This window comes from Sinohyriopsis cumingii, unplaced genomic scaffold (genome assembly GCF_028554795.1).
Source record: "Sinohyriopsis cumingii isolate HCF-2022 unplaced genomic scaffold, ASM2855479v2 utg000127l, whole genome shotgun sequence".
Classification (NCBI taxonomy): Eukaryota; Metazoa; Mollusca; class Bivalvia; order Unionida; family Unionidae; genus Sinohyriopsis; species Sinohyriopsis cumingii.
This window is the reverse complement of record NW_028315871.1, coordinates 2,773,400-3,061,757: the sequence shown is the minus strand read 5'-3', so window position 1 is coordinate 3,061,757 and position 288,358 is coordinate 2,773,400. Positions and strand designations below refer to the sequence as shown.

General features: G+C 35.7%; 3 protein-coding genes and 1 long non-coding RNA gene across 6 annotated transcripts in view; all 4 read left to right on the top strand.

Moving 5' to 3' along the window:
* The window catches only part of LOC149774847 (uncharacterized), a 5,389-nt gene extending 3,733 nt beyond the window's left edge, over positions 1-1,656 (top strand). The window contains exon 4 of the long non-coding RNA XR_016416707.1: positions 701-1,656. This is a non-coding gene — a long non-coding RNA (uncharacterized LOC149774847). The remainder of the gene's footprint in view (positions 1-700) is intronic.
* Positions 1,657-54,017: 52,361 nt separating this feature from the next.
* LOC149774846 (cell adhesion molecule CEACAM5-like) lies at positions 54,018-185,501 on the top strand. The gene is made up of 7 exons (XM_089944659.1): positions 54,018-54,124; positions 67,129-67,245; positions 75,510-75,878; positions 137,784-138,146; positions 148,758-149,033; positions 153,496-153,768; positions 185,218-185,501. The coding sequence occupies exons 2-7, from the start codon at positions 67,182-67,184 to the stop codon at positions 185,499-185,501; spliced, it is 1,629 nt and encodes a 542-aa protein (XP_089800785.1). The 5' UTR covers positions 54,018-54,124; positions 67,129-67,181.
* Positions 185,502-190,311: 4,810 nt separating this feature from the next.
* LOC149774845 (neural cell adhesion molecule 1-like) lies at positions 190,312-235,806 on the top strand. The gene is made up of 12 exons (XM_089944658.1): positions 190,312-190,399; positions 190,940-191,218; positions 193,575-193,853; positions 196,175-196,450; positions 209,436-209,735; positions 211,007-211,297; positions 217,312-217,449; positions 218,280-218,310; positions 231,409-231,497; positions 232,501-232,537; positions 232,881-232,975; positions 234,178-235,806. The coding sequence occupies exons 1-12, from the start codon at positions 190,312-190,314 to the stop codon at positions 234,213-234,215; spliced, it is 1,941 nt and encodes a 646-aa protein (XP_089800784.1). The 3' UTR covers positions 234,216-235,806.
* A 47,313-nt stretch (positions 235,807-283,119) lies between these two features.
* The window catches only part of LOC149774844 (uncharacterized), a 21,707-nt gene continuing 16,468 nt past the window's right edge, over positions 283,120-288,358 (top strand). Inside the window, exon 1 of one of the 3 annotated variants that reach the window (XM_089944704.1) lies at positions 283,120-283,209. The gene's annotated coding sequence lies outside the window, so the exon portion shown is untranslated. Of the gene's footprint in view, positions 283,210-283,279; positions 283,487-288,358 lie in introns of those variants that run through there. The other 2 variants (XM_089944703.1, XM_089944702.1) reach the window with 2 other exon arrangements.

Here is a 288,358-nt window from a genome sequence, read left to right as displayed (position 1 = left end):
TCAATCTTGTCTTTTCAAATTAATGTTGCCTGTCATTAATGTTACCGCCGGCACGTAAGGTTAGAGTTGCAAATTGTCAATATTGAAAGAAAAATATGTTATGTTCCATATCCTAGTTTAAGCGACTTTGGTAGCTAAATTTTCCCGTATTCTGTGAAAACTATATTGATGGCTTCCAAAACTTATAAGTAATCATGAAGGTCAAATTATTTGGTATTTGTTAATATATTGACAGCAAAGCGTCGAATATAAATTATTACATTACTTGACACAGAAAGTATTTCAAAACGAGGCTCATATTTCTTAAAACTAAGGTTATAAATCCCGAAATGTATTTATGTATCTTTATTAAATTTGGAACCCATAAAAAACATGATATTAATGGATTACACTCACAGTGATAGTTAACTATGTTTATCGTTTAATACAGCAATGATAACGAATCACTGTCTGTATGGCATATGTTGACACTAGAATGCTATTGAAGGGCACTACATAGAATTATTATCAAAACATTTTAATGAGGTTTGTCATTATTTATCATTGTTTAATATCCCAGATATACCGCCCCTTTATTTTTTGTTTGATTTTCCATAAATAATACAGATAAATTGTTATCATTAACCATTGTTTACATGTGTAAGATGACTTTTATAGTAATATACACATCAGGGTGATATACATTCTTTCTTATTTACAGACTTTCCAACGCTGTATGAAAATACATGGATAAGAACGGCTGACATGAGTGCTAAATACTAATAAAATTCAGGAGAGGCCCAGAGGTTATGTTGTTTCAAGTTTATAACTTCATCCATTTTGTTGGATTAAACATTTGTTTAAACATGTAGTGGGTGTTGCATGTATGGAGACAACGATGAACATTAAACATAATGGATTTCAATATTTCGCATATTTTATATTTTCCAAGATGATTACACACTTATTGGTGATTGGAGATATGTGTAACTTCTTAATTGTTGTTTAGCCTCTATGCATGTTTTAACGTTAAAATTACGTTTGTCAGTTGACTCCTATATATGTATTAACCAGAACGTAGGCATAATATCATTGGCATAACCAGAACATTGGTATAATAACCAGAACATTGGTATAATAACCAGAACATTGGTATAATAACCAGAACATTGACATAATAACCAGAACATTGACATAATAACCAGAACATTGACATAATAACCAGAACATTGGTATAATAACCAGAACATTGACATAATAACCAGAACATTGACATAATAACCAGAACATTGGTATAATAACCAGAACATTGACATAATAACCAGAACATTCTCATATTGATAAGATTATTGACATAACATGCAGATCATTGACATGTGACCTAGAGCATTACCCAAAAATGGCTGAAAATATAAATTATTATTTCATCTCATTATGTGTACACATTTGCTCTGGAAATGCTCAGATCCTGAAATGTGATTCAAAGCAAACTATATGTATAAACAAATGTTTAATAGTTTTTTCGTTCAAACAAACATCATATTAAATATGCATTAATATGTAATTGATGAAATAGTATCAGTATAAAATAATTTTGTTTCAACTGCGTAATTGTTGTTTAATTATATATTCATGTTTTATTAATTTCATATGTAAATTTCTATATGCATATGTTAAAATAATTAATTATTGGCATTGTTGGAGGAACTAAAATACCATGAGCATGTATATTTTGTATTGAATGAAATGATCTCTATAATTGTTTTATTGCAATTATATCATTGAAACTATAATGTTTGTTTTGAGTTGTTTTTTAATAAAAATTACTATGCTAGTCAGACGTGTAAAAGATTAGGGTTCGTTACTACATTTGATAATTAACTCAGTTCTCTGGAATTTACCATTATATTGCAAAATTGATTCCAGAATAGTCAAGGCGGTACAAAAAATCGCTGCATGATTTGGGATTTGTTTAACATCAATAACATTTATTATTTGTAAACATACCAATTTAGTCCGAAACATATATGCATACAAACCTATGTATAAATGTTTCAATTCAAGCTGGCTAACATTTTTAAATACTGAAAGTAAAAATTGTTGAGTAAATATAGCTTCCAACTTTCACTATCAATAAATCCAAGTTCTTTTTCTCATTTCCTGTACAAGGAAGGAATTTCTTTATTTTCTGCCAATGTTAAATGAATCTGTATACCTAATTTGTTTCATGATGGAGGATATTTCATTGATCTAGGAATGTCAGTTTGTAACTTGTATGTTCTACAAAGCACCTTGACTGCCACACTGAATTCGTTACAGGCTAGAAAATTCACATTTATATTATATTTGGCTGTAAAGTGCTCGGGAGATATATATCAAGGTTTGCTTTATAACTTTATTTATACTCAATATACATGCATCAGTTGCAAACTTAATTGTTAGGTTTGCATTAGGTATAGTTTCAGAAGAGTATAGAGTTTTGAATTATTTATATGGCCATGCTATATTATATCAGCTTAACAAATCATGTAAACAAATCATAAGATAAAATGTTCGAACGCATTCAAGCCATTTGTATAGTACAGGTTTTGACAAATGACACAAATCCCCGAAACAATTATCTTAACAGTTTCTTAAATTCTGTGCCATTATCATGCCCAAGCAAACATTAATGTAATATAACTCATTTTGTAACAACATAATTTCATAGTATTATTCACTGTGTTTTAAAGATTTTAAATTATTCATTTTAGGATTTGTATTATATATATGTATTATGTGCTTCCAAATACAAATCAACAAGTTATGTCATATTGTATTTAATACCATAATACAAGTCAATTAAACATATTTTGATATGCATTTGTGTGTATATATATGTATATATATATATATATATATATATATATATATATATATATATATATATATATATATATATATATATATATATATATATATATTACTGGTCAGTAATTTTGTAAGTGAAGTTTATTCCTTTCTTCACTGTTAGCCTTTTTCAAACACATTTTCTAAAGGTTTTATTTATGGTGGCAATTTTTCTAGAATGTACACACTGGTCAGAATAAATCGAGAAAGACATACTGAATGATAGATATTTACCTGTTTTCAACAATAATGACTCTAAATTTTAAAGAATGCATTATATGTTTATTTTGTTGTCCTTTTATTTTATTCCTAACTGCTAGGTTTTATTGGGAAACTGTACCATCAAACTTAGTAGGAAACCTTTTTACTTACATGTTTTAAGTTCTCTTGTAACATGACAAATGTACAAGCACGTTAGAATTGTGCTTCATGGCTTTTCTCCTCGAAGTGGATACCAAAAATAAAGATTCACTGTACCTTTCTCAAACGCTATAACATTATCAGTGGATACCGACAAGTTATCTCTAGTTATGCTTGATATTATTATTTTGTTTAAAAATAATTAATGAACTAATAACATTCAAGGTACTTTTCAGACACACTCTCAGTCTTGGTTTGTTAAAACCAATTTGTAAATTTTTGTGACACAATGCTCACAGTTACAGATAAAATCATAGTATAATAGGTTTGACATAAAGACAAATATCATAGTGCTGAGGCAATTTTCTTAAATGCACTAATCATTATTTCTGGTCAAAATGTATCACATTCCATACGAGGTACTGTGTTAAAGCCCATGGAAATGAAACAAAGCATGCAATGACCTTTAAATAGACAACAATATCAGTTAAAACTCGTTTCCAAATGCTTTACAATAGTACGAATATTAATTATGCACCATTATCAGTGCAAAGTACACATTACATATTGCAAGTATTGGTGGATGAATGCGCTGTCATTGCCACCTTTCTTGCATTAAAAGTTATACCAACTATTTTAAAAATCAACAGTGTGGATAAGAATGATGTTCATAGTGTTTGAATGAAAGCTCCATCTTCATGCAACCATCCTTTAAGTGGAGGCCGCCGTATGCACACATTTTTTTTTATGGACTGGAGCCAGTCAGTTTGGCTTTTTAATTTTAATACAGATCCATCCACATCGCACAAAATGAACGTTATTGTTGTTTCCATGCTTTGGCAATCAAAATGGGATATATACATGCAGCTGTACCAAGGTTTGTCACATTTTAGAAGAAAATATTTACGGTTTCCTTTAATACTAACTTAGTCTTTCAAATAAATATCGAAACAACTATCCATGGACTACTGATAACATGATGATAACCATAGCTACTACGTTACTATTTTAGACGCCTAATCAGCACCATTTTTAGTTTGGATGAATTGGGTATCATCAGACTTTAGTGAAAACCCCATATAAATAGGACCATCTATTTAGGAGAAGTGCCAGTAACAAGATTGTCAGGATGGACAACATGGTGGTAACATTTAATGTCAGCTCAACGTCACTGCCATTTAGGACCAACTAGATATTGTAAGGAATGTTGTAGTGAACAAACATATACGTATATATGATCAGAAATTCAGGAGGTGTAGTGATATCAAGATTTTCAATATGATCTCCATGATGAATAAATGTCATTTTCACATTGGCACCATCTTCGTTTTGGATCATTCTGTAAGTGATATTGCTGCTAAGAACAGGCAAACATCGTAAGAACTATTTTAGGAAGTATTGCTTTCTGTTCCACGTTGGAGGTTAGATCGGCACCATTCTTAGTTAGAGCTGAAATATAACCTATATTAGTAAAATATCAGGTCCAGCTGTTTTGAACAAATATCGACAACAAATTGATTTAAGATGGTCTCCATTATGAATATTTGTAAATTTCTGAGCAGTAAAGTCTAAATATATGGTTATAATGTTTCTAATTATTTTGATAGAAATGTGAATTTGTCCCTGGTATTAAATTATATACATTAGTGAAATAATTGCATGTTTAGGGTTTTGACTATCTGATGGATGTTTGTATATCTACTGTCTGTTGTATATCTACTGTCTGTTGTATATCTACTGACTGTTGTATATCTACTGTCTGTTGTATATCTATTGACTGTTGTATATCTACTGTCTGTTGTATATCTACGATCTGTTGTATATCTACTGACTGTTGTATATCTACTGACTGTTGTATATATACTGTCTGTTGTATATCTACTGTCTGTTGTATATCTACTGACTTGTATATATACTGTCTGTTGTATATCTACTGTCTGTTGTATATCTACTGACTGTTGTATATATACTGTCTGTTGTATATCTACTGTCTGTTGTATATCTACTGTCTGTTGTATATCTACTGACTGTTGTATCATCTTTTTCCATGTGGTACCTTGCATTTTCTTGCACAAGGATACAATATAATTATGAGACCTAACTGGCAATCTGATATGATATAATTAAGAGAACCTCAATTTAAATCCAATATTACTGCAAATAAATAGCCCTTTGATATTTAAGACAAACTAGAGAATCAAAAACATTCTTTTAAAATCTTAAACTTCACTAGAATTTTATTTAGTCAAACATGGTTGACTTGAAAATGTATTGATATTAAGGACATAGAGAATCTACACTGGGCGATGTATTTAACTTGTAAGAGGTGCGTGACTGTTTATAATTGTATTAAAAACTGTCAGCCCAATATATTGTGCTCTAACGTAACTGTGCTATATTTTCCCATGCCAACATATAACTATTGTACCCTTAAACTGCTTACAGTTAGTATTAAAAACATGTACCGTTATGTGTCAAATTATATAAAGATAAAGGACACACAGTAGAGTCAGAACGGTCTCTTTGGTCTCTTTTATTGACACAAAGTTCTCTATATCTTACAATATAAAGTGACAGTAGACATGTCATATTCGTTTATATCTATCTATCTATCTATCTATCTATCTATCTATATATATATATATATATATATATATATATATATATATATATATATATATATATATATATATATATATATATATTCTTATGTTATTCTTAATCTCTATTATGTACGTTATATCTACAAATTTACATCTTGCATTGCTTTGAATTATATGTTTATTTTACCATTAAAATGTGTCAAAAGTGTTCCATAGTTTTGTAAATGGATTTTTGTATTTACCATTTTAATTTTATATGGTACAAAAGAAAACTGTAGTTATGTATTTATTTATTATATGTATATAGTAAGTATAATGCTTTACAAGACTTGGGATCCAGTGTCTCATTTGCCATCGGCTACTTTAATTCGCGAAATGAAGGCACTGTATTGTGATGCTTTTGACAGTCACTCTAATGTCTGTCTTCTAGGTCTTCAGTAGGCAATTGTTTCTGCATTGTGTTAAGAACAATATGTATAAATGAAAAACCCATGTTCTCCAGCATATGTTATAAATAGGTCCTTATGTCCCATAAATTACGCCTTATAAACTGGGTTTATAGTTGTACTCGATAATAATTTGGTTGGCACTGTTCTTGCTACAATCAAGAAATTGATGATGATATGCATTTCTGTTACTAGCTCACTCTTACAGCAAAATAGTCCCAACATGTCCTCTGTATTTAATATTTTATTGCCATTGATAAAGTTTTGCATTTAGTTTGTGACCACTTGTACATTTAACATGTTATATACATAATATCTTACCTAGAAAGCATGAAACGTAGTGAGTGGATGTCTCTTGATAAGTTGTGCGTCCATTTTGTAAACAGAGGACTATGTGCCCTGTATGATTTATGCATCAGAGAGCTTGTTCAAAGTTTGCGTAACAATTCAGTTTGGTAATATTGATATTTAAATCAGGAAGCACACACACACACACACACACACACACACACACATATATATATATATATTTCCTACCAAGAATGCCCTTTCTGGTGGATAGTGAAGTTAGAAGCAGGATGGTATGGATTTATTCAGAAAACAGATGAAAAAACTGCATGCAGGTGCTCTTCTTAGATGTAAGGGTCTAGCATAAATAATTTAACTGTGTTGCTAGTGTCACCACATGGTTATTCGAAGCTTGTGACTTTCACTCCAGAAGTTCTGGCTTCTTAGGGATGACAATGACAATAAAAAAGTAAATTACCTCTGCTTTATAGTGCCAAAGGAATGTTACAATGTTTCATTTTAAACTGAATAATAATTCAAATATGAAGTTCAAAGATTGGCCACAAGTATTTTGTTACCAAAGGGACAAAATCACTTTTGTTTTAATTTATTTTCTGCATGATAATAGATTAGTAAATGTATAGGTGTCACTGATTACACATTTCGTTTTCAAATTCAAGCTCTACCATTATTCCGCTTATCAAGTTTTGCACTATAGCCTTCACAGCTAAGGCTACCTTGGAGTGAATTTGTTGATAGTATATTGTATGTAGTAATGATAAAGATATAAAGTAGACAGTTTGTAAACACAAAGTGCTGAATGTACCCCAGATGTTTGCTTTTATTGCTTGGCTTTTAGCTTTACAGGTCATAGACTAGACGTGATTGGAAGGAATGGCCTTTTGTCCATCTGTTGTCTATCTGTTCATTAACAGAAGATTGTTATCACTTCTTATACTGACCTACATTTCAGATTTCCATGCAACTCACACTCACCCCATGTTCTAGTTGGACCTACATAAAAATCATGCTGATATGATGCCCAGTATGGTTGCCATGGCAAACATCTGGAAAATGTTGTTATTGCCACTCCAAATGAGGTACTCATATTATCAGGGAATTTTCAGAAAAAGATATATCAAGTTAGCTGTAATAAAATGTTTTACGTCTGACACCCATAGCCTTCATAACAGTCATCTTGAAAATCTTATTATCACTACTACTTAATAAATGTAAATTGACGTTGGGGTTTTGAACATAAATTGTCTTAAAATGTATTGTATATCATAAACAAAAATGGTGCACTCACAGATCCAATATGGCTGCCAGTGTGGCTATCTTGAAGATTTTGTTTTTCTACTTCTTTTGACTAGATGGCCATATAAACATGGGCTTTTACAAAAAGATATCTTATTATGTCGCGTTGGTCCTGAATAAAATTAGTGCCACATGGTCACTACATTGGACATCAAATCTTCTTTTTAAAAAGGAAATTAAAGATATTTTGGTAAAGTATTTGGTGGAAAAGGGAGATGGAGTTCATGTGGGATTAATTAGTAAGCTTCTATCTAGGTATGAAATGAAATTAAAACACCAGATGGAAACAGAGCTAAGAAAACTTCAGCCTAAAAAAGAAAAAGAAGAAAGAGTGAGATGCAAACGCAAAAGAACAAAGAGAGTTTCAGGTGAAATAGCAAATGTAGTTACAAGAAAGAACAAACCAATATGCAGATAAATCATGCAAATACAAAAGGAAGAAAGAGAATGGAAGATTGGCAAATACAGCTGCATGTACCAAGGGAAGAAAAGGAAATGCTATTTTTATTAAAGTTGTTAGATCTGGCAAGTAAAAAGCTTTCCTTTCACGAAAATTCAGTTGTTCATATTACCAAGCAAATATTAGGTTAGTACCCCCTTTTAAAGAAAATGATGTGGATAAGTGTTTTCCACAATTTGAAAAAGTAATTTGAAATGGCTTAGAGAACACCGGACTTTGTTACTACAGACTTGACAAATGGTGTCCATCTGCAAACATTAATGAAGATTATTACAAACTTAGACAACTCACGTTAGTTGAGGTGTTAAAGGACTGCATCCATAGTGATGTCAAGCTTTACCTTGATGAACACCAAGTAGGCACGTTGGAAAACGCTGCTTGTACAGCTGACGACTATTCCTTGACTCACCAATTTATATGCATCAACAAGTTCTCCTCTCAGCAGGTTCTTAATAAGAAACCGACTCATTCTCAAACAAGTGCTTATGGATATCAATCTGGCACTACTTATAGGAATCGAACTTTTGATAAGACTGATCAGATATCCGCATCCCTTCATATGTACAGTTATTGCAAGAAAATATGGCACGTTATTTCTTAAAGCAACACAATAAAGACATCTTTCCTAAATGCTCTTGTTTTTCAGAGGTCAAGGTCACTGTCATTCAAAGGAAACAATATATTTCTTGGATCGAACAAACCCCAGTCATATTTTGTTATGGAGAATTACGAACCGTTCTTCTGGAAAGGTTTCATATCACTTGTTGGCAATATGGCTAATCCTATCCCTATCAAAACATTAAAATAACACGGTAGCTTCTCAGAGTCTTATATTATCAGGCACTTTGCCTTTGTCTGGGAAGTCAGTTTCTTTTTCTGAAAGTGTTTCGATTTCAGGGAGTTTAGTGCGGATTTATTCAAATTCCAATCTATAATTATAATTTAAAAGCACGATTACTTTGAGGGCCTGTGACTATCAGCACTGTCATTTCTTTGTCCACTGAAGGTGTTCATTTATTGTTAGACAATGAATTAGCTGTAGATAAGATCGTATATAATCCCTTTGTAACTAACAAGCCCTGTATGGATCAAACTGTCTGATTTATGCCCTGATTGTGGAGTTACTAAAACTATAGCAAAAGGAGCCTTGCTAATGAAGTGGATCAAGAAATTATTCCTTTGGCTGACACATATAATGGTTAGGCTTTTTGATTAGGCCACATTTGTTCCTGCGATGGATCAATCAAACGTTATTGACCATTGTCTTGTCTTTACTACACATTCTCTCACTTCTAATCAGGGTGACAAACAACAAGCACTTGTGGTCAAATACAAACAAGATTACGAGATCTCTTGCTCGTTTCAGAGGGTTTTTAGCTAAGCTGATATCCTAGAGGTACCAACTTGTCCTGAACAATAAAGTCTTTATGAGAAAATGGAGAGCACCTGAAGTACACACTGCTGATCAGTGGTCAGTAAGCTATCGAGCAAATTCTTTGTTTAGCCCACGAGATTTCCTTGGTTGGTCATTTAGGGGCATATAAGACTTATCAAAGTCTTCTTACATCATTGGTATTGGCTGTAAATTTAACCTTGCTGTTTTTGCGAAATAGCTGATTTCATTGCTTTTGAATTAGCTTTTGAGTAATTATCCATGCCATAGACTATTATAATTCTTAAAGAAATACTTCCGTTAACATAGTATGCAGAAGTTTGTCTTTTTGTGCATATCAGCGACTGTAAAATAGCTACAATAAATTTTAAGTCTACTCACAAAAAATGAAATTTAGGTCAAAACTACAAAGTTCTCTTCAGGATGGTATCATGGTCCCATTACATTTTAAAGAAAAGTAAGTTACTTGAATTATCTCGATCAACACTCATGGGAGAAAAAGAAACGTCCATATGCCATATAAATATGTTCAAAGAGAGCATTCATACCGATAACACTGCAAATCATTTAGTCAAGTTCCACAAAGAGAATATTCAAATGATGGTGCGTAACTGGATTGTAGTGACTTTGGCTTAACCAGTCTTTGCAATTCAGGAATATTAAAAAATCTGGACAAGAAACTTTCATATTTGCATCAACAAGAAAATTTAATATTTCCTGGAGAAGGATTTTATTGAACCAAGCAAAAGTAAGAAGGGTTCCTTGTGTATTCTTTTGCCAGGGCCAGATAATACTTTCCGTATGTGCACAGACTACAAAAAATTAACAGTGTCACCAACAGATTCATTTCAAAAACCAGGAATTGACAAAATTGGAAATTCAAAACATGTCATTAAGTAAGATCTGTCAAATGGCTTTTGCTTGATTCGACTTATGGATACAGAAAAAGAATATTCGTCTTTTGCAACTCCAGATTGACTATACCATTTAATAAGTAATATCATTTGGAATTAGAAATTCTCCCTGAACATTCTAGCATTCAATGAACATGGTAAAATCTGGATTGAATAGACCCCATTTAACAAAGTTAGTATACACATTTAAGGAACAATGTATATTTAAGATGGCTAAATGTACATACATAACTTGGATATCTAGCTCAAGCAAAGTCGGGATTCCTCTAATAAGTTCAGATCACAATTATTGATTCCAGTTCAGTACCCACGAATCTTGTCCCAATCTATTTTTAGAGCTTTTATTCTGTTTCCTTTTGTTGGTGATAAAAGAGTTAGATTTAGACACTCCTGGCATGGATTTAAAGGCAATTGTATATTCTTTAGAAATGTAACATTATGGTATGGTTGTGTGTTTGGCGACATTAATCAGTGAGTAATGGGGTATTGATCAGGGTCCAGTAGGGAAATCTGTGAGCCGAAGCAGATTGCTTTATTTATAGTCCAGCCTATCCAAACAAATTCCAGGTAACCTGCGACAACTTCATCCTGAGTTCATCTTTGAAAGTACTTTAGAATAAGATATGATTTATTATCATTTGGACACAAAGGAAAGTCCAGTACTGAGACTCAAATGTAGAAACTATATAGTAAAATTAATAAGGTTCTGATTTCTGTCAGTAGCATATCCGTACAAGTTATAACTGGTATTAAATGTTAATTATTAATGATAAACACATGAAAGTTTAATATGTTATGTATATTTAAATATTAATTAATGAAATTAAAAATAAAAAATAAAATTCTATTTTAAAAAATGGTATGAATTTTTATCAAAAATAAAATAATCACTCCAAAAAATAAAATGCAAATATATAATACGTGATGGGAATAATAATAAATATTATAAGCTTGTATGTATTCCTACACCATATGCAACCTGCCATGATAAATATTTGTCAAAGTATGTCAGAGAATATATCTTTGAAAGTGAAAATGAGACCTTGATTTAAAATACACTTAGACAAGATTCTATTTGGTATTTTTCCTTTAGATCATTCGAATTATTTATTAGGGGTCCAAGCAGTTAATTCAAGTCTTTACGATGGGGTGAATATCTGAGTAACACCTATCTGCTTATATAGCTTTAAGAAATTGTTTATAAACATAGTTATAGGGTATATAGTGAGAGGACAGAGATGAAAACTTTATAGTAGAGCCTACTCCAGTAACGTTCTCTACTAAATCATTTGAAACTGTCAGAGAATGAAATGCAGGTTAAAACGATACAATATACTTTCCAGTGATTTAACTACCATTGAATCTGATAAAACAGCACATTAATGTAAATTTAACACAAACTGCATTCCATTTTATTGTTAAGTTATGTTAAGACATTTATTGACGCATTGCAGTATTATGGCCAAAGCTGGTTTTATGAGAATTCTAATGAACCACTTTACTTTATGCAGTAACTACTACTAATAATTACGGACACTCTAAAGTTTACAACAGAAATATTGAAACCGATTGTTAGAATTTAACTTTGTACAACTGATCTTAACATTATGATATATACCGCATGAAGAAATATCCATATATTTTAAAATGTTTGGGGTCAAGCGTTTATATTCAGTACATCATGAAGGCTGTCATTGTACCTATAGTGAGTCTGTAAGGAACATAATCTGGATGTGTGCACTTAAAATGTCCAAAGTATTAATTTAATCATGAATATGCTTATGCATGGTAATACATTTTAATTTAGTATTTTGACAGTGCAATATTGCAGCTTCAGCTAATATCACATTTTAATCAATGATTCAGCTTAATAATTGTTAACCGACACTTTTAACAATACACTAAGAATATTCAAGCAGAGCGTTTGGATTATGTTTGCACATTTGATCCCAATATTTACATGGTACATGTCCCACCTATGCAAATGTACATCCTTATGTACAGGTTTTCGGGATCTGAATTTCACATTTAGTCGAATCTATATGATCTATTGGTACCTACAGCTTATATGTGAGGCCACATCTAAGCTAATGGTAGTATCTTTTAATTTAGTACACTGTTACTTAACTTTCCTGAATACTGGTTTGTACTAATGTGTGCACCAATGCTCAAATCTCACCGTCCAAACATTGCATTAAACTTTATGATATCTAGTGTACCTAAATTAAGTATTTTAGCCTGTAAATGACGATATATACTTCTAGAAACCTCTTATATTTTTGTGATGAATTTATGACTTTAATACATGCCCACTGCTTCATATTTCTGAGTGTCACTTGGTTAAGTTTAATATTTTTTCCCAAGCTTGCACCTTAACGTCATTTTGAAATTTCCATATCAAATACGTTTTAATTTATTTACCTACATCTTACTGTTTTCTAAACTTAAGTCAAACGTGATCTAGCCTGATATCTGGAACAAGGTGCATGAAATGAATTAGTTTTCAAGCTCCCCAGTAGTCAGGCAGCGATAGCAATGTTTCATAAGAATATATGGGTTATTGTGCATGCCCTAAGTGACAAAGATTAGTCCATATTACCACACTGATATATAGCACCTCAAAGACATGGCTTACGTCTTCATGAGAGAAATCTTCACCTGAAGCTCTATTTTCCTATTACATTGGCACCTTTTGTGTTTATCGAAATTGAAATGGAATGCATTTTAGCTATGAAACGTGGTACTGGTCCCATAAAAAATTTAAATTTCAGAGTGCTATTATTTATACTAACAACTGCCTGAGTACATGGCAGAATAAATGTAGAACATATTGCATGTCATTGTTTATTTTGTGCATATAACTATATTTATTTGTACAGGCTACTTGCAGTTTACTGTAAACATCAATGTGAGCTGTTTTACTTCATTTCCCTTTGGAAATATTTGATCAGTTGTACAGACCCAAGTTACCATTTGTTTTTAATATCATTCATCAGTAAACATTGCTGTCTAAAATTTGTGAGTTTGAATTTTTCAACTTGTATTTTCATTACATTTTAGTTTTCTAAATTTACATGTTTATTTAAATTTCAATTAAAATTTAGTTTGTATCTATTTTCAGTATTTCAAACATATTGTCAGTTAGGTCTCATCTTGTATTACAATTAAGATTTTATTGCATTGAACAATTCCTATATGGAAGGAAGATACAGCAAATTTATCTGTGTCTTGAGCACATGAGCCAACACTTGCATCCTGTGGGAAACCGGCAGTAAACACTTTCTAACAGCTGCCACATGTCTTGTTTGCTATGAAATTAAAATCGACTTCATGTATAAAGCTAATATTAGTGTGACATACAAATATAACAGTGTGAATAAACCTGGCCATAAATAGTTTGGCCCGACAGGAATCAGATCACAATTATTAGTCCCAGTTCAGTACAACGAATGTAGTCCCAGTCTATCTTAAAGCATTTTGTCCTGTCTCGTTTTTGGCGGTGATACAAGAGTAAGATTTAGGCATTCTTGGTATGGATATAAAAGTAATTGTTTATTCGTTATAATATGGGCTTATTGTGTGGTTGTCTCTGTGTGTGTAGACGATAATGTACAGGGAGTAATAAGGCTATATTGATGATCTGGAAGTGAAATCTGTGTTCCATTGCAGATTGCTTTGTATACACTCCAGCCTCTCAATGCAATGCCGGTGAACCTATGACAATAACTTAATTGTGAGCTGATCATATCAGGTACGTTTTAATGAGATATGATTTATTATCTTTTGGACAAAAAGGAAATTCAGTACTTAGAAACAAATGTAGAGAACATATAGTAAAGTTAATTTATGTTCTGATTTAATTAGATCCGGAGATCAAAGCAGGTCTTTTTTGTGCCAAAACCTGTATTAAAGTGATAAATGACTTACAGAAAATTGTTGGTTTTTATGTAAAGCAAAATCCGAATCTTGAGTATTTATCACTATTTTAAGATTACCTTGCATTTTAAAGTGAGTAAAGACATGATAAAATGATTCAATTGCATTTTACCCTCTTATTCTGCTATACAAATACATTTTAGAGCCACAATTGTACCATTTTATAAAGATATTTTCTACATTATAGCTGATTTACATTTCATGATTTGTTTTCTTCAAAATTAAGACATATAATTCAGACTGGAAGATGCATTGATAACGTGATGGAGGAAGTATATAGTTAGTGGCGTCATTATAAAGACTCAAAAATATGTCGCAAAGAAAATGTAGGTCTGACCAAAATCAGCAAAGCATATAACAAATTCATAAATATTCAAACGCCAGATATGCAGATTAAATCGGTCTGTTCAACAGCATAAGTGGTATAATTTACTGGACTGCTACGTTGGTGATTTTCATCACTAACCTACAGAGTCATAAATACGGTTTTACCCCTTTGTCATCTTGACGAAGTGTCGCGATTGAGTATAATTTCAGTTTTTAATTTACAACTAAGTGTTCATGACTAAATATGTGTGAAATTGAAACAATAAAAACAGCTGCACCAAAGTGGACGAATCGAACTACAAGTTCAAGATACATCTAGATATTTCTTGTCTGCCAAGGAATTCATTGGAGTTCAGGGTAGACGTTTGAAAATTGATGATACCAAATATGCAGCATACGAACAATGTGGCTTCATTAAAAATGGCATAATGGTGTTACTGAACAGTTCCAAATATATCATCGACGGCAGGTAGATTTAGCTATGCATCGATTGATAACGTCGACGTTGATACGACGATACTCGGGCTAATTCGAAACAACCATGAATATTCATGGTCCGCCGGTCCGTCCATGATGTTGCAAAAGACATTACTGACCACCCTAACAATAAAACAAAATATATCATGGTGCAGTTAGTATAAGCTAGCTCTTCTGTTACAGTAGCTGAAACGATACCGTAACCAGCTCATGATTTTGCAACGATGCAGAGTACTAATACAGAATGGAACCTGTGATTTACAGCACGACGATCTCAGGTTAACGCTGATGATGGAGTTTCGTGTGTGATACCGCTGTCACATATCTTCGGATTCTGCAGACATGTTAGAAAAGGTATTGTCAGAGCCAAACATACGGTTCAACTGGTTTGAAATGTCACTGACAATGATGCAATCTGTCCCGCTGAGATTGAGGGTGGTAGAGCTGGTAAAGTTGTTATGAATATTTAATTTAATTTGGTTGGTAGTTTTTATTACGTTGCTGACCTTATTCCAAAATTAGTGACTTTATTCTAAACAAATTAATTCAAAATTTGTTTTAACTATCTCATAGTAAGAATTATTAGATGAGTTAGGGCCATACCTGTTCAACGTGATATTTTATCATGAGCCATTTGGAAACCAACTTTTATCTTTTCCAGAAAAATGAACTTTTTACCCTTATCCGGGAAACAGTATTGCGTCTTAATCAGTTGGGCTTAAAACACTCGACACGTTAAGTTGTATTATATTGTGACCAGTTAGGGCTCGATTTTATTTTATTCAAATTGTTGAATTATTGAATTCAAGTGATTCCTTTCTCTGGAAATACAAAAGTGCTCTGACAAAATCCTCAGATAAAGACATTCATTGGATTTTATACTGAATTCAAAACTGGAATAATATTTTCTGTGATTCAATAATAGAATGTTGACACATCTGTACTTCGCACAATACTAAAGACGTCATCGCCTTCAATTTCGGATTTCATCGGGACTCAAATTCAGTTTCATTCAGGACATTTTATTTCTAGGACATGTGTTTTTAGATATTCGATTAGTTTTGGATTCAATTCGCTAATCCGTAATTTCTTTATTCTCATTTTTCACTTTGATCTTTAGTGAAATAATTTTTGTATTAAATTTTCACTCATTTTTTACACTTTTTTAAAGAGCATAGACTCGCAATAGAAAATGTGACGCTCAGCCTTTGAATACAAATTTTGGCTTAGATATTTCAGAAAACTTTGTTTTAAAATTTGAATTCTCCGAGTTTTGATATTTTCAATTGCAAGTATTGTTTCATATTTTAGAAATCTTAAGTGTAATCAGCAAGCTTTTTACACTGCCATCAAAAGTAGAGATCTTTATTTCAAATCCTTCTCAGGAGCAGTTGGAATTCTTGAAAAAAAGATGAATTGCTTCAACTTTCCAGAAAATATGATGATTCTCAGGAAAAAGTTTTTTTATCGAAGCAAGAAATAAAACATATTTTGGTTCAGTAGTTGGTGAAAAAGAATGTTTTGAATAAAGGTGCTTGGAATTTAGTCAGTAAGTCTCTATCAGACTCTACATAAAAAGAAAGGAAATAATATTAACATACAAGATGGAATTAGAGTTAAGAAAGCTAGAATTTCAGAATAATAAAGAGGACAAACAAATGCAAATGCATTCTGATAAGGAAAGAGAACGGAACATGCTTTTGGAGAATGAGTGAGAGAGCAACAAAATGCAGTTACAGAAATAAGAGAAACAAATGCTATTGGAGAAAAAAGAGAGATAGAAACAAATACAAATGCAATTGGAGAAAGAGGAGAGGGAGGCAAATGCACATGCATAAAGAAGAGGAAGAACGCGAATATCAATTTAGATTATGCGATTCAAGTTTTGATGTTAATAAGAATATTAGGTTAGTACCCCCTTTCAGAGAAAATGAAGTAGACAAATATTTTCCTCATTTTGACACAATTACTAAAAATCCGAAATACCCAAAGGAGAATTGGACTGTATTATTACATAGTGCATTGTTTGGCAAAGCCCAAGACATTTATACTTCATTGTCAGTACAGCAGAGTGTTATGATCGGGTTAATGCATACATATTAAAGGGTTATGAGTTGGTCCCAGAGGCTTATCGGCAAAAATTCAGGAACTATAAAATGGAAGTTGGACAAACTCAAGTCGAATTTGCAAGAGAAAAAGTGTTGTTATTTGATCGATGGTGATTAGCCGAGAAAGTTGATCAAGATTACTAAAATCTCAGACAACTCGTATTCCTTGAGGAGTTCAAGAACTGTGTCCATAGTGAAATTGAAACTTATCTTGATGTGCAGAAGGTCGAAACCTTGGAAAATGCTTCTCGTACTGCTGCGGAGTATTCTTTAGCTCGTAAACTGTTATTTGTAAGTAAGTCTTCCACTTATCAGTCTTCTGGTAAAAGAGTACTTCAGCCTAATACGAGTCCTTCTAAATTTAAATCTGCCACAAGTTTTAGAAATCAAGTTTCTAATAAGAATGATCACAAATCCTTATATCTCCTTACGTGTACCTATCGTAAGACGAAAGGACACGTTATTTTTTATTTGCTACAAATTGAAAAATAATCATCCGAGTCAAGGCAGACCTATCCCAAATGCTCTTATTTTAAGAGTTCAAGGCCACGGTCATGTATTGAAAGCAATACATTTGTTGGGTGTAATAAACGCCTGTCTGATTTTATTATAGGGAATTATCAACCTTTCATGCCGAAGGGTTCTAAAGCTCTGTATCACTCATGAGTGATTCAGCCAATCCTATCCGTATTAAAAATTTAAAGGACACAGGTGCTTCTAAGAAACTTTTATTATCAAGTACTTTGCTTTTTTCCGAGAAGTCTTCTTTCAATGAGAGTGTTCTTTTTCAGGGGAATAGAGTGCGGCTTTGTTAAACTTCCTCTCCATCGTGTGAATTTTTCACAGGACCCTTGACACTAGGAATAGTGTTTCCTTACCCATTGAGGGCATTCATGTATTACAAGGCAACGACCTATTTGGATATGGTTTTGGTTAATCCATCTGTAACTGACAAGACTCATTTGGATCAGAAATCGATCCTATTGAAAAGAATTCCCTGATTTTTGCACAGCTTTTGCAGTTACTAGAGCTATGGCAAAGAAAGCTCTTGAGAATGATGTTGATAAGGAAAGTATTCCTTTAGCTGAAACGTGTATTGGTCAGGCTTTTGATGATGTCACTTGCTTGGCTCATTCAGAAGGTATTGATCACAGTGATCCTCTTTTAACTACTCATTCTCTTTATTCTAATCAGATGACAAATGAAAATCACTTGTCGTCGAACAGGAAACATATCCTGAGAACTCCTGTGTTTTGCAAAGAACCATTAGCAAAACTGAAGCAACAGAAGTACCTGTTTGTTATTTCATTACAACTTGAGACCCTCTTGAGGTACTGCTGGTGACGAGTGGTCAGTAAATTATCAAATTTTAGTTCCAAAATCATCAAAGCAGGAAATATTTAGTCTGGCCCATGAAACTCCTTTGGCTGGTGATTTAGGGATTAATAAGACATATCACAAGGTCTTGAATCACTTGCATTGGGCAAAAAGTAAAATTGTTGTTTGTAAATACTGCAGATCTTGTCATACTTGTCAAATTGTAGGAAAGCCCAGTCAGAAGATACCTAAAGCTCATTTGCAACCTATTCCTGCCTTTCACAAACGTTTTATCAGAATAATGGTAGATTTTGTTGGTCCCTTAACTAACACCAAGTCAAGGAACCAATACATGTTGACATCAATAATAGTAAAAGCTTTGAAATTTTTTTTACTCAATATGGACTTCTTAAATCTGTGTAATCCGATCAAGGGTCACATTATAGGTCTGGAATTTTCAAGCAAGTTATGCATGAGTTTGACATCAGCAATTCAAGTCAAAGGTGAAATTATGGTTTGACAGAACTGCAATGAGGAGAATGTTCGAATCTGCTGATAGAGTTCTGTCTTCCTTGCTAATTCTTCAAAAGTTTCTTCAGATTAGGTATTACGGCCCTTACAAAGATAAGAAGAAAATGAATGAGTTAAATTATAATAATATTACTCCTTGGACGTAATTAATTTAAATAAGTATCAGTATGTTGAGAGAGATAGCCAGGTTAATCGTACACTTCAGTTGTACTTATCCCACTCAGTCAGGAATTAAGCAAAGGAGTGCAATCGAACTTTTGGAATAACAAATCTTCGGAATTCGGAAATTATGAATAATATGGACCAGAAACTTTCAAATTTACAACAAAGAGAAAGGAATTATATTGAACAGTTATTACTTGAATATGAGAACTTATTTCCAGATGTTCCTACAAGAACAAAAACAACATCTCCCATGACGTTGAAATTATAAATTCCACACCTATGAAACAACACACGTACAGGTTAAATCATCTCAAACAGGAATGTTTGAATAGAGAAATTTAGCATTTGCTGGAGAATGATATCATAGAGCCAAGTAAAAGTGACTGGAGTTCACCATGTATACTTGTTCTGAAACCAGATAATACTTTCAGCATGTGCACTGATTATAGAATGGCGAACAGTGTGACTAAAACAAATTCTTTTCTATTACCAGAAATCGATGACCGCATTGATAAAATTGGAAATGTAAAGTATGTCACCAAATTTGACCTTCTGAAACGATTTTGGCAAATTCCACTGACGGAATGGGCGAGGGAACTTTCGGTATTGGTGACTCCAGATGTACTTTATCACTATAAAGTGATGCGGTTTGGGATGAAAGGTTCGCCAAGTACTTTTCAGTGTCTAATGAATATGACTACATTTTTTTGGGAATGGATGGTGATTTCAATAAGGGGTTTCTACAATGTCTTCTAATGATATCTAATGATTTTCCCTTAATGAAATATCTTACCTTCAGAAAACTTTCACTAATGCTTAGTTGATTCTATATAATAAAAAAACCCACAAAAATCCTTTTGGCTACTCCTTCTAAATGGATGGTCATAACAGCATGGGGTTTTCATTTAAATAATTTTATAATGTCTGCTTAGTCCTAAATAAAATTGGTTTCTACAGCACTGGTCATATATATCAAGAGTAACTTTATGGGATGATCTGCTGTCCATTATCCAATAGCACAAGTCAGTTATCACTACTTCTTCTACACTAGTATTGTTGTATTGAAACATAACATACAATAAATATGTAGTTTTTGATATGAATCTTCTTCCTAATGAAGATACTGCTATTAATCTTCTCGATTATGTTTCCAATTTTAGGTATATGTTGTCAAAGGCGTGTGCGGTTGGAAGAGCAAATCTGCTCTCTGCGCAATCAAACAAGAAATTAAGGTATGATATAAACACAAAGGAAAGGAGTTTTCAGCCTGCTGGTAGACTTCTGACTCTCTTGTCCATGCCACAAAATCCTCTTCAGACCAGGTATTATGGTCCCTACACAGTTGAAAAGAAAATAAATGTTTTAAATTACATCATAAAAACAAATGGGAAGCGACAACAAAAACAATTTTGACACATAAAGGAGTATATTGAGAGAGCCAGGTTAAACATGCAATTAAGTTAGTTGTACCTGTCCCACTCAATGATGATTTAAGTGAAGGAATACCATGGATTTTAGTGGCGTTGGAGTGACACATTTTCGGAATGCAGAAATTATGAATGATCTGGACCAGAAACATTCACAGTTACAACAGCAAGAAAGGAATGAACTTAAACAGTCATTATTTGAATATGAGCACTTATTTCCAGATGTTCCCACAAGCATAAAAAAATTTTTCCATAACGTTGAAATTGTAAATTCCAAACCTGTGAAACAACACCCGTAGTGGATGAACCCTCTCAAAACAAAACTACTTGATAAAACAAATTCAGCATTTGCTGGAGAATGACTGCATAGAGCCCAGTAAAAGTGACTGGATTTCACCAGGTATACTTGCTTCCTAAACCAGATGAAACATTCCGCATGTGCACTGATTATAGGAAGGTGAACAGCGTGACAAAAACATGTTCATTTCCAATACCAAGAATCGATTACTGCATTGATAAAATCGGAAATGTCAAGTATGTCACCAAATTTGACCTTCTGAAACGATTTTGGCAAATTCCACTGACGGAAGAAACAAATGAAATTTTGGCATGTGACCACAGATGGACGTTATCAATATAAAATGATGCAATTTAGGATGAAAGGTTCGCCAAGTACTTTTCAGTGTCTAATGAATATGACTACATATTTTTGGGAATGGATGGTGATTTCAATAAGGGGTTTCTACAATGTCTTCTAATGATATCTAATGATTTTCCCTTAATGAAATATCTTACCTTCAGAAAACTTTCACTAATGCTTAGTTGATTCTATATAATAAAAAAACCCACAAAAATCCTTTTGGCTACTCCTTCTAAATGGATGGTCATAACAGCATGGGGTTTTCATTTAAATAATTTTATAATGTCTGCTTAGTCCTAAATAAAATTGGTTTCTACAGCACTGGTCATATATATCAAGAGTAACTTTATGGGATGATCTGCTGTCCATTATCCAATAGCACAAGTCAGTTATCACTACTTCTTCTACACTAGTATTGTTGTATTGAAACATAACATACAATAAATATATAGTTTTTGATATGAATCTTCTTCCTAATGAAGATACTGCTATTAATCTCCTCGATTATGTTTCCAATTTTAGGTATATGTTGTCAAAGGCGTGTGCGGTTGGAAGAGCAAATCTGCTCTCTGCGCAATCAAACAAGAAATTAAGGTATGATATAAACGCAAAGGAAAGGAGTTTTCAGCCTGCTGGTAGACTTCTGACTCTCTTGTCCATGCCACAAGATCCTCTTCAGACCAGGTATTATGGTCCCTACACAGTTGAAAAAAAAATAAATGTTTTAAATTACATCATAAAACAAATGGGAAGCGAAAACAAAATTAATTTTGACACATAAAGGAGTATATTGAGAGAGCCAGGTTAAACATGCAATTAAGTTAGTTGTTCCTGTCCCAATCAATGATGATTTAAGTGAAGGAATACCATGGATTTTAGTGGCGTTGGAGTGACACATTTTCGGAATTCAGAAATTATGAATGATCTGGACCAGAAACATTCACAGTTACAACAGCAAGAAAGGAATGAACTTAAACAGTCATTATTTGAATATGAGCACTTATTTCCAGATGTTCCCACAAGCATAAAAAATTTTTCCATGACGTTGAAATTGTAAATTCCAAACCTGTGAAACAACACCCGTAATGAATGAACCCTCTCAAAACAAAACTACTTGATAAAACAAATTCAGCATTTGCTGGAGAATGACTGCATAGAGCCCAGTAAAAGTGACTGGATTTCACCAGGTATACTTGCTTCCTAAACCAGATGAAACATTCCGCATGTGCACTTATTATAGGAAGGTGAACAGCGTGACAAAAACTTGTTCATTTCCAATACCAAGAATCGATTACTGCATTGATAAAATCGGAAATGTCAAGTATGTCACCAAATTTGACCTTCTGAAACGATTTTGGCAAATTCCACTGACGGAAGAAACAAATGAAATTTTGGCATGTGACCACAGATGGACGTTATCAATATAAAATGATGCAATTTAGGATGAAAGGTTCGCCAAGTACTTTTCAACTTTAGTGAACATGACTACCTCTGGTCTAGATAATTGTGATGCTTACATCGATGATGTCATCATCTACAATGACACCTGGAAAGAACATTTAGTGACAATTCCGAGATTGTTTGACAGAGTCTCTGATGCAAGTTTGACAATTAATTTATCCAAAAGTGAGTTTTGCCGTGCTTGTGTAACTTTTCCAGGACATATCGTGGAACATGGGCAAGTTAAGCCTATAGATGTTATGGTCAAGTCTATTTATGAATTCCCTGTGCCTATCAGTAAAACGCAAATAATGCGATTTTCGGGTATGGCTGGATACTATCGGAACTTTTGTTCTAAATTTTCTTTATTTGCTGAATCCCTGACAAATGTATTAAGCATAAAAACCAAGTTTCGTTGGACTGGAAAATATTAGGAGGCTTTTGATAAGTTAAAAGCCATACTTAAGAGTGCACCAGTTACATCTCAAAATTTCAGCCAATCAATTAAACTGTTTATGCAAGTGATGTTTCGATTGGGGCAGTATTGATTCGTAAAGATAAAAAGGTGTTGATCATCCAGTGTGCTACTTTTCTAAGAAATTAAATAAACACCAGAAAAATTATTCCACAATCGAGTAGGAATGTTTGGCTTTAATATTAGTGTTACAACACTTTGAAGTTTACATCAGTTCAGCTCCTTCTCCGATTATCGTGTTTAGCGATCACAACCCCCTTACTTTCATCGGCCAGATTGAAAAAAAAATCATAAATTATTAAGGTGCTGTTTGTCGTTACCGAAATGTAATATTGACATCAGGCACATCAAGAGAAAAAAACAGTTTAGTACCAGGAGCAGTTTCTCGTGTGTAGACAGACATTATTTATTGTATACTTTGTATAATTCTTAAGATTTCTTATGTTATTTTGTATTAAACCACGTGTATAATTGACCTCTATTAAAAAGAAGCTTTATTATATAAATCTTTCATTTCATTTATTATGAGAAGTGTTATTAATTTTTAATTTAATTTATTTGGTAGTTTTTAATATTATTTATTTTTATTTTTATTTTCATTATATGATATAGATAATGTAACATTGTATCAAGTTTCTCACATTGTTCCAAAATCAGTGAAATTTGGTAACTTTTTAAACAAATTTTATCTTTATCAGAGTAAGAATCATTAAGCTGAGTCAATGTTATACCTGGACTCCGTGATATTTTATCTTGTGCTAATTGTTAATAAACGTCTATTTTGTCCGGAAGAATGAACTTTTATCCCTCATCCTGGATCTGTTTTGCGCCTTGATTAGTGTTATAGCAGATGTTTTGATAAAGGTTTGTGAGGTGGGATTAAAACACTTGACTCGTTGAATTAACGTGATTATCTTCTCTGGAAATACAAAAGTGCTCTGACAAACTTCTTGAGCAAAGAAATTCATTGGATTTCATACATAATTCAAAACTGGAATAATATTTTATGTGATTCACCAAGTGACTGTTGACACAGGTACACTTCGTAAGATATTAAAGATGTCATTGCCTTCAATTTCGGATTTCATCAGGATTCGAACTCAGTTTCATTCAGGAATTTTTATGTCTAGAACTTGTGTTTTTAAATCTTTAATTATTTTTTCATTTGTTTAGCAGCAGAGGGGGCGAATCCGACATTTTGTCCAATCGTCATTTGGCTTAATTAATACTTTCTGCAACTCAACGATCCGGTGTCGTCAGCGCCTGGTAAAAAAAAACGACGTCGTCGTCGGGGGATCGTCCAATCGTCATTTGGTTTAATTAACACCTTCTGCGCGCCGATCCCCAGCGTCGTCAGCGTCCGGTAAACACATCGACGACCGCGTCGATGTCATCGCCCCCTCTGCTGCTATGATCTTACAAACAGAGTGATCACTAACTCCTCCTCTTGTAGATCAATTAGGTTATTTGACTGATCGGTAAGTCTGAAATTAATTCTCGTTAAAAACCGATTATGGCATCGCATATAGACCGGATTAATCGGACTCTCAACGATTAAAAATCCCGGAGGAGCTGTTGGTGAAAATGAATAAAGGATATACCCCTGTTGAGCTTGATTTGATTGCTTGGTATCCACCTGGTAACTCCCTTCGATAACATCACACACTAGATTGATTGCTATCACCGATGCGATATTTACGTTGTACGGGGCAATATGCCTACCATCATCTCCGTTATCGTGTCTGAGGATATAAGTTGATGGATTGAGAAAATCATTAAGAGACTTTCTTAGTTCTGGCGCGTTGTATCCTGGAAACCTGAAATCGGGTAAATCGGCTTCTGTGATATTATACTTGGTTAGGAATTTTTGTTTATTATCATCGCTGCTATCGGATATTGTTTTAACGATTCGTTCATTGATATATTCCATGTCTGATATAAGTTGATTTAACACCTCAACGTGTTTTCGTGCTTTTGTTTTCCGTAGCTGTTCTAGTTGTGATTGGCAAATACGATTAATCTCGATAAAAAAATTATTGATATCATTTAAACTAACTGTGGCCGCGGCGGACAATTTAGGAGTTTCCTTATACGGAAATATCCATTGCATGGTATTCCTGTCTTGAAATATAAACCTACTGGGTAATAACGCGCCTTTTATAATAGGCAAATCAATTTGATAATTGGGATTAATCTCATGATACGATTGCTTATTCGTGTGCAAGTCCGCGGGGATTTCATGAGGTGGATTCTCAGGCCATCCTAGTATGGTTCTTATTGAACTGTTATAGATATCAACCATATACCCTGGTGTGCTTATTTCAATCGTCGACGATAACGTCGGTTCATGAACCGTAATAGCTATTTTTGATTCCTTTCCTGTGATCGATTTTATCCTGCGCTGAAATTCTTTACTGATTTGTTCTATTTGGTATGACCCAGTTGGTATTGTAACCTCCTTCCAGTCTGGGGTCCCATCGGGTTTATTTGTCCATGCAAAAACCAGCGAGTTATTAGGTTGTTGTCCGTCAAATGCGTCTGCTCGGATATTAGGCCAACTGTGATATATTCGCAATTTTGCCAGCGCTATTTCCTTCACTGGAACCGGTGATGGGAAGTTCACACTGAATTCGGGTTTCGTTGACGTTATTGATATCATATTTGTTTGTACCGGAGTGGTATTCTCCGCGATCCGCTGAAGTAATTGAAACCTTTCGGGGTTCAGCGACATTATTATTATTCGTTGTTTTTAGTGTCTAATTTCAACAATCAGAGCCCATTGAAGTGGTTCCGGCTTCCAGTTGAAAATCCTCGATTTTTGACATCGCGGAGCTATACAACTGGACCATCGTGGAGAATTCAACATCGGATATGAACAAATTATCAATCGACAACGAGATCAACCCGGATAATTTCGAGTACGCGTCGGATACTATTTGATGTTTTACTGTATACTCGTTGAGTTTTTTTCTGAAGACACGATGATATCTTCCTAGTGATTGCGTTGGCAACTCCAGCAACTGTTGTCATTGCGGAGATAGCGATTGGAACAGCGATCGGGGCTATCGTGGTCACCGTGGATAAAATAACACCGGTACCGGCTACTATACCCGACACCGAGTACACGACCGCGTCGATGGCGGTTATTTTTCGGCGATATTTTTTTATTTTTGCACGGTATTGTTCGGAAAGCGTTTTCAAATTCGCGGAGAATTCTTTTGCGGTATCGAATCGATATTGATGTGACGTCGGTGATACCTCTGATTCAATTACCCTGGTGGTCATTTTTATTTTAAAAGAGCTAGTGTTTTTAATTACTTAGACCCGCTACAAATTCCACATACCATGTGATGTTTGCCCCGGCTAGATTTCCATCAACGGCATAAATTGTAAACAGTTCAGTTGCGCCATTGTTTATAATTGTTGATATTGTATTGTTAAACCCGGATGAACTCGACGATAATATATTAAACTGCATCATTGAAACCAGTGTCAATCGATAAATGCCCTTAACAGTTGCGGTGATATTTACTGTATTCTGTGTAGGAGTCCAAGCGAATGATCCATGCCGAATCGTGTATACTGTGTTGATGGTGTACTCATGAGGGATTTTTATTTTTTCGAATAGCTCTACTACTCTCGGTAGTCCGTCTTTAATCATTTCAACATCAGTTTTGATTATTTCTATTCTCCGCCAATTCGCGTCTATATTATTCTTGTTCGCTGCAACATTAGTTTTGATTGTTTCTATTTCCCGTGTATTCTCGGTCATACTTTTTTTGTTCGCTGCAACATCAAGTTTGATTGTTCCTATTTCATATGTATGCACGTCTATACCTTTTTTGTTCGCTGCAACATCAGTTTTGATTATTCCTATTCCCCGCCAATACGCGTCTATATTCCCTTTGTTCGCTTCAATATCAGTTTTGATTGTTCCTATTTCCTGTGTATGCGCGTCTACACCCTTTTTGTTCGCTTCAATATCAGTTTTGATTGTTATTATGTCCTGTGTATGCGCGTCTACATCCTTTTTGTTAGCTTCAATATCAGTTTTTATTTCCTGTATATACTCGTCCATATTATTTATGATCGTTGTAACATCAGTTTTGATTATTTCTATGTCCTGTGTGTGCGCGTCCATATTATTTATGATCGTTGTAACATCAGTTTTGATTGTTTCTATTTTCCGTCCATGCGAGCCTACATTATTTATGATCGCCGATTATTCCTATTTCCCGTTCATGCACGTCTATATTCCCTTTGTTCGCTGCAACATCAGTTTTGATTGTTCTTATTTCCTGTCCATACGCAGTGATATCATTTATAGTTATTGTAATCTCATCCGGTTTGACATTTTTTTTACCAAGGAATTTATCAACGGCACTATCAACCCTGTTAACATTTTTCCGTAACGAGGTAAATTGGCCGGACAGCGTCGTAAACTCCAAAATAGTATTTTTTATTGTTGCAAGATTCGGTTCGGTTACCGTCGGGGTCCCAAAAAAACTAGCAGTAGTGAGTTGTATATCGGTGACAGATTTTTTCACCTCGGTGGCAGATTTTTTCACCTGCGCGTCAAGTTCGGTCACTGATCTATCCAACCTTGTAAAACCGTCTCGGATTAATGTTATCGTCGATATATGTTCACCCGGTTTGAGTCGTCCGTCGCCGGTATACAGCGCGATAGTGTCCTCGGCGGCATCACGCTGTCGTATTAAAACGTCATCCAGCGACACATTACTGGATTTCAATTTACCCTGGCGGTCTTGAAATACAACTATTTCGCCCGGGTCAACACTGGTTAAATTCAACGTATCAGCGATTTCATCCTCGATTAGTTTTTTTATGTCATCGGTGGCGGGCGTTTCCGTGGACTTTTTCAGCGCCGAAACCGGTCGTCCCCAGATATCAATCATCGTTATTGTAAATGTTATTCTCTAAAATCCGTTGAGCCTCTACGACCCCACTAGTGTATTCGTTTACAACCACATGAGGTGGTTTCCGCGATGATGAAATCGCCGCGAGTACGTTCAATACCTCACGGCCGCATATCGGTGGGTCACTTAATTATTGTGTTGGCAGCGTGGAATAAAAAACCCGGGCTGAACACGCCCGGGCTGAACACGCCCGGATATACCGCATGAACTCGTTCGGCGGGGCTAACCCGTATGAATCAAAATAGACGATCGCACGCGGATCAATCGCGTATGCAACCCAATGAGTTCCCGCTCCGGAGGACCCATCGAGGTTAATTATGCCGGTTTCAATATTCCTTGGTGCCGCCGGTAATTGATCCCTCATAAAAACACCTCTGAAGTTTTTTATCGCTAGCGCGTTTGCGGCGTCTATTAAATCAAAATTAGACATGGGAGTCATTGACTCCTGAGTTAATAAACGGTTCCCGGTAGTCTTAGACCCTTTCCCGAGTACCATGAATACGGGGTTCCCGGTAGTCTTAGACCCTTTCCGGCTACGGGTCGTTTTTTTTTTGTAGCCTTTCCCGGTTGCCTTCTTTAACGCCATCCCCGCTGCGGTACCAACGGCTCCCAACGCCGCCGCCTTAGCCACTGCTGGTGCGGCCGCGGCAATCAACGCTGGAATCGCGGCTAACAGCGGAAATATCCCACCGGTCTTTTCCATGTTTTTAATTGCTGCGGCTGAAAAATCTATTTGAACACCCTTTTTATTCTTCATCGCATCATTGAAATGTTTTATTTGACGCGCCGTCAGCGATATCTTATGATTACCACCTGCCATCTGTGACGGCTTCAGCGTTATTGTGGTCCCGCATTGTTTAGCCGACTTTGATCGTAATTTCTTGACTTGACCATCAGTCAACTCTACACTGACAACACTATACGACATTTTATTGTAAACGCGTTTGTGCTTTCAATTACATGTTTTCCACTGGTGCATCAACGATTCTCATTCGTCCACCAACACCTTCTAGCAGCATTGATTTATCGCTGAGAATGACAGCAACCGCTCTGTAATTAACATTACCCGGGGTTATACGAGCTCTGAAGTGTATATCAACGACGGATTGTCTCGTTAAATCAAGATGTTCCAATGAAAAATAATAAATCGGATACAGGTTTTTAAAATCAAGTTGTGATATTTGCAAACCAGTGTCGACGTTTTGATCACGACCCATATATGACAGCAATCGATGATACACACGTGCGATATGGTTGTCGCCGTAATTAAGCTGTATATCCTCGGATGGTTCCTGTTGTCCGTTTATTCTCAGCGAAACATCCCTGACTCCTAATTGATCAAATATCATATGGCTGCGTTCTTGATTGCCCAATCGATCCCTATTCTGTAGCGCTATGAATATATGACGCGGGGCTGAAACACCCTGTTTTGATGCCAAGTGCCATGTAAACGTATCGGCGACGTTATCCTCTTTAGCATCAGTTGTTACCGCTAGCCAACTCAATAATGATTTTCCTCCCTGTTCCATAAATGATAACAATCGTGCTTCCGTGGTAACTGATGGAGTCAACACCGGCATCCACAATGCCATTTTAGTTAAAACGACTTTACCGTCAGCGACACCAGCAGCACGCCATATTGCATTGTTATCATCGCCCCTTCGCGTTAGCGCGATTGTATGCTTAGCCCCATAGATAACTTTTCTGACATTTCTGCAAAACCCAAATATGTGATGGAGTGGAATCGCGCATGAAAACTGTCGGCGTGGTCTTTTCAACATTATTACTCGTGCTGCGAATCCCATATTGTAATCATTGTTGACACTCTTTATAATATTGAAATTAGCGCCTGGTCTTGCTCTGCGGTCTGGGTTATTTGCTTCAGCCTTTGGGTCAACTGCGGTATCTCTTTCCGCCAGCACGTTGATGTACTGAAGATGATCAGCGTTATTAGTGGTGTCCTTCGCAAACATCATAGATGGGCCCGCCGATTTTGTATAATCATCCGAGTATCTCGCTAACCCAATTATCGTCGTTGCATCATCAACCTCGCGTTCTATTGATTCAATTTCTCGCCCGTCAATAAGATATCTGGCGCTCTCAAATAACGCCATGATACCGTTGTTAACGAAGCCAACTCGAACACGATCGTCATCTGCGTACGGTGCATTATCGGCAGCATTTGTCACGAGTTCTCCCTCAATTTCGATAAACGCTTCACACGGCAAAAAGTACTTGCTGGTATCTTGGACTTGAAGTTCAATTCGCGATCGTAGGTCAGGTTGTGCTGCATAATAAGAATAAAATTGATAATCGCGGACAGAATCATCCCTGCGCACTGGGGCGTCCATATCAAACGCGGGATCAGCGGTTCGCGCAAACATTTCTATTATTATTCATGTCGGTGTTTTCAATTGCGATTTTTTCGTCGCAGACCACTTCCCTCTATCGCGTTAATGATCGCGTTGGTTGACGCATCGGCGGATGACTGAGCCGCCAACGACTCTAGTTTTTCTTCCACGGCGTTATTTATTACTTTACTGACATTTGCAGGCATCACTGTCGTTGATGGCATCACCGGTGGTTTCTGTTTTTTTCTCCTCACCAACGACATTAGTTTGTCCCGCGCGGCTGAAAGCGCCTTTCCGGCAACATCAATTCCCTTATCACGAATAACATCAATAGCCTTCATTCCTAATTATTTGGCTAACGGTGCTACTTTTGGAGCCATTCTTGTAAATAACCCCGCAATGGTGCTACCGAGACCATCTCCATAGTACGCGCGGTAAACAGGCAATCGCGAGTTTACCACGTAGACGAGTACTGGTTTATCATGGTTGTAGTGTATGATCATCCTTATTATAAAAACACCAGTTTTCCAATTAATCATCCACGAGCTCGTCTATGAGCGTTCGATATGCATCAATGTCCATGATACCGCCTGCAAATAACCGCTTGCAAATATCAGCGGCCTCATTGATTATTTCCGGAGAGTTATTTCCGGCTCGTTTTCCTCCGATTAGTACTTCCAGCCGTGATATATCACTGAGAACACTATTAGGACAGGTAACGCCGTAGGATTCTTTACCAACAGAGTATCCTTTTCCTTTTTTTGGTGTTCTACTCTTAACTTCCTTGTGGAATGCGTCGTAATCGGAATCACCACGTGGTACCGCATCTTTATGTTTACTCGCTAAATACACTATTCTTGCCCAATCCTTTAACGTCTTTATATTTTTCTCATAACCGCTATTAATATACTCATCTCGTATGCCCTTAGTAAAATTTTTGACAGTAAAATCAACTAATTCTTTATTGCTGTTGAAGGCTCTAATTTGATCTATTGTGCTTTTTTTAAGTACATTACGGGGTATATTCTCCCCTTTCTCTTTTTCTTCCGGTATTTCTTCCGGTATTTCTTCCGGTATTTCTTCTTCTGGTTCTTTCGCAGTAGCACCTAGTTCTTCCTCGTCGGCCATTGTAACATAAGGTTCTTGTGGTTCGGTTATAGCGAGTGGTGGTGGCCTCCGTGTTGTAGCAGCCGCTATTTTTGCAGGGAGTGTTTCTAAAGACCTTTTTGTTTGTTTTGTCTCTGCCGCTATCTTTTCAAGCGCACCAAGAACGGGTACAGTTGCCGCCGTAACATCCTTAGTCGCTTTAGTTACCGGGGCAAATAACTGTTCACTTCCAACAGCAAAATCAGTTTGCATTTGTTGTCGCGTTTGAAGTTTCTCTCTCACTCTGTCTCGTAACGGTATAAACTTTCTAAGCGCTGCTAGCCGCTCTCTGGCTAGCCGAGTAGTAAGTGATTCACCTACCATTATTGTAAATTGATCCGCAATTTTAAATAAAATTTTCTAATTTTCCGCCGAGTCTTTCCACGGTGGCAAGAATATATCAAAGCAAAAGTTGTGTCATTGTACATCACATGTATATAATGTTACATTGGTATGCCGACTTCGTCACGCGATGTGGGCACAGGTAACTTCAAGCTGAGGCTCCCCACAGGGGTTTCGTCTATAATCCTCCTAATGTTTTTAATCTTACTAGAGATCTCGCGGCGTTTTTCATAAAGCTGCCCGAGTTTTTTTCGTATTGTTTCAACGGCAGTGAATAACCCAATGAATACGCTTACGTCATTGCCATACAGATTCTCATTAATTGTATGTTGCAATCGTTTTATAAAAGAATACTCGCGGGCTAGCGTAAAACGCCCCCGCTTCGATTGCTCGTTTATAACCTCATAATCGGATAATATTTCCTCGCTGTTGAGCCTATCAGATAATACAATTCCTTGATTTTTTAATTTTGAAATCTCAGTTAATATATTATTTTTTTTTACCAGGCGCTGACGACACCGGATCGTTGAGTTGCAGAAAGTATTAATTAAGCCAAATGACGATTGGACAAAATGTCGGATTCGCCCCCTCTGCTGCTTGTTTTATTCGTAAAACCGTAATTTCTTTTTTCTCATTTTTCACTTTGTATTTTAGGGAAATAAATTATTTGATAAATGTTGAAAAGCTTGTTGTCTTCTCTCATTTATATTACTTATTTTAAGAGCACAGACTTGTAACAAAGTAACACTAATACAACTTGCATTATGGGTGGTGACGATGACACCGTCGCTGAGAGAAGAAGCACGGTTGTTATCGTTCATGAACAGTGGTGGTAAATCAACGTTGCGTAGCTGCCAATGATCACATACACAGCTCCGGACACAGCAGGGACATTTCCATGACAGATCGCATCACAGCAAGGCATTTCAGTAACGCTACATACATTAGTGGCATTTCATCATGACAATAGGTCTAACTATCAGACAGCAAACCCATCAATCATAAGAATGGATACTTTTTAAAATGTTTATATTTTCTACATAACTTCTATAACGATGATGAGTAAATGTACCACTTACACTTATTTATATATTTATTTATGTATCGTTTTTATTTACATATAAAAACGAAAAAGCGAGACATTTTCTTTCTTTTGTCCATGTCAAGTGTTCCTGCTTAATAGTTATGGAAAGGTTTACGTTCAAAAAGAAAAAGTTAAAAAACTGCGAAAATTGTGTGAAAATTAAACACATAAAAAAGTTCGTGGAATTTTCAGATTATATAAATATGTAATCTACATACGAATAAAATATTACTATTAAATTTCAGGGATATTTCTGCCTCAAGCGGTTTATACTTAATCTTGGTAACAATGTTTTATTTGTTTTAAGAAAACGTCCATTTCCAAACAGTTTTAATATATGTAAAAACAATACTCATTAAAAGTCTCGAGACAGACAAACAGATCTACAGAAGACAATTGAAGTTTGTTTGAATTGTTTATATACATATGTGCCTGCTATGATCAGATTTCATTGTTATTTATTTATTTCGATATCTTTCATCAGCGTAAAGCATACCTTTTTCCAAAAATATAGTTTCTAAAGTATGTCATGTAAAAGACTTTCAGATCTTGAAGACATTAATGGATAGAATATATAGGAAAATTAAACCACTCATTGTTTCTATGGATCGCAGCCTAATAATTAGAGAAATAAACCATAACTTTTTATAGAATGCGATTTCTTCTCATTAATGAATTATTAAATATATAAAGAATTAAACCTATTTTTGTTATATAGTTAAAATATAGTAATATTTGGTCATTAACTGACCTTAATCGTATGCTGAGAGAATTTATGAAGTGTGTGTGTATATATGTGTCTGAAAGAGAGACAGGCTGACAGACAGACAGAAGGAGAGAGATATCATTTTGAGACGATCCCCCATTCTAACGAAATGGATCTACATCACTTCCTACTGAAAACATTGTAATTTTATCACACGGTTTGACGAGCCTATAAACAGACAGGAGGTGTTGCAGCAAGAATGAGTGGCAATTTTATTCTTCATATTTTGGACTTGAGAGATTTAATAATTTATGCAACATTAACCTAATATCTAACTAAAGCTGTTTTCTTAGTATGGAAATTAATCTCAAGTAAGTTTGAAAGTTGTAAGATTACATGCATTAAATGTCACATTAATCGTCTCATCTATAATAGTGGACTCTTCTGGTTTGTTGTAGAAAACGACAGCATGGGGCCCTTTAAGTATATTTAGGAATTTAAAGGAAGTACAAGTCGATAAATATAGTGAAGTGATTAGATAGACATTTTGACATAGATAGCCAAAAAGCTATGGTATAGCCGTTACCTTCATCAAGTAAGTTAAATTGTTTATTCATCTTCAATTATAGTTCGACAATCTCTCTCTCTCTCTCTCTCTCTCTCCCTCTCTCTCTCTCTCTCACACACACACACACAAACACGCACACACAAACACATACACACATAATTGCTGTTTTCCGATTAGACAAACACTGCAGAAAGAAATCAAAACAGCTGAATATTTTAAAAAATTGCAATTGTTGAAAAGTGTATTTATTTTGAATATAAAAACACCTGTTAAATTTTTTGTATTATTTAACAAAGTTACTTTCTTATTATTTTTAGACTGGGTTTGGGGTGGTAGTGCTGCAATTCTGACAGCGCATGTGAGTTGCAAAATCGAAATTCCGTCCACACACATAAACACGCGTCTTTAATCAGATAGGATATCTATATTTCATTCATTATGAACAATAAGTCAAGGCATATTTTGCTGGACATTTTAGGGTGTGTATGTATTGCTATTTTTGTTCTTGTCGTCATCATCGTCGTCTCTATCCTTTGCATGTATTTTGATGTGTTTATTATATTTTACCGATTTAATATCTACATCCCATGAAAAAGAGTAGCTTAAGCATAAGTTTTTTCTTGTATATACGAAATGTACCTATGTAAATCTTTCTGAAACACGAGCTAGGTATGACGTACACGTAAGCACGTTTACTGGTCTTTAAATAAAACCTTCATCGACTTGATAAAGTTACCGATGATTTCTTTGGAATTCCAATGGTCGTCAGTGTTAACACTCGCTTCAATTAGCACAAAACTCGGAGATCTAGTCAACGTTCAAACGTCAATCGTGGCGATCAACAAGACGCTCGCAGATATATTCAGCGGAATCCCCGTCCTCACTGAGCGCGTCATAAAGATTGGGGCGTGTGTATTTCATACGACTCCATTCATCAAGGCAGTATAAACAGTCGGATCTGGGTCATCAATATGGTCAAGACAAAATAACACCATCAATCATACCGTTGAGGTCACCAGGTGTACTAGCTCTGCCTGCTTAGCTCTGCATAGGATGTTTACAATGTATCTTGGGCGTCATTCAACCGACAGATTTTCTGGAACCGTGTCAATTATTCCAAATCCTAATATCGAGAAAATATTATGTTGGATCCAGAAGACAAACAATTAACCGCAATGACGTTTTGGTGGTGTCTGGAATTCGTAGGAGCAACGCCTCAATTGATTACTTGATACTATGTATAGCGACAATTAATCCCTCATATTCTTACAGATATACGCAAGCATGTGCGTGAAAGGTATCGCTGGTAAATATCATCGAAGAGCATGTGCCTAAACAAATCAAATACCACAGACGAATCATCGACAATACTGTATATGTGGTGTCCTCGCTGATAGTTAGAACAACAACGTTAATCGGTACGTTATCAGCGACGCATGTGATATCGGCCGTGGTTGAAATCAGTGTCGCGGTTGTTGCGCTGCTTATATTCTTAATATTATCTCGGAAAGACTATCAACATGTGCGGGTGGAAATTTACATGAACACACAGAAATAACTTAACTGTATCAATATATCGTCAATAATATCAACCGGTTTAAATGACCATGTAATATCATACAGTGAAATTAATGATACTTATTATCGGTATCACAAGAACGTAGAAGTCCAAACGCCGTCAGGAATGTTGCCAACGCTGAATGTAGAATCCTGATCAAGATAATAATGACCTCTGAAATAACTACACGACTGGAACAGATCATCGATAATACAACGTCGTCGACGACCGCAGTGATATCAGCGACGTCAACGCAGCCGGAATTCGATATTCGTTTTCCAACGCCGCTAAAAGGGCCTGATGATCGGTCACTTGAGATTGCACTGGGACAATTACGATTCTATTATAGCTGACCGAATATCATCAAAATCGATCCTTTGGTGGATTATAATCTAACAGAGGATCCAGACTGTGAAGTCGTTGGAATTCCAACAGGATCATATCAAATTGACGATATCAACAAACTTCAGCATAGAAACAAATCAATAACGGGGAAATAATAAAGATCGCTATCATGGTATACGAGTAAACGTTGAGTTCCGCCATTGAAATATCAACGCCTATTTACTCCGCTGACATATATAAGCCGCCGATCGGAATCGTGTTGGGATGGCCGCTGATAGAACCAGCTATTGTTGCACTACCATAATCACAACGGTCTGATTATTTATAAGGCAAACAAAAATTCATTTAAAAACTCCTGATTATAGAAGACACTTGATATGGAGAGCAGAACAGTGGCACTATTTTCTGCTTGCAATGTAGGGAGTACTTTCCAAAGATGGTGAAGATTACTTTTCACAGTTATTTGATTATGATACGAAAATAAGAAAAGAACATACATTAAAGTCAACGCAGGTTTATTGATAAAATAGTTATCGCACAAATAGTGCATGAAAATAAAAAATGCACAAAATGAAATGAGAAATCTAGAGGAGAAATATATATAATTGAATATCCAAATGATGATCTTAAACAAAAGGTCATCGAGAGAGTACAGCATCTGAACCAGATGAACTATAACGCAGGGTGCTTTCAACAATCTGTGATAGAAACGGTAATTATCCATGGTGATGATTTAAGATGCATAGGGCGCGTATTATGGTAGGTGGGGGCACTGACAATGGGGAGGCCTACCATAAAAATCCCAACATTTTCTTGACTCATTTAAGATCACAGAAGCCCAATTGTCCACGTTCCGTCGTTGTCACGGATAAGATTACGTTTGACAGAACAATATGGACATCTGTTTTTCCCAGGCGGGGAAGAGTGAATTGACAGTTTGTATCAGTTTGTATGTGCGTGGCAGATCCTAAACGCTCGGCCCACCATTGAAATGGTCCGACAAAACAATTGCGCATTTCGAAGCCAGTAACAAAATATATACAACGTATGGTTTTGTTTGTCGCGGCGCGGCGAAACATCTGTATTCGGATTGCAAGCAATCCACCAGAAGTTTCCTTATCTGTCTCGCACTCACACCTACAGCCGCTCGAGTTTCCTATTGTCGAGATAGCTCTGATCTAATTTTCTCAATAGAGCTTGTTAGTGGAACAAATTTAGCAATCTCGCTATCATTGTTAACACCGGCTGATAGACCACCCGTGGCAATTGCATTTTGCTTTGGAGTAATTTGCTCAATATATATTGTTCCGCTAGTGTATATCTACTATACTGTATCATTGAAAAAGTCGTCGTCGATTTTTTGTAGCATCAAATTGAACCGCGAGACTGTTTGTTTTTAGCAATTTCTCAATCTCAGATATTTTCTTGGTTGATTATATAGTAAATATATTTCTTTAATAAAAGGGGAAACACACCCAGCCGCATGTTCAACCAAACATTTTATCGAGACCAATGCGATGTCGTGTTACTGGATCGTGTAAGTTGATTGCAATGAATCCATGTGGATTTCTTTGAGCATGTACAAACAAGTTGTTAAACTTATTTGTGTCCATGTCGCCTGGACACCAATTCTGATGTATGTCGCAGTGCATATGTATCAACTTTGTTAAAGATAACAAAAAAGTACAGTTATCTCTGATCACTTTAGGTATCTGAGTATACCGATGTGCAACCTAAATGTATTTCATGTCTGTCTCGTGAAAATGTTATTGTTTGATTTGTTTGTTTGTCAAGCATAATATTGTTGTAAACCACAATATTATTAATGCTACTATGGACACACCGGCGGACGGTGCGTCATTGGTGTCAGTGATAAATTCAACAACACCAGTATCAGATGTAAAGGAATCGACCGAAGCTTCATTGAATTCATCAAGGACATCATAACATGGCTGGCCGTCTGCGGCTATCATTACTAAAACGTTTTTCCCATTTGAGCCATCCCGTTATCAAGCTAAACAGCAATTGAGTTTTTCCAGATGCAGACAGTCCAATGATAATGGTTATAACAATATTTGGTAACGTCGGATGATATTTGATGGGTTCTTGCTCGCGTATCGCAAAAATGACAAGCACTTTCAAAGTGTAGCAATATGCATAATTTATGATCACGAGTCTGTATTGTGTTCGATGAAAGGCGGTCACAGATACAACTAAGCTAAGAGCAACAACCACGCAAGTGTGCAGGATGCGGCATAAAAAAGTTTGTGGCGTCTAGCTAGACATTAAGTGGTGGTGATATCGCCATTCGGCAAATTATCAGAAACTCATTGGGCTAATTTCTCGGGGGAAAAACATATACTTACTGTGGTCCTGGAATCCGACTTGATATCAGACTTGCCGAAATATATCAACAAAAAACAGACGATTTTCAAGTGAATACAATTGATCAAGAGTGCCTTGCTCGTGACATCACAATAAAAAATCTCTAGCAACTATATATTTGTGACGTCAAGTTGATTCATACGTTGAAATTGATAAAAATAGAAACATTGGAAAATCGTTCGCCAAATGGTTGATAAGATCGGCTATGAGAGATAAGTAAGCTGTGGGCACAAGCAATTAATTGTCTGATAATTATAATAATGGAGTCGGTTATCATAGTCCAAGAGAATACGGAAAAGTACGGCAGCGATTAGCAAACTCCCCAATGCCGCAGATTTCTCTCGTTGTTTTGTCGCAGATTGGTTGTACCGACAGGCAATATGGTAAATTTATCTGCCGTTGCCTAAACGATTCAACATGGACGGTTTGATGCCAGCACTCCCAACGAAGTTTGTCAGGCAGATATCTTTTGTTTTAAAAATATTACACTATCACTTACAACATCAAGAAACGACATACTCGTACATACAAACACGCGTTGACGGTCGTCGACGTTGCAAGCAGATACAGGGAAGTGGAACCTCCATTGACTAAAACAGAAACTGAAGTCGCGGCCTCATTTGAACGAATTTATTCACGTGGACTCGGACCGTCTGGCGGCCTGCGATGGCAAGACTGCTGTAGATTGATCCTGGGAAAGTATTACTTGGCGCAGTAACATCGCTGATGCAACAAAATAATGTTAAAATCAGACTCGAACATTCTGCCATAAATCGTAATCATGCAATCTTTGAACGATTTAATCGAACATTCGCTGAGCAATTGTTTTGACATCAGTACGCTCAGTAATTACTGTGCAAGGACAGATATCGTGAATGGGTTGCAAGACTACCGGACGTGATAGCCGCGTTAATCATCGAAGTCACGCTTGAAATTGCTTTGAAACCCGACAATGTAATCGTAAAGAAACAAATACCGGCTAAGCGGAGTGACTCGCCGATGCGACCAGTGCTGGGTACCAACGTGATAGTCAGATATCTATATGAGCCTGATGAACTTGAAAGTGGTAAAAAATAAAGAAACTGATCCCATCTGGAGTGTAACCACACATCAAATTTCCAGCGTGGTAACATCTACGGGTAGGACCGAAATCTACAAACTAGATTCGGCGGCTCTTCAGCGTGGATTTATCCGTGAACAATTACATGTAATTCCCGAACATACATCATTACTACAAGGTTGGATTCGCAATAGAGAAGGACACTAGTTCATTGACGTCGGTTACATTCATTCAGGATATGCCAGTGTGATATTTTCGCTTGTGCGTCCGTGACTACTATCGAATCTGTCCAGGGTGAACTGTCGTATGACATTAGTATAATATTCCCACAACATCTGTGTGTTTCAGAAGGCCCAATACTTGTTTTGTCGTTGTTTCGGAGTCATAATGAATTCAAAATCAAAATCAAACTAGCGTATATGTTCGGGGGTCATCTACCAGATAGCAAGCTATTTTTTTTCTTTACCGTGCCTGGAATTTTATTGGCGGATCCAAACTGAGATTGATAATAAACGATCTTGGAATTGTCGTTGACAAGTCCTCGCAGCAGATACATTGCTGTAGCTCGAGATACTGACAAATGCACTAAATGTTCTACATAATCATCAACAATCCAAACATTAGTATCTGAGATTGTTAATCCCTGCGATGAATGGATCGTTATTGCATATCCGAGAACACGATGTTTGTACCAGAGCCGGCTCCACAGGAACAACATATTATATTACTGAGAACGAGATTTGGCTGCATCCGATGACACGTTCCTGGAATATGAACGAGAAAATTCTGGAGACCAGTATTCGCTAAATGATAACACATTGTAACTGCCAACGTGGGAAATCTTTCCTTATGAAGCTCAAATAATCTACGTTGAAGTGGATCGCGAACTTTTTTCTGGATGCACATCATCAGGGCGCCATAATTTCCATGAGACATTAATCGCGCTTTTGGAATTATACTGCGCGTTTTTTTTCACATCGAATCTTGTCCGGCTGAAGTCTACTTAACGCTTTCAGCTCTCGTAATGATTAATCACTGGCCCGATGATCTATCAACATTTCCGTGTAAATGTCGCTATTTATGTGGCAATTCTCCCGTACACGGAGGAGGTTGCCCATGATCGTCGCACATGATAACTGCAGTTTGTTTTGTTTCTAGCCAACCAAGAACTAGTTTTAACATTTTTGGACACAGTAAATATTTTGTCCCAAATTATGATTTTGGGAACATATTACTCACCCATTCGATTTGGTGTCCACGCAGCTCCCTTCCATCGAAAGAATCGGTGGTAAGTGCAAAACTTAATACGCCTTTGGTTCATCTTTCTGGCAAGCTGGTGAGTTGGGGTTATCATTACCATATCGTAATTTGTGAATAATTCCAAAGCACGCGTTGCTTTACCAGAAGCAGCGGGACCATTAAGACAAACAGTTTTATGTCGTGTAATAGGATCATTTACTGATGGCACCGATGATGGTTGTGACAATTTATCGTTGCTGTAATGCACACGATGGGGTTTGTAATCTGCAAATTCAGAATAATTACGTATTCGTTCATTTTCTATTTTCCAATGTCTCCAGCGAACGGATTCGGTTTTGGTGTGTATCATCGGAAGATTTTTAAAGATCTATTTCGGTTTACTTATATAGATGGGTCCGTTGCGAATAGAACAGCGTCATCTGGAAATCGGTTAATCATCGATTACATGTTTATTAATACATATGCCAGCAATGAAGATCTCAAAATGAGTAAACTGGGGAGAATCTCCGTCCGAGTAGCTGACGATGGTACCCATCATGGTTGAATCTGTTAAGTTTACACACTTCCTAGACGCTAATACACCTTTCGCTGATATATCTGTGTTTATAAAGTTTTGCTTGGTCCATAATGAACACTGCGCAACGTTGTTTATTATCATATGAGGCTCCCTGTGTAAATTTGCAAATAACGTTTCGGCTCATATCTTTTGAAAACGATATATCGTCATCCTCTTGGAACCATAATTGTTGATGCCTTTATGAAATTATCGTCGTGTTGACTATCGGTGATGTCAACATGTTCTTATCAAGCATAAATCTCAATAGCACTAATGGAGCCAAGCCATGTTTATTTTTTGGGCAGCAGTCTAGGAGATTTATCTCCTTATCTGGCTTATTAAAATGACGACCAAACCAAGCAACAATAGCCGAATGTATGTTTGCTGCAAACTGAAATGATTCAGTCTCTGTAAATCCAGTTTGATCTACTAATGGCAGCGAACCGTTTATTGCAACTCTGGCCATTTCATTAGTTGGATGACCAAATCGTGAGAAATATGGTTTACATTCACCCGCTTCAAGAAAACTAGATGGGGTAACAAGCCAAAATATCAACTGAAATTACCTCAGCGGGATTATATTTTGTGTTCCAAAGGTCACCGTGTCCAAATTCAATACAGGAAAGCGATATATCGTCGAGAAGGCCTTCCGGGATGGACGCCATCCTTTTGTTTTTGTCCGGCGATGCTAGCAGCCACAGACGAGATTGTTAAACAATTATTTGCAATTCATCAGTGTCGTTTTGTGAATCGAGTATGGTATATGATAGCATTACCTGTTTCAAATAATAATGGAGAGATTCTTCGCGATAAAGTTGACCCGAAGGTAACACAGATTGAGCAAACCCAAATTCCGATTCTGGATCACTCCGAAACAGCCAGAGTGAGACTGGATCACGGTTACTAATATAAATTTCTTCAACGCTATGACCGTGTTAAAATCTAGTAATTTTTTTTGTGGTGGACATTGTGTTACACTTACGTCCACGCATGAGAGCTGTGGTCATTTATCACTGCAGGGGCGTCATTACTAAGATAGTATCCGGAATTGTTCAAAACCTAGTCGGTTATTGTTTTTATTGCCATCAAAAAGCTTAATCGCTTTTTAACACGGGGCCACGAGTGGCTGAGTGGTCCAAGGTGCGCACCGTTACATATCAGTGCCATCTCTCTGAGTGGGCTCGAGTCTCTGGGTCGGCTAATGTGGGTATGGGAGAAAGCTTGTCAGCAGCTGCTCGTGGGTCAGTGGTTATATTTGGGGTTTCCCCTTGGTTCTTCCTCCACCATTTGTACTGGCCGCCATGTATAGCCTATCTTGTGCTGAAAAATGGCGATAAACCCCACAACAACAAGAACTTTTTTCAACACTGCGATGTCTTCTAAACGGGATCCATTGTCGTTAACACGCAATGCCCATTCGTTTACGTTTTTGATCTGTGATTCTGTTAATCATTTTCCTCATCGGTCATTCAGAAAATGTTATGTGACCTGCTGAACTACACAATTTAAGATACCATTTCACATTGGTTGAAGGGCATTAATATCGGGCTCGTTTAAACGAAAAAGTGTCAGCGTCCCGGTTTAAAACTTATCTACAACGGCGATATGCAGGCCACGTGATTGTTGAACAGGGTCGAGCTGCACCGTCTGGCTTCAACTCCTCCTTGGCCATTCTGATATGTTCTTGTAATTGTAAATCAAACTGTGGTCGTATATTTTTTTATCGTCTACTCTATCAAAATCAAACCTGGCCGTGGCTGATTTAATCAGAGATAATCTTGCAATCACTTCTCTCGTGGTTTCAAAAGATCTAATTTGATTTCGCTAATTTTCTAGGTCAATTTTTGATTTAACAAGGGCTCATATAACAACAGTCAAATAATAACACTGCTCATGAAATTGTTTTGCTACATCTACCTACCCATTATATAATGAAAATAAGTTTCTAATTGGACATTTTACCGGAATATTATATAATGTCACGAGCAAACACGGCATGTAAGTGGCTTAAAATTTGGATCGACAATCCCAAATTTATTGTAATGAATAATTGCGGATCTCATTTAGCGAGTGTCCGTCGTGGATGTTAATGGCCAAAACCATGCGTGATATGTGGGATGGGGGTGAGGGGAATCTCCGAACACAGTGTTCAATGTGGGGGTATATACATCGCTAAAATGTTTCTATGATAGAAGTCTTCATTAGGATGATGAGGTTAGAAGGGAAGACGCCAAATATTTTTTCCGCACTAAAAACCATTATTAGAAATCAATCTTATTAAATGGAGAAAGATAAGTATATATAGAAAGAGAGATTAAGTGCACGCTTCCGAATTCAGAAAACATCTCATCACGGTTAATTATGAAGCAAATCACGCTGGTGTGATTAGAGATAGTCGACTTCGGACACCTGTCGGCGCTGTCACCTCATGATGTGTGCGAGAAAGCTGGAGACAAAATGTCGTTCACACAGATTTGTGTATGAGTGTTTTAATGGCTTGATCAGTAATGGTTTTGTCGTTGACCATGTTAATTCTAATAAACTTGATAATCGTTTAGTAAATCTCCGGGATATAACACAGAACGAAAATAACAAGGGGGCACTGGCACGTACAAAATAAATTGATTAATCATTTGTTCTATAAAATTGCAGAGAGACAAAGCTGAAACATTTCGATAAATGTCCGCTACGTGAAAATATTTTGATATTAATCAAAATTCAGTGCAGCGTGTAGCAGATGGAAAAACTAAGTCAGCTCTATCGAAGCGGTATAATAAAAAGTACGATTTCAGTATATATAGTAATGTACAGCATATATTTTTTTTACCAACTATGACCCACCGAAAGACTTCACTGATTTATGCAAGATGAAAAATGCAGTGACGTATTCAGTTCAATGATTGTAGCTGCAAACAGACATTTGCCCACACAGTCAGGATACTGACATTATTAGGTTTAATCAAAAGCAGACGACGGAAGAGAAAATCAGTAATCTGCCTATAAATATCCAGTGCTGAAAACAAAACTGCCTATGTGTCGTCGTGTATGTTTTGTTTAATTATATCTGATTTAGAATATATTATTTCAATTTAATTGTTTGTCATTTTTTTAAAAATATGTTTCATTAGTTGATATTGTAATGTTAATTTATTCACTAGTGATGATACTTTTTTTCAGAAACTAGTTTGACCTTGACTGTTAGTTTATAAACACCAGGTGTTGATCTAAACCCTGACCTTGTTTCGGACATTGTAGCAACCTTCGTAAACAAGTTCTATTTTATTTTGAAATGATTGGTTGTTTCCAAGGTCATGATGGGACTATGTCTTTAAGATGTAAACATTTTTTTTTCTTAGAGTAAACATGATGGGTTTTCGTCAGGGTCATACTAGGTAAACGTGATCTGTAATAAGTACTTGCTTTTATAAAAAAAAAAAAAATTCCAGAAGATGATCACGTGACACCTTGTTTACGTTTGAGAAAGACCATATAAGCCATGTTTTGTAGAATTAATTTCAGTAGAAGCTGGGCTGTTAAACTGTTAGTTGTATGTTGTGCTGTTTGGTTTGGAGTTATTTCAAATTAGTTGGAATCAAACGGATTAATTCTGTTATTTTTCTAGACAATACGTGTGCTTATGTAATATTGTGGAACAAGGACAGCTTTTAAAAATAAAAAAAATATTCAGCTATCAGAAATCGGAGTGATAATTCTTGTTTCTACAAGAAAGTGTAGAATTCAACACTACAGATTGCAGCATACCTCATCGTATTTATTTGTAAAGGTACGCCCTTCGGTTGCAAAGGGAGTGGGATTATTGGCTGATTGTACGTACGTTTAAGGTGTCAGCTTTATTCGGTTCTCATTATCGAGGAGATGATCGCCCTCAGTGTTATTGCCCGGATCAAGTAAACTTATCGGTGGAATAAACAGAGATCTGAGCAGATACATATAACAAAATAACAGGAGCCTCCGTACGAAAAGAATCAAAATTTAATCAATTACATAAACACTGTAGATAATACAATACATTAGAAAGATAAACTTCTTTGGAATAAATCTTTCACCGAATTTCAAAATACAAATATATTTATAACAATAGCCGATTTATTTTACTGATAGAATTAGTCATCATACGATCGAGTGAACAATTGAGGTATTTGCCTTGTGCAATTGCAAAACCTGCTTAGCTCTGGTTCCCTCCAGTTTCACTGTAGCTGTTTTCTGTACTTCCGCTCCTTCTTTTTTTTTTTTTCTTTCTCCTCACCAACCATTCTACTGCTTCGCCTCCCTTCTGTCCTCTATCACTGTGTAGGTAGGTGGTTATGTAATCATGTAGATATATAGATACTTGATTGCGTCAGTGCGTAGGTACATCTGATGATACTTCGGAAGAGCAATTTTCCCCTTTAAAAATAAACAAAAAGCGACCTAACTTTTCTGTCGGTCAGCCTACTGGGAACAGATTATTCCTCTCCTTCTCATTATCAGATCTTACTATCGGTACTGAGACATATACCAAAGCTATTAGTCGGCCCAAGCATGGCAGACCAAAACAAACCTAGTTTCATAATATTAATGTACTTCTTAATGGCTAATTCATCACTTCGCGTTAACACACGAGACAACAGTTTTCCGGTCTTAGTTACACAAATGAATGAATGAAAGTCACCACATAGCCTCGCTACCTTATGTTCAGCTAATACGCACATTCAAGTCTTTAACCTACATGAAAGCACACTTAATCGCTTAAACAAAGTTAATTCCAGTCAATATGTACTCAAGTCTTTATCTTACTTAAAATCATTTACGACTGGTGAATTCAAACGGATTATCGTTACCCCTATTGACTAAAGTAATACACGAAGTATTAGAACATCCAATTCCTATACAAACAATTCTTCAACTTATATAGGCTGATACATAAATTCTTATAATACGCTATTCCATGAGAATTGATTTAAGAAATTAAACAACTAAATTCATGCACATATTATCAAATAATTTTAAGCAAAACATTATATTGGCCTAAACAAATTTCAGAAATTTTGACGCGCATGCCTGTGCTTTCAACGTTTTCTCGCTCTTACCGAGCAGCAGAGAAGGTGAACAGCCTCTAATTGACTTATCTGTCAAATCGCATAATAAATCTTCTTCTGAAAATCGCAAAATAAATCACGGCGGTAACTGTGCGGCCGAGACAGCGCCCTCGCTGCTGCTGTTAATTAAATAAAATTATAACAAATAATGCCACCAACGCAGGAATCTTATACAGCTAGATTAGCCCGCGAGCTCGTAGATGCAATTAAGAAATATATTTCGTTAAGAGATGAAGTTAAACAAAAACTACAAGCGCGACAAGAAGCACAAGTTGAATATGTAGAAGGAACAGAACAATTAGTAAGACCCGTTACGACGGTTATTGAACGAGTTGCAACTGCTACTGAATGTCTTCCTCCAGCATTAAAACAAACCGCTGAACAAACTTAAAAACAGCAACGAGATCTAAACAAACCAAAATGATTTTACGAGATCTTCCCACTGATACAGATGCCGCACAACCTCAATCCGTTGATGAAGAAATACTTGAAGGTATTGGCAGAGTTCGGACTGAAATTACCGATGTGAAAAAACAACTTGCGCATAAACCCAAAGTAAAAAAAAGAAAATATTGAGTTGATTGAAAAATGTGACAAGGGTTTTGTTGAATATATTAAAAATACTAAAGAACGTGAATTACCTGAAAAAATACTACTTGGTTTATATGATAAAACTAAAATATTAAAACCGGGTTATAAATCCGTAACTCATGAAACATTTATTAAATGGATATATCGTATATACTACGACAAACAACAAGTTAAAAAAATGATATTAAATACGACCTCCTTGTTAATGAAGTAAAAAAGACTTGATGGGGAGTTTCGTAAAACTATACAGCAACCTTCTGTACCTTCTTCTCCACCACCGCAGTATCAATCTCCACCACTGCAGTATCAACCTCCTCCACCACAACAATCTTCTCCTGCTGAAATGTTTACTGATTATGCTCTTAAACAATTTGCTGATAGAAATCCAAGAGAAATAATTGGCATACCTGCGTTTGGGGATGGTAACAGGAAAATATGCCTAAACGCCGAATTTAACTAACCGGAGATAATAAAGTCAGAGGATTGGATTCTTTTTTGTATTTTCTGATGCCAAAAAATTACCAAAGGTTGATACAAATCATCCAGCATACAGCGTGTTTTTACAAGATGTAAAAGATTTTCGACAAAAGCGGTTAGAAGAAATTCAATGACATAAACTTTCTCAACAGCATCGAGCTTCGTGACGACCATGATTACGACTCCCTCCACCAATGTGACAGATAGAACAGCAACAGCGACAACAACAAACGGAAGATAAAGATTTTCTTACTGAATTGTTAGGAGAAACTCCAAAAAAAACGGAAAGTGGTCTTGTTACCTGTCCTAATAATATTCACGATGACGTGCAGCGACTATAACGTCTCATAGGAGGAAAACGGGCGGGTAATAATTCTCCAGAAATAATTAATGAATCAGCTGATATCTGTCGACGATTATTTCAAGGTGGTATCATAGACATCGATATTTATCGAAAACTTATTGATGAAATCGCGGACGGCTACTACAGCGAATAAATAACAAATAAGATGATCATACACAACTCTCACTGACGACCCGTGATGGTCAGAGTAGTAAACTCACGATTACCTGTTTACAGCACGTATTACGGAGATGGACTCGGTAATGTTATCCATGGATTATTTGCAAGGATGGCTCCCAAAGCAGCACCAATCGCGAAACAATTATCAATGAAAGCCATCGACGTTATTCGTAAAAAAATCTCCTTGTGCAATCAGCAACGTTGCTGGTAAGGCGTTTTCGGCAATCAAAGACAGAATAGCACGATTAATACGAAAACGTCAATTAGGTTCTCCACAGGTGGTTCAACAACAACCAGTGAAATTACCAAGTACCGAAGTTATGCCCGCGAATGTCAGTAAAATAATAAATCAGGCTGCAAATAAAAAAACTTGCAGAGTTGTCTGGTGTACCTTCCGCTAAAGAAATAGAAACAAATATAACTGCAAGTCTGCTAGCAGGAAGTGGTCTTCGTGTTAGACGATAACAACTATAATAAAAATGTTCAAGCGCATATCCGAGACAGCATTTGACATACATGCGCCAGTTCGTAAATATGAGTCCGTGCGTGATTATCACTATTATTCTTATGATACACGCACGCCAGACGCACGTGGAAGAATTGAATTACAAGTTCAGGATACAAGTAGATATTTCCTACCCTCTGAGGCATTTATCGAAGTTGAAGTTAGACTCACAAAAGCAGATGATGATACAGCATACGGAGATGGCGATCAAGTTGGTCTTGTCAATAATGGCATAATGACGTTATTTAACAGAGCCACATACTCGACTGATGAAAAGGATATTGAATCATGTCTTGAAAGTGTCGATGTTGCCACGACGATAATTGGTCTTGAAAGATACTCCGACGACTATACGAGATCGGCTGGTCCAACAACGATGCTTGCAAAAGACACAGCTGACTTCCCTAAGGGTAATCAATATACTATAAGACAGCCAAAACAGCACACTGCCCCCGCCGATGATACAGACGTATGGCCTATGGTCATATATGCTAATTCAGAATTCAACTTTAGTTTTGCTTCACGCCGAGCAATGTTAAACGGTAACGAGGAGTTTTCATGCGCGATTCCACTAACTCATATTTTTGGATTTTGCAGAGATGTTATAAAGGTTATAATCGGCGTTAAACACACAGTAGTACTTGTTAGAAAAGCCACTGACAATGATGCAATATGGCATCCTGCTGCAGTTGATGATGGTAAAATAACACTAATAAAATGTTACCGTGGATGTCAGTAATGACTCCATCGCTTGCCGAAGAACAGGTTACTTTCTTCCATGAACACGGGAGGTAAATTGATGTAATCATGGTTTACAAAGACCACAGATAGTGGTTTGTTTACGTGGCAAATAGCGGGGTGGGGGGTGTCAACACCATGAGATATACTTGTTGCGCTTCAGGCAAATACCAGAGTAGGCAGATAACAAGGAAATCAAATGGTATTTGACTCATTTAGAGTTTCTGAAGATACTCTGAAGATAAACGGACATCAAAAAACCTTCTGAAGAAATATTGCTGGATTTTGAACACACTTATGTTACACGTGCATATCATCGATTAATGTCGTATATGGGACGTGCTCAAAACGTAGACACTGGTTTGCAAATACCTCAGCGCGATTTCACAACACTGTATCCGATCTATAACATTTCGCTGGAACATTTGGATTTATTCAGACAATCAGTCGTTGATATACACTTCCGAGCTCGTGTAGATCGAATACCAGCAGCAGCATCTGGTCCACCGGCTCTTCCTGGTGGTGCTAGAGCAATCGCGCTCATACTTAGCGACAAAGCAATGTTACTTGAAGGTTTTGGTGGTCGAATGAGAGTCATTGATGCACCAGTAGAAAACATGTGATTTAAAAATACGAGTATAATCATAAAATGTCATCATATCATCATGTTAGTGTCGGTCTGACTCCTGGTCAGATTAAAAGGCTACAATCCGTGTCAGCGAAAAAATCCGGAAACACAATAATGCTAAAGCACAGTCAGATTACAAGTGGTGAAAACAAGCTATCGTTGACAGAACGTCAAGGTAAACATCTTAATAAAGCCAAACAATCTAAAACTGGAATACGCCTTGAACTATCCGCCCGTGCCATCAAGGATACTGCTAAGACTATCGGTATATTTCGACTTCTCGCAGCAATACTAGCGCTAATAGCTGCTGCTGACCCAGCTGTTGCAAAAGCTACCGCGTTAGGTGCTGTTGAAACATCTGCTGCAATGGCATTAAGAAAAGCAGGGGACAGGGCTTAAGACTTCCAGGAACTTATCCTCGGGGAAAGGGTCTGAGACTTCAAGGAACACTTCGTTAAAAACTAGCGGTTTTACACCGATGTCAAATTATTATATACTTGATGCTGCTAAACAATTAAAAATAAAAAACTTTAGAGGTGTTTTTGTGCGCAATCAGTTACCGCAACGACCAAACAGCCCCGAAACGGGTATTATTAATCTGGATAACAGCACTGGACCTGGAACACACTGGGTAGCATACGCAATTGATATTCATCGAATTGTTTATTTTGACTCATACGGGTTAGCTCCACCGCAGGAATTTATCAACTATGTCACACCACTTTACTTAAAAACCTGGTACCAACACAAACATTAACCTGATCCACCAATATGCGGCCGTGTAGCACTTACTGTACTCAATGCTATATCAGCGACACCATCGTTGCCACCTCACAACGTTGTGCACAATTATACCAGTGCGTTGTTTATGAATAATGGTAAATATATTTGTCAAATTACGCTACTAAATACGAACACGCTGATATCATGAATCTCTCTCGGGTTGACCGAGATGAGGTTGTTGTTTTTCAGGATAAATACGGCGTTTTAAAAACGTGCATCATCAAATGGAATGATATAGTTCGTTGAGTTCTCGGTGCTACCATGGATAACATCCGTGTGTTTACCAGCGACGGTAAGATCAGATACTCAAGTATATCAATCGCGGTTATCAGAAATGAAATTGCAAGAATCGTTCCTAATTGTTTGAAAAATACAGGTGACACAATGACAGGTGAACTCAGCATGAACGGAAGTAAAATAGTTGTGCTAAGAGATCCAACATCCGACGAAGATTCCGCGACGAAAAAATACGTAGACGTTAACTACAGCGCCGTTGATGGTAAATTATCCACGTTGCGATCCGAGTATGATGTTCACGTAAGTGCGTTTACAAATCTCCGTAGAAACTTTAGAAAACTTAATGAAATCGCAGATGATTTCTTTGGCATCCCGTTGACTGCTGACATGAAAATCTCTGATATCAAGACGAGGATTGATACAATTAAGAAAACACATGAAGATGTCGTATGTGGAATTCCTGATATCATTAAAAAAAATGAATCTGATTAAAATCCCTCACAAACAGATTACCAGTATAGGATACACAGTGTCATCGTTACTTTCGAAATGGTCACAGCAAAATAATACTATCAAACATAACGCGGAAGTCACTGGTGTGTACAGACTGTCTGTGTTCAGCGCTATAAAATTACAACCGATAAGTCGATAAGTTTTTCGCGGTTGTGTTTGTTGTGTTAAATAGCAGGAACGGAGAAACATTTATACTGGAAGCTGATAAGAAATTAACCGCAGCATCTTCCTGGTGGTGTCTGGAATTTGTTGCTGAAACGCCTCATTTGGTTACTGTGAAAAATACAATGTACGTTCAAACATTTAGATGTGATCAAGTACGTGAATGGCAAACAGCGTTAAAAACCATCTGGTCTCAAACTAATGTGTACTTCATAGATCGACAGAAATTTGCCCCCTCATATTATTCTTGGATAATTCTCGAATTATTTTTGGATTTGATTCTATAATGCCTTAAGTTCATATTTTATTTCTTCATTTTTACATAATTTTTTTCAGGGAAATAAATTGATTTACTTTATTAAAATCGTGTTGTTTTCATTCTTTCTTGTGTTACTGTTTATCCGAGCTTAAACAAATGACACAAGAGTCTAAAACGCCGAAATCATGATTTATACTTCACCGCTAAGGTAACAGTGGTATAGACCAATACAAACAGATGTACTGATAAAAGCCTGGTGTAATCACAGTGTAACACACAGATGTATTTGAATAACATCGATATCTTGATTAATTCAATCACGTTTAAAACATGACTGTTGTGTTATTGTTATCTGTGGGTATCTTTATATATCAGTTCCACAATATATTTCTTACAACTGGCCGGTGGTGTAGCAGTTAGGGCGGTTGAAAGTTGTTTCAACTGCCTGTTGGTAGCAATGTGGAAATTTGTTCGGGGTCGAATCACGTGGGGACAAGTTTTCAAAGTATGTAAAAAAATAATAATATTAAAATGGAGGGACAGATGCGATTGACCGAGAAGATGTTGAAATATCAACGAATGGTTAATTTTAAAGAACGTCACTTAACCCAGGCGAAACTTGCGTGGTCTCTTCCCAACCCACTATCGTGTTCGTTTTGCACACATGGATTCACTCTGTGTGTGTGTGTGGGTGGGTGTCTCATAACAAATTAACAATTATTACAATAAATATAACAGTTACCAGTGAAATAGTATATGATATACCCATTCAGCTGGGCCTGATCATCTCCCTTTGCTAATTTTGTTTTGTGGCACCAATCAGGCTTTCATACAAGGCTTGGACTGGATTTTGGCAATTAAAAAGTCAACAATTTTCAAGGCTCGGATTGTGTGGGGGTGGGGGATGGCGCGGGAGTGGGTGGATGGCGCATTGTCAACCCCTCCCAAAAGGTTGGCTGCCTCCACCCCCACCCAGCTACTGCTATGATTATCAAGTTGCACTTTTTCCAATTCTTGACAGGATTCAATTGATTTTATTTTGCCTAAAACAATGAAAACGAATAATAATCTAATTTAAAAGAAGTGGGACCGCGAATAAATGCGAGTTCGACAATGAGTTTCAAAACAACTTTGAAAAAAAATTGCAGAATTTTACTGATGAATTATATACACAATAAAGGTATAAAGGAGAAAAGCGTCAACATTTTTGTATTATTTATATTTTGAAAATCAAAATGGAATATGTCCAATCACAAAAAAATGTTAGGTTTATATTAATATGGTAAATATTTATAGTTCTGTTATAAAGTACTAAATCTGCATAAATGTTAAAATTATTTAAATTAGTTCTATTGCCATGAGCAGAATCTTTCTTTTAAAGATAAAACTATATATTACATGTATAGTATGTACGCTGTATCAATGTTATACCAGGAGATTTAAATATGTTACATTGAAAGGAAACCAGGTTTGCACAGGCAACTGTGTATTGACGAGTGAATGAATGAACTCACGTTCTTGCCGATTGCGTCCGCTACAAAATATAGTTCTGTTTTTCGTGGCTATTCACAATCACCTTAGCGTAAGTTCATTGTTTAATTTTTTGAATTTCTAGTTTTATTCACATTGATTAAATCAATATAAGACACATTTATTATTTAAACATGAAAGTTGGTTTTAATGAAGAATGTATAGTACTATAAAATATATATACCAACACTTAAACGTTCAGTGATAGCTCAGCCATTCACGTACCGGCGCATCGTAGTACGTGTGGCGTAGAAACTAGAAACTAGGCGAAACGACGAACCAACAAGAGGTAATTAAAATATTTAACATATTTATAGTTGATCCAAGTCATTATTCTGTTTTAATTAACATTACTACCGACCATACAATTTCTCTCTCACTCTCTCTCTCTCTCTCTCATCGGTTTGACTTTTACCGTTTTTCATAGGTCCAGAGACATTGTCATACGACACAAGCGAAAATCCTTGGCCTACGTTCGTCTTTTCGTGGAATTTCACCCGTATCTTGCTACGACGTGGTCCATCGTACAATTTGGACAAGAGAGAGAGAGAGAGAGAGAGAGAGAGAGAAATCTGGACATTTTTATATGTAATTAATAATTTTCGAGTTTTAGAACATTATAATAAGTTTAAAAATTGACAACAACAATGCATTACAGTATGTGTGCCTTGTAACCAAGAGACATTTAATGTTTATTGTCGACAATCTATTGCAACTTTGTATCATTGATAACACTATAGATAAATCCCAACGAAAGTGCACACGTACCGTTACGACGAACCATATTGTTGTAGGTTACTTGGTGTAAGATCAGTTTCAAGTTTTTATCCAGCGCGAATTCTTTTTCTCTCTCACTCCAGATTTCTGCGTATTTTGCTCCTTATGCATGAGAGGTAAGGGGAATTAAAAGAAGAAAGGATTGCAATGAAATTGTGTACCATATTAAATTAATTTAGAAAAGGGGTATTATTAATACTTCAAGATAAAAGGTAAATTATCAAATGTTTTCATTTTAAGAGTTTTAAAAATTAAATGAATATGAAAATTGAAGATGTGACATTACCAGTAACTACACATTAAAAAAAATAATGATAAACTTTACTTGGTTTTTTCTCTCTAATATATTTGTTGCTGACATACTAAAACTCTCCATAATGGTTGTAATCTTCATATTTTTAACAAGGATTCAATATTTTCATGTGAAAAATCAAATTGTAAAACTGCGAAATATTTTATTGCAACCATATTCCATTGTAAGTCATAAGTTTTTCATTGATTGAAAAATTTGATATTTTAAAATATTTATTATGAAATATAATCTATAGTGTACCTCTCCAGTGGCCTAGTGGTTAGAGCATCCACCTCAGATGCGGAAGGTTATGGGTTTGATCCCCAGCCGAGTCATACCAAAGACTGACGAAAATGGTACTAACAGTTGCCTTGCTTGACGCTCAGCATTAAGAAGTTAGTGTTAGAACTGGTCGGCCTGGTGTCAGGATAATGTGAAAAAGGTGGGACATCATGCTATATGTCTGCGGCATGATGACCCAGTGCTAGACATCACTATAAACTGCCACACTGCAGATATCATAGTGATATGACCGAAATTTTTTTAAAGCTACATTAAAAATCAAAATCACACACACACAATCTATAGTGATGCATGGGTATATTTATTGTAAACTAAGTTATGAAATTAAATATTTAAATTACATGTAAGGCCAATATTATAATTTAGATACAAGTATTGATGATTGTTATATCTGTCACACTGAACAAATTCTTTAATCTGATTTTCTGTAAAGAGTACTATTTCAGTTTGCCATATTCAGGAAAGATTAATATTTAATTTCTAATTTAAATTTTTTGGAGCAATTATAAATATTAACTTGATATGTAATGAAAGTTTACAATTTATTTAAGTTTCCAAAATTGATTTCTAATTTCTTTATATTCATCTAAGTCTGCCGTTATATGTTTAGTCAGTAAATAAGATCACATTTAAATTGAAGAATTTTATGATACAACACTACCCTCTCCGTTTTGCACTGAAGAATGTCTCTTGCTTTGGATGAGATGCTGAAAGCAATATTCATTTAAGGTCTTTGTTTGTTTTTACTGAGTCTATCATCATAATCCCATTTTATGGTATGCATAGTTCTTTCAAATTTGATCACAGCTGCATGGAATTTGAATAGAGGAATAATGACTAAATCAGAAAACTGTCATAATAAAGACAATTAAAAACCCTTATCCATATAATCTTTTCTTTGTGAATTTTTTTTATATGGAATACAAGTTAAGTCATTGTCTACTGTCTAACCTATTGTTTCCTTTATCATGACTCTATTGTTTGTCATAATAAGCAATGACTTCTAGTTTAATCTGTTTTGTCTTTGATTTGTTCAAGGAATGTTCTCTGCAATAATTTAGATGAAGGCCTGGTCCAGTATATTTGTCCAATTTAAGGTCATCAAACTTTCACAACTAATTTTTCTCATTGCTGTTTGTCTCCTTTAATTCCTTTCTCATAAGCTGCATATCCCTTTTAGATACACACTTTCCTTCCTGTTTTAACTCCATTTGACTCACTATACAGTACTCATTGTTTATATTTGGCATTTTTCTGTATTTTATTCCCCTAATTTCACCCCCCAATCCAACATAACCTCTTAGAAGCTGTGATCTACTATATCTGGTGACTGACTGCAGTGACTGGCTTACTGAATCAATTTTATTCACAACACAGAAGAGGGAAGCTTTCTCTTTGTGTTATGAAGAGGATGGGCAGGTAGACCTTTGTGTGATGACTGGGGATTAGTGACCTCATGTATCTGCAGACAGTGTAAAGTGTTCAAAGCTTATACTTTATAATAAGATTGGGTCATATCCACTTGTCTCTGATGTTAAGTTCTGAATATACTGAACAACTATAAAGCCCTTTATTTTAGGTGAATTGTAATTTTTGAAAATGGAGAGGTTCATACTATTTGGTACATTGACCTTTGGCCTAGTTATTACATAATATGATACAATGTGATTTATCCCATATCGTCCATGTGAAGTTCAGTAAGAGCTGATATGAATAAGACACAACTAAAAGTTAAAACAATTCATTTTATTCCAAGAATATAGTTTGGTAGTAAAGTACAAATATGAAAACAGCAGCTGAAATAGTTCAAAGACCATTACATACACAATAATTTACCTGATAGAGTAAAGTTACCCAGTACAGCGAGCTATAAATAGAACACCTGTAACCTATTCGACTCTATGCGCATAGGCCTGCCTGTTAACTGTTAAGCAATATAGTGTATGTTACGTTTAACAGCAATTTTTACCATTTTACATTTTTGGTACACATCTGTTATGTGTGGAAAAGTTTAAGAGTAAAGTCTGATTGTTATAGCTGTATAATTATTTTTCACGGAAGAATTTTTTATGTGCTTTAAAATCTTGAGAGAACTCGTTCACTATCAAGTCAGTGAGATTGCATGACCAACTGTAGCTGCCATTTCTCATACTCGAAATTTACAAGTTTTTTTGTCCGCATCTGCATCACTAAGTCATCTGAATTTGATAATTTATAAAAACTAATTGCTGCCTACATCAATATCAGAGCCTTTACCTAAGTTATTGAATCTTTCATAGTTGTGATTCTAATTGTGAAAACTTTGTAAGTACTGAATGAAATCTGCGACCTCCATTTTGGAGAGTGGAGATTATGAACCAGTTACTTTAGGTGGCGCTCTGCAGTTTCATATTTTGCATAGGGTTAGGATTTTAAAGAAAAAGAATTTCCCCAGCTTTCCTCACTGGTTATACTGGATATTTAAAAAAGACCTTGTATATCTTAGGTATAATTCAAAGAACCTTTAATTCCCTTTATTTTGGTATATGATTAATGGGTATAATATGGGTTATAGAGTATACAACTTGGCCTTACTCCAGATGTGCACCTTTCAAAAAAGTGCTAGTTCCACTTTGTCATTTTCACTTTCTGAACTTCAGAGGTAAATTGTATAAAAAAGAGCCGAGAACTTTTTTTTACATTTTATATATTTGGTAATTCATTCATTGCACTTTCAGAAGCTGGTATTGTCTAGTCTGGCAAAATTCATTTTCCCTGTTTTAATAGCTGCTATGGATAGCGTACTTTATACAAATTCAGGCTGATTTTTTAGCACAAGGGAGCATTCATTTTAGTTAGCAGTGTGTTTAAATCATGTACAATTTCCAAAAATACAATATCCAAAGAAATATTGTCCACATCACATTAATGTAGCATAGAGGTATGCCACCACTCTCTCCATTGTGCATGTTTTAAATGCAAACAGTTTCATCTTACATACGTCATTCTCTCAAAAGTACATAATAACTGGTGAGCGCCCCTATAAATAGCAGATAATCGACCAGAGCATAAACAGTGAACACGTGATCTGACGTAATTGTCATTCACAGAAATAAATGTAGAATTTAATAGGGGGTTTTCTCCAAAGGTGGCGCTACGAAAACCAGCTTAAAATGGCTGATGTTTACAGCAGACGTCAATAGGCGCTTCCATGTGAATGGAGTAGAGGTGTCCAAAGGTGCTTGCATGAGGTAAAGACACAGCTTGGTGCCTCATAAAATTGTTTCTTTTGACAAGCTAGACTAAGTACACTTGTTACTTGTACAGTGCTAACTATATCACAAGATTATTGAAAAAATTATGGTTGGCTATAGGAAAGAACAGCCTCATAGTGTATCCATAGAAATGTATAATGTGGGTGGCATTTACGAACTGACTACTAGTTTGATATAGGAAAACAAGTGGATGCTGAAAGTTTTTGGTCAAATAGTGACAGTCTTTTAAGAATATCATGTATGAAATCTTCAGAGAATAGCGCAAGTTGGCTTTGGATGGTGCTTTTGTAACTACATGTATAGCCATGACAGACATAGACTGGTGGCTTTATGTCTATGTAGTCAGCCCCAAGAGTAGCAGACATGCAGCAAAATGAGTTATGTAAAGATAATATTGTTGATCTTGGCCAAATATTGACTTTTTTACATGCAAAAGATGAAAAATCATGTGTACAAAAACAACTATCTTGTTCTTGTAAGGCATGCCATAAACCAGGATAGAGAACACTCTAGGATCACTTGTACAATGTAGGATGTTCTGGTATGAGTAATTGTAGGTAATTTATTAAAGATATGGTATTCCTTCCCACTTTGATTTTAATTGTCCTTCTCTAATTTTCCATTTTTGTACACTTTCCTGCCTTGAAATTGTTCATGCAGTTTGTTTAGTTAAGTTCTCTTGCATTCCCTTTTGTTGGAGTATCAGGGAATACCAACAGACAAGAGCAAGGCTGAGTTTCTTAAAGTCAGCATTTCCCATTGACACTTGTATAAGCCCAGTTATAATCTACTACTTACTTTCAATTAATTCTGTTTATTTCTGTCCAGCTGTTCTTGTGGAATTTCCATATTAGGTCCAACATTACTGAGTGATAACCATTTTAATAACACAATGCCAATTCATTCAAGTCCACACTGTTCTTCAAACTTTGCATCCCATCACAAGAATCCAAATTGGCATGGGATCATATCTGCATGGTTATGGAAGGCTGCACTCCACATGCCGGCGTTGTAGAGAATATGAACTATGTGATATGAAACTGCCACCACATTTCTGAAATGAAAATTTCATCAATCTTGAGGTCTACACTACATATAGAAGTCTGAATGTTAAATTTTCACTTTATCAGTAATGTATTTTTCAGATAATTTTTATTTGCATTGAAGTTAATACATGTTGTTCATGAACTCATCTATATTACATGGATAATATATTGGAGGAAATAAAATTACCACACCTTATGTATATCATTCATAATAGACAACTTACATTTTCGGTGATTAGTCATGAAAGTAAAGCACACATTTGTGAACTATTATATTAGACCTCAATCTTGTTAGTAGAAGCAATTTAATAATTTCTCACAGTAAAGTTTACAAGTTTAAAAACTGATAAAGTATATTTTGTTTAGCCTAGGTATTTTTCTGCCTAACTTAAGCCCATTATTGTTAATTTCTTATGTAGAAGAAATATACATTATATGTATCTATTTTATCTACATTATTCACCCTTTTATATTAAATGGGAATGAACACCACTTCACCTGATATTTGGGTACCTGTAAGGGATGTTATAGCACAGTTGCCTTTGGGATGTCCTTGGACATATGGGGCCCTGCCCCCATATATTTGTCCAGGGTAAAGTCATCAAATTTTCACTTCTCATTTTTCTCATTGCTGCTTTTGTCTCCTTTAATTCCTTTCTCATAGGCTAAATCTCCCTTTTAGATACTCACTTTCCTTCCTGTTTTAACTCCATTTGACATGCTGTACTTATTGTTTAGATTTTGCATTTTTCTGTATTTTATTCCCCTAATTTCACCCCACCCCCCCAATCCAACATAACTATTCAGAAGCTGTGATCTGCTACTACATTTGGTGACAGACTGGCTTACTTAATCAAGTTTATACACAACACAAAGGAGGGAAGCTTACAATTTGTGTTACAAAGAGGATGGGTAGGTAGACCTTTGTGTGAGGACTGGGGGTTAGTGACCTCATATCTACAGACGGTGTAAAGTGTTCAAAGCTTATACTTTATAATAAGATTGGGTTATGTCCATCTGTCTCTGATATTAAGTTCATCATCTACCAAACAAGTATAAAGTCCTTTTTTTTAGGTGAATTGTACTTTTTGAAGTAGGAGATGTACATATTATTTGGTACATTGACATTTGACCTAGTTATTACATAATATGATATAATGTGATTTATCCCATATCATCCATGTGTGTTATTGCCATTTGAACATTGTTATTCTCTATGATGGAGAATACATGATAACCTGGAGCAAAGTATGCTTTATAACTCTTCTTTAAAAGGACCAACCATAAAGCTTTCATATTCCCTTATTTTTTAAAAATTTAGAATGGAAACTCCATGTGTGATTTCTACAGATCCATCGTTAAAAAAAAGTGCATATTTCCAATGGCCTGGAATGTGGTGATGTGTTACCAATCTTTTGATGTATCAAAATAATATAATCCAAAATGTCTTTGACTGTATAATTCTAATATTATTGAGCACTTTGTAATTCCGGTGAACAATAATTTGAATAAATAAATCCAGCATAATTGAAAACTGAACACAAGAAAAAAGCTGATTCTGCTTCATATCTTAAGGCAAGAATGAATAATTCTTAGGTAAACCAGATTATATACCCCTCTACTTGGTCTAGGTTGCAATTACCTTTTTTTGAAAATACTCTGTCAACTAATATGAAAATTCCATTTTGGATGTATCAAGGGTCACAATCCATCTTGACAATGCAGTCATCAATTCTTGGCAATGGAACTGAAACTGTTTTGGTCATACTGTTCACTTTTCTATAGTTGGTAAAAAAAAACATGCATATGCAAGAGGTATTAACCAGTTTTGGCACAAGAATACACTGTGAACTCCAGTACTTTTACTTGGTTCTATGAAATTATTCTCCAGGATATACTGAATTTCTTTTTACAAATTTCCTGTTTGGGAGGGTTCATCCTGTATAGATGCTATTTCACAGGTGTAGAATATACCATTTCAACATTATGGTAATTTTTTTGCGTGTCGATAATCTGGAAACAAATGCTTATATTCAAATAATAGCTGTTTTAGTATTATGACTCATTTCTTGCAGAACTCTGTAGATGTGAAAGTTTCTTGTCCAGATTATTAAATATTTCTGAATTCCAAAGATTAGTTATGCCAAAGTCTGTAGAGTCCCATTTCATTCCATCACTTAAATCCTTTCATTGTGGGAAATGTACAATTCAATTGACTGCATGATTTAGCTGGTTATCAACATACTCCTTTAATATTTTCATCACAGGAGTATAAATAGGACAGATTAAGTCTTTCTAACTTTATAATGACCATAATACCTAGTCTGAAGAGGACTTTAAGGTATTGGCAAGAGAACCAAGTCTTTTTCACCAGGCAGACCAACACAGGTTGCCATTATTAGTCAAATGCAGCGATAGGTTGCAGATGAGCCTTAGGTATCTTCTGACTTGGTTTTCCTACCATTTGACAGCTGTGACAAGATTTACAGTATTTACAAACATTACTTTTAATTTTCATGATCTTATGATAAATCTTACTGATTCCAAAATTACCAGCCAAGGAGTTATACGGGTTAGACTAAGAATTTCCTATCTATACAATGTAGGAACAGCAATTTGATAGTTCATTGATCACTCTTCACCAGTGGGTACCTCAGATGGTCTCTAATTTCTTACAAGTTCCCCATAATTAACAAAATAATAAACAGGTACTTCCATGGCTTCAGTTTCACTAATAGCCCTCTGAAACAACCATGAGATCTGATCATCTTACTCCTGTTTGAGTGATTGCATTTGGTCACCCTGATAAAAATAGAGAGAATGAGTAGTAAAAGGATCACTGTGATCAATACCTCTTGATGATTATTACAGGAGCAAAAGTGCCCTCATCAAACGCCTGACCAGTAAATGTGTCAGCTAAAGGAATAATTTAATGGTCAGCAATTCTCAAGAGCTTTCGTTGCCATAGCTATAATACCTGAACAAGATGGGTATGAGTGAGCAATTTCTTTTTCAGTAGGACATTCTTATGCAAACAATGCTTGGTAAAGATGTTGCAGTCACTGTTCCAACTGTCACGGGTCCTGAGACTAGGTCTGATAGCAAATTTACACAATGGAGGCAACCTCAGTCTTCTCAGAAAAAGGCACTCTACCTGATAATAAAAGACTCTGAGAAGCTCCTGAATCTCTTTCGTTGCCATAGCTATAACACCTGAACAAGGTGGGTATGAGTGAGCAATTTCTTTTACAATAGGATTTACATTCTTATCTAAACAATGATTGTCAGTTATAATTGGATTAACCACATTCTTATCTCTAGCTAGGTCATTGCCTAGTAATAAATGAATACCCTCGATGGGTAAAGATGTTGTAGCACTGTTTGAACTGTCAATGGTCATGATAGCAAATGTACACAATGGAGGCAACATCAGCAAAAGCGCACTTTACTCATTGGAAAACAAACACTTTTATTAAAAGAAGTCTTCTCAAATGAAAAGCACTCTACCTGAAACTAAAAGACTCTGAGAAGCTCCTGTATCTCTTGAAATGTTGATAGGTACCAGCTTGGCAGGATCATACATGAGTGATATAGAACCTTTTGACATGAATTGTTCATAATAAAATCAGACTGGAGTTTGTTTGACCCAACAAATGTATTGCTTTCAGTATAGGACCATGACCCTTTCCTCCTAAAAAATAAGAGCATTTGTATTAGCTATGTCTTCATTATGGTGCTTAGTTTTCCATCTGTAGCAATCAGAAATAACATGCCCTTCTTGCAGTAGGTACATTTAGGAACAGATAACGATTTTTGATCTGTCTGATCAGAAACTTGATTCCCAAATGTTTTGCCGGATTGAGATTTGAAAGTGCACATATGAGACTGAGATTACTGTATTGCCCAAAATGGATGAGAAGAAGACTTACTAATAATAAACTTTGTGAGTCAAGGAATAATCATCAGCTGTACAAGCAGCTTTTGTAAAGTTTCCACCTTTTTTCTTTTAACATCACAATGGATGCAATTCTTGAACAACTCTTAAAATAATATTAGTTGTCTGAGGTTATTTTTGTCTTGAACAACCTTCTTTGCTGAGCATCACCTATCAAATTGTTCTTTTTTTCTTGCAAATTCTAAATGTATCAATCCAGTTTCATTTTTTTACAGTTCCTATACTTTTGTCAATATGCCTCAGGTAACAATTCATATTTAACACTTCCTTAATTGCCTCATAGAACTTGTACTGACAGTGAAGTGTAGACATCATGAGCTTTGCCAGTAAGTACAATTTGTAATAATAAAGTCCAGCACTGTCATGGCCATTTGAAAGTTTCATCAATTTTTTCAAAACAATGAAAAGTTTATCTATTTCTTTTTCTCTAAAGGGGCACAAAACTAATATTTTTGGCAACATCAAAACCTGAACTTGTATGTAAAGTGAGTGAATGGTCTCCACTTGTCTGTTCTAATTCTTTTAGTCTAACTTACCTTTTTCTCCTTTCTTCTTTTTCTGTTTCTGTCTTTATTTTTTTTTTTTTTTCATTTTCATTTGCATTTGCCCATCTGTTCTTTGTCTTTCCTATTTCTACAATTACTATTCTCTGCATTTATCTCTCTCTTTCATCTTTCTCCACCTGCATTTATCTCTCTCTTTCATCTTACTCCACCTGCATTTATCTCTCACATTCATCTTTCTCCACCTGCATTTTGTCTCTCATCATTCTCCACATGCATTTGTCTCTCTTCTTTCCCCATCTAAAGCTGAGCTTTTTATCTCTGTTTCCATCTGGTGTTTTAATTTCAATTATATTACTTTCATTGTAGTGCCAGATAGCTAGAGACTTGCTAGTTAAACCCAAGGCACTTTTAGCAAATTAATTTTGTTGCACCACATATTGGGCCAAAATACTTTTTTATATCATGCTTTGTTAAAGAAGTCTTAGAAAGATAATATTATCTGGCAAGAATAATACATTTTCATTCCGGAAATTTCTAAGGTCAGAATCAAGATTGAATCTTGAACTCAAATTGAAGTAAATATGTTCACTACTGATAACGATCTGTGAATTGATTATGTAATGATAGATAAATAGTAGCTATGTATATTATATTGTTTACAAAATAAAATGTCACTGGTCAGATACACCATTAACTTGATTTTGAAGAAAGGTCAAGTACATAATATAGATATTCATAATAAATAATCATTGGAAAAAAGCAACAAATAATAAACATTAAATATACATAACACTGTAATTAAATATTTTAAATAAAATCTTAGAAAACTAAAAGGAATGAATTAAAAGTCTCCATACCAGAGATGGAAGTACATACATATACATGAATTTATGGTTGGTTCCTTGACTATATTTTATGTTTACATTTGTTATCACAGTTATGATAGCATACCTTAAAGTATATTCAAGTGGGAATCCATTAGTTTACACCAGCCTCGTCGATTGTCATATTAATGTCAATATATAAACAACACCAACAAAATAAACTTGAAACCATGAACAAATATAGGATTTGCTTTTAATATCATCTCCATTAATATACATTTTTTTTATTTATTCAGGTAGTATAACTTTAATACAGACATATCCTCTTGAAATAAGCTTATAAACATATAAAGAGACAGTTATAACAATGGTCGAACATTTACATTAGATTTCATGACTTGCTATGTATCTTTCATTAAAATTTTTGTTACTGTTGTTAGGGTTTAATGCAGTTTTTCCGAACATGCTAGGTTATATATGATGACTAATATATTTGGGGAAGGAAGAACGCATGAAGAACCACTGACCCACACAAAGTTACTGCCAGCTTTTTCATATACCACACATTGTCCAAGAAGAGACTTGAATCCATGTGGACAGCAGTGAGATATCAATGATCTTTAAAGGCAACCATAGTCCCTATTTGAAGCTATAAACAATATTAAGTGGGACAGTGTTTTAATGAAAATTTATAAAATTGCATTTTTGGATTGCCCTCATGCCTTTCATGTCTAGAAATCATACCAAGTACCATAGCATCTAAGAAACAGTTTAGTTTTGATTTTTTTATTCTTGGATGCATCTTCATGGAAACAAAGATTGGATTAGTTGCATAATTGGTATTTTATTATTCGTGTCTTATTCTACATTCTCGGTATATACAATTTTATATTGGGAAGGTTGATACATGATGTGTGGAAAGAAAAACCTCTTTAGGTTTAATCTATATACTATTTTTGTATTTATATTAATAAAAATTTTATGCAGATAAATAAAAAGAAATTACAAAAATTCAGATCTTGTAATAGTCATTTACAAATCTCTTTGTACATAACACACTACCCAAGAAAGAAAATCTGAAATACCCTTTGAACTTGTTAATGAATATAATAATTGTTTTTGAATTGTATCTGTTGGTGCTGCTTATTTTGTAATAGTATAAGTATATAAGTAATTATTATGTATTATACTCATCATAATGTCTTCTTTTGTCCCTTGCCACCAATCAGTCTGTAATGTACAAAGACTCAGTGCAGGGGAGGTAACTGCTTCTTGTGTTTCTAAGATGTATCTATTTTTGGACAAAGCTATCCTACAGTATAAGATGTTGACCCACATATGAACAACTGGTGCTACATTATGTTCTGAAGTCAATCATTTAAGTTGTACATTTTCTTTAATGAAATGAGTACATCTGGTGACCTTTGTCCATTGTGATAAATTATAGGATAATTAACCCTTAGGTAGACCAACTTGAGCATTCTTTTGCTACCTTCGCTCTTCAGTCAGCTTGTGTGTAGATAATGGACAAGGCAACAAGACCACAAACTGAAAATTTTTGTAGACACAGATCAGTTTTGAGAAGAACTCATCATATCAGGTCCTTTTTTTTTGGTTCACGTTGGGTTGGTGGCCTTAGTGACCAATTGGTCTAAAGTGCTCGCTTTTAGAGATTACTGACATCTCACTTCTTACATGAAATTTTATAATATTATTTAAAAGGACACATCTATACTGGATATGCAGTTGGAGATTAATCACTTGATATGTACATTCATGTAACAGCAAAGTTTAAAACAATGCTTTTTCAAAACTTAAAAATGTGCAAATGATTGATTGATTGTATGTTGGAAATATAGCCTGCAAGTTTAAAACAAATTAGAACATGTGCTAAAAAAGAGAATATAACTTTATATTTTCATATTTTAGCACAATTAAAAAGTGATGAATTATAACACTTGTTATGCGTTCATTTTGTAGTTATTTGAGGCATTAATGATGACCATGTTTGTCTCCTTTTCTTTAAAATGGCCACCCATTCCGTCTTTGATGGGGACTGTACCCACATTTTCCAAACCTGCTGTCCCCAGAGACTTAAGATGCTCAGCATTTGCAAAAATGTGTGGCAAAACCCAATTATAAATCTTTTTCCACACATCCTAACCCACCAAATATGTCAAAATTATGTTGTATCACTCAAAAATATTTATTGTCCAGACCTAGTGTTCTGGTAGTACCTGGAATGCATTTAGAATTAAAAAATAAAAGTTGTAAATAATACCTTATTCATCATGTTCGTGAGTTCGTACTTACTCTGCCATTTCATTTAATTTTAGGTGTTATCATAATTGGAACCACTGAATACAATTTGGACGATTTCCTCACCAAGATGCATGTTGCTTTCCTTATCACAGGAATAATTTATCATTTTTATTGGACATGCAAATACACAGGTAAGATGGTTTTGTCAAATGAACTTCTTTATTTTTCTTTCTTGATTTATTGCACTCCATGTTAGCTAATACTCATAGCATTATGGGATATGTCTTGTACGTTTATGATCGCTAGTGTTACACTTTTTTGATACTGTGAAAAATACAATTGTTAAAATAAAGTACAAAGAAAACCTTCATACATTGATCTGTTTCACATTTGACAAGTTTTAAGTCATTGCCATTTGCTATTAGGGCACTTTTAGCTCTACTTAACCAAAATATGGGATGAACTCTTGTCACTGGCCATCCATTAGATAAGTTTGTTATGACTATTTCTTCCAAACAACTTCGAAATTGTCAAGAAACATTATACACACATTCATTTCATTGTCTACTTGATCTTTTTTGAAAATGATATTGCCCACACATCTAATATGGTCATCACAGTGGCCATCTTGAAAATCTTGTTATTGCTATCCTCCTAAGTGGATGGTCCTATCAGCATGTGGTTTTCACTTAAAGATTTACTATGATGTTTAGTTGACTCTAAATGAAAATATTACTGATGTGACATACAAGATGACCAACATAGTAACCATCTTGAAAACCTTTTATTGCCATCTGGAAAATATTATCACTTCTACTTCGGAATGGATGGTCATATGAACATGGTGTTTTGCTAAAAGTCTTCTTATGATATCTAGTTAGTCTTTAATGAAAATGTTGCTGATTTGATGACCAATATGGTCACCATGGCAATTATTTTAAAAATACAGTTATTGCTACTCCATTTGAATAGATAATCATATCAAGACTAAAATACTTTTTATGATCTCGTTTTGGTGCTAAATAAAAATTGTGCAAATATGATGTCACAATATGGCCTTAATGACAGCGATATTGAAATTCGTGTTATTGCTACTTGTCCTCAATGAATGGTCATATCAGTATGGGGTCAAAACTAAATTTCTTTTCATGATGCCTAACTGGTCTTTAAAAAAAATGGTGCAAGTCTGACATCCAATATGGCCACCGTGGCAGCCATCTTATACATCTTGCTATCCCAACTATTTGAACTGATTTGTCTTGGGGATTTAACCTTTAGTAACTGAACAAGATATAAAACCCAACAAGCATTACATTTTTCAAAAAATAAAAATTCAGTTTAAATTAAAAACAAACAAAAAGTGAAAGAATTAAAAATAACTTGCAATGTATGAATTCCAGGAACAACATCCTATAATTGTAAAGTATTCTATCAAATCTCACTAATGTGGAATCTGTTCAAAGTTAATCTGAATGTAGCATGTATATTGCTTGTGTTTTAAATCTCATCTAACCAATCAAATGTGAGAGCATGTGTGTCAGGTCAAAGGTACTTCGATTTAACATGCTGAGTCACATGATCTGCAATCAATACTCATGTGTCATCTTGACCTGCATTCAGTTGTATATTTCACGTAAAGAGATTGTGTGAATGAAACTTTACTAAGCAGTACAAATGCACTTTTACAATAGTACTAGCCATTGAATTAAACAATACAAAAATGTCATAGTCTCAATAAATTATATTACAACTTCAATAGCAGAACAGAAAGTCAAATCGATGTAGGGTTTTCACCAGAAGGCTTCTTATAATGTCCCATTTGTCTTAAATGGAAATGGCGCCAATTCAATAACCAATATGGCTGACAATATAGCCAGTTTGAAAATCTTGTTTTTGGTACTCCTTCTGAACTGAAAGTAATATTTTGAAGATATTATCTCTTTGCCTGTTCAAATGAATGGATATATCAGTAAACTTCCTAGCAGGCCCTAAATGCATGTCATGCAGCCAATATGGTTGCCACAATGATTCTCTTCTATTATTCCTGAATGGATAAACAGTGTGACATGGGGTTTTCATTAAAAGACTGCTAAGAGATCTACTTTGCTCTAAATGGAAATGATGCCACAATGACACCCAGTATGTGTACCACAGCAACTAATTTGAAAATCTTTCTAATGCTGAAGAATATCTGACATGGTTTGAACACTTGACAATTAAAAGGAAAAAGTGGTCTGCTTTTGAAAATTAAAAAATTGTTGTTGTCCACTGGAGCATCATTACCTTCCATGGATTCTTGTTTAACAAAACATTATATGACTTTCATTTAATATTATCAATTTTGTTTGTTAAAAACAGCATTGGAAAGAATTTTTCTGTTGGTATCACATTAGTATTGTAACTCAGGTGTCATGGATATATTGACTAAGAGATTTGGGTAGTCATTTAAAGTTATGCAGATGCACCTTTTTAAGATAGGATGATTGGAAATCCTGCACATTTGTCATAGCAGAAAATGAGGGTGTCTGCAATGTATGGCCTTTAATCACATTTGTGGATGTGCAGACTTTGATCCAGCTCTAGAAGTTGAGACTGTAGTTAATATCTGGGTGGAAAATTACTTCATCTTTTGAATTTTAAGTCTGTTTTGGTATGAATGTACACTGGAAATTGGATTGAAGAATGAAGAAAGTTAAGGCTAATGTGGAATGTCCTCATCAAACATAGAAGAATCATTATAAACATATGTGACTCAGATGTTGGGTTAGATGAACAGTCAACTGAGATCAAACCAAAATTTGGAGACAATGTTACATAAACACCAGCTGTTATATTACATGTGTTTTTGAACTTGACAGCCTTAAGACAAGGAACTTAAGATTATAATGGTTTCCTTTTGAATAACACTATATAACTTATGATAACCAGAAGAAAGAAAAGGGGGAAAGATGGTCTGGGTGGAAAATTGCCTTAGCCCTAACTAAAGATAATAGAGAAAGATAAACTGGGAAATATGAGCTTGCCATAATAATATACCAGTGAATAATGCAGGAACTGGTAAATGCTGCCAGTATTGACTGAGAGGGACTCCACAACCAAATTGACCAGTCTGGTCACATTTAATTACTTGTTTTGTCATATGTGTAATTGTATTTGCAATTATGAGAGGCTAGAATTTATTTTGAAAATGCTGTGGCAACTCTGACAATGAGGGAGAAGCTAAAGACCATGAAGCCAATAAAACAGTTGTGGGTGGCATCATGGAAAAGCTCAGAACCATGTGGTCACTTTACAGCTGAATGATTTGCTGTTCCTATGACTCTAACCTTCTCACTTGTCTGCATAGTGAGAGCAGATCAGCAGAAAAAAAATGCAACAGCCACTGTGGTGACAAGCACCACAAGGTTTCCAGCCTGCTAGCCATCCTTGCCAGCGGTCGACAGCAAGAATGATCGACCCATTAATTCCAGGCAGAGTTGCCCGACCATTTTCAAAATTCCAGCTCCTCATGATTTCAAATACAATTACACTTATGATACCTATATTATACAAATACAATTGGGAATATTGTTGATTAAAAAAACATTATCATAATATGAGTTATTGTTTTGGGTTTTGAGTCCTATGGCCACACATATACTGTTGCCTATGGAAGATTATATTGGAGCAGGTTATGTACAGCCAGCATCAATGAGCTCACAGTGCTCAGCTTAAATAAAAAAAGACCAGTTAATGTGCTGAAGTGCACTATCACTTTTAACAGAGATTTGTATAAAAATGTGTGCACATGGAGAGCAGTGTTGCATGATAAATTCAACAATTTAGTTTAAAGTCTTAGTAGTATACAAGTTTGATGTAACTGTCAAGTACTGATTATGACACAGGTCATGCTGCTAGTAGAGGTATCACTTGCCATGACATCTGTCATTTTTCAGCTAGGCTGCTGTTTCCTGGTTTTTGGCTGGACATTAGTGGTTGTTAAACTAAAGTTGATTGACACATTAGGCCCTGGAAAGTGAGGAAGTCAGGAAAAGTATTGCTCGAAATTCATAAAAGGTTGTGTTGTGTTACTGAAACTGGAAATACCACAAAACCATTCAAATTTCAGCTTTGTTCTCTCCAAGTATGAAGGCCTTCCACATCACTCTCCCACCACCTGATGCTGTCTTTTATTAACTGCAAAAATGCAACACTAAGCTGCATGTTGTTTCACATGGTTTTTACTAATTTTGAAAGGTTGTGGACTATCAATATTCTTATTAACAAATTAGTTTGTACCCAGTATTGAAGTTTGCAAACCAGATCCAATCACAGCACAGCAAGGGCTTCAGCAGTCTAAACTGGCAAAGTTATGAAGGTATCAATAAGAAAGCAGCTATTATTCAAATAATGGTGGCATACTATACTATCTCTAAATAGCAGCTAGTAAATTAGATCAAAATTATAATGGACAAAAGGATATCTTCTAGCCTTTAACTGTAAATACTGGGGCAGTGCTCGTCCGGTTAATGCACTAAAATGACTGACCCAGACAGAATTAATTCCATTTTCATATGGTCAGTTTTAAAGGTTGTTGCCTTTGCTGATTACATACGGTTTTAAATTAAACTCCATTGGAGTTTCCAGGGTGAAACTGCTAGGATTTCTGAGGTAATCCAAATAATATAAATTATCATATGTTTAAATTGACTCCTGCCAATTTGGCAAATTCTGGAGGTAATTTGAACCTATTTATAACCGTTCCCCTCAGAGGATAAAGTGTGTGTTAGCTGCTTTGCATGCATGCATGCATATAATCAGTTTCTACTCAAGTACAGCACCACATTATACTTTCATTCACGAGAATGAATTAATAACAGTTGTCAGGAACTAAATACAAAAATGACTTAAACAGTTCAAGTGTGACACTTGACCACACAGTAAATTGAAAGTGGTAGATTAAGGTTTCCATTAGCATAAGTTTGTTATCACTTATTACTTCTCCTAAACTACTTAGAGGATTGTCATTGGACACGCACACACACACACACACACACACACACACACACACATTGTCTAGTTGGATAAAAATGATGTCACTTGGATGTATAATATGGCTGCAACATCTGCCATCTTGAAATTTTGTTTATCGCTACTCTTCCAGTTTGCACAAATCAGCATTTCATTTTCACAGAAAGACTTCTCATGATGTCTAGTTACACTTAAATGAAACCAGTACCAGTCTAATGGTCCAGTATGGTTACCCAGATACAATCTTGAAAATCTTGTTAACACTTTATACTCCAGCTGAATGGAAAGTCAAATTATAATGAAACTTAAAATAAAAATGGTACTGATCTGATGTCTAATATAGCTGCCACATTGGCTATATTGAGACGGTTGTTATCACTTCTCAGTTGATGGAGATATTAACATCAGGTTTTTACTGATAGACTTCTTATGATGTCTGATAGGTCCTAAATGAAAATGGACATCCAGTATTGCTACCAATTGGTTGCCATCTTGAAAATCTTGTTATCAGTATTTCTGATTGAATGATCCCATATGTATCAACAAGGAGTTTTAGCTGAAAGGTATTTTATTATGCCTTGCCTTTGAGGATAGCACCATCCTTAAAATTGTGCTCTGTTTGAATCACTTTATCCTACCTTTGAAGATGCACCTATTTTTTGTGCTGTATCTTTGGAGGGTTTTAGGTGATGTATTCTCTGTGAAAACCCTTTTGAACCTTTTCTTCGTGAAGATAATTGGTTTGCTCCTGTATTACTTTAGTAAAAGATGGCAAAATTTTAGTTTGATCAAACCACATAAACCTTCCAGAAGCCATATAAATTCTGCATGAAAAGAAGCCATAGATTTTGATTAAAAAGAACTTAGGCAGTTCTATACCCTCATTAAAAGTGTGAGTTCCAAGATGGAAGATGGAGTGATACATTCTTGGATGGAACTCCAGTTGGGGAATGTACTGCTGTAGCATAAATGAAGATGGTCAAAATTTGTTTTTATGTTGCAGAACTCTCTGGCTAAACACTTCCCAAGACCAAGCAGTCACACCAAAGATTGGCCATTATTAATTTTCTTTCATGGTTAAAAATCACATTTATGTCATGAATTACTTCAATGGGCTGAAAAAAACAACATAATTTTATTTCTTCTTCATGCCCTCTCACCTCTCACCTCCCACCAGCATACTTGTCACCTGACTCAGCTTTTGGATTTATGTTGTTTTAACCATGCAATTGATAACCTTGAATACTTAGTGCTTCCTACAAAAGAACCCAGTTTACGATTTTCCTAGTATCAAGTAGTGTGTTTGTCTGGGGTGAGTCTGTCTTGAGACTATGATGCCAAAAAAACATCTTAGCATGCTTAGATAGGCAGGGATCTACTCATTTGACAAGTCAGTAATAAGGAAATAATGTTGCAACAATAATTATTTGTAAACAATTTCGGATTTTGCATGTTTCTCGTTATGAAAATGAAGATTCATCCAATTCGGAATTACATATATTTTCTCAGAGATGTTACAGAAGATAAATCTATAAAAAAACAATGAGTGTTCAAATGATTTCTTTGAATCCATAACATCAGCAAAATAGTCCTAAAATGAAATTTGCTCCACCGTTTATTACTGGAGATATACATAAAATGTAATATTACAGGGGTAGGCAGACATTTGGAAACACGATCATCTTCCAAAAAACTCTGAAGCAGTTGCACTGTACCATATAACAAAATACGTAAATTTGAGAACCAAATCATCTCCAATACATCAGGAATTTGCAAAGATGGGGGTGTTATCACATTCAGTAGGGAAGATAAATTTATACTATAATAAATGAGACTGTTTACCAAGTTTTGTGTTTGTAAAATTGTCAGAATTTTAATTTCTGCACTCACATTACACATCTGGGACTCAGCTATGATACTAAGGTGATAAAGAGGTGTAATAGATGTCATTGTTGCACTCTTTGGACAGATCTGTCATTCATCCCTGATACTAGATTGATAATGAGAGGTGCTCAGTTTAGATGATCTCACTGTCTCCACTGGACACATCTATCATTTTAAGGAGAGGTGACCAGTTTAGATGAATTTTGTGCCTAAAGTGAACTGTATTGCCAATGAGTAATGATTTGATATTTTGATGAATTGTTTGAAAGTTTTAAAATGATATGCTGGAACATTTACATGTGTAGTTTAGTGAGCATGCATTGGGCTGTCAGTGATGCAATTATATTATATACTTTAACATTTCTGCTTTTCAAGAGATTTTTGTATATAATTTTCTGCCTTTCCCTAAATATTTAAAAGAATGTCAACAACTTGTTCGTTGTGTTTAATATAATAAATACCATGCTGTTCAATTTTAAATAATTTATCGTGACGTCTTCTTTAATAGCATGAACTTTAAGTACCATGAAATAGGAGGGACCATCCTTTATTTAAAAGTTTATCCATAACAGTAGTGCTGTTGATTGTACACAGATGATTATGTAATATGCATGCAGCCAAGAACAGGGAAATTCCTGCTTCTTGTAAATCTTTATATGTAGATTTATAGTGTTGATAAAAAAAATGACCCATGCAGGAACCGAGCTTTTATTTTTGGTCATACTGCAGGGTTGATCAAAATCCAAAAGTCTGCCATTATGAACAAAATCTGACTTATGTATTGTTTTCCAAAGCAGTAGACTTGGACAGTTATATCATTTTAAAACTTTCAAAGTGATTTAAGTATGAGAAATGGTATTTGTCCATAATGTTTTGAAATAGGAAAAATGCTGCTCTCACCAGGTAAAACAGGCTTCTGTGGGTGAAACATTTATGAATGCATTGTTTAGTTTCTGAAGTATTTTTCGAATAATGATTTGATAAACAATCAGTTTCTGGTTTGTATTAAGTCATATCTATTTTGAAGAAATAATGTTCTTTATCATTTTGTTATGATTTTTATGGCACGTCAACAGAGTGTCAGAATCTTTTTTTGTTATGACATGTCATGGCAGTGTCAGGATACATATTCATCTGCAAATTTCTTCTCATTTCTTTAATTAAAGAAGTGAAAATCTTTTAGTTACCATGATATTAATTTCATTGGGAATGGCACCCAAAATAAATTTTGGAAATTTGAAGACATCAAATATATTGCATATAATTCTTTTATCCAGGTGCCATTCCTACAGTGACACTGACACTGACTGCAAGCAGTTCACCTTACTTTGACATAGGAGGATCCATATCATTGACATGTGCAATCAGTGAGGATGTAGGCATTTCTATTGTTCATCTATTCGGAAATCAAAAACTGGATGTCGTGATCGACATAAATAGTTGTGTTTGGAGGTGGAAATCCAGCATTGCATGTGCAATTATTTTTATTGAGAATGGCACCCAAAATAAATTATGGAAATATGAATACATAAAAGTTGTTGCATTTATTTCGTTTATCAAGGTGCAGTTCCTACAGTGACACTGACTGCAAGCAGTTCACCTTACTTTGACATAGGAGGATCTGTATCATTGACATGTGCTATCAGTGAGGATGTAGGCATTAAGAATGTTCAGCTAATAAAAGCTGGAGAAAACTATGTCTGGATCATAATAAACAGTACATCTAGTTGTGGGTTTTATAAGTTGCGGCCTTCAGAAGATCCTCATTCCTACAACATCACTTGTGAGCAACGGATGACAGTCCATATACAAATAATTGGAGCTGTTGCTACTGATCACAATGCAGAGTGGGGATGTCGTATGACAGCTGAATCCGGAAACTGTAACACACCATGTTTCAGCATCTCCACTGTCAGAACAGCTCAGAGAGGTAAGTTAGTAATACTGCCATTTGGGTGAAATGATTTAAGTGTGTACCCGTATGTCTGTCTTTTCTCATTCAGGGTGGTACTCCTTGTAGAACTTTGTTTGTGGGTTATAGTAAATTACAATAATTGAAAGTCAAAACTTTTTGCAGCTAGACATTTCTGTGTTCTTCTGGGCAGCACCATTGTCCCTGTCACTTGTCCAGAACAAGCTCATACAAGGCTTTTATGAAAATGAAAACAATAATACGGAACTACTTTCAAATTTAATTAATAAAGTTGATTCAAACATCCTGACACTCCCCTTTTCTATATGATAGCTAAATTTTCTGATCAAGAAAGATTTATTAAAAAAGCAGCTAATAAATGAATTCTGGATTCTGTAAGAGTTATGAGCAGACCACACTTCATTGCATTCATAGTCAGCAGTACTACACATCTCATTAAGATGCTCCCAACGTCTTTTAGTGCCTACAAGACATGGACTAGAAGCATGACTGGTAATGGCCAGCTTTGTATAATGCTTGATTATAGTTGTCAATTCAAAACTTACAGCAAGTTATAACATACAAATTACAAATTATTGATGTAATTATATACCAAGTGTATACCTGTTGTACAAAAAGTGTTGAGCAATACTGACATAATCTTTCCTCAGAGGATTACGGTTTAATCATGCAACCATAGTTAACTTTCAGTAAATGGGGGGAATGTGTTTTTTTCATAAAGACAGTTAATCAGCAGGTGTTTTATAATATGAAACTGGAAACATGTATTTAGGTTTTCGCTTAATACACAATGTGGCAACAAGGCATACCAGGTAGTCAAGTGTTCAAAGATGTTCATCATTACTTATCACTGATATCCCACCTGTGTCTGTTTGGCTTACAGTCTCAGCTCAGTGAGCATTGGTATATGAGATAGCTTGCAGAAGCCGCTCATGGGTTGGTTCTTCCCATGATTTTCAAGGATTTGTCTTCAGCCAAATATACTGGCCACCATTTATAGCATATCATGTGCTGAAAAGTGGAGTCAAACCACAGAAATGAAATGTAACAATTAAAGTCATCAGTGGGTACCAATGTTCATTTATAATTTTCCAGGTAATACAATGGGCCATAGAATATCTGTTTGCTGCTGATACTTGTTAAGGCAACACTCAATTTGTTTTCAAGTTGACAATCCTTTTTACTGAGACTCAACTATTTGTACATTTCAGTGCAAAGCAGAGGTGAAATTCCTCCGGTAAATAATTGACATTAATCCCAAAACTTGTTTTCCCATCTGACAACCCTTTGGTTGCACCACAAGTGTGGTTCAGTGGCAAGTAACAGAGTGTGGTTATTTGATCTTGCTGCACAACAGACCTATGTTCAGTTGCAGCCTTTAGTGAAGATATGAAAAAATCTGACTTTTTTCCTTCCAGTTTCTGCTTCAGGTGATGTGTTGCCACTAACAAATTTTCACGGTATGAGAAAGCTAAACAAATATTCATGTACCGAAAGATTGGATCGTATGTGTGCAGGAGAAGGGTTGTGTTGACAAAATGCTGCTGCAGTGAATTAAAGAGTTTTATCTCAAGTACACAGTTTTATATTTTTTTAAAAATAAATTTCAGCTGGAGTGCATTTTCAGACATGTAATTTTCGAATGATTTAACAGGTGTCCCACAACTTACGACTTGAAAAAACAATGTGTCCCAGAACTTACAGTGCACAAAAAAATTACCTTTAAAATTAATTTATGGTGTCCCAGCAAATATAGTGTCCCAACATATACGGTAAATATGGTTCATTTCCACTGCCAATCAGAGGTGTGACTCTTCCAGTAAACAATTGACCTTCATGACATATCTTGTTTTCCCATGTGAAAACCTTTTAATTGCACCACAAGTAACAGAGGGTGGCTATTTGATCTTTCTGCACAACTTACATGTCTCCGGTTGCAAATCTTAATAGATTTCACAGATTGTATGATCAAAGTGTTACTTACAAAGCTCAAGCTCAATCTATAAATAAGCATCTGCATATAGCAGTGAGACCAAGGAAAGGGAGTCAGATATTTCTGATCACTATATAGACCATGATGATTTACTAGATGACAACAGAGGATCTCAGAACTCCATCAGGCAAATAAGTATGTGTTTTTCCTATTGCACTGATTTTAAAATTGGGGTAGGTAGTTAGCAACAACAAATAAAAGAGTTGTTCTTCTGACCAGAAACACATTTTTCTTTCCTTAGACAATGAGGATAAATTCTTGGACTTTGTAGCAATAACAGTGCTTTATATCAAGTACTGTGAATTTAAAAACATGCAGCCTTAACTTCAGGTTTTTGTACATTTAATACAGTTTCCTATGATCGGGTACCTGGGTAATTGATCATTATGATTGACTAGTATCTGGTAGAAGTTTGCTAAAATGTTTACAGCAGATGGCTGCCAGAATAAAAAAGGAATTGCTTGCTTGTTGATTTAAGGGAATTTGACTTTAGTAACAATAATATGTTATAACATTACTCTATATCCAGGCACTGATTTCTATGATCTCCGAAACCTGATGTAGTAACAACACTACTTCTGATGTAATAACACCACTACATAGCTATCCCATCACACCCATGTAGTAACATTACCCAATGTCCAGGCACTAATTTAGTGATCCCCAAAACCTGATGCAGTAATAATACTACAACTGATGCAGTGTTGTAGCTATGTTGGGTAGGCAGCTGCTATATTGTGAAATTAGCTGGTAGAGCAAACAAACAAATGTCCAGGAACAATTACTCATGCTACTGTCCATACTATTGCTACTTTTTTGTCTGTAGGTAGTTCTAACTCTAAGGCTGTCATTCCATCATAAAGAGATAAAATTTTGTTGCATCAATCAGTTTTTGCATGTTTTTCCTCAAGAAAATACAGCCCTAAAATCATGTTGCAGTGCAGAATAGAAAACACATGAAAAGTATGAATCACTTTTAGGCAATGTATCCAAAGCAGAAGGGTTACAGTTCCAAGTGGTCTCTGGTGATCACCATTAACTCCAATGATGAATGGAATTATAAGACAAATTATATGTTCTTGATGCTTGTCTTGCTCAAATCGATGAAGTGAAATTATTGATACTGCAGCTCCTGTATCCACAAGGCCATCAACTCTTTTATTGTTGATTTTAACTCTAATAACATTCTTTTGCAAGTTAGAAATTGTAGCCATGTTATTACTTGCTCTTTTTCTAAAAAAGGAATGGATATTTTCTGGCATCATTGTCCTGTATGTGGTGATGACCTGCAAACACATGCGAAATGGTTTGGTTTTCCACACTTGATGCACCGTTTCCCATAAGCTGGACATTTAGACTTCTGGTGAGGTGTAGATCTCCCACAATAGTTGCAGTGTGCTGCACGATTCAGTTAATCTGTATTGTTGCATGGTGATTCACGACTTTGAGGATGGTAAGTTGCACTGTGGTTGGGAATCTTTGTTGCATACTGGGTGGCATTCTTTTGCACAATTAAAACATTACGTTTTTCTTCAAGTCTTCTTATTGCTGTTACTGGGTGCTATCAGTTGTTGTGGTTTCAGCTAGCTTTGCACTTTGGATAAGGCTTTCTAAGGTTTCGGGATTCTGCTGTAGCACAAACTGGCATATGGTAGGTTGGAGTCCATTGATGATAATTGACTGGACCTGTGCATCTGGTAAACCCAGATCAAATGCCTGCAGAGTAAATGAAGCGATGTAATCTTCTACATTTGAAGACCCTTGTGCAGCTTGGAAGATGCTGTTCATTGCCATTTGGTTCTCTCGTCGGGTCCATAGCGCTGAATGAATGTTGTTTTTAATAGTTCATAATCATTTTAGTGTCTTCAGGTAGAGCTATGTACCAGCGTAAGGCATTGTCTGTCAGAAGCAGAGGCAATGTTGTTTTAGCTTTATTGTCATTAAAACCTTTGCTTTGTACTAGAAGTTGAAAGCGGGTAAGCCACAGCTTAGCATCTTCTTTACCATTTCCTGTAAAACTTTACTGAGGTTGAAGTCAACTCCATTATTCTGTGCCATATTGGTATTCTTTTAGTCTAAGTTTAAATAGCTGGAAATCCTTGTAGAAGTAATCTGATGTGTGTGAAATTAGGGCCCTTAAATTTCGTCCTGCATAGGTCCAAATGATCAATCTCAGTTAGGGAACTGTTGCATCTATCAGGCGACTTTCATCAGTGGTTATGATTCCATGAATTAGGCTGTAAAATCCAAATAAAATCCAATCATACTGCAATTAGATCCAGATTGCATAGTGAATCTAGATGACAGGATTGTTGGTTCTCCACCAAAATGTTGTAGCTGTGTAGAGTGAAGGTGGCAGCTACATTGGGGAATTAGCTGGTAGAGCAAACAAACAAATGTCTTGGCTACATATTTCTTTAATGGTTTCTATTCACTCTACCAAATTCAAATTCAAAAGCTCTCTCTGACTATTTATGTCTCTGTATATATATATATATATATATATATATATATATATATATATATATATATATATATATCAGCCTAGCTGACTTCACAGGAGACATCCTGATATCATATTTATATAACTGGCTTGATTGTTTCTGGTGTTTCCTACATTAAACTAAACATTTAATATCACACTAATGAGTTGTCTAGAAGCTGATTTGAAAACATGTAAATGATTATAATATACCTGATCAGACTCACACTCACTTTCAACCTTTTCCTCAAAATATAAATGTTAAATAAATGTAGTTTAAATGTAAGGTTTGGCAAAGATTGTCAAGTATAAATATCTGTTTCTTTAAAATCTATATATAAGATACTCTTGCTAATTAGAGAAACTTAATCTACTATTTTGTCTCTAATATCAGCATTTTCAAAATTTAAAACTAATTATAAGTTCTATAAATAATCATTTAATTAATTTGCATAAACACAAATGCCTATTGTTCTCACTACATAGACCATAGAGCTACATCTGTTAATCCAAATGATTAATGTCCGGAAGGCCATGGGGTGAGTGTGCTGTAAAGATTCTGCTTGTATTGTTTTGGACTGCAGAAGCACAACATTTCTTGCAATGTTGATTTTATCCAATACGGATATGTACAAGACTAGAAAATTGGAAAACAGTTGAATCATATCAAAAGTCCCTACTACACTAGTAGCAATACTACATAGCTCTAATGCTATCCCCCAAACCCATGTAGTAACATTACCCTATTTCCAAGCACTGATTCAGACAAAAAACACTGGGAATATACATTTTTAAATTAAAAATCAATTAAATACAACAGCTTTTCCAATTCAGAATTGGATTATAGAAGCTGTTCATGTAGCTGTGTCGATCGGTGTGAAACACATTTGTGGGACCTAATTCACTGCTCAATTTAATATGTAAATACGTTGCAAAAAATGTATAATTTGATTACTGAGGAAAAATATTCAAGTGATGATGCAAACAAGTGTTTGATATTTTGTGTGCACTATGCTCCCAGTAAATTGTCAATATATTCAGATGTCAATATGATAAAGGTCAGGTGTGAAGCATGAGCAGGATATCTTGCACTGGTTTTCTAAAGTGGAAAATGCAGCCATACACATATGAATGTGAGAATATTACTATATTGCCTAGTTGGGGTCCGCTCAGGTGATTAGGATGCATGTAATTTAAAGTCAGATTACTTTCTTCATGCTTGGATCAGCCTGTCATAGATTGGAAATCATCATAATCCTGTACAGTGTTTCATTCAGATTTTAACTCATGTGTAACCCCTATACAGAGAGAGCCAAGGTTTTATTTAAGTAGTAGTTGTTTTTTGTTGCTGTAGGGTTTAACACCATTTTTCAGCACAAGATACATGGTGGTCAGTATAAATGGTGGAGGAAGAACCCTGGAAAATGAGAAGCTTCTGATGAGCTTTCTCACATACCCACATTGGCTGAATCTGAGACTTGAACCCATTCAGACAGATTATTTAAGTTGTGAAGTTACTGTATGCATGTTGTGTGTGTGTGTTCGTGTGCGTGTGTGTGCTTAGTGACTTGGTGTTATATCTGATATTTGTTATCATGAATAGAGTTGAATTGAGAAATAAGTTAGTTTGCTTATGTAGTCATTATTTTTCTTACAAGTGGCATCTATGAAACATTTATTTATATATGTCTATATTTTATTGTAATAAATTTGGTTTACAAGGCCAATGAAATGAACTAGTTGTAATGTTGCTATATTACTACATAGCAGATAAACTTTGTCAGATTTTATCTTGCTCACAATAATAGTACTAAGATGTAGATCTCCAAACTCAGTTAAACAAAGAGTTTGATTTACAGCCTTGAATATACATCTTGTATAAGCATGTAGTAATCTTGTTCATAGAGACACCTAGACATTGTGTATAATGTATATTACTGTTGACAGTAATGGTTACCATAGTGAGATCCAATGTTTGTAAAGAAGCAGATTATAGCAAGTGTCAAAATGCTGTCTTGACAAAATATTTAAAAAAATCCTATATAGATTATGTCTAAATTTTTTAAATTGTAGCATTAAAGATTGGAAAGGAAAGTAAATCACACAAATAATACAAATCTAATTTGCTTTTTGTCTTATGGTTAATAGCCATTATGTAATGTGTCACATGTCAATGGCCATTTAGGGGACATCACAAGACTGTTAGTCTTATTTGAAATAACTTCTTATTTTAGTTTCCATTTGCTATTTGTTAAAAAAAAATTAATAAAAATTGTACCAATTGTAACATGTCCAGAAAATAAATGTAACAGGTAACATATATCTTTTTGTCATTTGTATCAAGTTTTATTACCATTTTTCTGGTGTTGTATATTAAGTCATTACTGTGCACTTTTCCTGTTGGTGCTTCACAAAATGTAAAGGTGGTTTCTTTTGAAAAAATGCCCAGATAAAATTGTTGTTGTTCGACCAGTGCTAGATCTTGATCTCTCTCCTTTCTGCTATGAAATTAGTTGCTTACTACTAATATGAAAACCAGCTGCATACCAACTGTGAAGATAACATCAAGTATGTGGCTTCTGAGAAACATACACTTTATGGCATATAGGACAGTATAAATGGTTCCTTAAAAAACATTTTAACAATACATATGTGGATTCTGTCATATAGAAAAGGTACAAGTGAACAACTTACACATTTATAGTACATAAAATGATGATACACACATATTTTTAACATAATATTTTTCATTAAGATTGAATAATGGCATGTATAGTCAGCAGGCTTATGAGAGTTTGAAATATGACAACCTGATGGAAAATTTAATTGTGATATTTCTAACACCAGTCCACCAGTTTTCCAGGAATTTATTTAAGAACAATTTCTACAAAAGTTGTTCCAATGTAATCTCTCTACCAGTATCCAATATTCATAGCATATGTAAGTTTTTTTTATACTTAATTCTTCTCAAATATTTCCATTGTGAATAAAAATGAGGTTGGAGTGTTTCACATTGCATGTAAAGTGAATGTTCTATCAAAATTTGGCTTCTAAAGATCACTTTTACAACTGTGTGGCTGTCATAATGATCAAATGGAAAATATCATTCAAGTCACATTACCCAGAAATGTTACTATTTGTATTTTAGAATACAGTGAGATAAATGAGTGGTAGGAGGTCCACTTTGGCCTCTTGTTGTGTTACTACTGTCACAATACAACAAATTCATTTATAAAATGTTATGAATGCATATTTATTGCTATCTATAAGGGCATTCTTTATTGTAAGACAAATTTGCAGCCCAGTTATAGTCAGTACATTTTACATACATAATTGATATTGCTAATCAAATATACTGTGAAGAATTATGTTTAAAAATGCTAAATAAATATGACTTAGAAAATCTAATATAAAATATTCATAATCATTTAAAAGAAAGTAATTCACTAATTTATGTTAACCTGATTGATTTCATTTGTATTTGTGGACATTACTTTATATAAAGATTATAAAAACAACAGAAAAAAAGATTGAAAGAAGCTATTAAATCAATTGATTCAAATATCATAACATGGAAAATATACCTTTACATGTTGTCTGACTGTTGCTGCAGATATCTGTAGTGTCTTCTTTTCTGTCTTCAAAACAAAGATGTCTTTGGAAACAAAAACATTGTCTTATCTCCCACTTAAGTTTGGGCTCCATTTTGATATACTGTAGTCTGACTTTGCTGAGGATGAGGTTTCAGAAATGACCAGACAAGTGATATCAGTTTGCCTTTATGATTTGTTGACACTTCTTAGCTCCATCCCAGCACATATAGCTGGTTAGAACTTAGAAGTGTGGGAAGTGTCGAATTTTGAAGTACAGAAAATTTATAGTTGAATGCATTTAGCAATTAAAGTTGTCGCAGTTAAGCCAGGAAAGTCTTTGTGTTCAAGGGTCACTCTGAACTTTCGTCGATCATCTCATCCCATGTCAGTGTAAACTTCAAGGAATAATATTTCCGGACCAGTGAAATTGACCGGGGTATCTTAAAACATTCTTTAAAAGTAAACATTTGAGCTACCGACCCTAACCGCTTGGTTGGAACCTATGTCCACTTATCATATTTTCAAAGGGAAATTGTCATGCACTGTCGTACACAGATTCTGAGCTGTCTAAGTCTGATGAAAGAAATTATTTCTTTAGGAAAGATTAGGGAACTTTGCCTATGATTGGGTAGAATAAATTAGGGCGTACACTTTAGAGCAATCTGACTTTAAAGTGACGACCCTAGTGTAAATTCTTTAGTCTGGAAATTTCCTAGGAGGGGAAAATTTGGCTCGACTCTGTGGAAGCCTAAAAGATTAGTGATTTCCTCGTGAAACAAGAAGGGACCAGGACGCAGAAGTCCTGAAAATACAACGACGAGGTACGCAATTTGTTTTGCGTAATATTATATTATTTGATTGCTTGTTTTATGCAAATGTGTTTTCTATGACTAGGTTTCCATACTATGTATCGTTACTCAATTCATGAAAATATGTTGATGCTAGAGTTATTATGCATTATACTTTATTCAGTTTCATTGAAAGTGTTGATGATAGAATTGTTATGCAATTTACCTTTTTAATTATACAGATATTAGTACATTGGTAAAATTGATTGCATGTGATCCAAGTGTTCATATGTGTAGGATTTCATAGGGCTATATGAAATAACTTCTTGTGTTGTTAGGATGATACAGATCATCATGAGTTAATGATAATTACCTAATTATATCTGATTTTGTAATGCTTGGATAATCTTGTAGTTAAGGAATATCGGAGTTACATTTCTTTTGAATTTCATGCAATAGTGATCGAACATGTAGTAGCATATGTAAATTAATACGGTAATACTTAGTAGTCACGTGGTAATTCAAGACTTGGTGCTCGAAAGCGAGGTCAATGTTTGACCGTACTAAGTCAGAATTTACTCGGTGTGTGGATAGCCACAGTCTCTGATTAACTTTAAGGGAATTGTATGTACATTTAAATAATATGTGTACAGTATTATGGGGTGAATTTGTCCTTTAAGGAACAGCTTTCGAAGAGAAGGCTGAGACAGTCCAAAGATTAGAGTACGGGAAAAGAAAGAAAGAAGGACGAGGGCAGAGTAAAAGGACCAGGAAGGCCATGAACAGGCAGAACCTAGAGTTGGAAGGATGAGCTAGGAGACGTTGATATATCGTCAAAGTGAATGAAGGTGATGCACAATCATGGATATTGTGCTTTTTCACCTCTCATTATACTGATGTAATAAATCGAAATTGGACACACCTGTTAAATTCTACTTATCTAATCTAACTTGAATTTGAATTACCGTTTTAATTTGTTCTGATTAAATTTGTCATTTTCTTGTCAAAGGGGGCTCGTATTGTTTATCTCTTACCAGCATTCTAGCTCAGTTCTCTGTTGAAATTCCATTTTTCTTTCACTCCCACCGGGCTATAATATCGAGGGAGGTCATCCTCTGGATAACGCAGCCAAACCCAATTAACCACCCCTCTTTATAAGAGGGCAACGTTACAAAGTGACACGCTGTTTTTCAAAAAGTGTGTTGATGTGGGTTTCCCCTGTCCTCCCTTTTGTGTGTTAAGTGGAGGTGTATAAAAACAATAATGTGGTAAAAATTTTGCAGGTTTGCTTTATTTTTTTATCCATCAAGTCATTGAATTTCTTTATCCCATAAAGCTACTTGATGTACTATCTTCCCTATGTTATTGCTTCCAATGGGCCTGATTTCCATCATAGTAGCATGGATTTAGGGTTTTTACTATTATTCCATGAGCTATATATGCCTATGGAACAAGTTCCTCACCTTTTCTAAGAGATTTTGTTTTAGTATTGTGTGACTTTGCCAGAGTCAAATATCCATGTGTGTGTTGTTGTGCATATGTTTGTGTTCGGACAGCCTTCTTGGTCAAATTCTTTGAGTTGTTATTCCTTATTTATCCTATCAATAAGATCCCTTTAATTAAAATAATAATATGTCTACATGCATGTTCTTTATATGTGTGTATGATTTGCGTCTGTAGAATAAATATGCCATAGCATATAGGAAAGGGTGTTGGATACTCTTCGTTAGTAAAATAGGATTGAAATTATCCATCACGTGGACGTGATGGAAAACATCCTATTTAGTTTTAAATTTTACTTGATTGTGCCACGGCACTTAGTGTTTTCATATTAGATGGATGAAATAGATTGAAATTCTCTATCACGCGGACGTGATGGAAAACATTTAGATATTTTGGTTTTAATTGATTGTGCCTTAGCACATGGTAATTACTTCCATTTAATAAAAATAAAGATATTATTTTAGTTGATGGTGCCTTGGCATCAAAATATTGCTGTTTGCAAGTATCCTGTTTTTGGATTGGTTAGGGTACATGGGATGATTTTTTACTTAGTGGTATTGGTTTGTTTGAGTTCTTACCTTGAAGATGATTCTCCACATTATTGGCCACAGCTTTGTAGTTCGTTTGATGAGATTAACCTGGCTGTCACAAGTTTGTCAACAACCAGATAATATTATGGTCACAATGGAGGGTCACTATGGGGCGTGAATGTCAGTAGTGAATAGGGGCACTATAGCCTCAATGGGAATTAGCATTACAGACCCCCCCCCCCCGGGTCACTATAGCCTCAATGGAAATTTAACATGGAGAAAAATCATGGGTCACTATAGCCTCAAGGGGAATTGAACATGGGAAATAGTCTTGGGTCACTTTAGCCTCAAGGGGAATTGAACATGGAGAAAAAGTCTTGGGTCACTTTAGCCTCAAGGGGAATTGAACATGGGGGAATAAAGTGTGGGTCTATTTAGGGACAAGGGGGAATTGAACATGGGATTTTTTTTTTTTTTTTAAATTTTTTTTAAAAAAAAAGGGGTAGGCAATTGAAAAGTCATTCTCTTTTCGAGAAATATGGGTGGCCCTGAAAAGGGCCTTTGGGTTTTTTTCTTCTTCTTCTTCTAACTCCTTAACTTCTTCCACCATCCTCTTATTTTTTCCATCATTCCTTTCTTCTTCTTCTTTTCTGTTTCCGGCATCCAGTCCGGGTGACCCATAGCTCGGAACTTCTCTTGGATTTTCATCCAATTGTTGTTAAGCCGCTCAAACTCTTCCTTTTTCTTTTTGTTTTCCACATCTTTTCTTTCTTCCCTCCATTTCTCTTTAATCTTCTCTACTTCTTCCTCCATTACTTTTCTCATCAGATCTTCCCCTTTCTTCACCTTGTCCAACCCCCATTTTACATTCCTCCACTCTGTCCAGTACAATATTTTTTCTAGGAAGCACCGGACTTTGATGACATGATCCAGTGCTTCCTTCAAACTTCCCACTCTGAAGTAAGGTGGGTTAATGAAGCCTCTTGACTTATTGACTTCTTCTTCAATCATCCCTGCTATGATATCTCTTGCTGTCTTTAGGCCTTGAACTTGACTGGTTACAAAGTCTTTCATATCTCCATGCCTCCATTCCTCTTCTGTTCTTCCTACAACATATTCTACATCCATTATCCAAAAATAGATGTCTCTCAATAGATTAAATAGAACTGATACTTGAGTCATTTTGTCTCAGTTATTCCTTAGAATGGTTCCAACATCAAACTTTGTGGGTTCTTATAGTGAAAGCGCGGACGTGATGGAAAACATCCCCCTAAAAACATAAAATTGATCTTACCTAGATCATGACCAAACAACGCGCGGACGTGAAAGAAAACATCCCCTACTTTTCTCATCTCATGTAATATACTATCCACATAAGTGAAGCAACATTTAACAAACCCCAAATCTACTATTTACAAACGCAAATCATTAAAACTAAATCCATAATCTACTATCCACACAATCGTACGTGAGCCGTTACAAAACCCAAACTATACTCTCCACATACGCTAAGAAACAATAAAGAAACCCATAATCTACTATTCACACCAACGTACGTGAGCAGTTACAAACACAAACACAAACACACAAACACATACACTCGCACTATGAAAAAAGAGTTAGTGTTTATATTCACACTACTCTACCTACACACATTGGCAAATTAATGGTTATTTCTTTTCTAGAGTATTGGGTAGCCCTGAAAAGGGCTGTTGGTTTTTTTTTTTTTTTTTTGAACTCCAGATGCACCTATCTAATGATGGCACCTTCCTGGCCTGGCGCCACACACGCATCTTCTTCCCCAGTCTCCTTTCACCTTTCTTCTTGGGAGTGCAGAGGCGGGATGATTGGCTTCAGCACCCCAATCCTCTGTCTCTGGTATCTTGTAAGTCATCCTCTCTCCTATTTTCTTTTCCTCCTCTTCCCTCTCTCTTCTCTCCCCCTCTTCCTTCTTTATTCTTGCCTCTTCTACTATGGCTTCCGCGGATAGTTCATTTACTATGCGCCTGGCATATTCCAGGTGCATTTGGAGTTCTAGCAGTTTCACAATTCTGGTGTTCATTCTTCTGGTGGTGTTGATCAATCAACAAGGGTAGCTAGACTGTCGAGCGAGTTTCAATTTATACTGAAAGCGTGGACGTGATGGAAAACATCCCCCTAAAAGCATAAAATTGATCTTACCTAGATCATGACCAAAAAAAAAAAAAACAACGCGCGGACCTAAAAGAAACACTCACTCACTTGTTATGCTACCCATTCCTATTCTAAAAAAATTTTGTTATTAACACTTCAGTAGACTATCCACATACGCAAAGCAATCCAATCTAACCCCAAATCTACACCTCAAACACCAAGAAAAAGACATCATTTGAATCTACTATCCATACCAACCTACGTGAGCACTTACAAACACACAATCTTATACACAAACACATACCCTCACATTTTTTTAAAAAAGAGTTAGTGTTTATATTCACACTACTCTACCTACACACATTGGCAAATTGATGGTTATTTCTTTTCTAGAGTATTGGGTTAGCCCTGAAAAGGGCTGTTTTTTTTTTTTGTTTTTTTGTTGCTATGGCAATCTTTTTTAGTTTCTAAGAATGCGATGTCCTCTGAGGATAGACTTTCTGGCGATAGGTCTGCTTCTTCGGAAAGAGAAGAAGAACTCTTTGGTGTCGATACGACAATCGACAAAGCCTCTGTCAGGTTCAGGTTGCTGCTGTTGTTGTTGTTGTTGTTGCTGTTGCTGCTGCTGTCTCTGAAGTCTGTGCTTCTCTGTCCATTCTTCTTTCTCCCTGTTCACTTCTTCTCTGAAGAGCTCTTCTATCAGGTATTCAGTGACTTTTAACATTCTCACATTCTCTATTTCTTCTGGCTTCGGTATCAGACTGTGTCTGACCTTATGCAAATTCACGTAGGCTTCGTTTAGCTTAGCTAGTTTGGAGCACATCTTCGTGGGAGGATGAGTTGACAATGGATGGTTAGACTGGAAACAAGCCCGGTTCTTAAAGTCAAAACGCGAACGTGAAGGAAAACATCCCCCACACGGATTTCGAGTCGCAACATTCAATGAGTGTCATGAGAGGGATAGTAAGAAGTCAAAGAGCATCAATCAAACATTCTTATACCTAAACAAAAGACAAAGGCATTTTTTTCAAAACACAACATTTTTTATTCAAAAATCACTTAACACTAAACAACAACTCTAACATTTTTTAAACAATAATCCAACATTATAACATCAAACATTTTTTTCTTCAAAAAAAATGACAAACAATTTTTCTCAATTCACACTCTACTTTAAACAGGGCTGACAACGTTGTGAATGAAATTGTGATTTCCACTGTTGGAAATCATTAGGCCATTGATGGACACTACGTTTCCTAGCTTGAGACAAAAGATAAGCATAATGGTCACAAAACCATCGATCTACTTTCACATCGTTTCTTGAAGAATGACGAGGATCAAAATGAGTCACTAAATGTTCTAAGGAATAGCCCAGGCTGCGATGATGCAGAAAATACACACAATATTGTCCACACACCAAGGAATCTGTGCCTTGTAATTTCACATTATTGAATCGGGTGGTCTGAGCATTTCTTCTCATAAAGTCAATGATATCGTCTTCCAAAGGGGGCAATCCGTACGAATCGAAATATTCCACACATCCTTCTTGAGGAAAGTAGACGGCTACCCAGTGGGTTCCTGGGAGATGACTGTCGTCCGTGTTGATCACGTAAGCTAGATGGTCTTTAGGTTTGCGATGAGGGAGTTCATCTTTAGCACAGACGACAGGATTCCAAGAAGCCGTATACGAACTGTGGTTCAAAAGGTAATAAAGTTCCCAGGTATCCATGTTTTGTGTGGTTTTTTTCTTCTTCACAGATAATAATACGTTGTCAATTCGATCCTGACCTTTTGCTTGAAAATGTCTGACGAATAACCGTTTCTTCATTTCGTCTCCTCACTCTGATTCAGGAGAGCTTCGATACGATGGATCTCTTGAGTGGTTAATGATGGACAAGAATGTTCACGCAAGTCTTTATACCACTGGTGCCACACGTCTTCGTCCGAGATGAGACTCCAAGCTTCGTCCAGATATTCGTCCAATTTTTCTTCTTGACTTAACATCAGGCATTTATCGTGTTGAATTTGACTGGGGTGATCGTTTTGACATCCATAGCAATTTTTCTTGATCAATTCCGTCATTTTTTCGGCCAAGTATTTGGCAAAACAGCAGACTAAATGGGCTTCTTGTTCTGGCCATCTCGACTTCATCATGATCACTTCTTCTTCTTCCACAGTCTCCTCACATTCCATGTCCAACGTTTCTCCACTAGGTAAAGAGGGATAACAGTCTGCCATGGCTTCTAGTAATCTAGAATAACTTCTCTCAAACTGTTGATTTCTATGGTATTATCGAATTTTGCATACAGGAGGACGTTCACCGTCTCTGGTAGAGCATTAGTAAACTGAATTTCCACACGAATCTGGCCAGATTTTATAGGGTGGAAATGTCCCTCGTCGCTGCCTTGGTCTGGAGTGAAATCAAAAGCCCACAAAGCGTAGCCTCCTTCGTAATCTTCGTACATAATGCCGTGACTGGTGTTGGTTCCTAACTGACCGGTGGCTTCGTACAGGGACAAGTACGATCTCAGGTAATTCTTCTTCTCAAAGTTAGGTTCGAAAGGTCGGGTACACAAGGTCTTGCCATCGCGACTGACTTCGATCTTGGACACGTCAAAGTGTTTAAAGTGGAAAGGATTTTTAGCCAAAGCTCCGTTGAAGGCTGCATTCTCGATGATACCAAGGATCAAACGTTTGGGTAACTGTCCTTGAAACAGATGATCTTCGATCATGGATTGCAGCCCCGTAGGAATGGTGAAGGTTTTCACTTCCACGCGTCGTATGGGATACTTGCCGGTCGTTCTGCTCAACGTCTGACTGATGTCGTTACCCACTTTAGGTAACACTTCCACGCGTCGTACGTAGAGCCTGGCTTCCTCGATGACAGTTTTGCAAGCGGTAGTACCTATCAAATGGAAAGCGGCACTACTACGATTCAGTCTCAGGCGAACATTCACCCCGTTCAGCAAATATTTCTCTTGCAACCACATGTCCAAATGCAAACGATCCATCAGTTCTAAAATTTTTTTGGTTCCCATGATTCTGTCTCTTCGTTCTACAAATCCCGCATTGTGTGGATTCTTTGTATTAATTTCGAATTCTTCAAACTGGCCTGCATCGCCAGCTTCCCATAGCACACAGGCATTGAGATGAGTGTTCTTGGCGTCTATTCCGTACGTCAAGAGATTTTCCAGGTACGCTCGATAAGGGTAAGTATCCATGCTGCTACTGACTAGTTTGTTGTTCAAGTACAAGTCCACTCCACTGAACAAGGAATGCATGAAATTGTTGACGGGAGCTATTACCTCATCGCCATCTAGGGACGAATTGTCCTCATCGACAACTTTGACTTTCAAGTACAAGTAACTGCTATTCAGATCGATGTAATCTTCGGGCTGTTCTTTGATTTCAAACTCGATGGGAGCTGAGGCTGTCAATGAGGAGACGGGGTGAAATTCCACCCACTGGGATTCTTGCATCGTCATCATGGTGGGCGGCATGGCAAACAGATCCAGTTCCGTCTTGGAACAGGCGCATGACTCTCGGTGCATCATTTTTTTCTCTGTGTCTCAATAATCGAAAACGTCTAAGTCTCTTACGGTTCTTCTTTTCTTGGCCTTTCTAGCTTGAAGTCTGGTGAAAGGATGTTTTCTTCGTCGTCTCTTTCTGCCTTGTCCTTGCTGAATGCCTGACTCGGTAGCGTGCAGGGCATTTATAGGTGTGTCTCATCGGCCCAAAAGGTCTTTGCCCGTTTGCAACAAGTTTTTTTTTGCCTGCCCTCATGAAGGCTTCTTTAGGGTTTTGTTTGTCGATGATGACATTTTGGAGAAATTCTTTGCCTTGCGTCAGTGCCGCATCTTTCAAGGCATGCAATCCGCGTGTCACCATCGGTTTCAAGACCGGGGCCACCGAACGAAAGGCCGATTTTAACATATCTCCTAAACCGTGTCCTCGCTGCCGAGCAACCCCTCGATACACTGGATACATGACTTATGAGTCGTGAGAAAACCGTTTTCGAAAATGGAGTTTCACCGTGACTTTTCCTTTGGTGAATGGAATATTTTGTCCCAAATCTCCTTTTATAGCAATGTTGACCGTGTCCAAATAAGAGTTGCTGACAGGCAAATAGTGAGGATGGACAAATTCGCGGTGGACGTGATAAGTGTTTCCACCTTCCTCATCAGCGTTCGTGGCAGAATCCACTTTGAAAGGAATGACACGCAGTAACGGTACGGAGGTGTGTCCCACCACGTTGTACTCCACCACATCGGAGTACACAAACATCAAATTCAGTCCTTGGTTCAGTTCTACCGGAGCACGAAATAACTTGGCAAAAGACTCGTTGTCGTAAACGATGGGTAATTCGTTTTTCTTGATTATGGCCATTCTCATGTCCATGTCTCCACCCAACATGTAAAACAATTCAGGACAAAATAAAATGGACACGATTTTACTCCGCTCAAATTTCATCAAGAAGCGACGAGCTGCTTTGTGGTACTCCATGGTGACACTTTTGTTGACATGCTCCAAAGCTCTAAGAAACACGACATTAAACCTGGAGGCTATGGTGCTGACCAAATGTTGACCACTAAAATAATAGCCTGGGGGAATGAACAAGTGATAGGTGGTGTACTTTTGATTTTGTGTGCTACGGGTTTTCTTGTCATATTTGACATTGCCATCCATCCACTGTTGCATTTGCTCGTCATGAACTTCCACATCAAATTTATTTTGATTGGGAAGGACACTGAGGACTTGGGTCGGGTGAATGATTTCTACTAAAGCCACTTCCCAATGGGTTTCGTGATCTAAGGGGATGGCTTGAGGTAATTTTGCCGTGTAACAGCACAACGTGTTGTTGGGAAACACCTCCATGGAACTGTCACTGGGTAAGGTTAAGTAAAATTGGTTTTGATGACTCATACTTCCAGAGTTATGTGGCTGTCCGAGGGGTTACTGGACGTCAGAGGCGTGTCTCCGTCCAAAATGGGGTTCTGGTTGTGGTTGTTGGAGTGGTGACTGGCACTGGCACTGTACACAAGGTTCCCGTGGTTCCCGTTGGAAGAGAATTTCAGGGAGGGATTGGGAAGCAGGTAACCGATGCAACTGCTCAATAAAATGGTCCACAATTGTTTGTCTCCTTGTTGCAAACTCAAATTGGCAATGGCTGCCCCGATGACACAATACACCACGAAGATTTGGCAGAAAAAGACGATTTGTGTTTTAGGCACACGTTCTCCACACCACACCCACAAGGATTGTTTTTGTAAATCTTGCACAGAAGAACTAGGTGAAGGAGGAGTGGTCGATGTAGCTGCGTCTGTGTGAAAGGGCATGATGGTCACTTCTTTTTATAGTCGATGACTTGCGAAGCGTCGATCCAAGAATCAAAACTGGCTGGATATCCTTTCCAACGTACTTTCACTTCTTTGACACGTCGTTTGCCCACTTTACGGGTTCTGCGTTCGAGAATGCTTTCGATGTCGTACACGGGGTCTTCTTTTTTGGTCACACGTTGTAACTCGGGCAAATAAAACGTTCCTTTGAGCACTTCTCCGTTCATGTCTTCCAATTTATAGACGGTAGGATGACGGCCATGCACTCGTCCAGTGACGCGAAACAATTCGGTCGTCCAGTTAGGTAAGTAACCTTTGTCGAAAGTGCGTTTGGTTTTGCCAATGCGCACCCAATCTCCTACGGCCAACCCTCCACTTTTCTTGGGGACAGCCCTCATCGGGGACGTACCAAACAGGCGCTCAAACACCAACACTTCGTTCTCGGGAGTCACGTCTTGCGGGGCACGTCCGATGCTTCGATGGTAAGATTGGTTGTACGCTTGCACCAGGTGCGGTAAGATGTCGATGTACTCCAGAGTGTGGTGATGCGTAAAATATTTCCACATGCGTTCTTTCAAAGTGCGTTGAAAACGTTCCACGGTGCTGGCTTTGGTTTCAGGATTCTCGGTGGTAAAAAAATGAATGTCACGTTTCTTTAATTCTGTTTGGAAAGCTTGGTTTAGAAATTCGGTGCCTTTGTCCGTTTGCCATCGAAGAGGATGACGACCACTTTGTTTCAACACCCGTTGCAGGGCTCGCACTAACTCGCTGCTCGATTTGGAAGTCAAGGGCACGACCCAGGCAAATTTGGAAAAGACGTTGATGACACAAAACAAATATTTGTAGCCACGATTGTAACTGGCCAAATGAGAGACATTGGCTAAATCGGCTTGCCATTGATGATCGATGCCTTCCACTCGGGTGCGACTTCTGGCAAACTTGCATCGAATGGGTTTGTGTAAAGTGTAGGTAGCTTGTTCTTGTAACCATCGTTGCACTTGAGGTAAATGGAGACTTTTCAGTCGAGTTTTGGCAGCACGATACAATTTTTGATCTCCTGCGTAACCTGCAGGATGCGACGGATCGTAGTAAATGCTGGCTAAGACTTTTTCCATTTTTTATTTTTTTTGTGTTGGTTGGTGTGTTAATAAGACACCCACTCTTGGAGGATGCTACTCTTTTTCTCTTGGGGTACTTTCTTGGATTGCAATGCTTTGCGTGTGCGACCGGCAATAGGTGTTGAAGAGGAGGATGTCTGAGCGGGGGATATCGGTTCTTGTTTCACTTCTGTCTTCACTTCTGTCTTCACTTTCTTTTTCTCTTGTGATGAAGAAGGGGTGGCCATCATCTTTTTAATCCATCCAATTCTGGAGGTAGGTGGTGTTGTTAACTTGCGTACTTTTTCTGGTGGAGTTTGAAACCCTTCTTCTTCTTCTTCTTTTCCTTTTTCTGTCTTGGTCACTGGTACTGGTACTGGTACTGGTGATGGTGCTGGACTTTTCATTAAGGTCTTAAAATCTTTCAGAGTGGGTAGAACTGTTTCGTCTAAAGCTTTCTGGTGAAAGAGTTGCAGTCGTTGCAAAAGTTGACCGTACTTTTGCGATTTTTCTGTTTCGGACAAATCTTGGCGATCCATCAAGGACTGCAATTCGTGTTGTAACTGGGACATCTCAGTCAAATTGGGATTGGGAGGTAAATGTGGGGTGCGTTGTTCTTGCCACCGATGGTATTCCATCCATCGTTTGTAAGGCACTAAAGCTAGTTATCGTCCTTCCATGGGGTTGTCAGGGGTCGATTCTGAGATCTTGGGACTTCCGAGGGCCTTTTTATCTTGCTCCCACCAGTCCTCCCAACATGGTTCCCAAGACTCCTTTCAGTTTGGGGCCTAACAAGAGAGGCAAAATGCCTCCACGTTGGACCAACATCTTCTTCTTTTGACGAATGGGAATTTTCTTTTGAACCATTTGGCGAAGAACGTGACGATGTTTGCTTAAGCATTGTTTCTGGTGTTTGGACAAAGGGATTGTGCCTTTCAAGATGTTAAAACAACATTCGCACACGGTATCGATGACCTCTTTGGAGGCCGATTGAATGAGTTTTTTTCGTAGAGGTGGAGAAGCTTTGGACAAGACAGATAACATGTCCCCATATTTGACTAAACGTGGTGGTAGTCCTTTTCTTTTCTTTCCTTGGGGTTTTCTGGAGGGTGACATCTTTGAGTCTTCAGGAGCACCAAAAAAAAACACTGATACCCCCGACTTGGTCACAGGTCTTTTTCATACTGGAACGCGTCGCCACTGATTGTCTTTACGTCGTATCAGTTTGAGGACAGGCATGACACGTCGTGGAGAGGTACGCAACGGACTAAATCGAGCCAGTTCTTGCTTGGACAAATCCAGTAAACTTTGTAACATGCCCGATCTTTCATGGACTTTGATTTTGGGAGAAGGTACTTTGTGAGCAGCAGCCACTGCCACTAAATTGGAGGGTCCTGCCACTGGGGAAGTTCTTTTTGGGGTCATCAACGGAGAAGTTCTTGGTGTGATCAACGTCTCCAAGTACTCTTCAGTTCTTGGTGTCATTAATGGAGAAGTGGATGAACGTGAGGCTGCCGGTGACCGTGTCACTGTCGTGGCAGGTCGTGGTTTGCGAGTGTAAGGTTGCGTCCTGGCCGAAGAAGAAGTACCTCTCTTGCGACTAGTTTTCTTCTGTGGACTTTTCTTTTTCTGGGGGCTTCTTTTCTTTTTCCGGAGTGGTGTCTAGTCAGAGGAGGGACCCGCCGCTGGAGAAGTTCTTCTTCTCTTTGGTGACCTGGTCTTTTTCTTTTTCTTCTTGGGGCTTCGTTGGACTTTCTTCTTGGGGAGAACTTTGGGTGCATTAGGATCCCATCTTAAGAGAGAGCGAATGATGACCCCTCCTAGAGTACCGCTCCCTCCAGGTTTCAGAATGATTTGTTTTTTGGTTTTAGTGTCGATGCGGGGATCGGCCAGTTGGACCAAAGCGACTTTGTTTCGATCAAAAAAGCGTTTGGTTTGATGAGGAATCTGAATGATTCCTTGGAGTATTTGACGTGCCGTCACCGTGAACCATCGTAAGACTTCTTTGAGACTAGCTTCTAAGACACGAGCTCGTATTTGTGGATTTTTTTCTCGACTGATGCCATACAAGGCACGAATCAATTTGATGGGAAGATGCGACTGAAGGGACGTCATGTTCACTCTGTGTGTGAGACAGACGAAAAGGGTCTCAGGTTTTTATAGATTTTTTTATGTGGAGTGAAATGAAGTCGAGGACGGAGACGTGTACAGGACAGGCCCTCCGTCTTGGCACCAGTGGTGAAACAAGTGGGTACGAAATCGCAAATCCTCGGGGGTTGTCAGTTTCAAATCAACGAGTAAATAGGCGTGTGGCGTTTGAGTGGCATCGTCGTACGCCTGAGTCAGCCAAGGCGTTCCTAACTGTTTGGCTAAGACTTGCACTTGCGATTTATCTCGGGGGCTTTTAAACAAGACCACGTAATGCGCATTGAGACTGATGGTGCGATGGGCTTTACTTTGTTGAAACAAATTTTGGGTGATGTAAACGACACTGGCATTACGGTGATGCCCTTTGCGCGTGAACCACAGTTTAATTTCTTCTTCGTCTTCTCCTAACATGTCGTCAAAAATGACCAAATGGGTTTGACGGGAGTCAGAAACGATGCCGTCATCTTCTTTAGGAATGCCTTCCACAAACACGATGGAATTGCCTTGACTTTCTCGCAAGAGGCTGTACGCCGATTGCCACTCTTTGTAACACCACATGATCCGTTGAGGTGGCCGATCGATCAAATGATGTTTATATTCGATCAAACGTTTGATGAATTTGGTTTTGCCTGAACCGCTAGGTCCAGCAATGAGCATGTTAAGGGATGGCGAAGATACAAAGCCTCCCAACTGGCACGATCTACGTGTTCGTCGATGACTTTGACAGTAGAGGAAGAGGGAGCAGAGACAGCAGAGGTAGCCATAGTGTGAGAAATGTCACTTGTGACGCGAAAACAAACAAGACAAGAGTTTATATACTTTTTTCAGAACACGTTTATTGAATGTTTTTTCAAACACGAATACGACATACAAAAATACATAAAAGCCAAAGGCTTAAGTACAAGGATAAAAGGCACATGATAACCATTAACGTGGAATAAAAACAAGTGTCTGTACAACAATATGTTTTGGGTAATGTTCTAACCAGTTCTATAGTAGGGGGTAAGGTCACACAAGTGTCCTCCCGAAAGGGTCTTTTAGGCCTGTCCATGACAGTCCCGTCCTGGGTGACGGGTTCTTCTGGCACCGTCACTAACACGGGTTGAAAAGTAACTTTTTTCCTTGAACAACTCTCGTGCATACTGGGCCACTTCTTGGGTCCAAGCCTCAAAATCCCATTCTTTCCAGGCACGGACATCTGTCCAATGGGGGTGTAAGTCACAAGCTACACACACACATCGTCATACACGTCTTGGGTAGCTAAAAGTTGACGAATCTTTTTTTCCTGTTGAGGTCGAGAAGTATCCAGATGAAACCGCAAGGCTTTGAGCAAAAGGAGTTTTTCGTGACCATTTAAGGCCATTGAGGTGGTAAGTACTGATCGTAAAGAGTCCACAAAGAATCGGCTGGTAAACGAAATCCCAGAAAACAAGTCACTAAGACACACACCACTTGTCGACCCAAATTGAATGGATACAGTTCTTGTAATAATCGATGGCAATGATCCACGGTTTGAATATGGTCATTGAGTTCCTTTCACGGAATCTGTTGGATTACATGCGATAAAAGTCGCGGCATGGCAACCTGTTTTTATAGTCGCTTTGTTTCGGAAACAATACACGTACTTTCTAGCCAGACATCTTCGTTCTCCAGTGGGGAATTTAAATGTTGCATACTGTAACCGAAACGTCAGACTTCGTTTAGAAGTTTCCTCTTCCGCTAAGTAGATTCCACATAAAATATATCGGTAATCCTTTACCTTGTCTTCCTCAATGTGTTGTACTAGGTGAATCTCGAAGTAACCAAAATGATCAACACGTGGATCATCGGGGGCTTGGAAGTATTGAACAAGGTCTGACCACTGAAACAATTTCTGACGAATCAGTTCTCTTATACCATTCAGGTACCAGTGGTTAAAGATCTGGTGACGTAACGGATGCAATTGTTCTTTACGTTTGACTTGTATTTTGACCAGCTCTCGGTAAATGCGTTCTCTCAACTCCACAGGCAAAGCACGAATGTTCTCTAGCAAAGTATCCATGAATAGGTTACTTCAATGTCTCGGTCCCACTAAGGGTAAGTAATGACAATTCGGTGACCATCGAGCATGTTCTACGTAGGCCGAATCTTGCGGTTCCCAGTAATGAAGTGACACACCGCAACTGAAGCACTTGACTTTATCTCCTTCGCCCAAGTAGAAAAATCCGGCTCTGGCTAATTCTTCGGGGATCGGTCCTCCCAGATACTTAGGCCATTTTCCTTTGAACAATTGAAGACGATTTTCAAAGTCGCAGTATTCCGACAAACGCACAGGAAACGAATATTCGTCTTTCACAGGTTCGTTTTGATCAGGGTTGGGTGACATGAACAGGAGTTTGCTCAGGGCTGGATGACATCCGTAGGGGGTAGACATGAAGGTGAACATTCCCCTTTAAAACGAAACCCAGTAAAATGTCCAATAGGACGAGCGGCATCACTTTCGCATCCCTCAGGTTTGACACGCACAGCATCACCATGATAGAGGTAGTGACACTAAAGTTCCCATGATGCTTTACGGCTTCGCTAAGGTCACAGCGTACAGCATCGTACCCATCGCAAGGCTCACAATCGTATTCCACTTCCGAAGCCTCACACTTGAATTGTGCCTTTCTAAACAACTTGTTTTGTGTTTCTCTTAAAGTATTCATCTTGTTCGCTCGGTTTCTTGGTAGTCACAATGAACTATCGATCTTGCCTACGGTTCCTTTTTTATATACAGACCAATACCGACGTGTCCATACGGCAAGGTGAAATGATTGGGAAGTCGCACTCGCTTCTGGTACACGATTTGATAGACTTTTTCCAGGGGCCGACTGACGATGTGATGAGTGGGTAAACGTACAATCTTGTTCGGTTGATAGGTGGTCACTTTAAAGTTTCCATCCTCTCCCGATTGCAAGGCTTCTTTCAATACCCCAAAGTTGACCACACGACTGGTACGATAATTCATAGTCAGTCCTTTCACTTTGCACGTCGTGTGCACTTCTCCTTGTTTGTCACAGTATTCGTAGCCATAAATTTTGGGACCGCCACTGACGAAACTTAGAATGTTGTCGTCGGGATGCTCGTCTGTCCAGGCTCCTAAACAGTCTCCTTCGATGTCAGGGTGCTGTTGACTCGGGTGATGGATGTAAATGCAACTGTCCGTGTCAAAGTACAGGACGCGTTCCCCTAACAGTTCTAAAGCTTCGTACAATTTTAAGCGAGCATGGGCTGTCAGGTAAGCCGCAATGATGACATTTCCAAAAGTGTCGTCTTGTACAAAGTCCAGATCTTCTTCGTAATTGACCAAGATCAAATCCTCTCGAACGATGTCCACGTGTTTCATGTATTTGGTTTTGTTGTGAATCATCTGGAAGTAGCGGGAAGGTTCTGTCAAATATTCCGTCTTGGGTAAACACGGTCGTTGTGCCATTTTACCCCACAAGCAATTTAATATCACTTTGGCAAACAATCGCCTGCCTTCGTTTTTCTCGATGTGGTCTAAAGAGATGCCTTCTTGTTCATAGTATTTCTCTTTGAATTGTATTTGGTCTTCGGGAGTGTGACACCAGGAAGGATAGCCGCTGGCTTCTTGCTTCAGTTTCAAAAAGGCATCCACGTAGTCAGCGAAAATGCCTTTCTGACTGGGATCACCCTTGTGGTATTGTTGTGTCTTGGGAAAGTGGCAAATTTCGTACACTTCTAACAGTTGGTATCCCATGTCCAGAGCTTTGAACAATTCTACGCTGACCCAGGTTCCCGTCAAGGCACGTTCTTCCTGGGTGTGCTGACAAGGTTGGTCTTGGTTGCACGTTTCGGCACAAGTACGGCACAATGGAAACATCAGTTTGCCTTGACAATGGTGAGGTAAGACGGGATGGTATAGGTTCGTGGGAGGCAAAACTTTACACTTGATCAAGCCTTCGTATTGTCGAATGTTTTTCAGGTCGATGTGTTCCGTCAGCAATTGCGGGTGCCCTACAGGAAAGCGACAATATTTGCACACGTAGGGATACAGCGAACACACGTCCAAGTATTTGATTTCTTCTCCTTTCTCTTCATCGGCTTGGTACAGCAAACAGGTGGCATTGGTCCTTCCTCCGTACAAACTATCCCTCGGGTTCAGTGGGTCCATGAACTGGTAACTTTCCACGAGGCGTTTAAACTCGGGATCGGTTTTCATACGGTGATCGTACTCGTGTTCCCACATTTCCACCACATGGTATCCTTCCTGTTCCAACTTTAGGCGACGCTGACATGTGTCCTGGTACAAGTCTTCCATGGTTCGTTGTAAAAACTGATTTTTAGTGCTATGGTCAGGGTAACAGACGGGACATCCGTGAAATAAGCAACCGTTAAACTCGTACACGATCTTGGGGTTTTCTAAGTCCCAGCCATCGACCGAATACGTTCCGATGGTCATTTCACCCCCTCCGTTGCGGGCATGCTGAATCCACTTGTCTTCCTTGTCGCACAAGTAATGTAACCAACGTAGGGCTTTGACCGAGTATTGACGTTTGACAAAGTTGGTCGTTTGAGGGCTGATGACAGCCACGGTGTTTTCAGGCATGAATCGTTGTTGATACACTAAGGAACACGCTTTGGCAATGGTGCAAGCTTCTTTCAAAGGATTGACCCCTCCGTGCTCCATGAACAGTTCTCGAAATTTTCCACAGCAACGCCGTAAAATGGCCACGTCGGAACGACAATATTTTAGTATTTCTTCCTGAAAGTCGAAAGGGTCCGAGGCGTGAGCCTGGTACCAAGCGTAGAAAGCTTCTCGTTGTTCGGTACGCATGTTGTCGGGGTCGTAATAGTGAGCCTCGGGTAAATGGGGTAGAACAGCGTGTTGATTGGCTTCCGTATTGAAAAAGTGAGGAAAGTACCCTTTAGCCATTTCTGTCATTCCAAACGTTTTAGGCATTCGGCTCAAAGGCATGGCCAAATAGCTCATCGAATCTTTAAACTGTACTTGTCCCACTTGCATGAAAATGATTTTGGCTCCGTTCAAAGTCACTTTAGGATGCTCGGTGCCATGTTCCGTATAGTATCTCAAAAGAAACTGTCCATCGTATCCGGAGAAATTGTGAGCCATCACCGTGGCATGACGATGACAATCTCCGTAACGTTCGATGTCCTCTTGGCTCCACGTCTTGTCGATGTGGTCTTAGACCCATTGGGCAAAATTGGCTAGCGTGTTCGGTCCCCGAAAGATTTTTTCACGCCCTCCAGGAATCTTGCTGCAGTGAGGGCAATGACTGAAAATAGGTTCTTGAATGCACTTCTCGCACGCTCGATGAGCCACGCAGAAATTAGGAATGTGAATGCCGGTCTCTTGCATGCATTCGAAATCGAAAAGGATGAAATTGCCTTTCTTCTTGTGACCGTCCTCCTTCTCTGGTGGAGGTTGGTATTTTTGCACGTAGCATTGGTGTTCCAAGTCCACGATGTCGTGACAAATGTGACATTTTTTCTTTCCTCGACATACGTGTGCCTTGGCAGTATTGGTACATATGCCTTGTCCACACGTAGGGCACAATCTCAGGAGTTGACAAGCACATTTCTTCTGTGAACCTTGCGTCTTCAAATGTTGTTGGTAACAGGTAGGGCTGACAAACGTGCGCAGACAAGTTGAACAAGGCACTGGTCCTTCGCTCAGACAGGGTGGAGAGGCCAAACATCCTGGGCATTTTATTCCACAATGTTTGTGTTGCTCTCGATTGTTATAACCATAATTACATTTCTCACAATAATAAACATATCCCAGGAATCCGGTGATAGTGGTAATGGTATCGAAATGGTCATCGTGATAATAAACATGAATGTATTTTCCGTCCTTAAAATCTTGGCCTCGAAACAACAGAGGTCCGCGCACTTCTTGAGGGTGCACTTTCAAGGTGTAGCGTGGAGCTAGGGCATCTTGCATTTTTTGCATTTCAGGAATGCCACAGGGTGTGTCTTTGGACAGGCCAGCTTGTTGCAACAGGAGTTCTGCTTCGTTTCGTTGTTTGGCTCGGTCCAATTGGCGAATAGTTTTCCAGGCTCTTTTCCATTCTGCCGTGTCGTTCTTGTTGGCATAGGTTCGTCCCACCACGATGGCTCGAGCTAAACACATCTGGTCTTGAGGATTGTGAATTTGGACAAGGCTACGCTTAATGCTGCGAAGCTCGTTCACCAATAACATCTTTTTGCGTCCGGTCCCTTCAGGAGGAGAGACGTGGGTCATGTCCAGTGTGGCTTTTCCATCGGTGATGTCAAACTGGTCATTAGATTGTTGCACGTGTTGAATCTTGTCCATGACTTTGGAAGCGGTCAATTCTGCAGGGGTGCTAAACTCGATCCAAACAGGGGATTTCAAACCGTCGTGTTGTATGGAAAGTCTCAAGCGATCGTCTTCTTTGGGTTGACATTGTCGCTTGAGTGCGGTGAGCAAAGAATCCCACACCCCAGTGATGAACACTTCTGCTTTCTCTAACGGTGCTTCAGCCTTGAAATCTTTAAACTTCACTGTGTATTTGTAAGCCGTGGTTCTAAATTTTCTAGAGGAGCGCTTTTCGGTCTCTCGAATGGAATAGTATTTTTCAGGGTTGACTAAGGGTGGTGAACTTGGTTTAGAGGGTTCGGATTCTGGTTCACTCATGTCCTCTTCAAAATCACTGGCATGAATTTGTGCCAAGATTTCAGCCCTGGTACGAGGCGATAGATCACGTTTCTGCCTCTTACTTTCTTCTTCATCTTTCTTCTCGAATGAATAGGATCGTTTCATCTTGAGTGAAAAACGTCAAATGACTCAAGTTTAAACACCATAGACTAATTTATAGTCATGGCAGACCAGCGTATATAAAAGGGTGTGTATCTTGTCCTTTCACTATTCATTTCACTCTCAAGCCGAGCACAACGATGGAAGAGACTAGCCAAATCGAACGTTTTGTCAGAGCTTTTTGAGGGGTCATTAGAAAATTTTCTTCAGACCAGCCCACGGACTACTCTCCATCCTTTCGAGATAAAAGTCAAGATACTTGCTATATCTGTCAGAAGAAAGGGCATTGGTCTTCAGAGTGTCCAGACCGTCAAAAAAGACAAAAAGGGGCTAAAAAAGACAAAAGTCAAGATACCTGTTATTATTGTCAAGAAAAAGGACATTGGTCTCCAGATTGCCCAAAAAAGAAACAAGAGGAGTCAGAAGAAAAAAGGGATTCTTCAGAAGAAGAGAGGGATTCTTCGGAAGAAGAGAGGGATTTTTCAGAGGAAGAAAGCAGACAGGTGAAGAAAAAGAAACAGGAGAAGAAAAGAAGAAGGGAAGAAAGTGAGGAGGAAGAAGAGGAAAAGAGTGTGACGGTGAAGAAATTTAAAAAACAGAGACACTAAACAAGGAGACAGAAGAAGTCAATGAACTTTTAATTAAAGTGTTCTGTTGTGAATTGTGAATTGGATTGTAACAATGGATGAAAGAATAAATTAATGATATAAGGTAAGTGTCTTTGAGTTTTGATTTTAAAATAAGAAGCTACACTCACGCACTCATACAAAGACACGTACTATAGGGGTAAAATGGGCTTGTTTTTTTTTTTTTTATTGGCAAATTGAAATTGTATTTCTTTTCGAGAAATGTGGGTGGCCCTGAAAAGGGCCTTTTTTGGTGTAGGGGTGAGTTCAAGCAATCAACTTTAACTGCCTTAAGCCTTTGCCACGGCCAAGGCCTACTTCTGGACTGCATAATGTTGATGATGATTGGGTTGAAATCACTAAGGGTGGTACAGTAGGCTTAGTCACAGGGTTGACGTGTTTAGCTCGGGAAGGTCGTATTCTCTTCGGTCGTAATAAAGAAGTCTGATACATTTGTTTCAGACTTCTTAACTCCGCTAAAATGTCCAACAGATTTTCACCCTCTTGTTTCTTTGCTGCTACTTCTTCTTGCTGTTGTTGCTGTTGTTTTTTTCTTACCTCTTCTTCTTGCTGCTGCTGTAGGAGAAAAGCTTGTTCCGCTTCCTTTTGTCGTTGTATAAATTTCTCCAATTCTTCTTTCCGTCTCTGTCTAAAATTCTCCACTTGCGGTAATGAAGAAGGTAACGAAGGTTCCGGAACAAATTCTTGCGAAGTAAGAAAATCCACAAAATCCCAATTCACCTCTTCTGAAAGTAAGTATGGGTTCCCTTGGGCGGTCTCCCTTGCTGGTGCACCCCAATGGATCGTTTTCTGAGTTTCTGTCATGTTGAATCACTGTCGCATAGATTGACTGCACACAAGCGCTAGCGAATCTATATAGACCAACTGACGTCACAGACTGTTCTCTTCGGATTGGATGCGGGCTGACTGAATTTTGTAAATATAAATAAACGCAGTTCACTGCATTGATTCACCTGTTCTCGTCGCTTCAAGATGTGGACCACAGTCGAATCATCCACCCTTGTGTCTTCCATGATGTTTAGGACGGACATGCTCATGTATGTCCGGTCCAAGTGGACCGTTGTCGACAAGTCAGACACCAGTCTGTGGATACGAAGAGTGTACGTAGAATGACAAGGTTGCCTCAAGAGGACACTGATTTATGGCCCTCAAGTAAGACGCAGCTTGAGGACAAGAAAATGCCGCAGATGCCCTTTATGTTAATGGATACATTAACATAAACCCAAAGGCCCTTTTCAGGGCCACCCATATTTCTCGAAAAGAGAATGACTTTTCAATTGCCTACCCCTTTTTTTTAAAAAAAATTTAAAAAAAAAAAAAATCCCGTATTCAATTCCCCCTTGTCCCTAAATAGACTCACACTTTATTCCCCCATGTTCAATTCCCCTTGAGGCTAAAGTGACCCAAGACTTTTTCTCCATGTTCAATTCCCCTTGAGGCTATAGTGACCCACGATTTTTCTCCATGTTAAATTTCCATTGAGGCTATAGTGACCCAGGGGGGGTCTGTAATGCTAATTCCCATTGAGGCTATAGTGCCCCTATTCACTACTAATGTCCAGTTATATTTCTATCCCTACAATTTTTGATCGATTGCCAGATGTGGTGTTTATAAAATAATTTTCTTTAGGATTGAGGGGTATAGAGGACTTTATATGGACTATGACGGTGTGCATCTTAATGCATGGGGTTGCTGCTGGTTGTACACCAGAATTCTTTCTATGGTACAGAGACACGATTTTCATTAAATAATTTTAATTTTTTAAGTTTTGGATATGCGGTTATAAAGGAGAGAATTTGGGTAGAATCCTCTATAGGTGTCCTGGTTTAGTGATCTCTCTCCAGTGCCCGCCATTATTTTATTTTATTAATTTGTCATGGTGTATAATCCAAAGTTAAAGAAGTTTGTTTAATGTTCTGTACCTTTCTTTTAATGTATTATAATTTATTTAGTTTTAGTGGAGAGTTCCCTGACATCACTATCTAGGAGTCCACCACTTTTTAAATATTAAGGCCTTAAGATTGTTTTAGAATTGTAATTGTTTTATAATCATTTTTAATTATAGTGGAGAGCTCCAAGGCAGAGTCCTTAGAAGGGGTCAAATTTGACATCTCTGTCCAGAAGTCCGGCACTATTTAGATATAGAAACAAATATTTCTCTTGAATTTGTTTTTAAGTCCAGAAGATTCAAATATGGTTGATTCTGTATTAAAATATTTGAGTTACATCTGTGCTTATGTATTTTAATTATAATGGAGAGCCAATGGATAGGGTCCTCTGTAGGTGTCAAAGTATGACTTCCCTTCCACGGTCTGCCGCAGTTTGAATTTAAATATTATGTTTATTTATTACTAGTAATTTGGGTTTTTTTTGGAATATATGATTTGTATATGAAATCTTGTCTGTTTTGATTATTAGTACGTAGTTGGGAATTAGTAGAGAGATCCATGCAAGGGTCCATTAGATGTCATTATGTGACCTCCCCACACATGAGACCCCTCCACTAAGGTTTGTTGTAAATGATCAGATTAGTTGTTTTAGTTATTGAGAGTCACTAACTGACAATACACACATAATACATGTATTGTTGGGACCAATACAGCGGCGGATACATCTATCTGCAGCTGTAGAGCATCCTCTTTGTTCGGGAAGAAATTGTTTTTATTTGTCAGATTGTCTATTGTCTGGGTGGTGAGGCCATGTCTTTATGAGAAACCCAGTTACTGTGCTCTAGGACATGAAGGCTATCACTATTAGTATCAGTTTGCTTAAATCCAATTGACTATAATTGCTACAAAGACCAATGTGTTGTTATGTGATTCTGTTGTCCTTCCTGTGTAACTGTGGGGGTCACTTGGGTGTAGACTTTTCAGACTTTTTTGAGGAAAAAATCTTATCACAATTAAGTAAAAATATTTGGGAAAGACAAATAAAATATAAATAAATGTATATATATTGATATGTAAGTGACCCAGTTAGATGTTCAGGCCATTACAACGTCCTTGCATTTTATTTTACACATTTTTTTTACATTTTGTACTTTAACTTGCTATTTTAAAATCTCAAGCCCAAAAAATTCTTAAAATTATATGTACATCATTATTGAATATTTATGTTTGTTTTAAATGTGAATGGAAATGTCTGTATGTATGTATGTATGTATGTATGTATGTAAGAAATGCACGTATGCATGTATGCATGCATGTATGTATGGATGCATGTATGTATGCATGTATGTATGTATGGATGCATGTATGTATGCATGTATGTATGTATGCATGTATGTATGTATGTTTGGATGCATGTATGTATGCTGTATGTATGTATGCATGTGTGTATGTATGTATGTATTGTATGTATGTATGTATGTACAGTCGACTCCACTTAACTGCACATCGGTTAACTGCACACTCCGGATAACTGCACGTAGTCACGCCGGTCCCATTTTTTCCCAATGCTTTTCAATGGGAACAAACTTCGGATAACTACACTTTGCTTAAATGCACACTCCGGATAATAGCACGATAAATGTTCTGCCGTGGCACATTATTCATTACAATTTTACTCCGGTTAACTGCACAATTTATAGTCAGGATCAGTTATTGCCAGTCCACTGATGTAGCTCTTCAAATAAGTCGACAATTAAGCCTGTAAATGTGACTTTGTAAATGATGACATGTAAAGGATGCCATAGGTGGTAGATACATGTATATTCCCGCCCACCAGGGAGCAATAGCATGGGAACAATCATATGTTGCAATAGATGACAGTCTTCAGACAGAAGGTGAAATCGACAACTCAGTAGAAAATGACGAAAGAAGTGATGATGACGACGCAGTAGATGACCATGTTTCATCTAAAGTTGCTATTCAGTCACTCCAGAATTTATGCAGATTCATGGAACAGAGAGAATGTGAGCTGTTTGAACCATTTTACAAAATAGAGTCGGCAGTTCACCAATTTATTAGTAAAACTTGCGTGCAGTTGTCAATTTCATTGTGTTTGATTTAACAATATTACATTAGTGCTGTTCACTGTAGACTCTTGCTTCATTTAAATAAATGTTGAAAGAGTGGATTCTAATCATCTTTATACGTTATTCTTCACCTATATTCGTGCCGTGCTGATTTAAAGCTGTACTGTACCGTACTTCGGTTAACTGCACACTCCGTTTAACTGCACAGTCTCGTGACGGGCCCGAGGCTGTGCAGTTAACCCGAGTCAACTGTATGTATGTATGCATGTATGTATGTATGTATGTATGTATGTATGCATGCATGTATGCAATGCATTCATGCATGTATGTATGTATGTATGTATGCATGTATGTACGTATGGATGCATGTATGTATTCATGTATGTATGTATGCATGCATGCATGTATGTATGTATATATGTATGTATATATTGTATGCATGTATGCATGTATGCATGCATATGCATGCATGTATGTATGGATGCATGCATGCATGTATGTATGTATGTATGCATGTATGCTGTATGTATGTATACATGTATGTATGTATGTATGTATGTATGGATGCATGTATGTAATTATGTATGTATGTATGCATATATGTATGTATGCATGTATGTATGCATGGATGCATGCATGCATGCATGCATGTATGTATGTATGTATGTATGTTCACACTTTGATACTTACTCAGGCCAGAACTGGGCCAAGTGCATTGGTGTTTCCTTCGGAAAAGTATTTCACTCAGATTTCCTTGGCATGATATAGCCAATAACATGTTAAAAAGTGCTGACAAAACCAACAAAAGCAAGAAAAAATATCATCCACTAAAATCTGGCTTCTAGAGGTCGATAATATAACAGCTACTGAAGGAGACTTTAAGAACAAGGAAAGCAAAATTTACCTGTTTTTATCAACTCATTATGCTACCTACTTTGATATCATAGAAAAGGTCTTTTATGTCATGTCTTATCACTGTGGCCAGCATTTTATTGTCAAGATCACTTATATCTGAATTTACTTTCTGCATTATAATTCTTGTTCACAATGGCTTCTATTGACTACCTATTATTTTCATTTCATTATAATTAATACACTATAGAAAACTGACCATCTTTATTATACATTCAGAGTGATAACTCAGTTCAAAAAGAAGTGGTTAATGTTTCAGGCAGCGATGTACCAAGGCTGAATATGTTCAACACTGTCCCATGGGAATTAATTAGTGAAGATAGAGTTGATATACAGTTGTTTTATTTCAGCTCTTAGTGCAAGTGTTCTATAGCCCATCTTAATTACAGTCAGTCAGTGCTATCTCTTGTCTGTGCTAGTGAACAGATATGCTGGTCCTGGTTGTCCAATGATACATCAATCTCTGTTAATTATCAGAGCATCTGTGTAAGTTACATGGTCTTCAAGTATCAGAGCTTGTAGTTCTGAGTCAGTGATATTTTAGAGAAGATGGAAATAAAGGTGTAGATATAATCAATAATTTCATCTGTAAAAGTGTACAATATTTAACAGAACAGAACTTGTAGTTTATTAACATCACACAAGAGGAAGGGAGAAAAAATCTCATATTCAAACCATATTACTTGAATTTTTTCAAGCAAGCACAGCCATCTTCCTCTGGAACTGTGTTGTTATGTTGTACTAAATAACACAAAATAATGGTTTGGTCTAAATACTTTAATGGCTAGATTACAACTGACTCAAAACAGAAAACACACCCACACTAGTTTCTCCTCATGCTAATGTTTTCAAAAAGCATATTGGGTTACAACTGAGCCAGAGCCTGAAGCTGACCACAGATGACCTGTAACTGTCAGACCATTTGTAGCAACAGAATGTTAATACCATGTATTACTACCACCTGTCTTTTTTAAATGATCATTACAATTATTTTTAAGCTGCAAACATTCTGCCCTCACAATTTGTGTACCAATTCCTCCATCTTTCGCTCTCTCTTACTGACATATACTGAGCTTCCAGTTTATACAAAAATCGGTAAAATTAGTACCCAAATGTACAGAGCCCCTAACATGACATGGATGCAATATTTTGCTATTTCAAAATACTTTTTCATTATTTTTAAATGCTCTTCCATTGTTTCAAAATCCTATTTTGTTTAAACAAAATACTATTTCATATTTTGAAATACAGTTTTGTTATTTTTGAAATACTATTCGTTATTTTGAAATACCATTCCGTTATTTTGAAATGCTATTTTTTATTTTGAAATGCCATTTCATTTAAATGAAATGCTAATTCTTTCAAATGAAGTACTATTGCATTATTTCAAAATAGTATTTTGTTTCTTCCAAATATTTCAGATTTTTCTGACAATAACATCACGTTTCACTGATATTTAGGCTTTTTAGTACTGTTGTAATAGTGAGAATGGACAAGGATCATTTGGCTCTAATAAAATTGTATTTTCACTTGGGATTAAAATATAAGGATTCTGTGTGGAAAGAAGACATGGATATAACCTCAGCTAATACATCTTTTTAATTTTAATACTAAACATGTTAAAATAAACACTAATTATTGCTATCTTCATATAATGTGCATTGTTATACTCTTCAACTGCTCTGGTGGCCTACTGGTTAGAGCATCTGCCTCGGATGCAGGTCGTGGGGTCGATCCCCGGCCAAGTCATACCAAAGACTTACAAAAATGGTACTAACAGCTGCCTCGCTTGGGGCTCAGTATTAAGAGGTTAGTGTTATTACTGGTCGGCCTGGTGTCAGGATAATGTGACTGGGTGGGACATCATGCTACATGTCTGCGGCATGATGCCCCAGTGCTAGACATCACTATAAACTGCCACATTGCAGACATCGTAGCGATATGACTGAAAAATTGTTAAAGCTACGTTAAAAATGCAAATCACACACACACACACACACACGTTATTCTGTCCTTAGAGGGTCTCAAGGGAGGATAGTCCTTGACTAATGAGTCACCCTCTATAAATAAAGAATTGTTATTATTATTATTATTATTATTATTATTATTAATATTTTGGTGGTCTTCAAAATCACAATGATATAATGACTGTTGCCGAATTCTCAATTCATGAACAGATGTTCGTTGGTACCATGCATGGTTATAGGTGGATGTATGATATAAGATGAAATGCTGAGTTACACAGGCAAGAAAGGAAGAATTTCGCATTTCAATATGAGTATTAGACCCTGAAAATTTTGACGTCCTCCAATCACATCAACTTCACAGGCATTTATATTATTTTAACATGTTTAGTCTTAAAATACTAAATTCCATTACCTATTAGAAACACATACATGCTCCTGATATATCAAATTAAATACTCTAATATTTTCAGTAGATTTTATAGAAGCTCTTTCTTGGTTTTGGTGCTAGAAGGTTTTCATGTGATATTGATGTCAGCTGGTATTGTGTTAAAATAGGCCTGAATAAGTCCAGGAGATACTCTTGTGAAGTTCCATGTAGACATTTATACACAAGAACTGCCTTGTGAAAATCTATCCTGTCATATATTGTGAACAATTTGAGTTCTGTAAATAATGCTTTTGAGGGATGATCAATAGATGCATCTCAAATGATGCATGCTGCTCATTTCTAAAGTTTGTAAATGCTGTCAAGCTCAGATTTAGCACAGTTTCCCCATACATTTGAACAATAATCCATTGTTGGAAGAATGTATGATTTGTTGTATAGATTGCAAGTTTCCATGGGTAAATATTTCTTGATTCTGCTGAGTAGAGCAATTTTGGATGACAGTGTTTTACAAAGCTTATCACGATGGTCATTCCATAAGAAATTATTATCTACGGACACACCTACAAGCTTTTCATGTTTCACATTTTCTAATGGATGATTATTTATTGCAAGAGATAGTTCTGGGTTCCCTGACTTGTGTAGCTTTTGTGATGTCCCCCAAATTATACATTTGGTTTTACATGTACCTTCATTAACTACCATCCTCTTTGGTTGTGGCCAGTTTTTGGCTCAAATAAGGTCTGAGTTTAATCTTGTATGGATAACTTCAGTATCAGAACTAGAGGCATACAAGGTTGTATCATCTGCAAACAAATCTGTATTTGCGGATTCATTATTGAATGGTTGATTATTGATATAGATAAGGAAAAGGAGAGGGACTAAAATTGAGCCTTGAGGGACCAGGCTGAATGAATAGTGCGAGTTTAAGAGCTTATGTTGCCAATGCTTACTTGTTGAGACCTTTGGTTTAGGTATGATCTAAACCAGTTTAAAGATGGACTATCAAACTTGTAACAGTTCAACTTTTGTAGCATAATTTCATGATCAACAAGATCAAAGCTTTCTTGAAGTCAAGGAAAACAATCCCAGTCATATGTCCATTATCCGTTTCCTTCAGCCAAAGATCAATTAATTTGGTAAGTTCTGTTTGGCACCAGTGGTACTTTCTAAATCCTGATTGTGCATTATGAATTAGAGAGTATGTTTCAAAAAATGTATAGACCTGAATGGCTACATGCTTTTCAAATAATTTTGACAATACAGGTGGAATTGATATTGGTCTGTACTTCTCTCAACCCTCCTTTTCTCCTTTCTTAAAGGTTACGGTTTAACCTTTGCACATTTCAGTGTTTCTGAAAAATTACCACTCATTATACTTGAGTTTATGATATGCGTTAATGACTTTGTTAATGCAGCAATTTTAAGAATTTGTGAATCAAACCCATCCAGTCTAGAGGATTTATTAATATTCACCTTAATTAGTATATCAAAAATATCAGCTTCACTAACATTAGCTATTATAAAATAATTATCATCAGGAATTTGAGCTCTTATAAATGATAGAGAAGCATCAAGTTCAGTTGGGTTGTTTGTCTGGTTCTGAATACTGTTACTGGAGATTGTGAATAAATTGTTGAACATTTTGAATTCATCAATTGACTGTTTATAGTAATTCTCTTTTGCCTTATCTATCAGGTGCTTAGTTTCTTTCCTCAACTTTCAAGAGCTTTTCATGTCTTTGTTCTTGTAGAAATTATGTCTTAGGTGCCTAGCTCAGGGGTAATCCACTCGGGTGTAATTTGGTGTATAAATCTTTTTGTTTTAGTTGGGGCATGCTTGTCTAAGGCTGCATGGAACATCTGATACCATTTGTCTAAGGCAGTTTTGACATCAGCTATATTACAGACTGATTGGAAGGGTTTGCAAACTAAATCATTTAAGAACATTTCCTCATCAAACTGTTTAAAGTCACTGTATTGTATTTCAATGTGTTGACCATATTTAGATGATTTCAGAACATGTCTAATTATACAGACTGGGTAATGGTCACTCAGTGTGTACACTGGCTCATTAATTTTACTTATGTTTTCAGGTTTATTAGTATAAACATAATCAATGATAGTAGCACTTTTATCTGTTACTCTACTTGGGGTGTTAATTAATTGAGTAAAGGTATAAGTTTCAAGATTACTTATCCATGTTAATGGTGGAGTTTTTTTGTAGGCAATGTTAAAATCACCTAAAATGATAGTTTCTAAATCTTCCTTTAGCAATGCTTTTCGAATTTGCACCTCAAATCTATCAATCCAATCAGCTGTGGAACTAGGTGGCCTGTAAACTGAACATAAGAGTATTGGCTTTGATTGGGCAAGCCTCAATCCAGATACTCTCTACCCCAGAGGTGGGTAAACTTTCCAGTGCAAGTGCCGCATACACAAATTTGCACTTGTTGCGGGCCACATAGTTCATTAAGTAAAATAATTAATATTTGAAATAGCAAAAACAAAAGGTTTTTCTAAATAACATCATAATTAATTTTCAGTTGTTAATATGTTGTTAATATTTGAAAACTTAAACTTCAAAAGAAGCACATTTCTTTGATAAACAGAGCAACATAAACAGAGTCAGTACAAATGATGACTTGTTCCTAGATCGCACGAAAACCCTTGGCAAGCCGCATGAAAGCCCTTGGCAGGCCGCATGCTGTCCTTGGGCCGTAGTTTGCCCACCCCTGCTCTACCCCAATAGTCTCTAGATCAACACATCTGTTATAACTAATGGAACTGTCTACATAGAGATGAATACCCACCCCACGGATTCCCTATCTTTTCTTTCAGAGTTGAACCCCTGTATTTGGAGAGCCAAATCATCAGTATCGTCGGAAAGAAAGGTTTCACATAGACCTAGAATATTGACTCATCTAGTTTGCTGTAATATTAATTTAATCTCATTCTCTTTAGGGAGGATGTGTTGAATATTTAGGTTGATTACTTGCAGACCTATTTTGAGGTGGCCAAAGATATGACAGTTTTGCAGAGAGGATATAGCATGTGATGTCCCTTGTACAAAAATATTATGCATCAGAAATAGCATTTAAATAGAAGAGCCATTAAATAAACCTCGAGTCCATACAACACCATTAATATCTAAAGCAAATATCAAGAGACAATGAAAAATAAATGTTAAAAAGTACTCAATCAAAATAACATTTGTTTTTGCATATTGATTATATAAAATGTTTGATTCTCCTTGAGACGTTAACATGAACTTAACAAACAAAATGCTTGCAAAGATCATAACAGTAATGTCTTTGATATCTGCTCTAATATGAAAAGTGATATTTGTCAGTAATCATTACAAACTAAGCAGTTAAAAAATATTATTTATCCCGAAACATCAATTTTCATTTAGAGCACATCACAACAAAGTATACATATGGAACTCTCTCTCACACACACACAACTTTTGTGTAAAGGTGAATGGCTACACAATAGCAAAATATCAAGCATGTATGGAATAAGTTTTTAGATACCATATAACAGGAAATACAGACTAATAGACTGGAAACAAGAAATGAAACTTCTTCAGCCAAACAATTTTGAAAAATAAGGCAAATTAAAGAGCATAATGCCAAATACTGTATTCTTTTCAGACAGACTAATGTGACCTCTTCATCTGAATCATGTTCTCAATTCAACCCATGCAAGATATTTTATCTGTAGCATATATGGCATCCATGTCATTGCTCTGCTTCCAGTGCAAGCAGTGGAGGTTAATACATATATAATGCTGATATTGATGGATTGCAAAATTTAGTTTGTCTAAAAGTTCTAAAGCAATAATATAATTATGCAAACAGTGATGTCAAAAACATGCACAGCAAAGCACATTCATCACAGGAACATGAAATAGCAACAAATAAATGAGAGAATTAAGTGAAAACACAATGTTTAGTGCAAATCAGTGATCATGAAATATAGGTCACATGACATAGTTTTGACTACAGTATGTGGTATTTTGTCATGATGCCTCATACCATATTACACAAAGTTTCAGGCAATAATGTACAAGAAACTGAGATAAAAAATAAAAAATCACTGCATTGTACAAGCTGATAGAAAACAAAAATATATGAGACTTAAATGTTCAAGAGCAGTGGTATTATGTATAATCAAAAGCTTAATAAGAAATGTAAGGGACAGTTCTCTTACATTTAGATCTGTCATGGCTGAAAACATCATTGTGTGTGTGTACACAAACACACACACACACACACACTACATATGAACTTGGTATGGCAGGATCTCACTTGCCTAAACACGGCTTGCATTTTAATGATTTGGCAAGTGCAAACTTGTTTTCACGTCAAACAATTGTTTCTTCATATATATCAGAATCTTACCAAAATGTTTAAACAAAAGTGTGGATCTAAATTACAGATCTCTTGAAACGATTTTCTAGGCTGGATGGGGATTCAAGCTATTCACACACATACATAGAGACACTACACACATATATAGTTTACAAAATAAAACAGTCACTATATTCTGCAATTAAAATAACAACCACACAATGTTCATTTCCATGCATTTCGTAGATTCAAGCATGCTTTCCCACTCAGATCAAAATTTGGGGTAGTTTGCATATGTTCAGGGAAGTGTGGACACCCAGGAAGTCTTCCTTTTCTATGACATACAGTAAACTGAACACCAATTTTATCGACAGCAATTGCATCTGATCAAGTCAGAAACCTGAGTAACTTTCTTAACTGCCCTTTATTTCTGCCGCGAATAAATCTATGAAGAAATCCCATGGAAGCATTTTTCTCCTATGTTCTTTGTGAAGCATGGAGCAGCTCCATTCAGTGGCAGCACTTAGGATTGGTTTCACCCAGTGTGGTAACTCATGGTGTCACCCCCATGGACCTCCTTCCTGCACAAGAAAATCAAAAAATGTTATTGACACTCATATTAGGTAACACAGTGTCACCCCCATGGACCTCCTTCCTACACAAAAGTTCAAAATTTTTATAGATAGTCAATTTGGTGTCACCCCTCTGATGGTGTCACCCAGTGCAGTCAGCACCCCTCTAGTGATGCCACTGGCTCTAATAGTTTTTGGATGGTTGGGTCTAGTCTCCCATACAGGACTATGATTGATTCAGTATCTGGAAAATCAATTTGCCAAACACCTTCACCAACACCACTAATAGCATCAAGAGCATATTTAGATTCTTGCATTAATACTTGTGTGCAATCTGTATAACTGTTGATGCATTTGAACCTGTCTCTATGGATTTCATACGTACAATCCTGATGAAGAGTGCACCAAAGTCATGTGAACTTGATCCAATTCCAACATCACTGTTGCTTGAGTGCTTAGATTCAGTATTGCCTAAACTAACTGATGTTATTAATACCTCTCTCTCATCCAGGGAATTCCCATCATTTTTTAAAACTGCCATTGTAAAGCCTCTGCTGAAGAAACCAACACAAGACCATAATGATTTAAAGAACTACCGCCCAGTTTCTAAATTCATATTCATATAAAAAATCTTAGAAAAGGTTGTTCTGTCCCAGTTTGTATCTCATCTGAATTCAAACAGTCTTTTTAGCAATGTACAATCTGCATATCGCCCTCGCCACAGTACTGAAACTACTCTTCTAAATGTAGTTAATGACATTCTCTTTGCACTGGATAGCGGAAAGATTACAGTCCTCACCATCCTTGATTTGTCTGCAGCATTTGACACAATAGACCATGATATATTACTTCACCGTCTCCAGCATGTATTTGGCATTCATGATACAGCCTTACTGTGGTTCAAGTCCTACTTGGTCAACAGGACACAAATTGTATCTGCAAATGGAGTACACTCCAGCCCAGTTGATCTATGTTGTATATTCCACAGGGGTCTGTTCTTGGACATGTTCTCTTCATTCTATACACTCAGCCGCTCTCGAGTGTCATAGATCATCATCCTGTGTCTCACCAATTGTACGCTGATGGCACCCAAATATACAAATCTAGCCACCCAACTGAAGTTGATGCTACCATCCAAGGTGTAGAGAGATGCATTTCTGATGTGAAATCATGGATGACATGTAACAAGCTGCAGATGAATGATGATAAAACTGAGGCCATTCTGATCACAACACAAATACTTTCTCATTCACATCCTTTACCTCAAACAATAAATATCCGCAACACCAACATTAAATTCACACAATCAGTACGAAACCTTGGTGTTACTCTGGACAGTACTCTCACATTGCACCAACATGTCATGAACATATGCAAGGCTGCATATCTTGAGCTGAGACGCATCAGCTCAATTTGCAAATATCTTTCAGTTGATGCCACTAAAACACTTGTTTGTTCATTAGTACTTTCAAGACTGGACTATTGTAACTCAATTCTGTCTGGTTCATCTCAATATCTGCTCCAGAAACTTCAAAACGTTAAAAACACAGCTGCTCGGATCATACTTAGAGTACCACAATAAGAGCACACCTCCCCGCTGCTCTGTACCCTACACTGGCTATCCATTCGATCCTGAATCAAACACAAAATTTGTTCTCTGTGCTACTTTTCACTGTCGGACTGAGTCCAACATACCTATCCGACCTCACCCATGTGTACAGACCAGCAAGATACTTACGCTCGTCTTCTGACAATCGTATACTCATTATTCCCACTATGAAAACAAAGTCATATGGACAGCGTTCTTTTGCATACCAGGGCCCAGCAACGTGGAATGAATTGCCCACTGAACTTAGACACAAAGACACAGTGATCCCGTTCAAGAGTGCTCTCAAAACTCACTTATTTCGACTGCAAGAAAAAACTTAAAGACCTAATAATGTTTCCTATGTTAAATAGTCTCTGCATGTTTTTTTTATGTTTTCTAATTTTATGGTGTTTGTTTTTGTAATCATATCATTATGTTTTTTTTATCTTATAGGTGTTGTCTAATGTTGTAAAGTGCTTAGAGCTTCTAAAAATTAGGCGCTGTACAAAGTCCTCATTATTATTATTATTATTATCTCACTCAGTTCTGGGTTTTGGTGAAAGCGATCAAATAGACAAAGTAGCTCATCTTGATCATACTGTGGTCCTGTTAGAACAGCCTCAATAACAACCTTTTCTGACTGTGAAATATAGAGAAGAAATGAGTCTTTCTATAACTGTGGAGTGACAATTTTCCCCATATACTATTGCAATAAAAAAGCTGGAGCCAAACGTATTGGATAGTATTAATGTGTTCTATGTATCCTTTGATCAAAATTCTACCTACAGCTTTCCATTCTTCTTGGTCATAGTCCTGAGATAAAACAGGTATGCTATAAACCTCAAGAAAAATGATTCCCAAAAGGCTGCATATGCATCGTTTGATACTCCATCTGAATCATGCCCACACTCATTTACAAACTTGAACTTTAATGATGTATTCAAAATATCAGATGCTTTGAAATATTGCAACATTTCCTCCTGTAAATTGGAGCGGTGCAGCATAATGGTCATAACACTTTTGTCGTCTGATGATGTGGCAGATCAATGACTGAATGAAACTGCTCTTGGGAATGAACTGCTGTCATCAGAAACTCATGCAATTCAAGTGTTGATTCATACACATCATGATTAGGACTGATTAAAAGCAAATTATGATTGGAGCCAAAAGAATGAATGATGTTTACTTTGAAGCAATCCCCATGACTTGTGATATCAGAAGCAGTGTTTGATTCTTCAAAACCAATCATATGGCTTGGTAATACTATCAGGTATCTGTAGTTCATTGGTGGACACAGATCCTGTTGCAATTATATTGTCTTCTCCTTGAATCTTAGGAGACTTCAGACTCAGTTTGGATGTATAGGCTAGGCAGAAATTTCTGGTTCTGTATTAATTGTTCTTTCTTTGCTGTTGTTACCATTTGAGCTTCTTGTGTGTACTGTTGTTGCAACATAAAGCCTAAGTGTCTTCAGTTTTGTGGGTTCATATATCCTTCAAAGTAATTTCATCAGAAAAGTTTTAATGAGTTTGATAAGCAAGATAGAAATCAATGTCATCAATGCTTCCTTTCTTTGATATTCCACTGGGAAAGAAAAGATCCTTTCCTGTTGATATGTCAGAGACAGATGCATCAAGGTGGGCTTGAACAGTTCTTGTACCACCACTAGACTGCTGACCTAACCTACTTCGGACCACTAACAGCCTTGAATTTCCACTTTTCTTATGATTTTTTCTGCATTTTTCTTACCAGCTTGAGGTGCTGCTCTCCTGAAATGCTTCTTTTTGTTCCCTGTTGCTCATAATTTGTTCAGTAATCTATCTCTCATTAGAGATCTTTTTCTATCACTAGGAAAGCTTGCTGTGTCTTTAAGAGCTCTTTGTTGCTTGGCATAAGCTATTGTTGCTAAGCAATCTCCATATCATGCTAAATATTTCTGTAGCTGTTCTACATCCATCATGGAAATCACATTTCCATCTATCTGAAATAAAAGAACAGGAATAATGAGAATATGAATTACAATATGCTAGTCTTAAGGGTCAGTAGCCATATGGTAAATTTACAATTCAACCTTTTGGAGTTTATTATTCCTGTATGTTTTTAAAAGATAAGTGCCACTGGGGATTACGTAATCCTGTCTATCTGTACTTACATCCATTTTCCTGTCTCTTTATAATATACCAGTAGTACAGATCTAGTTGCACCAATGAAGACATGGATTTGAAACCTTAGGTTCATATAGAGTGGTCTGTACATGTTCAAAAGGCTTAGGATATTAATATGACTTGTACACATATCCCACCTGAGCTAAAAGCATGAGTTTTAGTTCCTCTTCATGAAATCTTGAACAGGTTATTCGTTATGGCAATAATAGATGTGAAAGGTGCATGTATATGAGACACACACACTTAAAGAGCATAAGTAGGTTGGTTATCTAATGCAGTCAACATAGCCTTTGTCCTTAGTTGTTTATTTTCTCCCTTGTGAGTTAATGTCACTCAATAGTTTCTTATGTGTTATACTTCCATAACTGTTAATACTGTTGAGTTTAATCAAGAAATACAGTTATTTTCTTTAGACTACCTTGGATGGTATGGTACAGACAATTTGACAAATAGCTTGACATAGCACATTGAATTCCCCTCAAGGATAACCTAAATCAAAAGATATTCCTAAAACATAGAACCAAGTCAGATAATGTGTTTCACAGGTGACTTGTTGTAAAATGATACAAGGTATAATAATAGCCAAATGGCAGACTTTAAAGTTTAAAAACTGTAAAGATTGTTAAAAAAAATTGATCTGCAGTGAACACACAGATATGTAAAGTGTCACCTTATTGCAGTAACTTCCTCTGAGTAAGTCTGTTTATCATATAAACATACAAAAATGGGCAAGTCAACCCTTGATGACACATTCCAGATTTTAGGCACTATTGTGAACTAGTCTGTGTAAACAGCTACCAAGTTCCATCAGTTATAGCAAAAAATGTACAATAATGAGTGGTTATGCATAACAGAGAAGGAAAATAATTATGGTTTGATGCTCATGTCTTGCTAATTTAGTGGATATTTCAACATCTGGTCTTTTGAATGAAACAATAAGGGCAAGTGATAACTTACTGAAATTAATCCTGTGTCACCTATTCATCCTGCCTCATACAATAACTCACACATAGCAGTGTATGATGATGTACTAAAAATGTTACTCTACGATGGTACATTAACACAGCATCATATTAGACCAATTACAATTCACTAATAAGTGTACATGTACCTCTGTGTGCCACATACAGCCTGGCCATCAATGTGCTACCTACATTTACTAGGACCATAGGAAATGTTCATTCATACATCAAAACATAGATAATGATCTTCAGGAACCCCAGGTGTCTATCAGTGAGAAACTGACAGTTCGTAAAAGGACAAAACTCAAAGCCATATTTCACTGGGGGTCATTGTTAATGAAATTCCTTACATGCACTAAAATGGAGACATTTTAGCTAAACAAGTCATCCTAATTGCTGTTTATGTGTTAGTTTAAGTCATCCATACCAAAAATGCATGACCACATGCTTAACATGCAGAAGATCAATTTTTCTATATAACTATAACATTACTTGCTTCTTGTGGAGTGAACAGTGTCCTTTGCAAATTAGTCTGTACAATATATTAATAATATTTAAATGCTGTAACTACATAATATGTGCATGCCATAATTAATCTTCTGATGTATTACAATATCCTTCATCTTCATTTAAATCATACAACCAGTCACAACTTCCAAGTGATGTTTGGCCAATGCCACACTAAGATCAAAATCACAAAGATTGGAAAAGAACAGAATAAAATGGCACAGTTATAATTTCATACAAGTGATTTAAAATGTTATTTTTTTCTATGATGGATTGCCAAATAAGTCTATGATGATTTAAATCCAAGGTTTATTTAACATTTCATTAAGAAGTTGGTAACCCCTGACTGAGCTGACTTAGAGAATATATATCTCTGATGTAAAACTGTGTCACTTTGAAATACAGCAATCTATTGACTGAACAGATCAACAAATTCTGTTATTGAAGAGATTGTTCATAAACTATTTGTGCTTTTCAGGTTATGTGTTCCACTTTAATTATTGCACTTTCTAAAAACAAACATCTGAAAAAAATAAACCTAACAAGCTTTTCTATCTTGTGTTATGGTATAATAAACATAGTTTTTTACACTGGTACCATTGTCTTCAAGTGAAAAAATGTTAATAATATTATGACTTTTATTTACTAGAAATTGTTTGAGTAAAATTTCTCAATCCCATATATCATGTTACATCATCTTGTACCGCTCCGGTGGTCTAGTGGTTAGAGCATATGTCTCAGAATTGGAAGGTCGTGGATTCGAAACTCGTCCGAATCATACCAAAGACTTACAAAAATGGTACTAACAGCTGCCTCGCCAGGCGCTCCGCAAGTGGTCAGTGTTAGGACTGGTTGGATTGGTGTTAGCATAATGTGACTCAGGGTGGGAAATCATGCTACATGTCTGCGGTATGATTCCACAGCGCTAGACATCACTATAAACTAGTCACACTGCAGACATTGCAGCAATATGACAAAATTGTTAAAGCTACATTAAAAATCCTAATCACACACACACATCATGTTACAACAATATAAATCAAGTTATATCTTATATAAATGTATCATGTTACATCACTATATATGAAGTTATATCCTATTTACATGTATCATCATACATCACTAAAATATCAAGTTATATCCTTTATACATGTATCATCTTAGATAACTACATTACATCGCTATATATATTGTTTTATCCTATATACACGTCATATGAGATCTCTATGTACATATATCATGTTACATCACGATATACATACATCATGTTACATCAAAATATGCATATATCATATTACATCCTATATACACATATGATGTGAGATCACTATGTACATATATCATGTTACATCACTATATACATATGTCATGGTGCATCCTATATATATATATAAATTATAAAATAAACAGCAGCAACACGTAGAATGTGTGACTGGTTTAACTTTAATGCTTCATGAGACTGAATTCAAACCAAATTCAATATCATTGCTTACGTCATTAAATATCTTGTTTCTAAGTGATCACTGAAATAAACAAGATGACGTCATAGCTTACATTTTTAAGGTAATTATTTTATACTTTAACGAATAATTTACATGGAGATGTGCATATACAGCAAAGATTAATGATATCTTAATACATAAAAATATATAAAACTGGATCTTAAAGATACATATATTGCTACTGATAACTATATATAGTAACATTTGTATTATGTATAATGCACACTTATAAGATGTATAGAAAATAAATAAAAAAGAGAAAGAAAAGAACAAAAAAAACCCATAAAATATTAATAAAATAAAAATAGAAAGATAAACACATCAAATATATGTACTAATATAATTTTTACAGCTGTTAAGTGGATGATTAAAACTCAATTTATATAATAAAAAATATGGTGTGCATAACGCTTGCTATGGAGTATTTTATAAATAATTAATTATAATCATTGAAAATTAATTACAAATGTAACTTCATTTTTAAAGAATTAGTAAACTTATTTTTATGTTATTAGATTATACTTTTACGAATTAATTTTTTTTGCAAAGTAGAATAATATGAAATATTCTTATCTAATTGTACACAGGGGACATAATTCAGAAAAAAAGAAAAAACATAAAATAGGATCATCAGCTAAATGTAATAGACCTAGATGTTCACACTGTTCATTTATTAATGAAAATACTTCTTTCAATAGTAATAATACGAAAGAAACTTTTAATATGCGTTGTGATATTAATTGTGCAACATCAAATGTTATTTATTTGATAACATGCAAAAATTGTGGCATCCAATATGTTGGACAAACCAGTCAACAAATATCTAAACATATGAACCAACACAGATAAGATATAAAAAATTATATCGATCAATCATTTTCATCTCATGTTGCCGCACATTTTAACAAACATTCCCATACATTGCAAGATTTCTCCTTCCAACCTATTGTTAAAGCTGATCCTGAAATGGAACGTCTACTAAAGGAAACCCATTGGATTCACCGTCTTAATACGGTATATCCAAAAGGTCTAAATTCAAAAACGCTATATGACATTCAGTAAAAAAAAAATTTCTGAATTATGTCCCCTGTGTACAATTGGATAAGAATATTTCATATTATTCTTCTTTGCAAAAAGAATTTAATTGGTAAAAGTATAATCTAATAACATAAAAATAAGTTTACTAATTCTTTAAAAATGAAATTGCATTTGTAAATTAATTTCAATATAATATAATTAATTATTTATAAAATACTTCATAGCAAGTGTTATGCACACCATATTTTTTATTATATAAGTTGAGTTCTAATAACCTATTTAAAGCTGTAAAAATTATATTAGAACATATATTTAATATATTTATCTTTCTAATTTTATTTTTATTTTATTAATATTTTATGGTTTTTTTTTCTTTTCTTTCTCTTTTCTATATATTTTCTGTACCTCTTATAAGTGTGCATTATACATGATACAAATGTTACTAAAACTGTTTATCTCTATTTATTAATAAATTATATATATATATATATATATATATATATATCATGTTGCATCCTGTTTGCATGTGCCATGTTACATCAAAATATGCATATGTCATGTTACACAACCGCTCCGGTGGCCTAGTGGTTAGAGCATCTGCTTCTGATGCAGGAGGTCGTGGGTTCGATCCCTGGCCGGGTCATACCAAAGACTTACAAAAATGGTGCTAACAGCTGCCTCACTTGGCTCTCAGCATTAAGAGGTTAGTGTTAGGACTTGTCGGCCTGGTGTCAGGATAATGTGACTGGGTGGGACATCATGCTACATGTCTGCGGCATGATGCCCCAGTGCTAGACATCACTATAAACCACCACACTGCCGACATCGTAGTGATATAACTGAAAAATTGTTAAAGCTATGTTATAAATCCAGATCATACAGTCACTCACACATCATGTTACATGACAATATATTTTTTTATCATGTTACATCACTATATATGTATATCATGTTACATCACTTTATACCTAGAACATGTTACATCACTATATACATGTATCATGGTAAATTATATATATATATATATATATATATATATATATATATATATATATATATATATCATGTTACATCCTATATATGTATGTCATGTTACATCACTTTATACCTAGAACATGTTACATCACTACATACATGTATCACGGTAGATTATATATATATATATATATATATATATATATATATATATATATATATATATATATATATATATAATGTTACATCCTATATACATACATCAGGGTTTTTTTCTCACTTTGTTTTATTGTTACTTTTAACACATTCTTGCCTATATTATGTCAAGAAAACCGGAGCTAAGTGCCTTTCCCATGGACACACCGAGGCAGTCAACTTGGACTGGTGGATTTTTCCATGTAGTATTGGAAGAACACATCCTATGTAGACTATTTGTATCTTCCAATCTTGATGTCATGTTGAGTTTACCAATTTTACTTTATCCTGATAACATTTTCTTTTAAATATAAAGCATAATTAATATGCACAGTCTCTTGCACATACAGAAATATATAAGCTTAAGATGGAGAAAATCCTAATTGGAATTTGGTCTCTAGAGCGTTAACAAACTTGTCCAATAGATAAAAGATCACTTTATGATCATGTGTTGATCATGCTAATAATCAAACTCATGCAAAATCTGTATGATATAAGACTGTTTGGCAAGTTTGATTAAAATCTGATCAAAAATGTAGTTGTTACATTGTTGACATCTTCAGCTAATCAGCTGCATTATCATACAATTAATGTGCGTGCTTTTCTATCATAATCATAATCAACCAAGATCTTGATGACAGAAGGCCTGATTCCCAACTGTGGTCTAAATCCGATCATAAATAGTCTTTAGAGTGGTAGAAAATCTCCAGATCACTTGCAACATCACATCATGTTTATACATAGGTGTTTCTAAATAGAAGTCATCAAACACCTTGATGATATTAGCCTATTCCCAAAATAATTCATATATGTGCATGTCTCACATGAAAACTGGTACCAAATTCAAGGTAAAAAGAGCTCAACTAATTTGAAAATTTTGATTTATCATTGGTATTTAGAATATATGACAAATTTACTGAATTCTTTTAATTTTTTATGAAATTGTTCTCAGTTTGTTTAATATTATTAAGTTTTAAAAAAATTTGGTATTCACAAAAAATGTGGCTTTTAAAAAGCTGGTGGATGATATTTAAAGACTGGTTTCAGTTCTCAGTGTTTTCACAAAAAATAGCAGGGCTAGGTTAAAGTAAGTTCATCAAATGCTCAAAGTGTTGGTTTTTCATCATAACAACACAGGAACTGTTATGACATTATTAATTTAAAATATAAACATATTCATGAAAAATGTGGCTTTTTAAACCCCAGGTTAAAATGCGATAGGAGTTGTTACCCCTTATATAGTTACACAAGATTTCCATTGACTTTTATGTCCATATACTTTTTCAAATGCTTATTTGATATTCACAGGTGAAAAATGCTCACGTTTACTCTTTTACTGAAAGAAAATTAAACAATTTTTAAAAAATGACTATTTTTTTGATAGTGAAATTTCAATTGTGAAGCGTTGTTAGGAAATATGGACCAATTCAGTTTTAACAGTGAATTTCCCTTAGACTTTGATCAATACAAAATGTAAATATAATTTTCATCAAGACGTAATGTGTTGTTTCATAGAAATTTAACATTAGAATTGCATGTTTTACTATACAGAGTTTGAAAGGTACAACACCACAACAACAGCTTATATTTATTTATTGCTACATCTACATTTTACATAAGACTAAGCCTACACTTAACTCACCTTCCTATCTTTCACATCAATGACAAAATGCTGGCACAACACTGAAGAGACCAAAATAGTGCAAAGGGTGATAATCGTCATGTACTTTAATTTTCAAATTTGAGTTAAACATATGATTCCAAAGAGCAAAATAGTTTTTTGAAATAATGAAATAGTATTTCGTTTGCACGAAATAGCATTTTGAAATAACGAAATAATGAAATAGTGTTTCATTTAAATGAAATGGTACAGTGTATTTTGAAATAGTGAAATAATATTTCGTTTAAATGAAATAGCATTTAGAAATAATGAAATACTATCTTGAAATAACAAAATAGCATTTCAAAGTAACGAAATAGAATTTTGTTTAAAAGAAATAGCATTTCAAAATAACGAAATAGTATTTCATTTAAATGAAATAGTATTCTGAAATAACAAAATATTATGTGAAATAACAAAATAGTATTTTGTTTAAATGAAATAGTTTTTTGAAATAACGAAATAGCATTTTGATACAATGAAATTGTATTTCAAAATAAAATATTTTTCGATTAAACAAAGTAAAAAATATGTTCATCCATGTCATTTAAGGGGCTCCATAGAAAAGCTATGATGATGTAGCTAATTTTTTTCAAAAACTTTGTTAACTGCCTGACCATATCTGTATCAGTCTGCTATCAGCATACTCACTTATGCATGCAGCACATAACTATTTCTTATTTACAAATGAATATATTATTTTGCAGTTTTGATTGGTTTGGTTTTTAAAATTAAAACTCTTTTTCCACAAAGTGCTGATTTCAGAAACTACTGGGGAAAAAGACTTGGTCTAAGATACTATCTTATCACTTGTGTACAAAAATCATTGATCATGTCTATCAAAATGTATTTATTGTGTAAAAATTATATGAAACTATGTAACAAGAAATTCATTCTGATGCCACTTTATAAATAAATATGTCACTATGAACAGAAATCTTTTAACCTAACAATTTAGGTTCCTTTGATGTATTATATATAGTTCACCAGTTAAGGAATTTAATAATTGATGCGAGCCGCTTGTGTGTATCATGCATGCAAATGTCACTCTAATAGTATCTCATGAAGGATATACATACATGGCCATACAATGCATTAAAAGTGTACGTAGGTAGCTTACATTTGCTTATGAATAATACAGAATTCATGGAATATATGCTGAGTGAAACATTATGTAAAATGAATGCAAATAAACATAAACAACTGTTGAACAAGAAAATTGGTGCCACTGCCACACTCTTATACCGTGGTGTTAAAGTTCCACATCTTCTGAGGAAGAATATTTCTTTCATGCTTTGAACAGATTTTGTACGTCTGTATCTTAGTATAGTAATACTTCTGTCCATCAAGTGACCGCTCAGGTGGCCTAAAAGTTAGAGCGTCCGCCTCGGATGCGGGAGGTTACAGGTTCAAACCCTGGCTGAGTCATACCAAAGACTTATAAAAACGGTACTAACAGCTGTCTCGCTAGGTGCCCAGCATTAAGAGGTTAATGTTAGGACTGGTTGACTTGGTGTCAGAATAAGGTGACTGGGTGGGAAATAATGCTACATGTCTGCGGCATGGTACTCAAGTGCCTGACATCACTATAAACTGCCATGCTGCAGACATTGTAGCAATATGACTGAAGTGTTGTTAAAGCTACGTTAAAAATCCAAATCACACACACTGGCAATCAAGTCATTACAAGTCCAAAGTTAAAAAAACTAAGACTGCATTTTGCCCAAAACTTATAAAATATAACAATTGTGTACACTTTTCCAAAAACAAATCAATCTGGATTCAATTTTTTTTAAGTTTTTAAAAGTCCTCCAAGGTTTTATCAGAGAAAAAAAATGCATATGTTTATACAATGAGGCATCACTAGCCAAGATAATACCCAAATGTTTGGAATGAGTAACCTCTTGTATATTTGTTTTCGGCTATGCATTCATAATGGATAGTTTGGGTACACTTTTCTATATTAGCATTCATTCAGTCTTGTATGTATTAAATGTAACCAGCCATGTACGGTACCATTAATGTATCTTTACAAATTAACTGAGTTTAAGATCTCAAAATAGTTATTTTCTTTTAAAAAGGAAAGAGAAAAGTATCAATTAAAGCACCTTCCTTAGTAGCATGGTTTTCAATTATCAGCTGTTGTATTTATGAGTCAGTGATAGTGTAAAGAAGATGAAAATAAAGGTGAAAATATAATCAATAATTTCTTGTGAATGGCTCCCCTACACCTGTAAAAGTATACAATACATAACATAATGGAACTTGCAGTTTAGTAAAAGCACTCAAGAAAAAGGAGAAAAGAAACCTTATATTCAAAATTATGTTTTTTTCAAGCATGTACATCAAGCATAATTATGTATGATCTAGAAATGTGTATATTATATAATGAATATTAGTTGTATTTTTAAGCTGCAGACATTATACCCTCACAATTTGTGTACCCACTCCTCTCTCTCTTTTACTTATGTATACTGAGCCTCCAGTTTATAAAAAATAGATAAAAGTAGTACTCTAAATCTATGATGCTGAAGCTATTATTTTTTCTAAACCCTTGTTAACTGTATGACCGTTTCTGCAGTCTGCTCTTAGCATATTCACTAATGTTTCTCATTAACAAATGATTATATTATGTAGTAAGTTTGATTGGTTTGGTTTTATAAATCAAAACTCTTTTCCCACAAACAGTGAGATGTCAGAAATTACTGAAAATAAAAAACCTGGTTTAAGATAGTGTCATATCACTTGTGTACAGAAATCATTGATCACCTCTCTTTCAAAATGTATTTATTGTGTAAAAATTATATAAAACTATATTACAAGAAATTCAATCTGATGCCACTGTATAAATATTTTAAAATATGTGATTTACATATGTAATGTATATAAAGTTTTGAACAGAAATCTTCTAATCTAATAATTTAAGTTCGTTTGATCTATTATTGATCACCAGTTAAGGAACTTAATAATTGATGCAGCCGCTTGTGTGTATCATGCATGCAAATGTCACTCTAATATTATCTCATGAAGGATATACATGGCCATACATTTTATTAAAAGTGTATGTAGGTAGCTTACATTTGCTTATGAATAATAAAGAATTCATGGAATATATGCTGAGTAAAACATTATGTAGAATGAATGCAAATAAACATAAAAAACAGTCAAACAAGAAAATTGGTACCACTCCCACACTCTGATACTGTGGTGTTAAAATCTCTGTATCTTCTAAGGAAGAATATTTCTTTCATCTTTAAACAGATTTGTACATGTGTGTCTTAATATAGTAATCCTTCTGTCCATCAAGTCATTACAAGTCCAAAGTTCAAGAAACTGAGATTGCATTTTGCCCAAAACTTTTAAACTATAACAGTTGTGTACAGTTTTCTAAAGACAATCGATCTGGTTTTAATTTAAAACTTTTTAAATTTTAAAAAATTCTTCTAGGTTTTATCAGAACAAATTCAATATACTGTATGTATGCCATGAGAAATCGCTAGCCAAGATAATACCCAAATGTTTGTAATGAGTAACCTCTTGTATATTTGTTTCAGCTAACATTGTATACATGCTGGATAGTTGGGGGCCATTTTTTATATTAGCATTAATTCAGTCTTGTATGTACTAAATGTAACCAGCCAGGTAAAGGACCATTCCTGTATCTTTACAAATTAACTGAGTTTATGATTTCAAAATAGTTATTTTCTTTTAAACAGGAAAGAAAAATTTTTCATTTAAAATCTATTAAAATGAAATAGTTAAGATTCCTTCCTCTATTTCATCCTTTAGAATATTCTACTTCAGCAAACATCATTACATCAGACTTTTTCACATTTCACTTTATCAACTGTCTTTACTTTCAACACATTATTCACTATGTCATGCTGAACAAATTGGAGCTAAGTGCTTTTCCCTAAGACACACAGACAGATGACCCAGGCTGGCATAGGCAGGTATCAAACATACAAGACTTGTATTAAGAGTCTTACACTCCTCCATCTAAGCTCACGAAGTGTATCAAATCAATTTTACATCATAAACACAGTACATTAAGGTACATACAGTATCATAATGATTTCAACATGTTTCCAGACTGGGTTTACGTTGTATCCATAGTTACAAAGTAGGTTATTAATAAACAATAGTTAAAATGACAACAAAAAACATTGCTAGTAAAGAAACATATAGCTGGCCCATGTAAAAATAACTTTTGTGTATCAAAGTCATATAACCAAATAAATGGCAGTTAACAGTTGGAATTACACTGTAATAATCACATAGTATACTTCTAAATTATATAAAATAGCTAATATGTATATAATAAAAGAATTGTAAACATTGTGATAAGATGGGGATCTCAATATGGGTATAATTGTAACCATCGCTGTTGCTGAAATATGGATACAACTTATGTTTGGCCAGTTTGAAGTCTTCACATCCTTCACATTTTTAAGTGGAGCTTCCAGTTAGGCTGGATTTTGCTGACAGCTTTTGATAGAACATTACATTAATCAAGCCACTTTCACAGACAAATGAAACATACTCTATTCAGTACCTCCCACAATGGTAGCATTGTCAGCTTTGGATTAGACTTTGCTTGAGAGATTGACCACAGAGATGCAAAGAAATGTATTTGACTGGGGCTACACTAAGCAATGTAATGATAAAGATGTCGACAGCAGACGAGCAGAGAAAACTGCATACAGTAATCCAGTCTGTCATCTCAGGAGAGGATGCTTCGATGATTAAGCAAGATGAGACAAAAGACGAAGAGATAGCATACAAAATATCAGAAAGGTACATGGGAAGAAAAGCCAGTGATAATGATTTGGGCCATATTGTAAGAACATTTTGTCTTATGCATCGAAGGAAGAGAATGCCATTACGTTTTGATCCCATTCTAAGAAATTTATGTGACAATGAGAATCCAGGGGTGCAGCGAGAGATGTTAGATTCAACCACAGAAGATGTAGGAAAATTTGTGAGTCACAGATATGCAGCAAGAGAGGGTCTATTGGGTATAATGACACTTAGGGATTGTCCTAACAATGAATTGATAAACGGACCCAGAAAGAGAATAAAAAGATCAAAAGGGTCAGCAATCAAGAGGATTATAGACATACCAAAAATTACATCATGTAAGACCATGAGAGAGAAAAGTGAGAAGAAAAGGAAAAGGACAGTGAAGAAAATCAGACTATGATTATGAACTTGTGGACTGTCTTAGCGCAATTCCATGAAAACGTGCCAGTCAATCTTTCAGCCAGATTGGACAAAGTCACCAACCAGTAAATCATCTCATCTCGAGTTCATGAAGAAAATATCTGATAAACAGTTACCCAATGGCACATTTTATAATCTAGGTTATTATCAATAAGTGGGTCCCTGAGTACCCAGATTATGACCAATTAGCATCTTTACTAAAATGGGTCGGAGTTTTCCAGATTTATTGGTTATCGTAACGGTATGCAAGGTTTTGGCCAGTGCTTGTAAAGACAGCACTCATGTTGTTTTCAAGTTGATAGCCCTTGTGATTGAGCCTTAAGTACACATACTTTGTTAGTGCCAAGCAGGGGTGTGTCTTTTCCTGTAAATAATTGACCATAATCCTATATCTTGTTTTTCCATCTGAGAACTCTGTCTTTGAGCCGTGACTGTTTTACAGTGGCAAGTAACAGATTGTGGTTATTACATCTTGCTGCACAAACTAGGCGTTCAGTTGCAACCTTTAATAGATTTTACAAATTATATGATCAAAATGTTTACTTTCAAAGCTCAAGCTCAGAGTTTAAATAAGCATTCATTTATGACAGTGAGGAAGGTGAGTCAGATGATATTTATAATGCCTATACCACTCAGATTTACTGGGCAATGATGGAGGATTTGAGAACTTTATCAGACAATGAGGATGTTTTCTTGGACTTTGTACCAGATGATATTTATAATCTGCTGTGTGAATTAATAAAAATGTGGACTTAAGGGTTTTGCACATGTAATACAATTTCCCTTTGTAGAGTACTTGGGTTAGAATCGACGGGTAACCGGAAGAAGTTTTCAAAACTTTTGACAGCTTTACCACTTAGAAAACTTGCAGAAACAAACTGGTACTCTCCTATGAACTATGCCCTCTCTTTCTCTCTCTCTCTCTCTCTCTTTGTTGATTCATGGTATCACGGAAAGATTATGCACAGGCGTAAAGTCTAAATCAGCACATGTTATCCCAGATAACACATAGAAAACATTACATTAGGCGTGTATCTGACATCAGCAGAGATGTGTAAATTTTTTGGAGGAATAATTATTGAGGCGGACAAAATCGTTATTATTTATTCCAAAGTAATTTTCCTTGAGGAGTGTTGCTGAACATTTTTTCTCCTATCACATGTTTTTACTCTAAAGTTTTGCCTTTGTCTCAAACGTATTGCACCACAAATCAGGACTGGATCAGGTCAGGGGTTGAGGGGGTTGGGTGGGTTCCAAAATGTCAAAAGGGCCCTGACTTGAAAGGGCAACAAAGCTAAAGCCTATAAGTCTATTTACTCAGAGTGTGTATAATACCCAGTAAGAACAAAATGATGGCCAAATTTCAAATGAGAAGTGACTGTGTGTGTGTGTGTGTGTAGGGGAGTAGCCTGGCATAGCCTAAGTTGTAAACAGTTATATACAGTAAATATTACATATACTGGAAGGTGATATTGAAAATCTCATATAATGTATGGTCTCATTCATTGGCCAACATGAACTTCATTTTCACTTCTTGTATGTGTGTGTGTGTAATGAGTCTAATTGGAGTATGATTTGGATTTCAATTTGTATGAAATTTACTGTTTATGTAAATTTTGCCAATTTGTTTTCATTTACATATGATCATTAGGAAAATAAATATCCAGTTCGTTAACTGGATTTTTAAAAATTTTCTGTTCAGTCTGCAATAGATGTGAAACAAATTACAAACAAGTTCCAGTGTAAGAGAGTCTTATATAAATATGGTGGCATATAGCAAATGTATTTTTCATAAGTTTGTGTGTTTATCATCTTAGAATTTCTAAAATTATTATGTGATGTTTTGCTTTTAAAGCTCATTCATTGAATCTTTAAAAAATGTTGGTACCTCATTCTTTAAGGCCGACAAATTACAGTGTGGGTTGTGACAATATTTATATGGACTATTCATAAAACCATTTGAAATTTTCATACATGGCTGGAACAAAATGAAGTAGTAAGCCTTTATAGTAAACTAAAATGCATACCAAACAAAACACGTTATTATGTCAAAAACACCTGCATCGATTGCATGTTTGGTCATTCTGTGAACTAATAACTGGGTGCATACAGTAGTTTACACAAGCCTGGAAGAGCTCAGTCTTGGGCTTGGGATGTTGATTGCAGAGGGCCATTCAGCTGGGGTGTCATATTACCTTGGATAGAAACTATCCACATTTTTGGGGCCTGTCCTGAGTATATTACTATATCAGGTTTGGAGATCACAAAATTAGTGTAGTACTGTTCCCTGGGAATAGTAATTTGTTTGTAAATGGGTTTGATAATTAGCAATATAGTAGTGTTACTACATCAGGTTCTGGTGATCACAAAACCAGATTATATACACTGTCACCTGGAAATGAGTAACATTACTACATGAGCTTAGGAGATAGCAATATAGCATTGTTACTAAAGCAAACGAAATTTTCACTGTCACCTGGAAATAACATAATATTACTACATGGGTTGGTGGGATAGCTTTGTAGTATTGTTACTACATCAGGTTTTGGTGATTACACAATTAATTGTACACTGTCATCTGGAGATAGCAATATAGCATTGTTACTAAAGCAAATGAAATTTTCACTGTCACCTGGAAATAGCATAATATTACTACATGGGTTGGTGGGATAGCTTTGTAGTATTGTTACTACATCAGGTTTTGGTGATTACACAATTAATTGTACACTGTCATCTGGAAATAGCGTATTATTACTACATGGGATAGGTCTAGTATTATTACTACAACAGGTTTTGAAGATCATAAAATCACCAATTACCTTGAAAAAGAACAATGCTACTACTTGTACATAGGTTTATTGATAAACAAGGTAGCATTGTTACTACATCAGGTTTTGGAGATCACAAAACCAGTGCCTGGAAATAGGGTAATGTTATTACACAGGCTTTCGGGGATGGCTATGTAATATCGTTACTACATTAGGTTTTGGAGATCACAAAATTAGTGTTTGGAAATAGGATGATGTTACTACATGGGTTTGGGGGATAGGGTAATGTTACTGCATGGGTTTGGGCGATATGAGCAGGAGAGCTATGTTGTATTGTTACTACATCAGTTGTAGTATTGTTACTACATCAAGTTTGGGAGATCACAAATATACTGTGCTTGGAAATAAGGTAATATTACTACATGGGTTTGGAATTAACCATGTAATATTGTTTCTATTAAAATTCCTTTAAAAAGGACAAGCAAGCAATTTCTTTTTTATTCTTACAACCATTATCTGTTCTAGAAACAATGTGGCACCTTTAAGTGCTCCATACTTGCTTTCCACTTGACAGTTTCAATGCATGCATGAATTTGCTTCCATGTACATGCTTACTTTTGTAAGTTAACCAGCTGAGTGATAGGTCAACTTGGGTCTTTTTGTCTTTGAATAAGAATAATCTTTTGTCGTCATTTATTTGTTCAAGAGCAAAAATGCAATAGTCCCAGGTGTTTGACTATCTAATTTGTTCAAAAATGCCTTTGCTTTTAACCAGTCATATAATTCCATTGCTTGAATGTTATATATGGATACTCTTTTGGCCAGTATATAAGTGAACATGAATCATATTATGAACAGAAATACACTTAATTTAAATAGGGTGCAGTTATAAATAGTTAATAATAATTTATCAGTTTTCTTTTCTATTATCATAATTCTCTCTCTCTCTCTCTCTCTCTTTATTAATTGTACATCTTAATGTCAGAAGATTCCTTTCTGGTAATTTCATATTGAAACTTCAGAAACACAGTGTACATTGTCAGTCTGTATATATGATGAGATCTAAAAGAAATAACCCGTGATAAATGCATTGAGAATTAGATTGGGTTAAACAGAACTCTAATAAATAATTTTTTCAATAAACAAATTATAGAAATTAAGACAATTTACATTTTAGGTAATAAAATTAATAGTTTCTAATTTAAATTTATGCATATGCATTTACATGTATTAGCAATTAATGACATACATCTCAGCACAAAAATGGCAATATGATGCCAGCCATATGATGTGAGCTTGGTATGTTATGAAAAACAAATCAAGCTTATCTTCCCCATCTCCCCTTTTGATATGTAAAGCTTTTGACAATGCATTGTAGTAAATTTTGCTTAATATTTGGTAGTTCATACTGGTAAAATGGTGTTAATTAAACAGTATCAACAATAGAAACCTATGTACCACTCCCACCCACCCCATCTTGAATTTTCAGTGAATTTTATCGCTAAATAGATAGACACGTACCAAATGCTGGATACTTTTCAGTGCAGAATTCCATACTCCATGTGCCAATAGCAGTGGCTTAAACATACAGTCCATTGTCAGATTGCATTCAGTGTTGATATTACTGCTCCAATCAGACATTAAGGTTTTATTTTACTTTTAAGATATTAAAAATATCAGTCCTTGCTTTCCATGAAGGTGTATGATTTTTTTGGCAGATTATTGTCAAACTTTAAAACTTCTTTTCTAAAAAGGCTTCCTTTATACCAGCATATGTAGTTAATTAAGGTAAAGTCAACATTTTTATTCTGTAAATTTGCACAATTTACATGTAAATTTATATGAATTTCAATTTATAGGAATACATTCTATGTTTAGTATGATTGAGACTCATTTGCCAGTTATCAATAGTTAACACTACCCTACTTAGAAATCTTTACTATTTCACTTGTTCATGGTACTCTCATTAAAAATCTTATGTTTTATTAATTAGTATTATGTTTTCATTTAGTCAGGTATAGAAAGGATTAAATGCTAATGAAATCTATACCACTTTATGAAATGGTTGAACATAATTTAAAACAATTTTTCATTGACATTTTTAGGAATTTTTTTTCTTCAGTTCCAGTATATTCTGTACAGCTAACAGATGGAACTGGTCAACTGCTAGTTACACCAGTGCCTGTACTAGATGGATCCAATAAAGATTTTCGATGTGATACATCCCCCAATGGCAGCCGACCACGTGCCTTGTTTAACTGGTACAAGAGGTCAGAGAATCAGTCCCCAGTACTAATCCAGGATCAGTCTATTTCCACACCAAGCCCGAGAACAGAGGTTGACTTGTCAGTAAACATATCTTACAGTACACTTACACTGATGGGTAACAGGTCTTATCAGAATATGTATATATACTGTGAAGCACGGGATGAAACCAACAGAGGAAATTTTTCAAGGTCAAGAGAGGCTCAACTTAATATTGTGTGTAGGTACATCTGTTGAAATTTGATATTAGTAGCATGTTGTCACTTCATTGCGATGAATCTTTGTTTATTTTGCTTTAAACAACACTTAATAAAGATATTTAGTTCAGATGTTTGATTTTGTATGCCTATGGTGAATTCAAATTGCTTTTCCACTAATCAGATATGCTTCCCTGTATTCCTCTGTTAATTTTGATCGACTCTTTAGGGTGTAGTATTTCATTTAGTGCATGGCACTGTGATATCAAGCATGCTTGATCATGGCCATGGGTGTAGGCAAACAGGCTAGCATTCCTTGGTGGTGGACAAGTATGTTGAACTTGTGATAGTCATAAAAATTAGAATATCTGGGTTTAACATTGGACAGTAGTGCACATTGATAATGAGCTGTCATGGGGATATTGTATGTACTTCTGTACCTATATTGTAACAAGATAACTGGGTTGGATTTCAGATTTATAACAGAACACTTTTCATGGTGATACAAATACAATGTTTATTGACGAATGATTTGAATGAGAAAAAAATCATGATTAATATGTGCATGTATAAGATCCCAATATTGGACAAATTAACATAATCTGCACGAACCTAATAATGTAACAAATGAAAATACAAATAAATGACCTTATACAGTACAAGAACAAAGGTAAAGGAGTCACAGTAATTTCACATGATGAAAAGAATGATGTGTTTTACTCAAATAGTAAAAATGGAATTACTCAGATAGTAACAAATGAGGTATTTTATTGAAATAGTAAAATGATGAAAACAAAGGGACAGATATCATACAAAACAATCACTACAATCCCAAAACACTGGGTATTGCAAACCCCAGAATTAGCCCCTTGTTAAAAGATTACATGTATGGAGGTACACACTCCGTCACCAGAACACTTGGCTACCAGTCACACTGGTCAATCAACAAGTCAGTATTCCAGGTAGTCACTGACCACCATTCAATTCCTTGGTCAAACAAGCAACCAGCACCTACCAGTTGGTCAGCAACACGCAGTCACCTGCTACTCAACCAACAACACTGTTCACTCAGCTCTACAGTTGACTAACTTCTTTGGTTCGCTCTACAGCTGGTACCATGTTGACTCAATCAGCTCTACAGCTGCGACTCCAATCAGCTGAAAATTTATCTAACACTGTGTACTATGCATGGCAAGGGCATATGCGATAAAACATATTGACATTATATACAGTAAGATATACAAATCACATTATCTGCACAATATTTACACAACAGTCAACAGGTTCAGAAGTGAACCTACCCGTGCTCGATAAGAATCCTTTGGTACTAAATATTTCTTAAAATGCAACTAAAAATCTCTTGCTATGTCAGAAACAAGAATAATAAATATTTGCATTATACTATGTAAGCCAAAGCTACATAGAAAATATACAAAAATAAACATGGAAGTACAATAGTTAACTTATACACAAGAAATTAACAAATAACTCACATACCTCTACAGCTGAAGATGTGCAAGTCCTTAAGTAGACCGCTCACTGACAAGATGTTTCATAATGTTATGATTTAGTCTTATGGTGAGGCACTTATACACATATGATGCAGTCATACATCATCTGTGTGCTGGAAGTTTAGGTTTTTCCCATTGAAAGCACTTCACACATGCGGCATAGGACGAATGGAAATCACTGTTTTGAAATATTCTACAATATGCATAAATCACTCTTAATTATCATTATACACAGCAATACAAAAGTCAAATATATGTATTTGTTTAAAAAAGGATTTACACAATTCTGTGACATCTATAATGATCCAAATATGAAGCATGGAATGAAAGCAGTAGAGGAGATTTTGAAGAATTAACATTGAATGTAGGAATCAAAAACTAGTTTGATCATTTGTAAATTCTTGGTCAGTATGTGCTTCATGACGAGCCAAAATTGACCAAATGGCAGCTATCGACATACACTCAATGCATTCTCCATAGGATTGACCTCAAATGTGTGAATGTAACAATGTTTAAACAAAAACGTTCTTGAACTCTCTTTTTTTGATATGTGATACTTGAGATATTTTTTATGGGTGATATATGGATCACTAAGGTTTATCACTAACATGAAAATCACATCAAAAATATGTTTGCTGTGTAGGCTCAAAACAATCACATTATTACGTGATCATATAGTATTAGATGCTTGGGTTTTGGTTGACTAAATTTGTTTGTGAATGAGCTAAAGCAGCTGATTAATCCATTTGAAAGTACAAATGATAAAGTTAACAACGTGGACAAGTTCTTCAAGTCATAAATGAAACTTGCAAAGAAGCAAATGAATGAATATGTTATTCGCAAAGTCAACAATAAAATCATTGAAAACACTGTTCTCATCATTGAAACAGACATTAGGAGAATATCCATGTCTTTTCGCAAATAGAATGGTTAAGACTATGATGTGTGCTCTATGGGGTTTAAAATAATATGGCATAGAAAAGCATATTGAGGTCATGGACTATCGCATATCTATCAGAGACATACTATTTTACAAGTCTGTCAAAATACTAGATGAAAAAAATGCAACTGAAGGTTTTGGAAGGAAACTAAGAGCTTCAGAGCCATTAATTCAAGACAATGAAAAAGTATTATTTCCACTTGGTAAATGGAGTGTCACACAACAGCTACTTTTCAATTTCGTCATGTAACTATTTTGATACAGTGTTAGACTAGTGATAGAAGACACACTGTATGATAAAGGTCATAGCTCCAGGAGTCACTCCAACAGCAAGATGCAAGTAACAGGGCATAAACATAATTTCTTTAGCTGGTAATGAGAATGTTAATAAACACACATTTATGCATCTTGAATTTCCTCAAAATGTACTTTCTTAGTTAGTTTTCAAATCCGACCAACATGTCCTGCAAAACCTGATACACTGAAACTGTACTGGAATGTTGAGTAACCTACATTTATAGCTGAAAGTGATGTCGAGTGCACGACCGAGTTCAAATTTTGCAGGGCAGTGCTATGTGTGCATTAATATTGTTGATGTGTATTGATGAATGTATGGGTGTGTATTTATTTTAGAATACAGTATAAATTGAATTACACTGTACTTTGTTTCTTGTAGTGTAATTTTGTATAATTAAAAGTCTTAAGTAGAATATGAAAATGAATATATAGTAAAAAGGCTACTGCATTTGTATGGGAAAATACAAAATTGTTTTCTTGGATAGATACTTCATTCCATCAGGTCGTGCAGTATCCATCTGAGAAAAAAATTGTTTATATTTTCCCATAAAAATGCAGTACCCTATCATTACTAAACTCCAGAGAAGGTATATAATTTTCTTTGTGTAAAGAGATGTTCATCTTTTATAATACATGTCTATTTTTATACTCAAAGAATAATGAAAATGGTTGCATTTATGGAAAGAATAATGTCGCATATCCAGTTGGACTTAAGGATATATTGCAACAGTTTTAAGTGAGAGTAGCTTGAACAAACAAAACAATACCATTTGTAATGTGGGTTGCAATGGCAAAGCTTATAAATTTTCAGATATGACTGAATAATTCTCAACAATCACATACATTCCTGCTAATATATTAGACAATGGTTGAAGAATTTATTCACTTTCAAAAGGGGATTTTTAAGATCAAAGTTAGGTGGGAAGAGGAATCATTTTGCACAGTTCAAGTCAGTGAAAATTTATATTGAATGAATTGTATTAGTTATTATTGTCCTTGGATATATAAGCCTCTTTTTGTGAAGTAATTTTTAATTTTAAGGAAAAATTGTGATAAATATCAAATATTGATTGAATAGCATAAATACAAACATTCTGGTCTTCACATAATAAGAAACAGATTACAGTAAAAGCAGCTATTTTAGTATGCCAAGATATAACTGTGACTATCAATAACACTCTGCTCTCAGTCTGCCTTATTTCACTTTTCAATGAGATTCTCAAAATCTGGTACAATAGTAGTTTTTCATAATGTCTAATTTTCATATTTTATAATCGCTTCTATGCAGTAAAGTTATGTACTTTCTCCATCTTTAATATCTATGCAGATAAAGGCATATCCAAATGTACACATTGAATATTAATCATTCTTTCTCCCTAGGTTCTATGTAACAGTTTGGTTTAGGGTAGGCAGTTCATTTGATTTTATTTTTGGGGGTATTGGCCTTTCTTTTGAACGTATACATTTAATTTGATTTTATTTTTGAATTTTTTTTTTAACCATGGGAGAGAAAGTGTTAGGGTCAGTAGTGAGAAACAGGTATGGTCAGCCAACAGAAAAAACATTTGTTTTGCCTTAAATAATTGTTACAATTGGTGAAGGAGAAAGTTTCTTAACTAAACCTTGACACAGATGTAAAGATTTTGTACCTTGCAACAGGAACAGCTTCAGGCTCCTTCAGCAGTGAGCTTGCAGACAAAGGAAGGTCACCTGATCTATTCCACAGTCCATTTCCAGTCTGACCTATCAAAACAAATTACGTTGACCTCAGCACACCCCTTGCCGCAAAATCTCACATTGCCCTATCTCCCCAACTGTATATTTCATCTAGACATCATACATTTATTAAAAAAATTATTTATAAATCCACATATGACCTCCTACTTGGAGGAGGAAGTTTTAAAGTCACTACAGCCCATAACTTGGTCTTGCCTTATGCATTCCGAAGACCCCAGTATGGTTGTGTGTAACATCTACAAAATTACTTGGCATGAAGCTGAGGACAGACAGTCTTCTCCTTGAAATAATGTTCAACTCCATGGTAGAGCTAGTTTTGTGGAAATGATAAGATAAAACCAATTGTCATCTAAGAGCATTTATTATAATACCTAAAAAGGAATAATAAATAACATTTTTAAACCGAATGAGCAGTTATAGGTTACTGCATTTGTATGGGAAAATATGAACTAGTTTTTTGGATGGAATACTGCATGACCTTGGGAGTGCAGTATATCCTTCTGACAAAACGAGTTCATATTTTCCCATACAAATGCAGTAACCTTTTTATTATATGCTCGTTTTTTTATTCTACCTAAGGCTTAATTATATAAACAAAATACACTTCAAGAAACAACGTAAATGAATGTACGCCTCATTCCAAGCTATATACACAAGTGCATATTCATCATTACACAAATCAACATTATTACTGTGCACATAACTCCGCCCAGATAAATTTGAACTTAGTTGCGTGCTTGACATAACTTTCGAAAGAAAATGACGTGTCTAGTTAAAATTGAAATTTGGAGTCATATTGTGAATGAATGTACATTGCAACAACTTTTCAATTTGATCTGGAATGAATATATTTTGGTATTTTTCTCAGTTCTAGGAAATTTCATGATTATGGACTGGATTTGTATGTGACAGTTTCACATGAAATACATGAGATTGAGGAAGCTAGGGAGAAGTGTATTGACATCTGCAGTTGTGTTTCTGTTTCTGTCATTGAATGTTTGAAATCATAATTTGGGAAAAATATGAAGTCTTTCAATTGCAATTATCAAAAAGACACTGGAATTTAATGCTTATTTCATTTTGAGTGCAGTAAGGAGAATGTAATTGCACTTATCATCGAAATTACAGTACAATTTCGAAACATGTAATCCAGATTGAGAACCTATGACATGGCTCATGTAATTCCGATTTGCAGAATTAAGAAAATACATTTTGAGGAAATTCAGGATGTAAAACTGTAAGTACATTTTATTTTGCCATTCTTGTCACCAGCTAAAGAAGAGAGTATATGACTTGTCACTTGTATGTTATTTGTAAGGACCTGTTCTTGCATCTGTTGTATACTGTAGCTAGCCTAAATCTGAAACATTGTATCAATGCAGAATGTGCCAAAAGCAGCTGGTATCTGGCAGTCCATGAAACATCTGTTTTAGTTCATTCAGAAACAAATTTAAACAACCACAATGTAAAGAGCCTCTTACACGAGTGTACATGATTTGTATACAAATCCAAAGTGCTGGCATCTGCATCCATCTTTTGTTTACAATAGAAAGTAGTTCCTTTATGCATGTGAATGCTATATGTGAATTGTCACTTGGGTTCAATATCGGGTAATACTGCACGATTCTGACATTAAAGTTAATGGGGGAAAAAAAGAGCATATAATAATAGTTATTCTTGAATATGTAAATATGCAATAATAATAATAATAATAATAAATGACTCTATTTAAGGAGGGTAACACAATTAGCTAAAAACTAATCTACCTTGAGGCCCTCATACAAAGGAATTTATTTATTTTAGCTGTAGACTCCTAAGCCACTGTGTATACTGAGTTGGGAAGAAGGAAATAGAGTTGGCATTTCTAATCTCAACTTGACTACTCTTCCAGAGCAAAGTTCCTGAGTATTGGAAATGTTTTTTAAAAATAATTACTTATTTGGTTTGGGAATTTTATGCTATTTGGTAGAAATGGATCACAGGTGGGGAGTATTACCATGTAGCCTATAGTAATTGTAAATATTCAGGAGCACTATTATTGTCTATCCTGTACATTAATTTTGCTTTTATCAAATGGACTCGGTCATTAATAGGTAATATTTTTAACTTACCAGCTAAATTTTCCTTGCTTTCTTTCTGGATATTAGCCCAAATGCTCATTTCTTTTAAGGTGTTCCAGCTTTGAAATGTTTTTATCATCTGAATTACCCCATACTGTATTACAGTAGTCTAAATAGGGTTGTATGTAACAGTTATAAAGCCTGACTGATAAGGGTGTGACAGCAAGAGTTTGGTTAAATAATTGACATGAATAAGTCATGGGCATGTTTTTCAATCAATTTTGACAAGTTTGTTAGTATTGAGATTGGTCATTTATAGTTATCAGCATCATCCTTAGAACCAGATTTATGAATAGGAGTAACTTTTGCAGTTTTACATATTTTGGGAACAAATGAAGTTGCAATAGTTAAATTGATTATGAATTTTATGCTATCTAAGCAGAGGCTGAAGATCTAATGAGTCATGGACCAATCTGATCCAGTCCTATATAGCTTCCTTGGTATCAAGTTCACTGAGACATTTTTTAAAGTTTTTTCTACAGGTGGAATAGAGAAACATAGCACCTTAGAGATTTTGCTGCTGCAAAACTTTATCAGTTCATTAAATTTGTTTTCTATCACTGATTCTTTTAATTTTGTGGTAATGTTGGTGAAAAAATCATTGAAAACATTTGCAATGTCAGTGTCATCAGTGACTATAGTGTCATTTACCAGAGGTGAGTGAATTTTATTTGTCTGACCTTTGTGTGTTCCACCAGAGAGTTCATTGAAGACTTTCCAAATGGAGTTTGTGTTGCTTTTTTTTTCAAGCAATGATTGATAATAAGTTTTTTTTAGCTTTTTTAATCATACTTATTATTTTATTTCTCCATACTTTATATTGAGTATGGTTTCCCATAGCCTTGAACTGGTCTCGTGTTTTCATAGCATCTAGGATTTCAATTAGCCAGTTAGGTTTGATTTCATTCTTTACTCGATGTACTTTTTCAGTGGTGCATGCTTAGAGACTACATCCATAAATATGTCAATTCACACCCTCAGAGCTTCATCTGTGTCACCCAAATTTTGGATCATATTCCACAGAACTTTATATAGGTCACTGAGAAATTGTTCTTCATTAAAAATTTTTAACAATCTGTTAGTGATCGTTTTATGTGTATTTTCTTTATTTCTCTTGCATTTAACCTTTCTTGTAAAAAAAAGTAGGATAGTGGTCACTAAAACCAACATTCGGTATATTAACACAAGCCACATTGTATGGTAGGTTGGTATAAATGTGATCAATAAGAGTGCTTGATTTTTCTGTTACACTTGTGGGCTTATTTACTGGCTGGACTACGCCTAATGATTCAATAAATTCCATCCAGTTGTTCCTTATTTGATTATACAGAAGGTCCTTATTATGTTGCCAAGTATATCTGTTTCTTTCACCTGTGAAGAACATTTTCCAGTTGTTTCAAAACATTATCATTCCAAATTGCTTTAGAGGAAGGTCACCTATAAATGAAACCAACTAGGAATGATTTTGCATTATTTTGAGAAATTTCCACCCAAATACATGTACTCTCAATTTCATGTGACTCCAAGTCAAGTCGCCTTTCTGCATTTACATCTTCCATTAGTGTACACAACAAAACCTCCCCATGCTGTCTCTCTGTCCTTGCATAATGCATGGTTTATTGAAGCCTTGACAGTGAAATAGACTATCATTGTGCTTAGCATTTAATTTAGTTCCAGTGAGTCCTAAAACATATATATTATTTTACTTCAAAGACAACATTAACTTAATCTGGTCTATTTTCCCCACACATGTAAATTTAACTTCCTGACCTCCTAACTATATATCATATCTCAGAGATAGGGCAGAAATTTAGGCAGGCTTAATTACAAGAGCATGACTGGTACAAAAAAATGGAACAAAAAATCCTGCACATTATGACAGCAACAACTTCATGCTCCTTCTTCAGTGGCAAACTTGCAGACACAGGAAGGTCACCCAGTCTATTCCACTAAACTGGTCAACTGTCCATTGCCATTCATGCAATTGAAACAAATTACATAGACCTCATATTATGCGCCACAAAAACTCATACTGTCTTATCTGCCCATTATTATCCCCCCAACCAAAGACGTCATAAATCTATTTATCCATTTAATATGTGCTAACCATCAAAGAGAAATTCTTTGCCTCTCTTTGTTGTAATTTATGTAGTTTTAAGGTTTTACTAGTGCTCTAACATTGTGAATTAAGCATAGCAGCCTGGCATTTGTTGTGCTATGTGAGTGGTAGAAATGTTAAGAATTTACCATGGCAACTAGATATGTTTCATTTTTTGTGCTTCATGAGTGGTAGAGGCAGCATGTCAACCTTGTCTGAACTGTACTTGCTGTATGATTTGTGCAATTTTGATTTTTAACATAGCTTTAAAAACTTTTCAGTCTTATCGCTATGATGTCTGCAATGTGGCAGTTTATAGTGATGTCGAGCACTGGGGCATCATGCCGAAGACATGTAGCATGCAAGAATAAACATATTCCAATTCTCAAAGGCAAATACAGTAATCAAATTTATGATCAAGACTTCACTTTCAGAAAACCAGACAATCTTGAGGTAGCTACAGCAAGTTCTAGGTTACCAATAACAATAATGTTGTGTAGTATTCGCTGTCTAGGATATATCTCTATGACGACGCTGTAAGTTATATGTAGTGATGGTTACTTCCTTCATAATTCCTTGAGACAGTAAGATAGTATGCTTTTCCAGATTAGCATTTTGGAAATTTCACAATAATTGCTTACATAATTGCTTCATGGGCCACATGTGTGACAAAGTTTTATAAGTATCATTTTAAAACTTGTCTTAACCAAAACAAAGTACATGTATAGATAATGATAATTTTGTTCTGAGAACTCAACAGCTGCAAATTTTGTTAAATTCTGCACCATTGCTCATTCAAAAGTTCTTACAAGGAAACTTTTATTCAACCTATAAATGATGAATTTTGAACTACTGTATGTGGTAAAACTCATAAATACAATTTTTGCATACACCTGCCATAAAATAAAGCATATTTTCTGCAGTTATTGTATGTCCTGTCCAATTTGGGTTTGCATAACTTGAGTTATCCACCATCTACTGTTACCGAACTTTGTTTACGACTTGCACTTTAGGTAAGGACATGGCTATCATAAGGGGCAGGTGATATGTGTGGCTGGTTGGAGCACCAAGCAGTGGGGATTCAGCATTTCACAGAGTTTACCATTTCAGAAGCGCCATTTCATCTCATGCAAAGTGGTTGGGAGCTGAGCTGGCTCATTGATTTAAGTGTACTGGACTCACACTCAAAAGGGTGTGGGTTCAAATCCTACCAGAATTTGTGTATGTCTTACACTTGGTGTGACTGAGAACTCTATTGAATATTGAATCAAAAGATGTTCCGAACTTGAGATTACTTTGAATAAATAAAAATGATTTCTGCAATATAGCATTTGTTCTATACACCATAACTCTAAGAAGCTTTGCTTACACTTGGGATAAGAAAATAATTCTGTTGATCTTGGGATCAAAGGTCCTAGGGGAAGGGGAATTATTATTATTATTATTATTATTATTTGTGTCAAACACTGACAGTTTTGTAGATAATATTTGGTGAAATATGTGTTAGAAATTATATCATTGCGCGATATACCTTTCAATGGGAAATATAGCTGCTGGCATGTGACTAATGTAGAAATTAGAGGGGAAACATTGTCACATGATAATTGCACATGGGAGTAAATGTTTGCAAAGAGATTTTGAGATTTTATCAAACTCATCATGTAATGTTATATTTCGATTTAGATATTTCTGCTTAGAATTAAGTTTTGTAATTGCTTTCATATTTTCACCATATACAGAAATCAGCTTTGAGAGAATACACTGGCTAAAAATATATGCAAATAAATATAGAGCTGAAAACAAAATGATAAGGGGAAAACCAGTCCTTTTTGTAATTCCCCCTAATTCTTTTTGGCCTCAGTTGAGCATCATCCCTTTTTAGGGATTCTTATTTTTATGAGAGTAATACAAATCAAGATTTGATCTTTCAGATCCACCAGTTGTCCAGCTTTTCCCAAACACATCTAGTTTTAATGTTACAGAAGGGTCACCAAAATTTGTATTTATATGTAACGTGACAGATGCCAACCCGATGCCCGGACCAGATGATTATAGATGGTTACGTAGAGGCATTGTTATACAAGGTCAAACCAGATCATCTTATGAACTATTGAATGTACAGAAATTTCAAGATGGTGTTTATCAGTGTATGGCCAGGAATGGGTATGGAACTGGAAACTCTATCACAATGGATCTTGATGTACAGTGTAAGTATGAAAGCCCTAATATGATGTTCATTACACACAATGGATGTTAATGTACAGTATCAGTATAATTGCTTTAATTTTATGTTCATTATGCACAAGTGATCTTACATGCATATTTATTGAAATGATATGCATGAAATAAGTCAGTTAATGTCTGTCTTTAGAAAGCCTTTATCTTCAACTCTTAATTGAGAATTAGATCTAAGCTGTAACATTTGTCTCACATGACAAGGGGTTGTAAATTGTATTCAACATAATTATTTTTTTACATTTTAATGTCATTTTTGACATCACTAGGTATTTGTACATGTTGAATATAAGAAGTATGATGTGTTATTTTTTTAAATGAGAACATAGTTCAGATAAATGATAATGTAATGCAAACATAAATTTTTATTCATAAAAGAAATTCCTCCTCACTGTTGGTTTCCCATAAAGTCAAATGGAGGTCACAGGACACAAAATATTGAATCAACCCAGATTAAGGATATTAGGATCACTAAACAAAATGTAACAGAAGGATTAATAAATTTCTTTCGATTTAAATTATTGAAGTCAATGTTATTCATTTGGAGAGTCCTTTAAAATGTGATCCTGTTAGATGATCAACCAATCATTGATTACAGTTTTTAAATACTGAACCAAAACTTTGATGTGTAACAAAATTCTGTTTGGTAATGAAATATTTCAAGCTGGTGCTTATTCATTTGGAGAGTCTTTTATTGTAATCATTATCTTTAGTAAATGACCCAAATGATGTCTTGTTACATCATCTACAAGTTAATGATTACCGTTTTCAAATACTAAACCAAATGTTTCATGTAGTAAGTAATACTGGATCTTTTCTGTCTCCATCATCACAGTTACAAAATCATGTCAATTGATTCAGTGATAATGCAAGATATTGGAAGAAAAGTAGTATAAAATGTCCATTGATGTCTTACATTACAACATTCTAAACCAAAGGAAGTTGATATTTTTCTCACAGTATCAACAAGGAGCTATCTTCATTAAGTTGGAGTAAATTGCCCCAAATCTGTTGTTTCCTAATCCAATAAGAGGGGCAACTTAAGATACGTATGCCATATTTGGAAAACCTAGATCTAACAATATATATATAAGGACTGACTGTATATTATTTTTTAATTCAATGGACAATGAACCCAAAAAATGCTGTGCAGGCTGTATGATCCACAGAGCAGATCAACCAAAAGTTTGCAGTTTTTCAGTTCATACTTCGATGAATTTAAAATAATGAACAGTAAATTATTATAATTAAATTCAACAGAAAAAATAGTTAATTAAGTTCATAGTTTAATAACATTCTTTTATTTAATCATATGTTGAATTTCACTGAAAAACATCAAGTGATACAGAATAGTGACTATACTGGCTTTTATACATTATCTAATACAACATCTGTCAAGTAGCAGCACAGCTCATGAGCTCGATTCCATATAGTACTAATATTAGTACCCTTACTCGTGCCTCATGGACAGGGTACTAACATGAGCATATACGTGTTAATGGAGCAAGGCGCTCTTTTAGCCTAATAATAACACTTTAAACATATTCCTTGCATATAATCCAACAAATAAAGTTGAGGCTATGACATCGTAGCTATTCCATATGGCCACATTATGTTTATTCTATTCTGTATTCTAAACATAGTTCACATTCATTCACTATGATATGTAGAAAATTAGTGCATGTGGCATTGGCTTAACTCATTCGGCCCCAGAGGTTTTTGTTGTTTTTGCCTGAAATGTGTGTAGGAAAGACATTTGGGTGGCTATTTCTGAGTACATCGTAATACATCGGCTGTCAACAGATTTTCCATGAGACTAATACCTAGTTGTATTAGAAACATCATTTTCCATTGGTTATTTTGCTTGCACACGAGCAGAAGGGTAAAAGTTGTGAGTTCTTTTTATTTTTTTTTGCTTAATGAACCCATCATTTTTGTATGGAGACTGCAATTTATTCCAAATGCCCACCTTATCCTAGTTTTTGCAAAGGTTCACCTATCTGTGTGCAGTTAAGACCAGTATGCCTTAGATCTGAGGCTAAAAGGTCTAAAATCTGGAACCAAAATCGCATTCCGATCTCGAGCGAATTTTGGGTGAAAAAAAACCGGGTCCAAAAAATGAGGTTTTTCTCTCTGTATTTTGTAGTGCAACTAGAACATCCAGATTATTTGATATCATTTTAGAGCTATATCTGTCTGCTTTTTTTTCCATACCACCCATGTTGGTGTATCTTAAATGACCTTGATACTGCAGAGCTTGGAAGTAGGGTACAGCCTCATCATGCCTACAGATGGGATCGGGGCCGAATCGGTTAATTTTCTGCAAAATTGTAATTAATCTTTAAAATCACAAATGCAAATAAATATTATAGTTTTAAATAAACACCATTTCACTTGTACCATATCATGTAGAATTAGAGTTAACCATAACTTTCAGTATGATAAGATGCTCCATGATTTTCATTAACATGCACCATTTGTAGGCTGTGTGAACTAAATATTTACAAATATCACTGGAACAAAAAGAAAACAGGGGACATAACTGCATATGGTGAAATCTCTGTTGACCAGTCTCTATTCTGAGTAGATATCATTTTGGCCTGTATAGTGGCTGTGTGGGTTGATATGTAACATGATTCAAAGTCAAACAGGCATCATATGGAAGGTATCATGTTTCTTTTTTAATGTAAGTGACATTTATGGTAGATTGATTGGAAACATTGAAGTCTTATTCATTTAATTAACGAATTGTGATTCACTACATTTTTGTATTGAATGCTGAATGCTTGCTAATGACTGCTGCACTTAGATTTATGTTTGCAATCCATCCATATTGGCGATTATTTTCTGTCATGATGGTAGTGTGACTTGATTTAAAATCACAAATTAGGGTGTGTTCTTGCATCAGTTGTCCATTGGCTGTCCACCAAATCATGCTTGGTTTGGAGTTTAGGCTGATTTATATCATGAAGATCCCTTATGGATTTGATTATAATATGATTGAGTGAATATTGTAAATCTCTAGGGGACTTTTTCTGACTGGATTTGGTATGAAAGTTTATATCATTAGGGTCTTAGTTATTGAGATGATCTTGCAACTGATTGGTTTTACCTGTGAAATCTCTAAAGGCCTATTTCTGATCAGATTAGATTTGGTATGTATCACTGGTGTGCCTGTGGTAACACATTTTGGTCTTCTTCCCAACCTAGAGAAGTCAGATTTCATTCCTTCTCAGAAGCTTAAGAATGGTTTATGTTCCTCCACACATGACCAACCAAATCCAGTCCCTGAAAATGGCTCTTCTGGCTAAGACCTCATAAGCTCATTTTGGTATCTTTAGTCTCAGACATATCTGTGATGGGAATGATCAAAATAGGCACCTTTGCTCATTAAGGGCTTTGAGGTTTTATTTTTTGTTTGCTTCCTCTGAAGGTATACAAAAGGGTTTGTATCATCTCTTTCTGTGTCTTCAGGTTTGTCTGACATTTTGCAGACACCGCTTCTAGATGGATTGTCCTCACAGTAAAGAGAGTATATCAGTCCCTCACTGAAAGGGACCTTACTTTCATGAGCGTTAAAGCCCATAAAGTTAAGGATATTACCATATCATGGGCCTACTTGAATTATTTCTCTTTGGATGATTTTGTTTCAAGTAGCCTTACAGTTGTCTCCTACTTTTAGCTTTGATCTTTGGCACATCAGAGTGAAAGCATTTTTCGTTTGACCCTATAGTGGTGCCATAGCATGTGGACTGACCTTCTGCCAGCCTACATTAGTGAACACGTATATAAGTTTCTGTGCCAAATTTATTGAGATCATCAGCCTCCCTTATTACTGGTAAATTCAGCAGACCCATAGTAGCAGGTATTGTATCATTGCACTTGAAATCTAAAAATGTCGTGTCAAAAGAGGAATCTATTCTATATGTTGGCTGTGACTAAAAAATTATACTGAGATGATGATGTACATAAGTACTACCTGGATGAGGGAGTATTTTGCTTGGACTAGGGACTAAATGTGCTACAAAATGAAAACGAATGCAATTCAGTAGTAGCAGGCAAACATTACATCCACAGTATTTTCATACCCACGAGAATACATATCAACATATACAAATATATAATAAAATCAGAGGATACTAATTGCTTCATTAATGGCCTAGTTTATGTTTAATTGAACAAATATAATAATGGATTATTGTATAGTAGTAAAAACTTATTTGAATAAAATAGCCTGATCATTTTTGGCAATCTTTTTCATCTCTGAATCACACAACTTTAATATATTGATTACAGATTATGTGGTTGTAAATTCTTAATCTGACTGACATTATGTAATGCATAATATTCCTTATGGATTAATGAAAAGAAATATATAAAATCTATGTGTTGTTCCTTAAGTGAGAAAAAGTCATAATGAAAATTTATTTTTAGATGGACCTACAATATCCCTCATTGACTACACGGAAGTAGAAGAGGGAGATAATGTCAGCATAGCATGCAATGTGACAGCCAATCCCCAGACAGACATTGTGTGGACCAAAAATGGAACAGTAATATTACCATCATCTGATACCTTGAGGATTCCCTACATTTCAAGGCTTAATGACGGAAGCTATACCTGTACAGCAAGCAATGTTTTATATCCAACTGGGCAATCATCTATTTCTCAGATGGCAACAGATACACTCAGGATCAGTGTTCTGTGTAAGTATATCATTTCAGAGTGGAATATATATATTTTCATGAGTATAATTTAATTTCATATTCAAAATGGATTTTCAATCTTTCTCTTCTTGCATCTGTAAAAATAGTGATAAGTTTGTCCCGAAATAAAAGGACAGCATGAATTTAGGTAATCTTGAATCCATTAATTGTAATGCATATTGTATTATTGGACATCTTTTTTAGACTTTGATTGTTTAACATGTTTTATGCAGGATGTTTTTTCTAGTTCATAGACACAAGGAGTATAACAAATATGATCTGTTTATGCATTACTGAAATTCGTTTTACAAATGACAAAAGTTAATTCTTAAATAAGGTAACAGTTATGTAGAAGAAAGTTAAGGATAACTGTGAGAGGGGTAATCCATTACTATTTTTGTTATACCTGATTTAGTCTAGGTGATATATAGGGTATCATTTTTTCCACAGGCATTGATGTTGTCATCATTGGTAAAAATTTTGTTTAGAGTTTTGTCTCCCATACAGAAATTTCTCTTGGATTCCATATGGAATACTTATGGAATCCATATGGAAGAGATATGGACTGAAAACATTATGGAATCAGACAATTTATTCCATATCAATTCCATAAGTACTTCACAGTAAGTGAAAATTCCATATGGAATAAAGTTGCAACTTTAATCCATAAGCACTTTTTTCCATATGGAAAGCAGGCTCATGTATTATAGCATCATGGGAAATACTCTCAGAAGAATTAATAACCTAAACTATCTGATTCAAATAGAAATATTGGTGGGAGTTAGAGTTCATGTATATGTCAGTGTAGCTGATGTGGAAGGATGAATATATACTCATATAAATTTGAATAAACACATGTATGTCAGTTTTCTTTAATTTATTTCCACAGATGTTTAAAAACAAAGACATGACCAAAAAAGTAGCAAAAATATAAACTTGATCAGAAAATTAATATTTGGTAGTACAAGCGTAGATGAAAGTTTGGACTTAGAAAATTTGGTGCAAGGTGGATATTGGGCTTGATCTAATGTTTATTCTGAAAAGTAATTTTGTTGGCTTCCTAGAAAATATGCTCTACCAAAATCATACCCTAGTGAAAATGTGACTTAAATTTCAGCAAAATTAATGAACATTTCTTGACATTCACTAAAATGTCCCTTTTCACTAAAATTATGGTATTTTAGGAGATTTTACCAAAATTTCTGAAAATATCAGTGAAATTTTGTGATTGAAATTTCACTCACTATGCCAACATTTCTGAAAATATCAGTGGGAATTTGTGATTGAAATTTCACTGAAAGTTTGTCAAAAATTCCAAAAATATAGTGATATTTTGTGATTGTAATATCATTGACATTTTAGTAAAAAAAATATCAATAAGATATAATAAAATTTATTTTTTGTTTCTTGTATAATTTGATTGATTTTCAGCAGCATTTATATTCCTTGTTTCTGATAGCTGTAATTGTATTGTTTTTTTTATGAACAATAACTTCTTTCCACATCTTTCTGAACTATATTTCTTTATCAAATTTTTTTATTGTTGTTGTATTTTTTAAAAACTTAAACTGGATTTAACTGCCCTCAAATAAATTTTCTTGTTTTCTGTTTTGAATCAGAATTTCACTTTTTTCCTGACCTGAATCTGATTTTCCTCGATACGGACCCTTTTTTAATATCGTCTCCAAAACGTTTTTAAATAATGCTCAATCCGGTCCCATTCCACAATGAGCTTTCTAACAAGTATTTGTTCTGTTTATATTGTAACAGATGATCGTTGTAAAGAGCTTTCTGATTGGTCAAAAGTTTGTACTTGCCCAATGAATCGTTGCATAACAGAAACTGACGGGAATGCTAAACATGACGATTTGAGCGGGAAACGAGTTTGAATAATCATTTGAAAAATGTGCGGTAAAGAGAATAGCTTGAATGCAAAGTCGATGTGAGTGTAATTAGTCAGTCTGTATGAAAACTGAACGCCAGGACTAGCATTTTGCTTTTTGTGCCATAAACAGCTCTACATTACCGGCTAACGTGCTAAATAGGACAAGGAATTGAACTGGGATGATTTCGATAACTCAAAACTGATTAACTTCCAGGATGAATTTAAGGAGGACAACATATAGATCTCTGGTGGGAATTCCTGCAAAATACCCATGTCTATCAAAGATTGTCATATCTTTGTGGAATTTTCTTGGCCCACATGTATAATCATCGTTCAGTATCGTGAGGCGTTATTGTGTATATTATCTAAAATATTCTAGGTGTGTTGGAGTTCAGTGTAAAATAAGAGTACTTATATCATGATAAACGTTTGTCATGTAGGAGAGTATATCTTTTCTAGGCAAGTGAGAGGTCCTGAAAAGGTCTGTTCTGGTTCTTCTTTTGTGGGCAAATCTTATGGAAAACCATATATATATATATATATATATATATATATATATGAACTAATTCAGAGACCACAACAGCATCATAGTTTGTACATTAATCAAAAATCAAGTTGCAGTTTAAATGACATGGTAGGCTTTTAGTATTTGTTCTTTTCATGTCTCAAATGGATGCTTTTCTGTAATTTTGCATTATTTTCACAGTTGAATTTTTTCCATGCAGATTATGTCAAGCCAGATTCTTCATGTTGTATATACTGTAAATATTGTACATAACAGATAGAAGGTCTCAAGGTAGATTAGCTCTGTAATTAAGTTACCTTCTCTAAATAAAGTCAGTATTATTATTAATTTTATTATTATTATTAACTCCCATATCTCTTGCCTTGGATGTCATATAATTGACTTGTAGACAATTCAGCCCAAAGACAATTTGGCCCAAGATGATTCGATCCAACTTGGACCGAAAATAAGACAATTCGGCCCAATTTAAAAGACAATTTGGCTCAACTCGAAAGACAATTCGGCCCAACTTTGCGATAGTTGTATAAAGATATTTTTCTTCAAACAGCAAGTAGATACTATGTAAGATACATATATATATATATATGTGTGTGTGTGTGAGAGAGAGAGAGAGAGAGAGAACACAAACTAACATATATTGCGCTTTCTAATTGAAATTCTTAAATACATTTATTTTTTATGCTAAAATAATATATGCATCTGCACAACGACATTCTCAGTTTAAGTCATCTGGTCAAATTTTCTATATTGATTTATCAAATAATAATACTTAACAGATAATATTCTACAGAATACGTTTACATTTTTCTAAGAGTAGCAACATCGTACATGAGATATTATACTAATATATTTGATTTTAGGCTTCAAATTGTAACACTGCTTCATATATGACACACACGATTGCACATAGCTTTATAAAATAGAAACGATATATTGTTACAAATTAGTGACAAGGGTAGAGGCCATGCATACCTCTTGAAAACACTAATCCTACTTGAGAGGGATATTTCAAAGGCTTTCTTACCTTTTAATGAATACTTACTTGTTTTGTTAGACGATCTGTTATTTTATTAATAGGCGAATAGAGTAGAAAATCAAGGACCCTTGATGCCTATAACATATGTTTCACCCAGGCTTCATAGATGTCCTTAATTATATATATTCAAAGAGGCTATAGTAATTGTTATTACATCTTTTAATTGATTCTCCCCTTCGAATTCGTTGTTTGAGCAATGTGTGTTTAACATAGGCTTATATATACATATAGAACCAATCGAATGCACATTTATTTTTTATGAGTTATAGTGTTATACCGTGTGTCTGTACTTTGTATATTCCAACAATGCACTACCCATGTATGTGGAATGTGACTGTTGTCATCAATGGCAACACAGGACATGTGGCACAGGTGAGAATAACTTGTAATTTTGTTAGTGAAATATTTGTTAATAGTCTATTCTCTACCTATTCTATTTTACAAATTAATTAAAATGAGAATGAATAATTAAGTTACCTAAGAATTGACAAAATATATATTAAAAATAAATGCTTGTTAAAACTATTGTGTGTTGTACATGTATTATAAAATTGGGCTGAATTGTCTTTCGAGTTGGGCCAAATTGTCTTTTAAGTTGAGTTGAATTGTCTTATTTTCGGTCCAAGTTGGGCCAAATTGTCTTTGGGCTGAATTGTCCAATAGCCCATATAATTACAACATTTGTATAAAAAAATCATGCAAACTTAATGTCACCTTGGTCGTTAATAAGTCATATTCATGATTAATCTGAAATGTATGAAAAACTTCTGAAACTTCAGTAAAATACTATTATGATCAAAATTGTAGTGAAATCTCACAAAAGTTTTAGTCAAATATTTGTGAAATCTCACCAGACTTTTCAGTGAAATGAAAAAGACTTAAGTGATGCCATCATGGATTAGGCTTTGTATGCGAGAAAGAAAACGAGGACAAGAAAAACCTAAATCTTATTTGATAATGTCTGTCAAAATAAAATTTATGAGCCATTTGAAAACTTATGGCGAATATTCATCATTGATTCCCAATGTCCAAGAATCATTAGGCAGTTTAATAAAAATCTGAAGCAGATTTTATATGGTTTAGACAAAGCGCTTCAAAAACCCGTCTGAAATCTGCCTTAAGTTTTTATGCCTGGAAAATTTTGTACGGGATGAACTATTACCAAATTCCATATGAACTATTTACAAAAAATTCCATATGGACCATTTGCCAATTCCATATGGATTATTCACAAATTCCATATGGAGTATTGCCAAATTCCATATGGATTATTCACAAATTTCATATGGATTATAGCCAAATTCCATATGGAATTTTAATTTTATTCCATATGGACAACCTACAGATCTCATTTACTAATTAGCATATTCCATGAGATTTTCCATACGGAGTACGTACAGAGTCCACAACATTTCCATATGGATATACTGAAATCAATAAGAGTGCTTCAACTATAGAATAGAAATGTCTATTTGGATATTTCTGTAAAAGTATGTATGGATTCCATATCCATTCCATGTGGAAAATTTTGTACGGGCTTGATTAAGTCCAAAGCCATGAAAGGGATGGCTATTATAATTAGATTATATAAATAATCATGAAGTTATGTTTCCTTGCATCCATGCTCCCCAAACCCTCCTTTAAAAAAAGATGAAATATAATTTGATCATCTTTGTTCCTTGATTGCCAAAAGTTTTTTCCAGGATGGTCAGAAGTTGGAAGGGATAGCCATCATAGTTAAGGTATAAATTTAGGATGCTTTGCATTGTCTTATCTGAACACCCTTACCCTACATTTTATCATTTAAGGCAAGGTTAACATCATTTAAAATTCACGTTAAGTATTTGGTATTGCTTATCTGATTTTGATTAGATTTGGAATTTGGACCTTAATTTTAAAAACAAGGCCTGACATAGTTTTAATATGAGCAAGATTTACACATAAAATGATCTTGCATCTGATTGTAATGAGTGAGATTCTTACCACTCTTACCAGAATATATTCCTGTTTTGAATTTATTCATATGTAGAATATTAGCTTATATGATGAAAATCTTGAATGACTTTGATAATGAGTCAAACACATGCATATTCATGAGGCATTTTTGCATTCGATTGGCTGAACTTGTGAGTACAGTACAGACCATATGACTTGTAATGTTCATAGTACTAGTATAAATGATTGGGTTCAAGCACTATTTTCTCCATGGCCAGTGCATGAAGAACATGCCCACTTCACGTATAGAAATCGTATTACGCATTACAGAAGTGGCCTGTAGTAAAAATGACTTTATTAATAGTTGCATTAGTCCCTAAGGTTCCTAATATTTGGGTGTACTTGAAAATTGTGTAGGCTGGTATCAGCCATTGTTATGAGCTTCACTTTGAAAGGCTTAGAAGCAGGGCTAGGTGGAATATACTCCTGCTCAAAATGTGGAATAGGTGTTCAGGTGAGTTGCTCATTATGTACATACTGTTGAGTTGATTTCATTTTAGGTTGCTCTAGGAAGCAGAATAAAGCATTTCCTGAGTTATTCAGTATGAAAGCACTGCAGGACATATTTCATTTTAGGTTGCACTAGTAGGTGCTCGTTGACTTTTTTTGACTAAGTGTGATAGAAATTAAAAACCGAGCAATGTAGTCAATGTGGAGAGTCCACTAAGCTACCCAATAACAGAAAAATAGCATCTTTTTAGAATGGTGCCCCCTAATGATACTGCTTTGTTTTTATTTCATAAATTAGTATTGCAAAGTTGTAGTTGTGCAGATCTGTGATTACTTAAAGTAACTGGTGGTCCAGATTAATTGGCTAGTGATTCATAATCTTCTGCAAGAGATTAAGATTTGTTGGCTAGTACTTGTATTTTTTCAGCAAGGTTTTCTTCAAGTAAACATTGAGCTAAGTATGGTGCTAGCTGTGTCTTCATTGCTTATTTCTTGAAGGTCAGATGCAAAACTGCTGTTAAATGATCTGTGTGTGAAATTCACCCCAAAATCCCATTAGCCCACAGGACCAGTAACCTGAAAATACTACTGGTAATTGTCCATAACCAAATGCACCAACTGGCAGTCTGTGACTTAATAGTAACTTCTGGTAGACATGTTATCCCAAACAAAATGTATCCTTGTTGTTAGCTTGCCACAAGGTTTCAGCAAGCTTACATCATCAAAATAAGCTTTCCAATGAATATGTGTTAGCTTGCGCAAGCATGGTACCATCTCTGACAATTTCCTTGCCAGCATCTGCAAGCTTGCAGTTTTTACAAATGGTTGCAAACACCACAAGCCTGCACAAGCTTGTAAAACCACAAGCTTCCACATATTCATGAAAGATTAACAAAGTCAAAAACTTCAAGCAATACATTTTATTGACCATTTCATTTCCAGCATATTTATTTGTGGCATTAAAACCAGTCCTTATATATCGTCTTGTATGCATACACAGAACTGGTAGATACAGAATATGACATATTCTTTGATAAGCTGATGCCTGAATAATGCATTACTTTAACCCTGAGCATGCTGAAAAACACATTGAATGTCAAAATATAAGGTAAAAGAAAAGACACAGTGACATACAAATTTCAAAGATTTGTATTAATCACTTTCAATGTTATTAGGCCTCATTGACACAGACAGTGTTTGATTAACAATGTTTGCACACACAACTGACTCAATAATATCTTTAACAGGTACTGCTATGCAAGTATTTGTCACAATCACAGATCTTATGTTTGTTAATTTTGACTTTATAAAGTCTGTGTTACCCTGGGTGAAAATGCACTCTTCATCTAAGTCTGTCTTTAAAATGATGGCCATATATGTAGCGAAGCAGTGCTGGCACTGACCAATTCTGCATGAATGCAGAGGACAACATTTAACAAAGAAAATAATTTGCCCATGACAGATAGTATTCTGTGAAAAGTACATAACAGTGTAATAATTCCTGTAATTTGCATTATATCTAATACAATGACATAAAACACCATTCAATACAATTCTATAAAATATGTACATGTACTGTAACAGTTTCCTAATGAGTTCTTCAGTTTCAAAGCTAAAGCAGAGTGATATTTTCCTTCCAAATTGTACAAGCGTTGTCCACCTATCATGTATATGCCATTAGATATAGTTTCTGTAACTGTGTAATGGTGTTTAGTACTTGTAGGTTTACAGTAAAAGTATCCTAAAGTGATTTCTTTTTTAATCTGTTCTGCAAGAACTGGTAATTTAAGTAAAGCTGATATGGCAGTTGCTATCTGCACAACACATTTTTGTGTTCCATGAAAAAGATTTATCAATTTACCATTCATGCATTCATATACAAAATCTGAATACACCCATAATGATCCAAGTTGTTTTACAGTGTCTGGAATTGAGTATCTGATGTTAATTTGCTGACATGTGCTTTTCACCATACAATACAGAGAATTAACATAGTAGCTAATCATGAGATAGTGAATTCAGGTTCAATATAAATATAGAGTCAATGAGTAGCAAATAATGCTGAAAAATTTCCTTCTTCAAAATCCCAAACATAACAGGTACTGAATAAAAGAACAGCCAGGCTCTGCACTCTGATGCCTTCCAGTATTGAGCATGATCTTTAATGCTCCTTGGATGCTGGTGAACAAAGTAGGGTGGTTGTATGCTTAACAGTCGATGATCTGCAACCTCCACCAAATCTGACACTGAAAGTTGTTCAGCTCAAAATTTTGGGTCAAACCACAGTAAAAGTACATGTAGTCGTCTCACTATCCCCAGTAGTACAGTATTAATGTGGTCTATCGCTGTTCCATTAGGGGACGCTTACCAGTTATTATGTACTTTTGAGAGAGTGATGTATATAAGGTGAAGTTGTTTGCATTTAAAACGTACACATTGGAGAGAATGTTGGCATAACTATATGCTACATTAATGTAATGTGGATGATATTTCTTTGGATATTGTACTTTTGGAAATTGTACATGATTTAAGCGCACTGCTAACTAAATTGACTGCTCCCTTGTGCTAAAAAGATCAGCCTGGATTAGTCTAAAGTACACTATACATAGCTATTAAAATAGGGAAAATTAATTTTGGCAGACTAGACAATACCACCTTCTGAAAGTGCAATGAATTAATTACCAAGTATATAAAAGGTAAAAAAAATTATTGGCTCTTTTTTAATACAATTTTCCTCTGAAGTTCAGGAAGTGAAAATGACAAAGTCACACAGGAGCTAGCACTTTTTTTGAAAGATGCACATCTGGAGTAAGGCCAAACTGTATACTCTATAACCCATAGTACACCCATCAATCATAAACCAAAATAAGGGGAATTAAAGGTTCTTTGAATTATACCTAAGCTATACAAGGTCTTTTTTAAATAGCCATTATAACCAGTGAGGAAAGCCGGGGAAATTCTTTTTCTTTAAAATTCACACCCTATGCAAAATAATAAACTGTAGAGCACCACCTAATAATGTCAGTATTAATGTTAACCCACCAAGATGCTCCTTTGACTGCAGATTGGAGAAGAGGTTGCGAATGCATCTTCACCATTAGAAACAAAGAGTGACTCCTTTTTGGACCATCTATCAATGCAGCATCAAACAGAAACACCCGTGCATGTCCATTACCAATTTTGATAACATTACCTTCTTGTTTGCATTTATGGCAACCATATTTTCCATTGAACTGTGTCATATTCATGACAATACATTTAGCAAGCAGATCACAAGTAGCACACATTATGATCCCTGAGAAAATCCTACGATGTTTTGGTGTTTCCATATAATTATAAATTATAGATTGTTATTTGTGATTCTTCTATTTATTTGTTTCACAATTTACAGTATAAAAGATATGCACTAATAATTTTCAGAGCAACTGTGATCACATAACCATAAAGAAAATAAAAGTCTGCAATGACATTTAGTTTAATTAAAATCAACAGACATACCAAAGGAAGCTGATCAGGTTCACTAATTATGCATCAGCAACAAAGATCCTGAGGATTGTTGCAGCATTTCATTGGATGGGTGGAACTTGCTGCTGCAATTTGAGAACTGAACCTGCTTCATACTTGGAAGAGATTGGAATATTTGTTTAGAAAAATATATCTATTAGGCTTCATAATGACTCAAATTCGACTGTTTACTGTTGCATTGACTGGGTTGATGATACAACCAGCTTGAATAGCCTAAATATAGTGAAGGAACCTAGGAAGCCTTCGAATGAGTATTTTCTGGGAGAAGAAATAACCACCAACTTGCCAAAGTATGGTCTTTAAAAGGAGTGATTGCCAAGATCAGCGGTAAGTTTAAAGTAGAAATAGACAAATTTTATTTAAATTTGAAGTTGCATTACAGAATATTACCTCATTGGAGCTATTCTAATGTCTCGAAAATGTTACTCTGCAAAAGGGTGTCGGTATTTGGAACCATTATTGGCAAACCATATTACAATTTCATAACTTTTTTACAAACATCAGATATATAACTTTAACAGGTCTAAAATTCAATCCCAAACATTCCAGAATATAAGTGGCTTCATGATATTCTTTTAAATTCTTAATTAAGAATAATTTTAAGTTGTCAATACTTTGATTGTTTTTAAAAGCACTAAATATACATATATAGTTTTGTTGATTTTTGAAAGGTCAAATTTCACAAGCAGGATCATAAAAGCTCATATCAGATACCCAGAAAAAATACTAACTTGATTATGTGAAACCAATGATTTTCATTGTTGATTCTATAAGATTTTTTTTGGTTTGTTTTAGAGTCGAAGAAAGACCTGGAAAAGATGATGAAAGACAAGCAACAACTTCAGGCTGAGATGGTGCAGTGTGAAACATTCCAGTGCAGTAAACATAATACATCAATTATATTAAATCAATGTGACAAATCATTGCAATTGAATTGCTGAGATTTGTTATATTTTGTTTCATTTACATAAAAACCACATTTTCATCCATTCTCCATAAACCTTGGTCAGAATTGTGATGGACATGAACCCTCAAACAAGTTCTGAAAGCAGGTGAGTCAGAATGTTGAATGTACTGCCTATAATTAATTGAATTACATTTTCCTGTTTGGCCTCAGTACTTTTCTGCCTTTTCTTTCAAACTTTGACATGGTTGTTTAGACATCAGTGCATTAGGAAAGGGTTCTCAAATTGGCCAGATCATAAAAAAATTCCTGTTAAAGGATTTAAGTAATTGCAATTAGTTCATTGTGTCAGGATTATTTTGCTCTTGTTTTCAGAAGCTGATAAAACTGAAAAAAGAAAAAGGAAGGAGGACATGACAAAAAATTCTTCAGCAAATGATAAGGAAAGACATGAAGAGGAAAGAAGGAAGAACGAAAAGAAGGATGAACGAGTTAGACAGAAACAAATTAGAGGTAGTCAACAATCAGAAAAGATAGGACAGAATAGATGTCTTTGTGACATTTCCACCCCCCCTTATGGCTCAACCATTTAAAACTTCAGCCATTAATTTAGATAACCTAATTCAAATCTCTATTAAATCGTCAACCTTTGTGTCAACTATCCAAGAGATACCACTGCGTATTGCATTATTCAATGCCCAATCAGTAGGACCACTGGAAAAGTGCTTTGAAATAGTTAATTTTATCAACAATCAGAATATCGACGTTTTTTTTCCCGACAGAAACATGGCTTAAAACATCAGGCGATGAGCCCAAGTGCGCTGATATAACACCCACTGGTTAATGCATCAAGTTGTTCCCCCACCACTCTCACGGAGGTGGAATTGTGGTCACCACAAAGAACTCCATGATCAAACATCTTAACCACACCACAACTTTCAATTTCTACCACACATTGTTTAAACTAGTCCAAACCACACTCACACTGGAACAACGGTCAGTATATTTTTTCTGCCTCTACCACCCTCCTCCTAGTAGAAAAACAAGCAGACTGAATCTCTCTTTTTGGAGCAGTTTCCGAATCTCCTGGAGTATGGAAATTCGATAGGTGGCAATCTGATTATTCATGACAATTTCAACTTTCACTTGACTGTCCCAGAACCCAAATACATCAAAACTCCTAGAGTCCATTAATGTTTTCAACCTCAAACAGTCAATTAACCAACCCACCCATAAACATGGTCACATTTTAGACTGGATTCTTCATAGACCTGATGATAATATTCTACGGTCCTCCCTGGTATCCCATGACCTTGCATTAGACCACCTCTGCATTATATGCCATCTTGACGTATCAGTCCCTAACCGTCCACCTTTATTTGCTACAAAGAGAAACCTCCTTACGATAAATAGAACCAAACTAATGCATGACATCCATGCAAACCTCACAACTTGCTTACCTCCTACAGCAGAACAACTCAATAACTGCCTGCATTCCTTGCTCGACAAACATGCCCCAGCCACCAAGCGCAGAGTATCGATTCAAAAGTGTTCTCCATGGTATAGCAGTGTTAGAGACCAGCTTCGCACTGCTAAAAGAGACCTCCGTAAAGCTGAAAGTCTTTGGCTTTCCACCACACTCACTATTCATAAGCAAATCTATGAAGCAGCTAACAAGAATGTCACAAATATAATGCATGCAACGAAATCAGCCCACTACAGTACTAAGATCATGGAAAGTTCCAGCTGCAAAGAGCTCTTTGAGATTACTAACAAGCTAATGTCAATGAAAAACTGTACACCACTTCCAACTACCTTTGCTCCAGTCGACCTTCCGGACCTGTTTGCAGATTTCTTCCATGACAAAGTACAAACCAATAGAGATAAGTTTGACAACACAATTTCAGTTGACTCATCGTCACCATACAGTTGGGATACAGAATTTCAGCAGTAACCATTAGCAGCATTTGAACCTGTCTCTATGGATTTAGTAATTACAATTGTAATAAAGGGTGCACCAAAGTCATGTGAATTTGATCCAGTTCCAACATCATTGCAGCTTGAGTGCTCAGATCCAGTATTGCTTTCACTAACTAATGTTATTAATACCTCTCTCTCATCCAGGTAATTCCCATCATTTTTCAAAACTGCCATTGTAAATCCTCTGCTGAAGAAACCAACACTCGACCATAATCATTTAAAGAACTGTCAACCGGTTTCTAATCTCTGATTCATATAAAAATCTTAGGAACGTTGTTCTATCCCAGCTTGTGTCTCATCTGAATTCAAACAGTCTTTTTAGCAATGTACAATCTGCATATCGCCCTTGCCGCAGAACTGAAACTACTCTTCTAAAAGTAGTTAATGACATTCTCTCTGCGCTGGATAGCGGAAAGATTAGTCCTCACTATCCTTGATTTGTCTGCAGCATTTGACACAATAGACCATGATATATTACTTCACCATCTCCAGCATGTATTTGGCATTCATGATACAGCCTTACTGTGGTTCAAGTCCTACTTCGTCAACAGGACACAAATTGTGTCTGCAAATGGAATACACTCCAACCCAGTTGATCTATGTTGTGGTGTTCCACAGGGGTCTGTTCTTGGATCTGTTCTCTTCATTCTATACACTCAGCTACTCTCAAGTGTCATGGATCATCATCCAGTGTCTCACCAATTGTACCCTGACGACACCCAAATATACAAATCTAGCCACCCAACTGAAGTTGATGCTACCATCCAAGGTGTATAGAGGTGCATTTCTGATGTGAAATCATTGATGACATGTAACAAGCTGCAGATGAATGATGATAAAACTGAGGCCATTCTGATCACAACACAAAGACTTTCTCATTCACATCTTTTACCTCAAACAATAAATATCAGCAACACCAACATTAATTTCACACAGTCAGTATGGAACCTTTAGTTGATGCCACTAAAACACTTGGGTGTTCATTAGCACTTTCAAGAGTGGACTATCGTAACTCAATTCTGTCTGGTTCATCTCAATATCTACTCCAGAAACTTCAAAAAGTTCAAAACATGGCTGCTCAGATCATCCTTAGAGTACCACAACAGAGCACACATCCCCGCTGCTCTGTACTCTACACTGGCTGTCCATTTGATCCAGAATCAAACAAAATTTGTTCTCTATGCTATGTTTCACTGATGGACTCCAGTCCAACATACCTATCCGACCTCACCCATGTGTACACAACAGCAAGATACTCACGCTCCTCTTCTGACAATTGTATACTCATTAATCCCACTATGAAAACGAAATCATATGGACAACATTGTTTTGCATACCAAGGCCCAGCAACGTGGAATGAATTGCCCACTGAACTTAGACACAAAGACACAGTGATCCCATTCAATAGTACTCTTAAAACGCACCTATTTTGACTGCAAGAACAAACTTAAAGACCTAATAATGTTTCCTACCTTAAATATTTTCAGCATGTTTTTTTCTTTTTTTCTTCTAATTTCATGGTGTTTGTTTTTTGTAATCATATCATTATATATGTATTTTGTTTTTATGTTACAGGTGTTGTCTAACATTGTAAAGTGCCTAGAGCTTCTAAAGATTAGGCGCTATACAATGTCCTCATTATTATTATTATTATTATTATTTCAGAATTTGAGTCACATGTATCTATTGGAAATGCATATAGAGATGACAGAAATCAGCATGTGGGAAAAGACACACTAGATTTGGAGAGAGAAACAATTAATACACTCAGCACAGAAACTTCCAAGAATAACTAACCTAACATTGCATTGCAGTTAATTTCCAGTGAGGCAAGAGATAAAAACACAGAATTAGGCAAGAGAACAAGATATTACTTTACAACATATGCAGACAGAGATTTATATGGAGCAAACACTGCATTTCAGCCATATATCCCTCCTCAGAATTATTCCTTTCTTGAAGATCTTTACAGGTCTCCTGGTAACTCTTATCAGACACTACAAACATGGCAAGAACAATATAATGATATGCACTTGAAAAATCAAGTGCTTGAAGATGAAAACAGACAATTAAAGGAAGAACTGTCCAGGCTGAAACTAGAAGTTAAAATACTTGAGTCGGGCACAACAATGCTACCAGGTAAAACAAATTAGCACATTTGTTTACTTATTTTATAATTTAGGCATATAACATATGCTAATAGAAATTTTAAATGCATCAGTAATTAATTCCTAGCCATGGCTTGGTGGTTCTTCTTTCATCAGTAACTGCCATTTAATAGTCTGTCATGTTGAAAATGGTGTTAAATTCAAATGATATAATTTAAAACCTAATGCCCTGCCCTTCTACATTGTTAAAGTTGTATTTAGAAAAGAACAGTGTAAATGTTTAAATATTTCAGGTCGTTCAATGAAGACTGAAGTATGTTAATGCTTTGATATTTATTTAAGGCAAATTATTCTATATTACAATGATATTTCTAGCCACAAAGAAAATTGCACTTTTGGGTGAAACTTGACAAATTCTATGGATTTCTTTTCTGCAGAGGATCATATTTCATTTCTTCCAGGTTTACCTGCAGCAACACCAACAAATAATAACTTCTTAAAGCTGTTGACCAGTGTGTTTGAGGTAGGATATGATTTATTTTTAATCTTGTTGTCATTTTTACCCAGTAATAAGTTTATGGTTTATGGTTGTTAGTATAACTGGTGGAGACACGTTCAGTTAAAGTTGTAAGTACACAAGTTCTTATACGGGGAATGGTGAGCCGATATTCAGACCAAATCAGGCAAATTAGAACATTCCATGTCCTTTTAATGGCAGTAAAGTAAATGAGAGCAAGAAATTGTTACATATTTCCTTTTCCTGCCAGATGTTACTCGTCTATTGTATTAATAGCAAGATTTACATTATTTATTCAATAGGATTTGGTAGAACATTTTCAAGATGTTTAAGTTGAGGCAATGGACTAATGTGAAATATATAATGTGAATACCAAATCCATGATTAATAAACTTAAATAAATGAAAAGGTAGAGAAAAAGTTCTTTCCCAAAGTAAAAAATGCAAGGAACTGAATAATTAATCGATAATAAACATTAGTCAATGTTTTTCATACAGTATTGTTGTATTACAGGACGAGAGAAGCTTTAGGATGACTGCTAACAGTGAAGTAGGTATCTATCTGTTCATGCCAGTTTACTTTTAGTACATTTGTAGGTTAAAACTGTGCTGTCCTTGTTTAATGCACTCCTAATTATTGTCACACACAGATTTTTTTTTTTTTAAAAGACATTAAAATCTTTCATACCTGAAAAAATTGCTGCTTTTTGTCCCAAGGTAGATTTAAGTCATCACAAGCTGTATATTCCACAGGTTTAACATGAGGACAAGCTGTACATTCCACAGGTTTAATATGAGGACAAACTGTACATTTTACAGGTTTAATATGAGGACAAGCTGTACATTTTACAGGTTTAATATGAGGACAAGCTGTACATTGCACAGCTTTAATATGAGGACAAGCTGTACATTTCACAGGTTTAATATGAGGACAAGCTGTACATTTCAGAGTATAAGCTACTTGCATAAGATCTGATTGAAAATCATAACTTTGTTGAAGTGAAACATTTGCTTGCTTACATTATCAGTATATTGTGAAGCTTTTCCTTGAAGCACACAATAATGAGAATAATCTGTATAAGGTGGAGGCTTGTTTGGCAATTATTGTTAAGTTTACATTTTATTTGGCAATTATTGTTAAGTTTACATTTTATTACATCTCTTATTTTTCAGAGCAGTCGAAATCCCAAGATTAAGCTTGTGGACGACTGTGATGTTTACCTAACCCAGCCCCAGCTGTCCCAAGCAAATCATAAAGCAAATGGAAATCCAAGAAAATCTGTTATTGCTCTTCTGGATATGTTTTTCACCAGAGATAGGCTGGCAACATCCAGTGTACTTGGAGAAAAGGGTGCACATAACAAAAAGGATGACAAAGCATCTGTTCCACTGCCAGCAGTAGTTTTGTCTTCTGTGAAGCAGTATGTTCTGCGTATTTGCAAAAGACCAAATGGTGAACCATGCCTAACTGATGCCGTATTCAAACATATCATCAATCAGAAATGTGCAGCTGCATGGAGATCGATTAAGAGTCAATAAAAAAAAATTGTAGCATCATGTTTTCAGTTTATTCAGATTATATTACATAATAACCTCCTTTATATTGCAACTACAACAATTGTATCATCACAAAGAGTATTCTTGAATGGTCTGTATATGTCATTTTTGTATGCTATATTTTTATAGCTATGGACCTAGGCTTGTGCTGAATTTAATAGCTTGCACAAATTAAGCTTAACAGAACTTTGGTTTGCACAAGCTTGTTTTTTGTCCATAATTTAAGCTTGTGCAAGCAAGCACTATTTCTTTTGTGTGGTATTGTGCAAGCTTGCAATAAAGAATTTTGCAAGCTTGACAGTTTATTCAGTGCAAGCTTGCCATAAGGTTCCAAATACTAGCTTGCATGATATCAGCTTAAGAGCTTGCAATTTCGGTTTAGCCCTTAGTAATGTTATTTATATAATTAAAAAAATGGAACATCATGAAAAACACACAATAAGATATATATATATATATATATATATATATATATATATATATATATATATATATATATCATGTGTCCAATTTATTAAATTTTATTTGATGCAGCATACAAATAAATGATTGCTATTTACTAACCAGAACAATGATTCTCTCTGTCTGGTTGATCTATATCCATATATAACATAGAGGCTGGGCATCATAATCTAACCATTCATTACCAGTCTGAATTATAATTTGAATGAACATCAGTTCCCTCATCCATGACTATGATAGTGTCAGAACTAGACCTGACCTCCAATAATGACTCTGTGTTATCCAATGTACAGCTGCTCATGTCATTAGGTCTGTGGAAAGATGAGTTCCAGCAGTAATTTACTGGAACTGGATCAAATGCATCCACATCAGCAGAATGAAGCTGAATAGCTATAGTTAGTTCAGCTCAGTATCATGAATGATTTTCATGATTTTGAACTGTACATACTATAAGAGCATTATCATACCATATTTCAAGTTAATTCTGTAACCCAGCTATCATTTTCATTTTATTATGTTGTATCCCTTTTGAGTACCTAGGTTTAATTTCCTTTGCTGTGTTTAGTTTTTTAGCCTCTGATGTCATACAGGCATACAAATATCTCAACATGCTGATGTTGGGAATCACAAGTTGTATGCGTCTTCAGACACTGCATTGATGTAGAAAGTCTTTGTTTGGAATTAGAAGCAGATTAAATTGAGTTATTTATCTCTTATATCACCTAGATTCATGATTTGTCATCAGAAAAAATTCACCATTATTTATGTTTCACTTGGTTTTTAATAACATTAATAATAATAATAATAATAATACTTATTTAAAGAGGGTGACTCAAGTAAAAAACTATTCTCCCTTGTGACCCTCTTAAGAAGAGTGTAATAATGTGCATTATATGAGGATAGAAAGTAAGTACTGTTTATTTTAATATGATTAGTGTTAAAATACTAAATTCCATTATCTATTAGAAACACATACATACTCTGATATCTCTATTTTAAATACTTTAATATTTCAATAGATTTTACATGAAGTGGAAGCTTGTTCCACAGAACTGTACCAGAGAATTGGAATCTCTTTTTAAATTGCTCTGTTCTTGCTTTTGGTGCTTGAAGGTTTCCATGTGATATTGATCTCAACTGGTATTGTGTTGAAAAAGACCTGAATAAATCCTGAACATACTATCGTGTAGTTCCATGTAGACATTTATGTATAAGAACTGCCTTGTGATATATTGTTAACCATGTTAGTTCTGAAAACAATGCTTTTGAGGGATGATCAATAGTTGCATCTAAAATTAAGTGTGATGCCCTTTTCTGAAGTTTAAAAATCCTCTCAAGCTGAAATTCGGCAGTTTCTCCATACAGCTGAGCAGCTGGAAAAATACATGTATATAAATTGTAGTATCAGTTGCGAGTTTCGATATTAGGTAAATATTTTTATTTTTCTGCTGAGTAGGTCAGTTTTGGATGACATTGTTTTGTCAATGTAGTCATCCCATTGCAAATTATTATCTGAAGACACAACTACAAGCTTTTCATGTTTAATGTTTTATAATGGATGCTTATTTATTGTAAGTGAGACTTCTGGTTTCCCAAACTTGTGTAGTTTGTGTGAGGTCCCCAAAATCGTACATTTTGTTTTACCTTCATTAATTACCATCTTATTTCGTTGTGCCCAATTTTGAACTCTAATAAGGTCAGAGTTTAAACCTTTTTGGATAACGTCAGTAGCAGAACTAGATGGATGTATTCAAGGCTGCATACTTCTTTTAAAACAGCATAAAATTTGAAAATTAAATGTTTTTAATATGCCTAAAATTCCAGCTGGCCAGAAAGATTTGCTACTCATTTTTGCCCCGGTCCACCATGAAAGTCGCCGGTATTGTACCGGAGTACACACAGTACAGGACTGTATTGTTGATTTGCCTGCTGCTTATTAAATGCAATCTGTGAATGCAATATGATTACAGTTTCTTAAACCAAAAAGTTCTTAATAGCTGTGCTTTTTGTAAAGAAAGATGTTGCATGCATTATATTGTATTATGTGGGAGGTAATTAGAAAGGTAGAAAAAGAGCTACTCCTATGTGGTAAAGTGCCCTCTGCCCTAGTTTTTACAAGTTAAGAAAAATTGATTTAACTCAAACTTTTCATTATTGTCATGTGGAGATTTTTATCTCCTTAACCAAAATTTATCCACATGACATACCGGCACACAAGAGCTTGATATCAATTCACAGGTAAAAGCAGTTATGATGAAGATCTTATCGCTAGTCAACATTAAGTGTTTTGCACATAAGGCCATATGTTTATTGATAAGAGAATATACTTATGTTGGGTGAGATCTTTTCTTCCAAACATTGCCTAGTGATTAAAGTAGATAGGGATAAAGAGTTCTTGGTTACATCATAAAAGAGAGTCTTATTTTTATTCATATTAAAGTTGGTGCATTCTGAATTATAGCATTATTATATCAGGGAGTTCTTCATAAAATTTCCTATATTCTACTTTTAATTCTTAGCAAGTTTTCTGTTTGGCTTTGTGAAAGCAATGCATGCCTCTTTCGGACAATGCTTGATTTTGTCAATCATCTTAGCAACATGTATTTTGGGGACCAAGAGTGAATGTTAGCCTTGTATCTGGTGATATTGTTCTTCTTTGGCAGTGTGCTCACCTTTTTAGAGCCTTCAGGCATTATGTTCGGCATGTGCTAGCACACATATATTGTATGTGTTTCTTTAACCTGTTTATGTCAGATTATCAGCATGACTAGAATCCCTGCCCATCTGCACACTAGACCTGCTGCTTCAATTCCCATAATGACATGGGTGGCAATAGTGGAAGACAGTAGGCATAAACCACAACTTGTCATACTAAGACTGACTCTAATAAGGGTGATGTCCATACCATCAGCTGCATTAACAGCCTGGTGGTATGTTTATCTGGAACCTTGATATCCATTCTTGTTTAATTTTCTAGAGTTGACAGTTTTCATCTGCTCAATGCATGTGGGAAGACTAGTTGCTCTGGATACATGAATGTCTTTGGAATTCCTGTGCATGTAGTGGAGACAATTGTTGGAATAATCTTGATCGAGGGAACAATCTAAATTAATGATGGGTTAACATCCAAGGTCATAAGTATTAGGGATTTATTATTTCCTGAACTAGCAAGAACAGATTTACATCTAAAGGTTCTTAGACTTTTCTTTCTCTGGCCATGACATTGAAACTTATGTCTTCTTCAATGTGGACAATAATTATGCCTAATAAATGAATCCTATGATCTGATGAAAACACCTCCATGATTGGACTTATGATTGATTTCTCCAGTGGATTTAGTGTCTTCTCCATTTATGATGACAGTATCAGTCAGATCTCCAGTGTCTGTTTCCACAGGATATGGCCTGGAATACCATTAGGTCTGTGAACATACCGGTTCCAAGTTTTTGCATTCTCCACTGAGGCTTGCTGTGATGACTCGCCATGTTAAAATATAAAACAGTACATCAGGATTATTAAATTTGCAGAGTCTAACCCTAAGAATGTGTCTTTCAGTGAGACTTGCTATATCGAGAACATAAAACAGTTCATAATGATTTGCAGAGCCTAAGTCTATGGTTGTTCTCAATGCCACTAAATCATTGTAATTATGCAACAAATAAAGATTAATGCTGGATAAAATGAATGCCTAACAAGATTATAGGATAAGGTAAGCTTTTGTGTTAATTCAGTTAGTCTGCCATTACCTTGAGAAGCCACAGAGCTTCACCAAGGCCATTGTTGAGCAGATTTATATAAACATCTAAATGTATGTGTGGACCAATCTGAGCACAGGCATTGATGCCAATTATTGGAATCAGAATGATGCTTTGGGGCAATTTATTGCTGAAGCGGACGATGCCTTTCAAAGCCCAGTTGACCTTCCAACCAGCATTGACTGCTACGAGGATGTGCTTAGCTACACACATTTAAAATTCATTGCATGTTTGGCACTCAGTTGTACTTTACTCGAGGTAACATGCAGCTTTACAGCTGCATCATATAAAACTACACCAACAAGGTTGCAGCTGTGATTGAAGCATGAGCTTTGACATAAGACAATGTTAACTTGACCCCTGTTTTGCTGCCCATCCAGATGGAAGGAAAGGCTTTGGTACAACCTATGGAAACTTCTTACCAATGATATTTTTGTTCCAGCAGTCACTACAGTAGTGAATACAGCATCATTGTAAGATAAAAGATGTGGAGCTCATGCTAACTAGTCATGTCCACTGCTGTCATGATGATTGTGATAAGGATTCCCAGTTCACCGGAGACTCTGTGCAGGTACTTGCCTAGGGTGGCAACCTCATTCAACATACAATTGATGCTGTCATTGTTTTGTTTGAGCCTCATTAATAAGATTTTTGAGCTTCAGGCATATAATGCATTTGGCCTTCCTTTCAGCTACTTGTGCATCAAGTTGATTATGTTCCGCTGTGTCTTCTGCCCTATCTATGCTTTCATATATGAGATAATGTGCTTGTCAAAGTTTGTAAGCTCAAGAACGTCTTTGATAGTTTTCTTACCAGATTCCTGCACTGGGTCTGCTAAACCTCATCCAGTCCTTACAGCTCTTGCCTATTCTCCCAAAATTATGTCATGTTAAGCTCATATTAAAACAATAAAAAAATTTAAGACATTATTGGGATAAGTGACTTCCTTCCTGTCACATTGTGTGAGAAAATGTGTTAACAATTCCTGCTCATGTTTATAAATGTCTTCTGATAGAATTCATAATTCAGGGTAGTTTTGGTAATGTCAATAGGTGTTATATAATATTACAACTGTACAATGTTTCTGAAGCAAAGACAATACCTGTCCATCAATTAGCCATTGCGTTAATTTTTAATTCACGATTACTTCCTTTGAAGATCTTGCCAAGGGGCGAGAAACTCTGTTTGCAAATTAGCAGTGAAGTCACCAGTCGGCTTAGGCATGGAAGCCGGAAACCCGACATTGTAACACCTAAGGATACCACCCCAGACCATTTCCAAAGAGACCACTGGTATCCAATCAGAACTGAGATAATCAGATTTTGGGAGGTTTTTCATGCAGCCAGACATTATTCTATTTAATGCATTGTGAAAAGAATCAGTAAACATCTGGACAGTGTCGAGAACAGATCATAAGGAAAATAGTGACATTAGACTGCTCTGAGTGCCAAAGTTTTGTGCTCATTAAAAAGGTGGGAAGTTAGTTCTTGGAACTTCATACAAGATTGGAACAAAGGCTACTGAGGAAGATTTCCAGTGGTGGAGGATGGAAGGCATTCAAGGATTAGAGAGGAGAAGACATTGTGAGTACATAGAGATAGGCTGTTGGTTGAGGAAGGAGAGCCAGAGAGGGAAATGAGGGTACTGGAAGTACCGACAAGGAGGGCTGAGAGAACAGAAACTAGGGTACTAAAAGTATCCACAAGGAGGACCAAGAAAATGGAAATGAGGGTGCCGGAAGTACCGACAAGGAGAGCCAGGGAAGTAATACAAGGCGGAAGCTACAGATGAGTAACATAGAAGGGACATGGGAAGGAAACACTCTCACCTTTAATTTCTTGGTATGAAATAATTGACAGTTTGGATAGGTCATATAGTAGTAATTGGAAGCAGTTGCATTGAAAATTGTCCTGTAATTGTGGAATACTGTAATATAGTGCTTAAATATACTTTCATCTTGTTAGTTTTATATTTTAACACCTACACTGTCAGCTTTGCTGACTGGGGGCTCAGAGCTACTTAACTTTTAAATTGTTCATCCTTCCCCGGGGTTTGTAACAATTCTATAGGGGGCACATGACACTCCCTTATGCATGAAGTAAATAAACTTGAATTAGTAATTGAAGAATTTTAATTTGAAAGGATCCCCCTGATCAAGGATATGAAGGTATTATACATTACATAATCCATTACTTTAGAATTGAAATGAAGATATGACATTAAAACTTGCAGTATTGAAACAGTCTGGCTAGAAGTCCATTTTACCTCTCCGTAATGTGCTCTGTATATATAGGGTACCAAATTCTAGGGTGGACAGGCTTGACAAATCTGAATTAGAAATGGCCTCCATAGATTCAGATGAGGTTTCTCCCCAATCTGACAGGAGAAAGAAAAATGAATGTGACTTTCAGTAAGGCTCATTACAATGATTAGAACACAAACTGTATAGCAAGGATTTTGCAGATTCTACACATGCTGTTGTATTAAATGCCGAGAAGTGGCATTATGATTATGCAGCTGATAGAACTGAATACTGGATTGAAAATTATCACCTGAAAAATCAAAGCAGAGTAAAGTGCTGTTATTGACTCATGGTTGGTCTACCACTAACATTGACCAATTCATAGTGTATAACCTAGGTCAGGGATGAGTGGATTAATGACAGCATCTGAATGTGTGTGTAGACCATCCTGCACATAATTTGATGTCAAGTGTTGGAAGCAGCACTGTTTTTGATGCTTGGAAACTATTTCAAAGTGATATATGTTATGTATATCAATATTGTTTGCTTAGTTTTTGTCTGTGATTGAGATCTCGAGTTGTGGATGGCGAGTGTTTGCCTACCTAACTTTTGTCATGATTGCAATAAACAAGATGTTTACTAAAATTTGAGTTCAATGCCTACCCTAGAACTCCAAAACATTATATTTGTTCTAGGAAGAGAAAACTTTGTATACATTGGAAACTTGATAAATGAATAATTCATTCCTATTTCATCAGTCTTTGGAAATGTATGATCAGAGTTTGCAGTTGTGTTCAGATACAGTTTGAGATGAAAGTAGTTTTCAGTTTATTAAACTTAGAATTAAATTATTCACTGGAATTACTAAGTACTCATTGACTATGGGAACACATTTGAAGACCTTCTGGATTGCATTATTATGGTATATCAGAACATTCAACGGTATTGGTATTCACTTGGAAATGTCTATTTTTGGACTTGTGACTAAGGACATTTGGGATTTAATTCACAACAATGTCTTTTAAAAGTTTCTGTTTCTATTGTAAAAATTAATTGTTGAATTTGCTAAACTTGTTGGTTTCTTTTACACTTAGGTTTAATATCTAGAGTTATAACAGAAATATTGGTGGCTCACCTGAGATCTGAATTTATGTAAAACATTTCAGAGGTATTAAAACTTGTTTTTAATATTTATTGACTTTTTTCAGAATTTCCAATGACCCTATAGTACAGATTTTAAATTTCATGCATTTGAATATTCTTTAGTGAAACCAGTAAATATTGACAATGTTAACTAATTAAGAAATCTTTATTTCAAATCCTACTGACAGTGTCTGTTCTATGAAAAAGGATGTGAGCTTACTGACATTACGATTTTTCTTAAGTAAAAGAATCTTAAACAAAGCAAAAAATAAACAGTATTTTGATTCAATATTTGCTGGGAATAGAAATTTTGGATGACAGAGCTTTGGGTTTGATTTGTAAGTCTATCTCTGATTTTGATGGGAGATTAAAGAAATTAAAGTTACAAATTGGAATTAGAATTAACAAAGCTTCAGCTTCAGAAGCAAAGGATGGAAATTCAAACTCAGAAGCAGAAATCAAGAGACAAATTCACAGAGAGAGAAGAGAGTGAAATACAAATGCAAAGAGAGGTATTTAGGCAGAGCACACAAATAAGAGAAAAGGGGAAAAGGTATGCAGATGCAGAGAAAAGAAAGAGAATAGTAATTTAGATTGAAAGAATTAAAACTGGCAGGCCTATAGCACTCTTCCCACCCTACACACAAGTTCAGGTCTTGATTTTACTAGAGATATTAGGTTAGTTTTTCAAGAAACAATAGTTGATAAATACTTTCTTCACTTTGAGAAAATTGCTGAAAACGTGAAATAGACAACAAAGCATTGGACTTCATTATTACGAAGTGTACTTATGGGCAAAACTTGTTTAGTCCACATTTCTCTGTTAGTAGAACAAAGTGCTGTTTACAATGTGGTTAAGGAATGTATTTTGATGGGCTATGAGTTGGTACTTGAGGCATACTGACAAAGGTTTAGGTATTGTAAAAAAGAAACTGGATAAACTCGTGTCAAATTTGCAAAGGAAAAAGAACAACTATTTGATAGGTGGTGCTCAGCCAACAGTTCAGATGCATACAAATGGCATTGTCCAGAACTCCTTTAAATAATTCATAATAGTTCTAAAATGATATAATAGTCCAATGAGCACTTCCTATTTCCACCGGATAAATCAAACAAATGTTTTTCCCCTGAAATAATATCTAAATACAACATAAAGTACATCTGCAGACTTGATGTTACAACAAGAAATAAGAATAAGAAAACTGCCCAGTCCTAGATATTTATATACAAGCAGAAAGGCTAAATACCCTTATTATCACTACTACCTGCATGCCAAATCACAAATTTCCAACATCATAAAAGAACTCACATGATATAACCTATCCAATGGGAATTAACTTAAGTCTTCAAAGATACCACCTGACCGACATGTCCAATGGAGAAAAAGCCCAAAACTTGTAAAAATAATTATTAATAATTTTATTATTAGTAACTGTCACCACATATGTAAGCATCTATTTATACATCTGATGCAGTTTTACAATTTCTTTAATGTCTTAGAATAGAACCTAAGCATGCACAGAAGTTCAAGTAAAGATAGTCACTACAATAAATAACAATTACAAAAATTATAAATATACAGAACAAGGTCCATGAATAAAGATTACAAAAACTTTATTGATCAACATTACATATTGCTGACATGCCATCTGGTACTATCCACCTTTTCTTCCTCATCAGGTTAAGACTTGCCCAGTTCACATGTATACCATGCATTTGATTCCCAGTTTTGCCCCATATGTCATGTAATGTTAAAACACTATTTTTATAGCACTTCCTTATATTGCTCATGGCACATGTACTTCATAAAGCATACTTTTCCATACCCTTCAAGGCATTGCGAACTTACATCTCATATGGAGTTCAATCTTTGGCCATAAAACCACAAACTGATGTACTTGTCTTTCATCATACCATGTACCCTATTTTGGTTGTCTCTGGTTTTGTAGAAGCTGGACCTTTTGGCCATTATCCTCACAGATGTCCTCATCTTGAACCTCGGTGTGAAAGCTCGCACTAGTTTCCATATACACTCATGGGGTTGTTGTAGTAAATATCGCAGATGGAAAGTTTGGAAAGCTCAAGGATGCTTTTGGAGACCAACTGATTCAAGCACACTAAGTAGTTGTACATGTGCAGAGGAGCCAGGCCATGGTAAAATATGTTGACTTATGGGAAGGGACACATCTGTAGGCAGGTGGCACAGATTATCAGTGCTGTGTAATAGCTTGACGTCTATGTGCCTCCACAGGTTCTCCATTATTATTCCAAAGAATTAGTTGTTCCTCAGCTTGGACAGATCCTTTTCGAAATCACTTGTATACTTTCATGTGCAGGTTTTTATTTATCTGGATATAAGTCTGCATCCAAGGATTTCAGTTAAATTGCAGCTTGTTGTATATTCTCTTAACAAATATTGAGATGAGAGTGATAGATGCAGCTATTTGGTGCTCCTTGTCTTGGAGGTTTGGCACCAGGGTTTCAATCTCAGCCAGTTTCCCACATAGGTTGTTGAGACATTCAAATTGATAGTCCATAATGCATTCTTTTTGAACCATCTTGCATTTAGGTGACAGTTGATAGCCATTGTGAGTGTAACAACGCCGTCTTAGTAAGAAGGATGATTAATTGGATTTGGCTGGCATTATCTAGAGGATGACATCCCATGATATTATGGCCTGGCGGGAATGAAAGAAGAATGAATTTCAACAGACAACTGAGCAAGAATACCGGGAAGAAATAAAACAATACGAGCCCCCTTTGACAAGAAAAAATAACAAATTTAATCAGAACAATTTAATAACGGCAATTCCAATTCAAGTTAGATTATGTCAACAGAATTTAATAGCACTGTCCAATTTGGATTTATTTCATCATCGTAACGAATGGTGAAAAGAGCGCAATGTCCACAACTGATTGCATCAATTTCCTCTTGACTTTGTAACGTCTCTCTATTTCCTCAAGTCTTCCTATCCTCTGCTTTCTAGTCCTTTATTCTGACCTCGTCACTTCCCATTTGTTTGAACTCCCATCTCTGGACTATCCCAATTCTTTCTCTCCAGAAAGCTGTTCCTTAAAGGACAAAATTACCCCATAATTTCTGTATATACCACTCTCTAGACGTACATAAAATTCCCTCATGTTACTCAGAAGCATATTAGCTATCCACACATTGTGATAATTCTAACTTAGTACTGTAGGAAATTGACCTCGCTTCACAGCGGCAGGTCTTAAATTACCATGTGCATGTCTACTGAACATTATCATATTCCTTTACTTATGCTACTACATGTTTGATTACTATTGCATGAAATTCACAAATTGTAACTGATCACAATCCTTAACTTAAAAGATTATTCAGACATTACAAAATCGGATATAATTAGGTAATTATTGTTAACTCATGATAATCTATATCATCCTAACAAAGGAAATTATTTCATATAACCCTATGAAATCCTACATATATGGAAATTTAGATTGCATGCAATCAGCTCTACCAATGAACTAATAACTGTAAAATTAAAAAAGTAAATTGCATAACAGTTCTAGCATCAACACTTTTCCATGAAATCGAATAAAATAAATTGCATAACAACTATGGCATCAACAGATTTCCATGAAATTGTATAAAATAAATTGCATAACAGCTCTAGCATCAAAACATTTCCATGAAATTGAACAAGCAATACATACTATGGAACCTAGTCATAGCAAACACATTTGCATAAAACAAACAGTCAAAGAGTAGAATATTATGTGAAATTAAAATTGCATACCTTATTGCTGTTCTCTTTCAGAACTTGTGCATCCTAGCACTAAGACCTATCTTTCTTTTTTACAAGATGGTCCCTTTCTTGTTTAACGAGGAAAGCACTATTCTCATTAGGCTTCCCCTGGCATCAAGACTACTCTTCCTATTTCAGGAAATTTCAGACCAAAGAATTTCAACCATGGCTGTCACTTTAAATTCTGATTGCTTCTAAAGTGTACACCTTAATTTATTCTGCCCAATCATAGGCAGCGGTCCCAAATTTCTCCCAAAGAAATAATTTCTTTTATCAGATTTGGACAGCTCAGAATCTGTGAATGACGGTTTGTAACAATTCCCCTTTGAAAAATGATAAGTTGACATAGGTTCCTATCAAGTGGTTAGGGTTGGTAGCTCAAATGTATACTTTCTAAGGGCTGTGTTAAGATACCCCGGTTGATTTTATTGAGTCTGAATGCTGCCCCTTTGAAGTTTACACTGACATGGGGAAGATGAGCGAAGAAAGGTTAAAGTGACCCATCACAAAGACTTTTCTGGCTTAAATTTGATTAAATTGTAATGCTCAGTGCATTCAACTTTAAAGTTCACTACAATTCAAAATTCGACACTTCACAGTGAGCCATGTGCTATTCCTGCAGGGACTATATGTCAATGCTAAGAATGTAGCCTTATTTGGCAGCAATCTTAGTTTCAAACATGGAGGGCTCAGTGTCTGGTAGCTTTGTGTAGGAAACACCTGGAACATTACTTACACATACAGGTTGTCATTGTCTAAGTAAAGAATGTAACTTCTTGATATTGGGTTGTTTGTTTTGGCATCAGCTGCTGACAGTAGACTTTATTCTACAAAGAGATGCATATTATAGTCTTTAACCAGATTGAATGCCCCTCCTCTTTTTTTAGCAGTTCACCCCAACTGTGGTTGGTATAGTGGTGCACAAGGTCAAGGATGTACCTACACAAACATTTGATCAGCAGGTATCAACACATCATTGACAAGTACTCTTGTTCTTAGCAAATTTGCAGCTAGGAAGAAAAGTGTAAGCAAACAACACTCACAGCGCTTTTTAAAAGTTTTCTTTAATAACATTTACATTTGAGTGCAAGTGATTTTAATGGTGTCCCACAACTTAGGACTTCAAAAGAATGATGTGTCCCAGAACATACAGTGCACAAAAAAATTACTCTAAAAAGTAATTTCTGGTGTCCAAAGAAATATGGTATCCCAATATATATGTTAAATATGGTACTGGGTAGTACATCTTTGTACAGGTATAGTTTGTGATAGGCATCACAGTTGTCCCACATTGTTTTGGTGACTAGCAGTAGTTGGCCTCAGAAGTGCCTTTATTGGCTATCTTGCTATAATAGACCTCTTTGGGTTGCAAGAAGTTCTCTTGAGAATTATTTCAGTGGTCTATGCAATCATAGTGGTATACTCCCTTTTGGTAAGGTAGCTTGCACTTGTGCATGACTTCTGGATTTTATTTTGATGTGATTTAAAAAGTTGCATTTGTTTGTAGCATCCACAAGCCTTTCAAGTGAGGTTTGCATGAAAAATATATCAGAGAAGCTAAAGTTGTTTCCATGTTGTTGGGAATGAAACTAATTTTTTTTATTTTTTATCTTTCTGCATATTGATTAAGTGACAAGTTGCAACTTGTAGCTGTGAAGGATGTGAAATTCAACTGGTATGGTGGTTGTCTCCTGGTTGATACAGTTTTACTGTGAACGGTTCCCAAATACTTACCAGTGATAAGGCAGTGGTCTCTGACTGTTGAGAGGTTTACTGCAAACATAGAAATCATTGGTTATATTATGGGTGTTGGTGTGCTGGATCTTTTTTTCACCCAATTGAAAGCTTTATGTTGTGCAGTTTTATTTTCATTTCTTTGAAGAAGTCAAGAAGGTACTTTTTACATTGGGCCATTGGTATACCACAAGTGGCTAACTCTGGCCATCATACCATATACCTGTGTAGATAAACCAACAGGGTACTTGTATTGGGTGTTGTGTATTGCTCTTGGCAGATTTTATTACCTTGTTAGTCAGCACTTCAGAGTCTATGAAGATGATGTAAAGAACTTTAATTAACTTACACCAGTGTTTTTAAAGCACAGGGTAGTTTTGCCCTTTGGTGAAATCTTCATGTGGATGCCTCAAAATGTTGGCTTCTCCTTCTTGTGCAGTTTTGTATTTTTAAAGTCCATGGTGGTAGGATTGGCTTGTTAATTTTAATGTCCATGATGTTGGTGTCGGCTTTGTTTATTTATGTTGTATGCTCAAGTGTAGAGGCATCACTCTGCTATCTTTCACTGTTATATATATATATATATATATATATATATATATATATATATATATATATTGATTGTATATTTTACTTGTAAGATAATGATCATATGTAAACAATATGTTTACTTTTATTTAATGTAGGACATTATTATCTTTCTGGGTTTGATCTTGTTTTTGTGTTGCAAATAAGTTGTTTTCTGCTATTTGAGTTCAAGGTCTAGCTGTTTTTACAAAATTTAGAATGTTCTATAAGTAAACTTTGACCCACATCATGGTCGTCGTCTTGTGTTCTGTGTTTTTATATAATGTTGTGATCAACAAAATTATTACTCCATATTTTAATTTATGTTTTGTGGAATCACTTTTAATTGTGTTCAGATATAATTTGAGAGGAATTATTTATTTAAATTTTTCATTGTAATTACAAACAGCTGATTGATATTTTATACTAAATCATTACTTTGGGATTATTTTATGTTCATTTGAAGACATTTTGGAACATATTATTGTGATACAGAAAGACTGTTGGTACATCAGCACATTCAAGATAGAAATTCATTTGGAACATTCATTCCATATTTTAGGAGTTGTGATAGAACATTTAGCATTATTTACGATATAATTCACAACAATATATTTAGTTCCTCTTAAATTTTCACTTTGTAAATTATTTGTTGAATTTTACAAAACTTGTTATGCTTCGGTTTCTGATTCTTTAAAGGTGAAATTTGGAAAACTAGCTTGAACCACAGCAGTAACTAAACAAACCTTAAGTATTGACATGTGATTTAGCCTTTCATTTTTACTAGTCAGACAGGTATGAGGTGTTTAGTTGAGATTTTCAAACATTATTTTTCATAGCACTTAATTCACATAATGTGGTCATTATCATAAAATTTGACATTTTTTCAAGATTTCTTCATGTAACTAATTTCTTTGGCATTTGAGTAGTGAAACAATCTGTACAGTCATTGATCATCATAAAGCATCTTTGAATCATTTACAATTCAGAAAAGTCAAATAAATATTAATAGAACCAGCAGTCATAATATATTGAAAAGATATCATTGAGATTTCTAATCATTATTAGGGACACCTGGTAGCTTACAGTGATATATAACTGTCCAGTTTTTTTAATAGAGGCCATAGGAGCAGCAATTATCTCATTCCAAATATTTATATTTATTGATATATAACTGTCAGAGTTTGTTTTCTATAGATGGCCTTGAGAACAGCTGTTTCACTCCAAATATGCATATGTATTGACGTATTAATGTCCATGTTTTTATTTTCTACAGATGGCCCTGGGAGCAGCAGTTCTCTCACTCCAAATATTTCTGTGTATCAAGTGGAGGAGGGTCAGAAAGCAGTGGACATCATATGCAGAGCTACATGTAATCCAGCCTGCTCATACAGATGGATGAAAGGCAATGTACAGATCAATAGCAGTAGCACTCTGTCTCTTGGCATTGTACAGAAAAATGAAACTGGGAACTACATTTGTGAGGCATTCAACAACATCCGTGGGGAAAGGAGAGGATCCAACATATCGATGGAAGTCATTGTCAAATGTATGTATTGACTGAGTCTAGGTTACTTGTTGTAGTCAACAGGTGATTGTGACATTGAAATGAATATAGGTAGCACTTTTTGATTGAGAATGTAAACATAATGTTTTATGATGAATTGTTCCATTGGAGTTCTTAAATACAACTGTCAGTTAATTCTGCTGAAAACAAAACAGTTTGGTGCATATCGTTATGTGGGTAAAATCTGGTTTCACAGTATTGTTGAATCTGACAAAGTGTTCACTTTAAACCAACATTTGGCAGGCTGCTTGATATTGATGAAACAATGGTTGAGTTAAATTGTGAACATTTGCAACATTTGCACATTGTGATAGACCCCGATTGCCAAACCACAAACTTTTGTTTTTGCTGAGTTTTTTAACTTTGCATTTCAGCTAAATTTAGGATGCAACTCGATTTTTAAATGAGTTATAGCATAGGAATGACAGACCTATTGCATTTTAACCAAATTTATATGCATTTTGAATTTCTTGACACCTTGGTTGAGTTCTACTAACCACCAACCCACGGGAACTACTGGCTTGCTTTCTCTCACACCCACTATGGTTAAGCTGAGACTCGATTCATCAGAAGTGAGTTTATGAGTGAACTTTATGATAACTTGGCCACCCAGAGCCCTTCAGTTGACTGTCATCATTGAAGTTGTAGCACCAGCTTGTCCTACCCACTGACTTTTCTTTGCACACAACAACACCCTTAATTATTATGTTTAAAACAAATTTGTTATGCAGCTTGATTCTCTTGACATCAGTTAAATTGTCAGCATTCTGTATTATGTAGTAGCATAATAGCCCTTGATTGCCAAACCCACCTTCTTTAATTTTCAGAAATTTACGCTTTTAATTAGTATTTGATTTCAGCCAAAGTTTAATGGCAGCATAATATTGATAATGCATTGGCTGATTATGGTTGTTGTACCTAACTATAGTGAAACAAAATTGCACAAGTTCAGACATTTACCCCATGCATGAGTTCTTGTTAACACAGTGTATGATTTCTTCTGACATCCAGTCCCAGGATTATAGAGGGTGATTAACACTTAAGAAAGTATATACTTTTAGAAGTTGTTGCATGAACATAAGAAAAGAAAAATTAAAAGCTAAATGATCATTTACTGTTCTGTTAAATTTCAAGATGATGATGAAATTGAGATTGATCACGAATAATTAATTGCAAAATAAACTTTTCCAAAAACAATGATTTTAAAAGTTGCTTACCAAGCTTACTCCAGTATTATTTGCTTTTGGGAAATGTCTTCAAAATAAAATCATAGCACCATTATCGTAACAAATAATTTTCGTTATAAATATTGAAATACATGCATTCCATTTATTGCAGAACACCATTTCCCAGAAACTCATTTGCTTACTTGGTTACCTCTTTAAAATAAACTGCCCATAACCATTAGATCAGAAATTAATGTCTTCCAAACAAATTCTATAGGCATTGTCTTGCGCGCAAAATAAGCTAGAATGTCTATTTTCATTTTAAGTATTAAAGTACATGCACTCCAGCTTATTTAGTTAATGTATACATGCTCATATACAGTATATTGTATTGTGCTTTGCTCTATTTGTTGTATATCAATTTGTTGATTCTGAGGGCCTCTGGAAAATTAATAACTGCATTATCTGTATTATTTTTTATTCTTATTCTGATTATTATTTTGATTATTATTATTAGTGGTAAGGGCTGGCCATATTGGCAATATTTTCAAGCTAAATACTTCTCATTATAGTTAGTCCTAAATGAACATATGTTACCTCTCATAATTTTAAACATTTTATAACAGCTCAACATATAGTCATATGAATATTACAAAAACAAAGCACTTCCTTCTTGTATATAGCCATTCCTATATTAAAATGACACTGATGTATCCTCCACAATGACAGCATTTATGGTCATCTGGAAGATATGTATCTGATTATTTCTTCTAAACAGATGGTCTTATTAGCATGGACTTTCCACCTAAACACTGTAACAAGGTATTGCTGGTTCTTAATGAAAATTAAGCTTGTCTGACTCCCAACATGGGCAACAAAGTAGCTAACTAAACATGTTATAATATTCGTCATGCATACATGGTGGCATTTACATGGGATTTTCACTGGGGCACATTTTGCAATATGTAATTGTTGGGATGAAGTGATTCATCAATTATATAACATTGATGCATCAATACGTTTGCCATACCAATACACATACTGATACAAGAGGTGGAATATTGATACAAAACAATACGAATCCTATACAAGTTATTTTAGTATTCAGCAATCCTGAATAAGTGTTAATCATCTGTCTTTTTAGTCCTTAAATTGAGAATTCATCTCACATAGATGTTGCAGGCAAGAGAGTAACTCATTTTTGTCAATAAAAAAGAAAAACATATTGACAACATCTGCTCACATTCTACAAGTTTGTGACATGGTTCCTTAAGTATCCCTCCCACATTGCTGATTCTATGCCAATTACCTTATCCCAACTGCATGTTCAGCATTAAAGAGGCATTCCAAATGTGTTGTCCATGTATAACGAAATACTTTACTCATCATTTATTAATCTTTTTCTCGCAAAGTTACTATGTTGATTTGACTAATGTCTACCTGGGTCTAATTTGATGGCTCCACTTCCAGTGTGTCATGCAATGAAATATGTTACATTCAATTCTAATGGTGGTTATTGCTTGTTCTAGTCCAGGATAAACAATAACCATCAATCAGAACGTAAATTATCTTGTTTCCTGCATGACACACAGAAAATATTCGCAAAGCAACAGAGAAAACACAACAACAGCTTTTAAATATCTTTAATGTACTTAAATCATACTTGACAAGCAAATTTGGAATATTCATTATTTTAGATATTTAATCAGTGACCAAGTATGCCCATGGTATAAATCAAATTAACTCAGACGTATTGATGGCACAGATTCCAAACCAGTACATGGTCTGTTGTCTTGTGTTAATTTTTTTTATATAAAAAGGCACTTGGTGTTGTCAACAGTTTTCCTTCTTCATTAACAAATGTAAGTGTCTGTGGCAGCAGCAGTTGTTTTGGATGTGCATGAAGTACAAAGTCATGAGTTTTCCCCACTCCTACACCAATTTTTATTTTATCGATGAGATTTTCCTTGCATGAGGGAATTACACTGTTTCTTCTGTTTTGAAGAAAACACCTTAATGTCTTCCAATGCTGATATGTGTATCGATGTGTCCTCTCATTGTGTATTGTTAATTGTAATGTTAAGTGGCACAGGTGTATCTTGTCACCACTGTCTAATCAGATCGGAATGAAAATGGTACAGATCTATCAATCAGCATGGGTCATCCTCGTAAATACTTTTATAATCTTTAGTTTCTCAAATGAAATTCTGTTGATTTTTCATCAAGCATGGCCACCATGGCTCCCATTTCCTTAGTGGAAAGTGATATCAGCACTAGGTTTTCATCAGAAGCCTTCATAATATGGTGTCTACTTTGTCCTAAATAATGACAACTGTATGTTTAAAATACGGTCACATTGGGTGGTCAGCTTGAAAATTGTTTTATTTATAAACCTACTGAACAGAATGGGTTTCCATAAGAGAGCTTCTTATAAGATGTCTAATTGACCCTAAAAGAAAATGAAACATGACATCCATTGTGGCCACCTGATGGCATCCATCTTGACAATCCTAGCTCTGCTCTTTATATATAGAAGTCATATTAACATGAGTTTTCAACAGAAGACATGCTATGATGTTTAGTAGGTCCTAAATGAAAAATGTTTCAGTCTGATTTCCAATATGACCACTAAAGCAGGCATTTTGAACATTTTGTTACAGTTGCATCAAGCATGGCCACCATGGCTCCTATTTCCTTAGTGGAAAGTGATATCAGCACCAGGTTTTCATCAGAAGCCTTCATAATATAGTGTCTACTTTGTCCTAAATAATGACAACTGTATGTTTAAAATATGGTCACATTGGGTAGTCATCTTGAAAATCGTGTTATTTATAAGCCTACTGAACAGAGTGGGTTTCCATAAGAGAGCTTCTTATAAGATGTCTAATTGGCCCTAAATGAAAATGAAACATGGCATCCATTGTGGCCAACTGATGACAAACATCTTGACAATCTTAGCTCTGCTCCTCATAAATAGAAAGTCATATTAACAGTTTTCAAGAGAAGACTTGTTATGATCTTTATGTAGGTCCTAAACAATAAAGGTTTCAATCTAATTTCCAATATGGCCACCAAGGCAGGCATATTGAACATTTTGTTACAGCTACTACTTTTGGACAGTCATATCAACATGGTATTTTTCAGCAAAAAACTTCTTAAGATGTCTGTGAGTCCTAGGTGAAGTGGTGTCTATTATAGTGCATGTGGCCACTATGCAGCCATCTTGGAAATCTTATTCTAGCTTCTCCATTAGAGAAAGTCATATTTACATAAGGTTTTCATTAGAAGTCATCTGCTTGGTTCTACCATCCAATATGGCCACAGAACAAAATCTTCAAAATCTTGTCATTGCAGCATCTTGAATGGATGGTCCAATTAACTTGTGGTCTTGGCTAAAAGACTTCTGATCTCTGCTTGGTCTTGGCCAATCACATACAGTATGGTTTCCATGAGGACCATCATGAAATTAGTTTTGCTGGTGGCTTTCTAGACTGGATATAAATCCTTAGAAGTTTTTTTTTACCAGAAACTTCCAATGACCTCTGATTGGTCCTAAATGATAATGGTGCCAATCTGACAACTAATATGTACATCCAAATAGCCAGTTGGAGGATCTAATCCCTCAATAATATCAGAGATGTTTTCAACAAGCATCAGGAGAAAAATATCTTATCTTGGATTCCTCAGAATTCTTTATGGTCAGTACAACATCAGTCCCCACAAAGGTCAGTATAACTGGTTCATGCTGACATAATTGATAAAGCAAAAATCTGTAATCAAAAGTTTTGTCAATAATTAGTTAAATTAAAAATTCAGAACATTTTTATAAACAAATGAGGAAAAGAAAAATCATCCATGGATTATTGCTTTGGATTAAAAAAATGTGCTAATCAGTGATGAAGTTAAATCAGAAAGGCTTGAGTTATAATAACAGCGAAACCTTATGTTACTCATTTGACCAGTATTTTTTCACAGCGATGCAATGTTAGTTTTCTTGTGTAAATAATATATGTACAAAATTTAGTTTCTGTAGTACTAAACATTGGATGATATTAGTACCATAATGGTAGAATGTGAATATCACAATGAATATGTGATCAATGTAGAAACCTTAATAATAATAATAATAATTATAATGCCTTTATTTTTAGCCTGAGCTAGAGTATAATAATATTATTACAATATTGCAACCAGGTCAAAATATGTAGAAAAGCCAATCATAAAGAGGTTATTGAATTTTACTATAATTATGTTTTCTTCTTCAGATGCACCAGTTGTCAAGCTACAGGCTACAGTACGAGACGTTAATCCATACAGAGTCAAAGAAGGCCGTGAGAATGTGGTTCTTGTGTGTGAGGTAGTAGATGCGTATCCACACCCCACTTTATTTGTCTGGACACACAATGGGAATGAAATACAAAGTGAATCAAGATCTAACCTCACCATCCCTGTAGCTACAAGACAGACAAATGGAACATGGGGGTGTAAAGGACACAATGGATATGGAACACCTATAGAGAGTAAACTTCAGGTTGATGTACAGTGTAAGACATATATTGTTATTGTCTGGTTTGTTGTCATTTTGTCATAGCATGGTATACAATATAATAAACCCAACACAATGACTAACATGGTTGAAAAGAAAACAATCAAATATTTAGAGAACTGGAATATTTATTTCTTATTGCCTTCAGGGTACCTTTAACTTGTATTTGCAGCTCTACAACCACTTTGCTATTTGTATGGTATGATAACTCCGGTGTTGGACATTAGGTTTACATGTATTTACATGAATTGTATGTAGTCTGAATGCCAGATAAGCACACAAAAAGGTATAAGGAAAGAACAAATATATTTTTAAAAAACACATTACGTCATTTCATATATATATAACAGCCATATAATGGCTGCCAATGTATTTTATACCAACCATTTGGTGTAAAGAATGACTCTGTGTATACTGGTGTCAAAGATAATGGTCACTGCAACTGAAGGACACATTGATGCTTACAGAACCACTTTACTAATCAATGGTCTTCACTTATGAAACTTTGTGCTTTAACTTTGGGTAAAGAAGAAACATTTAGGATGAAAAGGTTAAAGTCACTATGATTGATAAAATGAAATGTTGTTTCCATCCACTAACTTTCTTGTTTCCATCCACTAACTTTCTTCATCATCGACAATTGCTAATTTTTTCAATAAGTAATAAATAACCTGTTGCTTTGAAGAGTTGTCATTTTTCTGATGCAAAGATATCCCAAAATATAATGAGAATTCATCCTTTCATAATGTGACCAGAATTCTAGAATGTCCCTAGTCCACTCTGTAGATCACAGACTGATAGATGTTACTGCTGCTTTAATTTATGATAAATAGAAATTGACTTTCACTTTGAGTGTTAAATTTTATGAATTATTTCCTAGCTCAGATAGGTATTAGATTAGGTTCACCTCTCCATGTCAGAACTGGTATGCGGACTCCATCATGATTCATATTCCTTTTATTGTGAATTGTATGCGTTTTATCTTGAAGGAAAGCAGGTTAAACCAGATACCAATTTTCCTTTTTAGTCATTGAACAACAGATTAAATTAGTAAATTATTCCTTATAATTATTATACTTATTATTAGGATCTTACCAAGTCTTTGCTAATTTATTGGTTTTCAAATAAGCCTTGCTCATATTTGAATTATTGTCAGTGTTATGTTATTTCTTTACTCTTCAGTATTCAGCTTAGAATTGCTTCCTTTTTTATCAAAGCATCATTAATTATTTTACTTCATCAAGAGAGCACATACAAATGATTAAAGTATCATATCTGTTCTTAGTTCTTACATAGAAGTGTTTTCAATAAGTCTTCTTATCAGCATTCTCTTCCAACAACGACTAACCATGTTGTAGGTAGATGTGACCACAGGAAACCCCCCTGGGACACCCACCCCACTTTCCTATATTTTAAAGGCTGTGAGAGAACAGACAGTTGCCCTTTTGCATCTTATAGTCAGGTGAGATCTGGAACTTTTCCAGCCTTGCCAACAGATGTATTTATAAAGGAATGACAAATCTTCCTTCCTCAAATTCCACAGAGTTGTCAGGTTTTTCCTTTTCTGAGTCACTCAGGTCTTTGGAGGTTCTTAAGGTTGGTGGGCCTCTGTTAATAGGAGGCAATAAATGGGTGAAAAGTGAGTTGAACTCTCTCAGAGAGACATTGGGTCACATTAACATGCCTCCGAGGAGTGAGAGTGGGATGAAGACATCCTTTCTGTACACATTGATTCTCATTAGTATTATACAGAACATGCTCCCTTCAGATCCGCTTCCTCTTCCATTGGTCAAGGTGCCAGAGGAGGAAGAGGTCTGGTCTTTTGAGAAAGCCAATAATTTTGCAAAGCATGTTGATTACTGTTTGAAATGATTATTGGTTACAACAAATAGATTAATAAATGCAAGCTGTATAATCGACGATCACATTCTAGCTTGATAGATATTTGGTTTTAAAATGAAGATGATGATTAACATCTCCAACATAGGCATCATGATGGTGCTATTCTCTACTGTTTTCACATGACATTTTGTGTTATTATGTTTAGCTTCTCATTGTTTATCTGTAACTAGCCAACATTCTATTTTAAGTTGTGGTATTGCTCAATGTATGCAAAATGTATGCTTGCTCAGGATAAATAGACTATCAATGTTTAATTGAGTACAAGTTATGATTCCATCATGAAGCATCTGCGCAAATTTCTTACAAAACTGAAACTGTTGTTGATATTTGTAAAACAGAATCACATTTAGCAATATATTTATGAGCAAAAGACACATTTTAAGTTACTTGTAGTCCAGGTAACAATAACATGTGCTTAAGTTTAATCATGATAGATATACTTTTCATTTCAGATGGACCTGTCATAGAGCCAATTGGAAATAAGACAGTCATTGAGGGCCAGTTGTTTTCAGTAACATGTAACGTTGATTCTAATCCATTGCCAGTGTCTGTATCATGGACAAAAGATAATAATGCAACCTTCTCACACAACACAGCTGTGCTGACAGTAGACAGTATTAGCAGGTATGACAGTGGGACATACAGGTGTACAGCTGTCAACAGAATTCATTCGAGTGGACAGAATGAAGAATCCCTGAATGGAATAGAATGGTTTTACCTCACTGTTCAATGTAAGATGCAATCATTTTGGAGCTTTTTCCTTGATTTCTAAAATTTATGAAATGTAAAATCATTACAACCTACTCTGAAATATAAAGTTGGACTGGTTTTAAGGTAAAGACAGACCATTGTTTGTGGAGAGTTTACTTAAGGTAAAAGATAGACCATATAATGAATTGTGTTGAATTTGAGGGAATTCCCCATGTCCTTCTCGTGGCATTTAGCAAAATGAATGATACCAGTACTAAAATTATTTGATTGAAAATCAGGCTGAGCCAACTGTTGCTATGCAAGACACTTTACTCTAGTTGCTTCAGCAGAATGTATCTTTTCATGTATTGGTATCACTCAAGACGAAGCAAACAGCAAAACTAAACACACAATTCCTGATCTCTGTGAAACATATGCAATCAAACCTGTCTGCATGTAACCTTAATATGGCGGTCACCTGCTCTCAGTGCATATACTAATTATCACAGCCCACCTTCCCAGGAAATTCTTATATTAATGTGGGGTTATTTCCTGAAACATAATGGTTTCCCACTGCTTCAAGCTTGACTGGAGCATGTCTGCAGTGACTGCTTAGTGTATGCCAACTAAATGTTTATTTCATAAGGCAGTCATTATCAACATAAAGCAATATTGTGTGAATGAATGTGAAAACATTTCACATCTTGGTTGTACTCATTTAACTCCAGCATCACATCGGCATTGTAACTGAGACATGTCAATATGTTAAATTGAAAGTGAGGCAGCTTTTATAATAAGGGTAGAGGGTTAAAACAATTAATAAAAATAATGATAATAATAATAATGCTTTATTTATAGAGGGTGACTCATTAGTCAAGAACTATTCTCCCTTGAGGACCTCTTAAGGAGAGTATAAAAATGCACATTATATGAAGATAGCAATAATTACTGTTTATATAACATGTTTAGTATAAAAATACTAAATTCCATTATCTATTAGAAACACATGCATGCTCATGATATCTCTTCTTAAATACTGTAATATTTTCAGCAGATTTTACATGTAGTGGAAGCTTGTTCCACAGAACTGTACCAGAGTATTGGAAGCTCTTTTTAAATTACTCTGTTCTTGGTTTTGGTGCTAGAACCTGGTTTCCATATGATAGTGATCTCAACTGGTATTGTGTTGAAAAAGGCCTGAATAAGTCCTGAAGATAGTCTGGTGCAGTTCCATGTAGACATTTATATAAAAGAACTTCCTTGTGAAATTCTATCCTGTCATATATTGTGAACCATTTGAGTTATGTAAATAATGCTTTTGAGGGATGATCAATAGATGTATCTAAAATTATTGAAATAAGAATTTATGTGACACCATACTGAATGAAGTCCAACAATGGATTAAACTAAATACATTGGATATAAGAAAATCCTAATCGAAATGGAAGTAATCAGAACATGTAACTTAAACAAGGAATAAGAAGAGAACCTATATACGAAAAACAGTGTATGGATCTGTAACAGTATGAATAACAGCAGATATAAATCATCTAAGATGGGTCTCATTAGCAGGCTGTCCAAGCATTTGAGACTAGAATCTTTCTAGCATTTTCATTGTTATGTCTATGCCTGTGGATTCTTAACACAGCAACACATAAGTTATTGTCAGCCAATTAAGAAATATGTGCAGTGGTGGTTGTTTATTTGTGACTTACCTTTTAATCATATCTGTGATATTAACCAGTAAAAACCTTACACAAGGTGCTATATTTCCATTAGCAGTAAGCACAACTGTTTGCTGTTTATATAGACATAATATAGACACTATTGTGCTGAAGTGCAGTACATGCTGTTTATACAGTTTACAGGCATATATCATGGTGTTAAGAAAGGTCTTGTCATTCTCATTTTCTGGTAAGTTTACAGAAATCATGTTTTTCTAAACATGACCATATCAGAGGGTTTGGGAGTCAAAAAATTGTATTTGTCGCTTAACAGGTCTTAGGCAGGTGTGCATCACTGAGGGTCTGAAAGAAAAACTTATGAAGTGTGGCAGTTTTTGTAGTTCTTTGAGATAAAGTCTTATATAAATAAAAGTTCAGCCATTTATTTGCTTCAAAAATGTTGAATTTAATATCAAGTCACTAGGTCATGTCTGTACTCCAGTGGATTACGTTATTTTTCTTTTGACTCAATCACATAAATGTAATGTTGGAAATAACTTTAGATATGAGAATCAGTATTATTTTCAGTCAAGGATCAATGTTTAACTTTAAAGTTGGACTCCAATAATTTCTTAGGTAAGGCTTCTCATTTTCTTTATGTTCAATGTGAATTTTCCATATTGCTAATTCACTTGCAGATGGTGCCAAGATAATAAACCTTTCAGTGGCAGAGGGCAACACTGTGAATGAGAACACCACTGCCACCATCAGATGTCTTGTGGACAGTAATCCAGAATCAAACATTACATGGACCAGGCAGGGAATTATGGGAACTTTACAGACAAATTATTTTGCACATGAGAGTCAGTTAATCATTGAGCATGCAGGATGCCTGGATACAGCCAACTACACATGTAATGCAAGAAATGGTGTTCGTCATCCTGTGGAAAGAAATGTTCCACTTTATGTCAACTGTAAGTCAATAAACTCGAGTTTGCTTTATTATTTAACTGTTTTAGACACATAATATAGGATAGGTTTCTCTCACTTTTGTCAGGGAAAATAAATGATGTAACATTAGTTATTTCAGAATAATCACAATCTTTAATTCTTTAATTACTGCATTTTGTTAAGGTAATAGGCAAAACATTACTGTATTATTCCAGCTGCAAAATGTTTGGAGTTTTTGAAAGAGTGCTTTCTGTATTAAGTTTTTGAGTGTATTTAAAAGGCATTTTGCTTCTATGCCTGTGTCCTTGTTTGTCATTCACACTGTTGGTGTTGTAATTGGAAGTGTAATGTTATGTCATTTACAGTGTTGCCCTTTGCAACTGAAAGGTTTATTATCTGAGCAACATGTGTATCTAGTTTGTTGTTAAAGCCTATACTTTCCTGGCTAATGAGTTTAATGACCAATCATATCTGTAACTGACTCAAAATGAGTTTAGTCTTGCTTGTTGGTTTCATTGGTTGAACATTAATGTCGTAAGATGCTTCTAGTGGACGTAACGTACTTGCCCAAAGATGTATCCCATGTTGATATTTCAGCTGATAATTTCACTCTGCTTTTTGTCATGATGTAAAATGCAGATATGATGATACCAACCAATCACTACAGTCAGTGCCGGATTAACGACTTCCAGTGCCCTAATCACTGAAAATATTATAGTGCCCCTCCCCACTCCTACCAAAACTGAAACTCAAAAAAAGAATATTAAAAGCTCGAAAGGTGGGAAAATACCAGTGTTGCCATCATTCCAAATCAAAATATTTGTACATGCAGATCGAAATGGTCATATATAATTCATTCAGTTTCACCATCAACTATTATAATTTTTCTGGTGCCTCTTTTGGGCTGGTGCCCTAAGCACATGCTTTAAGTGAGCTTAATATGTAATCCATCACTGACTTCGGTTCATGAGGAAGTTTCCCTACTAGCCATTAAGGTAATGATGTCACTGACTAACCGATCAATAGAAACTAATCTAGTAACCTATATGATATTTGTTTGCAAAGTTTTATATGGTAACAGAGAATGCATAGCATATAACAATGGATGTGTATTTCTTCCTTACAGTGAATGGTTTTTTGACTAGATGTTGGAATAGTTGAATCATAAGCTACCTGTGATATCTTGCTGGCCCTAAATCAAAGTGCTGCCAGTTGCACATTCCAGTCCATCATAAAAAATTTTTTATCGCTATTTCTTCTGACTGGATTGTTATATCACTATGAGGTTTACACTTTTACACTTAAAGACTTATTGTGATGTGTATTTGGCCCTAAATCAAATTGGTGATGCTCAGACATTCAAAATGGATGCCACAACATCTGTCTTGAAAATCCTGTTATCGTTGCTCCTTCTGAACAAAAGTCATAGTGACATTCGGTTTTGACCAGAGTACTTCTTATTAGGTCTAGATGCTCCTAAATCCTAAAACAAATGATACTGCTTGCTCATCCATAGGTGGTCATCTTGACAATATTGTACTCCTCATGAATGGATGGTCATATGGAGTTTGATTTCGTGATATTCATGGGGAAAAAATAATGTCTACTATCATTATGGGTCCATGGTATATATTTTTAATCAAAGAAAGAAAGAAAGATCCTGACCTGATATTACAAATTTAATATGTTCTAATCTAACACAACATGAATTACATTCATGTTACTTAAATTATATAGCATCCTTTTTACCATATTGAAACTTATATATAACCTGACAATACATATATTGCTAACAAATACTCTGACATGGGTTTCAAATTAGATTAGAATAATATTAATGAAAGCACAAAATTCTACCCTCAATCATGGACATAAGTCATGCACAAAATTTAAATTAAATATGCATAATAGTGTTTATCTAAAATTCTTAATCTTCACTAATATATTCCAGTTTATTTTGATCTAAAGTACCACCATATTCCAAAATATTAACTACAATTAATGAACATATAGCTGGTTTGGAAAGGATCTTAACAACATCAGTTGATAAGTTACAAATGGAATTCTATATGTCCTTGAGTATTCTTATGATGCCTTGAATAATTAGTGACTCATTACTAAATAATTAGATTTGTTTGTAGGATTTACAGATAAAGAGTCTCCATCAAATTGTCAAAAGCCACACTCAATGTTTGTGATACATCATGGTTAATATTCTGAGAAAGAAATTGCCCTAAAAAATGAACATTTCTTCCCAGCACGAGAGGAACACATTTATTTTAATTTTATTAGAAGCAAGACTAGATAATGAGAAAAGGGAACTGAAATGTCCTATTCACTATGCTCTAGATATGGTAACTGATTTCCATGCAGGCCATACATGGACAAATTTAAATCCAAAATATTCTATGAATCTGGTTTGTTTGGTAAATGATTGTGAAATTTACAAGAAAAAGTATATATAATGGAGCCATTGTCAATAAGGAATGTGGCCTCTATGCCACAAAAGGGTTATTTGAGCTTCATTTATGATTTTACCTAATATATATATATATATATATATATATATATATATATATATATGAGAGTGGGATTTTGTAATCATTAGTAGGGTTAGTGTACAATCAACTGTCCCAGTTTGCCATGCCACAAGGACAGTTACCACTGGGTTCTGCGATTGTTCTATCCCTTGAGTGTTTGAGAAATTACAACTACCTTCACCATGTTAAGTAACCCTCGATCCGTGATATGATGTATTATTGGTCCATTGTCCCTGCAGCCTTGTCCTTGACTTAAAACACCATCTCTGTGCTGTGAACTTTGTTGTGACTGAAGCTTATCTACTTTCTGTTCCACAAATTTTTAATTCTATCCAATAATCTATAGTAACAGTTTTGATAAAATTTTAAACTGAAATGTAACATGTACTGGTTATTTGCTGCACAGTCTTACAAGATGTCATTTTGTCTACTTGGTCAAATTTATTCAACTCTTGCTCAAGTTTGAAACAAAAACTAGAATCATATTTATTGTGAGAGCCATTTTTCAATCGTTCACTCCTGAAATTTACTTTGATAGCATATCAACTTCATAGCATATCATTTCTGGTTGAGATATATATATGACTTGTTGTTTTGTGTAAAATGGCGGCATCCGTACCACACTGAGACTGACATTTCCAAACGTATCAAGTTGCAATATATGAAATGAAAGTACTTTCCTTCCAAAAGGTTCTAACAATCATAGTTCATTCAGGAACATGATAACTTCATACAGGCTGAATAAATTGACCTTTAGGAGCTTCCATTGTGGTTGATAAAATGTTCCTGACCCATCACTGAGCGAAGCTGAAATGTAAACCCACATTTTTAGTCACAGCAATAAACAGGTTGAATTCGTCAAGTAGGAGTACCTTGTATGTTCCATCTGGACAAATATTTTCTATAATGGCAGATACTTTTAGAGGAGTACCAGACAATATGATAATAGAAATCAAAACAACAATATGTATAGAATATTTTAAACATGTGAACTAATGTAAGTGTTTAACAATATATCTATATATTCCATTTAATACATTATCAACCAGAATATTTTAAACATTTGGTTTGTTAACCAATGTCACAGAGATAAATAATTTCAGGAAAAACAGGACTATTTTCAAGATCCTTTTTTCAATTTCTAGTTGGACCATGTTGAAATTGTCACTTTTGATCATAATCGATTAGCTAAAATTAAACATAGTCATAACTTGTGCTTCATAAACAGCTGTCTTGCAAAATAATATTCAATGCAGATGTGAAATGTGTTATTGATGTGCAGCGCTAATAAACAACAAGATAATGACAACTCACACTAATATGTTCTTGCAATGGTAAAATTGGTCAAATTAGATTAAGATAGTACAAAAAAAGGGTTATAGGAATGAACTAAATATTAAAATCTGACTGCACCTGGTCAACAGATAAATCATAATGTATCACAATGAAGGCATCAAGCTGAAAATACACATGCAAGAAAGCATACAACTACAATAAAATTACAATATCGCAATAAGATAAGGACAAAATTAAGAATCAAGGACAAAATTAAGAATCACTTCTCAAGGGCTATCAAACTAGAACCACATGCACACAAATACATATACAGAGGATCTCAAATAGGAACATGATTTAATATTGAATTTATTAAACGAGTTGAATAATATCCAGCTTTTGCAAGTCTTGATGAGCGAAAGCTGGACATTACTTAATGAGTTTCATAATTTTAATATTAAATTATTATCCATTTGAGATTATTTGTCTCACATTATTTAATAGAAAGAAGAATGAATAATTTTGTTGATTCTGACAGATGCTGTACCTTTCATTTGTTGTGTGTAAAGATTAGTCCCAAACAAAGTTGAAATAGTAAAAGTATATTTATACATTTTTGATAATTATAAATCAAAGAATAAGCATCCATCCAAATAAACAGAACATTTTACTAAAGGCAAACAATTGTCAACACAAAATGTCCAATAAGTGTGATGTCACTTTGTTCGATATGGTGCACAGTACCAGTTTGAGTTGGCCATACACATCACAGTGACGGTGTTTAGGTTGAAATTCCACATCACAACTAAACATTACATTGTTGCAAAATTTTTGTGAAAAGAAGATTACTGGATGCAGAAATACATATGTTTATTGTAATGTATTTGTGATTGGATATTTGCTGTATTTGATTTGGAACATTCGATTGTACAGAAGACATAAACAAATCTCTTTTTTGAGTTGGACTTGCATCTCATATTTACCAAGTCAGTTCGAGAGACCTGTTTATGTCTACTTTCTTTTGTGAACAAAGGTGAATTTATTTACTTCATTAAGTTCACATTTAAACCAAGCTTGTTATATAGGGTGGATTCCATGCTACAGTCATACCTCCCATCCATCCCCACCCCACCCTCATTATCATTTAAACAATACCGGTAGTTTTACTTGTAGTTATTGTTCTTATCTTAGGGGTTTTGCCATTTTCATATCAGGATATGTTATACATGACATAACAAACCTGTGGGGGTAAATTGGCAATATTGAAACAGATGAGACCATTAGTTTTCCCAATTCCCTTTCTCGAGTCAAATAAAAAAATGGCAGCCAAAAATGTTCAAAGAAAACAAAAAATTCCAAAAGGCAGGGTTAAAAAAGCTTTCACAGGCAGTCACTAAAGAGAATGCTGCACAATAATTTCATGGGCTTTCAGAATGACATAAAGTGATATGTTCACATGTATAATATCAAAAATATGAAACTGCACACACTGTAAGCAAACTGTACCGACTATGTGATATGTATATATATATATATATATATATATATATATATATATATATACCTGAATTTTCTAATGTTTATTGTGTTTGTGTGTGTGTGTGTGTGTGTGATTCAGATTTATACATAGTTTTAGCAATTTTTTGTCATATTGCTACACTGTCTGCAATGTGGCAGTTTATAGCGATGCTTAGCACTGAGACATCCAGCTGCAGATATGTAGCATGAAGTCCATGTAGTCACATTATCCCAACACCAGGCCTACCAGTTGAGCACCTAGCAAAGCAACTGTCAGTATCATTTTGATAAGTCTTTGGTATGACTCAGCTGGGGCTGGAACCTACGACCTACCACATCCAAGGTGGATACTCTAACTACTAGGTCACCAGGGCAGTCTCCTGAAGTTATATATATATATATATATATATATATATATATATATATATATATATATATATATTAAGACTTGATGTCTTAAGTTAACCAATAGAGAGAAAGTGAAACCAACAATTTAAGTAAATTTGACAAACAGTTTATTTTCCTAAAATGCAAACTGAACATTCAAGGCATACTTATACTTAAATCCCATATAATCCTAGTACTATCACAAGTCCCAAAGTATAGATTGTTCAGAATGAAGTCAAGTAGTCTTAAATTTCCCAATATACAAATAGTCTTGAATTTCCTAGATGTTCTATTGATGCAGTCGAAAACATATTTGAATGAATTCGCAATACTTCCAACTAATGTGTAAAGCCAGTCAATGAGCACTGAGTAATTCTGATGAATTATTTAAGTAAATAAATAACTAAATAATTCAAGAATTATATCTGAAAACATCTATAAACTTTGATAAGATTTAGTTTCCTTGGATGGATCACATGATATGAATGAACAATTTTATCATAGCCCCTTTATATACAAATTTCAGTTTACCTACGACATATTAGATTTCCAATGGAAAACTCTAGCTTAACTGTAAACAAGACTGATCTTGAACTCAAACTTGAGTAAATATTTTGTAAACTGCTTAAAATAATGATAAAGGTCTGGTATGCAACAATTAGTCCACAACACACGCTATGAGTGTGTATGTCTGTGTGCATTGAAAATGACAATTTTGCTACATCAGCAATGGTGCATTAAGATTCCAGGTGAATAGCAAAATGTTTATAACAATATTGAATGTTTCTAGTTAATGTCAAAATGTTCATAAGACTATAAACAACTTAATGATTCACTGTGAATAGCAAAAGGTTCAGAATTTCTGAAGAGAAACCCCAACCTACCCCACCTCAATCCGCAAAATATCAACTGAATCACATCCAATAATGGGAATTCACAAAATAGTATGAAATAAGGAGCTGGCATAATGTATATCACCATTCATATTGTCTACTCAGGCTTTGTCTGCTGCCTCAATAAACCACATTGGGTGTCACTGGGTTTAATTTCTTCCTCATATATATGTAGAAAAAATACATAGATTTTATTATCATTATGGGGCCATGAAATATATTTGTAATCGGAGGTAGCAAGAATAAAAGAGGCAGACATAAAATTGCAAATAGAATATGTTCTAGCTTCAAATAATGTGAGTTACTTACAAGTTACATAAATTATAAGTTTTTTTTTTTGAAACTTGGATACAACTTGACAATACATATTTGCTACAAAATACACAGATATGGATTTAAAATTAGATCAGAACAATATTAACAAAAGCAGATTTCTTAATTAAAATGTTGAATTGCTGTACTAAGGTAATACCTAAAAAAGTGAATTTCATAAAATACATACAGATACCTTTAAAATAAAATGTCACACTAAACTACCAGATTGATTCTGCTAGCTGTCTATGGAATGACTGCAGCAGTCTTTTGACATAATTGAATCTAAGCAATTACTTTTTATAAAGGACATAGTATGTATGGACTCAGATGCTTTTTTGTACATAAGTGGGAAAATAGGAGCAACCTGCTGTGGTTGAGCTATTAAATGACCTTATGTATCCCATTTAGTCAAGGATTTCCAACGACCTCCTTTCTGGTAAAAGTTCTGGACCAGTTGCAAATTTCTTTTATGACAAAGTTCATTCTATTAGAGATGAGATTAAGACAGTTTCAGCTGACTTATCATCATCACGCAGTTATGATACTGTATATACATGGCATTTCCTTCAAAATTTTGAACCTGTCTCTATGAATTTGGTACATACAGTTGTAATGAAGACCACCCCAAAGTCATGTAAAGTCGATCCATTTTTGACATCATTGCTGCTTGAGTGCTTAGATTCAATATTGCCTTCACTTACCAATGTTATCAATACTTCTTTCTCATCCAGGGAATTCTCACTTTTTTTCAGAACTGCCATTGTTAAGCCTTTGTTGAAGAAACCGACACTTGACATGAAGGATCTAAAGAACTAGCAACTTATTTCTAACCTGTCATTAATTTAAAAAATCTATGAAAAACTTGTTCAAACCCAGCTTGTATCTCATCAGAATTAAAATTGTCTTTTTAGCAATATACATTCTGTATATCGCTTGCATCATAGAATTGAACTGCCCTTCTGAGAATAGTTAATAACATTCTCTCTGCTTTGGATACGGAAAGATTCTAGTCCTCAGCCTTCTTGACGTGTGTGCTGCATTTGACACAATAGACCATGATATATTACTCTACCTGTCTCCAACATGTATTTGGTATTCACAATACAACCTTACTTTCAAGTCCTCCTTAGTAAACAAGACACAGATTGTGTCCATAACTGAAAGACATTCCAGCTCAGTTGATCAATGTTTAGGTGTTCCACAAATTCATTGTATACACTCACCTGCTCTCAAGTGTTCTAGATTGACATATGGTGTCTAACCAATTGCATGATGATGCTGCACTCAAATATATGTGAGCCGGGTATTGCATAATATGAAGCAAATACAACACTTGCACACTTGCAGGTCATGGGGTTTATTATCCATCAGGAAAACATATGTGATAAAAGAAAAATCTATAATGAAACAGAACGAATACTGAATTATAAAATACTGAAACAGAACAGAACAAATACTTAAATATACAATATTAAAACAAAACAGAACAAGTAGGATACATGATAAACAACCTGCATGCCGGGTTTTCTATATGTCAACACGATAACACATAAAATGATAACCTATCAGACATGAAGACCCTAATATTCAAATGTTACAATTCTCTCAAACTGATTGATACCATTAGCCTATACAAAATGAGTAAGATGTTGTTCATCAACATGACAAATCCCTAAGGCTTTTATTAGGTATCATGCGCTCGACATTATCATCCCATTCATGTGCTTCATGCACTGATTGATCACTCACTCGCACGCTCAGTCATGATAAACATGCACCTTGACCATCTATACAAATGCAGCTGAATTTGAAGCTAACATCCAAGGCATAGAGAGGTGCATTTCTGATTTGAAGTCATGGATGACATGTAACAAGCTGCAGATGAATGATGATAAAACTCCAGCAATCCTGATCACCATGCAAAGACGTTCTCATTCATATCTTTATATGAAACAATAGTATCAGCATTGCAAACATTAAATTTAGAAAGTATGAAAGCAAGGTGTCACTCTTGACAGTAAATTCTCATTACACCAACATTATGCTGCATATCTGGAGCTGAGACTCATCAGCTTCATTCAGTTTTCTTTCAGGTGATGCCACTAAAACACTTGTGTGTTCCTTAGTACTTTCAAGACTGGACTATTGTAATTCATTTCTGTCAAGTTCATCTATGTATCTACTACAGAAACATCAAAATAGTTCAGAACATGGATGCTCTTATCATCCTTAGAGCATACAAAAATTTAACATACCCCGCCCTGGCTACCTATTCAATCCAGAATCAGACACAAAATCTGTTCACAGTATAAAATGTTCTTTTGTGTAATTGGCCCCGGCTGTGTGGAACAAATTGTTCATAGATGATAGACACAATGACAATAATCTTGTTCAAGAGTACACTTAAAGCTTAGCTATTTTGACTACAAGAACAGACCCAAATACTTAATGTTTACTTCATTAATTATTGTCAGCATATTTTTGTATTATAAATACATGGTGTTTCTGTAATCTTCTCTTTGTACATGTTGTATGTGTTATCTAATATTGTAAATTGGTTAGAGCTTCAAAAGATAAGGCGCTGTACTAAGTCCACATTATTATTATTATTATGTACTAATATGAGTGTCAATTATGACACTTATTTTCTTTAGAACTATTTATAGCTGTGACAATATCAACATGGAGCTTTTAATAAAAGACTGCTTATGAAGTTTAGTTGTCCCAAAATGAAAATGGTTCACTCATATATCCACAATGACTACCATTGTGGTCAGGCTAAAAGTCTTGTTATCACCACTTTTCCATAATAAGTGTTCATCTCAACAAGTGAGTATTACTGATAACGTTGATTCTAAATGAAAGTGGTGCTAATCATGCCTCCAATATGGCCACCACAATGGTCGTCTTGATAATCTTCATATAGATATTTGTCTTAGATGGTTTGTCACGTTGGTTTTCACTTAAAGACTTGTTATGCTCTATGATTGTTTCTTGATAGAAATTCTGCTAATTTGATATCCAGTTATGCAATTATTACAGCCATTGTAAAACATTTATTTTTACTCCCAAACGGAAAGTTCTATCAACATGGGTTTTTACAGGAAGACTTTATATTATATTTTGTTGGTTCTGAATTAAAATTGTGGCACTCTTGAAAATATTTCAAATACTTCACTGAAAAATAGGACCATATCATCATGGGATTTTACCAGAAAACATTGTGATAACTGGTTGTTCTGGTATGAACATGTTGCAAAAGGTATGTCCAATATGGCTGCAACAATGGCCGTTTTGAAAAATTCTTGCTGTCACTACTTTCCATGGATGGAACAATCATATTGATTAGGAGGCATTCAGCAAAAGAGTTAGAGTAATGTCTTCTTGGTCCTAGATGAAATTGGTGCAAAATATACTCTGATGACCAATTATGTCCACCAAAGTGGCTAATTTGAAACGTATTAACAATGAAAAATATTAGAGATGCTCAAAGTACTCGGCATTTACAAAGAGGAAATAGTCCTATCTTGTCTTCATAGAAATTCTAAAAAAGACAATAGAGCATCAATTTCTTTCAATGGTGCCTTAGCTCTAGTGGTCATATAGCAGAATAGCTTATGTGATGGCCTGTTATCCATCGGCAACCCATTTACTTACATAATGGCTAACTTTATGACCTTGTTATTGCATAAAAATATATGAACTTGTCCAAAGCTCCTGAAAATTCATTGTTGGCCAGTACAGAATCATTCCTGGCAAGGAGTTCTTGTTTATATATTGTTATACCTGGAATCATGGAACATGGTGATGTGGTGCATTTTGATAAGTAGTACACCTTCATTGAACTGTAGATCAAAATTTTGCATGTTACTAATTTTGGCACACTGATTCAGTTTGATGTATTTACTATTCATACTTCAGTCATTAATTTAGATGATTGTATACATTTCTCTTAATATTACACCCATTTCAGAAAAGGCCACTGTGATGTATATGTTACATAATGCTGGCTTTTATCAAGTTTTGCATTTGTCTCAAGACGATGTAGGTTTCTGGTATGCTATATACATTACCATGCTGTCAAACATTGTGAAAGTTGGGGATGCATTTTGATATGTACTACTCCACCATTTCAGTAGACGATTGTGGATAATATTTTATTCTCAATATATTTGGTTTAATGTTGTATTTGCTGGTCAGTGCTCAGTCACTGTTAATGCTAGAATTATAAAAGTTATGATGATATGCATCCCTGCTACTACCACACAATAACAAGAAAAAGGCTCAATATGGCCTATATTTTATCATCTTATAATTTTGGCTACATTATTGTATTTAGCCTATAGCCATATGAGTTTTTGGTCTGTTTTGTGCATACTATCCTACCTTGAATCATGAAAGATCCTGTTTAGCAAAAAGAGGTCCATGTGACCTATATTTCACCTTTAGCGATTGATGACATCTTGTATTCAAAACTTCATTTATTTTGTATTTTGTTTATGTTTTGATTATGATATATTATAAATAATGCATCTATAACTAACACACCCATAAAACCAGAGGTCACTGTGACCTTCATTTTATATTGTGCTAACAGATGTTAAGAATTTTTATTTGTGATCATGATTTAGACACATTCTAGTCACTCCCACCCCTCAGTAGATCCCTTCAGGCAAATACAGTTGTTAGTATAAGTAAATATGTTTATTCATTGGTAAAGTTTCCTTATTATATGCTCATTTTTTTCCAGTTAAATTTACATTGTCAGAATCGTTCAGTATTAACCGATACTGAACTCATGCGACAATACACATATATCATTAACGTGCATAAAGGAAGTACTTTCTATTATAAACAAACAATGGACGCAGACGCCAGCACTTTTGATTTGTACAAAAATCATGTACACTCGCGTAAGAGGCTCTTTACATTGTGGTTGTTTAAATTTGTTTCTGAATGAACTAACATGCTTCGTGGACTGCCACTTACCAACTGCTTTGGCACATTCCACGTTGATACTATGTTAGGCTAGCTACAGATGCAAGATAAGGTCCTTACAAATAACACACAAGTGACAAGTCATATACTCTCTTCTTTAGCTGGTGAAAAGAATGGCAAAATAAAATATACTTATTACATCCTGAATTTCCTCAAAATGTATTTTCTTAATTCTGCAAATCTGAATTACATGAGCCATGTCATAGGTTTTCAATCTGGATTACACATTTCGAAATTGTGCTGTACTTTCGATGATAAGTGCAATAGCATCCTCCTTACTGCACTCAAAAAGAAATAAGCATTAAATTCCATAGTACCTTTTTGATAATTGCAATTGAAAGACTTCATATTTTTCCCACATTATGATTTCAAACATTCAATGACAGAAACAGAAACACATTTGCAGATGTCAACACGCTTCTCCCTTGCTTCAGTCTCATGTATTTCATGTGGAATCATCACATACAAATCCAGTCCATAATCACGAAATGTCCTTGGATTTATAGGTTACTGCATTTATATGGGAAAATATGAACGAGTTTTGGGATGGAATACTGCTCGACCTTGGGAGTGCAGTATATCCTTCCGACAAAACGAGTTCATATTTTCCCATACAAATGCAGTAACCTTTTAATTATATGCTCATTTTTTTATTCTACCTAAGGTTTAATTATATAAACAAAATAAACTACAAGAAACAACGTAAATGAATGTATGCCGCATTCCAAACTAAATACACATCATTACACAAATCAACATTATTTCTGCGCACATAACTCCGCCCAGATGAATTTGAACTTAGTCGCGCACTCGACATAACTTTCGAAAGAAAATGGCATGTCTAGTTAAAATTGAAATTTGGAGTCATATAATGAATGAATGTGCATTGCAACAACTTTTTGATTTGATCTGGAATGAATAGATTATTTTTATTTTTCTCAATTCTAGGAAATTTCGTGATTACTGACTGGATTTGTATGTGACGATTTCACATGACATACATTAGATAGAAGCTAGGGAGAAGCATGTTGACATCTGCAAATGTGTTTCTGTTATGCATTAACCAAATATTAATTTTACAGGTCATCCAAGGACTGATTTTCGATCACCTCCAGTGACTAAGGTTTATAGCAAGCGATATGGATATGCAAGTCTAAACTACAGAGTGATATCACTACCAGAACCAAGATTTAACTGGATCTTCATTGGAAATGGAAGTGAGGACAGAGGGCTTCCTGACTCTGCAACCAAATATGATAATGGACTGCAGTCTATACTGGTCTTTACAAACCTGAGCATCAATGACTTTGGATTTTACAAGGTCATAGCAAAAAATATATTTCCTACATCAGCCATAGAAGTGTTTCAGCTGATACCAGCAGGTAAGTAACTTGTCTGCTTAGTCATTAAATGTAAAAGTAATTATGCATGGTGTCTGGGACATTTGCTAGGAATGTTTCACTCTCCTAATCATGGATCAAAATAGTTTATATGGTGGCCTTGACATCCATTGTCTGGTCCTGCACTTGTTAAAACAAATTTATTTTATCACCATTCCTCCTGTACAAATTCATCTCAAGATCCATCTGGTCCGAAGTGAAAATGATGACATCAAGTGTGAATGCCACAACAGCCATCTTCCACGAATTGCATTTCTGCCCATCCTGAGCAGATGTTCATATCATCACTCTGTTTGATGTCTAGTTGATTCTGAATTAAATATAGAGCCTTTTTCACTTTAAATATGACTGTTATGGTGGCCATTAAGAAAGTCTTGATATTGCCACTGCTTCTAAATCGATGGGTTATATCAACATGAAGTTCACACATAGAACTTTAAATTGTCATTGCAATAATAATATAATTGTTGTATCTCACATTTTATTTAAGGCAATAAAGCCTAAAGCAAAACTTAATGATTTTACTTGTATATTTTGTAGACACCTTCTACCCCAGTATTTGGCATGCAAATATTGGTATGCGTTATGGGTGTGCTGCAAGTCAATTGCCTGAAACATTCTTGCAAGCACTACACATCCCTGGATATGACGTTAGATCACATCTTTTTTGTAGAAAGATTTGGGACTTGGACTAGCTTCAAAATCCAATAGTGTGCATTATTTGTAATATTTAAGATACAAGTAACATCTAAAGCCTCAAACTTTAATTGATGTGTACCTCACACTGATTATTTGATCTGGACTTGGGCCTAATCCAGATGTAAATATATCCATATCCTTATTTAATTTGTGTACATTCTCAATGAAAATATATGGGTATTGTTGCATTCATCTTCATATCTTGAAGATTTCATTCAAGCAATGCTTGTTGTAAAAAGGGTTTCCTTATTCATATAGGATCATCATTTTGACTTCATAGAATATTATTCAAAGACATTTCATCAGTACAACAAATAATCAAAAGAAATCATTTCACTGAATTCCTTCAAAGTTACATGCTTAAAGAGAATAATGACAGAATATGTAACAAGAGGTTCAGCTGATGGCAGATCTTCAAAACTGTAATGAAGATATTTTCAGTGAAAATCTCAAAACAAATAAACATTGATAAATTTTTAATTGTTGAATTTGATATCTCAGTTCAGGAAATATCTTTTGGTGATTTGTCATGCACCTACACGTTCTCTTTGTAGATGTCCCTGACATTCCCTCCAATGTAACAGTTACAGATGTAGGACAAACAAGCCTGACAGTGCAGTGGGTTGCAGGATATAATGGTGGATTAGAGCAAACATTCCATATTATGATTAAAGCTGGTGACATCACAAGAAGTGTGTATGCACCTGATCCTGGATATGGCAAATCTGGGATTCAGACAATAGAAGACCTTATTCCCAGCACAGAGTACAGTATATCCATGGCAGCCAGCAACTCTATCGGGTCAAGCAGTGTGTCCAGTGTAATAATCCTAATCACACTTAAAGGTATGCTTTGGGGTCAAGCATTGTCTCCAATGTAATAGTCCAAATCACACTTAAAGGTATGCTTTGGGGTCAAGCATTTTCTCCAATACAATAGTCCAAATCACACTTAAAGGTATGTTTTGGGGTCAAGCATTGTCTCCAATGTAATAGTCCAAGTCACACTTAAAGGTATGCTTTGGGGTCAAGCATTGTCTCCAATACAATAGTCCAAATCACACTTAAAGGTATGCTTTGGGGTCAAGCATTGTCTCCAATGTAATAGTCCAAATCACACTTAAAGGTATTCTTTGGGGTCAAGCAGTGTCTCCAATGTAATAGTCAAATCACACTTAAAGGCATGCTTTGGGGTCAAGCTGTGTCTCCAATGTAATAGTCCAAATCACACTTAAAGGTATTATTTTGGGTCAAGCAGTGTCTCCAATGTAATAGCCCAAATCACACTTAAAGGTATTCTTTGGGTCAAGCAGTGTCTCCAATGTAATAGTCCAAATCACACTTAAAGGTATGCTTTGGTGTCAAGCAGTGTCTCCAATGTAATAGTCCAAATCACACTTAAAGGTATGCTTTGGGGTCAAGCAGTGTCTCCAATGTAATAGTCCAAATCACACTTAAAGATATTCTTTGGGGTCAAGCAGTGTCTCCAATTTAATAGTCCAAATCACACTTAAAGGTATGCTTTTGGGTCAAGCATTGTCTCCAATGCAATAATCCAAATCACACTTAAAGGTATGTCCTAATAATCCAAATCACACATAAAGGCATGCTTTTGGGTCAAGCATTGTCTCCAATGCAATAGTCCAAATCACACTTAAAGGTATGTCCTAATAATCCAAATCACACTTAAAGGTACGCTTTGGGGTCAAGCATTGTCTCCAATGTAATAGTCCAAATCCCACTTAAAGGTATATTTTGGGTCAAGCATTGTCTCCAATATAATAGTCCAAATCACACTTAAAGGTATGTCCTAATAATCCAAATCACACTTAAAGGTATGGTTTGGGGTCAAGCATTGTCTCCAATATAATAGTCCAAATCACACTTAAAGGTATGCTTTGGGGTCAAGCATTGTCTCCAATGTAATAGTCCAAATCACACTTAAAGGTATGCTTTGTGGTCAAGCAGTGTCTCCAATGTAATAGTCGAAATCACACTTAAAGGTATTCTTAGGGGTCAAGCAGTGTATCCAATGTAATAGTCCAAATCACACTTAAAGGTATGCTTTGGGGTCAAGCAGTGTCTCCAATGTAATAGTCAAATCACACTTAAAGGTATGCTTTGGGGTCAAGCATTGTCTCCAATGTAATAGTCCAAATCACAGTTAAAGGTATTCGTTGGGGGTCAAGCAGTGTCTCCAATGTAATAGCCCAAATCACACTTAAAGGTATTCTTTGGGGTCAAGCAGTGTCTCCAATGTAATAGTCCAAATCACACTTAAAGGTATGCTTTGGAGTGAAGCATTGTCTCCAATGTAATAGTCCAAATCACACTTAAAGGTATTCTTTGGGGTCAAGCAGTGTCTCCAATGTAATAGTCAAATCACACTTAAAGGTATGCTTTAGGGTCAAGCATTGTCTCCAATGCAATAGTCCAAATCACACTTAAAGGTATGTCCTAATAATCCAAATCACACATAAAGGTATGCTTTGGGGTCAAGCATTGTCTCCAATGTAATAGTCCAAATCACACTTAAAGGTATGCTTTAGGGTCAAGCAGTGTCTCCAATGTAATAGTCCAAATCACACTTAATGGTATGCTTTGGGGTCAAGCAGTGTCTCCAATGTAATATTCCAAATCACACGTAAAGGTATGCTTTGGAGTCAAGCAGTGTCTCCAATGTAATAATCCAAATCACACTTAAAGGTATGCCATAATAATCCAAATCACGTTAAAAGGTATGCCCTAATAATCCAAGTCACATTAAACGGTATGCCCTAATAATCCAAATCACACTAAAGGTATGCTGTTAAATCATTTGCATAATCTGTAATGGGCATTTAGTAATATGAATGTCAGTAAGCTAATGTTGTCACTGGTAAACATGGTGAGCTAATCTTTATCTAAATCGAAAAGACTTGAAACACTTTATTCGACTCTAAAATATTGTACTAAAATTTGATGTCCAGCTTTACATTAAAGAATACCTTTAATGTTTATTATCCACCTGACCCTTAATTTATTATGCGCCCTTGTTGATCTGATCCTTCTGGTTGTCCATCTGGTTATCCAGAGAATCGTGATTGGAAGCTTGTCATGGTTCCATATTGCCAAGCAGGATTCCAACAGTGATCATGTTTTCTGCCAGTCTATCCATATTTCTGTCTTTCCTTCTATCTACATTTTTTGTAAGCACCATATTTCTTAAATAGCTACATATAATTAAATGTACATATGCCTGTTATTGCTTTTCATTTCAACTTCCATTCGGTAGTAGTTGTTCTCATTTCTCTAACATTTGTAAATCTAAACTTCTGTAAGACAGTTCCTTGTGAGCAGCTTTGCTCAGTTGAGAATGTATATACCATTCAACATAATCTGATGATATATGGTGTGCACAGTACATTAATTCAATAACATATATGTGCATCATGTATATTTTGTCCTGTCAACTCCATTGTGGACAGATTTATGTCCTGAAACAATTTTATATCTTTGCATGCAATTTGTGACTACATTGTTAAATAGATGTATATATGTGTTTCAAGAGCTTGATTTTGTCTGCTCCCTGTTTGGCCTTTATTATATGGCTGTTGCTTGATTTAATGTTTCTGTATTTCAGGCATTCAGCAGCATCATTTCGGGGCATCACTGCCCAGAATGTTAATATTCTTGTAAATTTGGTTTCCCAACACAATGTGCTCTGTTTAAAGCCATGTACAGTAAAGTGTAGTGAGATGGGCCCTTTTCGATCATTCATTTCTAATAGTTATATTCTGATTGGTGCAAATTGATGCACTTAGAAGGGTTGAAACTTCAGTCTGACTTCAGAATTTCTGTTTCTCTCTCTTAATATTATCTGTTCAAAACAGATTTCACCTAACTGGATTTATTGTCTGTGAAAAGGTTTAACTTCAAGCTTACTTTCAACATTTCAGTTACTCTTTCTGTCTCTAAATAATTATTCTGACAGATTTCATCTAAAACTATAATATTAAATATAGGCATGAAGTGACTTCATACAGTGCTATGACAGCACAGATATATTGTTTATTTGCCACTATTGGAATCAGTGCCAGAGAGTTTGGTTTTAATTATTTGATAGAGCAGTCAGAATCTTTGAAACAGAGCACTTACTGTATCAAAAGAACGATTGTCTCTCATCTCATCATTTTCATTTGAAAGTTAATTAGAATAAAGATGTTTTAGTAGTTTAAAATCTGTCATAATCTGTAAAAGTGTTACATTATAATCTTCAGAAGTGAAGGCTTCTTTAATGAAGAAAGAGATGCAGAATAGTTGGTTCATTATTTGGTGAAAAAGGGTATTCTGGCAAATAGAGCACCATTTTCTCCTTTACACACAATTTCAGGTTTGATATTACCAGACATAGCAGGTTAGTACCCAAAAGCATCCACCATTTCGTGTATGAAATTAAGTAGGCCATAACTACCAGAAAGGCACAGAGAAAGGGTTATGGCAATAATATGTCAGACACTAAAATAGTATCAAACCAAGTAATAAATGCAGAGCCTATATCTATGGCCTCAATTAAGACACTTTGTGCTACAGGTTTCAAGCAGCTTTTTATGCAAGTCATGATGCCATCATCTTCTAATTTTTTTAATATTTCATTACATGTTATTGTAATGTAATATTGTTTACTGGACTCACTTTTTTAAGAATTAAGTTCAGTTCTGTTTGACCTAACTTTTTTATTTCATTGATAAACACCAAAAAATAGAAACACTATCTAGTTTCTGACCTTGATTCAGAACTAATGACTATTTTGGTAAACAACTTTTAAAAAAAAATTCTTTCTCAGAGCAAGAATTATTAAGTTAAGTCAAGGCCATACCTGGATCATGTGATAATTATCATGTAAAAAAATTATATTCCTTCTGGAAAGATGAACTGTTGATCCCCATCCGGGTGTTTGTTTTGCATTTTAGTTAGTCTTATAACTGATGTCATGATAAGGATTTAGCAGTCATGCCCTAACACTTGAACAGTCAAGTTGTTTTATGTTGTGACCAGGTCTGCAGCTAAATATTTTATTTTCTTCAAATTATTTTCAATTAAAGTGATTCATTTCCATGGAAATACATTTATGTGGCAATCCCTACTAATGTACATGTTTCAAGTGTTCCAGAATTGTAATTACCGCTCCGGTGGCCTAGTGGTTAGAGCGTCTGCCTTGGATGCGGGAGGTCGTGGGTTCAATTCCCGGCCAAGTCATACCAAAGACTTACAAAAATGGTACTAACAGCTGCCCTGCTTGGTGCTCAGGATTAAGAGGTTAGTGTTAGGACTGGTCGGCCTGGTGTCAGGATAATGTGACTGGGTGGGACATCATGCTACATGTCTGCAGCATGATGCCCCATTGCTAGACATCACTATAAACTGCCACATTGCAGACATCGTAGCGATATGACTGAAAAAATTGTTAAAGCTACGTTAAATATCCAAATCACATTACATCACAACACCAGAATTGTAATTAGTCTCATAATAAAAACCTAACTTCATATTACCTTTACTATTGTAGAAATACTTGAAAAAAAATAAGTCAATCTAACTTTATTTTATCTATTCAGAATGATTCCTATTATTAGCATACAGTTATTACACTATAGAAGGAAGGGGATGTAATTTAGTTGGCATCCTCAAAACAGAATACTTAATTAATTATATAACAGCATACCTTTTTTATTGGTTTAACATTAAAGATCTTTTCAACTCTTTGAAGTAGTTTATCTCTTTCTTTCTTTCTGAATGTTGAAAACTTGGCAACATATACAGTTAACTGTCACTATAGTTTTCATACACAATTTTAAAACAATGTGATAGGCATGGCAGGGCGATAGTTGCTTTTTTCGAAAGCTCAGCCATGTCGGCCGTGTAAACTGCTACAAATAATGTTTTGACTGTTTAATTGCCACAAATAATACATTAGACTTCCAGATGTGAACAGCATAAATGTTGTATGTAACTCAGTTAGGTAAGCAATATATATCTGAAAAGATAAGAACGAGCAAGATCTGTGTTATATGAATCAGATCAATTTAATGCAAATGATACCAAAACGAAAAGAAATAAAAAATGTACAGGCTTGAAACAAAATCTCAGCCATAAGCTTGCACCCCCGCCCTTTGAAATTATAGTGACCAGTTCAGTAAACTTCTTCAATTTCTTGTTCTTCAGAGACCTCTCATGTACACCATGTACACCAATTGTATTGATAGACACATTTTAGCGACTGGTTAGTCTAGACATCATTTTGAAAATTGAGCACCTGTTCCTAAGCCTTTTTGTGCCAACTGGCCAGTCATGGAGCCTGTCATCAATTTCATGATCACATGTAATTATTAGTCAAATTGATGTTGGTATTCTGAAAGATGCAGCAGCCATTGGTATCTGTAAAGCTGCATTGATCTGATTTTTTTAATTTGAAGATAAACTAAATTGATCAGGATACGCTTGCATGCAATAATACTTTGGTAGAATCTGCATGTACTTTAAGATTTTTTTTTAAACAGTGCACCGAATTACAACTTCATAATAATACGCAAAGAGGAACAATACATGTAATATCCTCATTGCATTAGTATACAGATTATAAGTACAAATTAGATGCGTTGTACTGAAAATCAATTATGCTAGTTAAGCCTGTATTAAAATGACTTAACAGCAATAAAGCAGACAGGTAAACCTGAATTTCTTACATGTTTCTGAAGATATGACATTATGTATGATTTTTCACTTTTACTTATAGCTAAAAGAAGGTGCGTTGCTAAGAGGATTATATTCGTACCATCAATCAGTATGATTTAAATTACTCTCATTCATTATTTATGTAGAGGGTACACCCGAAACTATTGGAAGTCCAGTTGCTGGGATAGCTGGGGGTGTAAGTGCTGGATTTGTGGTCATTGTAGTCATGGGAATAGGTATATTCCTTTGGAGAAGATATCAGCATAAAAAGCAAAATGAAGATGGTAAGAAAGATTATCATCAGTAACATCTTACAAAGTAACTTAAATACCATTATACATGCATGTGTAAAGGAATGGTAGAAAATAAGTAGACAAGTTATATCTTTGATATTTATAATAATTCTTGGCAACAAATGAAATTGGTTTAAGCTTTTATCACATTCGTAAATTCAAGACTTGTCTATTTTTCTTCATTTATGTAATAGTTGACCTATATTATAATATCCATTGACGACTTGTTCATATTATTATATTTCAACTGTGTGTAATTTAGTCTGGCATTGCCATATATATATATATATATATATATATATATATATATATATATATATATATAGATATATATATATATATATGAAGTCTATTTCAATCCTACATGCTTTTCATAAATATTAGACAATATAACATGTATGGACCCAAAGAGACTTTAGGTAGCTGTAAATTATCCAGTCGCACTTGTTCATGTGTGAGTATATGCCTTTTCCTTCTTTCATGACAAGTCTTATGTCTTTAAATTCCTACTTGTATATTTTTGTTAATTTTGGAACCCAGACTTCAACATTAATTCATGTCCATAATTATTAATAATTTTCCTTTGTACCATTTTGGTGAGCTCCATCTTGACACAGTGAGAACTATTAGAACCATTTATAATTAATAAATCACTTCAAATGACAAAATTCAACTCATAAATTAATATACATATTGGTGTTAATATGCAATATACCCAACAATAGTGGAATAATTGTTTTAAATATTGTGTTATTCGACTTATAAATTTATCAATAATCTCTGTTTTTGTTTCATTATATCTTAATTTATTTCAATTACAGAAACTGATGTAATGAGGGAGCAAAATGAAAGGTAAGAATGACACTGATTTCACTTTATGGTATTTTGTTACAGAATGACAAAAATGCTTTAGAAGGTATGGGCATGCTAATGGTCTTTATTCAAAGATATGACAAAGCTACTTACTTGGTAATGTGACTTTAAATTACAATTATCTGAAATTACAGTAAAAATTAGTTTATGTAGTGTTGTGAAAATATATTTTCTGTTCAACTATATTCTTTTTTCTAATCTGACCAAATAGATCTAAATGGGGCTATGCAAAATTAATATCTCCTGGTACGTATGCATTTGTACATGAGTGTATTCATGTGCTTGTGAGAGATAGAGAATACAAATCAAGACATGGCAAATAAGTGCACCAGATCAAGCAAGGGATGGCATGTATTGGGACTGATCTAAGAAGATCCGTATACATGTAATTGCATACAAAACTGTTGTTGAACAGTGAAACACTGGTTTATTGTTAAAATATTATTAATAAAATATTTTTGGATATAGCTCCTTATTGGTTTTAACTATTATCTTAAATATTATTTTAAAATTGGAACATAGTTGATATTCATCTACAAAAGCTAGAAAAAGTGAGCTGTTTCTTTATCTAAAGGGATGTTGCCATACTTTTTACCTCATATAATTTCTTGTCTCTTTATTTTTTTAATAATTGTAATATTACAAGCAAGGATTACCAAATGGTAGTTATTATGTGTAATTAAATGAAAACTAAACTAAATGAAAACTTTTTTTAATTGCAAACGATGGGCACTACATAGGTTCTGATTTTGTTTATTTATTTAAAATTTAGTAAATTTGTACCAGTGAAAGGAACTACCTACAAAAATCAATGCATTCACCATGCATTCACTCTTTGGATTGATTTATTACCACCAACATGTAACTTATAGTGACTTTACTTGTTATAGACCAGCAAAGCAGAATGATATTGTTAACCAGTTTGAAGAAACCTTGTTAAACTTTACATCAGTTATGAAATTCTGACATTTGGCAATTTCTGTGTATGTTCTTTAAATGTCAGCAATAGGTAAGAAATATGTCAATATAACAAACATGTTTATATTAAGTTAAATTACTAAGGATTTTTAAAGAGTTACCAGATCAAATTCAACATTGTTGGATCATATTGTATGCAGTAGTCCAGAAGAATCAATGTGTTTGTCAGGCACAATCTGTATAGGCATCAGGAATCACTTTCTTAACTTTTGCACAAGGAAAATAGTTAAAGGACAAAACAAGAAACATATAACAGTAAAAATATAACAAATATGAAATATCTTAATGAACTGTTTGTTACAAAGTTGTTACATATAACTTGGCAAGAGCTCTCTAGCTTTGAATATGCATTTCTGAAATGATCAAACTTAGAGATGTATTTACAGCAGTTCTCTGTGAGATTGCTCCATTAAACATGCTTGATTATAACACAAAAAGAGCAGAACAAAGGATATTTACTGAACTTATCGGGATCATTTATGGAAAATTTATAGTAAAAACAAAATAATGCGGCTATATATAGAATTGTTTGCAAAGTTGGAAAGCAAGCACAGAAAGCAAGATCATATTATTTTTGTGATAAAAGTTGAAGAGATAATAGCAACATAAATAAATCATGGCAACAGTTAAAGTCACTACGTTACAGTTTGAATCAAACGATAATGCTAATATTGTACTAACTATAGATTATAGCAGCTAACATAGTTCTAGTGATATCTCTGATCATTTCAACACCTTCTTCACTAACTTAGCTTATACTTCCTTGGAGAAATTACCTCAATCTTCAAATACATTTACAACAGATGAAACAATCTGTTTAGATTTTTACAGGGCATGAAATGTTAAAAATAACACATTCCAACTTCAGCCACTATGTGTGAAGTTTGGTTGCAATGAATTGAGTTAACTTAATCCGTGTAAAAATATTACTTTTCTTGACATTGTCCCAGCACAGTGTTTAAAAGATGGCGCCATGATTTTCATTGTTCCAACTACTCACATTGTCAACTTCTCTATATAAGGATATAAGGTGATATTGTGCTTGATAAACTGATTCCTTAAAAAAAAGAATTCTGGGAAAGATGCAAACAATTATAGACCTGTTAATATAATCACTGTTTTGTCTAAGAGTTCAGAAAAAACAGTCTATGTTTAATTAAAATGTTTGTATCTAAAAGTATTTGCCAGCCTATAAGATTATAGTTTTGTACCGTAAAATATTAGCTTTGAGAACGAAAAATAATGTGCAGAAAATATTTTATTTTGGAGAAGAGATCATGCATGAACAAATATAGGATCCCATAGTGAGTATTTTAAACAATTACATGATTGTCGGTATTAAAAATTAACTTATATCAAATGTAATTGCACTAATGCAGCACACACCAGTAATGTACATTGTTTGTAATATACTTTGTTTAAATTTAATCACATATATATGCATTAGAATTTACAAGTTAGAGGATGAATAACCATGACAAAGACATATTCTATCACAATTTTCTTTCTTGCACCTAATAATCAAATAATCTGTATGTTCCTTTGAGAGACAGAAAGACAGATGTCTTCGTGATTGTATATCTGTATTGTTCACTTACCTGATGACTAATTTGACTTGTATACAAGTGCAGTATCATATTCTATTATCAATTAATACGACTAGGTAGGCAATTCCTTCTAGTTTTTGTTGCCATGGCTGTATTCAGTCATTCCAAGATAACACCTGTTTGAGGTCAAGATTATGCAGACCAGATCAGATTAGTGAGGCTACTAATAGGGAAATCAGGCTACCCATGGATATTATGAATATTGTGCCATATAGTTAAAGAAAATGCCAGGTGGTTACTATGGTACATTTCTCAGCCAGTGACATTTTTGAACTTTCCCACAGAACCAACAGCAATTTAAAGTACATTTAGCATGAGCAGAGATCAGAAACAGTTGCTGCCTAAATACAGGAAGAGTACATGCACTTTAAACAAAATCTTAATTTTTGGGAATGGAGAGGACATTCTACATGCAAAGAAAATTAGACAGCATGAAAATGTAAATGTAAATTGAAGTGAATAAATGACATGCTTATGTATCTGTTCCAGTGATGAATAATGATGTACAATTAGCCAAACTGTACACCTAAGTATAGGAAAAAGGACAGGGGGTCCATATGATCCCAACAGCCATGAGATAGATAGGATAACATATAAATACATTATGCTGATTTCAAGTGTGTTGTAAGCAAATGGGCTAAAACATTAACATTTTTCCTTCATCACTGCAATTTAATATTTTCTTCCAAACCAGCAACTTGGGAAAGTTACTTCCTTGATGCTAGTATGATGAATCATTTCACCTAAACAAGTATATTTATTTGATTTGGCAGTACATCAGTAGGTGTTTTTACAATAAACTCAGGCATACAGTTTAAATCTTATTTCTAGCAAATGGATAGGTATGTGCATTTTCATTTTATGTGGTGAATGATTGGGTATTATCATTCCAATCCACCAAATACTTTGAAGTAACACATACATGCAAACACACACACATGCACCAGTACTACTCAAATTAATTCAAATTAGGTCCAAACCCTCATCTAAGCACAATACTTGCCTCCTTTTCGATACAAATTTTATATCACTTCATCTTATCAGTAGTGTTTCTGAAAATGTACTCAACTGAATAATATGGTTCAGCCTGTTGGTAAGACATTCATATTCATATACAGTATTACCTATTCATGAAACATAGGCATCATAGTGGTTACCACAGAGCTGGTGAACCTTCTCCAGCATACATAAAAACAAAAATAAAAACAAAACTAAATTTGGTTTAACTCTGGAACTACTCACTTAAGAAAAAGAAAAGATACTGGCCTAATACCAGTTAGTTCCAGTTTTAATGTACCCCTTATTCTAACAGTCTACTGACCTGGATTGATCCCAGTTTAATCTCTGCTTAAGAGCTTAAGAGCTCATTAGGTCTAACTAGGGGTGATCTTAGTATATTCCCTACTTTAAATTTGGGCTGCTGCCAGAAGCTGCCTAAGGCACGAGCAGATCCAAGTCTTACTATATCCCTTATTCTAATATTCTACTGACATGGGGTGATACCTAGATCATTCTGTAGTTGGGTGATACCAGCATAAGCCATACTCTAGATCAGGCCTTGGTTTGAAAACCAATGTGAAATTGATTCGATGGCATGTCTGTTAGAGCTCATAGTGTGTTGAAGTGCTAAGTCTTTTGTTAAATCACAGAAATATAATTACAGGCTTAAATACACTATAAGTTCCAGTGAATGTCTCTATCCTAGAATTGTATAGACTACTGTTGTAGTTCCAGAGAAAATAATCATTTAAATTCATTTGATTTGAAGAAAATAGATTCCAGTCCAATATAGCTGTTCACAAATATATAATATGACTTGAATGTCCTAAGACTTAAAGCATGAATGAAATAATCCTGTTAAACTATATATAGTTCTCTATTTGACCTCGGGTAACATTTAGAATTTTGTACAACTAACATTACTTAATGGAAAATAACCTTCTAGAATGATCCTGATGTTTACAAAATCAAAACCCTAACCTGGATTACTCATGAAATTCCAAAAATTGGACCCAAATAAACATTTCCCTCTTCTATTAATAATAATACCGATTTTAAAACTATACACATAGTGAATAATTTAGCTATCTTAGTTGTTTACAATTATTAAAATAAAATAATCAATTTGTATCAAGCAAAAATGAATTTAATTTTGGATAAGGTCAAGTCCATCATAGACTAGAACATTACAATAGCTAGTAGTGAAACAAAGTAAAATAAAACTGACTAATAAAAAAGGAAATTAAATATACATAGCTTGTGAAAAATGTTACGAGTAGTATACTTGTGATGTTTTCAGAGAACCAGTCTATGAAATATGACATAAGTTTCTGAGTTTGTTTTGATGAAATATGTCTACATCAATTATTGAAATAAAAAACGTAAAACAAATACAACTGTGAAACAGTTTCAAGGTGTGGTTTGTTCAACTTTGATTTGTACATTTCACAGAAGGCAAAGAATACACACTACACAAGTTATACACATGCTATGGGGTTAAAGACATCTAAAATGGGCTTAAATTTTACAAATAAAATTCAGCATATTGCTTCCTTTTTCATGATCTGTCGATTTAGAGATCAAATACAGGATCATGTTATAAGTTTTAAAATTAAAATAAATTTCTGAATGTTACAAGTATTTCATTTCATGTATTAAGAAATAGTGTATTCTAATTTTAGCTCTACTCTTCATATACCAGAATAGCATATGTGATGGGCTGTTATCTGTTGTCCTCATGTTATCATTGCTTCTCCTAAAGTGCATGGAGGATTGCCTTTTATCTCATGGTCTAGTTGTTCCTGAGTGAAAATGGTGCCATATGGTCAGCTATTGGAACAGCAACCAAATGAACATTCGGTTTTTGCTAAAAGACTTCTTTTGATGCATAGCTGGGCCTAAATGAAACTGGTGTTCATTTACAGTATTTGCCAGCCTATACGACAATACTTTTTGACCAGAAAATCTTAGCTTCATCTTATACTCCGAATTGACTTATATATGGATTATATCATGTGAATCACTCTATCATATTTTTCGTATGGAAAATAATTCTCCAGGAGTATTAAAAATAATGTGTAAAAATTATTTAATTTTGGGGAAGAGATCATGTATGAAAAAATATAGGATCCCATGTTTAGTGTTTTAACAATTACATGATTGTCATTATCAAAAATTAACAGAGATCAGATGTAATTGTGCCAAAGCAGCATTCACCAGTAATTTACATTGTTTGTAATATGTGTTGTTTAAATTTTATTACATATGTGTGCATTAGAATTTACAAATTAGAAGATGATTAACCATGAGAAAGATATATTCCATCACAATTTTATTCTTGCATATAATGATCAAATAAAGCATGTGCCCCATTGAGAGACAGACAGACAGAGATGTCTTCACAATTAATACCACTAGGTAAACAATTCATTCTAGTTTTTGATGCCACTTCCATTATTAAAAGAATCACATGGCATTGAAATGATATTTACATGCTAATTAACTATGCTATGCTGTATTCAGTTATTTCACTAGTCTGAGGTCAAGATTCGGCAAACCAGATAAGATTAGCGAGGCTACCAATAGGAAACGAGGCTACCCATGGGTATTCTGAATACCATTCCATATAATGAAAGGAAATGCCAGGTTGATACTAGTGTAAATTTCTCTGCCAGTGACATTTTTTTTTAACTTGTCAACAGAACCAACAGCAATTAAAGCACATCTAGCATGAGCAGAAGTCAAAAACAATTGCCGCCTAAGTACAGGAAGAGTACATGTACTTTAAACAAAGTCATATTTTTTGAGAATGGAGAGGTTGTTATACTTGCAAAGAAAATTATCATGCAAAATGGTCTTGGGATTTAACCTAATGGAGAATGTATGGATATAGCTATTGTGAATATTTAAACCCTGAAGGAATATGGTATGTATTTTCATAGCTTACGTTTACTGTTTCATTTGTTAGTGTTTTCTTTGACAAAAGCTTCAGCAACACGGGGGCAATAAGGCGAAACAAAGAACAAAAATCAACAAAGAGCTGAACTCTCTTTCTCTCATATATTGGACCATATTTGATTTTGATCACGAGGTACAAAAAAGAAAAATGCGATGGATTATATATGCATTCATCTCTCAATATCTCTCTTCCCCTCCCCCATATCAGTTTTAGTATTAATGATGCAATTTTCCTATTTATGGTAATCTGACATTGCATGCAGTGATACTTTTTGTATTTATGAAACTGGAAGTTATCATAATTTAATTCCCCCACAGCATCGCAAGTTTTATCTTATCTCTAACTCAGTACATGAAAGTACATAATACGTTTAAAATACTTCTCGTGAAATAAGTTAGGTACTTATAGTTACAATCAATGATCCTGACTGGAAAGATTATTGAGTTACAGGTAGGATAAAATTCATGATCCTGTGTAGAGCGGGGTAAAAAACACAATCCGAGGTGTTGATCTGGCCTTGTCTTATACTCAGCATCGACTTATATAAGGATGAAGGATAGAAAATTTGCTAACTTTGCCGCAACGACTTATAGGCAGGCAAATACGGTAAACAGTTGGTTTTGAATGAAATATATTTCTGTATGTCTTATATTATTTAATAAATTTTACCAATATGCACTAATGTCATAACAGGAATCTGTCTATACCCCATGAAGTTTGCCTTAAATCACAGGTGAGTGTGTCATTTAAATAGGAACATATAAACCGTAGGTTTACATCTCACCCCAAATGAGCCTCGTGTGTTGCTACTGTACCAAGTACCATCATGGCAAACTAATTAATATGCTGGTAACAGTTGCATGATTTTACTATCTGTAAATGACATGCCTGTTTTTGTTCACAGATGCTTTGGTTTTTATCTCTGCATGATGTCAGTGGTCTGCCATTTCAAACAAAACTGTCTTGAATTTCACCATGCTATGTGGCTGTTTTTCTTTGATAGAAACTGAAGTACATATTGCGAATTCTATCGAGACTATTATGTGCTCAAAGTAAATAGTTCTGAATAAGCTTGTATTTGTTTATGAAAGTTAATTAAATCATTTTATCTGCACTGCCAGTCACACCGGTTACAATCATTATAGCCCCAGCAGCAATTCCAATTGATGTTACTATTTTTATGTATTTTTAATTGTCATTATTTTCATTATTTGTCGGCTTTTCTTAATGATTTTATGTTATATACATTTGTATTTTATACCTTACCTTGTCCAAAATTAAGTTCATCGTGTACCTGACCAGTGATATTTATTTTGTAAAGAACATCATAGGCAATATTTCTCAATGAGTATAACTTAAATATTCACATCATTATTAATGTAAACCATTTACTTTAATTTGAGTTAAAATATAGCGGTGATTCGGATCTCAATATCTTCTAATTTAATGACAGAATGTTTTAGAAAACAGTAATTAATAACTGGGTCAAGAAGGGGGGGTTATAATCTAGTTTACTTGAGACGTTTACTCATTCTTGCCTTAACATCTGAAGCAGAATCAATCTTATTGTTGTGTTCAGTTTTCACTTTTGGTTGGATTTATTTATTCAGATTAGTATGCACTGTAATTACAAAGAGCTTACTAATATTCATAGACTGGAACATTAATTTGGAATTATACAAATTCAGACAAGGAAATTGTTGGATTATATTCTTGGTATGCATCAGAAGACTCTTAGCACATCTCCAAAACCTACACCACTACCACATTAGCACGTTAGAAACTATGGGCACATAAAAATAATAAATATAGGAATTTAATTGGAACAAATCAGGAATTCATTTGGAACTTCATACATTTGGAATTGTGGTAGAAGTTTTAGGACTATTTGGGAATTACTTCAAAATACTCTATGTTCATTTTAAATTTTCATTTTGTATTCTAGGTAAATGAATTACAAAGTATATGTTGAATTTTGCAAAACGTTTTGGTTTTTACTATTTTATATTACTCAGTTTGAGATAACAGAGTCTCAACACTATGACATTTGTTGTGGCTCCATTCCATTCATTCCCGAACCACCAGTGTTTTCTGTGGCTATTTTACAAATACCATCAGCAACAAAACGTACACATTTGTATGTTATAAGCAAATTGGTTTTCCTAAAGACTTTGTTTCCTAGCTGTTGTTTTACTTCAATTACTTTTTTCACTTCGGTAAGTTTGAGAGCCTGCCCTAATTATTCTATTAATACATGTAATTATGCAGAACAATTATTTGACAACCATGCCTTCTTCAGGTACAACACGCATACACAGTTCTAACTAGTCAACTTTTTACTGGTACTACCACTATCCAATCATAGAAAATATCTACCTGTGTAATACTTAAGTCTTCAGCAGTTGTGCTTTCTGGGACACGACATTCATTTAGAATTAGATCAATAGCTCCTTGGTTGGTGCTTGTGATAATTGTAGTCTCCTTCGCCCAAGAAAGGCTAAACATAGAACGGCATCCAAGTTTTAAAAAACAGTCAAGCTTTTTCTCTTCTCAGTTGCATAAATGTTGCATAAATGTTGGCAAAACATTATTAAATGACAATATAACCAGTGTGGCTTTGTCTGTGAATATTACATCATTTTAGAAGGAACTACTAAGTGTTTTCATGCCAGTCAATGACTGGGAATTTTTACGTGATGATGCAATGATTGGAAGCTGGCTTTTAGTTGGCCTTGGTACATTAAGATAGTCCAAACAGCTGATTTCTTTTTCTGAAAACTTAACAAAGTTACATTTCAGTTCATACATGTGTATGGTAGTGCTACAGTTGTCATGCAGATTTTGGTCAACATGTGGAACAAAATTCGTATCAATGTTAACATCACTGGTCAGCTGATTCATCACTTCCTCGGTAAATGTTCAACCTCATTTTCAGATACGTACCTTGATCTGCATCCATCACTTTATAGGTAATGATACATTTAATTTTAAACACAAATACCAAAGATAAGTACCTCTATGTTTAACGTCCATCAAACATAATTTCATCTCCAGTTAATAATAACACTGGTGCTGTAAATGTGAAACGTTCTGTAACAACATCGTCAAGTCTGTCAATACATGCATTTCTTCCCCACCAGTCGTTAAGTCTGGTTAAACATAGTCCAGCCTCATGCACCTTTAAGATGTGAGGCTTGAGTGTATCAAAAACATTGTCAAAAAACAAACCGATCATTTGCTAAGGTTAGTATGTCAGTCAGTATAGTTGAATAATCTAATAGTTAACTTTCTCCACAATTTTCCCTATTGCTCCAATTTAATAATCAACAACTTCAAATGGTGATGCAAACCCTTATGAGTCAAAATATAAAAGATGTGGAGGTGTATGCGATCCAACCCATGTCCTATTGATGAATCCAGGTTGAAAGTACCAGTTTTCCTTGTGGGCGGAACCATCGATGACAGTTTATACAGCACTGAGACACAATCAAAATGTTTGACTGACTTTGCCACATGAGCAATTAAACAAAGAGTAGCAGTGAGGATTTTGTAAGTTGTACCATGGTAGTCAAATATCCCTGCTTGGGGATATTCTGGAAATTGTTCCAGGTAATCTAAAACATTTTCCTTTTTAATTCATTTGCGACATATATCTCCTTGCGACTCTTCACCTCCAATTGCATTTTTAGCGCTATCTAGATGCATGAGCTGCAACCAATACCAGCCCAGGAATTGCCACAAGAAATGTAATATATTCCACTGTTTATTTGATTTGTGCCTCCTCTGACTTGGATAACATTAAAATCATAATTTTGTTAGGCCGCATTAAGGTTATTAAGCTGTGCTTCAATCAACCAGAAGGGGACAAGTCCAGTTAAGTTTGCCATAGAAAGCCTAAGTGTGACCCAACAGTGATTTCGTACTGCACTTATGATGCTGTCAAGCTACTTTTGGCTAGGGTCTACCTTCACGTAGTACATGACAAAACCGTAACATCTTTAATTACCATGTTACGATTCTATGCCAAGGGCGCGCCAATGACCCTTGTTCAACCAGCTGTGTCCTCCAGCAATAAAGTCCTGTAAAAAAAGATAACGGCCATCAATTTATAACCAACGATGGGGTCCATAATTACACGTGCATGAAAGTACATATCAGCCAGAGATTGCCTAAACAAATCCTGGTGTTTCAGTGAAAGTAGTAAATCAGGTACAATGTACAAAGGTCATCCTGGGAAATCTATGGAAAAGTGTCAGTATTTTGATGCCATATCAACTACAAGAGCAACGTGTGGAATGCACGAGTGAACTCATTGCTTATGTAGTAGTTCTGTATAAGTTTTCCTTTGGGTTCTAAGAAAGCTTCACACAGAATAAAAACCTCTAGATGTGTCCTCCATTTGCAGTTTTTCTTTGAATGATCAAGGTTCCTTGACGGATGCGAATGATGATTATTTTTTTTTTGCATTTTTTTTTGGGGGGGGGTGGGTCTACTTAGATCCAACAACACAGCCGCGTCGATATCAAATGCGGTATCAGACATATCATTGAATTACGCCATTGTTACCACCGGTACATTATTGGTTTCATTTAATATGTTTTATGAGACCGTCTTGTCAGCGGCATTGGATCTTTGCCACTCACATCCAGGCGAGTTGTGCAGTTTTGTTAATAATTTTACTGACCGTTGCGGGCATTGTTTCTGTCGATGAATTGCAGTTGGTTTTGTTTCAACTTGTGGTAGTGCTCAGGTCGATAATTTGCAAATGAACATATGCAGTAATAACTATAAGCAAAGTATATCTGAAGCAATACAGACATAAATATGAATATTTATATTCATGATAATAATTTGTAAATAGTAGTTTCTGATAAGTGCAAGATAAACATTTTATTACCATCAATATATTTTTAAATGATTTGCCTTGTAATAACTGTTGTCATTCCACTGCATGCAATGAGCGGAAAGATAGTTGTGACAATTGTGAACTATCCAAGTAGGAGAGCTATACATTTTGCATCTGTTTAAGATATGTCTATACACATTTCTTGTGAATGAAAACACAACATTAACTAGGACAAATACATCCAAAAGTGTTACAAATTCTCACTTTAACATTCAGCAATGAACAGACATACATATGCATGTGTTCTCCTAGAGCATTTTTCAAGCACTGTGCATGAAACTATTAGTTGATGCCGTTGCAAGTATTTATAAGGTGATTATCTCATGAATTTGCATGCGTTTATAAGGTGGAGTAATAATGTTATTTAGGTGACACGTCATTTATTACAAGTAGTATCATTATGGGCATTTTGTGTTTTTCGTATTCTGAAATTGGTCAAAGTACCAAATGATATATGCCGTAAATCAAACTCGATTGTGATTTCAGTAAGTGTACATAAGCCCGAACCAGCTTCTCACCCCAAAACACGATTTAATTGTAGCTATATACCAAATGCCACAGTATTGATTGCCACATAACCAGCTCTTTTTCTTAAAGAGCATTGCTTTCTTCTTGAAGATAGTGAAGGGTCCTTCATTTGGCAGTTGAGTTTTAGTAAAGGAATAGTCATGAGTTTCTTAATCAGTTTGCCACAGGTAGCTAACTCATAGATGTTTTCAGTTTTGCATAGATAGACACATCCGAGGAGTTATCAGTTTGTCATAAAAAGCCACCTGGAAGGAGTTCTCAGTTTGTCACAAATAGCCTCCTCATTAGAGTTTTCAGTTGGTCACAGATAGCCACCTCAAATAAATTATCGCCTTATCACAGATAACCACCTCAGATGGGTTGCCAGTTTGTCATAAATAGCCACCTCAAAGGAGTTATCAGCTTGTCATTGATAGCCATCTCAGAGGATTTGCTAGTTTGTCACAGAGGAGTTATAAGTTTGTCACAGATAACCACCTCAGACGAACTATAAGTTTGTCAAAGATAGCCACCTCAGAGGGGTTATCAGCTTGTCAAAGATAGCCACCACTAATGAGGTATACGTTTGGCTAAAATAGCCAACTCAAATGAGCATATATTTTTTTTCATTTTTGTATCAGTATCTTTTGGAGGAGTCTGTGACCCATTGATCTATTGCCAAGAGACTGCAAGGATATCAATACCCACATGTTCATTGAATAGTCATTGATTTGCAACATATGTAAAAATAGATAGAATAAGAATGAAAAGCAAAAGTACAAAATCAAACAATCACATAGGGATGCAAAATGAGATATTTGCATATTTTGCTACCAGAAAGGGCACAGTGCATAGCAGTGCGATAAATAAAAACAAAATGGCAGTAGAAAAAGAAAGTGCTGAAATTTCAATTTATACATTTCTTGTTTTCTACATTGAATAATTACATATCTTTCAGCTAGAGCATACGTTTCTGAGGCAAATGCATAATTCATGATTACTTGTGCTTTAATAATACATGTTCCAGTTACATGATATTAAATTAAAATTATTTGTTAAAGATACAACTTAGTTTATGATTTAATCGTGTTTTGCATTATTACTCTTTCTATCAAACTAAGCTCTGTCATACACGATGCAGCCAATAGACAAGAGTATGAGGGACTGCGTTTCCCTGGAGCTGAATCGAGACCCTACCTACAGCTTAATGGTAAATTAGCATCTGCTTTAATTCTTACTCTATGTTGTTTGACTCAATTTATGTCTTAAATGATTTCTTACTAAGATGAACCGATGACTCTTAAAGCTTGTAAACTTAATGATTCATAGTTATGTGAACATAAATTTTATTTCCTAAAATTAGATTTTTATTTGTTCTTTCACTTTCATAAATACTGGAAAATACACCTTGTCAAGTACGGAATAATTATATCCCTTCTTGCATTCACATCTATGACCAACCCCTACTCTACATGGTTATATCTGTATCGTTTAAATACAACATATACGATACATGCAAACATTTATTTCACCATATGCATACTAAAGGGCAGTTCACATGCTTCATAGGATACACTTTACATTTTCGGGATGGTAAGTCCACAGAGAAAAGGCTGAAATGATAATTATTTTCATTGGTGTTTTTCACACACATTCACTTGCATTATTTTAAAGTACATGAACATATATGTAACTCTCTGGCAGTACTTGATGCTACACATTAAATTATTCCATGATTGTGTGAAATCATGTAAAAGTCAAATCCAACAATATTAAATTATGCATACAAAACAATACAACTATAAAACTACATCTCACATGTATTTAAAAGGATTACTGAAAGATTTCCATCAGTTGATTTAAACTTTTAGTAATGAGTTGCATTGCACTTACTAAAATGTTATTACACAAATAAATATATTTATTACAAGTCTTGCATATAGAGATGAGCATGCATAGTGATTTTTGCCCATACTGTTATAGTTAAAATGTGTGTAAGTAACCATTGTCTGTTTAAATTTCTTGTTACTCAGTTGGAATCGGAATCACAAGGCATTCTGTGTAAATGTAGATTTACACAATTTGATGAAATATTTGCATTTTATAACCATGTTATAATTTATATTTTGAGTTGAATCAGTATGGCAAATGTTCTGGATGTCATACAATTTTATTTTGAAATGATATGTCCAGCACTTCCCATCTTTCCACAGATATCAGATTAGAAGAGAACAGAAATGCCAACATAAGGTACGGACACATGACATGAACATGTAAAGAAATGTAATACGTTCATTTTTACAGGTATCTGATCATCATTTACTCATTGTATTAATGACTAATAAAATATGTCAATTTTTCTAACAATAAATCAATAAAGTATTGTGGTGTTGTCTGGAAACACACACACACACACACACACACACACATATTAACAAGGAATAAATAATCAGCTGCTGAACAGGCTTTTAAATGTATGTATACATATATAACATTTTGTAAAAATTAACATTTTTAGAACTTCTTTCTGAACATTTACATTCTGCAGCATTGGGTATTGTATGTCTGACAATATTTCAAATTCAAACTTAAGGTCGTCTGAAAGCGATTCATATGAAAAACTGCACACCTATGCAAACAGTGACATGCAGATGTATAGATCGCTGAAGATTCCCAAAACATCCAAAGGTAATGCATTCAGATTTGTTCTCACTTTTCAGGAATGGTACTGATCATGAAATAAAAAGAATAGATCCTAATCATATTATTTCATACTTTTATAGGATTGCTACCGTAGTCTCTGAAACATTTCCTGTCTACACGTGGAATATAGAGTATCTTAATTGCATTTGACATAATGTCTTTAATTATCTATAGGAGGCATATTGATCATTTATTGTCAATCCGTCCAAATGTAAACTTTATAAAGTTATTTGTTACTCATTAAGTCAAATATTAAATAGAAATTTATACCAGTGTATTTCATTTTGGGGTGGTCTAGTAACATAAACAATTTGTCCAAATTGATACCCATCTATTTCGTTAGGGTTCTATAATGACAAATATTCTGACGCATACATGATTATTTTACTTGTACTATCAAAAACAAAATTATCCTACCGCATATCTAGCAACACATTCCATATTAATAAGATAATGATTTGCTTTCAAATTAATAAGGATGGGTCGTTAACATCTCTTTAGTCAAGGAAATTTGTTACTACAAATGGCCATTTGATTCTAAGAAAGGTTTGCATACGTTCCATATCGTCATAGTTGAAGCGATTTTGGAGTTAAATTTCTTGTACACTTGGTGACTTCTAAACCGTATATAGTAATTATGAATGTCAAATTTGTATTGTGTTTTTTAATGGAAGTGACAGCAACACAGTGTGGAATATATATTATTACATTACTAGACACATAAATAGTTTCGATATGATGATAATATCTCTTAAAACTAAGGTAATAATTCCCGAAATATATATATACATCTTTACTAAATTTTGTGTGAGGTTTAGCTGTATATGTTACTTTATGGAACCTATGATAAATATGTTAGTAATAAGAATATACTGACAATGAAAGTTACTTATATATATATCGTTTGATACAGCTATGATAACCAATCACTGTACAGATGGTATATTTTTATACTGGAATGATATTGAAGGACCGTACAGTGAATTATCATTAAAACATTTTAATGAGGTTTGTCATTTTTTATAATTGTCCATAAGCCCTTATGCACCAGCCTTTATTAGTTCTTTGGTTTTCTATAAACACAGTTATCTTCTTATCACTAATCATTTTTCAGTTGTATAAGTTCACTTTTGTAATTGTTTAGTAATATGCGTCGAAGGGTTATACACATTTTCTCTTATTTTCAGACACTGAAAGAATGTATGAAAATACACAGATAAAGTGACTGATTTAACTGCTTAGTACCAATACAATTCAGAAGAAACGAAGAGACGGACGACATTGTTTCAAATTTATAACATAAACAGTTTTATTTGATCATATATTTGTATTAAAATCATAGTTGGTCGGGCTAGTATGGCGACAATGTAAAATATTGAACAACACTATTGCAATATTTCATATGTTTTATATTTTGTTCTTCTTTAATGTTGCTCGCACAAATTACTACTGAGGCAGTTATTTTTAACTGTTTAATCTTTGTTAGCTTTGTGCACAAAGTAACATTCAAATTACTTATGTTAGTTGACTCTTTTATGTAATTTGGCCATTCAACACACTGAGTAATAACCAGATCATTGAAATATAAACTAGATCATTGCTTGATATTGTTTGAATATAAATAAAACAATAACTCATCCCTATAAGGACATATAATATTGGGGCCCCGAGTGGCCGAGTGGTCTAAAGCGTTCTCCGTTGCGGATCACTGCCATCTCACTTCTGTCTGCGTGGGTTCGAGTCTCGGATTCGGCCAATGTGGGTATGTGAGAAAGCATGCCGGTAACTTCTCGTGGGTCGATGGTTCTTTCAGGAGTTTTTCCCGGTTTCTTCCTCCACCATTAATACTGGTCGCCATTTATAGCCTATCTTGTGCTGAAAAATGGCGTTAAACCCTGAAACAGCAACAACAAGAACATGTCACATACATTTGCTTTTTTAATGCTCAGATCCTAAAATGCAAATCAGATGAAAGTAAATAAATACGTGTTGATTTATTTGTTCAGTTACTTTTCATATAAACATGATATAAAATACATACTAATATATAATTCATGAAATAGTATCAACATAGTGTATACAAGAATTTTGCATAAACTGCTTAATTGTTGTTTTATTATGTGCTTATCTTTTATTTACTTTTCATATCAGTTCATATAGAAATATGTTAAATTTTCAACTATAGACATTTTTGGAGGAATGAATTAAATCAATACAAGTGAAAGACAAGATCTCAATAGGTTAATACCCAAGATGTTTACAAAAACAATAACAACTATATGCAAAAATGTTTAATACTTAATAATTCCAATTATGAATCGACAGGTGTTTCTCAGTCTGATTGGATATAAGGAATCGTGTTATACTTATTAAGAATTTTGTATACATCGATAAATTATGCTGACTTCATTTGGTTCCCAGTTACCAGTTGATTTGATGTGAAGCTTTATCTATACCAATGCCTTACGCCATAAGTATAAACCCACCCACCCACCCTTGTGCATCCACCAGATAAAAATCTCCCATACGAGTTAAATCAATGTAATTGCACAGTCATTCATGCGTCCGAACTCTCACTCCTTTTGTAAAGATTGATTATGACAGGCATTACAAGCCAATCTCGAGGAATTATTGCATTTTCCTTCAAAAATATTTTACTGGCTGTTATATATCAAGGAAGGGGTCTCACGTAAAGTGGACACAATTTTGCTTTTGATTAAAATGCGTAGAAAACAAGAACAACAAATCCTATAACATTATGTGCCACACACAGGCATAATGTTCTGAAAAAAAGTGGATAACTAGGTTTAAAGATGATCAACCACACACACACATATATATATATATATATATATATATATATATATATATATATATATATATATATATATTAAAATAACGACAATAGCATACACATTATATGACTGGTATAACCCATTCTAAGACTCTCACCTATATTACTGTATGATAGAATAAACGACTCTTGGCTAGTGAAGATCGACCTGTGTATTCCGTTGCTGTGAAGAGGTTAATGAAAGCTACCGAAAGGTGAATGTTTAAATTTGATTGTATGATGAGAGATGGGAAGTAAATTGTAAGGGTGAAATATTCATAGCTGGGAATTTATTGATGAATAAATTGAACGTAATCACTGACAAAACTAACATAAAGTACCTTTGAATGTTGTGTTAATTTGGCACACTTCATTCATCGATAAATACCCAGCCATGATTATTTTATCCTGTAGTAATATAAGAGCTACTTGCACAGAGAAGTTTCCTTTTCAATAACTCTTTCGATGTAATTATGCTTTGGAGACTATAATTTTATTTATAAAGATTAACATACCAGTTATTTGCTGGTCAAAAGTGTAAGAGATTAAGATTCAATAATTCATTTCATAAAAAACTCCATTCTCTTGAATCTAATATCTTAATTACATCACGTACATGCAAATACTGCAGATTCATTCCATAAAGTTCATAGCGGAAAAAATAAATCAATGCATGATCTTTCAGGACTCGTTTAATATTATACAATTTATTATTTTTAAAGATACCAATTTAGTCTTGAAACTTATTTGTGTACAACTTATGAATAAATGTTTCATCTAAAGCTGTCAAACATTTGAAGATATGGAAAGCATACATGATAGAGTAAAGGTTGTTTCCAATTTTCATCATCGATAAATCTGAGTTCCTTTTCCTATTTCCAGTACAGGAAGGACTTTCTTTATTGTCTGCCAGTGCTAAACGAATATGTTTACTTAATTTGTTTTAATATGGAGGATATTGCAGTGATGTTAGAATGTTAATTTCTAATAGGCATTTCTACAAAGTAGCTTGACTGCCACGGAATCCATTACTGGCTAGAAAATTTACATTTATATAACGTTTGGTTCATAACCTCATTTATACTAAATATACATGAATCAATTGCAAATTTCATGAATAGGTTGCAATGATCAATTTTTCCATTATGCATAGTTTCAGAAGATCATAGTGTTTTTAATTATTGGTCTTGCCATGTTATATTTTAAAAGCTTAAAAAAACATGCACAGCTTCACTACGTTCAGAAAATAGAACATTCAAACACTTTCAATCCATTTTATTAAAATACAGCTTTTGTCAAATAATACAAATTCTTGTTCAATTATCTTTCAGCTTTTGACCTCCTGTGCCATTATCATACCTAAGCATAAATAATGAACTGGTAACTGCATTTTAGGCTGGATGGATTGGAAAAGTACACTGAAGGGTAGTTTTTAATATATATTGATACATAGTACAAAACCTTAAGTGTGCATTGAAATGCATTACAATATGAAGTTTCCCAGCAATACTTACACATGCTTTAAGTGTTTGAAAAAAATTTAATGTATCATGTAAGACTATTTCGCTTACTGTGTGACATCAAACTATGACTTTTCTCCTTGAAGTGGATGCCACTAATACAGACTCACTGTGCTTTTCTCAATGACTCAAATAATATCAGTACATACCGACCGCCTATCTTTAGTTCTGCTTAAAATTATTATTTTTATGCAAAAATCGTTATTGAACTAATACAATTTAGTATATTTTTCAGATACACTCACAGTCTGGGTTTGATTAAAATCAGTTTGTACCAGTTTGTATCTTACCGCCCACATGCCGGTACAACTAAAGTCATGAGATAATACATTTGACGTAAAGACGGATCTCATAGTACTGAATGTCACCCTTGTACTTAGCATTCATTAAACTTAATGTGTGGTCATAATGCATCACATTCTGTACAAGGTACTGTGCTATTAAACCTATTAAAATGAAAACTGTAAGCAATGACCTTTGACATTACAAAATTATCAGTTACGTATCATTTCCAATTTCATTGACAATAGTGCCAATATTTTGGTGGTTAATTCTACACCATTTTCATAGCCAAGACCACATGACATAGTGCAAGAAGTGTTTTGGAGAATGTGTCATTTCCACATTTCGTACAGGAGAGGTTATAACAACTATTTTCAAAATTACCGTGTTGCAATGTCAGATAAGAAAACTTTTCATTTAAAACGATCTACATATTGTGACAGTGTTTGAATGCAAGCTTCATTTTCTTGCAACTATCCATTAAGTGGATGTGACCGTATGCATACATTTTGTATGACCTTTGCACCAGTCATATTGGCGTTCGCATCATCCTAAGTTTAATACAGATCCATACATATTGTACAAAAATGAACTGTTTTGTTATGGCTATGGTTTGACCATCAACATAGGTAACCTAGATGCGGCTGTGCTAATGTTGTTCCCTTTTTTTAAGAACACGTTGCCAGTTTCATTTAGAACTAACCTAGTGCTTCATAGAAAACCTAATATCGTACCACTATCCATTGACTAATGATAACAAGATAGTAAACATATATATTATGGTCAGTATATTAGAAGTCTGATCAGCATTTTTTATTTTGGACGAACAGCTATCATCATACTTTAATGAAAACGCCATATTAATACACCAATCTATTTAGAAGTATCAGTAACACGATTTTCAGGATGGACACCATGGTGGTAATATTTAATGTCAGTTCAACGTCACTGTCATTTAGGACCAACTAGATATTGTAAGGAATGTTGTAGTGAACAAACATACACGTATATATGAACACCCATTCAGGAGGTGTAGTGATAGTAAGATTTCCAATATGACCTATATGATGAATAAATGTCATTGTCACATTGGCACCATGTTAGTTTCAGATCATTCTGTAAGTCATATTGTCACTAATTTTAGTAAAGAACAAGCAAATATTGTAAGAACTATTATAGGGAGTTTTGCTTTCTGTTCCAAGTTGGAGGTTAGATGGGCACAATTCTTAGAGCTCAGTATATTGTAAGAAGTGTTAAAGTAAAAACATCAGTCTCAGTTGTTTTGGACCAATCTCGATAACAACTTGTTTTAAGGTAGCCTCTGTTATGGATAGTTGTAAATGTCACATTGGTACCTTTTTAACACTGTACCAATTAGGCATAAAATGCCTTCTAGTGAAAATCGTTTGTCACTATGATGGTCCATTGGGGAGATGACGCAAAAACAAAATTTGATGATGGATGCTGTTCCTGCCATATTAGCTGTCAGACTGGCACAGTATTAATTAGGACTAAGTATGATTCACAATAAATATGGTAATAAAGTCATCATGATAAAACTCTCATTCATTCAGGTGCAGTTATAACAAGATTATCAATAGACCCCTGTGCTAGAAGTGAGATATGCGCCCTTTTCATCTAGGACTAAGTATGTATCAAACAATAATAGTAGATCAAGACCCATGTCGATATATGACTATCCGGTCTTGGGATTTTCATGAGTGGCCAGCTAGATTTTGTGATGATTTTATGTGTTAAGCTTCAAGGCCAATCTAGTAGAAGTTACCGAGATGTGGCAATAACATGCACATTGTAAGAGACAATGAAAGACTGCAGGCTTATCTCATCAGTCTCCAATTGAGAAAAACCTTGACGAACATTTGATAAGTCAGTATTTGATCAGCCCGGTACTATTGATTAGTGTGTATTGCTATATTGCTTTAGACGTTTATGAAAATATTTTCATATATACAGTATATTTTACAAAATTGCAGTTTATCATTTTTATTCCATAACTCTTTTAATACCAGTAATAAAATATTTGTCAGACAACCACATCGTTGAGTCATACAGGATATAACCCCTCTTCTCCTTTGTCGTTTGTTGCATTATGACACCTAACATTAACTTCCAGAAAATGCCTTTTGCTTATATATTTATATACATTTTTCAGGAAACGTTTACAATTTACCTTTTGATAGAATAGATAACCACTCCATCATTGTAAATCTCCTTCAAAATGTTAGTTCTTTTGTCAGTTTAAGTTATTTTATTGTGCCATGTTAAATTATTGAATTAGCCATGCTCATCTCTTTTCTTCCACCTTTCTTTACCCATGTTGAAGGACATATTAATTCCTTTCTTGCACTTCATGAGTTTATTTTTATCACTTGCCAGTCAATATTATTTTATGTTTTCTGTGGATAAATATCACTATCGGTTTGTGATTCTGGAATTTAATTTCCATGGTTCATCAATTCAACTGTAAAATGCTCTTATGTATATAACACGGCGATGTTTGTGACCTTGCCAAAAGTGTAAGGAAGTAACACCTATCATTCCCATATACTCCTCAAATGCAGAAGATTCTTAATTCCTTAATCCAGACAGAGTATGGGATCATTCTCAGAATCCTGATTGAATAGGAAGAAGATTCCTTGATCCCTGAAGGGTGTGCAATCTTCCTCTTAACTAATTATTATTATTATTATTATTATTGGTATAGTATTGATTGAAGAAGATAAAAAACGGCGTGGGTCATCCAGGGTGCTAATTTTCAAAAATATAAACAAACACCAAATGTATTAATCCACAGTTGAGAAGGAATGTTTGGTTTTGATACTGGCTTTTCAGAACTCTGTAGTACATTTTAGTTCAAGTTGTTCTTCGTTTATTGTGTTCAGTGATCACAAACCATATATTTCATGAACAAAATGATACCAAAAAGTCTGATAGTGGAGTTGTATGTTACAGAAATGAAGCATTTATATCAGGCAGATAAAGGATAAGGATAATCTGAATAAAAATGCATTTGCATGATTTGTAAAATATAGCTTTATTGTATAAATCTTTTTTCTTTATGAGGGTAGGCTTTATATATATATTTATTGTTTGTTTAACTTTTGTAGATGTTTGTAGAACGTAAAGACCATTTTAAAATAACATAATACATAATTATTTTTTGTCCATGATTGTAGATTATAATTTAATATATGATTATTTTTACGCTATAAGTAAGTTGTTTCCTTGGATTTGGTTTAAAGACCAGGCCTTGATTGTGACTTTAGAAGGTTCTGTAAATTTAACCTTTTTAAGACCTTAGTATGTTCTGGAGTATGTTAAAATATTATTTACATCGCTTTCACTCTATCAAGTGCTGAATTATCATTTATATAACAGGCACAGTACCAAATGTGAATTTAATTTTACCACAGCTAGAATATAGTTTTGTTTGTACTTTATTTCATTTGATTGACTTGTTTTATCTCTCTCCTATACCAGATGCAGGTAAAACAAGTTATATAGCATTGTAATAACCTGCTACCTTTCCTCTTACAAATGGAAATTGCTACTAGCAAAATATGAGAGCATAGCATATATTGAATACATATTCTTCTTCACCTCACAAAACATTAGTAATAAGCTGCTTAGACAAAGATCTTAAATTTACAGGCCCTCAGTGATTCATACAGGAAGTCAAAACATATTTGAGTCACAAACTGTCCACCAGCAGAACAAATACATCTGTCTTTCGTCGACCATTGCCCAACATGGACTTGAAGTGTTGTCTAAGGGCTTAAACTAAGTAAAAGATATGGTAAAACCCAACAAGCAGTCGTTTCCAAAACAAAAATTCATTTCCCTAAAGTATAAGAAAACAAAAGTGAAAAATAGATACAAAAGACTTAGATGTACACATTTAAATAAATATTATCCTAAACTGTACTATCAGTTTCAGAGAAATCTGGAGACTACCCAAATGTTTTCAAAATGAAGGTTTTAATGTACATGTGTGCTAAGGCGCTAGCATCACTGAAGAATCACCTATCTAAATCGATTTTGCTTTACTTCAAAATAATCAGATGAAAGTATAATATCACTAAAATCCAGTAAGGTTCCACACAATTAGACTGAATTATTTTAAAGTTACAGTTCTTGAACAATTTCACATGATCCTCAAGGTATTGCTAGTTTTAGAATTACTATTTGCTACTCTGCAAGTTCAACAAACATGTTATAAAGAAATAATAATTTTATCTCGCTCTCTCTCTCTCTCTCTCTCTTACAAAACTAGCGTATTAACTGTACAATCCTAATGTGGTGCAAAGACATAAATTTTAAATTTACACACCGACATTGACCCATACAAGAACTCCAAACACTGTTGAATCACAAACTGTCAATCAGCAGAACAATACATTAGTCTTACTTCGACCATTACCCAACATGGACTTGAAATCTTGTCTAAGGGCTTAACTAAGTAAAAAACGTGATAAAATCCAACGTCAGTCGTTTCCAAAATAAAAATGTATTGCCCTAAAGTATAAGATAAAAGTTTCACATCATCAGACTGAATTATTCCCATGTTTAGGTACGTGAATAATTTAACATGACCTTAAGGTATTGCTTGTTTTAGAATTACCATTTCCTACTCTGCAAGTCCAGCAAACATCTTATAAATAAATGAAAATTTCATTTCTCTCTTACAAAACTAGCATATGAACTGTAATATGGTGCTTTAAGTTTCTTACATAGCTTATATATGCGCAACCAAATCAAGAGCACTAGAATCACATTAAAGATTCTCGAACATTTCAATCATTACTTAACAGTCATGTCCAGACCAAACATTATTGCGCCTATCAACAAACAGGGCGTGCATAATATCTGTAATGTACTCCTAGTTTGTAAACTTTTGGTGATCCTCCATTCAAAATTATGTGTGGTACCTTCTTCCTCAAAGAGAAGAAAGATTTATTAAATAAACCTTTCTTATGTCAAATGTCAAACATAACATGTACTTAATATTGTTTCAGAATGTGAATTATGCAATCATGGTTACAAAACAAGTATGTACTTCTAAGCACGTGAAATGCATCGACAATCACATTTTATTCTCCCTCCATGTAGCTGACATCGATACAATATGATCGTGACATCAGACTCCATCGTAACAATCTACCATTCATGTTCTTCATATTGTTGAGGAAAGCGAGGGATCGACGAAGACAACAATTCGAGAAGAGGCTACACTATCATAAAACTGTTGCAAACTTCTCTATCTTGGAATAATTGCTATGGTGCATATTCAATTTCCTTGTAAAATCCACACCATCGTAAGCAAATGTATAACTCGGATGCAAGAATTCGAGCGGTATTACATACCCTGTTGCAGTCTGTACCACATGCCAGAGACAAAGCGCTGAGTGATATTGCTTGATTGATCCTGGATGCAGAATTTGAAATAACGTAGCAAAGACTATTGCAAGATATTGCCTATAATTGTTTTGGTTCTCGGTGATGATGATCGCTGATGTAAATGCTCCTGTTCCACATATTATGGCCACAGGATTTTAAAAAAATACCGCTCGAATTCTTGCATCCGTACTATGAACCAGCCTCCAGATTAGTGTTTCTCTACAACACAATAATAAATATAGAGTTTGTAAATGTACAGAAATCAACGAATATCATGCAGTTATTTTGTTCCATGTTGCTTTACATAAATAAGAAACATATGCACATGTGCTATTAAGTACCGTATGAATTCTAGCACCCGTGTCGAGCACTACACATATGTGTTTGTACGTGCCTATGTAAAATATGTTAGACTTCCTTCACATCTGTAGATGTCAAAGTATCTCCATTTATATCCTTTAGCGTCTCTCAATCCTTAGGTATAATATTTTTCGCATCTGTACTTATTGAATCATTGCACACAAGAGCGAACTCCTATGTAAGGTACATACACTCATTTATTTCAAGATGTATATCCGCGCTCAGAACCACGACATTTATCAAATATGTATTATCATACTATGGTTAAGAGCTTTATTACGATATGTGAAATCCAGTGTACAGCATAATTCAACAAAGTTCATACTGTTCGTGCTTTGCACGTTTCAATCACATTAATGATTCCTGGACCTGTGCTATACAGTACCATATTAATTTTAGCAATTTTAAAACCAACTTATACATTTGTGTTTATAAATGCATGAGTAAAATATATAGTGCCTCCTGCATATTCGAACAAGTTAGATTATCTCCATGTAAATCGTTTGGTATCTCCTGTTCCTTCGGTAATATAATGTATTATCTTTATTCTTTAATCATTACGCAGAAAAGCGTGGTTTCAATGCAAGGTACCTATATACGTTTACTGGAAGATATTCTTCGGAGCTCAGAACCGGAACATTTATAAACAAAGATATCATAATAAGAATTCTTAAGCAGAAATCCTTTCATTACTGAAAACAAATAACTAGCTGTAACGATAGTTAATCAAACTTGTCTAAAGGAAAATCAACATCAGCAGCAGAGAGGGTGAACAGACCACTTAAGGGAGTGGTCACCCTTGTGTTTGGACCAAAAAAAAATAGTGACCACTCATAGAGGTCAATACCACGTCTACGATTATTGTTTGTCCCAAACAGAATTGTAGGCGAACCCTCTCTGCTGCTATCCATGTTGTAAAGAAATTTTAAGTTTGATGAATATTTTTCTTTTCATCTGAATCATGGGAATCTTCATCTGTTTCATCTTCGTCTGTTTCATCTTTATTTGTTCTATGTTTCAAGTAATATTCAAGTTCTGATGGTGGTTTTTCTATTTTTGGATTTATGTTCTTTCTGTGTTTATAATATATCATCAAACTTCTGTATCGATCTCCACCGCAATTTTTGCAAATCTGATACAATCCTCTAACGCCGTTGTTACATCCAACACAACTTCGTGGACCAGCATGAAGGTTTTTCTTTATAAGATAATTATGCTTCTTGCAATATTCTCCACGGCATTTTTTATTACAATTGTTAGTGGTTCCTTGACGCAGCCACGCACAGTTGAACGATATCTGTTTAATTAAATTTATACCTCTTCCGCTGCTATATTAATTAAAAAATTGTTATATTAAAATAATGATACATCCAGAATCTCATACTGCAAGAACAGCTCGAGAACGATTAGAAGCAATTAAAAAATTTCTTCCTGTCAGAGACTTATTCAGAAAAAATCTACAAGCGCAGCAAGAAGCACAAGTTGAGTATGAAGAAGAAACTAAAAAACTATTTAAGCCCGTCACTGCAGCTACTGAGAAAGTTACAACTGTCATCAAAGAAGATCTTCCGGTATCAAAACAAACTGCAGCACAGACTGAAAAAATAGCAAGAAGAACTAAACAGGCAAAGAGGATTTTACGAGACCTTCCAACTGACATAGCTGCGGCTCAGCCTCCACCTGCTGGTGAGGAAATACTTGACGAAATTGGAAAACTTCGTGATGAGATAGGTGTTATGAAAGATCGTGAATCAACAAAACCAGAAGAAGGGAGAATGATTATGCTGAACAATAAATTTACCGAGGAGGGTATCAATTTCATAAAAAAAGAAATTAGGGATAGTAATACGTTATCAAAACTTGCAGTAGAAAGTTTTGATATAAAAGAAAAACTTTTAAGACCTGAATATAGTTCCGCTCGTATTAGTAATCCTGAAATCTGATATAAATGGATATATCGTATACATTACGATAAAGATAGAGTTTACTCCAATGATGAGGTATATAATGATTATCGCAGAAAAATAGACATGTATCTTGCACAAAAAGAACCAAAAGTATCACAATCTCTCAGAACAATAAGTGAGGAAGAAGAAGAAGTATTACCCTCAAGACTATTTAAGAAAACAACAGAAAAAAGATCATCCTTAAGACTATTTAAGAAAACAACAGAAGAAGAAAGAGAACGGACGTTGGCAAGGGGGGATGATGATGATCCTCCGAGCACTGTTGGAAGTGGTTTTCTGACTACATCGGAAGAAAACAATTTTGTTTGTCCTGATAATATTATCAATGACGTGTCACGGTTAGAAGTTCTCATAGGAGGAAAACGTGCCGGAAATAATTCACCAGAAATAATTAATGAAGCAGCTGATATTTGTCGGCCACTATTTCAAGGTGGTATCATGGATATCGGCGTTTACCGAGAACTTATTGATGAACTTGTTGATGACTAGTTGTTAGATAAATGGTAAATAAAAATAAGATGATCATACATAATAATCATCGCAAACCTGTACAGGTCAGAGGGGTAAACTCACGATTACCAATTTATAGAGCTACTTACGGAAATGGACTTGGCGATGTTATTCAGGGATTATTTACAAGGATAGCTCCAAAAGTAGCACCTGTTGCAAAACAATTATCGATGAAGGCTATTGATATTGTTCGTGATAAAGCTCCTGGTGCAATTGTCAATGTTGCTGGTAAGGCGTTCTCGGCGATCAAAGAAAGACTAGCACGATTATTGCGACGAAAACAACAACCACCAGTGAAACTGGCAAGTACTGAGGTGATGCCTGCAGATGTCAGTAAAATAATAAATCAGGCTGCAAATCAAAAACTAGCGGAATTATCTGAAGAAGCGGAAAAAAATATAACAGCAAATTTAATAGCAGGAAGCGGTCTTCGTCGACGATGATCATCATTTGGAAAAATGATAATTATAATAAAATGTTTAGACGCATATCCGACCCAGTATTTGATATGGAGGCACCTGTCCTTAAGTATGAATCTATACGTGATTATCAATTTTATTCCTATGACGCAAGACAACCAAATCAGCGGGGGAGAATCGAATTACAGGTTCAGGATACAAGTAGATATTTCTTGCCCGCTGAGGCGTTTATTGAAGTAGAAGGTAGACTTGTAAAGGAGGATGATACGGCATATGATCTTAATTTGCGTGTTGGTTTTGTCAACAACGGAATTATGGCACTGTTTGATAGCGCCACATACATGATTGATGGAAAAAATATTGAATCAATTCAGAAGGATGTTGATGTTGCTACAACAATAATTGGTCTAGCGAGATATTCTGACGACTTTACAAGATCGGCAGGTCCAACAATGATGTTTGCCAAGGATATTACTAACCACGCTGATCATATCAGGTATGCTAAAATACGGACACCACAAAATACTGCAGCTGATCCACAACCGATTGCTGATGGCCCTGAATACGCAGCCAGACCAGCTGTTGCTTTTGATATTGTAAAAGGTGATAGCGCGACTTTCAACTTAGGATTTGCAACACGCCAAGCAGCGCTGTCAGGAAATAATAGAAATTTCTCATGTGCAATTCCATTATCTCACATCTTTGGATTTTGCAGAAATGTTAGAAAGGTAATCTTTGGAGCTAAACACACAATTGTGCTCGTAAGAAAAGGTGATGATAATGATGCAATCTGGCGAGGTGCTGGTGTTGCTGATGCTGGTGAAGTAGATATAACAAAACTTTCATTGTGGATGCCAGTAATGACACCATCTATTACTGAAGAACAAAAATTACTATCTTTTATGGATCAAGGCGGTAAATCATTGCTATCATGGTTAACAGTAACCACAGATACTATTCAAAGTAATGTTAATGGTTTATTTACATGGCATATAGCATCACAACAGGGTGTTTCTGCACCACGACATATTTTTATTGCGCTGCAAAATAATGACCGGATAAATAATCAACAACGTTCACATATGATATTTGATAACCTTAGAGTTAATGAAGTTTCCTTAAGGATAAATGGACATCAAGAACCGGCTGAGGATATATTGTTAAATTTTAATCAAAATCATGTAGCACGTGCATATCATCGTTTGATGTCATTTATGGGACGTGATCAAAATGTGGATACCGGTTTGCAAATATCACAACTAGATTTTACAGGTCTATATCCGATTTATTATTTTTCGCTGGAGCATCTTGATTTATCCAAGCAATCTGTCGTTGATATACACTTTCGAGCTCATGTTACTAACCCTCCTCCTGATATACCTGGTCCACCACTTGTTCGCGGCTTCTACAGAGCAATCGCGGTCATACTTAGCGATAAAGCCATGTTACTTGAAGGTGGTAGTGGTCGAATGAGAGTCGTTGACGCACCAGTAGAAAATCTTTAATTATTCAGAAAAAATATTATTTATATAAAAATGTCGTATAGTCATGTTAATGTTACTTTGACTCCCGGTCAAATCAAAAAGCTTCAATCAAAAACCGCCAACAAATGCGGAACTAAAATATCACTAAAACGAGATCAGATTAGTGGTGGTCCAAACAAATTATCGTTGACAAATAATCAGATTAAACATTTCAATAAAGCTCTGGAATTAAAAACTGGAGTTCAAATACATCTTTCTCCGAGCGCCATCAAAGACATGATTAAAATAGGTGGATTTTTTCCACTATTAGCTGCAATACCAGCACTACTTGCAGCAAAAGCAGCTGCGTTACCTGCGATAGCCGCAGCTGCTGCTCCAGCCGTAGCAAAAGCAGCCGCGTTAGGTGCTGCTGGAGCGGCGGGTAAAAAATTTTTTGATAAAATTACTGGTGGACGATATAGCAAAAAAAAGGGACGCGGTCTAAGATTGCCAGGATCTCGTTGGGGGAGAGGCCTAAGGCTTCCAGGATCACTTCATTAGACGTTCCAGCATCAAATTTTGATTTACTTGATGCTGCTAAAAAATTAAAAATAAAAGCCTTTAGAGGTGTTTTTATGCGAGATCAATTACCGAAACAACCAAACAAACTCGAAACAGGTATTATTAATCTTGACGAACGTTCCGGACCCGGTACTCATTCGACCGCATACGCGATTGGTCCACGTGGAATCGTTTATTTTGATTCGTACGGGTTAGCCCCACCTGTTGAATTTATCAAGTATGTTGCACCACTTCACGCAACAACCAAAGTTTGGTATTCAACGCTACCCACACAAACAACGACAGATCCGCCAATATGCGGCCGTGAAGTAATTAATGTACTCGACGCTATATCAAAATCATCCAAACCACCACATAAAGTTGTGCATGATTACACAAGTAACCGATTCGTTGCGCGTAAAGCGTTTTAAACAACAGGTCTTATTATAATGGTTGACATCTACGGAAGAAGATCTTCACGCGTTAAGAAAAAACCCGGCGATGTTGATTTGTCAAAGTACGCGACTAAAGATGACCTGGCTGATATCATGAACCTGGCTGGAGTTGACCCAGATGAGGTTGTTATTTTTCAAGATCGATATGGTAAACTAAAAACGAGCAATATCAAATGGAATGATATAGTTCGACGAGTACTTGGTGCAGTTACGGATAATATTCCCGTGTTTACTGATAGCGGCAAAATCAGAGATTCAAGTGTGTCATTAGCAACAATTAGAAATGAAATTGCAAGAAACGTTGCTAATCGTGTGAAAAACACCGGTGACACAATGACGGGTGAACTCAGCATGAACGGAAATAAAATAGTAGTTTTAAGAGATCCAACATCTGACGAAGACGCAGAAACAAAAAAATACGTCGACGTCAACTACAACACCGTAGATGGTAAATTATCCACGCTGCGGGCTGAGTATGATGTTCACGTGGGCTCTTTTGCAAGATTTCGAAGAAATTTTCAAAAAACCGACGAATCTATTGATAAATTCTTTGGCATTCCGCACACCATTGATATAAAACTCGTTGATATCAAAACTAACCTTGACACGATCAAACAAACACAGCAAAACATCGTAGCGGGAATTCCTGAGATTGTCAATAAAACCAGTCTGATTAAAATTCCAGCTGGAATAACTCCCGGGCATATCACAAACATCGTATGCACGGTATATTCGGGATTTGCAACATGGTCGCAGCAAAATAATACTATCAAATATACCGCAACAGTCACTGGCGTGTACAGGCTGTCTGTGTTTAGTGCTGCAAAATTTGAAATATTTACAACGTTTCCATGGCGTCATTCCACCGACAGGTTTTCCGGGGTTGTATCTGTTATATTAAATATCGGAACCGAAGAAATATTTATTCTGGAAGCAGCTGATAAGAAATTAACCGCAACATCTTACTGGTGGTGTTTGGAATTTGTAGCTGAAACACCTCAATTGGTTACTGCATAAAAATATATGGACGGTGCTCAATACAGGTACAATCAAGCACGTGAATGGCAGGCGGCGCTAAAAGATCAAGTCGATCAATATACAGTAAAAGTAAAAAAATATCGACGACGATTAGTTATCGTTGATGTGATTGTTTATTCAGTATCCGCTGTTGTTGCTGGAACGGGTGTTATATTATCAGCGGTGACAATGATGGCACCAGTAGCTGTAACTATTTGTATTTCAGCAGCAACAACTATTGCAGGTGTGCTTAATATCATCACAAAAAAAATATGTACTTGCACGAACGAAAAATTATCCGATTACAAAATAAAATTACACACAGCGACGGTAGCATACTCGAAATTATCCTCGTTGTTATCAGCGAGTCTCAGTGATGGAATTATATCTGATTTCGAGTTTTCAATGATGACCAAAATATACGACGAAGGTATCGGTATTAAAGATACAATTATTAATAATGACAGAATTGCTCCAGCAGATCGTGACCAACACAACTCCACCAAAGATAACGATGATTTCGGTAAGTTCATCTAATCCTGAATTTAGTGTTAATTTTCCTACTGCAATTCCAGTAAAAGAAATAGCACTAGCACAATTACGGGTATATTACAGCTGACCAAATATCAGATCAAAATCATTTAATGGCACACCAGCAAATAATTGGCTTGTGTTTGCTAGTAAAAATAAACCCAATGGAACACCCGACTGGGTTGTTGTTGGAATACCAACTGGCAGTTATGAGATTGAAGAGATCAATAAGGAATTTCAGAGTAGAATAAAATCAATAACCGGAAAAGAAGCAAAAATATCAATTAATGTTCATGAACCGACCCTGTCCTCGACGGTTGAAATACATTCTCCCGATTACGTCGTTGATATTTATCAATCCACGATAAGATCCGTACTAGGTTGGCCAGATATCATGCCAGAATATCATGGACCATCAGAACCGAAGTTAGGTGAATTTCTCACGGATGACGCAAAACTCATAACAGTTCCAGGATATCGATTATCTCGCCAGTATCCAGCATGGAGAGATTCTGTTGCTGCTGCTGGTGGAAAACTTATCACACCAGTATTTCCTCATTTTGTTGTTGTTGATGTGACAGCTTCAACCACAACTGTTGGTGAGGAATATGTCAGGATTATATCCGACGAAATTAAGGCCGAGTTTACAAATACATTAACGACATTAACACAGTTGTTTAAAATTTATATCCTGGAGTATCCTAATAACAATCTGAAAGAAAAAATTATTGAAACAATACAACATCTGAATCAAATTATATTAGATCTTAAATACATTAATCGATATTTTATTGATGTAATAAATGAAAGTGTTCTTCCGCTTAAGACGGGTAAAAGTACTAGACAAACCTATCTTGATCATTATAAAATAACTGAAGCGGATTTATTAGATTTTATACTACCAGGATTTGCCACCAACGACTTGACAAAATCACTCAAGGATCTTATCAATGAAAACTTTCCTAAAATAACCGATGCATGGAAAAAAATAACTGCACCGGAGTTTGTTCTTAGATATGATAATGATCCACATGGCGGCGGGAGACACGTATCTCCGGGAATCGTTAATATAACGTCGACGATCGCGGTTAATCTAGTTTGTGACGTAATCGATGGCAGCTATCAAATGGATCTCGGAAGATCAAATCAGGCTCAACAAGGATACATCCTGTACACGTTCACACCACAAGTTCCCACTGGAAGTTTAATCGTGCAAGAACCAACTAATCCTGTGTATTTACGGTGTCACAATAATATGTTAACACGAATAAATTTTAGGCTCACAGACCACCTTAATCGCTTAATTGACATACGTGGAGAAGAACTTGTGATAAATCTGTATGTGAAATCATAGATCTTTATGTAATGGAGTGTTTTTATACACGAGGATTTCTTAACAGTTAGAAGAACATTTGTAACAGAGATCAGACTCAAATTCGATCAACTTAAAAAAAATATTTTATTACTGATACAAAATTGTGTTTGGTACAAATTAATCGGCCTTGCAAAAAAAAATATGTTTTTTTTTTAAATTTAATTCTAGTCCACACGTGGTCAGCGTTGACAGGGACCCCAGTTACCAAAACTTTCATTTTCATTATCACCAGTAACGGGGTTACTTTGGATCGTTTCACCAGTAACGAAGTTACTCTCTGACATAATTTTTCTTAATTGTCTTATACGAGTACTAATCGTTTTCTTTGCCTCGTACTCGTGGGATAATAACGATTTAATTCTTTCTACGGCGGCAGAGAGAGGAACGAACTCCTTCACATGATCATCTTCTACGGTAGCTAGCGACTGAAACATTGCCGCCTGAATCCGTTTCATGAGCTTGTATTCAGATGATAGTGTGTGTGTTCCCTGGTTTTTACGTTCTTGTAAAATCTCAAAATCAGAAACTATTTTTTCAGGATTTAGTTCATCAGATATATTAATTCCATCTTTTTTCAATTTTTTAATAGCAACAATTACATCATTGATATTTTCATGGTTCATTATACAATATATAAATCTTTAAAATAAAAAAAATTATCCCTAGAACCCCTATCGAGTCTTTAGCGAGTTCGTCGGGATGTTTCAAGGACAGCACAACATATACAATGAATGAAGAGCCCTTATCGAGTATATTAGCGAGCTCAGATTATGAATGAAGAGCCCTTATCGAGTGTATTAGCGAGCTCAGATTATGCATTGGACGGCACAAACATATAACTTAATTAAGGAAATGGATATATACAATGAATGAAGAGCCCCTATCGAGTGTATTAGCGAGCTCAGATTATGGACGGCACAAACATATAACTTAATTAAGGAAATGGATATATACAATGAAATGGATATATACAATGAATGAAGAGCTCCTATCGAGTGTATTAGCGAGCTCAGACTATGAATGAAGAGCCCCTATCGAGTGTATTAGCGAGCTCAGATTATGCATTGGACGGCACAAACATATAACTTAATTAAGGAAATGGATATATACAATGAATGAAGGACGGCACAAACATATACGCTCAGCAAAAATCCCACCCACAATAATTAATCCAGTGGGTGATACGAAAATGTATCAACCACCAGTCAATATTGTGGTTGAATTTTGCTGAGCGGGGGGTTTTGCGGTTCCCCCAATTATTATAAAAATCGCAATTATGCGCACACCACCGACAAATTGTCAGCCATGGGGATTCGATCCTGGACCGCGAGCGTCACAGTCCAATAACATACTGATTGAGCTATCAAACCTTGTTACGAACATATGTTTCGGAAGTTAATATATAGCTAAGGAACCAATATTTACACTAAAACAGCGGTTTCTGAATAATAACAGTTTCTGTATTTATAACAACAGTTTCTGAATATAAAACAGCGTTTTTCGTAAGCAGACTGCGAATCAATAATAACAGTGGCATGAACACACCTGCAGATCGATTTATACCATGACAACGGTTTCTGTTCTGTACCTGCATTACAGCTTCCCTGCTGATCAATAACATTATCATGATTTCTCGTAATGATGTATGATGGGAAATATTTAAAAAACATAAATAATACTTCTACGAGTAATTAATTACGATGTAATTAGTTAAACTGACTAATTACGATCATAAAAAATCAAAAATCTACAAAGAAAACTATATATTACAAAGTAATCTCCCTTTTATATAAACAAAAATTCAGTAGTATACAATCAGACAGTTCTAGGCCCCCTCAAATAATGATATAATTCAATGTGGTGATGATAATTATTGATACTGAAAGGTAATTTTCTGTTTATATTTTTTCGAGAAAGTAGAGCTGGTTATATTTTCTGTGACGTATTTTACCACACGCAAGTCAATATCAAAATATTTAGCAGCTGAATACATTGAACGAAATATAACTTTTTCGCCAGTTTCTGTGTTTGTGGAAATTACCGCCCTTCTAGAAACTGTCTTACATCTTCCAGTATTACCACGTGCAGAGTTCTCGCTTTGCGTGATAGCTTGTAAATTGGTTAGGGTTATTTTGAGGATCCCCGTCAATATGATCAATAACAAGATCATCTTTGATCACTCCAAAGAAACATTCGTAGATGAAACGATGACAATAATAATGTTTCTTCCTAACAGTAAACATTAGATAACCAGCATTAGTAACATTACCAACTGGTCTTTTCAACTTGCAGTGTCTGATGATACCATTAATATTTGATTCATAGTTTGTTATGACAGGATGTGGGACAAATTTATTTTGCTCCATTATAATAATATTATTTGTTTAAATCATTGTTTGTCTGAAATCTTGATATATAATCCTCCACGGATTTTATAGCGTTTTCACCGCTATTATTTTTTTTGTCATAATATCTTTTAAGTTCTCTGAACCGTTTTCCACCGCACTTTCCACATAATCCTGTTTTTCCTCGCACTCCAATACCACACCGCAGACATGGTATTGGTCCTACACTTCCTCGTCGTATGTTTTGTAAGTGCATCCAACAAAATTCCTTTCTGCAGGATTTGTTGCATCGATTTACTGAGCCGATCATCAACCATCTGCACTGAGACATTGTATATATAATATTTTTTATTTTAAATATTTGTTTTAATTATATGAACGAGTTTGAGAGATTATCCCAAACGAGGCCTGTTAAATATAAATTCAACCTCGACAGATTATCTTCTGACTTGCCAGTGTGAGATTTGGTTGATCCGAAAAATAAAAGTCTGATCTCGAAAATTCACGACGCCAAGAAAGAATTTTACACGGATGGAGCATCTCATACATGGTCAACGTTCAAGATTATACGCCTTGACGGAGTCAAGGAAGCTGACAAAGTCACGGACGCCACAATGAATGACAAGCGAACGGGAACTATCATCAACTACATCGCTGAATACGAGGGCAATCAAAAATATTTCTTCAGAGTAAAATTTATTGTATTAACAGAAACAGGTAGTTGGATTATCCGTGACAAATATGATCCTGTCCTTGGCAATAATAAAACTGTCATATTAAGTAAAAATTCCAGACCGGGTCTACTGACAGGTATTGACAAACCGTATTATGAGCGAGCGTATCCTGTAACAGCGGTTATTTATGGAATCTATGAGATAAATAAAAACCCCAACGTTGATAAACTAGCGCCGATGAAATTTTCAAGGTTAAATTGTGTAGCCGAACGAGTAATAGAACACTTTACAAACGCGATGCGTGGAAATGGATTAACTGATTTAAGGCGTGAAAAAATAAACTCGTGGGATGATTCAGTTAAGGATACTGGTGCTACAATAAAAGATGTTGCTGAACTAGGAAAACTATTAAAATTTCCAATGACCGTAGCGACAATAACGGGAGAAATTCTGTACGAATCTAAATATAAATCGAAAGGAGCTCCAATAAATATTATCGATCATAACGCGCACGCATGGACTAACGCAGTAACAATATTTCCACGTGATCGAACTGTTAGATTTTACCCCCCAGATAATTCTGGGGCAGATATGAGCATGTTTGATTTTATTAAAGAAATAAGTAAAACCGATCCTGTATCGGTATGGTTATTTAAAAGTAATGAGGAAGGTGAATTTGATCAGTTTGTCAGACCAAACGGTGAAATATATCGAACAGAATCCCTCCATGACGAGATGAAAAATCTCGCGGAAAAGTTTTTAGAGTGCAAACACGCGGAAAATACTGAAAAATTACTAACTAATTGTTTTACCGTTCCATCTGTTGCGGCTCATTTCGCTAGAGAACGAAATTCATGGAAACCAACACGATTTGATTTACTCGAGGACGTACGCGCAAGTTGCGTCGAATACGGACATGGCGGATTATGGAATACCAAATATAATTACAATGATGTTATTTCGGTTGATATGGTTGCATGTTATCCAGGAAGTTTTCTGGGATACGGAGATTGTTCTGTGTACTTTGAAAGATTTGGTCACCCAACAAACGAGATGACGCGAGTGGCAATTAATGGACCATTACCTGAATTTGATCTGACTGGATTCGCCTGTATTGAATCATTCGAGTTTAACGAAAATCTTCACAAGATTTGTTATGTTTGGTTTGGTAGACACTTTTGTGAAAAACGTTGGGCACCTATAGTTTTATTACGATATATGCTAGATTGTATGATACTGACATCGTTGGTGGTCAGTGAGGCAATTATATCATATCATGCACAGACCAAAGTTTGGTTGCCCATGTCAGATTCTGAAGTTATTAGCGAGTTTAAGGATGATATTCCTAATAAACTCAAAACCGCAAAAGATCTCGGTAGAAAAGTTATAGGTAAATTTACTCAAGGTGGTGCATATGATTATAAAAGACATCACGCACGATTAATTTTAGATGATGCCGAGTACGATTTTATAATTGCTGATACAACAGCGAAAAATATATTTGTAAATCGAGAAAGTGTTTATTTATCCGACGAAACAAAATTGGGTACGATCGTTAGTTACATAAATGACGTCTCCCCACAATATACGCATCTAAGATCTTCCATGTTGGCTTATGTTTCCATAAATTTATTATCGATGATTAATAGATTTCCTGAGACCGCAGTCAGAGTCGCAACAGATTCGTTTTATATTTCAAGTAAATATTTAGAACCTGTTATGAAATTTACAAGTAATGATGAACGATGGGGTTCGTGGAGAATAAAAAAGGAACTATTACACAATTATGCAGAATCAGCAGATGTTCCAATGAGAGATTTTTATCGTAAGGGTAATAAAATATCAGAAATGTCGAAAGCACCATCGTTGAGTGATCCAATAACTAGATATAAGACAGTATATCTCAATGGACCTGGTGGATGCGGCAAAACGACTCGAGCGATTAATGTTTTTAGAAATTCAGATATAATCGTGCTGACACCCACACATAGACTTGCACGTGAGATGAAACAGCGGCAAGTACAATCGTGTACGTATCATAGTTTCTTTCGGTGGCGCGGAGATACATAGACTCCTGAACGGATGGGAGAAAAATATATACCTAAAATAATTATTTGGGATGAGATATGCACGGTGTCATTGGATACATTAAAAATGTTTCTTGATTGGTTGTTGACGAAAAATACCGCTATAATAATGTGTGGCGATCATGGTCAACCGCCGCCTTTTGTTGGACCATCTCCACATGATTGGTTAAAAAATTTCGTTGATTATTACGAAGAAATAGATGATGATCATAGAGCTCTTGATGCAAATTTGAGGGAGTTTAAAAAATTAATCAGATTACAATTAAACAAAATTCAGTGAGAAATAATACGTGGAGTGATCTCAGAGACATCAATGAGTGATTTTTTAAATTTATGGAGACCCACCGATTTGATCGTAGCAAGTAGAAAAATAATCAGAGACGCTTTACAACAACAGTTATTTCAGCTGCATAAAGAAAAATACTCAGAATTACCCGTACCGTTGTGTTATAGACCATCAGATACACGAAAACAGAATATTAATGTTGATATTCCAGGACCCTTGACAGAGTCAAGGAAACAGAATCTCGTATTAAATGATATTGTCGCTGTTGATATCAGTGTGTCGAAGATGCAATACACGCTGACAAGTCTCCATGGGTGTTGGGATACGCTATGACGATCCACTCGTCTCAAGGATGAACTATTTCTGATACACGAGTCTGGATTGTAGACGATCGTATCGAGTGGTCAAATTTAGTTTATTTAGCGGTATCGAGGGTCAGAAAAATATCTCAATTACGTAGAATTATAATTCCTGAAATCGTTGATAAATTTAACATCATCGATGATGATATAATAAGAAAAAAATTAATCGGATACAAACAGTCTGATACAAAAAAATAAACGTGACCTTGATCTTGATGTTGAATTTATTATTGAGTTAAAACAGCAGCAGAACAAGCATTGCCCCAATTGTAATTGTATAATGTTATGGCGATATTCGAGTAATGATTCAAGACAATTTACCGTAGATAGAAAAGATAATAGTCGCGGTCATACACGAGAAAATACCATGTTAACCTGTCTTGAGTGTAATCGACGTAGAGGCGCCAGCGCCTTGGGTGCTAGTTAAGTGATCGAAATCACTGAAGTGATTTTGGCGGTAGTTGTGTATCCGCGGCAATTATTTGTAGTTGTTCACGTGTAAATCCACGCTGAGGAGCAGCCGAATCTAATCTGTAGATTGCAGGTCTACCTGAGGATCTTGTCACGGTGGATATTTTGTGTGTGGTAACACTCCAAATAGGATCAGTCGCTCTTCGTTTACCACCTTCAAGTTCACCAGGCTCATATAAATATCTAACTGTAACATCAGCCAATATTTTTTGTTTTTCAACATCTTTTCGTTGTGTTGGTATATTTTTTTTGTAATTGCATTAATGGGTTTCATGTTGGTTGTTCGTGTAATCTCATTATTTAATGCAGCTATCACGCTTGGTAATCTTGAAACCCATTCGCGAGATATTTTATCTTGAATAAATTTCCTCGCGTATTGATATCCAAATAACCGCTCAGCGAGTGTTCGATTAAATCGCTCAACAATTGCTTGATCACGGTGAATTGCAGTATGACCTTGTCGTATTTTGGTATTATGTCGTTTCATCAGCGATGATACTGGACCAAGAAATTCCTTACCAGGATCAACCTGTAGTAGCTGTGGCCATCGCAGACCACCTTGTGGTCCGAGTCTTCGTTGATAAATTCGTTCAAACGCATCGGCTACTTCAGATGATGTTTTCGCTGATAGCGGCTCTGCTTCTTTGTATCTACTTGCAACATCAACTACGGTTAACGCGTATTTGTATGCTTTTCTATGCACAGTATCATGCGGTAAAAACAGAATATCAGCTTGATGAACTTCATTAGGAACACTGACATCGAAATACGCGTACTGAATTTGTTTAGGACGTGGTAGATAAATTTGCCATATTGTTTGTTTGGATAACCACGCTTTAGCAGTAGAATGTTTAACCGCTGCTGCATCAGCAAGTTTACCAATTGCTTCTTTGCCTCTCCAGTATCCTCTCGGTGAATAATAAATCGATTCCATTATTAATTACAAGCCCCAAGCGCTAATTTACCTTTCATTGCGGATCTTACTAACCAATTAGCTAATGATTCTCTAATATTTTTATTTTTTATAGAATTTAATGCATGAATTAATTTTAAATCTGCAATATGTCTATCTTGTAGATTTTGACTTTTATAAGCTACATCATGAGCATGACAAGCTCGATCAATAGCGTTTATTGGTTCCTCGCCTGGTTTTGGTTGATCTTGATTATCGAGCCTGATATCAAGTCTGGTACCAGGACCGCAATAATTATATCCGGTAGATGTTTTTCTCCACTGTATTTAGCCCATGGAGCACCTGGAAACTTTGACATCAAATTAGCAATATCACCACCGCGCTTATTAGGTAAAAACGAAAATTTCTTTCTACCGCATATAGAACATTTTCCACCATACGCTATTTTTTTATTTTTTGTTGTAACCGTAGCTAAATCAGTAGTTGGAGTTTTAACTCTACAACGTAAGCAATATAAATTCATGTTATAAAATATATGGATATAATTGATTTCTCAGCAACAAGAAAACGAGAGCCAGTTAAGCATCATCCTGCGCTACCAAATTCCATCAGAATGATTATCATAGGACCATCTGGATCGGGTAAGACGCAGTTATTACTTAATCTGATAATGAGATGGTTGAAATGGGATAAATTGTATTTAGTAGCACCATCCGCTGATGATCAACGATGTTATGATGTACTTAAAGATTTCAATGAAAACGCACGATTACTGGATGAAGGTAATGATGTTATAGAGTTTATAACTGATATTGATGAAGCACCATCCGTAGATTCCATAGACGGATTTATTAATAATTTAGTTGTATACGACGATGTGATGCTAGATAAACAATCAAATCCAGCCAGAATATTTTCCCCAGGTAGACATAAAAATACAGACGTGATCTATGTTACTCAACGATATACACAAATTCCGAAGGTGATCAGAGACAACTGCAACATTTTAGTTGTGTTTAATGGCGTAGACACACACACACTTAGAAATATTCATCAAACTTGGTGTGGTGGTGACATGGATATAATTAAATTCAAAAATTTCTTCTCACGAGCGCAAGCTACTCCACATGGATTTATAACAATAAATTTACATGATCCAAGAACAAGATATCGTGTGGGTCTTGATAAAATATTTGGGTAACAAGGGTGATGATAAAATTAAATTAAATTAAAAAGATATCATTTCATATAATGAACAACTGTGCGTGGCTGCGTCAAGGAACCACTAACAATTGTAAAAAAAAATGCCGTGGAGAATATTGCAAGAAACATAATTATCTTGTAAAGAAAAACCTTCATGCTGGTCCACGAAGTTGTGTTGGATGTAACAACGGCGTTAGAGGATTGTATCAGATTTGCAAAAATTGCGGTGGAGATCGATACAGAAGTTTGATGATATATTATAAACACAGAAAGAACATAAATCCAAAAATAGAAAAACCACCATCAGAACTTGAATATTACTTGAAACAGAACAAATAAAGATGAAACAGACGAAGATGAAACAGATGAAGATTCCCATGATTCAGATGAAAAGAAAAATATTCATCAAACTTAAAATTTCTTTACAACATGGATAGCAGCAGAGAGGGTTCGTCTACAATTCTGTTTGGGACAAACAATAATCGTAGACGTGGTATTGACCTCTATGAGTGGTCACTATTTTTTTTTGGTCCAAACACAAGGGTGACCACTCCCTTAAGTGGTCTGTTCACCCTCTCTGCTGCTACATCTGCGTTATCCATGCTCTCTACCTCCACTCTCAACCTCCATTTAATTAACCTTGTCTAAAGGAAAATTAACATTTGCATCCTCCCCGCCTTCTAACTTTCTATCCCCCCCCCCCGTATGTGTGATTAAATTACGTTTGCTATGGAACTAAATTGTGATGTCAGTCAGTACATTTGCTTCCAAAACTTAAGTTAGAATTATTGGTTACGAATTCTCTATAGATATCACTGCTTGGCACACATACAAATGTACATCTTACTGACAACTGCGAGTGACAATATACATAAGTCTATTTTTTATTACAGGTTTCCATATAACATCCCCACCTAGAACCAACATTTCTTGTTGAATGATAATTACAAATCATATAGGTCTATCTGCCATACATGATGATACAAATGCACGTTCCTTTTCCCAATAATACAAAGGCAACACGTGTATAGCTTAACTTTGTCATTTCTTCTGAGATCTGTATGCGAGACTTATTAAAATTTGAAACATTCTAAAATCAGTGGTGTTAGTTCAAGGTGAGGATGTTGTAAGGACGACTGCAATAGGAAATATGATTGCGTCCATTCTTACAAGTAGTTATTTGTTGGATGTTAATATTTACCAATATTAATATAGGATTCCGAAAAATCCACTAGTTTCACCTAAATTTTGTGCCGGCAAAATACTCTCTGTAAGGTACGTTAGCTTGTGCGATGTTTAATTCCTATCGCGGATGTATCTAAGAGAGAGAGAGAGAGAGAGAGAAAGAGAGAGAGAGAGAGAGATAGATTCACCTTTGCTCTGGGTGTATGCGCGTGGCATGTGAGTGTGTGAGAGAGCGAGAGAGAGAGTTTATGAGTCACTGTTGATGTCTGTAGGATTAAAAAATCAATTTTTCCTCACTAAATGAAAATTTAACATGAATAACGGTAGTTTAGTGAAATCTTAATTGTGTAGTAATATTCATATTTTACAACGCTTTTAACTTTTCAACCATATGCACAAACAATATAGAGAAAGCTAACCTTATGCTTTAGTCATCACATTAAACAACCGTCACAAACAACGAAGGCACTTTGAAAATTACGGTATGCCATAAACCTAGGCATATTGACCAGTACCTTGATTTTGGCTTGTACCATACCTAGATCAGAAACGTAGGGTGATCAGAACTTTACATCAAAAAACCAAAGGTGTTACATCTGACCGAACATATTTAAAACAAGAACTAGACCGTGTCACTGCTGTCCTCTGGAGTTGTCATTGTCCGGAATGGGTGATTAAGAAGGTTTCCAACAGGCTCAAATCTAGTCCTAAGGACAACACCAGGGAAAGTAGACCAACTGGAAGAATATGTAAATCATCCCACCATATGTAAACGGGACTACCGAATGCCTGAAGCGAGTTTTCCATCGACACAAATTTAATATGTTTCAAGCAGCACCAAACCCAAAAACAAATGTTAGTTCACCCTAAGGATACATTTTATATGAGAAATATTTGTGGACCTATCTATCCTATTGTGAAGGACAGGGTGAAAGTCGATGTTAACTTGACTGAATTGGGGAAACGGGAAGAAAATTGAAAATGAGATTAAATGAACATAGAAGACTAAGTTCAAGCTCGTCGGATGTAACACGGCACATCCACATTGTTTTCCCATGCCATACTGTAACTTGGAACTTAGTAAATATCCTAAACCGAAAACAAGGCTGGTTTGAGCGGGGGGTGGGTGGGTTAAGGAATCGATCTACATCCGTGCGCACAAACCGACGCTCAACAGGGACCGGGGCCATTACAATTTGCCGCATATCTGGGACAATATGTTAACATCGCTCACCTTTCCATCGAGCGATGCTAACAGTCAGTAGAGGTTAAATAAGTCTGACGACAAAGTCCTTTACGTGAGGACTAAAGCTTCACTTTAGCTCTGTCTTTATTGTTTGTCTATGTGGCTGAAAAGTTAAAAGCATTATCAAATATAAACAAAGGTAGCTCCAAATTCAGTTTAATAATTCGCAAACAAATGTTCTCTGTAAGCGTAAGAAACGTATGTGATGATTTTGTCATGTTGCATTGACATATCTTAATATGAGAGAGAGATGTGATTTCATGTGCCGTCGATTCAGCCATGAGAAGACATGAAGCAAGTTACCTTTACGTTACAATCCTCCGTGTACAAACAAGGACATATCGTCAGTACATTTCACTTCGTAAGACGTGGGTAACACATTTATAAAAGATTGTGTTGTTGTTGTTGTGTTTTTTGTTGTTGCTGTTGTTGTTTGTACAATTGTTAATAAATGGAAATTACCCTTGAATTTGTTCCCGGTGTGGATGTTAAAGGGGCAGTCGTATGCACAACGCACTCACCGGTCTAGTATGAAAAAAATCGTTAAAAAAATAAAATACAAAAGTGAGATCAAAATGGTCCTATATTAAAACCAAGCATAAGAATATTATCCACTTGGCCAGAGAAGTCAATGGCAGTTAATAGCAGAAGACGTATATACACTACAAACCCAAATTTATACCTGAAATTTTCACGTCCAAAGGTCATTTTTTACACCATGTGATACTCACAGTGCAAACACAAGCCTTTTTCCTAGATGATAATTCCGCGAAACAGTGTGTACTAAACAGGCTGAGGTAATTGAAATAGTTGTCATCCAAGCGTTTTTGAGACATTCTACTTGCCCAGAACTCACGTGTTAGTAGTTAGGGGGGATACCCTAGGGACAATGGGACTTAGCATTAAAAACACCCCTGGAACAATCTGGGGACAATGGAAATTTAACATGGAGAAAAATCGTGGGACAATCTGGGGACAAGGGGAATTAGCATTACATGGGAATAAAGTTTGGGACTGTCTAGGGACAAGGGAAAATTGAACATGGGGGAATAAAGTGTGGGTCTGTCTAGGGACAAGGGGATTTGAATATGGGATTTTTTTTTTGATTTTTTTTTTAATTTAAATTTAAATTTAAATTTAAAAAAAGGGGTAGGCAATTGAAAGGCTATCTCTTTTCGAGAAATATGGCTGGCCCTGAAAAGGGCCTTTGGGTTTATGTTAATGTATTCATTAACATAAAGGGCACCGCATTGGTCTTCTTCTTGTCCTTAGGCTGCGTCTCACTGTTGGCCCGTAAATCAGGACTCTTTTGAGGCATCCTTGCCTCTCCACGTAAATCCTACGTATCCACAGACTGGTGTTTGTCCTATGGACAACGGTCCACTTGGATTGGACATACATGAGCATGTCCGTCCTGAACATCATGGAAGACACAAGCGTAGAAGATTGCACATCGGTCCACATCTTGAAGCGACGAGAATAGGTGAATCAATGCAGTGAACTGCGCTTATTTATAGGTAGAGGTAGGATTGAAACGGATTGAGTTCATTCACCAATCCTAACACGCGTTACAAAATTCAGTCAGCCCGCATCCAATTCGAAGAGAGCAGTCTGTGACGTCACGTAGTCTATATAGATTCGCTAGCGCTTGTGTGCAGTCAATCTATGTGACAGTGATTCAACATGACGGAAACTCAGAAAACGATCCATTGGGGTGCACCAACAGGGGAGACTGCCCAAGGGAACCTGGACTTACTTTCAGAAGAGGTGAATTGGGATTTTGTGGATTTTCTCTCCTCGCAAGAATTTGTTCCGGAACCTTCGTTACCTTCTTCATTACCGCAAGTGGAGAATTTTAGACAGAGACAGAAAGAAGAATTGGAGAAATTTATACAACGACAAAAGGAAGCGGAACAGGCTTTTCTCCTACAGCAACAGCAGCAAGAAGAAGAGGTAAGAAAAAAACAACAGCAACAACAGCAAGAAGAAGTAGCAGCAAAGAAACAGGAGGGTGAAAATCAAACGGTCACGGTACTGTTGGACATTTTAGCGGAGTTAAGAAGTCTGAAACAAATGTATCAGACTTCTTTATCACGACCGAAGAGAATACGACCTTCCCGAGCTAAACACGTCAACCCTGTGACTAAGCCTACCGTACCACCCTTAATGATTTCAACCCAATCATCATCATCAACATTACGCAGTCCAGAAGTAGGCCTTGGCCGTGGCAAAGGCATAAGGCAGTTAAAGTTGATTGCTTAAACTCACCCCTACACCGAAATAAAAAGGCCCTTTTCAGGGCCACCCACATTTCTCGAAAAGAGATAGCCCTTCAATATTGCCAATAACTAAAAAAAAAATAACCCACCCATTTTACCCTTATAGTACGTGTCTTTTTGTGTGAGTGCGTGAGTGTAGCTTCTTATTTTAAAATCAAAACTCAAAGACACTTACCTTATATCATTAATTTATTCTTTTCTCCATTGTTACAATCCAATTCACAATTCACAACAAAACACTTTAATTAAAAGTTCATTAACTTCTTCTGTTCGCAATTCACAACAAAACACTTTAATTAAAAGTTCATTAACTTCTTCTGTTTCCTTGTTTAGTCTCTCTGTTTTTTGAATTTTTTCACCGTCACACTCTTTTCCTCTTCTTCCTCCTCCTCGCTTTCTTCCTTTCTTCTTTTATTCTCCTGTTTCTTTTTCTTCACCTGTCTTCTTTCTTCCTCAGTATAATCCCTCTCTTCCTCTGAAGAATCCCTCTCTTCCTCTGAAGAATCCCTCTCTTCTTCTGAAGAATTCCTCTTTTCTTCTGATTCCTCTTGTTTCTTTTTTGGGCAATCTGGAGACCAATGTCCTTTTTCTTTACAATAATAACAGGTATCTTGAATTTGTCTTTTTTAGCCCCTGTTTTCTTTCTTTTTTGACGGTCTGGACACTCTGAAGACCAATGCCCTTTCTTCTGACAGATATAGCAAGTATCTTGTCTTTTATCTCGAAAGGAAGGAGAGTAGTCCGTGGGCTGGTCTGAAGAGAATTTTCTAATGACTACTCGCAAAGCTCTGACGAAACGTTCGATTTGGTTAGTCTCTTCCATCGTTGTGCTCGGCTTGAGAGTGAAATGAATAGTGAAAGGACAAGACACACACCCTTTTTATATACGCTGGTCTGCCATGACTATAAATTAGTCTATGGTGTTTAAACTTGAGTCATTTGACGTTTTGCACTCAAGATGAAACGATCCTATTCATTCGAGAAGAAAGAAGAAGAAGAAAGTAAGAGGCAGAAACGTGATCTATCCCCTCGAACCAGGGCTGAAATCTTGGCACAAATTCATGCCAGTGATTTTGAAGAGGACATGAGTGAACCGGAATTTGAAACCTCTAAACCAAGTTCACCACCCTTAGTCAACCCTGAAAAATACTATTCCATTCGAGAGACGGAAAAGCGCTCCTCTAGAAAATTTAGAACCACGGCTTACACCTACACGGTGAAGTTTAAAGATTTCAAGGCCGACGTACCCTTGGAGAAAGCAGAAGGGTTTATCACCGAGATGTGGGATTCTTTGCTCACCGCACTCAAGCGACAATGAAGACGATCGCTTGACACTATCCATAGATCACGACGGTTTGAAATCCCCTGTTTGGATCGAGTTTAGCAGACCCGCAGAATTGACTGCTTCCAAAGTCATGGACAAGATTCAACACGTACAACAATCTAATGACCAGTTTGACATCACCGATGGTAAAGCCACACTGAAAATGGCCCACCTCTCTCCTCCTCAAGGGACTGGACGCAAAAAGATGTTATTGGTGGACGACCTTCGCAACACCAAAACAAGTCTCGTCCGAATTAACAACCCTCAAGACCAGATGTGTTTAGCCCGTGCCATCGTGGTGGGACGAACCTATGTCAACAAGAACGACACGGTAGAATGGAAAAGAACCTGGGAGAACATTCGAAAATCGAACCGAACCAAACAACGAAACGAAGCAGAACTCCTGTTGCAACAAGCTGGCCTGTCCAAAGACACACCCTGTGGCATTCCTGAGATGCAAAAATTGCAAGATGCCCTAGCTCCACGCTACACCTTGAAAGTGCACCCTCAAGAAATGCGCGGGCCTCTGTTGTTTCGAGGCCAAGATTTTAAGGATGGAAAATACATTCACGTTTATCATCACGATGAACATTTCGATGCCATTACCAGTATCACTGCATTCCTGGGATACGGTTATTATTGTGAGAAATGTGATTATGGTTATAATAATCGAGAGCAACACAAGCATTGTGGATGGAAATGCCCAGGATGTTTGGCCTCTCCACCCTGTCTGAGCGAAGAACCAGTGCCTTGTTCAACTTGTCTGCGCACGTTTGTCAGCCCTACCTGTTACCAACAACACTTGAAAACACAAGGTTCACAGAAGAAATGTGCTTGTCAACTCCTGAGATTGTGCCCTACGTGTGGACAAGGCATACTTACCAATAAGGCCAAGGCACACGTATGTCGAGGAAAGAAAAAATGTCACATTTGTCACCACATCGTGGACTTGGAACACGAATGTTACGTGCAAATATACCAACCTCCACCAGAGAAAGAGGACGGTCACAAGAAGAAAGGCAATTTCATCTTTTTCGATTTCGAATGCATGCAAGAGACCGGCATTCACATTCCTAATTTTTGCGTGGCTCATCGAGCGTGCGAGAAGTGCATTCAAGAACCTATCTTCAGTCATTGCCCTCACTGCAGCAAGATTCCTGGAGGGCGTGAAAAAATCTTTCGGGGACCGAACACGTTAGCCGATTTTGCCCAATGGGTTTTAGACCCCATCGACAAGACGTGGAGCCAAGAGGACATCGAACGTTACGGAGATTGTCATCGTCATGCCACGGTGATGGCTCACAATTTCTCCGGATACGATGGACAGTTTCTTCTCAGATACTATACGGAACATGGCACCGAACGTCCTAAAGTCACTTTGAACGGAGCCAAAATCATTTTCATGCAAGTGGGACAAGTGCAGTTTAAAGATTCGATGAGTTACTTGGCCATGCCTTTGAGTCGAATGCCTAAAACGTTTGGTATGACAGAAATGGCTAAAGGGTACTTTCCACACTTTTTCAATACGGAAGCCAATCAACATGCCGTTCTACCCCATTTGCCTGAGGCTCACTATTACGACCCCGACAACATGCGTACCGAACAACGAGAAGCTTTTTACGCTTGGTACCAGGCTCATGCCTCTGACCCCTTCGACTTTCAGGAAGAAATGTTAAAGTATTGTCGTTCCGACGTGGACATTTTACGACGTTGCTGTGGAAAATTTCGAGAACTGTTCATGGAACACGGAGGGGTCGATCCTTTGAAAGAAGCTTGCACCATTGCCAAAGCGTGTTCCTTAGTGTACCGCCAACGATTCATGCCTGAAAACATCGTGGCTGTCATCAGTCCTCAAACGACCCACTATGTCAAGCGTCAATACTCGGTCAAAGCCCTACGTTGGTTACATTACTTGTGCGACAAGGAAGATAAATGGATTCAGCATGCCCGCAACGGAGGAGGCGAAAAGACCATCGGAACGTATTCGGTCGATGGCTGGGACTTAGAAAACCCCAAGATCGTGTACGAGTTTAACGGTTGCTTATTTCACGGATGTCCCGTCTGTTACCCTGACCGTGACACTAAAAATCAGTTTTTACAACGGACCATGGAAGACCTGTACCAGGACACTTGTCAGCGACGCTTGAAGCTAGAACAGCAAGGATACCAAGTGGTGGAAATGTGGGAACACGAATACGATCACCGTTTGAAAATCGATCCCGAGTTTAAACGCCTCGTGGAAAGTTACCAGTTCATGGACCCGCTGAACCCGAGGGATAGTTTGTACGGAGGAAGGACCAATGCCACCTGTTTGCTGTACCAAGCCGACGAAGAGAAAGGAGAAGAAATCAAATACTTGGACGTGTGTTCGCTGTATCCCTACGTGTGCAAATATTGTCGCTTTCCCGTAGGGCACCCGCAATTGCTGACGGAACACATCGACCTGAAAAACATTCGACAATACGAAGGCTTGATCAAGTGTAAAGTTTTGCCTCCCACAAACCTATACCATCCCGTCTTACCTCACCATTGTCAAGGCAAACTGATGTTTCCCTTGTGCCGTACTTGTGCCGAAACGTGCAACCAAGACCAACCTTGTCAGCACAGCCAGGAAGAACGGGCCTTGACGGGAACCTGGGTCAGGGTAGAATTGTTCAAAGCTCTGGACATGGGATACCAACTGTTAGAAGTGTACGAAATTTGCCACTTTCCCAAGACACAACAATACCACAAGGGTGATCCCAGTCAGAAAGGCATTTTCGCCGACTACGTGGATGCCTTTTTGAAACTGAAACAAGAAGCCAGCGGCTATCCTTCCTGGTGTCACACTCCCGAAGACCAAATACAATTCAAAGAGAAATACTACGAACAAGAAGGCATCTCTTTAGATCACATCGAGAAAAACGAAGGCAGGCGATCGTTTGCCAAAGTGATGTTAAATTGCTTGTGGGGTAAAATGGCACAACGACCGTGTTTACCCAAGACGGAATATTTGACAGAACCTTCCCGCTACTTCCAGATGATTCACGCCAAAACCAAATACATGAAACACGTGGACGTCGTTCGAGAGGATTTGATCTTGGTCAATTACGAAGAAGATCTAGACTTTGTACAAGACGACCCTTTTGGAAATGTCATCATTGCGGCTTACGTGACAGCCCATGCTCGCTTAAAAGTGTACGAAGCTTTAGAACTGTTAGAAGAACGCGTCCTGTACTTTGACACGGACAGTTGCATTTACATCCATCACCCGATTCAACAGCACCCTGACATCGAAGGAGACCGTTTAGGAGCCTGGACAGACGAGCATCCCGACGACAAGATTCTAAGTTTCGTCAGTGGCGGCCCCAAAAATTACGGCTACGAATACCGGGACAAACAAGGAGAAGTGCACACGACGTGCAAAGTGAAAGGATTGACTCTGAATCATCGTACCAGTCGAGTGGTCAACTTTGGGGCATTGAAAGAAGCCTTGCAATCGGGAGAGGATGGAAACTTTAAAGTGACCACCTATCAACCGAACAAGATTGTACGTTTACCCACTCACCACATCGTCAGTCGACCCTTGGAAAAAGTCTATCAAATCGTGTACCAGAAGCGAGTGAGACTTCCCAATCACTTTACGTTGCCGTACGGTCACGTCGGTATTGGTCTGTATATAAAAAGGAACCCTAGGCAAGATCGATAGTTCATTGTGACTACCAAGACCGAGCGAACAAGATGAATACTTTGAAAGAAACATCGTTCCAGTTTGGGGATTGTAAAAAAGTTGTATCTTTCTCTAGTGTGACTAATACTGGATGGATAAGACCCAGGCATTGCGACGGAAAATGTCCGGAAGGAAACTGCGATTGTCCATGTGGTTACCATTGTAATTGCGTAACGGAGTTTGCAGACGAGTGCGATTGTGATCCTTGCGATGGGTACGATGCTGTACCTTGTGACCTGAGCGATGCCGTAAAGCATCATGGGAACTTTAGTGTCCCTACCCCTATCATGGAAAGTGATGCTGTGCGTGTCAAACCTGAGGGATGCGAAAGTGATGCCGCACGTCCTCTTGGACATTTTACTGGGTTTCGTTTTAAAGGGGAATGTTCACCTTCACGTCTACCCCGCTACGGATGTCATCCAGCCCTGAGCAAACTCCTGCCCATGTCACCCAACCCTCATCGAAACGAACCTGTGAAAGACGAATATTCGTTCCCTGTGCGTTTGTCGGAATACTGCGACTTTGAAAATCGTCTTCAATCGTTCAAAGGAAAATGGCCTAAGTATCTGGGAGGACCAACCCCCGAAGAATTAGCCAGAGCCGGATTTTTCTACTTGGGCGAAGGAGATAAAGTCAAGTGCTTCAGTTGCGGTGTGTCACTTCACCACTGGGAACCACAAGATTCGGCCTACGTAGAACATGCTCGATGGTCGCCGAATTGTCATTACTTACCATTAGTGGGACCGAGACATTAAAGTAACTTACCATGTCGTTGACGAAGAAGAAACCAGACTGGCTAGGAGTCAAATGTTGGACATCACCGAGACCAGTATTTAAACTTCATTTCAAAAACGATATTGAATCATTGCCTAAAGATCTGCAAGAGAAGATTTACAAGGAAGTTTGGCAGGGACTTGCCAGAGTGAAATCTCAATGGGTCACTGTAGAACTTTTGTGTCGAGAAATTCATAAGAGGAAAGTGAAAAAAGTCAACCAGTGTGTTAGATTTCTTTGGGTCAAGGGTGCATTCATCCTATTATACCGCTTTAGACCGTTTACATCAAAAGAGTTCAGTGACATTCTTGGACGTTACCCTGAATGGCAGTGGTCAGAAATTACTCACTATGTGGATTACTTTTGCTCTCTATGAGAAGATTGTGAATTGTACGGACTGACTTATTCATGGATACTTTGCTAGAGAACATTCGTACTTTGCCTGTGGAGTTGAGAGAACGCATTTTCCGAGAACTGATCAAAATACAAGTGAAACGCAAACTCAAAGTGATTCGTCCGTTTTTAAATTATGCTTTGTTCCAAAGTACAAGAAGACTGATTATTAGTGGATATTACATCAGTCACAAAGTTAAACGAGGCTATTGGCCACCACCCAACGATTCCAAAAACAGTGTATATACTTATGGATACTTTACAAGAGAACATTTTGGGCTTGCCTGAGGAGTTGAGAGAAAGGATTTACCGAGAGCTGTATTGCTTCCGAAACAAAGAGACTATAAAATTAGGCTGCCATGCCACGACTTATGTCACAAGTGATTGAACAGATTCCGTGGAAGGAACTGAACGACCATATTCAAACCGTGGATCATAACCATCGATTATTACAAGAACTGTATCCATTCAATTTGGGACGACAAGTGGTGTGTGTCTTAGTGACTTGTTTTCTGGGATTTCGTTTACCAGCCGATTCTTTGTGGACTCTTTACGATCAGTACTTATCACCTCAATGGCCTTAAATGGTCACGAAAAACTCCTTTTGCTCAAAGCCTTGCGTTTTCGTCTGGATACTTCTCGACCTCAACAGGAAAAAAAGATTCGTCAACTTTTAGCTACCCAAGACGTGTATGACGATGTGTGTGTAGCTTGTGACTTACACCCCCATTGGACAGATGTTCGTGATTGGAAAAAGGGGGGTTTTGAGGCTTGGACCCAAGAAGTGGCCCAGTATGCACAAGAGTTGTTCAAGGAAAAAAGTTACTTTTCAACCTGTGTTAGTGACGGTGCCAGAAGAACCCGTCACCGAGAACAACCACTCGCTTCAGGACAGGACTGTCATGGACATGCCTGAAAGGTCATTCCGGGAGGACATTTGTGTGACAATACCTCATGTAGAGACTGTAAGGACATTACACATTGTCCCTAGGACATCTTGGTTATCCAAAACATGTTGTACAGAGACTTGTTAATATTCCACTTTGATCGTTTTAATGTGTTTTTTATTCTGTACATCACTATTTGGGTTTTATGTATTTTTGTCTTTCGTGTTCATATTTGAAACATTCAATAAACGTGTTCTGAAAAAAGTATATAAACTCTTGTCTTGTCTGTTTTCGTGTCACAAGTGACATTCCTCACACTATGGCTACCTCTACTGTCTCTGCTCCCTCTTCCTCCACTGTCAAAGTCATCGACGAACACTTAGATCGTGCCAGTTGGGAGGCTTTGTATCTTCGCCATCCCTTTAACATGCTCATTGCTGGACCTAGCGGTTCAGGCAAAACTGAATTCGTCAAACGTATGATCGAACATAAACTTCATTTGATCGATCGGCCACCTCAGCGGATCGTGTGGTGTTACAAAGAGTGGCAATCGGCGTACAACCTCTTGCGAGAAAGTCAAGGCGATTCCATCGTGTTTGTGGAAGGCATTCCTAAAGAAGACGACGGCATCGTCTCTGACTCCCCGTCAAACCCATTTGGTCATTTTCGACGACATGTTAGGAGAAGACGAAGAAGAAATTAAACTGTGGTTCACGCGCAAAGGGCATCACCGTAATGCCAGTGTCGTTTACATCACCCAAAATTTGTTTCAACAAAGTAAAGCCCATCGCACCATCAGTCTCAATGCGCATTACGTGGTCTTGTTTAAAAGCCCTCGAGATAAATCGCAAGTGCAAGTCTTAGCCAAACAGTTAGGAACGCCTTGGCTGACTCAGGCGTACGACGATGCCACTCAAACACCACACGCCTATTTACTCGTCGATTTGAAACCTACGACCCCCGAGGATTTGCGATTTCGTACCCACTTGTTTCACCACTGGTGCCAAGACGGAGGGCCTGTCCTGTACACGTCTCCGTCCTCGACTTCATTTCACTCCCCATAAAAAATCTATAAAAACCTCAGACCTTTTTTCGTCTGTCTCACTCACAGTGCGAACATGACGTCCCTTCAGTCGCATTTTCCCGTCAAATTGATTCGTGCCTTGTATGGCATCAGTCGAGAAAAAAATCCACAAACACGAGCCCGTGTCTTAGAAGCTAGTCTCAAAGAAGTCTTACGATGGTTCACGGTGACGGCACGTCAATTACTCCAAGGAATCATTCAGATCCCTCATCAAACCAAACGCTTTTTCGATCGAAACAAAGTCGCTTTGGTCCAACTGGCCGATCCCCGCATCGACACTCAAACCAAAAAACAAATCATTTTGAAACCTGGAGGGAGCGGTACTCTAGGAGGGGTTATTATTCGCTCACTCTTAAGATGGGATCCTAATGCCCCGAAAGTTATACCCAAGACAAAAGTCCAACGAAGCCCCAAGAAGAAAAAGAAAAAGACCAGGTCCCCACGAAGAACTTCTCCAGTGGCGGGACCCTCCTCTGACCAGACACCACCACCCCGGAAAAAGAAAAGAAGCCCCCAGAAAAAGAAACAGAGAAAAAGTCCACAGAAAAAGAAAAGTCCACAGAAGAAAACTAGTCGCAAGAGAGGCACTTCGGCCAGGACGCAACCTTACACTCGCAAACCACGATCTGCCACGGCAGTGACTGCGTCTCCGGCATCCTCACGTTTGTCCACTTCTCCGTTGATGACACCAGGAACTGAAGAGTACTTGGAGACGTTGATCACACCAAGAACTTCTCCGTTGATGACCCCCAAAAGAACTTCCCCAGTGGCAGGACCCTCCAATTTAGTGGCAGTGGCTGCTGCTCACAAAGTACCTTCTCCCAAAATCAAAGTCCATGAAAGATCGGGTATGTTACAAAGTTTACTGGATTTGTCCAAGCAAGAACTGGCTCGATTTAGTCCGTTACGTACCCCTGCACGACGTGTCATGCCTGTCCTCAAACTAATACGACGTAAAGACAATCAGTGGCGACGCGTTCCAGTATAAAAAAGGCCTGTGACCGAGTAGGTTATCAGTGTTTTTTCTGGTGCTCCTGAAGACTCAAAGATGTCACCCTCCAGAAAACCCAAAGGAAAGAAAAGGAAAGGACTGCCACCACGTTTAGTCAAACATGGGGACATGTTATCTGTCCTGTCCAAAGCTTCTCCACCCCTACGAAAAAAAACTCATTCAAACGGTCTCCAAAGAGGTCATCGATACCGTGTGCGAATGTTGTTTGAACGTTTTGAAAGGCACGATCCCTTTGTCCAAACACCAGAAACAATGCTTAAGCAAACATCGTCACGTTCTTCGCCAAATGGTTCAAAAGAAAATTCCCATTCGTCAAAAAAAGAAGATGTTGGTCCAACGTGGAGCATTTTGCCTCTCTTGTTAGGCCCCATACTGAAAGGAGTCTTGGGAACCATGTTGGGAGGACTGGTGGGAGCAAGATAAAAAGACCCTCGGAAGTCCCAAGATCTCAGAATCGACCCCTGACAACGCCATGGAAAGACGAAAACTAGCTTTAGTGCCTTACAAACGATGGATGGAATACCATCGCTCGCAAGACCAATGCACCCCGCATTTACCTCCCAATCCCAATTTGAGCGAGATGTCCCAGTTACAACACGAATTGCAGTCCTTGATGGATCGCCAAGATTTGTCCGAAACAGAAAAATCGCAAAAGTACGGTCAACTCTTGCAACGACTGCAACTCTTTCACCAGAAAGCTTTAGACGAAACAGCTCTACCCACTCTGAAAGATTTTAAGACCTTGATGAAAAGTCCAGCACCATCACCAGTACCAGTAGCACCAGTACCAGTGACCAAGACAGAAAAAGGAGAAGAAGAAGAAGGGTTTCAAACTCCACCAGAAAAAGTACGCAAGTTAACAACACCACCTACCTCCAGAATTGGATGGATTAAAAAGATGATGGCCACCCCTTCTTCATCACAAGAGAAAAAGAAAGTGAAGACAGAAGTGAAGACAGAAGTGAAACAAGAACCGATATCCCCGCTCAGACATCCTCCTCTTCAACACCTATTGCTGGTCGCACACGCAAAGCGTTGCAATCCAAGAAAGTACCCCAAGAGAAAAAGAGTAGCCTCTTCCAAGAGTGGGTGGCTTATTAACACACAAACACAAAAAATGGAAAAAGTCTTAGCCAGCATTTACTACGATCCCTCGCATCCTGCAGGTTACGCAGGAGTTCAAAAATTGTATCGTGCTGCCAAAACGCGACTGAAAAGTTTCCGTTTACCTCAAGTGCAACGATGGTTACAAGAACAAGCTACCTACACTTTACACAAACCCATTCGACGCAAGTTTGCCAGAAGCCGCACCCGAGTGGAAGGCATCGATCATCAATGGCAAGCCGATTTAGCCGATGTCTCTCATTTGGCCAGCTACAATCGTGGCTATAAATATTTGTTTTGTGTCATCGACGTCTTTTCCAAATTTGCCTGGGTCGTGCCCTTGACTTCCAAATCGAGCAGCGAGTTAGTGCGAGCCCTGCAACGAGTGTTGAAACAAAGCGGTCGTCACCCTCTTCGATGGCAAACGGACAAAGGCACCGAATTTCTGAACCAAGCTTTCCAAAAAGAATTAAAGAAACGTGACATTCATTTTTTTTACCACCCAGAATCCAGAAACCAAAGCCAGCATCGTGGAACGTTTTCAACGCACTTTGAAAGAACGCGTGTGGAAATATTTTACGCATCACCACACTCTGAAGTACATCGACATCTTACCGCACCTGGTGCAAGCGTACAACCAATCTTACCATCAAAGCATCGGACGTGCCCCGCAAGACGTGACTCCCGACAACGAAGTGCTGGTGTTTGAGCGTCTGTTTGGTACGTCCCCGACGAGGGCTGTCCCCAAGAAAAGTGGAATGTTGGCCGTAGGAGATTGGGTGCGCATTGGCAAAACCAAATGCACTTTCGACAAAGGTTACTTACCCAACTGGACGACCGAATTGTTTCGTGTCACTGGACGAGTGCATGGCCGTCATCCTGCCGTCTATAAATTGGAAGACATGAACGGAGAAGTGCTCAAAGGAACGTTTTATTTGCCCGAGTTACAACGTGTCACCAAAAAAGAAGACGACGTGTACGACATCGAAAGCATTCTCGAACGCAGAACCCGTAAAGTGGGCAAACGACGTGTCAAAGAAGTCAAAGTACGTTGGAAAGGATATCCACCCAGTTTTGATTCTTGGATCGACGCTTCGCAAGTCATCGACTATAAAAAGAAGTGACCATCATGCCCTTTTACACAGACGCAGCTACGTCGACCACTCCTCCTTCACCCAGTTCTTCTGTGCAAGATTTACAAAAACAACCCTTGTGGGTGTGGTGTGGAGAACGTGTGCCTAAAACGCAAATCGTCTTTTTCTGCCAAATCTTCGTGGTGTATTGTGTCATCGGGGCAGCCATTGCCAATCTGAGTTTGCAACAAGGAGACAAACAATTGTGGACCATTTTATTGAGCAGTTGCATCGGTTACCTGCTTCCCAATCCCTCCCTGAAATTCTCCTCGAACGGGAACCTTGTGTCCAGTGCCAGTGCCAGTCACCACTCCAACCACAACCAGAACCCCATTTTGGGCGGAGACACGCCTCTGACGTCCACTAACCCCTCGGACAGCCACAGAACTCTGGAATTATGAGTCACCAAAACCAATTTTACTTAACTTTACCCAGTGACAGTTCCATGGAGGTGTTTCCCAAGAACACGTTGTGCTGTTACACGGCCAAATTACCTCAAGCCATCCAGTTAGATCACGAAGCCCATTGGGAAGTGGCTTTAGTAGAAATGATTCACCCGACCCAAGTCCTCAATGTCCTTCCCAATCAAAATTTTTTTGATGTGGAAGTTCATGACGAGCAAATGCAACAGTGGATGGATAGCAATGTCAAATATGACAAGAAAACCCGTACACAAAATCAAAAGTACACCACCTATCACTTGTTCATTCCCCCAGGCTGTTATTTTAGTGGTCAACATTTGGTCAGCACCATGACCTCCAGGTTTAATGTCGTGTTTCTGAAAGCTTTGGAGCATGTCAACAAAAGTGTCACCATGGAGTACCACAAAGCAGCTCGTCACTTCTTGATGAAATTTGAACGAAGTAAAATCATGTCCATTTTATTTTGTCCTGAATTGTTTGACATGTTGGGCGGAGACATGGACATGAGAAAGGCCATGATCAAGAAAAACGAATTACCCATCGTTTACGACAACGAGTCTTTTAGCAAGTTATTTCGTGCCCCGGTAGAACTGAACCAAGGACTGAATTTGATGTTTGTGTATTCCGATGTGGTGGAGTACAACGTGGTGGGACACACCTCCGTACCGTTACTGCGTGTCATTCCTTTCAAAGTAGATTCTGCCACGAACGCTGACGAGGAAGGTGGAAACACTTACCACGTCCACCGCGAATTTGTCCATCCTCACTATTTGCCGGTCAGCAAGTCGTATTTGGACACGGTCAACATTGCTATAAAAGGAGATTTGGGACAAAATATTCCATTCACCAAAGGAAAAGTCACGGTGAAACTCCATTTTCGAAAACGGTTTTCTCACGACTCTTAAGTCATGTATCCAGTGTACCGAGGGGTTGCTCGACAGCGAGGACACGGTTTAGGAGATATGTTAAAATCGGCCTTTCGTTCGGTGGCCCCGGTGTTGAAACCGATGGTGACACGCGGATTGCACGCCTTGAAAGATGCGGCACTGACGCAAGGCAAAGAATTTCTCCAAAATGTCATCATCGACAAACAAAACCCTAAAGAAGCCTTCATGAGGGCAGGCAAAAATGTCTTGCTGCAAACGGGCAAAGACATTTTAGGCCGAAGAGACACACCTATAAATGCCCTGCACGCTACCGAGTCAGGCATTCAGCAAGGACAAGGCAGAAAGAGACGACGAAGAAAACACCCTTTCACCAGACTTCAAGCTAGAAAGGCCAAGAAAAGAAGAACCGTTCGAGACTTAGACGTTTTCGATTATTGAGAAAGAACAAAAAAATGATGCACCGAGAGTCTTGCGTTTGTTTCAAGTCGGAACTGGATCTGTTTGCCATGCCCCCTACCATGATGACCATGCAAGAATCCCAGTGGGTGGAATTTCACCCCGTCTCCTCACTGACGGATTCCGCTCCCATCGAGTTTGAAATCAAAGGACAGCCCGAAGATTACATCGATCTGAATAGCAGTTACTTGTACCTGAAAGTCAAAATTCTAGATAAGACTGGAGGTGCTATAGACGATGAAGCAGTAGTTCCCGTCAACAATGTCATGCATTCCTTGTTCAGTGGAGTGGACTTGTACTTGAATAACAAACTGGTCAGTAGCAGCATGGATACTTACCCTTATCGTGCCTACCTGGAAAATCTCTTGACGTACGGAATAGATGCCAAGAACACTCATCTCAATGCCTGTGCGTTATGGGAAGCTGACGAACCTACCAAGTTTGAAATATTGGAAACTGATGAAAAGAAAGACAACTAGAACGAAGAAAGAGAATCACGGGAGTCGACACAAGTTTAGAACTGATGGATCGTTTGCATTTGGACATGTGGTTGCAAGAAAAGTATTTGCTGAACGGGGTGGATGTCCGCCTGAGACTGAATCGTAGCAGTACCGTTTTCCATTTATTGGCTGATAGTGACGGTTACAAAACCAAAATCCAAGAAGCCAGACTCTACGTACGCCGTGTGGAAGTGTTACCTAAAGTGGGAAACGACATCAGTCAGACGTTGAGCAGAACGACCGCCAAGTATCCCATACGACGCGTGGAAGTGAAAACCTTCACCATTCCCAAGGGACAGCGATCCATGATCGAAGATCATCTGTTCCAAGGACAGTTACCCAAACGTTTGATCGTTGGTATCGTCGAGAATACAGCCTTCAACGGAGCTGCCGAAAAAATCCTTTCTACTTTCAACACTTTGGCGTGTCCAAAATCGAAGTCAGTCGCGATGGCAAGACCTTGTGTACCCGACCTTTAGAACCTGACTTTACCAAGAAGAATTACTTGAGATCGTACTTGTCCCTGTACGAAGGCACCGGACAGTTAGGAACCAATACCAGTCACGGTATTACGTACGAGGATTATGCAGGAGGCTACGCTTTGTGGGCTTTTGATTTCACTCCAGACCAAGGCAGCGATGAGGGACATTTCCACCCTATAAAATCCGGCCAGATTCGTGTGGAAATTCAGTTTAAAGACCGAGACCCTGATGAAACGGTGAACGTCATCCTGTATGCAGAATTCGATAATACCATAGAAATCAACAGTTTGAGAGAAGTCATCCTAGATTACTAGAAACCATGGAAGACTGTTATCCCTCTTTACCTAGTGGAGAAACTTTAAAGATGGAATGTGAGGAGACTGTGGAAAAAGAAGAAGAAGTGATCGTGATGAAATCGAGATGGCCAGAACAAGAAGCCCATTTAGTCTCCTGTTTTGCCAAACACTTGGTCGACAAAATGACGGAATTGATCAAGAAAAATTGTTATGGATGTCAAAACGATCATCCCAGTCAAATTCAACACGATAAATGCCTGATGTTAAATCAAGAAGAACAATTAGACGAATATCTGGACGAGGCTTGGAGTCTCATCTCGGACAAAGACGTGTTGCATCAGTGGTATAAAGACTTGCGTGAACATTCTTGTCCACCGTTAACCACTCAAGAGATCCATCGTATCGAAGCTCTCCTGAATCAGAGTGAGGAAACAGAACGCATAACCGTTTATTCGTCAGACATTTTCAAGCAAAAAGTCAGGATCGAATTGACGACTTATTATTACCTGTGAAGAAAAAAAACACACAAATGGATACCTTGGAACTTTATTACCTTTTGAACCACAGTTCGTATACGGCTTCTTGGAATCCTGTCGTCTGTGCTAAAGATGAACTTCCTCATCGCAAACCTAAAGACCATCTAGCTTACGTGATCAACACGGACGACAGTCATCTCCCAGGAACCCACTGGGTAGCCGTCTACTTTCCTCAAGAAGGATGTGTGGAATATTTCGATTCGTACGGATTGCCCCCTTTGGAAGACGATATCATCGACTTTATGAGAAGAAATGCTCCGACTACCCGATTCAATAACGTGAAATTACAAGGCACAGATTCCTTGGTGTGTGGACAATATTGTGTGTATTTTCTGCATCATCGCAGCCTGGGCTATTCCTTAGAACATTTAGTGACTCATTTTGATCCTCGTTCTTCTTCTAGAAACGATGTGAAAGTAGATCGATGGTTTTGTGACCATTATGCTTATCTTTTGTCTCAAGCTAGGAAACGTAGTGTCCATCAATGGCCTAATGATTTCCAAAAGTGGAAATCACAATTTCATTCACAACGTTGTCAGCCCTGTTTAAAGTAGATTGTCAATTGAGAAAAAAATGTTTGTGATTTGAAAAGATTGTTTGATGTTATATTGTTGGATTATTGTTAAAAATATTAGAGTTGTTGTTTAGTGTTAAGTGATTTTTGAATAAAAAATGTTGTGTTTTGAAAAAATGCCTTTGTGGTTTGTTTAGCTATAAGAATGTTGGATTTATGCTCTTTCATTTCTTACTATCCCTCTCATGACACTCACTAAACGTTGCGACTCGAAAACCGTGTGGGGGATGTTTTCCTTCACGTCCGCGCTTTGACTTTAAGAACCGGGTTGTTTCCAATCTAACCATCCATTGTCGACTCATCCTCCTACGAAGATGTGCTCCAAACTAGCTAAGCTCAACGAAGCCTACGTGAATTTGCATAGGGTCAGACACAGTCTGATACCGAAGCCAGAAGAAATAGAGAATGTGTGAATGCTAAAAGTCACTGAAGACCTGATAGAAGAGCTCTTCAGAGAAGAAGTGAACAGGGAGAAAGAAGAATGGACAGAGAAGTACAGACTTCAGAGACAGCAACAACAGCAGCAACAGCAGCAACAACAGCAACAGCAGCAGCAGCAACCTGAAGCTGACAGAGGCTTTGTCGATTGCCGTATCGACACCAAAGAGTTCTTCTTCTCTTTCCGAAGAAGCAGACCTATCGCCAGAAAGTCAATCCTCAGAGGACATCGCATTCTTAGAAACTAAAAAAGAATGCCATAGCAAACAAAAAAACAAAAAACAGCCCTTTTCAGGGCTACGCCAATACTCTAGAAAAGAAATAACCATCCATTTGCCAATGTGTGTAGGTAGAGTAGTGTGAAAATAAACACTAACTCTTTCTTAAAAAATGTGAGGGTATGTGTTTGTGAGTTTGTGTGTTTGTGTTTGTAAGTGCTTAAGTAAGTTGGTATGGATAGTAGATTAAAATGATGTCTTTTTTTGGTATTTGAGGTGTATATTTGGAGTTAGATTGGATTGCTTTGCGTATGTGGATAGTCTATTGAAGTGATTTATAAAAAATTTTAAAATAGTGATGGGTAGCATAAAAAAGTGAGTGAGTGTTTCTTTTAGGTCCGCGCGTTGTTGTTGTTTTTTTTGGTCATGATCTAGGTAAGATCAATTTTATGCTTTTTAGGGGGATGTTTTCCTTCACGTCCGCGCTTTCACTATAACTTGAAACTCGTTCGGCAGTCTAGCTACCCTTGTTGATTGATCAACACAAGAATGAATAGCAGAATAAGCAAACTTCTTGAACTCCAGATACATCTGGAATATGTCAGGCGCCTGTTAAATGAACTGGCCGCGGAAGCTATAGTAGAAGAGGAAAGAATAAAGAAGGAAGAGGAGGAGAGAAGACAGAGGGAAGAGGAGGAGGAAAAGAAAAGAGGAGAGAGGATGTCGTACAATATTCCCGAGACAGAGGATTGGGGTGCTGAAGCGAATCATCCTCCCTCTGCGCTCCCCAGAAGAAAGGTGAAAGGAGACTGGGGAAGAAGATGCGTGTGTGGCGCCAGGCCAGGAAGGTGCCATCATTAGATAAGTGCATCTGGAGTTCAAAAAATACAGCCCTTTTAAGGGCTACCCAATACTCTAGAAAAGAAATAACCATCAATTTGCCAATGTGTGTAAGTAGAGTAGTGTGAATATAAACACTAACTCTTTATTATTAGTGAGAGTGTATGTGTGTTTGTGTGTTTTTGTTTGTAAATGTTCAAGGAAGTTTGTGTGAATAGTAGATTATGGGTTTCTTTCTTGTTTCTTAGCGTATGTGGAGAGTATAGTTTGGGTTTGATTATATGAAATGAGAAAAGTGGGGATGTTTTCCTTCACGTCCGCGCGTTGTTGGGTCGTGATCTAGGTAAGATCAATTTTATGTTTTTAGGGGATGTTTTCCTTCACGTCCGCGCTTTCACTATAAGAACCCACAGTATTCGTCGTTCAAACCATTCTACAAAGAAGATGGCTTCTAACAAAATGGACAAAATGCAAACATTGCAAGACGTTTTAGACAATTTAGGAATGATGGAGCAGATGTTAATAAGACTCGTTGAAGACCACTATTCCTATAGTCCCCATCGTGTAAAGATGGAAATAAATAACTTAAAAAAGGTAAAGGACAAGATAAGTGGTGTCATGAAAGAGATAAAGGAGGAGAAGGAGGATGAAGAGGAAAGAATAAGAATAAGCAAATGGAACGAAAAAATTGAAAAAGAAGAAGAAAATGAGAAGAGGAAGAAAGAAGAGGAGGAAGAGAAGAAGAAAGAAGAGGAGGAAGAGAAGAAAGAAGAGAAGAAAAAAAAAGAAGAGAAAGAGTGTAGGAGAGAAAATAAGAAGTTGGTTGAGAAAAAGAAGAAATTAGAAGCAGAAGAAGAAAAACCAAAGGCCCTTTTCAGGGCCAGCCATATTTCTCGAAAAGAGATAGCCTTTCAATTGCCTACCCCTTTTTTTAAATTTAAATTTAAATTTAAATTTAAAAAAAAAAAAAAAAACCCATATTCAAATAGTAAAATGTTCAGAATTAAGATACAGCAATGCAGTAAGTCTAGCCGGATATATCAGCCACCCCCATCTGTGCTGAAACTGATGGACGATATGTAGTCCGATAAATAAAACTCCCAAATAAATGTCGATAATGATATGTGGTTTGTTTATGCCACCGGTTCATTAAAATGTGCAGTTTTGCTGCATGAAAATCTTTTCGGAACAAAACTGCGTACACTTTAAACACATACTATTGATAATACCCATATCTAGCACGAAATTCAAAATTCCCACAGGACAGAGGGTTGCGCTATTCCACGTATATTTACAAGTCACCAAACATAGAATGTACTCCGGAAATAAAATGTACACGTCACCCTTGAGCTGATGGTACTGTAGTTCACCAGCTGCGAAACATACAGGTAAGTGTATAAAATGACACCACTGTTTTCAGCCAGATTTTGCTGGTGATGTTTGCATATATCAGCCACTAAATCGCCAATCAATATCATCATGACAGAGGGGCCGATTAATCATCCTAAACGATAGGCTGATTTGTCGGCCAAGCTATGCAGGTCAAAACTCGTCGTTTATAACATAATTGTCGCACAGGACGTTAGTCGATGATACAGACAGTCCGATTGTCATTTTAATTTCCTGCAGCTGGATTAGTGAATCACCATTTGAGAACACACCCAGGTAGGGAAAAGTCTTGGAATTTTTAATTTTGTGCATAAGGGGTTGGCAATGCAGTATTGGTATTGAAAGCACAGGGGATCGTATCTTTCAGTACGATTAAACTCTCAGTCATACATTAGTATGAAATAATACTATATGCATGACTTATAATTGTAAACAATGATATGAGCCCATGCGGTTGAAAGCGGGGTGGGGGCGGGTATTATTCTCGCTGAAACAAGCCATGCAGTCAATGCAACTGAAGAATATTGATATGATGCAAATAGTGATGGCGAAACGACGCGACATCATTATCTCCATATGTCACTTTTATTTACAGAAGCCCTGGATACCCATCATTACCATATTTACTGATCATTGCTATCTTACCTCTCTCCTAGTGGGATATTGTCTCGTGTTTGACCAATACGGTTATACGGCTTTTTTCCACAGGGGATTTCCCGGGTTCTTCCTCCATCAGATTTACTGACCGCCATTTATAGCCTATTATGCGTTTAAAAAACGGAGTCAAACCTAATAAGATCATACAAATACAACATCAAAATTAATTCAAATAAATACATACATATACAGCTCGATTAAGTTGAAATCCCCCTTCTCAAATTATATCCTATCAATATTATCTTGATCAGTTCTCGCGGGGCCCCTAAAAGGTGTGGGGCACATAGGCCGGTGCCTTTGCTGCCTATTGTGTAATCCGGCACTATATAGACAGGCTACTTGGTACAAGTTCAGTTTTAATGTTTTCGTCCAGCGCAATATGTTTTTCTCTCTCTTTCCAGATTTGTGCTTATTTTGACATTTACGCATGAGAGGGGAATGGAAAAAAGAAAGGATTCCGATGTAACTGTGTACCATTTTAATTTCGTTTAGAAAACGGGGACTATTAATACCTTTTATCGTTATTTTCATGTCATTTATGATTAATGAATGAGTAGAAATTTATCTTTGATCTATAGGCCTGCGGTTGAAAGAATCTTTATATATTCGTGGATCACAATTTGATATACCAGTAGTATTGTTATTTCAATTAGCTTTATACCGTCATTTTAAATGCCATGTCATTTTTAATTTATGTGGTATATATATATATATATATATATATATATATATATATATATATATATATATATATATATATATGTGTGTGTGTGTGTGTGTGTGTGTGTGTGTGTTCTATGTATATTTCATTTAATTGTTTGTTTTGTTTTAAATTTTGTTTGCCGTTACATGCTGTTGTAATGTAACAGTATATGCCTGACTTGACCCTTTTCAAAATAGAGTTCATTTCTGTTTAACCTAATTGACTTTTTTATTTCAGTTATGTAAACAGATAATATCTAAATTATTATATATGTGTATGAGCTTTTTATCAGTTACGGTAAACAATAAATGGTAAATATGTTGATCAGTTTCAGGGTTTTGGAGATTCCTAAGTGAATTTTATAGGCTATATTTTTTATTTTTCTTTCAAAGGCTCATTTGATCATTATAGGTTATTTTCCACTAGGTAATGTTTGTTTTCAAAATGCTAATTCTAACCTGAGGTCAAGCAGAGAACTATATAATTTTGTGACTGTGAGGATTTTACCAGTCATGCTTGAACACCTAGCACTTTAAGTTGTATTATGTTGTGACCAGGTTCGGCTGAATTTTATTTTCTTCGAATTATTGAATAAAAGTGATTATTTTCCCTGGAAATACAAAGTGCTCTGATAAAATTATTATATAAAGACATTCGCTAGAATTTATACTGAATTCAAACCTGGAATAACATGTATGTGGTTCAACGAGAGACTGTTGACACATCAGCACTTCGCATGCTATACCACACACGTCATCGCTTTAAATTTTAAATCCCGTCAACAGAGTTTATTCAGGACTTGTTATTTCTAGGAATTGTGTCTTTAATTCTTGGATTATTTTTGGATTTAATTCGCAATACCGTAAAAATTTTTTTCTCATTTTCACTTTGCATTTTAGGAAAATCAATTATTTGTTAAATTTTACAAAGCTCTTTGTCTTCACTCATTTCTGTTACTTATTTTAAGGACATAGATTCGCGCAACAATATATATATATATATATATATATATATATATATATATATATATATATATATATATATATATATATATATATATATATCTTTTTATATCATACTTTACAACTGTTATACAGAAATATTAATATTGTTCCTATTAATATTATAATTAACTTTTTTAATTCGACATTTTCGATTTATATTTTCGAAACGTAAATAATAACAAATATTTATACATTTTTCTTTCATACGTGTACTGTATGATAACCTGTTTGTCATATTCCTCAATTTGTGCATTAATTTGCTTTGAAACGTATTGTCTAATATTTACATTTATGAACAGTCCTTATAATTTTAAATTAGACTACTTTCATATAGGTTTGCAATCATTTTAATTATTTTAGCCAAACGAAAATCAATTGATTCCTGTCACAAATTAGTAAATTTGCAACTTGATGATCGAACAATTTAAAACTAATTGGAAACATGATAAGATTATGTTGAAAATTTAAAATTAACCAGAAAATATATACTTGGAAATACATCTCAACATTAAATAATTACTGCTCATAGAGCACGTTAAATCAAATGATCTTTCTAAGCAGTATTTGAGTTTGTTTTCATTTCCAAATTGATTCTAACATAATAATTCTGGTGCTTATTGACGTGTTAATATTCTTTATATTGACTGTTGAAAGGTGCCATATCTAGTTCAGTGTTATGAAGTTTGGTTTGTATGGTGTCGGGAGTTCGATGCCATTTTCAGCACGGCCTCCATTATAATTAGTACAGGAATAACCATAGAAAACCCCGAGAAGAACTACCAAACCACAAGAAGCAAGGTCTACTGGCTAGCTTTTTCAGATTCCCGGCATAGGCCGAGTCTACATTCGTACCCACTTATGTGAGATGTCAGTGATCTTTACAAAGCGATCGCACTTGACCACTGTTTACAAATCACACACACACACACACATACACACACACACACACACACACACACACACACATATGCATATGCCGGGTATATTAATAATTGGATAAATAGAATGTGTGTGTTGTTTTCATTCTTTTATTGAATATGCCCTCTGTTTCCTATTATGCATATTTTACATTTAACACTGGTTTTAAGGAATACTTTATTTTCAAGTGGAAACGTTTCGGAGTTATATGTTTATTATAAAGACAGTTGGTGCATATTTAAATACGCAGTGTACATTGGGCGTAATACATGCAGTAGAACAATATAAGGTATATATACTGTAATGAACTTTAACTGAGTTAACTAAATTACAGTATTGCAATTCCAAGTTAGCATAATGCTTAATCAGATACCCGTAATCGAGTATTTTTCCTTTTACTTTCCGAATGTTCACAATAAAATGGCACATGAAGAGATTTGCTTCTTTGAAACAACCTCTGTACAATGTACATGACAGCAAATTCATGTCTTTCATGCAAAACTGTTAGTTGTAATGTACTGTTGCCGATAAAAAATTACCATAACTGTTCATAGACAGCACTCTGAAAGAATTAAAGTTAATATATGAATGAACTAAACCATTCTTTTCAACCGAATCGACACAGCCAACGTGTAGCTGCATCTTTTTTTAAAAAGAGGGGTTTTCTTATTGGCATAAACTCTGCAGATTACAACAGTAAAGCAATCAATTGGCAGCCATTGTTTCGGGTAGGTTTCTTACATATATCAGTAGTATTTTAAAACCACATATGTGATAAAGCCATATTGGCACTAGTTATATTAACCCAGGCAATCTGTTACCCATTCGTATGTCACATGGTTCGCGTTGTACTCACAGTTTGCAGGTTTTGACAGAAGTATGATAAGTATGATGCTTATTAATAATTAACTAGCAATTCAACATTTTGAAAATAAATTCCGAATTTTGACGGCTGGATCGAAATCTCCTCAAGCAAAATGCATTTTTTTTTTACAAGCTCAACGGGCGCCTCATTTAGAATACAGGAATTGCTCAGTCTGATTTTGAGAGACCCCATTCACCGGGCTGATACGTGGGGCCCGGACCGAGCAACACTTTTTAATTTTATTAAAGAAAACATTGGTTTGAGCAAGAACTAGGAGAGGCCCGGGTGTTTGTTAACCCAGGGCCCATGATCACTCCTACGGCCCTGCCCATTCATTGGACTATACGATTTGTTAAGCTCTTGACTATCTATCTTGCTCGCATAGCCAAACACCTGGGTTTAAATAGGTTTAAATAGATTTAAACCTTACTATGAAAATCAATGGGGAAGATCTGCTCCCAAAGCTGTAAATATTCGTTATGCGTGGTACTTTTTAAATCCATATTTTCGTTATTTCTAATATTATCATTTTTGTTTTTGCGTTTGTTGAGTAGATGTACTACATAGCTCATTAGAAATCATTGCCAGACCCAAAGCCTAGCCACTTCAGGTCATAAACCCTATTATGAAATTCTACTTTAGGAAATCAATAAGCAGTGTGATACATATAAACACACTACAAATTATTTGTTAACTTAAGTGCTATTATTTAGAAATGTTTTAATAAAAATAATATAAAAGTATTTCAAACGCGTGTTGTTTGTCTTAAATGAATTCTCATGGTTGTTTTTATTTCTCTTTTTCACATATATTATTCATGATTCTTTCTTCTCGTTTTCTGAATAAAAGTGATTTTGTGTAGGAAAAACCCTTACATGTACAAGTTTGAAATATAAAAAAAAACATTTACCAATGTCAGGCTTTAAATTAGCAATATGTGGGAAGGTATTATTTGGAAAACATATCAAGATCGTGGACAGTTTGTGAGAATCAGGAATTAC

Bases quoted from the DNA above. Each gene is read 5' to 3' on its own strand.
- LOC149774846 (XM_089944659.1), top strand. From the start codon at position 67,182: ATGCATGTTGCTTTCCTTATCACAGGAATAATTTATCATTTTTATTGG. The intron at 138,147-148,757 runs GTAGGTACATCT...TTGATCTTTCAG, and splicing joins GGCTCAACTTAATATTGTGT to ATCCACCAGTTGTCCAGCTT. The intron at 149,034-153,495 runs GTAAGTATGAAA...ATTTATTTTTAG, and splicing joins AATGGATCTTGATGTACAGT to ATGGACCTACAATATCCCTC.
- LOC149774845 (XM_089944658.1), top strand. From the start codon at position 190,312: ATGTTTTCAACAAGCATCAGGAGAAAAATATCTTATCTTGGATTCCTC. The intron at 211,298-217,311 runs GTATGCTTTGGG...TTATTTATGTAG, and splicing joins AATCCTAATCACACTTAAAG to AGGGTACACCCGAAACTATT. The intron at 218,311-231,408 runs GTAAGAATGACA...TATCAAACTAAG, and splicing joins ATGAGGGAGCAAAATGAAAG to CTCTGTCATACACGATGCAG.